The sequence below is a fragment of the Tursiops truncatus genome, chromosome 13 (genome assembly GCF_011762595.2).
Source record: "Tursiops truncatus isolate mTurTru1 chromosome 13, mTurTru1.mat.Y, whole genome shotgun sequence".
In the NCBI taxonomy this organism is placed as follows: Eukaryota; Metazoa; Chordata; class Mammalia; order Artiodactyla; family Delphinidae; genus Tursiops; species Tursiops truncatus.
In genome coordinates, this window is record NC_047046.1 from 46,872,190 (window position 1) to 47,160,547 (window position 288,358).

The window sequence follows — 288,358 nt, forward strand, 5'->3', positions numbered from 1 at the left end:
CTTAGTGTGATAATCTCTAGGTCCATCCATGTTGCTGTAAATGGCATTATTTCATTCTTTTTTTATGGCTGAGTAATATTCCATTGTATGTATGTACCACATCTTCTTTATCCATTCCTCTGTTGATGGACATTTAGGTTGCTTCCGTGCCTTAGCCATTGTAAATAGTGCTGCAGTGAGCTTTGGGGTGCATGTATATTTTCACATTATGGTTTTCTCCAGATATATACCCAGGAGTGGGATTGCTGGATCATATGGTAGCTCTATTTTTAATTTTTTAGGGAACCTCTATACTGTTTTCCGTAATGGCTGCACCAATTTACATTCCTACCAACAGTGTAGGAGGGGTCCCTTTTCTCCACACCCTCTCCATCATTTATTGTTTGTAGACTTCTGACGATGGTCATTTTGACTGGTGTGAAGTGATACCTCGTAGTTTTGATTTGCATTTCTCTAATGATTAGTGATGCTGAATGTCTTTTTCTGTGCCTTTTGGCTATCCCAGTGTCTTCCAAGTTATTTTTTAAAATCAGTACTTTTTAATTGGTTAAAGCCCTTCTTAAGGAAATTATCCCCTGATTTGGATTAAGGCATTGGAACTATATTCATCCTGGAGACCACAATCAACAGGAAAAACTGAGAAAATGAATACCAACTTAACTTGGGGTAAGGCCTTGCCAGTTGCCTTGCTCTGGATCAGTGGCTCCCAGAAGCAGGCTTAAATTAAGCCCCTTTGAAATATTGTATGGTAGGCCATTCCAGGTGTCTGCCCAGGTGAGAGAATCTGTAAATGCTCTAAAAGAACTAGCAGTTGCCAACTTGTTAAAACTTTGGGCTCTATACCAACCTCTGTTCACGCATTTGCCTCCAATAGGTCTGCCCATCCAACTGAAGTAGATGGTAATTTCACTGTAGCTGGAGAAGCGTCAACCAATTTGTGTAATTTTGTCCAAATAAACAACACAGGAATTTAGTACATGTATTGGGAACTGGAACCAAAACCCCAAGTTGAATTACAAATGAACAAAGTGCTAAGGGGGTTCATCATGTTCGAATAGTTGTAGATAAAGGACTGACTAAAGATTCTAAGGAATATTTGTAGCTTCTGGAAGTAGCCAGAGTGGTCTTTGTCCCTTTTCCCACAAGATTATGGAATGGACGTTGACAGTGGGGAATTGTAGTAATAGGGAAGAACCTTTGTATTCTATTACAAGTTAATCCTTAAAGGGATGTTGCCTATAAGCTTAAATTATACATAATGGCCCATCTCTGGGAAGCCTGCCTCCCAGGTAATGAGCATTAAGCTAAAATACCTTTGTCGGCTTCATAAGAAACATCCTGACCAGGCCCACCTGTGAATAACTGCAGGGAGATAGAAATCATCATGTCCCCTCCTGAGGCTAACCAGAACCAGGAAGTGTTTGGCTTTACTCCCTCCCTTTAGTATAAAAGAAGCCTGAATTCTAACTCAGGCAAGATGGTTCTTTGGGACACAAGTCCACCATCTTCTTGGTCTGCTGGCTTTCAGAATAATGTTGCTACTCCTTGCCCCAACAACCTCTCTCTCCATTTATTGGCCTGTCATGCAGCAAGCAGTACAGGCTTGGACTTGGTAACACAAATAACATTCGAATTTCTTATACTTAATCCTATAAAAGACAATCCTGAGAAGAACAAAGCTGGAAGCATCACACTACCTGATTTCCAACTATACTACAAAGCTCTAGTAATCAATACAGTGTATGGTACTTTCATCAAAACAGACACATAGATCAATGGAACAGAATAGAGAGCCCAGAAATAAACCCTCATAGAGGGCCAGGAATACTCAGTGGGGAAAGGTTAGTCCCTTCAGTAAATGGTATTGGGAAAACTGGATATTCATATGCAAAAGAATGAAACTGGATTCCTATCTTTCACCACTCACAAAAATTAACTTGAAATGGGTCTACTGAAGGCTTAAACATAAGACCTGAAAGTGTAAAACTCCTAGTGGAAAATATAGGAAAAATGCTCATTGACATTGGTCTTGGCAATGAATTTTTGGATATGACACCAAAAGCCCAACCAAGAAATGCAAAAATAAATGATTGGACAACATCAAACTAAAAAGATTCTTTACAGCAAAATAAATCATTAACAAAATGAAAGGCAACCTAGAGAATGGGGGAAAATATATGCAAACTATCTATCTGATAACGGGTTAAGGAACTCATACAACCCAATAGCAAAAAACCAGTCATATTTAAAAATGGGCAGAGGACCTGAATAGATATTTTTCCAAATAAGACATAAAAATATCCAGTAAGTACATGAAAAGATGCTCAATATCACTGATTGCGAGTGCCCATAGACTCTGGTGGTGGTGCAGCTGTGTCACGGTGGCTAAGCGGTGATGCCAGGCTGGGACATGGCTGTCCTGAAGGTGTCCTTTCATGGAAGGTTGCTACTGCTGCTGATGTGCTGGAGCTGTCCTGTGTTCTCTGAAACCATGCTAGAGTGTGTGGTGGTGTTATCAGTGTTGCATAAGGATCTTTTTTATATTTTGTTTTTTTATTATTTATTTTTGGCTGTGTTGGGTCTTCATTGCCGTGTGTGGGCTTTCTCTAGTAGTGGCGAGTGGGAGCTACTCTTTGTTGCTGTGCGTGGGCTTCTCATTGTGGTGGCTTCTCTTGTGGAGTACGGGCTCTAGGTGCACAGGCTTCAGTAGTTGTGGCACACAGGCTCAGTAGTTGTGGCTCGGGGCCTCTAGAGTGCAGGCTCGGTAGTTGTGGCACATGCGCTTAGTTGCTCCGCGGCATGTGGGGTCTTCCCGGACCAGGGCTCGAACTTGTGTCCCCTGCATTGGCAGGTGGACACTCAACCCACTATGCCACCAGGGAAGCCCAGGATCTTATATAAGGATAATTGTTTTGGTTTTTCCTTTGCATTTCACCATTCCCCTAGGGCTTTGCTTTTTTTTTTTAACATCTTTATTGGAGTAAAATTGCTTTACAATGGTGTATTAGTTTCTGCTGTATAACAAAGTGAATCAGCTATACATATACCTATATCCCCATATCTCCTCCCTCTTGTGTCTCCCTCCCACCCTCCCTATCCCACCCCTCTAGGTGGACACAAGCTATCTATTTTACATTTGGTAGTGTGTATATGTCCATGCCAGTCTCTCACTTTGTACCAGCTTACCCTTCCCCCTCCCCACGTCCTCAAGTCCATTCTCTACATCTGTGTCTTTATTCCTGTTCCCTAGGACTTTGATGTGAGTTCATGAGAGCTTCCCAGAGGAAAAATATTGGACTTACTAAGGATGTGCAGAACTTAATTCTACCTCACCTATCAGAAACCTGGTACTGCTTTTTTTTAAGCCAGTCGTGGGGTCTGATCACTTACCCTTTAGGGTCCTCTCAGAGTAGGTGCCCAGTGACCATTAATGACAGTCTCTTGGTTGGCCAATCCCACTGCCCTCTAGACTTGATTCATAACGTTCAACCCTCCAGGTGAGGACCGCCTAAGTAAAGCTGTGGTTCCAACTCACATTTCAGTGCCCAAGTGTGTCCTGATGGTATTGCAGTGTAACTTCTGTTTACAAGTTCACCCAGAAATTATTTTCAATGCTACTGAATGCAACTGTACAATCCATTTCATCCACCCATTCATTCATTCATTCAACAAATAGTTTCAAATGAAAAAGTTTTGGTTCTTAAAATAGCAAGATTTATCATCTACAGTTCATTGCCAAATGCAGCAAATGAATAGTTCTTTTGTATTTCAACACACTGGAGGTAGACAGTTAATTGATTAATCTCATTGACCTGTATTTGGGTTTAGAGTCTTATAAAATGCTGATGTATTGTAACTCAGTGTACAAAGTGATAAATGCTCTCTGAAAGTTATGGAAAACATCCAGTACTCTTACCCATGGAATTCTTATCTGTATCTTTTTACTAGCATCCCCTAGCCCTCCTTCTCTGACAGCAAATGGAAAGAGATGAACTTTAAAAATCTTTCAGAAAGTAAAGAAGTCCATCTGTAGAAATATAGGTTATTGCTATCTTTTAAAAAAAACCTCAACCTAAAAATTCCATTTTACTCCTTCTGTTCAAATCCAATTGTCCATCTGCTCTGCATTCCTTGCTTCCCTGTGGCTTACTTTGCACCTTTTCCCGGGTTTATTAACACTTGTCATTCATTCATCTGCTCTCAAATCGGCAGCAGCCACGGTCTAATTTAACAGCTAAACGACAGACAGTTCCTCTGGCTTTCATGGAGCCTAATTTGAACAATCTGCAGCCCTGTTTATTTTATTTTAATTTTCAGCCTTCTGTGGGTGTTATCTCCAAGAGCAGCAGAGGACGTTTGTTTTTGAGTTCAGTGCAACAGATTCTCTGCTCATCTTCCCATAGAGAAGGTGACCAGGAAAACTAGAACCACGACAGTTGGGGGGCTGGGTGAACCTGCATCGGTAGAGGTGCTTCTGGGACAGGGGGAAGCTTTCTCTGACCTCTTTCGCATTTTGAATACTGAAAACACAAATGAAGAGAAGCATGCTCTTTTCAAATATAGAATGTCCATATAAAACTATTCTATAACACATGGTAAGATACTAGGTTATAGGACTCTTGGGGTTCCTATTCATCTTTACAACATTCCTAGACTTCCCCTCATCTCTCTACCCCTCCCCGCCCCCACATGTTTGAAAGTACTCTGTTAATATTCATAGAATTGAATTGAATAGATTAGCATAATCAAAGCCCTGGTAAATAACACATTTCAAAGAATTAGTCTTCAGAAAGAAGCTTTAAAACAGACAATATCTTGTTTGGATCATTATTAATAGCTGGTTAGGCCTAAATAATATTCAGGGTACATTTTTCACTTGCCTATCAAATATAATTGTGTCATGCTCCCTCTTCTCAGAATGGCAGTCGTTCTGTTTGACATATAATGTTAGGCAACGAACAAAACCCATCACCCCAAATTCCAAATCCTTGTGAAATTTGAACTAAAAGACTATAAACTTATAGCAAAAAGATAAAACCCTTATTATCCAGAATTTATTTTCTTACATAGTTTATACTATTTCTTGCTTAAAGATTATATTACAGCACAAACTATTGGGTGTAAGACAGGCTCAAGGATGTATTATACAACAGAGGGAATATAGCCAATATTTTGTAAACTGTAAAGCTGTGTAAAATAAAAAATTTTAAAAATTATATTACAATTGGATATTTGTGTAGACTTAGCACACATAGTTTTGCAATTGTCACAGGCCTCGGTTCTAACTGTGACCCGGTCTAAAGCATCAGGGCCTGTTGAGAGGGTCTCAGTGAGTGTGTGATGAGCATTATGTAAAACCTTTCCCCGTGGAACAATACTGGATATTGAGTCAGGGCTGATATGGATGGAGGGAAAGTGGGTGAAATATGAAGATTCGAGAAAGGGCAAATGGGCTGGCCACAAGGCCAATCTGAGAAAATCCTGTGCGTTCACCATTCATCCCTTCATAAATACTACTGAGCACCTTCCTTGCGGCAGGCTGCATTTTAGGCTCTGGGGATACAGCAGGTGACAGAACAAAGTTCCAGCTCTCTTTGACTTTACATGCAATCAGTAAAACCATAAGAAAAAATGGTCGGCAAAGGATTACAGATCAGCTTAAGTACAAGATTGTGATCGTGTGGCTACGCTATTCTGGGAAGTCTGGTCACGTCTCTTGAAGGTGACAGTTAAGTGGAAATCGGAGTAATTTATAGCACCGAACATGGAAGATACTGAGGTATTCTTCAGGAATATTTTCTAATGAGTTCTTAAAATGACAGTTCAAGGGAAGTGTTGAAAGTTGAAATCCTTCTCTTGGAAACTTTTCCACCATTGCCCTCTTAACATTCTGCTTATACTTCTGTCATAGAGCCTAAAACGCTTTGATGTACTGACAGTTTTTTACATGTCTGTCCTCTTGTTCTCTCCTGCAAGCGCCTTAAGGACAATCTTTGTGTCTTCCTTTTTTTTTTTGTCTGTGGCTGGCAATTCCTGGCGTGGAGTAAGTATTTAATAAATGCAAGTTCAGTAAATTTATTTGTCTCATCTCCACAACTAGACAGAAGGGCAGGTATTGCATCACATGTATTTTTGTATCCCCCTGAGCGCCTGGCATCAAGAGGGACAGAGAACGTGGTGGATAAAGCTTTGCCAGTTGCAGGTTCTTGTATAAAATCACCTTGAAGTCTTTGCTCAAATTCCAAATGGTCTTTGAGACTTTCCTCAAAGGGTAAAATGGAAAGATGGGGGAATAGCCTAGGTTAGAGGGAGATTTAGACAGTAGTCAGGTTTTTTAGGGTGTTTATTGGATTTTTGAGTAGATCAAAGTTGGGATTTAGAGCTGGATAAAAGGAGGGGTAGTATGGAAATATGTGGGGAATTTGGGGTCGGGGGTTGATGTATTGGACACAGGATATTTCTGAAAAGGTCATATGACGTTCTCAAGGATAAAAAATGTTTTCAGTAAAAGGCAAGCACATTTTTTATACAAGAAAATGATGAGACAGTAATTGTGCTAGTTTGGCTTTTTGTTTTCTTGCTAATATTACATCACTAAGTCACACAAGCGTGGTGAGGAGGGGACAATAAAAATAAGTTATCAATGCACTATTAACTCAGCGTGCTCTTACCTATTAATAAGACATTGATGTCTCCTCTTATGCGTGTCCCATTGCGAAGCATTTTCTCATTACCTCCGAGCGGCATACACAAAATAGCTTTTTTAATATACTCTTGCCTGTGGATGTTTGGTGCTAAAGACTTGTTTAAATGGTCAAAGATATCCTATTTAAGAAACAGGAAACACTTACATTGCACATTATCAACATTAGAACAGAATCTCATTATCCATTAGCTGGTATCTGTACGATTTATAACTCACTTTAGATTGAGTTTTGCAGGATTTCATGATCTTTCCCACATCATCAGCTGAAAACGTAGGTGCTGCGTCCTTGTTCATCAGTTGATATTATTAGTGGGGATTATGGCCTTGTGTTTTCTAGGCTGCAGAAATCTTTTAAGAGATGCTGCTAATTAACTATTAAATAAATGCTTGGATGAAGTTATCTTCATAACAAATAAGCTACTTGGAAATTGCTTTCAATTAAATGGGATGAGTTAAATTTCTTTCTATTTTTGTTAACCTGTGCCTGTCTGCTCTAAATCCCAGGCAGAACCCTATACTGTGTGTACTTTTTTTTTTTTTTAAGACTTGTGCTCTCTAAAAACTTTTGAAAGAAGGAACTGGTAAAGAGATCTTCTCTGAAAAAGCCTTTGGGAGATGCTCCAAGTGACTACTGATATTCTATCTGCTTTGAGACGAATGTGGCACAATGAGTCCGGTTGTTCACACAGAGAGAAGAGAAAATCTAATAGAGGCAAATGTTTCAAACCATAGAAAGAAAATCATATTATAATTTAGCAAGAACTACATATTAAGTTGCAGACTTTTTCAATGAGAAAAGAAAAAGAAAAACTAAAAAGCTAGGAAAATTGTGTACCCTGTATTTTTTTAAGCCATGACATTATTTCACTGGACTCTAAACTAACTGTAGGCTTCAATTGTAAGACTCAATGTAGGCTTCAGTTGTAAATTTAAGAAAAAGATTTAAATAGGTAAATATGGCTATCTCAAGACATATCTTTTCTAAAAATTCACTACTTGAAGAGTCTGTTTTCAAAAGCAGAATGGGAATGGTTAATTTGTTTATATTCACCAGTCCAACAACAGAAATATTTATTGAACCTGACTAGGGTGGGACAGGCTGAGGGGCAGGTGGGGCAGTCTTGGGACCAGGACTAAAGCAAGACATGAGGGCTTATAATCTAGAGACAAAACGAGAAGCTTAGACCCCAGATCACCTTCTGGAGGAGAATGGCTCATATGGGGACTTGCATGCTGGTTCAAACAGTGTGGAGGATAGAGCCGGCCTAAGGCATCACAGAACAAAGATCAGGAAAATGAGAAAAAGGCTGCTATAACGTCAGAGAAGAAGAGGATTTGCTGAATTAAAATCCACCAACCAACCGATGCACTCACTCACCCGTCAAATAACCAACAGATAGTATTGAACATCCACTACCAACAAATGGCTCTGGTGGTTGCCACGGAGGAGACCCAGTTCCTGACTCAGAAAAGGAATTGAAATATCAACTCTTTCTTCCAGTGAAAAGGTCGATCCCTGATGGTTCATTATCTTCTCATTTTACATGACAAATAATAACAAAGAATCTCCCTCTTTCTGCTAATATATGAGTTTTGTTGCTTTCTTTGTTTTTCTGTTGGGATTAACTTTCCTCTTTCAAAGAAATGAAAGTGTGGTTCTTGCTTCCTAAACGCAATGTTATTCCTTCTATACTGCTCCCAAGACTGTTTAAGCTTTGCAAAGTCAAAGAAAGTTAGATGTGGATTATCCTAGACAGAGCAGTATACTGACTCATCAACCATCCTTTGTGGAAGATAACACTTCGTTTTTCCTGGGGGTTGTGGTGATGGGGGCTGTTGGTATAAATACATTTTAGGCTGGAAGTGGCAGAACAGGGAAAAATACATTTTAAAAACTATATATATTTGTCTGGAGCTAAGGATAAAGAAATCAGCTTTAAAAAACATTGTTTCTTGGTTGACTTGTGGGTAAGTCTCTTTCTACCATCTTATCTTTCTTGTCAGCATTCAGAGATTTCAAAAGAAATTCCTGACGGATAGGAACTCCAATCCAGCTATAATTATACCAGTTTTGTTCCTCTTTTTAGGTATTTCCTTCAATGTGGAGGACCAGTTTGATTTGTGGTTGTGGCTTTTATGTACTGGGGAAGGGGGGGCCTTCATGGTCACGAGATAGCTGCTACTCTGGAATAAGTTTAAATTCCAGAACCCCAAACAAACTACACAAAAGGATTGACTCCAGGTAGAAAACAGATCCTGGCCTTCACCAGAGTCTGCAGGGGGTGCCTGAGTCCCGGCTCTGGCTGTCTAGAGCGTTTCTCTAATCTCTGGATGGGCCTTGTCAAATCCATTCACTCATCAAGCTCTATTTCAATCAATCAGCCAACCGGGCATCCACTATAGGCCATGTACTGTACTTCATGTTCATATGACTCCCTTCCCCAATGCAAAGACTAGTGCCTTTGTTTTACAGTTTAAAAAAAAGTTTGTTTTAAATTCCCATTCATATCCATTTATGATAAAGTGAGGCTAATTTCTTTTTTCACTACGTTTAATACAAACTTGACATATCCATCCCCCACCCCCCGAAAGAAAAAAAGAAAGGAGTAGGGGAAGGGTGTTAACAGGAATGAGAGAACAGTTCTATGTTTTAATATTTTCATATATGTTGATATATGTCAGCAAGAAGGCCAAATGTATTTCAACCAGCAGGCAACTCCTTCTTCTGAAATAGTAAAAAGCTAAAAATATGAATCATGTCTATCTGTTCTTTATCCTGTTTGCCTGAGACTGGCTACATAGTTTGCCGGGCTCAGTGCAAAATGAAAATTTGGAGCCCCTTGTGGAAATTAATCTCAAGACGGCAACAGCATAGCATTAACCCAAGTTTGGGGCTTTTTTTTTTTTTTTTTTTTAATGCCCTCCGGTACTTAATAAAGTAGGGAAGAGTGGTTACAGCAGGGGTGGAGGTGGAAGGCCCAGACCCTACCCCAGCCATAACCACCATGTGACACTAAATAAAAAAATAGCTGGGCATGGGCAAGGCTGAGGGTGGTGCAGCAAACACTGGCAGCCCAGGAGGGACACGATCCCCCTCCCAAGCGATGCCCACCATCAACCCTGGACCAGTACTGTGATCAGTGAAGGGTGGGGCTCTTGGCTACAGAAGTCCCCGCAGCCACTGAGTGGCCCACTGGACCGTGGAGAAAGGGTGTCTTTGGTATTTGGACCCTTATTTATTGACAGAAACCTGGACCCCTAGCTGGTCCAGTCAGACCCAGATGAAAAAGAGGCCACTGTATCTCAGATTCCTGGATTGTTCTTTTCAAGATCTAAAAGACCAATGGGTCATTGTTACCTGGTTCACCCAGGACAGAGGCCACGAAAGGGTTATTGTCACTTAGTTTTCTGATTGGTTGACTCAGGCTCCTGGACATCAAAGAGTCATTGTTACTTAGGCTCCCAATTGGTCCACCCAGGACCCAACATCAATGAGTCACTATCACTTAGCCTTCTAATTGGTCCATTCAGAGCTTAGGACAAGAATGGTTCCTGCTACCAAGACCTCTGATTGGTCAACAGGAACCCATGGTCAGGACCTGAGGGGCAGGTAGGGCCCTAGAAGCCCCTGGGATGGGAACAGGATTAAGTGCTTAGAGTTGTGTGACTACATAAGTTGCTTGCCCAGGAAACTGGTCTTGTACTTACTATTATATGGCGTGGAGATCCCACATTTCTTATACCCTGCCAACAGCTTAATTTTTAGTGAGCCACATGGCCATGAAGAACTCAACTAGATGATCTCAAGGTAGTAGCCTCCATCAGCTTTCCAAAGCAAGGTCTGGGAAATGTTGGAGAGAGATTAGGATAAATATAGTCAAACAGGCTTTTACTGAGAATTTCTCAGAGCCTTTAATACACTAATATGCATTATGCATTTTCAGGAGGTGCAATATAATATGCAGCATTTCTCAAATTTTTGATGGGTTGGAGACAACTGAAAATACAGGCAAGAATAAGGATGTGATCCCAGAGAGTTAATGAGCTAACTTGTTCTAGAGCTCAGCTCTGTCCTCCACTTCTGACTCATGTATCAGAAACATCTGCAGCAGATGGCCTGCATTCCCGTGGCTGACACTGGGACAACGAATATATATTGCGTAAGGGCCCGTGAAGACACTGCTGGTGGTTTATCCAGTGTCTCTTCTTCTTTGCTCATGGTTCTGATTTGCTCAGGGTTGAAAATACCTAAGTGACATTTGCCCCTGCGGTGGTCATGTGACCTAGTTTTGGCCAAGTGGAAATCTCTAGGGATTTAAAAAGGACAGAGTCAGTGACATGTGTCTTTTGCTCTTTACGCTTCCAAGCTTGCTTTCTGCTTGGAAGTCAGGAAAAATGCTTGTGACTACAGGATCCAAGTTATAATCACGAGGATGAAAGCCACCGGGGTAGTGCAGCAGGAGACCTGAACGATCCTGGCTCCGGGATGGCCTCCTTGAGCAGCTGCACAAGCCCTAAGTGCCTTCTTTGGGCTTCTTGTTACCGAGGAAAACAAACCCCTTTTCGACTAAGCGGCTGTAGTTGGGTTTTCATTCTGTGCAGCCAAACAGAACCCCACCTGGTGGACGGCCTGACGTGCAGCATCCCCTTCCTGCCCTGCTCCTCTGTTTCTTTTCTATCCAGTTGCCCAGGTGGACAACCTGGATGCCATCCTCAATCCCTCCTCGCCTCTACTCCCAGGAGCCGTGACCCCTGTTCCACCTGTGCTGCTGAAGGTGCTCTGGGTACAGCTTTCTGCTCCACAGCCCTGCCCAGCGGAAGCGCAGCCTCTAGCGCCCCTGGGGAGCAAGTTGTGCAGCTTCTGACTTTGACGAGGTCCCAGGCTCACCGTGGTTTCAGAGGCCAGTGTGGCTGGTGACAGATAGGAGGGTACCCCGGTTAGGGATCGCCCCCTGGGTAGACAGATAGGAGGGTACCCCGGTTAGGGATCACCCCCGCCCAGCTCTGCTGAGGGATGCTTTGTGACTGAACTCCTGTTTCATCCTTCCAACCAGGATAGGGTCCAGTGGAGATTCTCGATTAGGCACCATCATTTATCATTAAATTCATATTCTATTGTTTCTTCTCATATCTAGGAGCCCCTGAAACATCATCATAATATCAATCTTTTACTTTCAGGTCCCATATTGTGTTAGGAGGGGGAGTGGCGGAAGTTTGAGAGTCATAGGCACCTGGAGCTTTAGGCGCTTGTTTCCAAGTAGTAGCTGCCACGTTGGATCGATTCCCAAGTCCTTTTGTTTTACCTCCTCCACTCTGTTCCGGTTGGTCCATTTCTCTACATCCCCATTGGTGTTACTCCACCCAGGACACCTCAACACTTGCATGAATTATCTATGTGCTTCCTCGTTGCTTCTAATGGCTCTCCCGGCACCCAGGATTTCTTCCTTTCAACCCATTTCCCCCGCTGCATTCCCAGTGATCCTATCTGCTCCTGTCACTCCCTACTTCCAATGATGGAGTTTCTCCACTGCTTGAAGACCAGGCTCCCTTGCCTTCAATGCAATGGCCTTCATGGAAAGGCCTCTTCCTACCGCTTCAGTTCTCACCGACGTTCTTTACTCGCTACACTGCGGTCCCCCTGAACAATTTATGTCAGTGACGCTATGCTCTCTTGCATCTCCAAGACCTTGCCAATACTGCTTTCTTCTCTCTCACATCTTCACCTTCTCCCTGCTCCCCTTCGTTTCCTAATTCTTACTCATCCTCCAGATTCCTGTTCAGGAGCCACTTCCTGTAGGAGGTCATCTCCGAGCTTCAAGTCACAGTGACCTTCTGCCCTGTGGACTCCCAGAGCACGTGTCCCTGCATCAGAGCATGTGTCCCTGCATCAGAGCACGGCCTGTAGTAGTTATCTCTTACTGCTTCCATGTAAGTTAAGTGAGATAGTGCATGTGATTTCCTGTGTTTCAACGAATGGAACACAGTAATTACTCAATGAATGATTTTATTACTGTGCTAACTGTCTGTAAACCATCAGCTCGTGTCTTCATTCAGAACAGCTTTAGTACCTGGTCTGTGCAGAAAACGTAATACATACTCAAAAAGCACTTGCTAATGGTTAGAAGGAATGTGTGTTATTCCCACACCGCATTGTCCCTCATTTTTAAAGGGGTTTAATTCTATTTCAAAACAGAATTAAGTCTTTTTTTGAACTAAGTGGTCTGTCAAGAGCTTCACATATGTCAACTCATTTAATTTTCGTAACCACTCTAAGAGGTAGTTGTCATTCTTATTTTATAGGTAAGAAAATGATGTCATAGCCACAGCAATAATAAAGAGCAGAACTCTGACTCAAATGCAGGACTGGCTGACTCCAAAGGTGTTAAATATTTGTCACCAGAAAAAGAAACCCTCCCTCAGGTTCTATCCTGAAGGAAAGGATGGACACACATATAGGAGGCCAATCATGCCCGTATGGGTGGCGTTTCTAAGCTTCTGCTGGGCGTCTGTGTAGCCTCGGGGGCAGTTATGAAGAGGTCTGTGGCTCACTTCCTCATGGGTTGAGTTTGTGAGTCTTTGAGAGGATGTTTGTTCAAGGCATAGGTGTTGGGGTATGTGGATGTACATACACGTGGATGCCTGGTACCCTGCTGGATACCTGCATCGTAAGCAAGCACCTCTCTAGCTCAGGTTGATGGAGCACCTGCACACAGAGCCTTTACAGAAGGACTGGAAAAGCCTAAACACACATCACAAGAGGAGCCTGTTTGCAGGACTGGCTGTATAATCAGAGAGTTCAGGAGCTCCATGTTGTGCTGAGAAGCAGGAAGTGAACCTGTGGCCGTGGCCAGCTGGGTGCGGTGCCAGGGCTGGGAATCAGAGAGTAACTGTGTGTTGGTCAACCTTGGAGCACATGAGACACACTTTCCTCCAAACATACTGAGAACATCACTTAGGGACATGCCAGAGGGTGAGGGGCTGGCTGATCAATATTTTATTGACACTAAAAGTAAGTTCGAACCTGTCTTTAGCATTCATACAGCCAGGATTGGAAAAGCAAATTATTACTGTTTGGGAATGACGGGAGGTATGCCGCCCAAATTACTTCAATTAATGAAGCCAGAGAACTGCACACCAGCCGCCCTGGCTTCTTCCATCTGCCTGTGAGATCAGTCCAGTCTCTCCAGCGTTGTTTGCCTGCTGGATCACTTTGGCTGTTCACAAGGACATATTTACGAAACTCAGGTTAGAGAATGTTTTCAGGCATCATAATGAGCTAACTGGAGATAGAGCAAAAAGAGGGTTCAGGGAAATGTGAAATTTAGGCTAAGTCTGGGTTAAGATCTAAGAAGTCCCAGGAAAAGAGGTGCGAGAAGAAACCCAGACTGGGGGGAGACAGGAGGTGGGGTCCCTACTGGGAATACTGAGACCTACAGTGGTTGGTGAGGACAGTAGCTGAGTTAGGGGATAAACGAGTCTGGTAGTGGGACCTGGAACTTGAGTATTGGGGTTGCTGAGGGCACGCTGGTGTCAAATCCTCAACTCTAGCAACAGCTGCTGATTTCCTTATAAACTTCCTGCCCCCAAATGTCACCCTGACGCTGGGTGACAGTCAGGAGGGACAAAGCCTATGGATGGAAGAGGGATACTCTAGAAATGGCCAATACTGGCAACATGCCAAGGCAAAAAAACAACAAAAATAAACGAGACCTCTCTCAAAGAAGTTGTCCAGGTTTAAATAATAGCGCACCTAATAGTTAACTGAAGAAGGAAATGTGTACTTCATTTCCCCAGGCCATATTTCAAAATGTTCTTTTGCAGTTAGTTTCTGTGAAAGATAAGTTATCTCAACCTTCCAAATAAACTATCAATTATTAACTGATCCACGGATCCCAGTACTTTGAGTTACTGTAGTAGTGGCGTCTCTGCAGGTTGCCTTTTCCTTCTGCCGACACAGATAACTCCCACACCTTTCTATCATCCAGGATGATTAACATACAGAAATCTTACTTCTTCAAAATGTGCCCAGATCACTGGTGTACACAGAATGTACCATACTTACCTCTTCTTATCCAATCTCAGTGATTAGTGAGACCCGTGAAAAAATGGGATTGTACCAAGAGTGGACCCCGGGCTGCACGCACAGTGTTCTGCACCTCGTGAGCTGGTTGTCTATCCTGCTTTCAGGTTTTGCTTCAATGATAATTTACATGGCTAGACTTTTCCAGCTTTAGAGGGGGGCCGCTAGGCTGCACATGCAGGACCAGCATATTCTACAGTCTTCACAGAAGCAAGGAACCAAAAGTGAGGGCCTTTGTGTGTAGGACGGGGTAACCTAGACAGAAACACGGAGCCAGGATAGCCAAGCATTTGACAATGTGAAGAAGTCCCATTTCTCCACAGGATTCACTTATCACTGAAATGTGATAGAAACGGGTAAGCGTGGCTATGGGAAAACTTTAACTGGCAATTACACTGTTTCAAGATGGCAACTTAAACTAAAACTGAAATTACTGGTAGTTTACTGGATTTGTAAAATCAGTCACCGCCTTAAAAGTTGAAAAAGAGACTTCCTTTACTTTGTCAATAATTATGCTACACCGACAGTAGTAAAAAGCACAGAGAATGAAGCGTGAACATATTCATGCCCAAACCGAAGTCTGAGATTCTCTTCGTTAGAATTCATCTTTCCTTTGTTCTTCAGGATCAATTAGGTAGGTTCATGGTTTGAGTGTTAAGGTGAAGGAGGCTTAAAGGAGATGTACTTTCTCAAAAGTCAACTTTAGTGTAATGTCAGCTTTACACTAAAGTCAACTTTAGTGTAATGATACTTGATAGATTTTGGTTTTGGTTGAGGGTGTTTTGTTGCTCAAAACCAATCAATGGAAAAAAAAAAAACACGAAGTACAACTTCCTTTATGCAAGAGCTTCAGATTTGCACCATTCACTTTCAAAATTCCAGAGACTCAGGGCCAAGAAGGAGCGAGGTTTCTGACAGGTCAGTTTTGCGCTTTGAATATTCCTTTGCCCTCTTCCCGTGGAAATGTGGCTTGAAAAAATTGTACAGTGCCCCACTTTCAAATCCCTTACCTTTTTTGAGCCACTTCTTTCTGTTTATATAACTTCAGGATTTGAATGCCTTTGGCTAACTAAGGAAAGTGGAAAAGTGACTGATGGGAATAGAGAGACCCCCAGTACAGCTGGATTTAAAATTTTACTCTGCTCTGATCCTCGACTGGAGTAATCCTTGGGTAGTTATTAGCTGGTTGGAAAAGCCTGGCACCCTGTGGCCATGTTTAGTACTACAGCTGCTTCTCTCCCAAGGTGCCCCAGTTTACACTCTTCCTAGGGGCTACCCTGGATACAGTGGGATGAAAGGCGTGTATGCTATGCGTGGATTTTTTTGGGGGGATTTTTACAAATTGAAGTATAGTTGATTTACAATTTTCATGTGTACAGCAAAGTGATTCAGTGATATACATACGTTATATATATGTGTGTGTTCTTTTTCAGATTCTTTTCCATTAAAGATTATTACAAGATATTGAATATAATTCTCTGTGCTACACAGTGGGTCCGTGTTATTTATTTTATATAGATTAGTGTGTATCTGTTAATCCCAAATTCCTCATTTATTACCCCCTGCCTCCTTTCCCCTTTGGTAACCATTGTTTGTTTTCTACATCTGTGAGTCTGTTTGTGTTTTGTAAATAAGTTCATTTATATCATATTTTTTGGTTCCACATATAAGTGATATATGACGTTTGTCTTTCTCTGTCTGACGGACTTCTCTTAGTATATGATCTAGATCCATCATGTTGCTGCAAATGGCATTATTTCATTCTTTGTTAAGGCTGAGTAATATACCATTGTATATTTGTACCGCATCTTCTTTATCCATTCATCTGTTGATGGACATTTAGTTTTGGATTTTTTTTTCTTTTACGTTTTTTCATCTTACACCTGTCTCAGTATCTCCACTGAGTCATAGTTTTTGATCAAAAAGCAGGTGACATGCACAGAGCATCCATTTTACAAGCAGGAGGGGTTTCTTTTCTTTCCAGCTAACACTGACTGGGGAACATCAGCTCCTATTTTAGGCTTAGAAGAAAGAGAAGTTGGAGGACCAGGGTAGGGCATTCCATGTGCTTAAAAAAACCTGATTAAATGTTATTTTTATTTTTTAAACTTTTAATTATTTTATTAAAAAAACACTTTTGCTCTTTATTATTTTTTAAATATTTATTTATTTATGTATTTGCGCCGGGTCTTAGTTGTGGTAGGCGGGCTCCTTAGTTGTGACATGTGAACTCTTACTTGCAGCATGCATGTGGGATCTAGTTCCCTGACCAGGGATTGAACCCCGGCCCCCTGCATTGGGAGCACAGAGTCTTACCCACTGCGCCACTAGAGAAGTCCTTAAATGTTATTTTAAAAGTGAAAAGTTGAGGAAATTGGGAGACAAGGTTGTCGTGGAACGAGTACAAAATGGGGAAACGAGATTTTATTTCTAGCTCTGGTTCTGTCACAGACTTTGTGTGATCCCAGTGAGGTCATTTAACCTCCATGGGTTTCATTCCAATAAAGTTAAGAGATTGGACCAGATCATTTCCAGGGTTCCCTCTGGCTCTAAACTTCTGTGATCTGCCCATGGATGCTATTTCCTATGCCTTGCACAATATCTCCTTGCCAGCTGTGCTTCTGAGCACGCAAACTGTTTCTTATCTTTACCCATCACTGCTTCTGGTCCTGAGATCACTCTTAGCTTAGGTCATTCAACCATATCTACTAGTCTTCAATTGCCTGTGTCTTTTAGAGCCAATATTTGAGTCAACCTCCAGAAACACATTGATCTTTTCTAGTTCACTTTATATTCATTAAAGAACTGAACTCATTGCCTTCATTAAACTGTTAGAAGAAAAATTTATTCATTGGCAAATGTTGCAAACTCGATCTGGAATCTCTAAACAGGTTCATATCTTACTCTCTTTTAGTCTTAGATATTTTATGATGAATCCAGATTTCACTTGTCATTCTTTTGACTTTACTTCATTGTTATCATGCAGCTGCAGGGCCTTGATCTTGATGGCATGAAGACTGGCCGCCATCAGGAACGTGATGGCATCATGCCGTCATTCAGTAGAATCTTAAGTAGCATTCCTTTTGAAGATATGACAGCGAAGACATAAGCCCTGATACCAAAGACTTATAGCTTACAAGGGTAGCCAGAGAGCTGTCAGCACAGACGTGAAACCAAATCAGCTTGGGGGATGACACTTGGTGAATCCTGAAGGATGCCTATGAGTACCTAAGCAAGGAGGGGCTGAGGTGGGAGAGGGGATTGCTTGAGGGAAAATTCATTTCAGTGCAATTTACCCACCACCTACTGACTGTTTTCAATGATTTGGCTTTTTCTAACCTCAGATAGGTAGGATTTGGAGGATATTTGATTCTATGTATTTCTTTTAAAAAATTTTATTTATTTTAAATTAGTTTCATGAAAGTATAGTTGATTAACAATGTTGTGTTTATTTCTGCTGTATAGCAAAATGAGTCAGTTATACATATATATACATTTTTCATATTTTCCATTATGGTTTATCAGGATATTGAATATAGTTCCCTGTGCTATACAACAGGACCTTGTTGTTTATCCATTCTCTATATAATAGTTTGCATCTGCTAATCCCAAACTCCCAATCCACTCCTTCCCCCTACTCTTGGCAACCACAAGTCTGTTCTCTATGTCTGTGAGTCTTCTAACTCAATATATTTCTAAACTCAAATTTACTTGGCAATATCCAATTTGGGGGAGTCATATGTCCTAGTGTATATCTGATGTAAGTACTTCTAGAACCTTGCGGTAGGTCCTTGGACGTTTTAGCCCAGTCACATCAACCCTATAGTTTTGTCCAGTGCACATCCCTGAAATCAGGAAAGTGGCCACCTGTGGGTATAGTCACAGGTTTTATCCCTGTGAAATAGGGCAGAAGGGTTGAAGGTTTCAGTATAACATGGAATGAATGATTTAGGGATGCTTTGTCTAGCAAAAGAAGGCAGGAAGATTTTTCGGTGATTGTGAAGCTGGGGAGATCCTAGCCAGGCAAGGACTTAAGATCTCATTGTCCTCCCTGCCCTTCAACCCTCCCCTGAACCGCTCAGTAAGACAGTCTGAAGCTACTTCATGCTATTTTGAGTACAATAAAAGCTTAACCAGCCTCCACTTGCCAACTTCTCTGTAAAACTGGTGGACGCTGCAGCGTGCTGCACGCTCATGACTTCCTCTAAAACCCTCTACCACATCTACTCACTGTGATGCTAATTGTAATTACAGAAATTAAACTATATATAAGCCAGAGATACGAATTTCTATTGTCCTTTTTTTCTGTACAAACATGTATTTTTATTAAAACTAAAAAATTTTTTTTATTGAAGTATAGTTGATTTACAATGTTGCATTAGTTTCAGGTATACAGTAAAGTGATTCAGTTATCTATCTACCTATCTATATTTTTTCAGATTCTTTTCCGTTATAGGTTATTACAAGATATTGAACGTAGTTCCCTGTGCTGTACTGTAGGTCCTTGTTGTTTATTTTATATACAGTAGTGTGTATATGTTAATCCCAACCTCCTCATTTATCCCCTCCCCCATTATTAGTTTTTTAAAGCTCACTAGTCCATCTATATTTCTTTTGTCCTAACTCCTGACCACACAGGTACTAGATTCTCTTTGGTTGCCACCAGGTTACCTGGTTCCCAGCTTCTTCCACTTTTGATAACCACAGTCTTCAGTCTCTTGTTAACATGGAGTGAGCTTGCAGTCTTCAGAAACCCTTCAGACAAGTTCTCTTCTCCTCCATGAGGATGGGAAAGAGAGGTTCTAGAAAACCACACAGGGGTCCAACTCACTGAGGAACGATTGCAAGAAGAGCAACTTTTAAAATTTCTTTATTTATAGACATTTCAGAACCATTTAAATCAACAACGAATTTTTTTAGACAAAACATACCATGTTTATCTTGAGGTACACATTGGGCCCATAGACAATGCTCTGGAAATAATGCAACTGTTAACTGGTAGTTAACAACCCCACTTTTCCAAGCAAAGAAACTGTAAAGATGGTTACAAAAGTCTTTGAAAAGAATATACCATTTTCATTTAAGTCAAGGAAAACTCCCCAATTTTTGACTAATTGAATTCAACTTTTAGGCTTAGCTTAAGCAATATTTTAAATGGAGCTTAATATGAAAATGGGAGAAGAGGTTTATAGCTAAGAAATGATCTGAGCCCTACTACATGAGATTGTAAACAAAGGAAATTCATCATCTGATAAGCTCATTACAAAACTCATAGCCTAAAAATTAGACAGAGCAGCAAAATTACAGAAGATATTTGTATATACTTTTAACAGAAATCACGTTTACCCTTTGTTTCTAGCTTTCACAATGAGACAAATTTTAAAACACCAAGTTCTGAAGACTAAACGATGTGATTGGACAAGAAGTGGTCATAAGAATTCCACACTATTACAGTCCCACAGTATAAAAATCCTACTTTCCATCATTTGCACTCTGGGCATCTTACTTTTCTTGCCCTAGCAGCCTGGTGCCATTGTATTCCTAGAAAATTGGGATTAATGGTCATAGTTTCTGAAAGTCTTGTGTGTCCAACAGCAGATTTCACTTTTCTGAGGGACTGAAGTTGAAATTTTCTTTGAATCGTTCACAGTGGTCTTTGGAGACCTGTGTTTTTTTCAGTTTGTTATTCCAAATGTTAAGCTCATACTCTTTAGGCATGATGAGTAGTGATTTGTGATACAGTGTGTTTGGAAAATGAAGAGCCCTCTATTCATCCACCCCCACCCCCTGAACTTCTCGAGGAGTCGTGTGCACGGTGTGCAGGTGCTTCTGGAATGTCGGCAGAGGGTATTTACCCACGACTGAAAACAGTTGGAATGGACAGTCATAATATTTCCCTGTAAGATTGTTTTATTTCTACGTGAAACAAGAATAAACACTGCAATTTAGCCGAGTGGGCAGCTCGCTGCAACTCCATAAATGTGAATGTGCTATGTGGGTTGAAAGGGTCTAAATGTAAATTTCACAGCTCATAAAGTTGAGCAGCTCAACTTAAAAGAGAGAGAACGTGCAGGCGTTGATGCGATTCTGAGAAAGAATTGATCTGTGTTTCAGTGCTCCGTCCCAACATGAATCAGGCCCACGTTTTACATTTTAGCTGCTTGGTTTGGTTTATTGCTGTATTTCTTAAGGGGGTCACGATGGTTTTGGCCATGCATTTAAGGAATCCAAGAAAGAGTCCCGTTTGGACACTCTCCCCCAAGCACAGGGGTCAGTGCACAGATTGCAGGGAACCTGCCAGAAGATGTCCTCAGTCTTGACCTGGTTGGTTAGAAAAGGTTCTGCATGTGGGGATCTCTATACACTGCTTTTCACTGCAAAAAATCGCAGCTCAGAAGGGAAGGGCTGTTTCCTTCCTACCCCTGTTCTGCATTCCTTGTCTTGATTCTCTCTGGCTATGCGTGCCTTGTCTAGTAAGGGCGCCATGTGGCTTTACAGATACCAGAAGATACTTACTGCCAATTAAAAAAAAAAAAAATCCAATCAGTAGAAAAGAACACTAGTCAGTGGGAGTCAGAGATACCTGCTGCCTCCAATGCTTTCCAAGTTTCAATGGTCTTGTAGTTTTTCTTTTATACCCCGTTGATAGAGGCTGCCATTTCTTCCTTCTGTGGGTTCTTGAGGGTCAGGGCACACTTAACTCTCCATCCATCCAACTGCCAGGAGAGCTCATGTCTCTCTTGCACGTACCCAGTCTCAACAACTGTGGTTTTAAACATAAACCTTATGAGTTCCAAGAGGGCAGGAACTGTGTCTTTTTATCAGCCTGTCAAGTCATACTAGCATAGTGCCCGGCACACAGATGATGCTGTGAATTTTGAGTATGTGAATGAAAGGCCATAGTCCCTGCCCTCAAGGAGTCTCTATGTTGCCGTCGATATAAACTCAACGTACATATGCCAAGACAAAAAACAAAAAGGACTTTGTGTCGAGGTTTTGCAAAAGAAAAAAAGAAAACAAAAAGAAAAAAAAGATAAAAGGAATCAGTTGTTTATGTGGGGCAACTGTCATAGTAAACTCAAACCCACTCATTCCTCCCTCTTGAACTGAGAAAAGCATACAAGCACTAAGGATTCACGAACGGATTCAGCAGGGTTTTGCCAAAGAAAACTTGCAACGTTTCAACGTCATCCTTTGTTTTTATTTTAAGGGAAAGTTCTGAGAGGTTAACTTTACCTAGGGAGTTGCCCCTCACACAGAAGGATGCTTTCTCAACATGAAAGTCATGGAGGGACCGCATGTCATCTGAGTGCAGTACTAGAAGCTTCTATATAAACTTGTCAGTTACTTATGAAGAGGTGCTACAGTTTGATAGATTCTACAGGGTACTCTTTTATGGGGCACTTTTAACCTAGAGTATTTGCATTTTGGGAGACATGTTGGGGGGAAAATCCTTTTTTTTAAAAAAAAGAGATTTAAGATGGAAAATGAGAAAAGGTATCAATTCACCCCAATTCTAAACAATGAGATGGATTAAAAATATCTTGAATGCCAAGAAATGAAGCCATATATTGAACAGGTCTGCAAAACTAGACTGGTGGGTCTTGTCTTTCCATTTGTGTATTTATTCTGATGAGCAAGAAGAGTGGATAATAACATACAAGCCAGTCCTGCAAGTCACACTGACACCTGGGTGGCTGTCTGCCCATCTCGAATGTGGGGACAGACTCTGGGGGAGACAGGGCTAGGGACGATATGCTGCTCGGAGAACAAAAACTTTTCTAAGATTTATATTCCTTCAAAAAGTCAAGAATTATGTTGATGCCATTATACTTTGGAGTATTTATTCACGTTTGGCAAAAACTGTCAGACTGGGTCCTGGGATTGTTGGAATGAAAGTACGGTAATCATGTATTTTCTTTGGAAGAGAGGAAAGATTTCTGAACTAAACAAGTACTCTTATTGATACTTTAAAAAATGATGCAACAGATGTAGCACATATCAAAGCAGAGGATGGTATGTCTGATTTCTGAGCTCTCCTAAAGCACAAAGCATGTTGAGAACACCTGACACGCTCTGAGAAATGCTCTCCAGACCCCTCATCACCACATACCAGGAGAATAAGACCCTCAAACCCGAGAAGAATTATCACCCGACAGAAATGGTCATTTCCCCAGACACTGATCAGCACGGGAGTATTCTATGTAAAACCCAGCCTGTAATAGGTTTAAAATCAAACTTAATTCTTCAATACAGACTCCCTACTGATTTGTTCCAAGTTTTCTGTGATGGAGCCTGATAAGACTGAGCTTCGAGGGACAGGGTTCTGAGAATCTTTGGAATCATTCTGTCCCATTTCCTAAGAGAGTCGACTTAATTAACGGCCCCAAACTTCAATGGATATTTGAAAGTGAACAGATGTTATCTAGAAGATCAGACTCATACTGATGTTTAAAACATACATTTGTATTGTGTAAATATACATATACGTATATATTCTGGTCTTCTTTATCTCTGCTCAGTAAAATTAGCAGCAGTTACAGATAAATTATTGTGGTCATGATTTATGATTTCTAAGGACATCATAGATCCTCTCTACTAGCACATGACTTTTGTAAAATGCCTTTTGATAAAAAGATCCCCACCAAGCACATAACACTGCAGTGTCATTTCGTATCACTAACATTTTCAGGCACAAGAGTAAAACAATTAGCACTGAGCAATCCGAACGACAGAGCACAGAATAAATTGTCTAAAGTTGATTCTCCCAAAGGAGGGAATTGTTCAAAGGTGTTTTTTTTTTTTTTTTTTTTTAAAGATTCTTATGTCTTTCAGCTTTGGCTATTTTGTAAATAAATATCACAACTTCTCGCATAAACCTACTTGGGTAACAGTTATTTCTCTGAGCATGCCTTTTGTCTTTTAGCAGCTGTTGAGTGTTGAGTGATGTACAAGGCACACCTCTAAGTGTTCTGTACAGCATTTTTATTGATGTACAAAATAGCCTGTTCACCATTCAAAATCATAATCTGCATAGTAAGAGTTTTCTCTTATCCCTATTTACAGAGAAAGTTTTTAGTGCAAAAAAAATGTGAAACTGTGTCCCAGCCCTCCCCTTCTAGAACACACATTTATCTGTTTTGTTCAATGCTACCTGGGGTTATTTGGCTATATTTTGGGCCTCCAGCCGTTAATGAATTGCAGGATTTTCTTCACCTGCAGTTTGCTCAGTTTGAAATCCTCGGAGAGGATTTCTTCCGTGAGCTGAACAAGCAAGTTTCCGTCAATCTTTTCGGTCACAAAGAATGCTATGACGTCCTCGGACAACCCTATGAACCGCAGGGACTTGGACACTTCCTCTATGGAGAGTCCCGACAGGTCGGCAGGTGGCTGCCACGGGGACCCGTCACCACAGGAGCGGGGGGCCAGCTGGAGGTGGAGGGGTGACGAGAAGGGGTAAGACATGGAGAAGATGTCCTGCGTGCCCTTCTGAACAAAGTACGGGTCCTCGGAGAGGTCCGGCGACCCAGACTCGGGGGCTTCCTCAGCACCATCGATTTGCAGAGGCAAAGGTAGGGTGTCGAGGGCGGCTTTCTCTTCCACTGGCCTCGGGGCCCTGGGAGGCAAGGCGGGGCACGAGATGCTCTGCTTGGCGGGGGCTGCAGTCAGGGTCTTCCCGCCCGTGCTCTCCAGAGAGTAGCTGGCCGACTTGGGGCACCCCGGGGCACTACCGCCGGGCTCCGTGGGCCCGGGCCCGGGTGGGCTGGCCGCCAGCTCGTGGCCGTCGAGGTCGAAGGCTGCCGGGCAGTTTCTCTTGGGCGTGCCCGGCGTCTTCTGTCGGGGGTAACTGTAACTCCTGCTCGGATCCAGCAGGAAGTCGCTCCTGGTCTGGGTCTCTGACACTCCCGAATAATGATTAGGCCATGAGAGCCTGGAGGACAGAGCTTCAGCAGTGGGACTGCCAAACGGGGACTTGGGGTCCATGGAATCTGCTTTCAGTCGGTTACACGGGTAGCAGGAAACGGGAGCGCTTTCAGGAGGACTCGTGTCACTTTTAGTAATGCTGCTTAAAAGCCAAACACAGAGAGAGAGAGAGATGAGTGGAAAAAAAAGAAAAGTAAAACATCCAGCCTATCCTTATCCCATTGATGTCACTTCTGAGTAGAAAAATGTAGTTAGGCAACAAATATTATATTTCTTATCGTAAAGTACCTGCTTAATCTCACTGGGCTTTTTTTTTTTTTTTAAAGAATCTTTAAATTACTAAAATACATCAGTAACTATGGATATGAAGATACTGATTTAATATGCTATAGCAGAGATGGCAAATATATAATTTTTTTAACAAGAAAATCATTGTTAGTGGGTGCCTGGATCTTTGTGATGAGAAAAATCTTTAGCCTTGTTTGGGCTTATCACCAACAGGTGCTGTGATTGATTAGTGATGTCTGCAGTGGGCAAGGGTGGAGTGAGAGAGCAGTAAATGAGTGTCTCATGCTTGTCATTCTTGGGCTACAGTGACAGGACTACATCACCACCACTGATGACCTTATATCCATCCAAGAGTCTGAGGCTGGAAGAAATGTTTCGAATAAAATCCTTATTCTTGCCTTGGTTTCCGCACAATTGAGTAACATCACCATAAAGATTTAAATGTCCAGGGAACAAAAAAGTACCTGCCAAGGAGAGCTACTTTAACCTGTCACATGTGATCACACTCAGCTCTGGGGCCCTATCTTAAGAGTGACCGTGAAACCAGAGTGTGCTCAGAGGTGGGTGATGGGGGGACAGCAGGTGGGACCGAGGCTGCCTCTTGGAGGAGACTTACATCTTGGCTGACCTCATGGTTTCACAGCCTGATCAAGAGAGGTCGGGTGGACCTACATTTGTTTCTTTAGACCTAAGAAACAGTTGAAGGTTACATGGAGATAGATTTCAACTGCATATAATGAAAGATCTCTAAAAAAAGTTATTGGCATGTGCCAACCATGGAATGAGCTGCAGTGCAAAAGAATGAGCTCACGGCACTGGGAGGATCCAGATGGAAGTGTAAGACTGCTTTACAGTGATGGTCAGGGACTCTAGCACTGGGTGGAATTCAGAGTAGACGGCCGACAGGACCCCTGCCGTTCCGGGTCCTCCTCGAGGGTGCTGTCTGCGTGTGTTGAAGTCAAAGCGGAGACAAGTAGATGCCAGCCTTAACCACTGAACCCCTCACAGACTCAGCATCTTCCTAGGTCACTGGCTCTTCCATCCTAGCTCAGAACCAACAGGGCCCCATCATGCTCATCCAGTTAAAAGAAATTTTTTTTTTTTCTTTTTTTAAAAGAAAACTTCCTCTCCTACCACCCTGCCCAGGGGATGGCTCCTTGACACGGTTCTCAAGGATCGGGGACCTGGTTGATGAGGGAACCATGTGGAAGTGGGCCCTGGCATAGGACTTACATGTCGTGCAGCCCTGAAGAATAGTAGGATAAGGTGGGGCTGGGAGAGCGAGTCTGCTGGCGCGCCGGCTTGGCTGTGCGAGGAGGGACCGAGGGGCTGGTGGACTGAGGCTTTGCGCTGCGGGGCGGGACAGGCGGGGCGTTCAGGAGCCGGCATTCTTCCCTGACCTGGCGCAGAAGAGAACACGTGGGGTTAGCGACACTCGGACTACGCACAGGGCCAGCTCCCTCCCGGAGGGCCCAGTGGCTGCTCTTCTTACGTGACACCAGCAGGGGTGGAAGAAAGGGAGAGCAGACCTGAGCAAACAAGGACTGTGGGAAACAGGAGGCTGCCAGAGATGGAGCGATTTTGAAAGAAACGGTTTGGCAGGTGCTGCAGAAATGTAGCAAGTAATGGGAAGGACAGCATGGTAAAGAGCCGGTGATACACGAGGACACAGGAAACAGGAGTAGGACGAAAATAAGGGCGTTAAGTGATCACGATATGAATGAAGGATTCCATTCTCCTAGCGAGTTGTATTTCTTCACTGTTCAAACTGAATTCGATTTGCTACAAACCTTAGGGAACAGTGGACCTTGTCTAGTGTAAAGGCTCCTTCTGAGGTTACAGTCGGGGCTTCTCACAGGTAACTGTGCACATGAATCCCCTGGGGATCTTGTTTCATGCACATTCTGACTCAGTAGACCAAGAGTGGGGCCTGAGACTCTGCATCTCAGGCTCTGCACCTCAAGCTCCCAGGTGATGCGGACGCTGCTGGGCCACGGACCACACTCTGAGAAACAAGGCGGCAGATGGCGTAACGAAGCAGCTCTCCAAGTCCGAAAAACACCGCCTCCCTCACCCTCCTTCATCTTCACACCGGAGAGGGAGGCAGGTGACCTGTGCCATCCCTTGCCTGCCTTCGCCCCACCTTGTTGCCGGCCTTCAGAATACGGTTCTTTTTAACGAGGCAGATATTTTTATGTACTTCTCTGTGTCAGACAGCAGGGGGCAGTTTACACCTGGTTCAGCTAGTCTACCCTTAACTACCTAGGTAAAAACAGAGCCAATTCTGACTTTGTAAAAAAAAGCCCACCACCACCCTTGCTTGCTTTTAGGCTGTGTTCCCACCCATTTTTTTTCACCTGTGCCTTCGATTCCTGTCCCAGGGGCTCTGGGTAATGAAGACAATGAAACGGAGCTCCTGTTAGCTTTGGTTTGGAATTTGCTTAAGACCAAATGAAATGGGCTCACGTTACACTGCATGGTCTACCACCTACGCTGCACCCCGGCCCGCTAACTGGCTTCCGAGGCCTGATTCACTTGCTGGAGAAAACCAGATGTTAAAAAAGTCATGTGACCCCGGGGAGACCAGGCAAACCTCAATTCTAAGCGAAACAGAAGCCATGTAAAGTCTCAGCCGTTGCATTTCTCCCTGGGTCTGGGAATCACTGCTCCCACCCGGAGGACCCACCACCCTGGTTGTTGGGACCCACTGGATACAGTTTTTCTTCTGCACCAGCCCTTTAGGCTAAAACAGAATATTGAGAGCAGCAGATTCTCTTCTCCAACAGCTGCGGGCGTTCTCTTTCTGAGCTTTTCAAAAGGTGGTGGTGGAGAAGGAAATGAGGTTTGGATACGGAAGAGGGAGGCTTGCTTGTGAGCTGGCCCAGGGGGACTCTTGCCTCACTTAGGGGTCTTCTTAAGAAGTTGGGAACCAACTAGGACACTGAAAAGTTCTGGCTGGATCACTCCAGTCCCTGGCTTTTGGGAGCATACACTGGTTACAAAATAAGTAAGATATTGTGTCATCTTCCTTCTGTCTTGTCAGCGAATTGTATGGTAGCCAACTGTGTTTTTCTTTCTTAGGGAATGTCTTTAGAATCTGGGATGGACGGGTGCGGCTTTTATAGATGTGCTTGGTTCTGTCTACGCTTAGAATAACAGGAATCATGGAAAACGAAGGAAGATAAGGAGTCCGTCGGTTAACTTTTCCATTTTAAAAATAAACAATCGCTTCTCAACATGGGATTAGAGAGAAGCATCAGGAAAACAGGGTTAAGGCTGAATTTGATTTAGAAATTTCTAAATTTTGGAGTTAGTCATTAAATACATTTCATTAGGGACCACTTACCGAGATGTCAATTATGATGTGCTGAGGGGTCGACTACACCGTGCATTTTAATTGAGTATCATCAGCTGACCTAGGTCTCGGAACACAGAAAAGCAGCCACTTGTCGTTGACTCTGACCTCTGGGAAGTCCTCTCTTCTCTTCTTATAACCCCAGACTCTCAAGGTTCCTGACATCTGGTTCTGCCCCCTCCTTCCATAACTGGACAGTCCTAAAGAGCTTCCCCATAGGTTTCCCGGTGACAGGAGGGGACGGGGGAGGCAGCAGTAAAAAGAAGCATTTGTAGGTCACAGGGCCCGGTGAGGTGAGCTCGGCTGACCGGAACGTTTCCAGCTACACTCCAAACAGCATTTGAAATATGGAAAGCTTCTGAAATGGCCACATGACTCCTGAAAGGAGTCGTGTGTGTGTGTGTGTGTGTGTGTGTGTGTGTGTATGTGTGTCAGTGAGAAGATACTAACATGAGACCAAAGAAAGATTTCTTCCCTTGTCATGAGGGGGCAGTTTGGGTGTAATTGTGTGACTTCAATGGGAAAGAACTAGGCTTATTTGAAAACCATTTTGGAGAAAAGGTAGTTAAAAACAAAACAAAACCCGACTTCAATGGGACCCCGTCGTGTGTGTGTGTGTGTGTGTGTGTATGTGTGTGATGGTGTCAGTGAGAAGATACTAACATGAGACCAAAGAAAGATTTCTTCCCTTGTCATGAGGGGGCAGTTTGGGTGTAATTGTGTGACTTCAATGGGAAAGAACTAGGCTTATTTGAAACCCATTTTGGAGAAAAGGTAGTTAAAAACAAAACAAAACCCGACTTCAATGGGACCCCGTCGGCGACAGGAATTCAGCTGTAACACTGTGGAGGAACAAAACTAGTGAGTGCTACCCTGGGCAGCTGCGGGAGGGCGGCCCTCGTGGGGTGAGCACGGCTGATGGCCCTGTAGACGCGCCTCCCCGTGTTACTTTTAATGTGTGGCTGCAGATGTGGACGCTCAAGTGAAGTCATACTGCAGCATTTTATGGGAAAACTATATATGCTTTGGGGGAATGTATACGTTTTGGGGTTCAGAAGTGATACACCCACACACTGTGAGGGTTTACTGTGCCACCTTACTTTCTATCTCGTACCTCCTTTTAACAGTAATTATTCGACTTCTCTTTGCTTCTTGATTTGGTTCATCGTGGGACATTTATATCCAAGAGAAAGGTAGCTGTGGCTTGAAATGAATTTTATCTGACAATAAAAGGCAATTTATAAGACCAGATGGCCAATCACCCTGTTTCCAGTTTTTCCTCATATTCAATTTCATGTTTAAGTGCTACATTTTCAGCACATTCCTTCTAAAAGTCTCAGCATGTGGCTTTCATCTTGTTACTTCCCATCTCCAGTGGCCCCCCCTTGACTGCTGGATAAAGTCCAGCTTCTCCTGTCTCCCACTGAGGCCTGCTGCAGTCTTTCTAGTGATTTCTTCTCGCTAGAGGAAATTATCCCATTTGATTCCATCTTTCTAGTTATTTCCCTCACTACTCCTCTATATGAATACATGGGTCCATCCAATGGGGCAGATTCCGTGTCACCTAAACATACCCTGTGCTTTCCTGCCTCTCGCTCTGCTTTAGTTCTTACTGCCTACCCCCTCCTGTCACTTCCTAAGGCCCAGCTCTGTTACAGGCGTGGTTTGGGACCATCACAAGTAGCCACCAGTACTTGTCATTGCTTCTGAACTCTGCCAACAGACTGTTTATATTCACTTACTTCCCATGTATATTCAATTAGCCCGAAAGTGGAAATGGTAGGGACCGTCGTCATTGTTCTTACTGCTCTGTGGATGGCAGTTTGGGGATTTGTCACCTCTGGCACAAATATGGTACACAGAATGCCAGGTGGAGGTTACTGGATGTCACAAAACAAATACAACAAGGCACTTTTATTTTCAAACTTATACCAAAAGAATGCCTTTTATATTTTAATGTGGAGACTGTTACTGATAAGTCATCTGGGCTCCACGTTAATTTTTTTGTCTTCAGATTGGTGTCAATCTAGGGGAAGAAAGGTGCCAGCAGACCTGGCCCCTATGGCCGCCATCAACTCTGCCACCACGACACTGGACGTGGTGTCAGAGTGAAAATGACGGTATTTCTAAATGAGGATGTCATAGAACACACCGTGCCCGACACACCATGCCTGACGGACTAGAGCCCTTCTCGGCCCTTCAGTGCAGCATTTAAGACTGAACTTCAAGGAGCAGTGCAGGGCGAGGGTGAGGGACTTGGATTCTCAGGAGTAAACCCGGAACGCTGGTGCTAAGGGAGGGGATGGCGTTCTGTCTGAGGCATGTGTTACTACCCATCGTGGATCATGGGTGACTTTTGCCTACTGGTAGGTAATTTCTGGTGATGAGTAGCTTGAGTGTTTACAGCCAAGCTCCTGGCACCTACTAGCTATGACAGGGTCAATGACCACAACATGGATTCAGGGAGAGCAGACTCCCACCCGTACGTACCCAGAGCCTGGCTTCACAAGCAGTTCTCTGGTCTAAAGCCTTTCTTATAAGTGGTTTTACTTCCAGCACAATCCTCTCATCCTTGCCTCTCCACAACAAGTCTTCCCTTTTCTAAAGAAATGCTCAATGATTCAGTCTTATCAGAGATAAGATACCGGCTACTCAGGAGTAAGACACCTCTCCCCAGTGTTCAAGCAGCAGACTGTGAACCCAGAGCTAAACAGAAAGCTAATTTATTGCGAGGTGGAATTGGGGAGTTCTGCTCTTTCTAGAACCATCACTTCTCTTTAGTCTACGAGGCATATTCTCAGGGAGGCATATTTACGTGACTGCCATCTAACACACAACATTTACTAGTGGGGTTTGAAGTAAGCTGTAGAAGGTGTCCGTCCTGAGGGCGAATGGCCGGGATCACAGGCACCATCTACTGCCCCTAGAAGTCCGAAGAACATTGTGTCGCTTTCCCTTTTCCTACAAATGACATTAATTCCATTTACTATTGACTTGTTCAATTATATGCTGAGCGCCCATCACACGCTCACTGAGCTGGTGCTGAGTAAAGCAGACAAGAATGAGTAGCCCCTGGAATTAGCTGGGAGGGAGGCAGGGAGACCAACACACGACGGAGATAAAAGTCAGTCCTGTAATAATAGAAGGTGGAATGAAGGTCCGTGGGAGCACCATGAAAGCTTCAGGAGGGCGGGGGAAGAACAAACTCACAGGAAATTATACTGAGAAAGTCTGGAGGAGGAAGGAATTGTGAGTGTACAAAAGGTACAAGGGCAGGAATAAACCACCAGAGCGATGCCCTGGACGGGGGGCTTAGAAGGCGAGACGAATCCTGATGCCACTTATCAGACAGACACTTAGAAGGAAGAACAGAGCTTGGGAGAAACCAAGGGGTTCAGTGTGGAAAGGAGTCGAGCTCAGTGTTCTACTGATAGAGTCTGAAGTCCTGGTGGCACTGAGATCCCAGATGAGAAGGGAAGAGGGCTGAACCCCTAAGGGGCCAGTAGAGGAGGAGACCAAGGGGGAGAAACGCAAGGGACCGCATCTCACCGCTCACGGCACAGAACAGTCCCCAGTGGTTTCAAGGAAGCAGATGGTGGGGAGGGCGGCTCAGGAGAGGGATGGTGTGAAGACGGAACGACGGCAGGAAGTCAGGGCAGGTCGGGAAGATGTGTGACGGTTAGCAGGTCACTGGGGATCTTAGTGAATGAAGCTTGAGTTGAGTGAGGGGACCAGAGGCAGATTCCAGGGAGTCAAAGCCAGAACAGGAGGTGAGGGTGGAGTGAGTGAGGACAGACCACTCTTTTCAAGAAGGAAGGAAGGGGCTGGGAAGGAAGGGGGAGACAGCTATTAGAAAGCGATAGTGGATTGAATGAGGCATGGCTTTTTTCTTTTTAACTTGGAAGAAACCTGAAAACGTGCCTGGGTAGGTACATGCACGCGTGTAACCTGGAGGTTAAGTGCACATTGACTTCTGGGACGGAGAGGAGAACACATTTCCCCACTGCTCTCTGCCTTCACCATGCCAGCACTGGCCGCGTAAAACCAGAAAAATAATCAATGGCAGCTTATTATCTAACAGTGAAAGCAAAGATGGACACACCCAATAAAATAAATGGCTTTGGAAAGCTTCGTGTTACTATGTGAAGGTGGTTGACAAAGTCAAAACCCAACTCCAACCTGTGGTCAGAATCTCGTGCGTCATGGAATGGGGCTATTTATTTTCTGAATACTCTCCAGAAAGTGTAACTTGATTTCCCGACTCCTGGAATAGGTATTTAAGCATCCCTTCCCCTCCCCACTCCTCACAGCTATAAGTCTGTTTAGTTGGGAGGAAACTGAGCCCGGGGTGAAGGACCAATAATTTGTGAAAAATGGAAAACAAGGTGTTCTCCCTAAATAGCCACATGTTAAAGATAACGCGTGAGAATTTATTACAAACACAAAGCTCATTATTGCATGGCTGGAAACAGGGTTAAATGTAAATGTTTAGAAGACAAAAATTCACACATCACATACAATTGGAGTATTTCATACACGTATGAACTACTTTCTTCTGTGACATTATCTTTCCCTGACACTTCCTAGGGATTAAAAGAATACAACAAACAAAAGACACACAACGTGCTTATGAAACTGCACAGTGTAGGAATGGGGGCTCTTTGGTATGATGATGTTTCTTGGAAAGTCTTAGTTTCTCAGAACTCCCTACTCGTCTTCTGTGGAAGAAATGACGCTTTCACACCCCTTCACTAACTGGACCAAAGAGACAGCTTAGGAAAACAGAAAATTTACTATGCAATGTTCTTTGCTGAACTCTTTTTGGGGAAAAAAAATACCAATTTCATAGCAGCAATTATTCAACTTTTAAATACAAGGCAATGGACCTGGAGACACTTGCCGACGAGGCCTCACATTTCCTTGTCTACAGTCTAAAATCTGCCACCACATACCTGTGGGTGAAAATCTCGGCTCAAAGACCACACTGCTTGGAACTGTGGGCAGTCACTAACGGGCTTCGGCCATCCTTAGGCGGACTAAGGATCATGTTGTTTCTATGTTGACACCAATTCAGAAAACACACACACTATAGGGGAGCTTGATCTAAAACTGGACTCACCTTTACCATGAGTTTTCTTCTCTAAAAAGCTGACTTCGGGATAATGTCAGTGTTGCAAAGAAAGGAGTTTTGTAACCATGCTTCCCTGAACTTTGTAACTTTGCCTTCACTGCATGCCCTCTGCCCTGTATTTTACATTTCTTCCCACACTCCCTCTCCCAGATAACAAAATCATTACAGCCTTAAGAAATCTTATTTATAAAGAGGCTTTTATACAAAGAGTTCACAACCCTGTCACATACCCATCAGGGGTATTTTCAGCCAAACAGAAATTAAAGTTTTACAATGACAACATGGCAATAAATGAACATCTATCTGATGAATTACGCCAGGGCAGATGTGATTTACAGTTGAAATCCTGATTCTCAGATGTGTGTGTTTCTTTTTCCCGTTGTGTATGCGGATGATAAGGACCTAAGGCAGGCCTGGGTCTGCAATGGCCTCCAACCTCCAGGCCTCAGGCAAGGGAGTCAAGGCAGAGGGCACAGCAGGCCGCTACTGGGAAACAAGAAGGGCACGCAGTTCTGAAAAGAATACTTGTTTAAGTTCCAGGGTGCTTCCCTGGACTCCAAAGAAAGACTATGCCATTGGGGCAGAGAATAAAGACCTTTTCTGAGAAAGGAGTATAATGCATGATAGATATATTTAAATAGTATATAACTTTCCCATTAATGTGATTTTGTGCAAATGGTAAACCCAAGAGTGCAGATTTGAAACAAGGGCTATCCCATAGAATATTACAATGACTTTATTAACATTCTAATCATTGAGACTTTCGGCAGACACAGGAGAAAATTTCTTGGCCTAGAAGGTTTCATTTAAAAATAAATAACCTACACAAAACTAAAGGCAATTAGTTTCAAAATTACCAAAACACAATAATAATTCAGTCCTTATTTCAATTAACAAATGGGAAATGCAGGTATGGCTTGCTTACAGAGTACTCCTCAAAAGCTGTAATTAAAATTAATTAAATGTCAAATGCCTTAGGAGACCGCATTAATTAGTGGAATCCTGAGTGAATCCTTTTGTAGAGCAATTATTTTGAAAAGTAAATAATCACTTGCAGATGAATCTTTTTATTACCTAAATTTGACTATTAATACACAAGGTTTATTTAAGAAAATCTCTCCTTTAGTGCCTTCTCTATTTATTTTAGCTTTAATTTATATCACTTAAAAAATTTTTTGACTGGAATGTAGATATACTATACCTATTTTAGATATAGTAGTGTTTGTATGTTAATCCCAAGCTCCGAATTTATCCCTCCCCCCTTGTCTTCTCTAATATTAATAGTCAGTAGGAGAAAGCCCAAAGACAAAATAAAAATTCAGAGTAGAATCAATTCTTTTTTTAAAAATTTATTTTATTGAAGTATAGTTGATTTATAATGTTGTGTTAATTTCTGCTGGGTAGCAAAGTGATTCAGTTATACATATATGCACACATTCTTTTTCATATTCTTTTCCATTATGGTTATCTCAGGATATTGAATATAGTTCCTTGTGCGTACAGTAGGACCTTGTTGTTTATTCTATACATAATATTTTGCATCTGCTAATCCGAAACTCTCAATCTGTCTCTCCCTCCCCCTCCCTCCCCCTTGGAAACCACAAGTCTGTTCTCTGTCTGTGAGTCTGCTTCTGTTTTGTAGATAAGTTCATCTGTGTCATATTTTAGATTCCACATATAAGTGATATCGTATGGTATTTGTCTTTCTCTTTCTGTCTTACTTCACTTAGTATGATCATCTCTAGGTCCATCCATGTTGCTGCAAATGGCAATATTTCATTTTTTTCTTTTTAATAACTGAGTAGTATTCCATTGTATATACGCACCACATCTTTTTTATCCATTCATCTGACAATGGACGTTTAGGTTGTCTCTGTGTCCTGGCTATTGTGAACAGTGCTGCTATGAACATAGGGGGACATGTATCTTTCTGAATTATAGCTTTGTCTGGATATATGCCCCGGAGTGGGATTACTGGATCATATGGCAACTCTATTTTTAGTTTTTTGAGGAACCTCCATATTGTTTTCCATAGTGGCTGCACCAATTTACATTCCCACCAACAATGCAGGAGGGCTCCCTTTTCTCCACACCCTTCCAGCATTTGTTGTTTGTAGATTTTTTAATGATGGCCGTTCTGATGAGTGTGAGGTGATACCTCATTGTAGTTTTGATTTGCATTTCTCTAATAATTAGCGATCTTGAGCATCTTTTCATGTGCCTGTTGGCCATCTGTATGTCTTCTTTGGAGAAATGTCTACTTAGGTCTTCAGCTCATTTTTCAGTTGGGTTGTTCGCTTTTTTGTTGTTGAGTTGTATGAGCCGTTCGTATATTTTGAAAATTAAGCTCTTGTCAGTCACATCATGTGCAAATAGTTTCTCCCAGTCTGTAGGTTGTCTTTTCGTTTTACAGTTTCTCTTGTTGTAAAAAAGCTTGTAAATGTGATTAGGTCCCACTTGTTTATTTTTGCTTTATTTCTACTGCCTTGGGAGACTGACCTAAGAAAACATTGGTACGATTTATGTCAGATAATGTTTTGCCTATGTTCTCTCCTAGGAGTTTTATGGTGTCATGTCTTATATTTAAGTCTTTAAGCTATTTTGAGTTTATTTTCATGTATGGTGTGAGGGTGTGTTCTAACTTCATTGATTTACATGTGACTGTTCAACTTTCCCAACACCACATGCTGAAGAGACTTTTTTTCCCCATGTTATATTCTTGCCTCCTTTGTCAAAGATTGACTGTAGGGGTGTGGGTTTAATTCTGGGCTCTCTATTCTGGTCCATTGATCCATATGCTGTTTTTGTGCCAATACCACACTGTTTTGATTACTGTAGCTTTGTAGTATTGTCTGAAGTCTGGGAGGGTTATGCCTTCAACTTTTTTTCCCTCAGGATTTCTTTGGCGATTCTGGGTCTTTTGTGATTCCATATAAATTTTAAGATTATTTGTTCTAGTTCTGTGGAAAATGTCATGGGTAATTTGATAGGGATATCCATTACATGGGTAGATTGCTTTGGGAAGTATGGTCATTTTAACAATATTAATTTTTCCAATCCAAGGGCATGGGAATATCTTTCCGTTTCTTTGAATCATCTTCAATTTCCTTTATTAATGTTTTATAGTTCTCAGCATACACGTCTTTCACCTCCTTGGTCGGGTTTTTTTTTTAAGATTGACTTTTAAAAACAATTATTTTTTTTTGGCTGCGTTGGGTCTTAGTTGTGGCATATGGGATCTTTTTGTTGTGGCGCATGGGCTTAGTTGCCCTGCAGCATGTGGGATCTTAGTTCTCTGACCAGGGATCGAACTGGCGTCCCTTGCATTGAAGACAGATTCTTCTACTGGACCACCAGGGAAGTCCTGGTCAGGTTTATTCCTTTTTTTTTTTTTTTGATGTGATTAGAAGGGCTTTTTTTTTTTTTTTTTAGCATTCCCTTTCTGATATTTCATTGCTAGTGTAAAGAAATGCAACAGATTTCTGTATGCTAATCTTATATCCTGCTAACTTGCTGAATTTGTGCATCAGTCTAGTAGTTATTGTATGGAGTCTTTAGGGTTTTCTATATATAGTATCATGTCATCTGCATATAATGACAATTTTACCTCTTCTCTTCCAATTTGGATAACTTCTTTTCTTTTTGTCTGACTGCTGTGGCTAGGACTTCCAATACTATGTTGAATAGAAATGGTGAGAGTAGTCATCCTTGTCCTGTTCCAGAATTTAGTGGGAAGGCTTTCAGCTTTTCACTGTTGAGTATGATACTGCTGGTGGGTTTGTGGTAAATAGCTTTTACTATGTTGAGGTATGTTCCCTCTATACCCACTTTGGTAAGAGTTTTTATGGTGAATGGATGCTTTTTCTGCATCTACTGAGTGATCATTTGGTTTTTGTCTTTTCTTTTGTTGATGTGGTGTATTACATTGATTAATTTGCTACGTTGAACCATCCTTGTGACCCTGGGATGAATCCAACTTGGTTGTGGTGTAAGATCTTTTTTATGTGTTGTTGGATTTGGTTTGCAAATATTTTGTTGAGAATTTTTGCATCTATATTCATCAAAGATATTGGCCTGTAATTTTCTTTTTTGGTACTGTCTTGGTCTGGCTTTGGTATCAGGGTGATGGTGGCTTCATGGAATGTCTTTGGGCATACATTCCTTCCTTCCTCTTCAATCTTCTGGAAGAGTATGAGAAGGATCAGTATACGTTTTTTTTTTTCTATGTTTGGTAGAATTCAGTTGTGAAACCATCTGGTCCTGGACTTTTGTTTGTAGGGAGTTTTTAAAATTACGGACGCTATTTCAGTTCTAGTGATCTGTCTGTTCAAATTATCTATTTCTTCTTGATTCAGTTTTGGTGGGCTGTACATTTCTAGAAACTTGTCTGTTTCTTCTAGGTTGTTGAATTTGTTGGCATATAATTGTTCATAGTATTATTTTATTTTGTATTTCTGTGGTATCAGTTATTTCTCCTTTTTCATTTCTTATTTTGTATATTTGGGTCCTCTTTCTTTTCTCTTTGGTGAGCCTAGCCAGAGGTTTGTCAACGAGCCAGCTCTTTTTTTTTGATTTTTTTTCTATTGCTTTTTAAATCTCTATTTTATTTATGTCCTCTCTGATCTTTATTATTTCCTTCCTTCTGCTCACTTTAGATTTTATTTTTCTTTTTCTAATTCTTTTAGGTGGTAGGTTAGGTTGTTTGAGATCTTTCCTGTTCTTTGCGGAAGGCATGTATCACTATGAACTTCTCTCTAAGAACTGCTTTTGCTGCATCCCATAGATTTTGTATGGTTGTGTTTTTATTTTCATTTGTCTCAAAGTATATTTTGATTTCCTCTTTCATTTTGTTGTTCACCCACTGGTTTTTTAGTACCATGTTGTTCAGTCTCCATGTAATCATTTTTTTCTTATTTCTTTTCCTGTGGTTGATTTCTAGTTTCATGCCATTGTGGTCAGAAAAGAAGCTTGAAATAATTTCTATACTCTTAAATTTGTTTAGGCTTGTTCTGTGCCCTTGTATGCGGTCAATCCTAGAAAATGTTCTGTGTGCACTTGAAAAGAATGTGTATTCTGGTTTTTTTCTGGATGTAATGTCCTAAAAGATATCAATTAAGTCTAACTGTTCTATTGTATCCTTTAGGATCTCTGCTGCCTTACTAATTTCTGTCTAGAAGATGTGTCTATTGATGTGAGTGGGGTGTTAAAGCCTTCTACTATTATTGTATTCCCATCAATTTCTCCCTTTATGTCTACTGGTATTTGTTTTATGTATTTGGATGCTCCTATATTGGGTGCATATATTTTGAGGATGTAATATCCTCTTCCTGTCTTGATTCCTTTATCACTATATAGTGTCCTTCTTTATCTTTATGGCCTTTGTTTTAAAGTCTATTTTGTCTGACATGAGTAGTGAGACCCCCACTTTTCTGTCATTTCCATTTGCATGAGATATCTTTTTCCATCCCCTCACTTTCAGTCTGTATGTCCTTTGCCTTAAAGTGGGTCTCTTTTTTATGTGTTGCCTACAATAAGCAGCATATTATAGGCTCTTGTTTTTAATCCAACCTGCCATTCTCCTGTCTTTTGATTGGAGCATTTAGTCTACTGACACTTAAAGTAATTATTAATAGATATCTATTTATTGCCATTTTAAACCTTGTTTTCCAGTTAATTTTGTATTTCTTCTTTGTCCCTTTCTTTTTCTTTTTGTGGTTTATGATTTCCTGTTATATTATGCTTGTGTTCTCTTCTTTTTGGTTTTTGTAAGTCGATTTTATGTGTTGATTCGTGGTTACCTTGTTTTTCAAGTATTTTAACCCCTTCCTATCTACTTGCTTTTAGACTGGTAGTCATATAGGCTCAAACACATTCTAAAAAAAAACAAACAAAAAAGTCTACATTTTATTACTCTCCTCTCCCACATTTTATGATTTTGATGTCCTCTTTTACATCTTCATATTTATCCTTTTGCTGTTCATTGTGGCTGTCATCACTTGCACAAAAATCTTTTTGATTTTTAAAAAAATCCGCCTACTGGCTTATTAAGTGATTTACTTTCCAATTGTGATTTTCTCTTTCCTATACCTTCTTGCTTCTCTTCCATTTAGAGAAGACCTTTCAATATTTCTTTTAGGATAGGTTTAGTATTGCTGTATTCTTTTAGTTTTTGCTTGTCTGAGAAATGCTTTCTCTCTCCTTCTATTCTAAATGATAATCTTGCTAGGTAGCATATCCTAGGTTGCAGATTTGTCCCTTTCAGAACTTTGACTATATATCTTGCCATTCCCTTCTGTCCTGCAAATGTTTCTATTAAGAAATTAGCTGATAGCCTTATGGGGGGTTCCCTTGTAATTAACTCTTTGTTTTTCTGTTGCTGCCTTTAGAATCCTTCCTCTCTTTAACTTTTGCCATTTCTATTATAATATGGCTTGGTGTAGGTCTGTTTGGGTTCATCTTGTTTGGGACCCTCTGTGCTTCCTGTACCTGGACATCTGTTTCCTTCTTTAGGTTCGGGAAGTTTTCAGCCATAATTTCTTCAAACACATTTTTGAACCCCTTTTCTCTTTCTTCTCCTTCTGGGATCCCTATTATGTGTAGATTGGCATGCTTTATATTATCCCATTGGTTTCTTATTTTGCTTTCATTTTTTTTCCCCCAGTTGGGCTTTCTGTGTTCTGATTGGATGATTTCCATTATTCTATCTTCCAGAACACTTATTTGTTCTTCTGCATTATTCAATCTGCTATTCATTGCCTTTAGCTCAGTCAGTTTTCATCTCAGCAAATGAGTTTTCTAATTTTTCCTGGCTCCTCTTTTATAGTTTCTACAGTAGTTCCTTTTTACAGTAATCTGCATTCCTATTGATAGCCCTTCTTAATTCCTTCAGTATTTTCATTATCTCCTTTTAAACTTGGTGTCTATTAGACTGAAGAGGTATGTTTCATTGTTTGTTCTTTCAAGGGAATTCTCTTCATCTTTTAATTGGGAGTGTTTCCTCTGCTTCTTAATTTTATTTATATTTCTCTTACTCTATGAATTTAGGAGAAACAATTATCTACTGTGGTCTTGGAGGGCTATTTTTATGTGGGAGCATCCTGTGTAGCCTGGGTTCGTTTTTTTGGTGCAAGGCCGTTTTTAGTATGCATGTCCTGCCGCCTCTTACCTCAGTGTTTGCTGGTTGTAGAGTAGAATTAATTCTTATAGCTCAATTCTTAAGAATCAGTTCTCTCGGTTTTTAAACAATATATTTTTATGACTTTTTCTTAATTTTGGTAGTCTCGTGAGGGCCCTCATTCTGTTGGGTGGACACATCCAGGTGTGACACCTGGTAGCACCATGACCTAGCCTCACCATGCCTAATGGAATTAGTCAAGGCAACTTCTCAGCTTTAATATTTCTAGAGAGGTTTTCCTAGGAATTTCAGTTTCTTGACACATATTGCAGCCTTAGAACCACATGTGGCATTTTCATAGGTACTCTATAGTTCTACAAAACCCCCAAATCCCCCATGAAAGGATTACATATTATTGGGGCCCACAGGATGCTGAGCATTTCTGTAGCTCTTTTCTTGGTTTGTCATGATTACAATTTTGGCTCCACAGGTAGGTAACTATAACACATAACATCTAGCTTATCAAGCAGACATTTTAAAAGTCAGATGAAAAGAATGTTTTGCTACTTTTCGAGCCTGTTAGGATGCACTTTTGGAATGCGGGGATGACTGTCCCCTGCCTGTGCGCCAGGCTCTCTGCTGGTCTGTCTGTGGAGGTAGGTGTCCTTGTCCCCATCAGCTTCCACGACTCTCTGGAGAGGCCTTGCACCTTAGGCAAGGAAGGACAGGGGAAATAACCTCCAAAAAATTATTTTCTATCTAACCCTAAAAAAGAATGCATCCCATATTAAGTTACCGCTACTATTTATTGCATGCTTACCGAGTGCCAGGGAAAATTGCCAAGTACTTTGTATAATACAATAATGCAATGAAGACACTGTTATTAGTTGCCGCAGGAACTGACTCAGAAAGTTAAATAGTTTGCCCAAGGTGTGAAGCTATGGAGCTACTAAGTGGCAGAGTGAGGACGCAAATCCACGTGTGGCTCTTAGACATGATGTTTTGTGCCTCTAATGACCCATCACATAGTGTGGCAGATCACTCCTCTCTGCTCCCGGTGAAATTCCACTGAGAAGGGAAATGAAGACTCTCAGGATGCTTGGTGTCCCCTGCTGTTTTCTCATCAGCTGCTCAGTCTGCAGATTCAGACTCCTGGATAGTGCAGTCTTTTCGGGCACCTACTGATCTAGGTGCAGTGTAGATCTGGATTAAATTCGCCCTTTATGTCTTATTTTTCTCAAACATCAATAAGACAGTGTGCTCCATTACAGGAACTTTATGTATGATGGACTTCAGCCTTATAACAATGAATGTATGCTACCACAATCCATCTTACAATTCAGTCCCTACTGCTTCTCGTATTGTCATTGTCAGGGGGCATCCTGTCAATCCCAAAGGTTAACAAATTCTTCATCCACACTGCAGGAAAACTTGCTTTAAACCAGTGGTTTCGACCTAGAGCTCCTTTTATGATTTTTCTTTCATGAATCTCAAGAATCGCTGCCACGTTAACATCCAACCAAGAGTGAATGCACTTTTGTTTTTCTGTTACTAAAGACAGACAGAGGACATGAATTAATCCCTGGGTTCTGGGGTCCTCAGGTTTGATACTACTGCACACACAGCTATAGAAGAGTTGTGATCCAGTAGTTTTGATACTGATTTGTAATTTACTGCATTGACCAGAATAGTCTAAGAGTCAAACATTGTATTTATAGATTTCATGCACTATCAAGCCTTCCCGTCACTGCTCTCCAAAATGGCATCTTCCAAAGAGGAAAAAAAAAAAAAAAAAATCACAAAAAAAAGGCAGCTCTTGAAGACTGTCACTTGTAGAGAGTATCTGGGTAAATATTTTAGACATTATCAGCCAACAGCCAGAAAATTAAAATTATGGAATGAGGCCCACAATGTTACGAAATAGAGGATGTGTTTAGAACATATGAACCAATTAAGGATAACCCACTCAAGAGGAACTGTCAGGTCATTCTGATTTGAGGGCACTCTGCACAATTTAAAAAAATGAAAATGTCACCACTCAGTAAGCTGGGCAGCTCCCCAGCTTGGGCTCATCTGCAACAATTTCTCTTCTGTGCCTGGAACCAGGAGCTGTTTACTCTTCCCTGGGATGTTCCAGTTGGGGGGGGGGAATAGCCTCTTATTGTTGGGAAAGGTAAGTGGCAGTGTTTTGTGTTTAAAGAAAAAAAACCTTTGTATTTAACGATCTTTACAAAGGTACAGACTAGAGCATAATTCTAAGTAGCCACATCAAGTACAAAGTATATTAACAGGGCTAAACTGATCACTCCTCCACTGAGGATTTTCTGTTTGGCCCCATAGCCTAGTTTTCCATTTTAGCATATGGGTAGGACAGTGGGCAAGCATTAACCAGATGATGCCGGAACTGCAGCACACTGCTGGAAACATAGCAAGAATTACTGTTGAAGGAGAAAGATTTTTATCTCATTTACAGAAACAAAGACTGTCAAAATCTGCTGGAGAAAGAGCACAGATATTTGCTGTAACTTAGGACCCTGAAGTAGGGAGTGAAGAATAGAATAAGGAGAAAAGGCACAGGCTGACATACACTGTAGTGGAGCCACTGTCCCTCTAGATATTAACATGACTGGGACACGGACTGTGGCAAAGCAGCGTTCATTTGCCAGTTATCAGCTCTGCTTCCCTTTCTATGGCCCAGCTTTTTCCCAGGACCCACCCCACTGTCACTATCCAAAGAAGTTTAATTCTGTGGGAGCACTTGAATGTATGCCCCATTAAAGTTCCCTTTTGAAAGCTACAAGCTGAAGCCACATCTAACAGTTATGACGTTCTCCGGATCCCACGCACATCCTAAAACTGGAAAATTTGTTTCATGGTCACAGAACCAATAAAAGACATGACTTCATTTGAAATGCCTAATTCTTAAAAAAAGAAAATTAAGTAATTTCACGTGTTTATAAAAAGTCTTTATGATTAGAGCATTCTATAAGCACCGAACATGCTCTGAGAAGGTTCTCTTATGTCATAAGAAATTACGGCTTAGACTGGAGGCCCAAACCTTTTCTTCTGCTGTGAGATTTGCTTTTAGTTTCAAATTTAACTCTAACGTTTTTCTTTTAGTACCAGGGTCAAGATAGGGCCTCTTAATATTTGTGTTCTTACTCATCTTTCACTAGCCTCAGTGAAAACAATCACTGCCAGTTTCCTACCTCAAGACTTGGTTATGTAAATAACTGGGTGGGACCACCTTGGATGAGTCAATCGATCAGTCAACAGACAGGAGTCCCCGTTATGTGCCAGGTGGGACCAGAGTTCTATAGGAAAAGCTCATGTGGTCACATTCCTATTGAAGAGAAGGCTCCAAGCTTCAAGCAACATCACATACACAGGTAAGTTGAGACATCCCTAAAAATGCCTGAAGTACTTACTAGGAGTGTCCCCTCACCTTTTACCTGTTTTTTGGGGGAACACCATCTGACATGAATAAAAGAACCAAGGACTCTGACTCCACCAAGACTTCCCCCAAATATTCCACAACCCCTACTGGATACGGGGATCTCTGGGCTTGTGCCTTAAGATCCCTGGTAGATCTTGTAAGGAGCAGGGGAAAGTAGAGACCTGCAATTTCTGGGGAGTTGTTATGTCCTGGAATAAACAGCTGGAGGTGGGTCTTCTCTCAGGAAAGCTTTGCAGCAATCAGGGCTCTGCATGGACAGCTATGTATGACGCCCAGCACAAAGTGCTGCCTGGTGTCCAGAGCTGTCCATGACCTGGCTCCAGCCTTGAAGACACCACTGCCCTTCATACTCCCTCTTCAACCCTATTCCACTTGCCCGGCAAAACTCTGCATTTTCCCTCATCTGCCCTTGCCTTTGCTCAAGCCATTCTGTCTGGAACGCCCTTCTTTCCCATCTCTCTGCTCTTTCCATTCATGTATATGCTCTCGGCTCATCTGAAATGTCATCTCCATGAAGGCTTCTCTTGTACAACTAGAAGTTCTTTTCTCCTCTGAACTCCCCCCATACATGACCTATGTATACTTCCCACATTTTAACTTGTATAGTAGTCCTCTCTTTTCATCTGTTACCTTCCCTACAAAAGGGGAAGTTGCTAGAGTCCAGGGTCATGATTTCAGTGGTCACTGATGGTGACTTTTCTAGTATCTAGCCCATGGTTTTGATACAAGGCTCTACACAGCCCTGTGTTTCCAGAGAGGTGTCCTGAGACCACCTGGTGGGGGCAGAGTAGACAGGGCCAAGGGGAGACCCCATCCCTCCAATCTGTCCTTCAGTCAGATGGGTTTTGATTGTAATTCTTCTATTTATTGTGATCTGTGTTAGTTTTCTTTTTTTTTTTCTTTTAAAGGATTCTGCTAGAGATAGATAGAAAAAAAGGAAACCACTACCACAGATACTGTCAAATAAATGAACAGAATTACACCCTATGCCTCAAGCGCTTTCGCCCTTCAGATATAATGAAATCCAATGATCAAAAATGAGTCGTGAAGGTTCAGAGTGCCTGTCAATCAAAGAACATGGTCAAAACAGAGGGCTCTTTCTCCTGTCCTGTATGACCTTTTACATTAAAATCTGATAGACTCCTCCTCAGCTGAGTGAGTTACGTTTGAGGTGGTGAGCAAAACCGGGCTGGCACCTGTGTGTGTGTATGTGTGGTGTGTAAGTGAGCACCCCCATGATGCTTTGATCTCAATGTAACTGTGAGGAGAGAGTTACAAATGATGCTGATGTCTCTTGATCTCTCCTTCCCCCCAATAAATCCACTCCTCCTTCAGTCCGCATCAGCGGTAAGTGGCACCAATAATCCACTCTGCTGCTCAGGCTACAAATCTAGGAGTTTCTCCTGATTTCTCTCTTTCCTTCACTACCCACATCCAATTTAATCAGTAAATACTGTTGGTTCCACCTCTGAAACATGATCCGAAGCAGCTCGTTTCTCCCTGCCATCTGCTGCTACCAACTGCTGTGGTTCAGGGTGTCATCATTTCATACCTGTTACCATATTCATCCCTCTTATCTGGTCTCCGCCTTCTGCTCTCCCCTCGCTGTTATCCGTTCTCTAGGCAGCATGTTTAAACCTCTCCTAATAAAAACTCTCCAAGAATTTCTCATCAAATGTAGAGTAAAACTCTAACTAACTCCCAAATGGTAAAAATAATCCAGCAAATATTTCTATTTCACTCCAAATTAAGCAAATTGCTCATTCTGATAATCTTCCATTGGGGAGTTTTCTTTAAGAAAGAAAATAAATTAGCAGATGACTGAGCAGAGAGATAGAAGGACCGGCACATCACCCAAAACCAGAAAGGACTTACGGCTTCAGATTTGGGAGGCACTGGAGGTGGAGGTAGGGCAATCTCTGAAGACTTCATTGCTGCTCCCAGAGTTCCGGGGACAGGAAGGGGAGAAGGTGCACATTTGGACCGGATAGAACCTCGAAACTGATCACATCTGCTCTTCTCACTCAGGGAGCGAGTGAGAGGCGGATGGCTGGGCTTGCCTTCTTCCAGCCACAGCTCTTCATAAGGAAGTTCTGACTTCCCTGTGATGCCCACTGATTCTTCACTAGCTTCTGGGAAAAGGTAGTCGCTCCCACTATCACCCGAGTCCTGATAGGGCAGGATGTCATGAGGAAAGGGGGCCCACTCTCCCCCCAGGTCCCTGCAGCCGTGGAGGTTCACCTCACTGTTGCCATGGAGATTGTTGCCATACACACAGACGGAGAGCCGGTGGAAGGACTGGGTGAGCTCATCGCGAGCATAGCTAAGGGAATTGGGGACATGGTTGTGGCCAGTGCACCGGCCCTTCTTGGGGCTCTTACAGTCCTCATTCCAGTCGGTCTTCACATCGCGGACCGCCCGTGAATACTCATCGATGTCGAACTGTTCTTGGCAGATACCCAGCCAGTGATGGACCAGGGTTTCAGGCCATACTTCCCCCTTCACCAGGTGTTCTGGGAGGCTAAACTTGGGGACAGTCAAGTGCAAAGGGAAGTGCATGGGGAGGATCTTGTTGTTCCGCAGCACACAGCAAACCACCACTGTCTTGGTCTGGATGTTCACAAACTTGTAGCGGTGCCCCTCACGGATGAAGTGGAGGTCATACGGGTTCCTCGGTGGAGGGCTGGGCACGGTCACGTTCACGGGAAGTCTGGTTTTCTCCACAATGTTGCGGATGGTGTGCTCGCCCTCCTGCATCTGAAGCTCCAGAGGGCTTCGGGTGCTGAACCTGCCCTTGCACTGGAATGGGAGGCTGATGCTCTCGTTGGTCCGGTGATTCATGCAAATGAGGCACGGCATTTTGCCTTTTCCCAGCTTGCTGATGGAATTGAGCTTCCCAATCTTTTTGAAGATGGTGTTGAGTCGTGACTTCTCCTTGAAAGTCTTTGCATAAAGGATTTCTGCCTGGCCCATGAGAGTGAGTTCATCCCCCGTACAAAGGGTGATGTTGTAAACTTCGGTGTCTTCATTGCATTCACCTGAAGCAACCTACAATAGGATAAATCAAATTTTAGGGTAGTTGTCTTTAGTTTATTCACACAGAGAAGTAGTGAACATGCTGTTAAGACACACATGCATACACAAAGGAAAATGCTGTTTTATTTTAATACCAAATTTAGACAATCCATTTCTCCTGTAATATTTATGTGGTTAACAATAACAAGATGATATTAGTTTAGACTTTTAAAAGCATTTTTTTTTCTGAAGAAGAAGGTACCCTGTATTCATTTGTAACATTTTGGGAAATACAGAAGAAAAACACCCAAAAAATAACACCCATGAACCTGATGCAGATACAGCCATGGTTAATGGTTTGATAAACATCCTTCTAGTTTCTTTTCCTATGTATTCTACCATATGGATAATTATTTTGGGACATTAGTATTATCATTGTATCATTTTCAGTTATAAAAATGCTTTCATGAATATCACTGTAGAAAATTCTTTTTAAACTATTAAAATTCTAATTTTTTACCTTTAAAAATCTAATTTTATTAACTGTTCTAAAATTGGGACAAAGGATTTAAAAAATGTCTTCTTTCTCCCCATTCTTCTATTTATTATGAAAACTATTCATATTCATTGGAAGAAATATTAGAAAATACAGATATAAAAATGAACAGTTTCTACACAACTTGACCACTAAAGATAACCTGTTAACAATTTTATATAAACAGAAAGAAAAGACAGAGATAAGATGGCGGAGTAGAAGATGTGAGCTCACTTCTCCTTACAGAAACAGCAAAATCACAACTAACTGATGAACAACCATCGACAAAAAAACAAACCACTGGAATCTATCAGAAAAGACATTCTACATCCAAAGACAAAGAAGAAGCCACAATGAGATGGTAGGAGGGGGCACAACTGCAATAAAATCAAATCCCATACCTGCTGGGTGGGCGACCCACAAACTGGAAAATAATTGTACCACAGAAGTTCTCCCACAGGAGTGAAAGTTCTGAGCCCCATGTCAGGCTCCCCAGCCTGTGGGTCTGGCAACAGGAGGAGGAGCCCCTAAAGAATCTGGCTTTGAAGGCCAGCGGGGTTTGATCTCAGGAATTCCACAGGATTGGGGGAAACAGAGACTCCACTCTTGGAGGGTGCACACAAAGTCTCATGTGCATCAGGACCCAGGAAAAAAAGCAGTGACCTCATAAGAGCCTGGGCCAAATCTGTCTGCTGTGGAGGGTCTCCTGCAGCAATGGGGGCAGCTTTGGCTCACTGCGGCAACAAAGACACTGGTGGCAGTAGTTCTGGGGAGTACTAATTGGTGTGAGCCCTAGAGGAGGTGGCCATTTTCTCTCCAAGACCTGGACCCACTCAACAGCCTGTAGGCTCTAGTGCTGGGACACCTCAGGCCAAACAATCAACAGGGAGGGAACACAGCCCCATCCATCAAGAGACAGGCTGCTTGAAGTCTTCCTGAGCGTACAGCTGCCCACTAAACATGCCCCTTGACACAGCCCTGCCCAACAGACAAACAAGACCCAGCTGCACCCACCAGTGGGGAGGAACCAGTCCCTTCCACCAGGAAGCCTGCACAAGACTCTTAGACAGCCTCATCCACCAGGGGGCAGACAGCAGAAGAACTACAACCCTGCAGCCTGCGGTAAGGAAACCACAATCATAGAAAGTTAGACAAAATGAGATGGCAGAGGAGTATGTCCCAGATGAAGGAACAAGATAAAACCCTAGAGAACAACTAAGTGAAGTGGAGATAGGCAATCTACCCAAAAAAGAATTTAGAGCAATGATAGTAAAGATGATCCAAGATCTCAGAAAAAGAATGGAGGCACAGATTGAGAAGACAGAAGAAATGTTTAACAAAGACCTAGAAGAACTAAAGACCGAACAAACAGAGATGAACAACCCAAAAACTGAAATGAAAAATTCACTGGAAGCAATCATTAGCAGAGTAACTGAGGCAGAAGAATGGATAAGTGAGCTGGAAGACAGAATGGTGGAAATCACTGCTGCAGAACAGAATAAAGAAAAAAAAATGAAAAGAAATGAGGACAGCCAAAGAGACCTCTCAGACAACATTAAACGTACCAATATTTGAATTATAGAGGTCCCAGAAGGAGAAGAGAGAGAAAAAATACCTGAGAAAATATTTGAAGAGATAATAGCTGAAAACTTCCCTAACATGGGAAAGGAAACAGTCCACCCAGGTAGAGGAAGTGCTGAGAGTCCCAGGCAGGATAAACCCAAGGAGGAACATGCTGAGACACACAATAATCAAATTGACAAAAATTAAAGACAAAGAAAAAATACTAAAAGCAACAAGAGAAAAGCAACAAATAACATAGAAGAGAACTCCCATAAGGTTATCAGCTGATTTCTCAGCAGAAACTCTGCAGGCCAGAAGGGAGAGGCATGATATATTTAAAGTAATGAAAAGGAAGAACCTACAACCAAGAATACTGTACCCAGCAAGGTTCTCATTCAGATTTGACAGAGAAATCAAAAGCTTTACAGATAAGAAAAAGCTAAGAGAATTCAAATTCAGCACCACCAGACCAGCTTTGCAACAAATGCTAAAAGAACTTCTCTAGGCAGAAAAGGCCACAACTACAAATAAGAAAATTATGAATGGAAAAGCTCAATGGTAAAGGCAAACATAAAGTAAAGGTAGGGAATCATCCACACACAAATATATCAAAACCAGCAATCGTGGGGGACTTCCCTGGTGGCGCAGTGGATAAGACTCCGTGCTCTCAATGCAGGGAGCCGAGTTCGATCTCTGGTCAGGGAACTAGATCCCACATGTGTGCTGCAACTAAGAGTTTGCATGCCACAACTAAGGAGCCCTTGTGCTGCAGCTAAGAAGCCCACAAGCCGCAACTAAGGATCCTGTGAGCTGCAAGTAAGGAGCCCACTGCTCCAACAAAGACCCAGAGCAACCAAGCTAATAAATAAATAAATACTTAAAAAACCCAGCAATCATGAGAAGAGGAGAGCATAATGCAGGATATTAGAAATGCAGTTGAAATTAAAAGACCAGCAACTTAAAACAATCTTGTTTATATATAGTCTGCTGTAACAAAAACTCATGGTAACAGCAAACCAAAAATCTACAACAGATACACACACAAAAAAGAATAAGGAATCCAAACACAACACTAAAGTTAGTCGTCAAATCACAAGAGAACAAAAGAGGAAGGGAAGAAAAAACATCTATAAAAACAAATCAAAAACAATTAACAAAATGGCAATAAGAACATACATATTGATAATTACCTTAAATGTAAATGGATTAAATGCTCCAACCAAAAGACACAGACTGGCTAAATGGATACAAAAACAAGACCCGTATATATGGTGTATACAAGAGACGCACTTCAGATCTAGGGACACACACAGACTGAAAGTGATGGGATGGAAAAAGGTATTCCACACAAATGGAAATCAAAAGAAAGCTGGAGTAGCAATACTCATATCAGACTTTAAAATAAAGACTGTTATAAGAGACAAAGGAGGACACTACATAATGGTCAAGGGAATCAATCCAAGAAGATATAACAACTGTAAATATATATGCACCCAACATAGGAGCACCTCAATATACAAGGCAAATATTAACAGCCATAAAAGGAGTAATCGACAGTAATACATAGTGGAGGACTTTAACACCCTACTTTCATCAATGGACAGATCATCCAGACAGAAGATCAATAAGGAAACACAGGCCTTAAATGACACATTAGACTAGATGGACTTAATTGATATTTATAGAGCAGTCCATCCAAAAGCAGCAGAATACAAATTCTTCTCAAGTGCACGTGGAACATTCTCCAGGACTAATCACATGCTGGGCCACAAAGTGAGTAAATTTAAGAAAATTGAAATCATATTAAGCATCTTTTACGATCACAACACTATGAGATTAGAAATCAACTACAAGAAAAAGACTGTAAAAACACAAACAGATGGAGGCTAAACAATATGCTCCTAAACAACCAATGGATCACTGAAGAAATTAAAGAGGAAATCAAAAAATACCTAAAGACAAATGAAAACAAAAGCGTGACGATCCAAAACCTATGGGACTCAGCAAAAGCAGTTTTGAGAGGGAAGTTTACTGCAATATAATCTAACCTCAGGAAACAAGAAAAATCTCAAATAAATAATCTAACCTTACACCTAAAGCAACTAGAAAAATAAGAACAAACAAAACCCAAAGTTAGTAGATGGAAAGAAATCATAAAGATCAGAGCAGAAATGAGGATGAAGAAAAAGCAGAAAAGATCAATGAAACTAAAAGCTGGTTCTTTGAAAAGATAAACAAAACTGATAAACCTTTAGCCACACTCATCAAGAAAAAAGGGGAGAGGACTCAAATCAATAAAATTAGATATGACAAAGGAGAAGTCACAACTGACACCACAGAAATACAAAGGATCATGAAAGACTACCATATATGCCAATGAAATGGACAACCTACAAGAAATGGACAAATTCTTTGAAAGGTACAATCTCCCAAGACTGAACCAGGGAGAAATAGAAAATATGAACAGACCAATCACAAGTACTCAAATTGAAACTGTGATTAAAGAACTCCCAACAAACAAAAGTCCAGGACCAGATGACTTCACAGGTAAATTCTATCAAACATTCAGAGAACACCTATCTTTCTGAAAGTATTACAAAAAATTGCAGAGGAAGGAACACTCCCAACCCATTCTGTGAGGCCACTATCACCCTGATACCAAAACCAGAAAAAGATACCACAAAAAAAGAAAATTACAGGCCAGTATCACTGATGAACAGTCGCAAAAACACTCAGCAAAATACTAGCTAACTAAATCCAACAATACTTTTTTTTTTTGGAAGTCTTTCAGAACTAAAGTTTTTTTTTTTAATACATCTTTATTGGAGTATAATTGCTTCACAATGTTATTTTAGTTTCTGTTGTACAACAAAGTGAATCAGCCATGTGCATACATATATCCCCATATCCCCTCCCTCTTGAACCTCCCTCCCACCCTCTCTATCCTACCCCTCTACGTCATTGCAAAGCACCAAGCTGATCTCCCTGTGCTATGCTGTTGCTTCCCACTAGCTATCTATTTTACATTTGGTAATGTATATATGTTGATGTTACTCTCACTTCACCGCAGCTTCCCCCTCCCTCATGTCCTCAAGTCCATTTTCTATGTCTACATCTTTATTCCTGCCCTGCCCCTAGGTTCATCAGTACCATTTTTTTTAGATTCCATATATATGTGTTAGCATATGGTATTTGTTTTTCTCTTTCTGATTTCCTTCACTCTGTAAGACAGACTCTAGGTCCATCCACCTCACTACAAATAACTCAATTCCGTTTCTTTTTATGGCTGAGTAATATTGCACTGTATACATGTGCCACATCTTTATCCATTCATCTGTCGATGGCCATTTAGGTTGCTTCCATGTCCTGGCTGTTGTAAATAGAGCTGCAATGAACACTGTGGTACATGTCTCTTTTTGAATTACGGTTTTCTCAGGGTATGTGCTGAGTAGTGGGATTGCTGGGTCATGTGGTAGTTCAATTTTTCAGTTTCTTAAGGAACCACCATACTGTTCTCCATAGTGGTTGTATCAATTTACATTCCCACCAACAGTGCAGGAGGGTTCCCTTTCACTACACCCTTTCCAGCATTTATTGTTTCATTTTTTTGAAAATGGCCATTCTGTCAGGTGTGAGGTGATACCTCATTGTAGTTTTTGATTTGCATTTCTCTAATAATTAGTGATGTTGAGCATCTTTTCATGTGCCTCTTGGTCATGTGTATGCCTTTGGTGAAATGTCTATTTAGATCTTCCACTCATTTTTTAATTGGGTGGTTTTCAACAATACTTTAAAAGGATCACACACCATGATCAAGTGGGATTTATCCCAGGGATGCAAGAATTTTTCAATATCCGAAAATCAATCAGTGTGATACAGAACATCAACAAACTGAAGAATAAAACCCACGTGATCCGAAGACAAAGGAGAAGCCACAATGAGGCGGTAGGAGGGGCACAAACACAATAAAATCAAATCCCATAAATGCTGGGTGGGTGACTCACAGACTGGAGAACACTTATACCACAGAAGTCCACCCACTGGAGTGAAAGTTCTGAGCCCCACGTCAGGCTTCCCAATCTGGGGGTCTGGCAATGGGAGGAAGAATTCCTAGAGAAATCAGACTTTGAAGGCAAGTGGGATTTGATTGCAGGACTTTGACAGGACTGGGGGAAACAGAGACTCCACTCTTGGAAGGCACACACAAAGTAGTGTGCTCATCGCGACCCACGGGAAGGAGCAGTGACCCATAGGAGACTGAAACAGACCTACCTGCTACTGTTGGAGGGTCTCCTGCAGATGTTGGGGGCAGCTGTGTGTTACTGTGAGGACAAGGACACTGGCACAGAAATTCTGGGAAGTACTCCTTGGCATGAGCCCTCCCAGAGTCTGCCATTAGCCCCACCAAAGAGCCAGGGTAGGCTGCAGTGTTGGGTCGCCTCAGGCCAAACAACCAACAGGGAGGGAACCCAGCCCCAGCCATCAGCAGACAAGTGGATTAAAGTTTTACTGAGCTCTGCCCACCAAAGCAAAAGCCAGCTGTACCCACCACCAGTCCCTCCCATCAGGAAACTTGCACAAGCCTCTTAGACAGCCTCATCCACCAGAGGGCAGACAGGAGAAGCAAGAACTACAATCCTGCAGCCTGTGGAACAAAAACCACATTCACAGGAAGACAGACAAGATGAAAAGGCAGAGGGCTATGTACCAGATGAAGGAACAAGATAAAACCCCAGAAAGACAACTTAATGAAGTGGAGATAGGCAACCTTCCAGAAAAAGAAATCAGAATAATGATAGTGAAGATGATTCAGGACCTCGGAAAAAGAATGGAGGCAAAGATTGAGAAGATGCAAGAAATGGTTAACAAAGATCTAGAAGAATTAAAGAACAAAGAAACGGAGATGAACAACACAAGAACTGAAATGAAAAATACACTAGAAGGAATCAACAGCAGAATAACTGAGGCAGAAGAACGGGTAAGTGACCTGGAAGACAGAATGGTGGAATACACTGCTGCAGAACAGAATAAAGATAAAAGAATGAAAAGAAATGAAGACAGCTTAAGAGACCTCTGGGACAACATTAAACACAACAACATTCGCATTATAGGGGTCCCAGAAGGAGAAGAGAGAGAAAGGACCTGAGAAAATATTTGAAGAGATTATAGTTGAAAATTTCCCTAACATGGAAAAGGAAATAGCCACCCAAGTCCAGGAAGTGCAGAGAGTCCCATACAGGATAAAACCAAGGAGAAACACGCCAAGACACATAGTAATCAAATTGGCAAAAATTAAAGGCAAAGAAAAATTATTGAAAGCAGCAAGAGAAAAATGACAAATAACATACAAAGGAACTCCCATAAGGTTAAGAGCTGATTTCTCAGCAAAAGCTCTACAAGCCAGAAGGGAGTGGCATGATATACTTAAAGTGATGAAAGGGAAGAACCTACAACCAAGAGTACTCTACCTGGCAAGAATCTCATTCAGATTTGATGGAGAAGTCAAAAGCTTTACAGACAAGCAAAAGCTAAGAGAATTCAGCACCACCAAACCAGCTCTACAACAAATGCTAAAGGAACTTCTCTAAGTGGGAAACACAAGAGAAGAAAAGGACCTACAAAAACAAACCCAAAACAATTAAGAAAATGGTCATAGGAACATACATATCGATAATTACTTTAAACGTGAATGGATTAAATGCTCCAACCAAAAGACACAGGCTTGCTGAATGGATACAAAAACAAGACCAATATGTATGCTGTCTTCAAGAGACCCACTTCAGACCTAGGGACACATACAGACTGAGAGTGAGGGGATGGAAAAAGATATTCCATGCAAATGGAAATCCAAAGAAAGCTGGAGTAGCAATACTCATATCAGATAAAATAGACTTTAAAAGAAAGAATGTTACAAGAGACAAGGAAGGACACTACATAATGATCAAGGGATCAATCCAAGAAGAAGATATAACAATTCTAAATATATATGCACCCAACATAGGAGCACCTCAATACATAAGGCAACTGCTAAGAGCTATAAAAGAGGAAATCGACAGTAAGACAGTAATAGTGGGGGACTCCTAACACCTCACTTACACAAATGGACAGATCATCCAAACAGAAAATTAACAAGGAAACACAAGCTTTAAATGACACAACAGACCAGATAGATTTAATTGATATTTATAGGACATTCCATCCAAAAACAGCAGATTACACTTTCTTCTCTAGTGCACATGGAACATTCTCCAGGATAGATCACATCTTGGGTCACAAATTAAGCTTCAGTAAATTTAAGAAAATTGAAATCATATCAAGCATCTTTTCTGACCACAATGCTATGAGATTAGAAATCAATTACTGGGAAAAAATGTAAAAAACACAAACACATGGAGGCTGAACAGTATGTTACTAAATAACCAAGAGATCACTGAAGAAATCAGAGGAAATAAAGAAATACCTAGGGATAAATGACAGTGAAAACACAATGATCCAAAACCTATGGGATGCAGCAAAGGCAGTCTAAGAGGGAAGTTTATAGCAATACAAGCCTACATCAAGAAACGAGAAAAATCTCAAATAAACAATCTAACCTTACACCTAAAGAACTAGAGAAAGAAGAAGAAACAAAACCCAAAGTTAGCAGAAGGAAAGAAATCATAAAGATCAGAGCAGAAATAAATGAAATAGAAACGAAGAAAACAGTGGCAAAGATCAATGAAACTAAAAGCTGGTTCTTTGAGAAGATAAACAAAGTTGATAAACTATTAGCCAGACTCATCAAAAAAAAGAGGGAGAGGACTCAATTAATAAAATACAAATGAAAGAGGAGTAGTTACAACAGACACCACAGAAATACAAAGCATCCTAAGAGACTACTACAGCAACTCTATGCCAATAAAATGGACAATTTGGAAGAAATGGACAAATTCTTAGAAAGGTATAACCTTCCAAGACTGACCCAGGAAGAAATAGAAAATATGAACAGACCAATCACAAGTAATGAAATTGAAACTGTGATTAAGAATCTTGCAACAAACAAAACTTCTGGTCCACATGGCTTCACAGGTGAATTCTATCGAACATTTAGAGAAGAGCTAACACCCATCCTTCTCAAACTCTTCCAGAAAATTGCAGAGGAAGGAATACTCCCAAACTCATTCTATGAGGCCACCATCACCCTGATACCAAAACCAGACAAAGACACTACAAAAAAAGAAAATTATAGACCAATATCACTGATGAATACAGATGCAAAAATCCTCAACAAAATACTAGCAAACAGAATCCAACAACACATTAAAAGGATCATATACCATCATCAAGTGGGATTTATCCCAGGGATGCAAGGATTCTTCAATATACACAAATCAATCGATGTGGTACACCATATTACAAAATTGAAGGAGGAAAACCATATGATCATCTCAATACATGCAGAAAAAGCTTTAGACAAAATTTGATACCCATTTATGATAAAAACTCTCCGGAAAGTGGGCACATAGGGAACCTCCCTCAACATAATAAAGGCCATATATGACAAACCCACAGCAAACATCATTCTCAATGGTGAAAAACTGAAAGCATTTCCTCTAAGATCAGAAACAAGAGAAGGATGTCCACTCTCGCCACTATTATTCAACATAGTTTTGGAAGTCCTAGCCATGCAATCAGAGAAGAAAAAGAAATAAAAGGAATACAAATTGGAAAAGAAGAAGCAAAACGGTCACTGTTTGCAGATGACATGATACTATACATAGAGAATACTAAAGATGCCACCAGAAAACTACTAGAGCTAATCAATGAGTTTGGTAAAGTAGCAGGATACAAAATTAATGCACAGAAATCTCTTGCATTCCTATACACTAATGATGAAAAATCTGAAAGAAGTGAAGGAAACAGTCCCATTTACCACTGCAAGAAAAAGAATAAATACCTAGGAATAAACCTACCTAGGGAGACAAAAGACCTGTATGCACAGAACTATAAGACACTGTGAAAGAATTTAAAGATGAAACCAACAGATGGAGAGATATACCATGTTGCTGGATTGGAATAATCAACATTGTGAAAATGACTCTACTACCCAAAGCAATCTACATATTCAAGGCAATCCCCATCAAATTACCAGTGGTATTTTTTTACAGAACTAGAACAAAAAATCTTAAAATTTGTATGGAGACACAAAAGCCCCCGAATAGCCAAAGCAGTCTTGAGGGAAAAAACCAGAGCTGGAGGAATCAGACTCCCTTACTTCAGACTATACTACAAAGGTACACTAATCAGGACAATATGGTACTGGCACAAAAACAGAAATATAGATCAATGGAACAGGATAGAAAGCCCAGAGATAAACCCACGCACCTATGGTAAACTAATCTATGACAAAGGAGGCAAGGATATACAATGGAGAAAAGACAGTCTCTTCAATAAGCACTGCTGGGAAAACTGGACAGCTACATGTAAAAGAATGAAATTAGAACACACCCTAACACCATACACAAAAATAAACTCAAAATGTATTAGAGACCTAAATGTAAGACCAGACATTATAAAACTCTTAGAGGAAAACATAGGAAGAACACTCTTTGACATAAATCACAGCAAGATCCTTTTTGATCCACCTACTAGAGTAACGGAAATAAAAACAAAAATAAACAAATGGGACCTAATGAAACTTCAAAGCTTTTGCAAAGCAAACTACAAACAAGGTGAAAAGAGAAGCCTCAGAATGGGAGCAAACATTTGCAAATGAGTCAACAGACAAAGGATTAATCTCCAAAATATATAAACAGCTCATGCAGCTCAATATTAAAAAAAACCAACAACCCAATCAAAAAATGGGCAGAAGACCGAAATAGACATTTCTCCAAAGAGGACATACAGATGACCAAGAAGCATATGAAAAGCTGCTCAACATCACTAATTATTAGAGAAATGCAAATCAAAACTACAATGAGGTATCACCTCACACCAGTTAGAGTGGGCATCATCAAAAAATCTACAAACAACAAATGCTGGAGAGGGTGTGGAGAAAACGGAACCCTCTTGCACTGTTGGTGGGAATGTAAATTGATACAGCCACTATGGAGAACAGTATGGAGGTTCCTTACAAAACTAAAAATAGAATTACCATATGACCCAGCCATCCCACTATTGGGCATATACCCAGAGAAAACCATAATTGAACAAGACACATGCACCCCAATGTTCTTTTGTGCACTATTTACAACAGCCAGGTCATGGATGCAACCTAAATGCCCATCGACAGACGAATGGATAAAGAAGATGTGGTACATATATACAATGGAATATTACTCAGCCATACAAAGGAATGAAATTAGGTCATTTGTAGAGATGTGGATGAATCTAGAGACTCTCATACAGAGTGAAGTTAGTCAGAAAGAGAAAAACAAATATTGTATATTAATGCATATATGTGGAACCTAGAAAAATGGTACAGATGAACCGGTTTACAGGGCAGAAATAGAGACACAAATGTAGAGAGCAAACGTATGGACACCAAGCGGGGGAAAGCACCAGGGGTGGTGGTGGTGGTGGTGCGATGAATTGGGAGATTGAGATTTACATGTATACATTGATGTGTATAAAATGGATGACTAATAAGAACCTGCTGTATAAAAATAAATAAATAAAATAAAATTAAAAAAAAAAAAACACCAAAAACCCATGTGATCATCTCAATAGATGCAGGAAAAGCTTTTGACAAAATTCAACACCCATTTATGATAAAAACTCTCCAGAAACTGGGTATAGAGGGAACATCCCTCAACGTAATAAAGGCCACATATGATAAACCTAGAGCTAGCATCATACTCAATGGGGAAAGGATGAGGAACAAGACAAGGATGTCCACTCTCGCCACTTTTATTCAACATAGTTTTGGAAGTCCCTAGCTATGGCAATCAGAGAAGGATAAAAAAATGAATCCAAATTGGAAAAGAAGAAGGAAAACTGTCAGTGTCTGCAGATGACATGATACTATACATAAAAAATCCTAAAGATGCTACCAGAAAACTAATAGAACTCATTACTGAATTAGGTAAAGTTACAGGATACAAAATTAATACACATAAATCTGTTGCATTTCTATACACTAACAACAAAAGATCAGAAAAAGAAATTAAAGAAACAATCCCATTTACCATTGTAGCAAAAAGAATAAAATACCTAAGAATATCCCTGTCTAAGTAGGCAAAAGATCTGTACTCTGAAGCTATAAGACACTGATGAAAGAAAGTGAAGATGATACAAACAGTTGGAAAGATACACCATGTTCTTGGATTGGAAGAATCAATATTGTTAAAATGGCCATACCACCCAAGGCAATCTACAGATTCAATGCAATCCCTATCAATTTACCAGTGGCATTTTTCACAGAACTGAAACAAAAAAATCTTAAAATTTGTATGGAGACACAAAATACCCCAGATAGCCAGAGCAATCTTGGGACAGAAAAATGGAGCTGGAAGAATCAGGCTCCCTGACTTCAGTCTATACTACAAAGCTACAGTACCGTACAGGCACAAAAACAGAAATACGGATTAATGGAACAGGGTGGAAAGCCCAGAAATAAACCCATGTACCTATGGGCAATTAATCTATGACAAAGAAAGCAAGGCTATACAATGGAGGAAAGATGGTCTCTTTAATAAATGGTGCTGGGAAAATTGGACAGCTACATGTAAAAAAATGAAATTAGAACATCCTTTAACAACATACACAAAAATGAGCTCAAAATGGATTAATAAAGCCCTAAATGTAAGACCAGATACTACAAAACTCTTAGAGGAAAACATAGGCCGAACACTCTTTGACATAAATCTCAGCAATATCTTTTATGATCCGCCTCCTAGAGTACTGGAAATAAAAACAAAAATAAACAACTGGGGCCTAATTAAACTCAAAAGCTTTTGCACAGCAAAGGAAACCATAAACAAAATGAGAAAACAACCTACAGAATGGGAGAAAATATTTGCAAACAATGCGAGTGACAAGGGATTAGTCTCTAAATTTTACAAACAGGTCATGTGGCTTGACATAAAAAAAACCCCAAAACAACCGAATCAAAAAATGGGCAGAAGACATAAATAGACATTTCCCCAAAGAAGATATATAGATGGCCAAGAGGCACATGAAAAGATGCTCAACATCGCTAATTATTAGAGAAATGCTAATCAAAACTACAATGAGGTATCACCTCACACCACTCAGAATGGCCATCGTCAAAAAGTCTACAAACAATAAATGCTGGCAAGGGTGTGGAGAAAAGGGAACCCTCCTGCACCATTGGTGGGAATGTAAATTGGTGCAGCCACTATGGAGAACAGTATGGAGGTTCCTTAAGAAACTAAAAATGGAGCTACCATATGACCCACCAATCCCACTCCTGGGCATACATCCAGAGGAAATCATGGTTTGAAAGGATACATGCATCCCAATGTTCACCGCAGCGCTGTTTACAATAGCCAAGACACGGAAGCAACTTAAATGTCCATCGACAGATGAACAGATGAAGAAGATGTGGTACATATATACATTGGAATACTACTCAGCAATTAAAAAGAATGAAATAAAAAAAAAGAAATGAGTGTATCAGTCTATCTCAGATATATATAAATACACATACAGTTTTATTGCTCTGCTTCTCACTGTAATTTATCTATTTTCCTGTGCATATACTCCATCAATTGTAATACTAACCTAACATATTCCAATATATATGGATATGCCTTAATTCATTTGACCAATTCCTTATTGTTAGACAGATGGGATTTCCCAATTTTTAGCAAGTATAAATAGTACTGCAGCAAACTTTTTTACACTTCAATTATTTCCTTAGGATAAAGTCTCAGAATTGCATGGACAAAGCTGTATATACATGTGAAAGGTCTAATATGTGTTACCCATTGTACTTCATCAATGTTATACAGACATATTTCTACTCTATGAAGTTATGTTTCCCCATACCCATGCTGAATAAATTTAATGTTTACCAATATTAAAAGTAAAGCATGTGTCCTGCATTTATTTATGTCTTATGTTGAATATGCTTGAATATTAGTATTGTGAATATTTTCTGGTATTTATTTATCAAGCTATTTAGAGTTTTTCCTCTGTGAATTGTCTACTTGTGTCCCTCACCCATTTTTCTGTTGTGATGGCTATCTTATTGATTACTATTTATGCAATGTGAATGTCATTTATGCTATACATTTTCCAATATGTTGCTTGCATTTCAATTTTATGCCTTCTTTAAGTATTAAAGTTTTTTTCTATGCAGCATTTTCAAACATTTCCTTTGTGATTTCATTCTTGGGTGTTATGTGTCTACTTGTTGAGAAGATATAGATCAAGGTTCTGATCTAGGAGTGGTTTTGCCCCCCCCCCCCCCACCAGGGGACATCTGACAGTGTCTTCAGACATTTTTGATGGCCATGACTGGGAGGGTGCTTACACCTAGTGGGAACAAAGAATGGTGGTAAACATGCTACAAGGCACAGGACAGTCCTACAGCAAAGATTTATCCAGTCCAATTTTCACTGGTGCTCAGGTTGAGAAATGTTGATATCATTAACCAATATTTTCTTCCGGCATTTTGATGGTTTCATTTATTAAATATTTAACTTATTTAATTTTTTTGGTGGATTATTTAAGGTAGGGATCTGACTTCAGTTTTTTAAATAGTTAACTGAGTGTCCAGTACATTTCCAAATAACCATCCCTTTCATCACTGATCTGAAGTGCCACTTTTATTATATATTAAATTTATAAAACACATACACTCAAATGTATACATATATTAGCATTTATTTAGGGGCCATTTTACCCTATGACCTTTCTGCCTATTTTCCTATCATAACAATACTGTTTTAATTCCTGTATCTTTGTCATACATTTTGAGATCTGATGACAAAAGCCCTCACTTGTGGTTATTCTGACTCAAAGTTTTTAGATGGAAATAAACAAGAGAAGCAAAGTCAAAAGTCAAATAACAGACTGACAGAAAATATTTCCAGTGTATATGACAGAAAAAGAGCCAACATCCCTAATACATAAGCAGTTTTTAAAAAAGACCCCAAAACCTCCAGAAAAACAGAAAAGCCATGAATAATCAATCTACTAAAAAGATACATCTATGAAAAGATGTTCAACTTTTCTTATACTAAACAGAAAGGTAAACTATAATTCCACTGAGATACCATTTCTCACCTAGAACACTGATAAATATTCAAAAGCTAGACACTGCCCTCAGTTGGTAAAGCTATGGGGAAACAGGCACTCTTGTTCATAGCTGGTGGAAATGCAAATAGTACAAGCCTGGTGGCCAGGAATTTGGCAATACCTAACCAATCTATTCATGCATTTATCCCTCCACCCAGCAATGCTACTTTTAGGAATTTACCCTGAAGACATTTCTCCAACCGTATGAAAATACCCATGTACAAGGTTATTCGTTGTAGCATCATTTGTATTTGTAAAATACTGGAACCTATTTCAATGCCCAAACATTGACAATTGATTGAATAAACTATGGTACACACACGAAATGATATTACGTGAAAATGAATGAGTACTGTTAGTTCAGTGAATTGGTATGAAATAAATTCCAGGATATACTAAGTTAAAAAAAAAGCAAAGCACGTGAAAATTTATATGGTATATTGCCTTTTTGTTTAAGAAAGAAGGAAAAGTGTGTGTGTGTGTGTATTTCTGCTTATTTTTTTTTTAAGGAACACAAGAAAAATAAACCAGAAAACAATGAAATTGGTCACTTACAGGAGGGAGGGGAGGGAGGAAGGGACATGGGGGAGAGTGACACCTCTGTGAGTAAACCTTGCTATAGAGTTTTGTCTTTTAGGAAGTAGGCTAATGGCCTATATATTCAAAAAGTACGATAAAAGTTAACAAGAAATTTAAAAAAAAAGCTGAATGCAAATGGAAACAGATGAACCCAACTGTATTTCAAATGAATAAACTAACAGCCCTGGGGACAGAGAAATAATCCAAGTAACTTTGGAACACTGACTATATACTACAAGTAAGGAAAAGAAAAGACCAACCAAGATTGTGTTCTTTTTAGTAGATTTGTTTTGTATAGGGATATAGGTAGAGTGATTCTCAAACAACTCTATGTGTATTGTAGAACTGAACAAATGAGTAAATGTGTCGATATTTTGGGAGCCAGAGTTTTCACCGTGGCAGGGGAGACGGAAGTATGGAATTGGGAAAAGCAAGCAAGAACTCCACAGGGTTGGATTGGAATTGGACATATTAGTACCAACTCATAATTGAAGAAACCACACACACACATACTACTTAGCTTTGTTCTTTCCAAGGGACTAGAAGCAAAGATTCCAACTATCGCCAAGTATACTTAGTGCCCAACTCATTCCCCATTAAAAGGAACTAGGGCTCCTGGGACAAATGACTGATTCCAGGGCTAGGGCAGGAAAGATACAAGATTAGCTTGGAACATTCTGTTGTGCCCGAAAGTGCTCATAAGATGATGGGATCATGTCAAAAAGACACAGGAGCCAGCCTGAACTAGCCCCCACTGGCTAAATCTGGGACAGTTTGAGTACCACAGTAAATGAAGACTGTAATGAGTTATAATCTATTGAATAAAACAGGAACGTCTAAGTCCATATTGTTAACAAAAAGATGAATGAATGAACAAAATGAATGGGGGAAAAGCTGACAAATGTAAAGAAGTGGTGGAATTGAAAAAAATCGTAATTTTGTATCTATTACAGTAAAGATTATACACTAGAATCATTAATACTGAATTTATAGAAGTTTGATTAAGGTAATAGATAATGTGCAAGGTCTTAAAATGTCATCCCCAGAAGCTAATTAATTACCAGGGGAGGAAAAGTAATTGTAGAGGGTAGAAAGTGGACACATCTTGACCAAGTGATAAAACCTAATATTACCAAAGAGAAGCATGTTCACGTCACGTACCTCTGGATATGATTCCCTGAGAAGTTCAGGACCTCAATCACATAACATTCCACCTTAAAAACGCATTCATTACTAGAATCTAATCATGAGGAAATATCAGAAAAACCCAAAATGAGAAATATTCTATAAAATATCTGGTGTGTATTCTTGAAAAACATCCATGTGATGAAAGACAAAGAAAGGTTGAAGAACTGTTCCAGATTAAAGTGAAATAAAGAGAAATGAAAAGTAAATGCCGTACGTGATTCTGGAATGGATTCTGTACTGGAAGAAACAAAAATACTATAAAGTACGACACTGGGACACTTGGCAAAGTTAGAACACAGACTGTAAATAAAAGTATTGTTATCAACGTACCGTGGTTACATAAGAAAATATCCTTATGCTTAGGAAATATACACTATTAAGGGGCAAAGGGCATAATGTAGGCAATTCACTCTTGAATGGTTCAGAAAAACATACATATGTATGTATATGCACATGCAGGAGTAGAGGATGATAAAACAAATGTGCAAAATGTTAACAGTTGGTGAATCTAAAGTGGTTAGGGAGATCTTATATTATTCTTGCAATAATTCTTTAAGATTGAAATTATTTAAAAATAAAAACTTAAAAGAAAACATGGCAATAGGAAATTTTAGATATTTTTGCCTATTTTTCCAGATGAACTTTAGAATCATCCTGTCCATGGTTTGCACTGGTAATTTTACTGGAAGTACATCTACATGGTGTTTTGACAAGAAGTAACATCATTATATTAGTATTTCCAAATAGGCAGATGAAAACTCTCACCATGTATTCATATCTTTTATTTCCCTTATTAGTATTTAAATTTGCCTTTGTTATCAATCCCTGGACATTACTGTTTACTGTCTTGTTGAATATACTTTGCTGCTATTCTGTGTGTCCAGTAATCTTATTGTAATAGTTTTTCCCAGTTGATTCTCTTGGGATTCCTAGGTAATTATATCTTATGCAGTCGAAAAATTTGTTTTCATTTTTAAAGTTTTCATCCTTTCTCCCCACAACAGAGTGGTGGTGGCAAGAGTGTTGCTTCACATTTTAATGTGAATATCATCTGTGTTTTAATATCAACTATGAGAAATTTGTTGGTTTGAAATGGATATTTAAAAAAATCTTATTAGTGATGTGTCTTTCCAATTCTAGTTTTCGAAAAGTTTCTACAATGAAATTAATTTTTTTTTTACCAAATGCTGTTTCTGTATCCAATAAGATAGTCATATGTTTATTTTTCATTTTGATGTATTTTATATTTTAATAGTAGATTCCCAAATAGTAAAACAACACTACATGCCCGAAAAAATCTCGACGTGATCATGTTGCACTTAAAAAATATACTGCATGATTCTCCTTGATAGCATTTGATCTATGATTGAGGTATCTTAGTCACAGGTGAGATTAGTCTACAGTTTTATTATTATGTTATCTTTATCACATTTTAGTATCAGGCTTACATTAAGCCTGAGATGGATTTTTTCTTTTATGTTAATAAAAAAGCATCTTGGGTCAAGTGACTGACATTGTTCATATTGCTTACTGAGTAGGAATCATTATGTCTTTAGAAAACTAGGTAGTAAGAATCCTTGTAAATAATTTCTTACCCATTCTGGGTCATCTCTATATAATTTTAACCTTTGGGAAAAGGAGTTTGTCGATCAACATTAGTGCTATATAAAACAAACAGTTCTGTTGTCTCTGGAGTGAAGGGAATCCCTCTGAAGGAGGCATTATCAGTACATAAATGGCAGCACGATATTGTTTTAACAGCAGTTCAGGCTCCTAAGGTTTAAAATCCATTTAAGTGGACTCAGATAAGTGTTATTATTATTATTTTTTAACAAGACCTCAACTTAGCTGTGTTTATTTTCAGATTCAGCATTCATCTGGACTTCTATATTGGAGTTAGTTTAGGAATTTAAATCAATTAATTAATAATAAATAAATTAAATTTAACTTTTTATTTGGAATAATTTCAGATTTGTAGAAAAGTTGCAAAGGCAGTACAGAGCGTTCCTGTATACCCTTCACCTAGCTTCTCCTGTTAACATCTTACAAAACCATGGCACGTTATCAAAGCTAAGAAATGAACATTGGTACAATCTATTAACTACATTATAAGCTTTATTTGGATTTCACTAAATTTTTCCATGAATGTCCTTTTTCTGTTCCTGGACCAAACCAGGATACCACATTGCATCTAGGCCTCTGTTCTGTGAGTTTCTTTATCTTGCCTTGTTTTTTATGACCTTGACAGTTTTGAAGAATATAGAAGAGGGTTTTCTTTGAAGCTAATATATCATTTATACATGACAGTACTTGGCACGTATTAAAGCTGACTGTCTTTTCCTACAGAACCTGTAGCTTCAAGGTTTCAGTTATTTTATTCTCCTGACTTTGGTCACCAAGGGTCCTTATGAAGATTCACTGGCTATTAATTTTAATTTTTGGTTTATCCCTTTTACTTCCAGCTGGCAACTAGTTAAGCTTATAATAACACAGATCAGAGGTCAGCAAACTACTGCCCACAGTCCAACTCTGGCCCACCACATGACTTTGTAAATAAAGTTTTATTAGGACACTGCTACACCCATTTGTTTCTGCACGGTCTGTGGCTGCTTTCACTCTCCACTGGCAATGCTGAGTAGCTGCAACAGGGACTGTATGGCCTGCAAACTCTAACCTAGTTACTCTTTGTGCGCCTTTACAGAAAAAGGTTGCTGACCCCTGGTATAGATGAATAAAAGGAACCATGTTCTTTGGAAATTAATTGGTACAATACTATTAAGGGTACAATACTAATAACTAAACTACAAGCTGAGTTTGAATCCTGTTTACTATTAGGTGACCTCAGATGAAGTGTTTTACCTTTTTGAGCCTCAGTTTCCTCATCTGTAAAATGAGAACACCGTCAGCTACTTCTCAAGCTTAAGCAATGTAGGTAAACAACTTCCCACAGTGGTACGCCCCCAATAAGGGGAGACCATTATTATTACTTTTATTAACAGTAGTTCTTAAAATGTTTTAATTCTTATAATTCTGCTTCACATTACCTTTCACATCTCTGTATTTTCATGTTATTTTCTATTTTCATGCACTACTGTTTTCAAGCCCAAACTGCTACCTTTAAGCATTATCCTTCCTTCTGTACTAAAGAATTGCTCAAGTTTTTATTGAATGTGTTATCCCAGAATAAAACTTAATGTCAGAATAGGGACTGAAATATCATTACAGTTGTATCTCAAAGGAAGTGAACATGTTGAAATGATTCAGAATATACTGTTTTAGGATAAACTGGTCTCCAAAATGCTCAGATGCATTGCTATACTTCCTTTTTATTGGAACTTTATAAAAAAAGTTGGCAGTTCATCCATTTGGATCAGAATGGAGACAAGGATGTTGAGAAAGGGTTCTCATGAGATTTGAGGAAACACACACATGTTCCCTCATACAACAAACTGTTTCCAGTGAACATACAGGGAGCCAACAGTGCTTCTCAAACATGAAGGAATAACAAGAAGAAATGTCTCTTTCTAGCTTCTTTCAATTGGTATTTTTTCTATTTTTCCTCATTTACTTTTATAAACATACACCTTCCAGAATGAAGAAATTATAGGTCTAGTGAGTACTGCACACCAAATGATCTGAAAGAGAATGTCCACATAGTTTGTGAGACACGATTCACACAGATTAAACAGATCTAAATTATCTTCAGTAAATGTCACTCTCTGGGCACACTCAACAGTTTTGTCTACGTCTTTGTGTATGTCTGTACTTCTAAAGGAAGTTACTCCTACTCCCATACATAAAAATGCATAACATATGTGCGTACCATCTGTGGTTCCATGCTTCCAACTGTGATGTCACCATTCACGCTGACAATTAGCTCTGCATATATTAGGAGACTAATGTACCGACCAATCTCGCGGTCACTGTCAGTGACAGAGGAAGAAGCTCATAAATAAGTGTTCTTCCTTTGACAGTTGAGCCAAACAGTCTCCTCTGGTTTCTACAGATGTGATTTATTTGCATAATTTCTTTCCTTTAAACATTTTTTAATAGCAAAAGAAAATGCATTCTAAGTGCTTGGGTATGCGTGCCTGGTTAACATTTCCAGTTTCAATATTTCCTGAGAGGAAGTCATTCAAAGTGTGTTATCTAAACAACTCTAATAGGTCTAATCCAGGAAACTATCAGGGTTTTACTGTTCATAATACCATTCAGAATTAATACCCCAAGGTCAAGCAACATTTGAAAACACTGACATAAAATTTTACACACATACACATACTCTCTCTCCCTACCTCTTCTGTTTCTCTCTGTCCCTGGTGACTGGCAACCTGTTCCCTAAGAATAGTTGTTTTAAAGATGAAACGCGTAACAGAGGTTAAAATCTCAACTCCTGAAAAAAAAAATCAGGATTGATCCGATTGATATTTGGTTAAATAGACAATATTTGATTAATATTAGATCATTTCCCCCCAAACTTCGATTTTTGTAACTCTTTCTTTTGGGAAAATGGCAGAAAATGAGAAAGAAAGGGCATGAAGAGTTAAGACAAATGTCAATCCTGAGTGTTTTATTTTTTTAAACAGGAAATAGGGCAAGGATGACAAGTACAACGGCCATGATTTAATTTGTGACGGTGCAGCCGAGGGCTTGCCAACTGGTAGTTTTTCAGAGGTCTTGAAACCTCAGATGACGAAAAGAGCACTGGGGCTGTCTTCAAACACTGAAATAATTAGCCTCACCATTGTATCCAATTTTATCATTCTGAATGACTCTTGAAAATAAATGACATCTGACTCATGGTAAGGAAAAGATGAATTTTTTAAAAACTGGAAAATACAAATAAAAACTGGCTACTTCTAAATTCATTCACTCTTCATTTTTAAAATTCATTCTTATATCTGACAAAATTCAGGTTGCGTACTAATCGGTAATTTCTGATCTCTCTGAAATGTAACCAAGAACAAGGTAGTGAACTAAAGGCCTCTGAGCACCAAAAAGATGTGATATTAGGGCTTATGGAAAAGGCTTTAAGGACCTTAAGGGTACTTACTCCCATCTAACTAAAACTCTATCCAGCTTGGTTACCAGTTTCCAGCCCACAGCGGAATAGAAGTGGAAATCAACACTGGAAATACGGACTGTTAAAGCAGGTATTCTAACAAACATAAGAGGCAACAAACAAACAATTTAAATGAGACCATAGAGCACATAATTCTCAGGGTTGTAGGGTCTCCGCATATAAAGGTAAAAGTCATACACATCAGGAGATGATAAGTTTAAATTTTGTTCCAGTACTTCTCTTTCGGATGATAGAAAGTACAATACATTTTAAGAAACTGAAAAGAAAATTACAGTCATTTTGGACAGGATTTTTGTTAAAATTCACAGCTACCCCAAAAGCTGGCTACCTAGAACTACTCATGCTCTAAAGACTCCACAGAGGTAGAAAATGCCAGAGCAAATGATCCTTATCCATTGTGAAGAATCAGAGGAATAAAACACCTGTCTGACATCATTATAAACTTACAGCATGAGGATTCCTTTTCTGAATGGTCAAGACAGAAACCAGGAATGGTATTTTTCTTTTTTTTTTTTTTCTCGGTACGCGGGCCTCTCACCGTTGTGGCCTCTCCTGTTGAGGAGCACAGGCTCCGGACACGCAGGCCCAGCGGCCACGGCTCACGGGCCCAGCCGCTCCACGGCATGTGGGATCCTCCCGGACCAGGGCACGAACCCACGTCCCCTGCATCCGCAGGCGGACTCTCAACCACTGCGCCACCAGGGAAGCCCCAGGAATGATGTGACCACCGCGACTCAACTATACTCTTAGTATAAGAATAAAACAAAACAACCAAAGAACTCAGTCCCACTATTTTGTATTACTCTACAGGACGAATACAGGATGGCCCATGCACACAGAATAAAGTCTAGTCGTACGCTGTTTTTGCCTTTTAAAAGACAGACGTGATCAGAAAGATGGCAGAGAGTAAAATAATTATGACAAGAGTTAGAATCAAGAGCAGCCCAAATGCTTTCCATTAATGTATCTCCAAGGCCTTGTCTGTAGTGTGTTCTGTTAAAATGAGTCAAGGAAGTAACATGACATATGTTTAATTTGTTAACTATCTTAGGTATGGAAACAAAGTACAGTCTAACTGGCTGGCAGAGGGGGAAGATATTTATTTCTTCAGCACTTTTTCAGATGGCAGCTTTAAAAAGGGGAATGAATATATTAAGATAAAAGGCACACAGATTGCCTCAAATCTACGGCTTGGGGGAAAAGCTGGCTGATTCTCAGTAAGTTAGAAGCCTTGGAAAAAATCCAAAGTTCAGCATCAAGTTGCAGGAAACATATTAAACTTTAGAACTCTTGCTTATTTATTCAATGATGCATTTTGGCTACTTCCTTGTGTCTTTACCACTGCTTCAAGCGACAATGCAAGAACCCATCTTGTTTCTCTGTGAACACTGGTTAATACTTTAAAACAATTCTGGGTTAATATGTTACAGTAGCATTTTTGAAGGGGCTCATTTTGACATGTGCTATCTAATTAGAAACTGTACCACTGCTGATAGAAAACATCAAGTTAACTTGTAGGATTTTATTTCTGAAATATTGGCAACATACTCTGGAATGATGTAAGATCTAAAAATCGGCACATATAACATTCAGAAAGTTGCCAAATCCTGTGTGTCAGACCATAAGCTGTTCAGAAATATGAAAGACGAAAGGATCTGGCTAGGCAATAATTATTGAATATGTTTATTTAGATTTTTAAAAAAAGAAAATGAATTTACCGTGCAAGCTATAGTGTCAATGTGAAAGGATTTTCTGATCATAATCACGGGCCTTATCTCAAATCCACAGACAGAATATGAGGGAGTAGAAGGATGACTGGATTGAATTAGGGGATCTGGCTTTGCAGCTAAGTTGTTTTGTGGTTTTGTATGTATCAATGAAGTTGGCTGACATCTGTTTCTTAGTTTCCCTATTTATTAAAAGAAGGAGTAGGACAAAGCAATGTGTAAGGGCCTTTCTAGGTCTAACATCTGATGATTATCAAAACTCAGAGTCTATAAATTTCCTAGTCCTGCTGGATTATTTATAACAGTTTGTCACTTTATTCTTGGTCACATTTTTCAGTATTGAGAAGCTCAGCTATCACTCAAGTTCTCTGAATCTTACACGATTTTTTTTCCCTATTAAAAGAAGTTGATCCTGAGATCCTTTGCGCTCCACTCCAGCAGCTCTGCCGTGAGGCACTGCCACCCCTGCCAGCGCCAAGCCCAGTTAGCAGGAGCTGATTCGCAGGTGACAGGACTGTCAGCTGAGCTCTGACCCAGCCACAGGGTAACGGTTCTTACGAGGTCTGTGTGGGCTGAAGCGGCGACTACATTCCACATTTGGCCCAAATCTCACAGTTCCTGAGTGGGGCACTTTCCCCAGCTGAGACAATGCAAACTTGTTATTCTGCTTCCGGGGAAATCTATGCTGGAACAGCTGAAAGCTTGGACCTCACTAACTGGAACGAAAATAGCAACGTTATAGCATCCAGATTAGTGCATTTGGGCTCCCTAGGACTGGGGAGCCGTCATTTTAATGTAGAAAGCTTGTGCCTGAGGGCACTGAAAGCAGGAAGCCTCCTCCCCACTTTACGAGAGCTGCAAGCTACCCAGTGCCAAATCCAAGGCTGCCCTTTCTTCCCGCTCTCTCTGCAAATGTCACAGGAAAGACAGACTTACATCAAGGCTTAATTTGTTAGTCATTAGTTTGATGGCAGAAAATACACGTGTGGGAACATTTCTCATTATTACTGGGCTGGGTTTGAGAGGCTGGAAGACATGTAAAATAATTCACTAGGTACTGGCATAATAAGTCTCCAAAAAAGTATCTGAGGTGAAAGGGTATTCTGAAACAACAACACATAAATACTCTGTTCTAATATTCAGTCACAGAGTATAAAGTACTAAATAAAGAGTAAGTGAAATCATCTGTGCTGGGAAATTTTTTTAAAATGTGAAACTTCATTTAGTTGGATTTTATGTTTTGAATCAGGGGTTGGCAAACCTCTTCTTACAGGGCCAGGGAGTAATAATTTCAGGCTTGTGGGCCATATGGTCTCTTTTGCAACTACCAGACTGTGCCGTTGTTGTATCATGAAAGCAGCCACAGACAACACTAAGTGTAGGGGGATGGCTGTGTTCCAATAAAACTTTATTTGCAAGACAGGTGCCTTCCCCCAAGATTGCAGTTAGCCAGCCCCTACATGAGACACTTGCAAAGCACATGAATGCATTGCTTCATTTAACTCTCATGACAAATCTATGATTTGTACATTTTGGAGGTGAAGACACCTGGGGTCATGTGACCTGCCCAAGGTCACAGTCAATGCCTGGAGCTGGTGTCTGACCTCAACTCTGAATCCAGAGCCTGAGCTACGATACACAGTCTGACATGCTCTTTAGATAACGGGCAACTTGTTTAAAGAAAGAAGTCGGGCTGAAAAACTGTTGGTGTAGCTATTTTTCTTATTAAAGGGTAGAGGACTGAGCCTTCGGTTGGAATGACCAATTCAGAACTAAGACATCTTCTGACTTTGAAAGTAAACATGAGAACAGAGACAGCTGATGAAAAAACTAAAAGAGGTAATTGAGAAAATGCCTATTACAGTTAAAAACAAATAGGTAGGAAAGCAGGTAAACAAAATTCTTACCATGGAAACCAAAAACTGGATGTTATTAACAGAGGGAAAAAGTGGTGAATGAGGCAGGTGACTGCTGTAAAAACGTCGAATGCCATCAGCTTAGGAGGGATTGGAGGAAATGGACAAAATGATCAGCAAGAGGTTACCTGCCCACATATTCTTTCATTTTCTTGACCTTCTCGTCTCCCATTTTCTGTTCCTCCCACCTCAGTTGCCTATTTAGATTTGAAAAACAGCTACTCCTATCATTTCCTATATTACTGCCTCAAGTTTAATTTCAAGGACTTGACGCTCTACCACTCTCCTATTTTGCACATCACTTCCTTAAACAAATCCACATCAAAAGTTCCTTAACCCTGTCAGGATCTCCAATTTTCATTGGGGTTACACGTCTTGTATTCATGGCTCATTGCTACCTGCCACTCCAGGGCACTTCATCTGTGCCTTTGCTCATCTCTGTTACGCTGCCTGGTAGAACCCAACTCTGACTATATACCCAACTCTCCAGCTGAAGACGGCTGGAAGAAAAAAGGGTTAGTGCCGAGTAATCTCACTTGAAATTTACTTTGACAAAACCGTGGGACCACCCTACTATACCTCCCTGGTTAACTGTTTTCTGGGTCTCTGAGCTGATTATTATTTCCTTCCTCTCAAAGCTTCTAAAGGCTAAATTTAATGGTTAGTTCCCAGTGCTTATCTAACTCAATCACTAAGCATTTGACACAATTGCCCATTCTTCTTTGAAACGCTATTGTCATTTGGCTGCAGGGATACCACATGCTCTGCCGTCTTTCTATCTGCTACTCCTTTCTGCCTCCTCTAGACCCCAGTGCTGGAATGCTCCAGGGCTCAGTCCTCAGATCTCCTGTCTTAATCTAGACTCTAGGTTAGGGTTTCTCAACCTTGGCACTCTGGATGTTTTTGCTGGATAATGCTTTGTTGGGGGGCTGTCCTGGGCACTGTAGGATGTTTATCAGCATCTCTGTCCTCTGTTCACTAGACACCAGTAGCACCCACCCCTTCCCCAAGCTGTGACAATCAAAATTGTATCCAAACATTGTCAAATGTCCCTGGGGGGTGGGGAGAAGCACCCTTGGTTGAGATGTAGGTGAACTCAGCTAGCCCCATGACTTCAAATGCCACCTAGGAGCTGATAAGCCCCAAATATATATTACACCCCAAGCCAGACCCTGCCCCAAGCTCCGGACTTGTATATCCAAATGTCTTCTCCATTGCTTTATTTGGAGGTAGTGTTTTTATTTGCTTATTTATTCCCTGCCTCCCCAATAGAATGTAATCTCCAAGCAGGCAAGGATTTACTTATTCAATATTTACCCCCAGTGCCTAGGACAGGGTGGGCCATGTAGTAGGGGCTCAAAATATATTTGCTGCTTAAAGAATTAAACGTTTAACATATATTAACTCATTTCACACAGTTAATCAATGATGGGACAATTGGGCAGATCATTTTTAAACACATCAAGTCATCTTTTAAAGACATATTTTCTTTAAGATAAAAGGAATACATTATTTTGAAATAAATATGTAAATAGTACTAATACTATCTGTTAAATTTTAGATAAAAGTTTGCTATAGTCTTGAAAATAACAAAACTAGTTCTTATTCTTTCAATACTTTTGTTTTACTCTGTATTCTTATCATGCTTCATTTCAATTTGCACTTGTAACTATATATGAATATATGTGCATAAATATATATTTCTTTATTTCAAATAATAATTGTGCCTTTTGACGATCATGACGCCAGCTAGCTGTCAATTCTTAACTGTTAGTCATTTCTATAGTTGTTTAGCCTCTTGGTCTAATTTACACTGTATCTGAAGCAGAGAGAAGAGGCTGAATTTTCCAAGGAGGTTTGAATTCTCCTATCTTGTAAAAAATTGCTTGCTGGATAATAGCTATATTTATATAATATTTCATATTACATTATATTTAATAATGTTTGTAATAGCTATAGTTATGAATAGGTTGTACTGTTTTTCATTTTTTCTCTCCCTCTCCAGGAGAAGTAATAACCAAGCATAGCACTTCCTTGCCCCCAATTAGGTCTCACATTAAGCTCTACATATATGTTCGTGTATACATTAGAATCAATTTTTAAAGAAGACCATGGCATCCAACATTTTCTTTTAAAATCCAGGCAGTATCCAGGCATCCTTCCCCCAAATCTCCTCGGTTTATTTATTTACGTGGGTGTTTACTCACTAAGCACACAGACCTTTGTGTATATCTCTGTAAATTTCTTGAGGTTCCTTTATCGCGTCTTCTTGGAATAGCATTGAGAGACGACTTAAGTGATGACCTCTTACAACTTTATGAGTGATAGACTAGAGGTATTAAATATTTATGTATGCATAGCACAGAACTCAACCCAAATCCAACCAGCTCTACGGATGCTATAAGCTTCTACCCCATACACTTATCTGTAATATCCACAATTACACTGACATATTTTAAAAAGTGTTCAGATTGAAAGGATTTTCTGTTCGGCCTCATTTCAGTGGGGAGTCCAACTGACTTTTTTTTTTTTTGCTTTTTAAAAAAATTGTGGTAAAATATACATCACATGAAATTTACCATCTTAACCGTTTTTAAGTACACAGGTCAGTAGTGGTAAGTACATTCACACTGTTGTGCTAAACTTTTAAATGATATCTCTATTATATACATTTGAATCAATATAGCCAATCATGGTATTCTGTGGGGAAAAAAACCCCTATCAAAATGTATTAGTTTCAGTATTATTTTTTCATTCATTGCTGGTTCAATACAAATTCACAAACAGCTCTTAGAGGCATCTTTTAAAAATCTTTCATGTAAACAGTATGCCACCAAAGACTGAATATTAGATTTTAATACTTGAGGACATTTAAAAAAAATCATAAAAAAATTTTATGCTAGATTCCTCATCATTTATCAGCAAACGAAATGTATCAGAAGAGAGTTTTGCAGTATTAACTTTGCTTTCTAAACAAAATTTTTTTCATTTAGTTAATTCTAAATGTAAGTTTTAAGGAGAGATTTAAATCAAATCAAGACACTAATGAAATAGGATTTGATTAACTTCTGGCCAATGAATCTTGGAAAGTTTAAAAATGAACACTTTCTCACAAATCTTCAATGTAAACCAACAGAAGCTGTCTTAAGGACTCACAGCCCGGGCCACTGAAGGAGTTAAAAATTGTAAATATTCTGAACATAAGCATAATTTGGTGAGTAAAGAACTTTACTAAATACAACATCATTTTAATAATAAAACTAAAGGAAGCAGATTATGGCAGCTGTGTTTTAGAACTGGGGGAAAGAATGACTTAGCTAATTCAATGGGCCACTTCTCCACTAAGGAAGCTGTCTTGGGCATCTCCCTGCTTCCTGGGAGTGTGGGTGGAGTGACCCACCTGTAAAGACACTTGCGTTCTTGGGCCAAGATACCATGTAGTCTGTTTTTCACATAGAGTGGATTTCCAAGAATCCGGCATCTGCTCCCTAAATCTTGAAATATTCAGAGAACAGTGACTCAGTTGGACTTCCTGCTGAAATGAGGTTAAACAGAAAATCCTTTCAATGTGAACACTTTCTCAAATGAGTCAGTGTAATCGTGGACGTGGCTGAAGAAAGTGCAGTGGGTTTGCAGGCTGAAACAAGGCTGGACCTGGTTGGTGGCATCGCTTCTCTGGTTAGTCCCTCTTCTAACCAGACTCTCGTCAAGGAGCTCGCTCACTGTGTAGGAGGGGACAGAACTGTCCCTTTAAGAATGCAAAACCAACACAGCACAGTAAACAGTATTCAGCTTTCCTCTGACAAACAAGGATCAATAAGTACCTATTGGGCAACATTCGATACATCAATTTTCCCTCCTTTGTAGACTGATATAGACAGAATGAATACATGCTGATGTCAGGGCATGCTCTGGAAGTCCCTCTTTCTCTCAATAAGTGTTTGGTATTAGATTCACCATATGCCTTTTGCTTGCTCTTCCAAGTGGAGCATCTAGCCTCACAGAAGATATGGCCAAAAAATGGTTACATCTTAGGGAATAAAGTCCAAATGTTAAAAAAGGAAAATAACCTTTGATCTGCCTTAGCAGTTATTCTAGCCAAAGATAATGCTAACTAAGTGTAGTAACCTTTGGGGTGGGGGTCAGCTCAGCTACAGCACAGTTCTTATAAGACCAGTTTTGGCCATTGACACCAACTCATTAGGAAGACGGAACCTCCTAAGAGGCACAGATGAGCACTTACTGTGTACACAACAACCTGAAAGCTAAATTATCTTAGTGAGGATAAATCTTTGGTTCTTTCAGAACTACCTTCACGTTGAATGTTATTTCCTCCATGACGTACACGCGTTCAGGAAATGCTTTAGCCACCTCCTCCACACTGTTGAAATATTGCACTGGCTCCTTTATATCTCGGTCTTGTTCCAGCAGCTTGAATTGCCCTGAAATACGTGATAAACGGAAGAGATATGAGATGTTTACGCTGGACAGCTGTCACCGTGGCGACAGCATCCCCCTTCCTTACTCCCACTCTTCTCTGTCAAAGGCTTTCTGAGCATTATCATTTAAAAAAAGAAAAAGTTACCGTGGCAAAAGGTTTTCTTGAACTAGGATATTTATTTAAAAATCAGCTTAAAAATGAAAGCGAACATATTTTTTCTTTTTTTGCTACTTTCAGAGTTTATTACCAGAGGATCAATAACAAATCTGATAGATGCTTACCTGTAATGTAAACTCGACACTGAAAACTTAATGTGTTATTTAAGTGGTTGCTCATGTTGTTTATAACCGTAAGTCACATTGTCATTTAGTTGTAATAATGTCCCCCCCCCCATACATTATATTCTAAAACCAAGGCTGAGAGGCCTGGGGGAACTGATTTTTTAAAAAATGTGCAATGGAATAAAATAATACGTGGACCCTTAGCTTTCACAGATATCCTTGGTTTCAACAATACGCAGGAGATGCTGAGGGCTCAGGAGCTGCTATAATTTGCAATTCTATAGCTTGGCTGCGGCACACGCGTGGGGCTTGAGACCAAGGGGCCTGGGGCGGGCGCTGGGAGGAGCCCCCTTGCAGTGAGTGAGCCACTCGGCATCTGGAGCAGCACGTAGCTTCCATCTTTCCTTTTCACTACCATGTGAAATTCATGAGAGTAGGATATACTATGAAAGTATCCATAATTTGGGGGATTTCTGAAGAACTCTGAACATATTCCTGAAAATGTCAAGGCTCTATTATGCTGCTTGGACGTTTCTGGTATTTGTGATACTGCTGCCACATTCTAGAGGAGCTGCTTTCGGTTTAGAATAAAAGACCATATACGGTCAAGTCCATGACGCCATGTTTCTTAGTGGTCATTTTCTGAACACTGTTTACAATATAACACTTGAGAAACTTGAAAAGGAATGAAAAGCTATTATGAGGCAGATCTCTCTGCATGCGTCCACGGGGCATCAGGCAGAAACAGGGAAACTTTCATACTTTCAACACATTTTCTTTAACGCATCTACTAGGTGGAGGCATTATTCTAGATGCTGGAGATAAATCAATCAAGAGACCAGATAAAAATCTCTGTCCTTTTGAAGCTTACACTGAAGTGGGAGACAGAGGATAAATACAATCAGTCAGCAGAAGATATGCCAGAAGGTGAGAAGTACCATTAAAAATAGGGTGAGGGGGTTGGAGAGCGCAGGGTGGCCAGAGTAGGCGTGGCTGAGACAGTGACTTTGATGTAGCTGGGCAGTGAGTTCTTAGAGCTCTAAGCACACGCAACAGTCTACACAGAAACCCTCAGGCGGATGGGTTGGTGCGTCTTTGGCATGCTGTGGCTGGAGTGGGGTGAGTAGAAGCTAAGAAGGAAGAGAAAGAAAGTCAGAGAAATAACAGGTGGTTTAGGTTGTCCACAGCTTTGCAGAACTGTGGTTCTTCATCTGAGTGCGATGGGGAGCCACCTGGGGGGGTCTAAGTGCAGAAGAGGCGATTTAACCAACGTTACAGAAGAATCACTCTAGTTGCCGTGTTGCGGACACGCTGTAAAGGTGCCAGGCGTAGAAGCCCAGACACCAGTTAGGAGGGCCCTGCAATCATCCAGGTATGAGACGGCCAGGGTTTGGAAGCAGTGAGGAATGTGGCCTGAGCGGCTAAGGAACAGAGCTGCCACTAACTGAGATGGGCAGGTCTGGAGGGGTAAGATGAGGAGGTAAGATCAGGAATTCAGTCTGGACAGGTTACGTCTATTAGACATAGAAACAGAGATATCCCGAAAGCTCTTAGATGGATACATAAGTGTGGATGTCAGGAGAAAGGTCTGGCTGGAAATAGTAACTCTGGGCGCCACTGGAACATGGATGATATTTAAAGCCATGACTTTTTTTTTTTTTTTTTGAGGTACGCGGGCCTCTCACTGCTGTGGCCTCTCCCATTGTGGAGCACAGGCTCCGGACGCACAGGCTCAGCGGCCATGGCTCACGGGCCCAGCCGCTCCGTGGCATGTGGGATCTTGCGGACTGGGGCACGAACCCGCGTCCCCTGCATCGGCAGGCGGACTCTCAACCACTGCGCCACCAGGGAAGCCCAAAGCCATGACACTTTAATGATGACAACCACGGTCTCAAGTGTAGACTGAGAAGAGGTCCAAGGTTTGAGTTCTGGGAGACTAAGGAATGGCCAGGAAAATAAGAGAAAAATCCAGAAGTGCTACATTCTAGAAGCCAGGTGATTCGAGTGCCTCAAGGAGAAGAAGCGGGAGTGACGTCAAATGCTGTGTACAGGACTGTGAAACGGGACTGAGAACTGTTGGATTTAGCAGCTTGTGTTTAACTGGGGATTTTGATACGAGCAGTGGAATAGCTGGGCCAAAGCTTGATTGAACCTGAGAGCCTGAGAAAGGAGAGCTGGGAATAACAAGAATGGACAGCAGGTGATGTTTTGGGGAGTTCTGTGATGAGGGGACAAGAGACACTGAGTAGTAGCTAAAGGGAGGAAGTGGGATGGGGCCCAGAGAGTGTTTTTGTTTCCTCAATACGATGGGAGAAGTGCCAGCATGTTTGATGCTGATGGGAATGACGCACAGATGATGAGCAAGATTGCTGGAGCACATCCTTGAGGACATGGGGGGACATCAGAGTGGAGGAGCTGGCCTTCAACAGGAGTCCATCTGTGGCAGGTTCAGTGGGACCTGGGGGAAGCTCCCTCTTATTGCTTCAATATTTCCAGCAAAAGTGGGAAGGAAGGCATCAGTTGAGAATAAAGTTGAGAAAGGAGGTGTTGGAGGTTAAGGAAAGAGGAGAAGATTGTAAAAAGTCCAGTGAGGGCTTCCCTGGTGGCGCAGTGGTTGACAGTCCGCCTGCCGATGCAGGGGACGCGGGTTCGTGCCCCGGTCCGGCAAGATCCCACATGCCGCAGAGCGGCTGGGCCCGTGAGCCATGGCTGCTGAGCCTGTGCATCCGGAGCCTGGGCTCCGCAACCGGAGAGGCCACAGCAGTGAGAGGTCCACGTACCGCAAAAAAAAAAAAAATCCAGTGAGAATGAATACCATAATATGTCTGGTGGGCAGCCCTAAGTTCCCACTTGAGGTTAATGGTCAGCATCTGAAAATGAAACCAAACATTCTAGTTGTGTGTGTTCCTCTAGCCAATGTATGACGCCCGGGGGCTGGCGTGAAGCAGGTAGAGATTTGGATTCAGCCAATTGCCAAGTGAGTATGAGACGTGAAAGAGGGACAAAGCAGGCAGGATGTATGCAAGGGAGTTCACAGAGCTTGAGCTGGACCCAACGTCTTGGGAGGGAGGGAAGAGGATGAAAATAATCATGGGATCAACAGATGGCAGGTTCTGACAGACTTGATTTCCGTGCCCTGGAGGAGTGAGCTCGAGAACCAGGCAGAGGAGAGAGGTCAGAGAGTGGTATGTATGCGACTGAGATCACGGAGGGATGGAGTTGTTGGAGATGCTGTGGTCGAGGGGGCGACCATGGGAGGCAAGCATTGTGGTGGTGAGAAGCTAAAGGAACTGAGAAGCCAGGGGTATCAAATGAATCTTACAGGTAAGCACTGAAATCTCCAAGGGTGAGGAGAGAAGCACTGCTGGGGAGAACGGCAGTGAGCCAGGAGTGAGAACCATGGAGAAATGAGGGAGGAATCCTAGGCTTGGTAGAGAATGTACCAACAATGGGGGAGCAGGGGATGCTGTCTGATGACAAGAGATTTACAGCTGAGTTTTTAGGGAGCAGTGAAGGTCAGGGTAGCAATGAAGACCATAGAGACACTTATATCCCCTCAACTCTGGGGCAAAAAAAAAAAAAATAGAGCTACCACCTGAGAGGCCTTCAAGGAAGCAGTGTTTTCAGGGCATATGCAGATTTGGGTTTTAACAAAATGAAAGTAATTTCAGAGGAGGGTTTAAGGATGTAGGGCTTTTGCTAGCGATGAACCTCGATGGAGGCATTTTCAAGAGTTAAAGGATAGGTGATGAGGACAAAATAGAGGATGCACCTAGACATAACAGCTCATGTACCTTTTAGAAAATGTAGAGGGATGAATAACACATTTGAAAATACAAAATACGCTGGACTGTACCTTTTTCATAAAAAAAACAATTTTTAAAAAATCAAAAAGATTATGGTAATCTCAATACTACTTATTTAAACAAATTCTGCCAAATTAAACTTTTCATTTGTCATTATTCTACTTAGTCTATGTACAAATTTTTAACAACTGGCTTATCTACAGTTTTATACTGTTTCTTTCTGTATTTTCCTACATTTTCCCACGTGATGACACTTACAATACTTGCACAGCACTTAATAATGGATTTAACTATTTTTCTATTCTTACATGGTCAGTCTGAGTTTGGCACGTGCCTAATGTAAGTGGGAACTCTGTCATGTACACGTTTTATGATGCTGGCAAATTACTAATCCGTCTGAGCCTTGCTTCCTTGCCTGTAAAGTGGGGACACTTCATAGGGCTGCTGTGGGGATTAAGTGAGATGATGCAAAGTACTCAGCACAAGTAGCCACTCAGCAACTCTGGGCTCCCTTCCCTCTTCTGCAAAGAGATTTTCTTTTGTCTTCTGGCTCACATTTTAGGGATAAATTTTCTAGTGTGAGGTTATTAAATCAAAGAATAATACACAATTCCTTATGTTTACCATGCACAGCTGTATTTTTTTCCAAAATACCAAAACCAATTTATATTTCTATGAATAGGCTACATGCCTCCTAGTTGGGGCACAATCTTGCCAGCACTGAGTATTTTTTGAATTAGACAATTCAATGCATATTGAAAAGCATCTCCTTCCTGTATTAATCTGCATCTCTTTGAAGATCAGTGAAGCTAAACATTTGAATTTTTCTTGTACAAACGACTGTACAAATATATAATAAATATATTTGATACAGTCTACATTTCTTTTCACTTCTAGAGACATCTAAGGGCCTGTTGGATATTTATACTTGGAAGTCCCATTAGCACCAAATTCAACATGTCTAAGGTCAATAGGTACTTAATAACTGTGTAATAAATATAGTCCTGGAATTAGCAAACAATGAAGCAATGCATAAATAACTGCAGGTTTTCAAAGTTATAAATAAAAGGTGAACTACATTACTATACACAAGGTTTGTTTCTGAACTACAGATGAATGTTTTCACTCAACAGAGAAAGAAAGCAATGGTGTACTTAAAAATCATTCAAATCTGAATAAGGTACAGAACCTCAAGACATATTTTTCAGGGACCAATCCAACCAAAGAACAGATTAGATAAGCAACTGGAACTATCTTCCAGGATGAAACAGTCTTTCAGCACCAGGATGTAATACACAAGGGGAAAAAAGTAGTCACCAGTGAGTAAGAGTTCAAATTTATGGGTCCATTTGGTGGGAATACCCAGAATCATCTGACAGAGACATCAGATATTTGCCAACACTTCCAATTATCTGCAACTGTAATTTATATTGTCTAATTTGTTAGCAGAATAACAAAATAAATTGTAGATTTGGAAGCCAAGTCGAGCTACCATCACTAAACCAAGTATAGTTTATGAAAGTCTACAGATTATCTTTCCACGAGCATGAAATAGTTTAACTTATTTTAAAATGTTGATCAATATTTTAGAAAAGCTTTCCGAAGGCAGGAGGATCTGTATGCAGGCCAAGTGGTCTGCAGGTGTACAATCTCTGAGCTAACAGATTACCCGAAAGCTACATGCCTATACTAAATTCCATTCTGTCCCTTCAGAAAGACATTCACAAGTCAAGGATGTGTCACCAAATCCTAACACTTTCACATCAGATGAGACATCACCCTACAGATAGTGCTGCCTCACAGAAATACAACGCAAGCCACACATGCAATTATGTGTTTTATGATGGCCACATTAAAAAAGTAAAAAGAGGTGAAATTTATTTTAATAATATGGTTCTAGCTAAACCAATACATCTAAATTCAATATAAGAATCATTAATTAAATTTTTTCCACATTAAGTCTTTTAAATCCCATGTAGGTTTTACACTTGCGGCACACCTCTGTTCACACTACCCTCATTACAAGCGCTCAAAAGCCCATGTGGCTAGTGGTTGCTGTATCCATGTGGGTGGAGAACGTCTCTGCCTTCTCTTAAAACTGCAGATACTGTTCACGTCCGTAAAAAAGATCATGTGATGGAATACCTCCTGATAAAATAGGATGTTTCATCTCATGAAATAACAGCTTCAGAACGCTTATATTTTCTTTTCCTTGCTCTGTCTGTCGTGATCGCTGATATTCCGGTTCAAAGAACAGAGCCTGGGTTTCTTGATATAAAGCACCTCTATCCCCTTAACACCGTTTTTCTTCTCTTTCAACTTGGGTGCTCGTTCTTCAAGCATTCTTTAGTTATTTTTCTCTTGTGTCTGAGATCTCTTACTGTTAGCAGCCTCAAATACATTCTGGCATATGAACCAAATGAATAATCCTATCTGGTGTGTCTGTGATGTCAATAGTAAAGCTGTATAAATTCTAACCTTCTAGTCTCACCTGTGTGTGTCATCTCAGGAAAGATGGACAGGAAGACCTCAGAAGCACACGCATGGGAGCACTGACAAGAGTCTATTCTGGGAATGATGAACATACACAGATGAAAGAATAAGAATAAAAACAAAGTAGCAGCTAAATATGACCAAATGTTTTCACATCTGAACATACTGTACATCAGAAAAACTGATTCCTCTCATTCATTCTTTTAACTGTTTATTGAATATCCAATATCATCCATTAACTTCTGTCTCCTCTTTTCCATATAGTTTCTTTATATTGTCCTGTACGATTTTAGTTCATGTTTCTTTGTGTACATATATTATTATTTTAAACATTTTCTTGTCATATGTTTAATGGTCTAAAACCAAATAAATATTTTATACTTCTTACACCCCACAAATACCTTTAAAATCTAAATGTATCAAATGTTTTAATGTAATGTTTTAAATACCAGGTCATGGGATATATGCAACTTCCTATTTCAGGGGTTGGCAAACTTGTTCTGTAAATATTTTAGGTTTTGTGGGCTGAATGGCCTCTGTTAACAACTATTCAACTCTGGCGAAGTATCTCAAAGGCAGCCACAGACGATATGTAAATGAATTGCAACACCTGTGTTCCAATCAAACTTCACAAAAACAAGCAGCAGGTCAGATCTGGCCCTGAGGCCACACAGTTTGCTGACCTCTGTCCTGCAGGGAGACATCAAGAAATGAAAGACATCAGACATCAGAAATGAAAATGACCAACACACCTAAGTAGTTATCCTGAGGTCTCTTGTAAGGTAGTTGAAACTACACCCTAAGCCGGCCCATGTTCATCTTAGAATGGCAGTTTTCCCTTTAAATACGAGTCTAAAATCAAGATGTGTTAAGCTGCACATGAGGATTGTATTAGGAGAATAATGCAAATGAAAAGCAAACGTGCCCACCTCCTCTCACTGTATTTTATGGCTTCTATTCTCCTATAAAAGAATAGGACCCTCTCAGATGAGTCAAGTTGAAGTTTTCTGGGAAAGATGCTGAGCCGTTGTGTTGCTCTGTTCCCTGTGACTGCTGTAGCCTGGAAGTCGGAACTTGTCAGAGTCAAATCCTGGAGCCAATTTAAAGAGTTAAGAGCCGGTTTCCTGACAAAATGTGAAATCAATTTATACAACACATCTTCCCACAATCCCCACATGGAGGAACTAATTTTTTTAACAGACCATTTCATGAATAACAGAGTCTTTGTGCCACCAAATGAAAACATTTGGAGATCGCTGAAACATCTGTTCTGAGACGTTACTGTCAAAACCCTGTTCCGGGAGAGGGAGGAAACTGCATTGTCTTTCAACGGTTTTGTTAATTTCATAAACCATCTCCATTGTGAGAGCTGTTCTCTCAGCAGGACCCTGAAATTCCCAGGAACGAATCCAACACCACGATCCTCGATGACAGGTTAAAGAAATTGAAGGTAATATGTAAAAAGCAAAGACTGGTACTATTATTGCACTGTTTTCATGATGTGCTTCTAAAACTATATTACATAATTAGTCTGCTGACAGGGAATAACTCTCATCTAGAAAATATCCATTCTTTGGTGTGTGTCCCTCAAGATAATCACAGTGATTCGCCTCAACAGAGATGATACATTAGGCACAGACAGCTAAGAGGCCCAAAGTCCTACGTGAGGCGTCTAAGTTTCAAGCACCTGTATGATGCTGAACAGACGGTAGGACCACACGCTCTCCTTTACTCAGAGGGAAAGAAGGTCACTTGTCAGAAATGAAAAATGGAAATAAATTTTGCTAATGAAGAAGAGACAGCAACGATGCTGAGATGCGTAGAGATAACAGAGAGAGTCAGAGGTGGCCAAATTCAGTTCTGTCCCGTTTGCTACTGGCTGGGAAGTTATGGTCAACAGGCAGTGAGAAGTCAGTCTCGTGCTACTGGGAAGGTGGGGCTCCCCATGATTCATGCCTCCCTGGTCCCTATCACTCCTGGTGATGAGCACGGCCTGCGGTAAATCTCCTTTCACAGCCCTGGTTTTACCGTTCGCCTTCCCTTCAGCCCAGTGGCTGACTTTCTGTGTGTAAATAAAACGAAACGAGAGCCGAAACCTCTGGTATCCATCTGTGGGCCTCCCACTCTCTCAGCTCTCCTGGGGGACCCCCTCTATCACCTTGGCTTCAAGGACCACCTACAAGCTGACAGCACACCAACATTCCCTCCAGCCAGATCTCTCCTGAATTCCGCATTGGTCTACCCAATACCTGGTGCATATCTCCAACACTTCTTCCACAAAGATCTCTCTCAAAATCAACACATGCGGGGCTTCCCTGGTGGCGCAGTGGCTGAGAATCCGCCTGCCAATGCAGGGGACACAGGTTCGATCCCTGGTCCGGGAAGATCCCACATGGCGTGGAGCAACTAAGCCCATGTGCCACAACTACTGAGCCTGTGCTCTAGAGCCCGTGAGCCACAACTACTGAGCCCACGTGCCCGTGCGCCACAACTACTGAGCCTGTGCTCTAGAGCCCATGAGCCACAACTACTGAGCCCGCGTGCTGCAACTACTGAAGCCCGCGTGCCTAGAGCCCGTGCTCCGCAATGAGAAGCCACCGTAATGAGAAGCCCGCTCACTGCAACGAAGAGTAGCCCCCGCTCACTGCAACTAGAGAAAGCCCATGTGCAGCAGCGAAGACCCAACACAGCCAAAAATAAATAAATTAATTAATTAAAAAAAAATCAACACGTGCAAAACTGAACTCATCTTTCTACTTTCTGAATCAAGCAGCCACCCAAGTCAGAACCCCGGGTGGTCATCCTTAACCCCTCCCTTTCCCTAATCCCTCACGTTCAACTGGTGTCAATTCAACTCCATTCCCTTTCTTGAACAAACTACAACATCTCTCGCTTTGGCCAGTTTTACCAGTTGATTGCTTTACCCATTGACTTCCATTCCAGAAAACTATTCTTTCCACTAGTGCTTAAAATTAAAGTTGAATCATATTTTAAATGAGGATAATTTGCAGAGGATTTATTTACAACAGGGTCACTGATAATGGTGTGGGTGGGCTGCAGGGGAAGCAGAGTGAGAAGCTAGGGACAGTATCAGAGAAGAGGTCACCACCATAGGCCTGTGGTGCCAGGGGGAGGGACTAGTTACAGGAAGGAGAACGTTATGTAAATAAGGTTGCCCTGAGAAGGGGAGAAGCAGCTGTTCCCAAGCTATCCTTCAAGGGAGCCATGAAGCTGGAGAATATAAAGACCATGACCAGCTTCCTCCCTTGACCCGCCCATCTCCTGCTGGGGCTATCTATCCAATGGCTGAACTTAGCTGGAAATCAAAGGGCATGAGAGTCTGCTGATTTCGCCCTGCTGGTCAGCCTCTGGGGAGGGGCAGGGTGGAGGCAGTGGAGGACAGACTCGGGGCGGGGGTGTATGCCCTTCTACCCTCTGATTAAAAGACTTTGGAGGCCTTCCACCTCCTGTAAAATTTAACTTTGTAGAGAATATATAGGCCCTCCAAGATCTGACCCTTACTTTCCTCTCATTATGCTAAAATCCATCTAGATCCATCCACAGTGAATTATACTTCTTCTTATACTGAACTCAAGATCTGGAATACCTTTTCTCTATTCCCAGGTTTGGCCAAGCTATTCATCCAAAACCAATTCACGCTTCACCTACTCTATCAAAAATCTTCTTAGCTCAGGTATATACCTGGCCGCACTCTTGTGTGATCTCACTGTCTATAGATCTTTATCCAAGCATGTAAATTTTATCATTCTCATTTGTTTACATGTCTTTGTAAACTAAACAGTAAACTCTCTAAAGAAGGCAGGGGGTGTGTCAATCACCTATTTATTCCCGGTGCCCAATACTGTGCAAGACACATAGCAGCTACTTAATAAATAACAGCTGAATGAGGGAATGAATTTCAGTATGAGCTCAAGTCCAGTGTCATCCATGAAGCTCTCCCTCACAACCTCAGCCCATGCTCATCTTTGTTCATATTTATCACCGGAGTTTGTTGAACTATTCCCTACTTATTTCACCTGTTTTTGTATTGTTCTCTTAGACCACAAGCACCCTGACAGCAGGAATCATGTCTTCTGCTTCTCTGACAGCTCAATTTGAGTCCATACTAGAAACTTACTAAATGCTTGCTTTGAAGAACAGGCGTTCAGAGTAGGAGAAATACATATATATGTGTGTATGTAAATATATATAATATGTATGTATTTCTTCCAGAGTACCAAAATCAAATATTTACATGACCAGAGAAGCTGTAAATTAGTAAAATTAGTAAAAAGGTGGAGATGGCCACCTCAGAGCTCCAGCACCTGCTGATTTCCAGAGGCAGGAAACCTGGATTTTTTAAAAAATGTAAATGCACCTAGTTATTAATAGTTTTTAATGATTCACTCAAATAAAAAAGTCTCCTCTAACCCAGGGACTACCCTGGGTTTCTACGAGACAGGAGGGAGTGGCTGTGGTTTGAACAGGGCTTAACACAATACTGACTGACGTGATGCCATGTGAGTGGGCAGATATCAGGAAATATTTGAGAAATTTAGGTGGGAAGTCTAGCCTCTTGGGGTGCTTCCTTTTGCCTCAAATTGAAAGGATGACTTTAAGTGGGAGGCCTCCGTTTACAGCTTTTAGCCTAAGCTTATGAGCAAGCTCATTTAAGACCTACACTGCTGACAGCCTTCTGCCTGGACATAGCCGAGCTCCCTCTACTTCTGGCCTCTACCACAGGTATTCCATCGAAACGTGGTAACGGATGATGGTAGGTCTTGCCTGACTCTGAGGCCAGAACATGTTAAATGGCAGCACTGACAAAGAATCAGAAGAGGGAATCGCATACCAAGTGACCAGCTTCTTAAGAAAGAGACTCGACAGGATGTGGAAAGACAAAATAACAAAAGAAAAAGGAGTCTGAGCCTCTGGACTGGAGCCATGTCAGGATGACTCCACCGAGAGCCTGCTTTCAATCGAAAGGTGTTCACACACACATTACCTCACTCAACAATCCACAGTAGTGGGCGGGGATTATTAGAGACTTTACCCACGAGGAAACTGAAGCTGGCAGAGATTAAGGAATATGTCTTTGGTCACAGCAAGTCAATAGCGAGCCCAGGACGGTCACTCGTGCGTTCTCATCCTAAGCCCACTTTTACTGTGCTGCTTCCCCAAGCCACTAATACCTCCCTCCTCAGGATGAGGTTGACAGAGAGAGGAGCCGACTGTGCCTTGTCGGTTACTGAAAAAATTCCCCAAAGTTAGTAGGAAGAAGGGTCATTTACTATTTACATATGCAACGAATTCTTCTTTGATAGTGTGGAGGGTTATTCAGATGGTCCTGTTTAATCCCCACAATGACCCTGGCAACTGGTTACATGATAAAACCTATCTTCACTTCTGGGTAACTTAGGGTGACTGGAGCATAGAAGGTACACAGTGTCACCAATAGTTCACCCATTCGGTGGAAAGAGAACCCAGCTCCTCTTTCTAATCTCTAGCACTGGAACTAGTCGCTGGGTTGAAGCAGCTGCTTCTATTATGGATCAAAAACCCACATTAAAAAAAAAAATCAAGGTTCTAATAAGTAAAAAGCAATTTTATTTGAGGTAGGATCCTTTTGGAGAAATAGAAAATGATCTATTTATCTACATTAAAGAGTTACATAAAAAGTTACAAACAGCAGAAGTAAAACTTCAATTTTTATTTGTAGAGCTTAAAATCACATAGTACAAAAAAATGAAGGGAAAACAAAGGTTAAGAGAAAATGGGAAGCAGGGAAAATGAGGCGAAAAGGAGATATGGAAACAAATTTAAAAAAGAAAATGAGACAGAAATTGATGCAAGAAAAAAAATTACACACAGATAAACACAATTTCAACCCAGACAAAGGAGAGGAAGACCCCACCAACGCAGATGGACAAAATATGGACATACACAACACAGAAAGACTTTAAAGTTATGTTGTCATTTTACAACTACAGGCAAAAATGAAGGTATTCTGTATAGAATCAAAGTTGAGGTCTAAGAGTTTTCAATACTACGGTTCATATGATATATGCTTCTCTTCCATGCCTTATGGAAGTATTTAAAAAGGAAAAAGAGAGCCAAACTGCATGTCCAAAGTGTGGGGAGGGTGAGGAAAACACTCAAGGATTTTAACATTCCACCATTCTTCCTCTATTGAAACATGACCCCTTTCTTGGATTCTCATTTGCTCCCTTTTCCACAGCCCAACAGTAAACTCCCACACACCAGTGGGACCACAGAGGAGAGACAATAATACAAGCAGCTGCTCAAGCTGTGGTTTTCATTAGGAAAAAAAGTGCCTTGATTATAAGGGATTTAGTTTTGAACCTTCAGGCCAAAACTGAACTGATTAAAACTCCATGTAGAGAAACACGAATGGTTTCTTAAAACTCTGATGTAGAGCGTACTCGGCATAATCAAAGGGGGGTGGGGAGAATCCTCAAATTTTAACACCCACCTTGGCTCAGTGCATGGACTTAAAGATGGAAAAGCTAGCAGAGACACTCAATGAAAACATACTGGAGAGGTCCTAAATCGCACTTCTGTAAGGGCTAGGGGTACATTTTCACCAAATTCTTTAGCTACAAAAAGCGAGGCAATCAAGCCATAAAAAAGATGTAGAGGAAACGTGAATGCTTATTACTAAGAAAAAGAAGCCAGTTTGAAGAGGCTCCAGACTGTATCATTCCAACTATATGACACTCTGGAAAAGGCAAAACTATGGAGACAGTAAAAAAGTCAGTGGTTTTCAGGGATTAGTGGAGAGGGGGAGATGAGTAGGCAGAGAACAGAGGATTTTTAGGGCAGTGGAACTATTGTGTATGATTCTATAATGGTGGATACATGTCATTATACAGTTGTCTGGACACACAGAATGTGCAACACCAAAAGTGAACCGTTATGTAAACTACAGCCTTTGGGTGATAATGATGTGTCCATGGAGGTTCATCAGTTTTAACAAAGGTACCACTCTGGCGGGGCATGGTGATATGGGGGAGGCTGTGTCTGTGTAGGGGAAGGGGGTATATGGGAAATCTCTGTACCTTCCCCTTTAATTTTGCTCTGGAACTAAAACTACTCTGAAATAAAGAGTACGTATGTGTATATATAAATACATACACATATACATATATACACACACACCAACAAGGCAACTCTTCAAAGGCTTGCAGTCGATACAAGGGCAGAGCTGAGGTATGGCACTCCTGGAGCCAGGCATGCTCTGTTCTCATGGCTTAGCACGTACTCATTGGTTATCATTTTGCCTCTACATCTTCACACAGCAGTTAAGCATATGAACTTCTGGAGTTGAAATCCTGGCTCTCCCTCCCACTGGGCAACTTTGGTTAAGTCATGACCTTCTACACCTCCGTGTGTCTCCTAGTTCCATAATGCAAGGGCGGTAACACTAACATAACATCAGCTATTGGGATGATTAAACTTACATAAAGGGTTTCACTTGATGAGAGGCACTTGATAAGGGCTCAATGAACATCAGAGCGAAGTCAAATGAGATAAAGATGTACCTGTCACGAATGAAAAGGAATGTAATCACGATACTCTTTGGAATGTGGTACTGGTTAGGAGAACAGCGTTAGCTCCTTCTTATATTAATCTGGGCAAAACTCCAGAAGAGGAGCCATTAAGAAGCATTCTAAATTTAAAGAAGTGGCACAATTGGCAGCTAGGTAGCTGGGAGGAAGAGAGGAGAAAGAAATGCTGAAGATGTGGATTCAGGGTGGAGCACGGCCACCTGGTTCTGGGACAGAAAGACAAAGCATGGGAGATGGCCAATTTTATCTTCTCTATGACAAGCTGCCTACTGTACCCTCTGCTCAATGCAGAGCAATTCCAGTTAGACTGTATCACCCTCAAAACACAATTACTCTAATATGTTTGTGACCACAGTGCTGTGGAGGAGAGTCCTACGCTTATTAGAAATCAGTCAAAATTGCAGTACAAAAACAGAAACTCTAGTAAAAGGAAAAGGCCCTACAGGACAAAGAGCCCTTCGTTCCTGTTAAATCTTTTTCTTTTAATTAAAAAATGGAGAAGCAATAGCCATGCTGTGGCTCTGAGACCTAGGGCTCCATTTCTGTTCAAGGGTTTCATGAATGGCACGCTTTCAAACAGTAAATACATACCTATGTCCGACACTCCAGAACCATCGGAAGGTTTCCCCCTCCACCCCTTCACCAGAGAACTACTCTCTCCTCTGGTTTGCTTTGGTCTTTGCTGACAACACGTCCCTGCACTTGCTCCCTTTTTGCAAAGCTTCACTTTCATCCAAATGCCTCCACTTTTATTCACTGCAGATCGAGCTCACTGAGCATTCTCTAGTGCCTTTCAGGTCTGTCCCTGTTCCATGTTAAACAGGCTGTGGTGTGAGCGCAGGGCTGCGCTCAGTAAAATATTCCATCCAACGGGGGCAGTTATGTAAACAGGGCTGCTTCTGGCAGGAATGTGTGATGGGATAAACAAGGCTGGAGAGAAGAAGGACTCTTACAGAGAGGAGTGACTTTGTCAGGGCACAGAGATACATTTAAATAAAAATACTCTTGTTTCTAATGTAAGATCAGGCTTTTAAAAAACCTAAATCTCTGGGGGAAATTTAAAAAGAACAATAAGGGGTGAGTCAGTGACTGTGATTTCTGAAACTGTGCTAAGGGGATTTGACTTTTTCCTTTTCTGGTTGTAGAATTTTATTTCTTTAAAAATAAAAACCAAAAACATTTAACGTGCCAGGGATGTTAGAAGGCAACTGTAAGAATTTATAACATTTGAGAACCCATATAGATGCTGAATGGAAATGATGGCTAATAATCTGTCAAATTAGGAGTAATCATCAAAAAATTGGTAGATTATATCCATGTTGATACAGAGGCTTAACACTGTCTTCATTAATATTTGGCTCCTAGGAAGAGGGATGAAAGTGCAGCATTTGGCCTTGCAAATATATACAAAATATATATATATGCAAATATATATAGAAAATTCACTATACTAAGGTGATGATAGCTTATAGTGAAGAAAACCAGTATCAAAGAAAACAAACAGGAATTGCAATACTTGAAACTGATACCTACTTCATGGGATTGTTGCAAAGATTAAATTAGGCCATGTATGTACAAGAATATTCAGCAAAGAGCAGTATGCATTTGATTAATAGTAAGATGATAAATATTGTTTTCTTATTGCCTGGATTCAATAAGAGAAATGAAAATAAGGGCTGAGTTCATTTTCCCTCCCTATTTTAACTATTGGTCAAACTAATATAACAGTTCAAAGCATATGATTTATTTACTTAGTACTCTGTTCAAGGCAGCATGCAGAGTGCTAAGGATATTTCAGACACTCAGAGATTACCGGGAAAAAAAATACAAGTCTCTGTGTTTCCTCCTCTCTCATTTACATACATTTGAATTTTTCCAACGCCTATCCAGTTTTTTTTTTTTTAATTTATTTTATTTATTTTTGGCTGCGTTGGGTCTTTGTTGCTGCGCGTGGGCTTTCTCTAGTTGCGGTGAGTGGGGGCTATTCTTCCTTGTGGTGCAAGGGCTTCTCACTGCTGTGGTTTCTCTTGTTGTGGAGCACGGGCTCTAGGCGAGCGGGCTTCAGTAGTTGTGGCTCTCGGGCTCTAGAGCGCAGGCTCAGTAGTTGTGGCGCACAGGCTTAGTTGCTCCGTGGCATGTGAGATCTTCCCGGACCCCTGCATCGGCAGGCAGATTCTCAACCACTGTGCCACTAGGGAAGCCTATCCAGTTTTTAAGATGTGAATAATTTAGGGTAGCATGTTTAGCGTGCCCTGTAAATAATTCATAAATCTGAAATGATTAGATGGTTGATAAACCTAATCACTATAGGATACAGTGAGACAGGACCTGAGTTCATGCGGGCTGATATCATCAACTCCCTGTAAGTAGAACAGCCAATGTCAACAGATAGATTCTTTCGGCAATTACACTCTATTTCCACCTGGAGTCCAGCTGAAACTTTCCAAGGCCAGAATAAGGGTGTGCTGACATTGTTTTCATGAGTGTTATTCTTACTAGTCAATGAGAGGCAGCTTATTCTTCTAGCCTTCTGAGTCATTTCAACATATACAAACACTTTTGTGGAATGAATGAATTTCGAGAGAGTTAGGGAAATGGAAGGCATCATTATATTATGTGACAAAGATAACTGGAAAAGATATTCAGACTTCGCTGTGGTAAAACTGGCTCACTGTGCAGAGAAAAACTAAAAATGAATCCCTACCTGACATCACCTACAGGCAAGGAAGGACTTCAGAAGCAGAAACTATAGGGCCAAATAACGATTACATTACATTAAAATTAGGGATTTCTGTTCAGTAAAGGATTTCATGGGAAAAGTTGGCAGAGCAGTGATGGAACAGATGACGCTTGCGAAGCCCAAAACTGAAAAAGAGATTGATATCTGAACTGGTCCATGTAATGCCGCAAATCACCAAAAAAGACACCACCGCTAACACAATGGTAGGCCAGAAAATGAACAGACAATCTACCAAGAAGGCTATCCTACAGAGCAGGAGGCAGGGAAAAAAAAAAAAGTATCAAGCAGGTGACAAGAAGCTGAATAGTCAAATAAATGCAAATGAAGAGCTATTACTTCACATTCATTAGACAAAAATGGTGCATTCCTGATGTGGGTAAGGAATCCTGTTAAACTGTGATGGGAGTGAGGCTGGGGCAGCCATTCTGGAGAGCGATCTGACACCAGGTAGTAAAATTAATTCTACAAACTTCTGAGGCCGGCAATTCCACTCCTGGGTTCACATCCCCAAGAAATGTTCAAACAAGAGCATAAGGAGAATGCAGGAGGATGCTCAGAGCAGCAGGGTTTTTGCTGCCCATTCTTGGGAGAGCATATGAACACACAGTAAAACAAGAATGGATTTTAAAAACATAGTGGATCTTTGTAAAGCACAGGGAACTATATTCAATATCCTGTGATAAACCATAACGGAAAAGAATATGAAAAAGAATGTGTGTATATGTATAACTGAATCACTTTGCTGTGCAGTAGAAATTAACACATTGTAAATCAACTATACTTCAATAAAATAAATTTAAAATAAGTAAATAAAAAAAGAAAAACATAGCGGATCCTTAAAAACACAGGGCTGAATGGAAAAAAAATATGAGACTTAAAACACAGTATAATTTATGTAAATCTAAAGTACTTGCACATAAACCATTGTGCTTTCATAAAAACACATCCAAAGAAAGAAGGCACCAGAAACACATTTAAATGGCTGCATATGGGAGGGTGGGAAGGTAAAGGACTATCATGATGAAATAGAATAAATAAACTCTTCTCCCAGACTGTTATTTCTAGAGAAAAATCTATCACTAGTATCTTTAACACTTTAATATCTCAGGAAGGAAAGAATAAAGGAAAGAAGGGAAGGAAAAAAGAAAGAAGAAAAGAAGGGAAAAATTTGAATGTCTTACAGGTCAAGCATTGGGTTTGATCAACACATTAAAAATATTCTCCCTTGAAACAACAGGTGCCTTACAGCATTCTCCTCAAAATTCATACAGGCCCCCCCAGAGAAACATGCCAACATAACTAGACCCTAGCCTTTGAAGTGGGAAATACCTTCCAACCTAACCACGTACTTTAACTCACAAAAAATCTGTTCCCCCTTCTTTTATTTCATCATTTCCATCAAACTGATGTCATACTAAGTCCCCACCCCCCCAACCCGTTCCATTCTATTGCCATCCATTGTGTGAGTAGCAAAATCTAATCATCTTAAGAACATTTCTCTCCCACACTTAAACCCATAAAGAATGGTTTGCGGGTTACAGCCCTTCCTGTGTTATGCACTCTATACCAATAAGAGCTTCTCAACTGGTTTCAGAGATTGTGAAGAATTTACTATTGCTCTACGTATACCACGGATTCCTAAGCAGACCAAGATGAAATTACTAGTCATATGGAAATTGGTGAAAATTGATTGGAACAGCTTTCAGGGGTGCAACCAAATGTATATTAAACTGTTAATAACACTGTGTAAAGAGACGAAATGTAGGCAAAATAGCAGACTTACAATCTCGTTGTGGAAACAAAATATTAACCTATGAAACATGAAATAAGAAAATAAGGTAACACACCATTAAATTCTAAAGGAGACACCACTAGTGGGTCTCAAACTGGTGTATATCAACATCACCTGAGGGCTTGTTGCAGCACAGCCTGCTGGGCCCACCGCCAGCTCGGATTCTGACGGTAGGGGCCGGCGGACTGAGACTGCATTACTGACAAGTTTCCAGGGGATCCTGCTACTGCCAGTGCCTGTATGGAGTTTGAGAACCCGTAACAACTCCTCACAGAAGAGCCATCAGCTATAATATTAGAGGAGAGACAGAGCACAAGGGCACTGTTGGGACAGAGGAGAAATTGGGACACGAGGGAGGCCCTGAGGGTGGGCTGGGCTTTGGGTGATTCGAGAACGTGGAGGTGGAAGAGTGAGGAGAAAACGCCGGAGGTGGTAAGAATACCTGAGCGCAGGTGGAGCCCTGGGCGGGGCTGGCCTGATGGACTTGGCGACGGGTGGGTGGGCTCCACCTACTGCCATGCTGTGGGCAGAGGACGCCCCGCTGGCGCACGGGGTGTGCGCCTCGCCCAGCGGCCACCCTGCACCGCGACTCCTCACGTGGAAAGCCAGGAGACAGCGTGGCGAAGAGCCCCGACCAACAAGTGCCTGCCACACACTTGTGGCACTTACCATGGTTCCAGTGAAATCAACTATAAAATGAGCTGTAAAAAGTGCATTTCTTCCGGTCACAGGGGAGAGCTGGGGCTGAGTGTCCAGCGTGCTGCCCAGCGTCCCTCTGCGATACACACAGACAGACTGGTTGAATGAATGAAGGAGCGCCAGGAAGGCAGGACGTCAGAGCGAAGCTGCCACTGGTCAGGGCACACTGAACTCCTCTCGGCTCCTCCTCTTGCCCTCTTTCAGACTCAGTGCCGAAGCCTATGCCAGCCGTGTATTTTTCTCCTCCCCCAGGCAGAGCCAAAGGAGCCCGGCACAGGGAAGGCACCCCAGAACCAAGTCCTGCAACTCCAAAAAGGGAGGGGGGCAAAGAAGGAGGGAAGGCACTTGAGTCTCCAGCTACAGAATCCCCAAGGGCGTTGCCCTCACGGGCAGCCTGGATTGACAATCCACACCCTCTTCCTATTCCAAAGTACACAGTCAGTCCTGGGATGTCCGGAGGGGAGGAGGGGAAAGGGCGATATCTGCTCCTACCTCTGGGTAGAGAGAGCACAGTCCCTTCCCACTGGTCAGCTGACAGGAAGCTGTGAGGACTGAGTGGGACAGGGCCCAGGAAAGAGTTCAGTGCGGTGCTTGGCGCTTAGTGCTTCGTACGTGGAAACGACCTCATACACGTCCCTGCAAGTCTGCTTGAGCCCTCTCCTGGGAACAGTGGCACAAAGGAGAAAGAGTATGGGGACCAACATGGGGGTCTATGACATGGATTGAAATGACAATGACAAAAACAGACACTGCAGGGTTTAGGGGGTGAAAATTTTTTTTTTTCCTCAGATAAGTTGAAGCTGAGATGATAAAGTGGAAGTGTATTCAGCAGTCAGTGGAACTTTGGAATGGGAGAGGTCAAGAGTAAGGAGTCACCTACAGGAGGTGACACTGGAAGCTGGGAGGGTTAGGTTTTCTGTAGAGATGAAGAGAGGGAGACGTGAAGAGAAGGGGGGAGAGGGAGAGAGAGAGAGAGAGAGAGAGAGAAAGAGAGGGAGAGAGAGGGAGGGAGGGAGAGAGAGGGAGGGAGGGAGGGAGGGAGAGGGAGAAAGAGAAAGAGAAACAGGCAGAGTCTTAAGGCCAACACAGCAGGGATGAACCAAAGAAGACAAAGAAGGAATTGAAAAGATGGAGAGAAGCCAGGAGAGTGGACCGCCACGGACAGTGGGAGGTAGAGTTTCAAGGACGGCTCCTGCTGGTGTCTGGTGTTACAGAGTCAAGGAGAAGGAATGGAGGAGACCAGGGCTCTGGCCATTACAAGTCATTATGACTACAAGAGCCAGGTTTTAGGAGGCAGGAGTGCATCCTCAGAAGACGAAGGCCCCTAAAGGCACTGTTGGGATCCAGTTCTCCAAGTCAGAACTTCAAGAGTTCCCAAGTAACTGACATTACTTCTCGAGCTAGCTAGCTAAACTCCAACCAAGTGGGAACCTGGCCTACTGGTTTTCACTCAGGAGAGCCCCGAATACTGCAAGTCTGTGTGACTTCCTGTGAAGAGGCGGCTGGCTCACAGCAGCACATCTCATCCTTTGCCTCATTAGCTGCTCCAAAGACTCTTCCCGTGCTGACAATGACGCTTCACCTGGTGTTGATTTCTTTTTTTTTTAAATTTTGGAATTATCTCTAGGTACTCAACCCTGGTGTAAATAATGGGGGTGAGGGTGGGAGCAGCTGTGACTAGTTTGGGGAAAAGATGCTGATCTCTATGCAGGCTAGAGTGTGATCTGTAGGGAGAACGGAGCAGTCTGTTTCTGTTCCACCCAAGCCTGAGAGCGACCACCAAGCAGGCCAGCCCCTGCAGTGCTCGGAAGGACGATTCAGGACAGGATTCATCAGGGACGCTAAGGACCATACTGAACACCCAGCAGTTAGGAACACTGTGAAACTACAGTCAGAAAGAAGCAAGTGTCTGGAGACAGAGAAAGAGCAAAGCCTCACACAAACCGTAACCGAGCCAAATGCTTCAACTCCCAACCTGATTTAGCCACTTTCCCATCAGAAAAATCCCTAGGAGAAGAGAGAGTGTTATAGAAGGCTTAGTCAATCAGACCGCAAGGGGTGCCAATTTCCAAGGCAGTTCTGATGAGTGATGAGAAAGTCCAGTGGTATATTTCAACTCCCCTGGGAACACCTTTGAGAGAGATGATACCCGGAGATGTCAGAATTGTTATTTTTGTGGAAATAAAATCTGCTGCCAAGTTTTTATTTACCAAAACCTCTCACCTTAGAGGAAAAATACATAGAAAAGTGCAAACACTCTAAAACTGTTACATACCGAGGTGGCGGGAGGGAGGATGGAAAAGGAAAGCAAGGATGGTCTTGATACTTTTCTAGCCCAAGTAACAGAAGAAAAAAGCTCCAACTTTATGTGGCAGCAGACGATTTCCTGAGTGCGATTCTACTTGGGAAGAGAGAGACAGTAAAAGTTGGAGTTGTTTTGAAGGACACAAGCTGTCCTGACATGATATAACCTATTACTCATATTTTTGCTGTGGGTTTTTTTTTTCTTTTTGTCTCTTTTCAATGTAACTTTGACAAGAACTATGGCTATCCCAATCTTATCATCTTCCCTTATAATATCCCTCTTGAGCTAAACAGAGAAATATGACCCCCATTAGATGATCACTTCTCTGCCTTTTCTCGGTGAAAATCCCAGAATTCTTTCTCTTTCCCTCCTCTTGGCAGAGATGGGAGAGTTTGGAGTAGGAGATGTGTGGGAACAATCAGGAGACTTGGCAGAAATAGCGGAGACACCTGCACCAGATGGGGGTGGTTGGTATCACTCTATCTTCTCCAGCTAATGCCCACTCTGAAGGGGGAACTTTCAGGACCGCTCCTTCCACCCACTCCTTCCTTCCTCCTCAAAATAACCACCTCCCCCCACTGCTAATTTTCAAATCGGCACAATGATTAATGACCCAGGCAAGCACTTAATTTCCTGTCCAGTAGTACAAGGCTGATTTCCAATAAAAGAACTCACTCAAGACAACTATTTCCTCTCTGCAGCTTCTAATCTTGTATTGAATTGTGGGCATTCTTCCCTCTCAGTGTGAAAGCAGAATCAATTTTTGAACTTCCATTTGGTGAATATTCCAAAGAATCACAGAATGCTAACGCTGGAAGGGACCTTAAAGGCAATGTAATTCGACCTCCTCTTTTCTTGCAATTCAAGCAGGACTTAAGAGGAAGGCTTTGCCTTACATCTTCTCTGTGCACTTGGTCAAGCAGCAAGTGAGGAGGGAATTACTATCATTAAAGCACACACCTTGGGTCCTCACTGGTCTCATTATGGAGTTACCTTTAATGAAAGTCAATTTTATTTTTTTAAATTTATTAAATTTATTTATTTTTGGCTGTGTTGGGTCTTCGTTGCTGCGCGCAGGCTTTCTCTACTTGCAGCGAGCGGGGGCTACTCTTTGTTGGGGTGCGCGGGCTTCTCATTGCGGTGGCTTCTCTTGTTGTGAAGCATGGGCTCTAGGTGGGCGGGCTTCAGTAGTTGTGGTGCACGGGCTCAGTAGTTGTGGCTCGCAGGCTCAGTAGTTGTGGCTCGTGGGCTCTAGAGCGCAGGCTCAGTAGTTATGGCGCATGGGCCTAGTTGCTCCGCGGCATGTGGGATCTTCCCAGACCACGGCTCGAACCCGCGTCCCCCGCACTGGCAGGTGGATTCTTAACCACTGTGCCACCAGGGAAGCCCGAAACAGTCAATTTTAAATTGGGAACTAATCACCATGGGAGAATATTTCTGCAATTATGGGCTCAGGCAAAACAAAACAAGTGTCAGTCAAACCCTTCAGATACAGCAACACAATTACCATGTTCAATTACCTCAGGTCTCCTTAAACACCCATTGAAGATGTAATGAGTTGTCCTGATTAGAACTACAAGTATCCATCACTTGTTTTATTTCTCAGAAATGATGGATAGATAACTCCATTGCTTTCTGTGAAATGAATTCCGAAAAGCAGAGGTCCCTCAACAAGATGCTAATGGCTGCATAATATAGTACCTTCTTTAGATGCATGATCTCCCATAGACAATTTTAGTTACAATTCAGGAAATGCTCCCTGGGTTGATGACAAAATTTTCTGAAATTCACAAGGGAGGGTATGCAAATGACAAGGAATGGGTTGTGTTGATGGTGGGTTGAGAGATGGCAGAGTGACCACAGTAGCAACAGAGCATGTTGGAAGCTGTGAACATTAACACTGGACTAAAAGTAATGGACGTGAAGCGAAACACCCCAGTGTATCTCTAGCTCTGCTTACTAGTTGTGTATCCTTCCCCAAGTATTTTATTCTTTTTGAGGCTAGGTTTCCTTATCTGCAAACAAGCAATAATTAAGGCCTGCTGGAACATTGTAAAAATCATATTAAATACTAGACATGAAAGTACCAATCACACAGCACCTAGCAAATACTGGTGCTCTATAAATACTTCTTGAATTTAAGTATCTTAATTCCCTGACAATATACTTTTTTTTTAGTTGAAACATCTTGATTGCCATAAGCAACACAAACACAGGGATTTATATAGCATTTTATTACTATAAAAGTTAGCATACAGCAACCATAGGATCCAACAAGTCAAATTTCCATTGGCTCTGACCTATTCCCCACTCAAACGCTCTGATGAACTAAAAATCAGATATGGGTCATAAACGGCCACAGAACTTAATGACATCAATCTAAACACTGTAATGAGGTGAAGCTTGAAGGCTAGAAAAAGCATGGACTTCAGACCAGAAGAGCTCTACCTGACCAGCAACACGACCTTAGATTATTTAACCTTCCTGAAACTTACCCTCCTCGTCTATAAAGTGAGAACCCTACCAGCGACTCCACAGGTTGTTATGAGGATTAAATAATATTAGCAGATGTAGGTAACACAGCCAGCTAGAATCAGTCCCTCGACTCAAAGTAGGCAACCAAAAATGGGAATTGCTAAAAATATGCAGTCCAGGGGTCTTTAGGTGAATACTATTTCTCTGTTTCCACTTATTTTATAAAACAACTGTTCTACCTACTGCACAGATTTGTCATGAAAATTCAGTGAGATAATCTAGGAAGTTCAAAACTAGGAACTATTAAATGTCATCTCTATATTCAAGGCAAAGATACATTGTACTTTTGCACTGCCTCTAGGAAATCAATCTCTGGAAAACATGTTTGTTTTTTTTTAATTTTTTTTTTTCTTTTTGCGGTACGCGGGCCTCTCACTGTTGTGGCCTTTCCCGTTGCGGAGCACAGGCTCTGGACGCGCAGGCTCAGCGGCCATGGCTCAAGGGCCCAGCCGCTCCGCGGCATGTGGGATCTTCCTGGACCGGGGCACGAACCCGCGTCCCCTGCATCAGCAGACGGACTCTCAACCACTGCGCCACCAGGGAAGCCCCATATGTTTTATTTTTAATGGACTGTTTTTAGCTCCAAGAGATGCCAGAATTGGGACTAACAAAGCCATATGCAATTTTGTTGTGCAGGACCAAATGGAGCTTTGGCTATAAACTTAAACTTCATCCACACAAGCCAAGGCAGATGGTGTTCACAATAAAATTTTTTGAAAAGTTACAATATGTCTATAAGTACGGGCAATTAATACACATTTTGCACTACAATTCAGTATCTGGTATACAAGCTTGAAAGTGGTAATGCAGGAAAATTCTGTAGCCCTGCGTGCTCTTGCTCAGCTTATCCACTTATGGGTGCCTGAGGCCCACTGCTTCCCACCTACATTAGTCATAGGAAAGAAGGACAAGCTTCGCTTTCGTGACCTTTCAGATCCAGGTGATCTAAGGCAGAAAGTTACAGTTTCAAAACTGAAGTCTTCACTACACTTAATCCGATAATGAGTAGGGATATGAACCTTCAAAATGGCCAAGAGCTAGAGAGCCAGAAGATACTTCCAAGGTTATAGGACATCTTAGCAGGACGTTATTTTTCTACTGAAAACTCAATTTGTGCCCCATCCTTTCCCAGCCTAAAATTAGCGGGTGGTTTGCTCAATCATCACCCAGAGAACTCAGCCGGCCTACCACTCTCAAGTTGGACAGCACTTCTACTCTAGCTGGCTCTCTTGGAGACAGTATTTTGAATTTCCTTGGTTGAATGCAAAACACATTAGCTAACTAACCAAACAAACTGGAAGGAGGCATAACACAAGACCCAAACCTGGCAGACGTGATGACTGTGAAAACACTCTTAAATGCTACAGGGTAGTAGGGAATGTGACCCAGAGAGTGAAGGAGGTGATTTCTTTAGAGTTTCAATATTTATTTGTCCATAAATATAGTCACCCATAATGTAGAACTAGAAAGGAATGGAGAGCAAACCTAAATTCCTCTGGCTTGAAAGAGCCACAGCCCCAGAGGGGTCAAGGCAAGCATATAATCTGGTAAAATTTTTTACTTCTCCTATACTGAATTCAGGTAGGAGTTCTGTAAATATTCATTTTCATATTCATTCATACTCTCTCTCTTTTCCCCTCCCTCCTCCATTAGAAATGAGATGTTATGGAACAAGGGGTTAGGGAAAGAGGGGAAAGGCTCAATATAAAATGAGAAGACCTAGGTTCAACCCAGCCACTTAATGGCCATCAATCTGGCATAAAAGCTAATATATTTCCTCAACTATAAAATGGGAAAAAAACATGAGATGCTGATTTCTGGGGGTGAGTGCATGCACTTTGTTTTTGAAAGGCAATGCAAACTACAAAACAAAACAAGGAAACCATGATGCTTCAATACCTCTAAAACAACAGCAAAGCTCCTGAACTTTATGTAAGTAACAAAGACCTCTGGTTCTTTAAGGTTCTTTTGGATATTCTGGGCACCTTACATATAAGCTCTAGATGATCGGACTAGAATCTGAACCTCACGCAGAGGCTGTCTTCTATAGACCTGCAGCACTTCAGAGCTTTCCTGGAGCAGGTTAACAGCACAGGCAAGGGCAGCTTACTGGGTATGATGGTTGATCGTGTGTGTGTCAACTTGGCTCAGGCACGGTTCCCAGATGGTTGGTCAAACACTATTCTAGATATTTCTGTGAAGGCATTTTTGGGGATGGGATTAACAGTTAAATCAACAGACTGAGTAAAGCAGATTGCCCTCCGTGATGCGGGTGGGCCTCACGCAATCCCTTGAGAAATTAGACTGAGGTTTTCCAAAGAAGGGGGATTCTGCCAGCCATCTGCCTTTGGAAGCAAATGGCAGCTCCTCCGTGGGCCTCCAGCCTCCAGCTTTTGGACTTGCCAGCCTCCACAACTGCATGAACCAATTTCTTACAATCAATCAACCAACCAATCTCTATTTTACACCCCCCCCCCCCCCTTATTGGTTCTGTTTCTCTGGAGAAGCCTGACTAACATACTGGGCTTCACCCTTCTTAATTTTATTTAACACTAAACCATGAAAATTTATTAAGTCCTTGGCTTCCATACCAGTTGCTGATGTGAATGCTGGTCCTGTAGCCCATGATGATGGTTAAAGAAGCATACCTGCTATGATTCCTGCACACCTACTAGGTGAAAACACTGTCCTAGTGCTGCAGGCAGATCTCGGAGGGCAGGATTCACATTTCTGCACATAAGAGTTTCTCTGCAGGCCTCTAAGAAAAACTTCTGAAATAAAAAAATGCTTGAGGAGCTATCTTTGGGGGCTCCAAGATATCTGGATGCAACTAAAAATTCTTGGCAGAAATGACAATACCCTTAAAAATGCAGCAGCTCCCCTCCCTTCCAGTGTCACTGCTGCCAGGTCCTCATAGAGCCTAGGGGCTCCCCACACCGACCTGGTGGGTTTTCTGAAACACCCCTTTCCTTCTCAGTTTGGCAATTGCTGTGCTAGGCACGGGGGATAGAATGGTGGGTGATATGGACAGTCTTAGCCTCTCAGAGGTTCTCGTCAACTGATGGGGTGTCAATCACTAAACAAACACTCAAAGAAATATGTAATTACAACTTGGATAAATGCTGTTTAAAAAAAAAAAAGTTCTATGAGGTCAAGGGGATCTGGCCTTGTCTAAGGGGCCAATAAAAGGACTTCCTGAGAAATCACTCTGACCTGAGACCTGAAAGATGAGCAGAGGTCAGGCTGCAGGAAATGAGAAGACTGGGGTGACTGGGGTCAAGACGAGCGAAGGAAAGAAAAGTAGCGTAAGATGAAGTTACTAATAGACAGGGGCCTGTCATACAGTGCTTTGCAGGCAATAGTAAGAACTGCCCCCAGATATCCTTGGATCTCTTTTCCCCCTTTTCTTTAAAACTTTCTTCTAAATTTATGTGTTGTAAAAGTAAAGCATTTTTATTATAGCAACTCAACAATAGAGAGAAAAATTAATTAACTGTTAATTAACAGAGGAAAACACAGAGTACTTACTAGGTGCTAGGCACCTGCCAAATGCTTTCATGCTACTATTAACCCTACAATACAAAGAAGTTTAAGTTACCTGCCCAAGGCCACAGAGTTAGCAAGTGCGTGCTGGATGTGGACCCAAGCAGTCTAGTCCTACAGTCCGGCTCTTAGCCACCATGCTAAGGCCACAAGTCGGCCCTGCCTCCGACCCTACTCCGTTAAGGACTGATGTAAAGTGTTTTACATATCCTTGTGTAGGTTTCTCTGTGCTCAAATATGTAAAATCAACTAGATAAAAGAAAATAGACATATATTGGAATTTGTTTCCTGCAAAAGGGAAATTTTGATATTTCTCTTATAAGCAAACAGAAGCCCCTTGAGTTTGTTTAACACGGCAGTAAGGCAATCAGATTTGTACAGTGGACCTTGAACAACACAGGTCTGAAATGCATGGGCCCACTAATACATGGATTGTTTTTCAATAAATACATACTACAGCATCCGCGGTTGGTTGAATCTGCAGAACATCGGATAGGAAGGGCTGACTATAAAGTTACACATGGATTTTCCACTCCGTGGATAGTTGGCACCCCTGACCCCAACTGTATTTTATTTTATTTTATTTTATATTTTTTGGCCATGCCGTGCAGCATGTGGGATCGTAGTTCCCTGACCAGGGATCGAACCCAAGTGCAGTCTTAACCACTGGACCCGCCAGGGAAGTCCACCCCAACTGTATTTTAAAAAGATTCTCACACTCTGGCTCCCAAATGGAGGATAGGGATAGGGTGGGGCAGGGAGGGGTGTGAGGGGAGAAGCTTAGGAGCCTACTGCAATCCTTGGGCATATGAGACCACATTTTCTTTATACATTCATCTGTCAATGGACATTTAGGTTGTCTCCAAATCTTGCCTATTGTGAATATTGCAATGAACACTGGCATGCTAGTATCTCTTCAAAATCCTGATCTCAATTCTTTTGGATAAATACACAGAAGTGAGATTGGCTAGATCATATGGTAGTTCTATTTTTAATTTTTTGAGGAATCTCCATACTGTTTTCCATAGAAGCTGTACCATTTTGCACTCCCATCAATATTGTGCAAGGTTCCAATTTCTCTACATCCTCACCAACACCTGTCTATTATTTTCTTGATAACAGCAATTCTAGCAGGTATGAGGTGATTTCTAACTGTGGTTTTGATTTGTATTTCTCTAAAGATGAGTGACACTATCTGCTCATATACCTGTTGGACATTTATATTTCTTCTTTGGAGAAATGCCTATTCAAGTATTTAGCCCATTTTAAAATCAGGTTTTTTGCTATGGAGTTGTAGGAGTTCCTTATCCTTTGCATATTTTGGAAATTAACCCCATATCTGATATATGATTTGCAAATACTTTCCTCCATTCCGTAGGTTGCCTTTTCACTCTGCTGATGGTTTCCTTTACTGTGTTGAAGCTTTTAAATTTGATGTAGTCCCACTTGTCTATTTTTGCCTTTGTTGTTCTTTTAGTGTCATATCAATGAAACCACTGACAAGACCAATGTCCAGAAGCTCTTCCTCTATGTTTTTTTTCTAGAAGATTTATAGTTTCAGGTCTTATGTTTAAGCCTTTAATCCACTTTGAGTTGAATTTTGTGTATAGTGTAATATAAGGATGCAATTTCATTTATTTGCATGCGGGTATCTAGTTTTCCCAGCACCATTTATTGAAGTAACTATCCTTTTCCTATTGTGTATTCTTAGCACTCTTGTCAAAGGTCAGTTGATTGTATATGCATGGGTTTATTTCTAGGCTCTTTATTCTGTTCCATTGGTTTATATGTCTATCTTTATGCCAGTACCATACTGTTTTAATTACTGTAGCCTTGTAATATATTTTGAAATCAGGAATTGTGATGCCTCCAGCTTTGTTCTTCCTTCTCAAGCTTGATTTAGCTTTGTACAGTCCTTTGTGGTTCCATATGAATTTTAGAATTTTTCACATGAGCACTTTAAAAACAAGCTGGTTAAAAGAAAACAAAGCAAAACCTGTACTTCATATAATCAATCTGGTATGTTCCAGATTATTATATATTTTAGTGTAACAGATTACCATTTACCTAACAAGCATTTACTCATCTTCATAGGAAACAGTGGTTGCCATCTTTAGCACTGTCTAGAGCCATCCGAGCAGTTAGAATGTATGTCCAAGTGTCAGCAAGCCACCCACTCCCTAGCAGTCTGCCAAGGGCGGCAGTCCAGGATATTCACAGGCACCTCCCACTCCCAGCTCTTCCGCCCAATGCTTGAATACACAGGGCTGGTGTCTGATTCCCTTCCAACCCAAGCACTTGGGTGGGGCCAAGCCAGGGTGGGGAGTGTGTGTCACAGTGTGACCCCTCCTGGTCACACTGGCAGTCTTTGTATCAATTCTGTTCTGTTTCTGCTAAGGTTCAGACCTCCAGGGGCCTGCGTGCATCCTACTCTGGTCTTCTCACATCCACCCTGGAGGAAGTCTTGGAAATGCCCAGCTTGGTAAGTGGTGTTAATACCACCTCTGCATTACACTCACACAACTGTGCTGCCTCCCTTGTCCCACCTCCAGACCCCAACCGTCAGCCTGTCTCTTTTGCATATGATCTCTTTTTGGACCCAGACATCCAACTGGACTTAGATTGAAAAGGCTACATTTTTGTTGAAACCTGGTCCCATACTGCTAGCTTCTTCACAGAAATTATCAATGATTATGTCTAATCACACTAAGTGGGGAAAAAAGTAACTACTCACTATGCTGAGTAAACAGCAATTTACTATATCTAGAAATGCCTAATTATTTGAATAAGTTTTGGGAAATTAAATTATGCTGGTAAAAATTAAGCTTAAGGATTACTGATACAAAAACCATTTTCAAAGTAAGACATTACCAGATGATAAAACACATGCATACTTATATTTAAATTTGTAATACTGAAGTAACAGATCAGACAGCTAATGAATAGTCTACAATAAAACAGTCCATAGTCTATAAGCAAACGAGAAAAGTAAAACGTATGAGCAAGTCAAACACAGGCACAGAGTACAGTCAACTGTCTCTTTTTTTTTTTTTTTTTTTGCGGTACGCGGGCCTCTCACTGTTGTGGCCTCTCCCGTTGCGGAGCACAGGTTCCGGACGCACAGCCTCAGCGGCCATGGCTCACGGGCCCAGCTGCTCCGCGGCATGTGGTATCTTCCCGGACCGGGGCGAGCCCGTGTCCCCTGCATCGGCAGGCGGACTCTCAACCACTGCGCCACCAGGGGAGCCCCAGTCAACTCTTGATTATCCAGGGACAGATTAATTACAAAGTCATGGCATTTGGACAAGGTTAAAATGACTACAAATAAGTGAAATGTCTATGTACTAGAAGACCATTGTTAGGAATCCAGTATTACTACCACAGCATGGGAAGTCCTCTCCAGCAATCACATTCATCTCATTTAATTTTTGAAATCTAAACCAACACTAAAATTTAGCAAAATTTTCAACTGCTAATTAGAAATATCATTCAGTGATAAACTAGAAAAAATTATGATATGAAAAAAGATAAAGGACATATTAATTCCATTTTAATCAATACTGAGTTCTTAAAATAGACTACAAAAATAGGAAAGCTTTTAGCACGTCTTCTCACTACAACCTTGATAAGGCAATGCTAATTTGGTGAAACTGGCAACGAGCACAGAATTGGTCTAAATGTCAGATGTCCTTTCCACTACGGTTATACTGTCTACTTTATAGTATACTCTGGGTTGGTTTCATTTTAACTCTGTGTTGGGTTAAAGTCTGGGAGTCCCCACATAAATTGCAACGTTTACCAAAAGCTGAAAATCATATCAATATCAACATACTGCATAATTTAAACATAACTGAAGAAGCTAAGTCAAGCGAGTATAGAATTTTAAATTAACAACAGACAGAGGCCCCCTTATGGAAAATAACATCACTGACCTTAACTGGTTTAGATCCACAAAAACAAACTCCCAATACAATTGGACCATCCTTTTATGAGAATTCCTTTAAGTATTCTGCATACGTTTCATCAATATAAAGCAAATCCTTTTAGAAAGTGATAGATATTGTTAGAGGTAACTTAGTACATGAAAATGTGTCCAAGTCCTGGTTGATGGTTCTTTTGTTTCAGATCACATAAAAAAATAAAATTCCGGGCTTCCCTGGGGGCGCAGTGGATGGGAGTCCGCCTGCCAATGGAGGGGACACGGGTTCGTGCCCCGGTCCGGGAGGATCCCACATGCCGCGGAGAGGCTGGGCCCGCGAGCCATGGCCGCTGAGCCTGCGCGTCCGGAGCCTGTGCTCCGCAACGGGAGAGAGGCCACTACAGCTAGAGGCCCACGTACCGCAAAAAAAAAAAAAAAAAATTCCAATACACCCAAAGAGTTTGGGCTTTCCTTTGGGGTCAGGAGAACAAATGGTTTATTGTTCTGTTTATTTTTTTTAGTGCATTAATGTTATGGGAATCAGAGAAATGACTGACTGATTACTCCCTGGTTGTGTTTCAGACGCTGAAAAGTAAAGAGACGTGGAATCACTGGATTTTGGAGAACTTAACAGAATATGATTCAAGAACTTTCACCGAGGTTCCCCAAACACAAACTTAACATTAGAAGAATGTTGATAAAGCAGAGTTGAACTGCAGGGGACAACAAGCTTTGCAGAAGGCGGCAGGTCTGAAAAGCACTTCCCCCAAAAGGGAAGGAGGTCATCACCAGGTTAAAGAGAAGGGAAGAGACAGGGTGTCAGCACCATCTCAATTCAGTTAGTTCAGCTCAATCTGGTCTTGGCTTCGTTCACGCTACATTTCTGTTTGGAGAGAATCTGGAGAAGTCTGCATATAAACGCCCGCTACGAGAGCCAGGTTTGAGGCCTTTAATTTATGTAACTATGCATACACTGTGTCTCCAGACTGCTAGCAGTGTGCGTCCAAGAATAAAAAAACAGAAGCGACCTTAAGACGATTCAAGATAAAAAGAAATTGTTGAGAGAATAAAAGATTAAAGTTTAGTAGCAAGAACATTAAAAACAACTAACCAACACACATAGTGCGGTTCTGGCCTGTGGAAAGCACTGCTCCGCGACCAAGGAACTAGCCTCCTGTCCTTGTGCATGCAAGACCCTCTCAGGACTCCAGGTGGCTGCTTGTGAACAAAGAAACAAAAGGGAGCTCATGGAGGAAATAAGGAGACAAGAGAAATATGAAATGGAACCAAATTTAGAAAAGCAATCTTTTCAAAGGTGAACGGAGGCAACTGTACTCACTGGATAATAGGGGATGAGTTTGGGTCAATTCGAAGGGACTTCTGGAAGAGAAGAACTATTTTCTTCTTTAGAAAATGCCATAGGATGCACAAAACAAACAACTACTTTAACTGAAATCACAGGAAAAGACCAAATGGATGTCAATTAAAAAAATATTTATGGGGCTTCCCTGGTGGCGCAGTGGTTGAGAGTCCACCTGCCAATGCAGGGGACGCGGGTTCGTGCCCCGGTCCGGGAAGATCCCACATGCCGCGGAGCGGCTGGGCCCGTGAGCCATGGCCACTGAGCCTGCGCGTCCGGAGCCTGTGCTCCGCAACGGGAGAGGCCACAACACTGAGAGGCCCACATGCCGCAAAAAAAAAAAAAATATATATATATATATATATATATTTATTTATTTATTTATGTATTTTGTGCAATGGATAAAATTGGAAATGAGTACAATGGAAAAAGAAGTACAACAGGGTTTATGAGAGAGGTTCTGTCCCTAGAGAGGTAACAGTGATCTTGAAAACAGCACAACCGAAACTGGGGCTAGCAGACACTTATCCTGGTGCTCCTTTCATGCCAGGTAACTACTTCCTTAGTCTGATGACCTCGACAATGTTTCATTACATAAACATGCCTGAAAAAATTCACTAATTGTGATCTATCACTGTCATGAATTAACTTCTGGGAAGGTAGGATCTGGAAGGCTGACCCAGTAGGACATTCTAGCTCTGCAAATTCACTCCTGACATTCCAGAGAACATGACAGGGAGTTCTACCACAGGAAGGAAACACTGGTTGAGGCCTCCTTGCTAATTTGAAAACTACTTTTGGAATCTGCAATTATTTCTTAAAATAGAGGTTTAAAAATCTCTGAATTCAAACTAGATTTTAATTTGCCTAGTTTAAACCTGTTCTGAAACTTTCGTAAAAAGCCATGAGGAAATGCTCTAGAAATTATCAAAAGGCTACATTATGCTGCTTGATGAGAAAGAGAGGCAGAGGGCCAGGGTTTTGCCTGTGATTAACAATACTTGTCTTAGATTTGGCTAGTGGATCTGTCTCAAGAAGTTCCATTCTTTTGAATGAATCAAAACTGGGTGATGACAAGAAAACTATCCATACTTCACGTTACCATAAACGAAATGAAAAGTAGGCAACGTGCGACCTCAGCCTAGAAAGTCAACCAGAGTTCAATTTAAACATGAATATTAAGGAAAATCCTCCTTTCCACTTTGTAAATATGTAATTTACCCACTCAAATAGGATATAAAAAGAATCAAATATATTTACAGTATAAATAACTATTAGCTGGTACTTTATTTTTTCGGCTAATTAGGTCATTAATGAACATTAACTGCAAGAAATCCATGTAAACATCATCTGTTTGGTGTGTACAAAGAATTCTGTCTGAGGACAAATATATTTCACAGAATTTATCATATTTAGTCCATTTTCCAACACATAAACTGCCCAAATGTAGTAGATATAAAATAGAACAGATTTTATTTTAAACCTTCGTTATCATAAAACTGAACTTACACACATTTTAAATGTTGGAAGGACTGAAATTTTCATGGTCCTCATAACTTCTCCATAAAGTTTACCAGGACAGGTATATATAAAGTTAAACTACTCCCTTCAAATGCAGCCATTTCTCTAAATAATCTTTTAAAATTGTCAGGTTTTTCTAATGTTTATGGCTTACAGGCCAAAATCACTTATTAAATAACTAGAAATAACCACCTACAGCACAGTGATTTCCAATCTAGCCAAGAACTAAGAAGTACTGTAAGAGATCTAAGAATTCTGTACACTGAGTAACGCCTACCTATGTCTTTCCAAATACAGGTAGAGGCCATTGTTATTTGTAAAAATTTGAAAATCAAGAACTATATTAAAATAAATATACTGGATTATAAATATAGATATGAAATAAGCAGTTGATGAATGAGGGAATACTAAATTAATACAATTTCAATTTACTAAACTAGCAAATCTTATTGGTTTCACCACCTGATAAACTTTTGGTCATTCTGTATTTTCTTAACCAACAAATACAAAATGGATCATGGGCTTGTAAACCGTCATGGTGCTAAAAATGGATCCTTGATTTGAAAAGGTAGCATGAAGTATTGAAAACAAGGCATGCTTTTTTAATCCAACCCTAAAACTTCAATGAGCTCTAAAAGGACATTTGCTCGAGTCCAGGGAATGTGGAACACAGCATGAGAAATGTGAACATTCTTGGTAAACTGACATCATCATGACAACTTTGGCAGGGCTCCAAGTGTCTGAAGCAGAACTGAGTCTTGTTTATGAAGTGGGAGACAGAAAACTTGGGCTTTCTGATTTACACCTTGGCAACCAGTAGAGATAGTTAAAAGAAAGGGAACACTTTTTATGTACAGTAACTGGTAAGTTTCAGTAAAGAAATGGGAAAAGGAGAAAAGGAAGCTATTTGAAAAGTTTAAAACTGACCCCCCCCTCCTTCAGAATGAGTCATTCAGAGTGTCTCTCCTCTCTAAATATACATACACACAGAGACTTAAAAAAAGCCTATTTATGAAAGTAATATAACCACTTTACAATTCAGAAAGTAAGAATAAAATAACCCATAACAGTTCAAATTCAACAGAACTACCCTGATTAGGATTTTTGGCTAATATTAGTACCTTCTTGCCCCAACTGCTTTAAGTCAGGGTCTTTAAGATATTAAGTATGGACCCAAAGACATTTAAATTTGGTATAAGGAAGAATAAACATTTCTACTCAAACTTGTGGATGTCAATATTCCTGCCAATACATGAGGTCTAGCTGTTACTACTTCAAACTAAAGATAAGACCCCTTCTCTCTAAGAAATGTGCAGAGAGTTTTTAAATGTAGTTTTAAAAATAGCTTTAAATGTCAAATAAACTCATAGTTCGTGAATCACTTCTTAAAGTTCTTATTTGGATGTTTGTCCTTTATTTTAGCAAACTATACATTGAAGAGTTTTCATTTCTACTTTATACAATAAAAAGGTAATGTGAGTTTTAAAAACATCAAAGTTCATACTGGAGAAGCAAACCAAGTGATGGCCTTCTAGTTTCAAAATACGCATAAAACCCCACTGGTCAAGGTTTTACATTTCTGTTCCACATTAAGTTTTATGGTCTATCAGGAATGTAAAGCATGATGTTTCAATAAAATTGTGATTTATTAGATAAGTTCCTACTTTTTTGATAAATGTACTTTGGTTTTGAATGGTACCCCTATTTTTAACTGGAAAGAGAGCAAACATTAGCAAAAGAGTTTGTGAGAAAGCTGACACAGCATTTTTCTAGAAACCTGTATCTTAATTTCTTAGTCTTTTAGTTAAACTTCTGGTACTTCTGTCCCCTCAAGTTTAAATTTTATAGTGCACTGTTGTATTTCCTTACATCATTAAAAAAAAGAGAGTTTAAAGTAATCAATGACACTATTTTAATATAACTAGGAAGTAATTTTCATTCAATTGTGTTAAGCCAGAAAGGAGTACTCAGGCACCACATGAAATGCATTTGAGTGCCTTAGTCATATATCCCTTTTAATCACAATTATATATTCACTTTCTTGGCTCTCCAATGGTTTGAAAAGGTTATCTTTAGATTTATTACTCATTAATCTGACTCAAATTTATCAGTAGAGAAGACTTATGTAAAATTATTGATATAAGCAGGAGAACAACAATTACAGTTCTTGGTCCTAATTCAACTCTGATATAAATAATACATTAATAAAGGTTCAGACATTTTGCAAGAAAAGCTTTACAGTGGGGATTAAAGGGACTGCATGACACAAGTTTCACACAATTCAACCAAGTTCACGAATATACGCTTCATTTAGCCATGAGTTTAACCTTGCTTCATTTAGCCGTGAGTTTAACCTTGAGAAGTGTAGAGATAATTAGGTTCAAGGATGACCTTAAACATTCAATGTCCTGGAAACCTGGTTAATAAACATTCTAGGTAACATCCTGAAAAATGAAAATGGATGTGTTTCTAAAGCAATACCTTCTCTTTTTTTTTTTTTTTCAGGCCTTTTACTTGAACAGAAAACATCACTAATCTAAAAACCCAAATTTTGCTCGGCATGACTCGATGCCACAGTTCAAGTCTGACCAGCTACCCTACATTAAAATTCTCAGTACATTCTTTGAAAAGATGGATTAAAATACCAGTTTCTAGGCCGTAAAGAAATGCCTGTGAAAGGGAATCTTTTCTTCAGTGTAGGTACACAGCTGTTGATATGCAGATTTATGGAATTCTGTGTGTCTGAAATACATGTCTGTGCAAACGCATCACGTCTAAAATGCCCAAATTTAAACGGAAAAATACAAATTAAAATGATTAAAAAGTGCTTTTAGAGCCAAAAATTCTCAATGTTTAAAGCAAAACCGGCAACTCTTTTCCTTCTCAACCCCCATGCCAAACAAAGCCCTTTTGAGCAGCTGCAGGATACCCTCTTATCAGAAACAGGCAGGCACCAAATTACAAATGTATGGTTATTCCAAAAGTTCATTTACTAATCAGTTCTTCAAAACTTTGACATCTTCCCAGAGAAACAAGATGAAAATTGGGGATTAAGCTGCCAGATCAGCACACAAAACCTGATTTAACACATAACAGTACTGAGACAGGGCCAGGAGTTCTACAGAACGCTGATTTAGGGTTGGCCTGGGGTGCGTCTTCTTGCGCTGCCATGCTGGTCTGAGAGCAGGGAATGCTGTCCTTCTCACTGTGGGCCCAGAACTCTGCCAGTGCCAGTCACTGTTAGAGGATTTGGGGGTATATGTTCCATAAGGCAAGGCTGGGCAGTAGCCTCTAAGAAACCGCATTTTCAGGAGATGAGGGGCAGAATCAGGCATTTGGGGATGACAAGCTGAATGGGAGCATGGGAGGAGTTGGCAAGGGGTAGGGAGGTGAGATGGAGAAGAAAGTGAAATACTGGCTGGCCAAAAAGTTCCTTCGGGCTTTTCCAGTACGAAAAACCCGAAGGAACTTTTTGGCCAACCTACTAGAAAGAGGAGGGGGGCAGGGTCTAGGGGTAGGCTAGTGAGGACTGATACGAGCGAGAGTTTACCTCCCTCCTTTCTGTGCATCAACTTTCTCTTTCCCCAGGATTAAAAAGACCAGACCTGTGAGCATCTGTGATTATGAGGGAAGGCAAAAGTCTCCATGGAAAACGGGTTTAGAAGGATGAGAGTGGAGGATGGAGAATTCCACGTTGATTTGGGATCTGTAGAAGAAACTCTCTAGCTGTGACCATGGGATAGAGGAGCTCTCAATTACTTCCCTTTGGGAATTGCTGCTAATATGTACGTGGTATAAATTCAGACCACGAAGGGACTCAGAATGTAAATAACAAAGCAAATGAGTTCAATTATTTCTTTTATTAATAGAAGACCAACTCACACTAAATCTTTCAATTATAAATTTCCATATGCCAACTAGATCATCTGTTGCTTCTGACAGAGCACTGAGTTTTTAGAAGAGTCAGATGTTAATATGGAAATAAAAGCTATACTGATTTTTTATTTAGAATGAGACCCTATATGTACATCTTTTTTCACTGATTTTTATTCCATTTATGTTAAATTAATATTTTTAAATGTCCTGGATATAAAGAAATGCACAAACAAGTTCCAATCAGATGCTAATAGAATCGAAAGCATTTAGTTTTTTCAATAAAAGTTTTCTCAATAAAAGTTTTTTCAGGATCCCACATGCCACGGAGCGGCTGGTCCCGTGAGCCATGGCCGCTGAGCCTGCGTGTCCGGAGCCTGTGCTCCACAATGGGAGAGGCCACAGCAGTGAGAGGCCCGTGTACCGCAAAAAAAAAAACCCCAAAACAACAAAAAACCTATAGTTTCCATCTTTTCTGGATATATGCACAGGAGTGGCATTGCTGGATCATACAGTAATTCTATTTTTAGTTTTTTAAGGAACCTCCATACTGTTCCCCATAGTGACTGCACCAATTTACATTCCCACTAACAGTACAGGAGGGTTCCCTTTTCTCCACACTCTCTCCAGCATTTATTATTTGTAGACTTCTTTAAAAATATATTTATTTTTGGCTGTGTTGCGTCTTTGTTGTTGCGCGTGGGCCTTCTCTAGTTGCGGTGAGCAGGGGCTGCTCTTCGTTGCGGTGTGCGGGCTTCTCATTGTGGTGGCTTCTCTTTGTTGCAGAGCACGAGCTCTAGGCGCGTGGGCTTCAGTAGTTGTGCCATGTGGGCTCAGTTGTTGTGGCTCGTGGGTTCTAGAGCGCAGGCTCAGTAGTTGTGACACACGGGCTTAGTTGCTCCGCGGCATGTGGGATCTTCCTGGACCAAGGCTCGAACCCGTGTCCCCTGCATTGGCAGGCGGATTCTTAACCACTGTGCCACCAGGGAAGTCCTATTTGTAGACTTTTTGATGATGGCCATTCTGACTGGTGTGAGGTGATACCTCATTGTAGTTTTGGTTTGCATTTCTCTAATAATTAGTGATGTTGAGCATCTTTTCATGTGCTTATTGGCCATCTACATGTCTTCTTTCGAGAAATGTCTAGGTCTTCTGCCCATTTTTGATTGGGTTGTTTTTCTGATATGAGTTGTATGAGCTGTTTGTATATTTCAGAATTTAATTCCTTGTCAGTTGCATCATTTGCAAATATCTTCTCCCAGTCTGTAGGTTATCTTTCATTTTGCTTATGGTTTCCTTTCTTGTGCAAAAGCTTTTAAGTTTGATTAGTTCCCATTTGTTTATTTTTGCTTTTATTTCTTTTACCTTGGGAGACTGATCTAAGAAAGTATTGCTATGATTTAAGTCAGATAATGTTTTGGCTATGTTCTCTTCTAGGAGTTCTATGGTGTCATGTCTTATATTTAAATCTTTAAGCCATTTTGAGTTTATTTCTGTTTATGGTGTGAGGGTGTATTCTAACTTCACTGATTTATATGCAGCTGCCTAGCTTTCCCAACACCACTTGCTGAAGACACTGTCTTTTCTCCATTGTATATCCTTGCCTTCTTTGTTGAAGATTAATTGACTGTAGGTGTGTGGGTTTATTTCTGGGCTCTCTATTCTGTTCCATCGATCCATATGTCTGTTTTTTTGCCAATAGGACATTGTTTTGATTACTGTAGCTTTGTAGTATTGCCTAAAGTCTGAGAGGGTTATGCCTCCAGCTCTGTTCTTTTTCTTCAGGATTGCTTTGGCAGTTCTGGGTCTTTTGTGGTTCCATATAAATTTTAAGATTATTTGTTCTAGTTCTGTGAAAAACGTCATGGGTAATTTGACAGGGATCCCATTAAATCTGTAGATTGCTTTGGGTAGTATGGCCATTTTAATATTAATTCTTCCAACCCAAAAGCATGGGAATATCTTTTCATTTCTTTGAATCATCTATTTCCTTTATCAATGTTTTACAGTTCTCAGCATATAAATCTTTTATTTCCTTGGTCAGGTTTATTCCTAGGTATTTTATTTTTTTGGATGAGATTTTAAAAGGTATTTTTAACTTTTTCTTTCTGATATTTTATTGTTAGTGTAAAGAAATGTAGATTTCTGTACATTAATCCTGTATCCTGCTACCTTGCTGATTTTGTTTATCAATTCTAATAGTTTTTGTGTGGAGTCTTTAGGGTTTTCTATATAGAGTATCATGTCATCTGCATATAATGACAAATTTTACCTCTTCCCTTTCAATCTGGATACCTTTTATTTTTTTTCTTGTCCAATTGCTGTGGCTAGGACTTCCAATACTATGTTGAATAGAAGTGGTGAGATTGGGCATCCTTGTCTTGCTCCAGAATTTAGTGGGAAGGTTTTCAGCTTTTCACTGTTGAGTATTATATTGGCTGTGGGTTTGTCAAAAATATCTTTTGTTTTTCTAATTGAAGTACAGTTGTTTTACAATGTTGTGCCAATCTCCGCTGTATAGCAAAGTGACTGAATTATACACATAGAGACATTTTTTAAATATTCTTTTCCATTATGGTTTATCAAAGGAGATTCAATATAGCTCCCTGGGCTATTCATTAGGACCTTGTTGTTTGTCCATCCTAAATGTAATAGTTTGTATCTACCAACCCCAAATTCCCAGTCCATCCCTCTCCCTCCCCCACTTCCCCTTGGCAACCACATGTCTGTTCTCTATGTCTATGAGACTGTTTCTATTTTGTAGATAGGTTCATTTGTACCATATTTCAGATTCCACATATAAATGATATCATATGATATTTGTCTTTCTCTTTCTGACTTACTTCACTTAGTATGATAATCTCTAGTTGCATCCATTTTTCTGCATATGGCATTATTTCATTCTTTTTTATGGCTGAGTAGTATTCCATTGCATATACATACCACATCTTCTTTATCCATTCATCTGTCAATGGACATTTAGGTTGTTTCCATGTTTTGGCTATTGTGAACAGTGCTGCTATGAACCTAGGGGTGCATGTATCTTTTTGAATTATAGTTTTGTCTGGGTATATTCCCAGGAATGGGATTGCTAGATCATATGGTAATTCTATTTTTAGTTTTTTAAGGAACCTCTATACTGTTTTCCATAGTGGCTGTACCAGTTTAAATTCCCACCAACAGTGTAGGAGGGTTCCCTTTCCTCCACATCCTCTCCAGCATTTGCTATTTGTAGACTTTTTAATGATGGCCATTCTGATTGGTGTGAAGTGATACCTCATTGTACTTTTGATTTGCATTTCTCTAATAATTAGTGATGCTGAGCATCTTTCCATGTGTCTCTTGCCCATCTGTATGTCTTCTTTGGAGAGATTTCTATTTAGGTCTTCTGCCCATTTTTCGATTGGGTTGTTTGTTTTTTGTTGTTGTTGAGTCGTATAAGTTGTTTGTATATTTTGGAGATTAAGCCCTTGTCTGTTGCATCATTTGCGAATATTTTTTCCCACTCCATAGGCTGTCTTTTTGGTTTTTTTTTTAATGGTTTCCTTTTCTCAACAAAAGCTTGTAAGTTTGATTAGGTCCCATTTGTTTATTTTTGGTTTTATTTTTATTGCCTTGCGAGACTGATCTAAGAAAACACTGGGACGGTTTATGTCAGAGAATGGTTTGCCTATGCTCTCCTCTACGAGTTTTATGGTATCCTGTCTTATGTTTAAGTCTTTAAGCCATTTTGAGTTTATTTTTGTGCATGGTTACAGGGTGTATTCTAACGTCATTGATTTACATGTAGCTGTCCAACTTTCCCAGCACCACTTGCTGAAGAGACTTTTTCCCATTTTATATTCTTGCCTCCTTTGTTGAAGACTAATTGAGCATAGGTGTGTGGGTTTATTTCTGGACTCTCTATTCTGTTCTATGGATCTGTATGCCTGTTTTTGTACCAATACCACACTGTTTTGATTACTGTAGCTTTGCAGTATTGTCTGAAGTCTCGGAGAGTTATGCCTCCTGCTTTGGTTTTTTTCCTCAGGATTGCTCTAGCAATTCTGTGTCTTTTATGGTTCCATATAAATTTTTGGATTATTTGTTCTAGTTCTGTGAAAAATGTCATAGGCATTTTGATAGGGAGCACATTAAATCTGTAGATTGCTTTGCGTAGTATGGCCACTTTAACAATGTTAATTCTTCCAATCCAAGAGCATGGGATATCTTCCCATTTCTTTGAATCCCCTTTTATTTCCTTTATTAATGTTTTATAGTTCTCAGCGTAAGCCTTTCTCCTCCTTGGTCAGGTTTATTCCTAGGTATTTTATTTTTGGGGTGTGTAATTTTAAAAGGTATTGTCTTTTTACATTCCCTTTCTGATATTTCATTGTTAGTGTAAAGGAATGCAACCAATTTCTGAATGTTAATCTTATATCCTCCTACTCTGCTGAATTCATTTATTAGATCTAGTAGTTTTTGTGTGGAGTCCTTAGAGTTTTCTATATATAGTATCATGTCATCTGCATATAGTGACAATTTTACCTCTTCTCTTCCAATTTGGATACCTTTTACTTCTTTTTCTTGTCTGACTGCTGTGGCTAGGACTTCCAATACTACTTTGAAGAGAAGTGGTGAGATTGGGCATCCTTGTCTTATTCCAGAATTTAGTGGGAAGGTTTGCAGGTTTTCATTGTTGAGTAGTATATTGGCTGTGGGTTTGTCAAAAATGTCTTTTATTATGTTGAGATTTTTATTTGGTGAGAGTTTTTATCATGAATGAATGTTGAATTTTATCAAATGCTTTTTCTGAATCTACTGAGATGATCATGTGGTTTTTGTCTTTTCTTTTATTGATGTCGTGTATCACACTGATTGATTTGCATATGATGAACCATCCTAATGACCCTGGGATGAATCCAACTGGATCATGGTGTGTGATCCTTTTTATGTATTGTTGGATTTGGTTTGCTAATATTTTGTTGAGGATTTTTGTATCTATATTCATCAGTTATTGGCCTGTAATTTCCTTTTTTGGTACTGTCTTGGTCTGGTTTTGTATCAGGGTAACAGTGGCTTCACAGAATGACTTTGGGAGATTCCTTCCTCTTTAATCTTCTGGAAGAGTTTGAGAAGGATCCACAAAAGATCTTCTTTGCATGTTTGGCAGAATTCCCCAGTGAAGCCATTTGGTCCTGGACTTTTGTTTGTAGGGAGTTTTGAAAATTACAGATTCTATTTCAGTTCTAGTGACTGGTCTATTCTGTTTCTTCTTGATTCAGTTTTTGTGGGCTGTATGTTTCTAGAAACTTGTCTAGGACATGACTATTTTTTTAAAATAAATTTATCTACTTTATTTATTTAGTTTTGGCTGCGTTGGGTCTTCATTGCTGTGCACAGGCTTTCTCTAGTTGTGGCAAGTGGGGGCTACTCTTCGTTGAGGTGCACGGGCTTCTCATTGTGGTGGTTTCTCTTGTTGCGGAGCATGGGCTCTAGGTGTGTGGGCTTCAGTAGTTGTGGCTCACAGGCTCTAGAGCACAGGCTCAGTAGTTGTGGCGCACAGGCTTAGCTGCTCTGCGGCAAGTGGGATCTTCCCGGACCAGGGATTGAACTGTGTCCCCTGCACTGGCAGGTAGATTCTTAACCACTGCATCACCAGGGAAGTCCCTAAGACATGACTATTTAATCACTTTGACTACACTGAAATCACACCATCTTTGGCAAGTGGATTATAAGATGCCTTCTGATTGTGATTCCATGCTGTCCTATGACTATGTGGAAATACTTATTAATGGAACCTGGACTTTTCTGATTTAGAACTATTACAGAGCTGGGGGAGTTAATATAGGGAAGGGGAAGTAGTGGAACTTGTGAAGAAAGGAGGAGGGGGAAATGGATAGGGGGAATAAGGGAGAACTAAAACTCTCAGAAGTCAAGAAACAAAGTTTTGTCATTACAAAGATTATAAAGTCTTCTATTAGTAAACTGACTAGTTAGAAATGAATCATTACAAATAATATAATGACTCATACAAGATGTCTTAGATGGGTCTATGTTAAGAAACTGATAAATATTAATTAGGGAAGCCAAAGAACCACAGACAACATACATGAGGCATAAATCATCTTGATAATCTAAACCAACAAATTCATTAGCACTATCAAGATACAGTAAAAATAAAGTAATAATTTAGTACCAGAGGTTGTTTCTGCTTCATGTTTATGTTTTGTGTACCTTACATTGAAATTCCTCTTAGTGGTGAAAATATTATTATTTTTTTTATTTTACTATTTTTTTTTTTGCGTTACGTGGGCCTCTCACTGTTGTGGCCTCTCCCGTTGCGGAGCACAGGCTCCGGACGCGCAGGCTCAGCGGCCATGGCTCACGGGCCCAGCCGCTCCACGGCATGTGGGATCTTCCCGGACCGGGGCACGAACCTGTGTCCCCTGCACCGGCAGGCGGACTCTCAACCACTGCGCCACCAGGGAAGCCCGTGAAAATATTATTTAACAATACAAACAAAACAACATTAGCAAAGGATTATGTGAAAGAGTTTCACAGATTTTGTGTGCACTTCTAAATGTTAATAGCTTCATCTGAAAGCATGAAAGAAAAACATTAAAATACATATATGTGCCAAGTTTGAGACAACTATAGTATACAATACATTCTATTTCAGTGCCTAAAAGAGTGCCTGGTACCCAGCACATTAGGTCAACAAATATTTGTTACATGACTAAGTGAACGTTAAGGCAAAGGAGAGATAGCTATGGCTAGAAGAATTTAGTTTTCATCTGGGAGAATCCAAAATTAACTCTAAAAATCGCCAGCACTACCTGCACATAAGAACTTGTTTCTTTTCTATCTACAATGCAAATTTAAAACTTTAACAACACATTTAGCTAAGAGAGAAACAAGCTATAACTCTCTCTAAACCTCCACAAAAGCAGGATTGACATTTTGATCACCCCAGAACGGGCTAGAAGAGACCACAGAGCAAAGGCCAACTCCCTTGATTCACTGATTAAACTTGGCCCAGAGAGGTTAAATGATTCGCTTGAGGTAACAGAGCAGAGCAGCAGTTAGAATTCTAGTCCTATGACTTCCCTCCAGTGTTTTACTCTTTACCGTGTTTAAATAAATATTTTGTGAGAAAGCAGATGTCATGGGCAAGGTAAGTGAAGAGTGAGTGACAGAAAAAGCTAGTGTGTTTGCCTGATGATAAATTTACCATAGAGATCACTGTGTCACTGGACTCTGTTCCAGAAAACTCCACAAACAAATTGTCTTTATAGGGCATTAAAAGAATGAAAATTTGGAGCAGAGACAGAAGGAAAAAAACTTCAAGAGAAAACAGTCCTAAGATCATTATCTGTATTGAAGAGCTCATGTCTAATGATGGTATTCTACGTTTTTTCCAAAACTACCTAGCAGGTATACAATTTTACAAATCTATATCTAATTCCTTTTTAAAAAGACTCTCAAAACAAGAAGCTTATGATGAAGAACAAAATAACACTACCTAGAATTGTATACTTAGATAAGTAAACAAAATTTTCTTATTTTGTATCTTTGGAATAGATACATTTTAGATATGGCTGTTTTATCTGGATTTCTGTTTATGATAATTATTCATATGTCAATATTTTACTTTAAGAAATCAAGAACAGGAAGGAAAGTGGAAAATTACTAGCTTTCCACTTGCATTTCAGAACTTCACAACTCAATGTTTCAGTCACTAACAAGAGGTGGGGGAAAAAATTCAACAAACATACAAACACATTGGAAATTTCTTATTTTATTTTTATCTTCTTAAATAATGACAACTAAAAATTACTGGTTTCATCCTGATATTTATAAACATAGGGGAATGAAGGGATTTTTTCCTAATACCTTTAACACCCTTAAGTTTGATCTACGTTCACAGACAGAACAAAGAAGAGTGTGTTAGCAGGTAAAGAAATATTCCATAGAAGACATGGAGGCTTTTTAAGCAAACAGAAGTAATAAAAAAATTATAAGCGGACCAAACTGAATATGATTTAGGTCTACACAATTGTTGAAAAAAAGAACATTCAATAGAGTTCAGGAAAATTCCATACACACTTGTTATTAGAGAAGGCTTATTTTAGAAAATGAACATATCTTCAAGTACTCTGTTGCTAGGAGCAACATTCTTAGAACCACATTCTACTGCCTGAATCAGGTCGTGATTACCTCCAAACAGACCTTGCCATTCTAGAGAAGCACTTTCCTTTCATTCAGAATTTCTAAGGAAACGGCTTTCATCTTAGGCAACCAAACATCTGGCTTCTTGGTTTGTTTTAAGGGGCAAAATGGGAAAAGAATGAATCACCATGAAGCAGGTCAGGTTAGCAATTCTTTCCTATTTCAAAAAAAGTTAGTCTCCAAAATCTTTTCCTTGAGAAAATGACTAATTCAAAATGCACTGATAACGACAGACCAGGGATTTTCGAATATGTCTCATGACCATTCATATTAATCTCCCATGTTTGCTTTCTAAACTCTTACAAGCTGTTTAACTTTATAATTCTACAAAGGAAAAACGCCAACTAGGAAAAAGAGTGAAATTATTCAAATTTTACTGCTGGGCTTTTTGAGTTTTCCAATCACAATTACATAAATGTAATTCTGGGGACTCCTTCCTTTGATTCGTAGAACATGCTCTTCTATTTATCTCTTTCCTATTTAATGGCCAGTTTATTTACTACTCTGCTCCTCTGCCCACTTATACTTGTTTAAATTCCTCAAAAACATAACAACAACAACAAAGATGACAACTACTATTCCCACTACCACCACATATTGAGAACTTATTGGATGTCAGCTATTGTACAAGTGCCTTATATATGTCTTTTGATCTCCACTATGGTGTACGGTATTACCATGTCAATTTTACAAGTAAGGAACTGAGGTTCACCGAATTAAGCCATATACCCCAGGCCATATGGCTAGCAAAGAGCAAAACCAGGATTTGAACCCGGGTTTATATGACTAAGCCAGAAGTCTCCAGTAAGGTGTGAAAGCTACCTCTTAAGAGAACCATTACTGTGACGATATTCTGAAGATTCAAGACTTATGGTTTTGCTGTTAAAACCTTTCCCTAATGGCTTCTGTTGTATGTATGATTTTAAAATAAAAACCCTAATGGAGTTTTGGGTCCTGGCCACGTGGTCCCCCCTGCCTTGGGGGTTCAGTGCTGTGCTACCTTACTCCTTCCTTTCTGAGCTCTAGGGACACTGACCCTCTGTGAATTTCTTTCACACAAAGAGCATGTATCTTGCCTCAAGGCCTTGGCACACTCTGTTCCCTGTGCCGGCCATACTCTTTTTTTTCCTAACGTATCATTCAGGTTTCAGCTCACAAGTCATTTCCTCAAAAAGGTTTTTCCTGAACTGAATCTAAAGTAGCTCTTCCTTTTTAGCTCTGAAGACACGCTGACCTTTTCATTTACAGCCTTTATCTCAATGTGGAGTTGATTAGCACCTCTCCTCCCTGGACCGAGAGTTCCCCGATGACAGTGTCTGACTTTATCTTGTTTGACCTTGCACCTCCAGTGTCCAGCACAGTGTCAGGCATGTGAACTGAATGGACATCAAGAAGAGCCAATAAGACCAGGAAAAAGGCCAGCCTCCAATTGTTTCATCAGCTCCACCTGGTACGCTAAGGCATGCCGGAAGTAATGTTACCTGCATGGGCACTTTCACTCTTTACAAAACTGTTTTATCGAAAGGAAGGAAGGAAGGGAGGAAGGAAGAGAGGGAGGGAGGGAGGGAGGGAGGGAGGAAGGAGGAAGAGAGGCAAGGAGGCAAGGAGGGAGGGAGGGAGGAAAAAATTTCATCTAAGTCACAAGTCACACCTATTTCCTTCAACAGTAATCTCTAGAACACTACAATTTTAAGTAATTTTAATGAATCAATGAGATATAACTATAAATAACAACTGTTAATAAATACAGCAGAAGGCATATATCCATATTAGCAGTGCATTTCAGGCACATCATTCTGGGGGCTGCACGAAGACTACTGTGACTGCTATTGCTCTAGGCATTTCTAAGGATCCTCTTTGGTAACTGCCTCTGAAATGAACTTACTAACTAAACAGGAAAACCATCCTCCTCACTTTATGGCGACAAGCCACCACCTTTCCGTTGGCACTGTCTGTCCCCTCCTCTATATACACAGGACATACTCAGCTTAGCCCCCACCACTGAGCTCGAGTGACACACACAGGCCAGGAGAGCTGCAGCAGATCTGACAGGTTCAGTCAGCCCGTGGAGGAAGGGACAGAGGAGAACCTTTCAAAGAGCGCATCAGACGTGTGTGCTTCCCCAACTGGCCCTGGAAGTAACACAGGTGGGATGTGCCAACTGCCATGCGGTGACGGTCCAGGAACTAAGAACTGCCTGCAGATGGCGCTGCTCGTTACAGAAAGTCAAGTGAGACCTCCCAGTTGGCCAAAAGGTGCCCGATTTTAGCCTTCTTTGTGCCCTCCTTGGTTGAGGGGGATCCTTTCATACCTCAGGGGCACCATCAACTTCTTCCTGATGCTGTGAGCTTAGCTTTCCACTTCTCTGTTGGGCAGCCCCGATACTCTTTCCTAAGAAAACCATTTAACTCAGTACATGGTTCAGAATTAAAAATAACCAGGGCCTGGGGGCAGGGAGAGGTGAACAGGCAGAGCGCAGAGGATTCTTAGGGCAGCGAAATGACTCCGTATGATATTAAAATGATGGATACACGTTATTATAAAGTCGTCAACCCCATAGAATATACAACACTGCTACAGACAGACTGACAATATCTGTGCCCCCATCCACCCAAATTCGTATGCTGAAATCTAATCCTGAATGTGATGGTATCAGGAGATGGGGCCTGGGATTAGTGCCCATATAAAAGAGACCCTACAGAGCTCCCTCCCCGCTTTCACACATGTGAGGACACAGGCCTGTGCCTTGATCTTGGACTTCCCAGTCTCCAAAACTGTGAGAAATGAATTTCTGTTGTTTATCAGCCACCCAGTCTATGGTATTCTGTTATAGCAGCCGGAACAGACTACAGCAAACACCAAGTGTGAACGCTGATGTAAACTAGGGCTTCCGGGTGATGAAGATGGATCAGTGTAGGTTCATCAGTTTTAACAAGTATACCACTCTGGTGGGGGGATATATGGGGGAGGCCATTTATGTGTGGGCAGGAAGTATATGGAAAACCTTGGAACCTTTCCCTCAATTTTGCCGTGAACCTAAACTGCTCTAAAAAATAAGGTCTATTAAACAACCACCATCACCACAACTTCTTTCTGTGTCAGATGTCTTCTTTAAAAAGACAAAGAATTAACTGATAGAAGATGCCAGAACAGTTTTCTGGAGGGGGTCATGTAATCCACGACTGCTAGACTCTCTCTAAACTCCCTTCATCTGCAAGGAATGTCAGTTTACTCCAACTCTTGTGGCCATAGCAATGCCTGGGTGGTGAAAACAGGCCACTAGAAGGTCAGAGTCAAAGGAAGTAGTAGCAACCTCAGCCAGGCCGGAATTCAAACAATGTATCTATTAGAAGCAGGTCTGGCTACATAATTCACAGAGCCCAGGGCAAAATGAAAATACGGGGCCCCTTGTCCCTAAATTATTGAGAATTCTGAAACAGTGATGGCAGAGCATTCTGCCAGGCGTGGGGCCTCTGTGACGACAAGGACGCATCCTGCGCAAGCCGGGGATGCCAGACCCAAGGGGGAGGACCTGAGAACCTTCCCCAAACTGCCCAGCCGTCCACTCAGTTCACATCCCGCCTGCTGTGACATCCATACACTGTACGTGGCAGGCTCTGTTCAAAAAATTGTCTCCTGCTTTTATTTTCAAAGTAAAACATTCCCATAGTTTTAACAGTCAAATGGCACTAAGTGTGTTAAAATAAAAAGAGCAACAGCAGCTCCCGCCTTACACCTTTCAACCTGATGCCTGCTCCCCAGAGCTGTTCATTTTTACCTCTTTGAGCATGTCTTCTGATATCTGTCTCTGTGTTTCTAAATAGGTATGACTTGTATATATCCTCTGTTGATTTCCCGTCACATAGGAGGCTTATGATACCACCTACACTCACTCTACACTCTCTTGTCCCAATCCTCCCAACTAGGTTCCATGACAGTTTAATTTGGGGATTAGAATCAATATTCAGTGTTTATATGATACAGGTCACAGTAGAACCAAAAGGATTACATTCTTTCCTGTGCAATATTTAATCCCCATCTGCAGGGTAAATAACTGCTGTACAGTTGCTTTGTGTTTTAAGTAACTAATTCTTGCTGATCCAAAGCATAAAACCCCTCTCAACATGGTCAAACACATCAGGTACGGGTTCTCTCTTTTTAAAAAAAATGATGCTCATGATCACCTCCATTCATTCCTTTTCTGGAACACCTATTATTCAAACATTGAGCCTCACGCTGTCTACTTTGTTTCTCTTCTTTCCTCTCCTATACTCCTCTCCTCTTCAAAATTTTACTTTCTGGGAGAGTTCCTCATCTTTAGTTATACAATCATTCCACTGAACTTCTTTACTTCTGCCATATTTTTAACTTCTAAAAGAAGAGCTTGCTTATTCTGTTTCTTTTTAAAATAAAAACCTTGGTTTTGTTTAATAAAATATCTTCTATCCTTTGATCTCTTTCAGACAATCACGGAACTTTTCTTCTGATTCCTGGAGGGCATTTGTGCCAAGATTTCTTTTTCCCGGTATGTGGTTTGCTTGGACAGTCTTGTTGCAGACACTCCCCACAGGCGGATGCTCCTTGGTTGCCTCACCTCAGAGGGAGGCACTAAAATTTGGATGCATGGGAAGCTCTGTGCAGGTGAATGGACTTGTCGACTTGTTAATTTCACTGTAGTCTGATCAGCTGGGGAGCACACTATTTCATTAGGGAACCCCCCAATGTTAGTATCTACAGACCCTTTACTGGGGGATCACCTTTCCAAAGGAGAATCCTTCCACCTGGATGAGTTACACTGGACAGCAAACACTCCAAAGCCAAGTGAGGGAGCGTTCTGGGGGTTATACCAGCTGTTCCGACTTTCACAGACCTCCGGTTTTTAATACTGGCATCTCATCTTCACTATGGTTCCATTCTACTGAAAATTTGAAGATTATGGGTGAAATTTCCATTATTTATTCTAGAGACTTAATATCTTTCATGCTCTGTCCTATCTTCTTCCGTTTGTTCTTAAGGGTCTACCCCCTATTTGCTTCTTCACTTCATCTTTTTCTTGGTTTTGGGAAAGAGCAAATACTCAACATTTGTGCTGAATTGGCACATTTAATCAGAGTTCTCCCTCTGCTTCAGACCTCAAACAGAAATTCTGCTATTATGGCAGCATTTCCAGTTAGGTAGAAATATATTTCTACTTAATATTCTTTTAAAAATACTGAAATTCTCACAGGTGACAGCCTTCTGATTTTTACCTAATCCTTAGATCCTACCATGCAACTGTAAGGAAACAAAGCACACTCCCATCAGGTCTCAGGTGCATGAGTTTTCTTTCCTCTCTGTCATCACTACCATCACCTTCATCATCCCACACAGGAACACATTCATATGTGGACGACCCACTTCTGGGATCACCTAGAGATAATCCTGATATCTGAGACTGGCTCCTTACCTCCTGCACCTGCCCTGCCCATAACCACACACATCTGACCACCTCCTCATAACACTTTTTGTTGGCAGGAGCCTAAGGACTCTGGCTATTTTTAATGTTAGAACGAGTTAAGCACGATGAGGAAGGCAAATCTTTGATTGGCTGCAAAAATCAATCAAAAATATAATGATATCCCCAAATTAAATCAAAATAGTTTTGGATATTTGTTTCCCTTCAATGAAATAAGAAGGAAGAATCCACCAAAATATTACTTATTAACAACTTCAATAGTACGATTAACTGTAAATTCATTTGGGTGCACAAGTTAACTCTCTAAGTTTTGATTTTAGATAGAAAATTATTTTCAAAGTATTTGGAAATCTGACATCCCACTCTCCCCCTCCCAATCAATAGCAAATGGAATGAAGACATTCTATGAAAGACTTTACATCAGCATTTTATAATTTCCCAATATCCCGTTTAAGACAATTATTTTAGAAAAATATGTAAACCAGTTATATTTCCTAGTAGAGTTTATAGAGTATATTATGATTACCCCATATAAAATCAGCATCAGTTAAGTTAAATAGATAGGTAGAAACTGGAATGGAAACCAGTCATTCAAACATCTTTTGAAGACCTATGTGCCAGGTTAATAATTAAAATGTTGAGTACAGTGAATGTTTTTACATCAATGTGTACCTCCATTTAAAGTGGAATCGTCTACATGTGTTGCTTAACAATGACTACTGTCAAGCAACTGTACAAAAATAAAAGTTTATAAACCATTTCTGCCACCTTCAATAGCTACTAGCTACTATCACAGCTGGTCTGGCAAGGAGGGTGGGAAGGCAGAAGACAGAGGTACCATAATTGAACATGCAAATCCTCAGTATTTGGACTAAGTAGCTATGGTCTTCAGTATTTCCCATACTAGATGTTCTAGCTCCCAGAATTCCTATTCCAGGATACAGTTTCCTCATCTTTGCATCACCTTCACTACTCATACTTCCTTTCCATTCTAGTACATTTACCCTCAGGTACCCAAATGATCTCTCTGGAGTATGTCATTTTCTAGGGTCAGACCTTTTCGTGTCCTTTGTAAAAGACTTTCAAAGAATTTTAGTGGGTTTATAAGGATCTAACTCGTACTGTATTCCTAAATTAAATGTGCTTTAAGTTATAAATAATATTTGAAATTATAATGTTCCTTCAGTTGCTAAATATATGTAGCTAATCAGTAATGGACAAATGGAATGTGTGATTTTCTCAGTTTTTCATACTTCAGTTTAAAGGCAAATTACAGAAAAGAGAAAGAAATTATTGAGAAGCATGAAATGCTCAACTATAAAGCAACTGATATAAGTGTATATGGTTTAACCAAATGATAACTAAGCTGGGATCAAATGCCTAACACTGTGCAAGATGTCAAAGAAAAAACTTCATCTTTTTTTTTTTTTGGTACACGGGCCTCTCACTGTTGTGGCCTCTCCCTTTGCGGAGCACAGGCTCCGGACGCGCAGGCTCAGCGGCCATGGCTCACAGGCCCAGCTGCTCCACGGCATGTGGGATCTTCCCAGACCCGGGCACGAACCCGTGTCCCCTGCATCCGCAGGCAGACTCTCAACCACTGTGCCACCAGGGAAGCCCCAACTTCATCTATTTATACTACAATCTGCCCTTCCAGTTTGTTTCAAAAGAGGAAAATTTGGGATATTTTAAACATCAAAACAAAAGAATGTATACTACTGAGGAAAGATGAGCTGCTTATCAGCAGAGTTTGCATTTTGAAAACAGTAATATACTACTGATTATACAGTTATCCATTTGTGTACCTCTCTGTAAAACTGTACATTTTCATCTACAGTGAATTATTTTATATTGACTAGCTAAGATTGTTCTTCCAAGGCAAAGTCTATGGCAAACACAGAATGTCAAGTATACAATCACTTAACTTATACACCTTTATATCTAAATTCATATATCAAATTTGCTTAAATTAGAATAAGCTGCAGTTGTAGCTTGTTAAGTATTCAGCTCTATCAATAAAGAATATGGGGGATTTGGCTGTGAGTCCAAATTGATGAGTCTGACTTAATCAAAACAGAAATATTCCTGAAAAACTGGATATACCACAATATTCCTTGTGATGATTACAAAAGCATACCTATGTTTCTTAAGGGAAAAAAATATTTTTCTGTTTCAAGGCCAAAAAAATATTACTTAAGAACACAGTAAACCTTTAAAACACCAATTATTTTCAGGAAATCAAAAACAATTGCCTAGCCATTAACTTTATCATGGCTTCATTCCTCTGCAAAGGTAAATTTACTTTTTGGATATTACCTCGTCGTTGTTTCTTTATAAAATGAATATAGTGTCATAATTGTACACTTAATCATCCTAGTTAGAATTACCAATGATCATCTACGTGTTATTTACAGCTGGTAAAACTGAAATAAAATTTCTTAAGACTTTCTCTGATTAAGATTTTCACCTCTTGGTGGGAGATCCCTTCTGATCTGGGTACTGAAAGCCTAGGTCGCAGGCTTCTTTCCTAACAAATCAAGCTTCACTAAAAGATTTTAAATTTTATGCAAATGTTAGAAAAGGCTTAAATGAGCTAACTCAATCCCCCCCGCCCCCCGTACCCCTAACTCTAGGAGCTCTGGAACATTCTGAACTTTCATAAGAGATAAAGCCTTTGAAGATTTTCAGTCATCAACACATAGAAAGGAGGGTTGTTCTAAAGAGGCTTGGTAACTTCCTGGAACTTTCTGAAATACCACAGGAGAAGCCCTTACCAATCTGACTTTAAGGCACACTCTGGTCGAGGTCAGCTTTCTGATACCATAAAAGGAATAATTTCAATATCTCAGGGCCATAAGTGTTCACCCCTGCCCTTCCCTCCCCCCCCACACAGAGCATGCAACACAGAAACAGCAAATGTGGGAGAAAAGCAAAATCCAAAAGCAAGAACTATATTCATTGATTTTATAAAAGTCTGATGTGCTAGTGTTAACAAAGGCACGTTGTATCTTGTGAATGCATTAATGTTAGTAAAACACACTTATAAAATTCTCTAATCTAGCTCATAGGACTGATGTACAGAAAATTACTTTATAAACATAAGGCAAATGTTACAGCAGTAGAAAAATGTGGAAAAGGTGCACCAGTACATGAGATAAAGATAATTAGATCGAAGTTGTAAAATACGTGAGCATACCATGTACCAGGCACATGAAGTAAGTTGAGGAGGAAACTGATCTCCAGAGTGTTAACTTAATGAAATCACAGAGTAGTGAGTGGCAAAACAAAAAGTAAAACCAAAGACTCTTTAAAGCCTGTGCCTTTGGTCACCTACAGGAACTTATAAAAATGGGCAAAGGACACTAAGATGGAATTTTCATTTCTAGCCTTCACAAAGAACGCTGGTTCAGAATAGTAATTTAAAATATTGACCAGAACCTTCATATATATACAGAATTATTTTTATTGGGAAACAATAAACATCACTCCAATTGCCTTTAACTTTGATGTTCTATTCTGGCAATGATAGATAGTTTAGTTTATTCAACAGAAAAAAAATATTAGCCATTCACAGCATCATGAAATACCATTATTCCACACCCACAGCTATACTAAAGCAACAGAAAGCATCCTGATTTCGAATATTCTCTTTATTACACAAACATAACATGGAGATTTCCTGTAAATCCAATAAAAGAGTCTAAATATCTCACAGGCAGTGGTACAAAAATCTTTTATAAGATCATGGTTTCAATTTTTGGTTCAAAAAATATGGACACTATAGGTACATATCCTTTATCTATTACGATGGGGAAATGGAAGAGGGGGTAGGGTTGATCAGAACTCTAAGGACAGTGACTGCATACTTCCTGACTCGTTCCTACCCCCACTGGCCAGTCTCATCCCACCCATGTCTCATTTAGGATCCCCCCCGCTTCAGGCTCCAATCACTTCTTGGTTATCTACCCCCTCTGCCACCAGCACCTCATCACAGGGCCTTCCTCTGAGCGCTAATCTTAGAAAGAAAGCAATGCCATTAAAATAATGCAAAGGAAGTGTGGGGTTTTTTTCCTTCAGTAAGAGTTAAATCTCTGGAGGTAATGCACAGGATAAGTAAAAGTTAAATGAGGAATTCCACTGTTAGGTAGGGGAGGATTTATGGAGGTGGTGGAATGTGTTCAAAACCTCTTCAAATAATATTCCTTAGGTGTTGCTTAAAGTTCTTAGTAAATGATACATGGTCCTCCAGACTGGACTCCTGTTAACACTTCTCTCCTCTCCCCACCCCATGACCTGGCAGGAACACCACTCTGTAGTTCTACCCACTATACCATAGTTCAGTCCGGAGCGCCTTCTAGATGATGAGGCCCCTCGGGTTTCCCTCTTTGGTGCTACTTTTTAGCTACAGTGCAACACAGTAAGCAAGCCTCTTCCAGGCAGGCTTATGGTTCCCGTCTGCTTCCGGGACTGGTACACTGCTTGGCATAGAAGAGTCCTCGCCCAGTACGTGCTGCACAAATGAATTTATAAATAAAGGTATGGCAAAGGCTGCCCCGGGAGAAAGTAAGAAAGAGAAAAGTCTTTAAAGTGTATTACATGTATATATATTTAATAGGAAGGGACCTGTACATAATAGAGAAACATTCTTATTCACTCAGATCTATCCATTCAAACACCTAAAGGGACGTAGACTAGGAAGCTGGGCCAATGCAGCTTTTTAATCATCTTCTTCATCCACTTTTACAAGAAAGTCTAACGACAACATCATAACATGAGATAAAGTTTGATTAAAGCCATTAAGGAAACCTAAGTATCAGAGTCAACCAGCAGTTATGCAACAAAGAGGAGTGATTCAAATTATATTTTGCTTCCGGCTAGCTGGGAGGTCTACATACCAAAGCTGAGTTGGCAGCTCCTAGTGGTTGAGAAAGTCCTACAAATATTCTGGAAAAACCAGTGGGTGGAATTTAGGTCCTCAGTAATAATACAGCTTTTATTGCCAACAGGTGAAATGTAAGGTTGAGAAACCAAATATCACTATATTAGGGTCAAGAGCTTCACAATGAACACCCTGCATTAAAAACAAACTACACTGAAAGCTAATAGTACTTTTTATTAAAAAAAAAATTTTTTTTAAATGGAGAGGAGTTACTGATGCTAAGCTGCAAGGACAAGGGCAAGTTGAGAATCTACAAGAACAACATCTTTATCTCCCTTAAGCCTTCCCTATGCCTTCTGGCAGAGTTTCCGTTCTTCATTTACAACCTTGCCATTCAGAGCTGTAAACTGATTCCTGTCAAACAAAACCAACAGCAATAACAACAAAAAAAGCCCACATCAAATAAAAACAGTAAACACTTCACTTTCTTTTAAAATATATCTATGTAGGGCTTCCCTGGTGGCGCAGTGGTTGAGAGTCTGCCTGCCAACGCAGGGGACACGGGTTCGTGCCCCGGTCCGGGAAGATCCCATATGCCGCGGAGCGGCTAGGCCCGTGAGCCATGGCCGCTGAGCCTACGCGTCCGGAGCCTGTACTCCGCAACGGGAGAGGCCACAACAGTGAGAGGCCCGCGTACCAAAAAAAAAAAAAAAAAAATCTATATCTATGTAAATCCCTTCCTCGCTGCAAAGCCCAAGAAAATCGCCTGTATTTAAATAAAACTGATCAACTACTGCTTTCAAACAGTATTAAAAAAAATTTAACGAATAGCAACAATGCTTAGGGTTTACATTAGATACTTAATTTTTTTTTTTTTTTTGCACTACATGGGCCTCTCACTGTTGTGGCCTCTCCTGTTGCGGAGCACAGGCTCCGGAGGCGCAGGCTCAGCGGCCGTGGCTCACGGGCCCAGCCGCTCCGCGGCATGTGGGATCTTCCCGGACCGGGGCATGAACCCATGTCCCCTGCATCGGCAGGCGGACTCTCAACCACTGCGCCACCAGGGAAGCCCCAGATACTGATTTTTGACTGGTAGAAGAACACTGCTTAGTAGATATGTTTATGCATATAATACCAGCTGATATGGGTAAGAGCAGGCTTTTCCCTACTATAAATTCAGCAGCAATAAACTGGTTGTTTTAGACTAAGACTACATTTTGATCCTAAGACTCAGACTAAGCCTTTTTCTTCTCCTAAGATATTTGATTTTATAACATCTAGGGATAACCCAAATTCCGATGATTTACAGAATGTATGCTTCTCCTTTGAGGCACTCTTACTCTTCACCTAGTTTCCAGATTACCTCTCTGATAAAACAAACACAAGAAGAACAATCTCTCAATAAGTTCCTCATTGCCAAAGTCCAAATTTTATTTTATTTTGCTCTGTTTTATTTTCTTTATTGAGCATTTCCAAGCTGGGCACCCTCCTAGGTTTTAGGGATACAAGGATGATGAACAGGGTCTAGTCCCACTCCTGAGCAAGCCAGGGAGACACAGATGAAACAGAATAACCATTCAAAGTGAAGGGCTACGTGGAAGCGAGAAGAAAAGCTCACTCACAGGAGGGATGACTAACTGCCCAGGGAACCAGGTGAGGTTGTGCATATGGGAGGTGACACTAATGCGGGGCTTGAGCAATGAAGGGAAGGGGGATTTAAAGCAGAGCCACAAAGACTATGACACACATGAGGTATTCACTCTTAAAATAATCTCCTACTCCTGACAAATCCATCTATTTTTTTTTAAGTATTTTTTTTCTAGAGCAGTTTTAGGTTCACAGCAAAACTGAGAAGTAGAGAGATTTCCCAAACACCTCCTGCCCCCACTCAAGGACAGTCTCCCCCGTTATCAACATCCCCACCAGAGTGGGACATTTATTACAACTGAGGAACCTACACGGACACATCATAATCACCCGAAGTCCATATCTTAGGGTTCACTCTTTGTGGCACACATTGTAGACAGAAGTTTGGGCAAATGTGTAGCGACATGTATCCACCATGACAGTATCATTCTGAGTAGTTTCACTGCCTGTATCACCAGTGCTTGCCCCTCTGCAGGGAGAAAAATGCTTAGCGAATGTCCCTTGCCAATAAGGACCAGTGATCAAAACTGAGCTCTTTATTATTTCAAAACCTGACAGAACTTCTATGAATCTGTGGATCTTCACATCCGTTGGCAGTGTGTCACAGTTGGTGACAGTCAAGTAATTTCGTGGAAAATCAGGCAAAAATGCCACATAGTAGAATTGAAAGAGAGGTCTCGATATTTCTTCAGTTGGTAAATACAGCATTCTCCTTTTCTACTCTGCGTCACTGTTCCCACTGCCTCACTGACAACCTCTAGGTTGCGGGAACTCTATCTTTTATATATTAAGGTCATAAAGTCTCCGCAGGCCCTGATGCTAAGTCCTAAGTGGGTGAAGTATTAACTTTAGTGAGTGGAAGTGGATCTATAAAGACCCTTCACAACCTGGACCTAGGTATGTTTCTAGCTCACTCCCAGCCACTGTGACCCATTCATTCCCATGTTCTTCCTCTCCTCGTCCCCTTTCCCTCCCCCTCCACTCATGCCAAACACATACAACAAAAATGTGGCTTTTCAAAATGAGACTTTGCATCATTTCGATCAGGAATCTGAGAAATCTAGTTCCCTACCAATAACAACAGTGAAATTAAACAAAAGGCATTACTGCCCAGCACTTTCATTTAAATATCGCTAACCAAGGAAAAATCCCCTTTGGGAAGTAAACATGAAATGTAATAATTGTCCTTTTTGAAAGTGGACCATAAGGCTGCACTTGATCCGAATGGTACACCTACACCATTGTTCCTCGTGAAGGCAGACTGGAACTGTAACGGCATCCGAACGTTACTTTCATTGTACCGCCTTTCCCACACAAGCTCTAAGGACGACTATATTGCGGCACAACTACATGTTATCAGACATCCTGAGAATGAGTGAGTCAAAGACAAAATGAATTCCAAATGTGGATTCACATTTCAGGGCCCATATGCTTCTTTTTAGATGATGTAGAATAACTTTCACATCAATAACTTTCACATCATTTGAACAATGATCCAAATGACTGGAAGTCTGCTTACGTCAAATACATTTCTTGGCATATTTTAGAGAAGAGATAGTTAGAAATCAGCCTTGTAGAGAGGTATTTAAAGCTTACTAATCTGAAACTCTTTCCTTCTACTTTCAGCACTAACAAACACTTTGTTGATAATATTTGTTACACAGACACAGACACACACACACACATCTCAAGCTCCCATGGAGTTTTTAAAAATGAGAGAATGATTTCTATGGTTGCTAATAAACAATACTTTTACTTGAAAACATCAAGAATTTTTTTTTTTTTTTTGGCAGGGGTTGAGTGAGGTATCATTTAAAGTAAAGACTTTGTATTTAATTTCTTCCTGATTAACTAAACCACTTCATGGGGCATCTTGTAAATAAAAAGTAAATCAACTATAACATCAGTGAATTCTTCCAACATCACTCTGACACAGTTATCATTTTGGTGTCTTTCCCTCTGGATATGGATGTGTGTGTCTTTCATTTCCTTCAACTGTGAAATTTAGGGGATGAATAAGATTAACCCTTCCCTAGGGCTTCCCTGGTGGCGCAGTGGTTGAGCGTCCGCCTGCCGATGCAGGGGACACGGGTTCGTGCCCCAGTCTGGGAAGATCCCACATGCCGCGGAGCGGCTGGGCCTGTGAGCCATGGCCGCTGAGCCTGCGCATCCGGAGCCTGTGCTCTGCAACGGAAGAGGCTACAGCAGTGAGAGGCCCGCCTACCGCAAAAAAAAAAAAAAAAAGTTAAAAAAAAAAAAGATAGCCCTTCCCTTTGAGCTGTAAGTTGCTATAAGCATCATCAGAAAGTACTTAAGACAAGATTTGATATATATCTATTTATATCTATATCTCTGTTCTAGATGAAGAAAATTATGAAAGTTTCCACTGCCTGACAGCTTACACATTACTCTGTGGCAATTTTAAAGTAAATGTAACTAGTTTATATTGACAATGCTTATAAAAGTGTAAGATTAATTTTTACTATCGGCATGACTCCCAACATTTGCAGTCATGTTTTGTGAACTTCTTTAAGCCAATGTTCCTCAATTTATAAGCCACACTCTTTTAAAGCTTCCTAAATTTCTGTTTCCCTTGTATTCAAAATTTCAAAATAAATCAAACATACAGAAGGGAAGTTTAAATATTAAGTGCGCCACTTCAAAACACGCAAGCTCAACTCTCCTCACCTTCACCACATAGGCTGGCGATCAGTGATAGAAGCCAAGGTAACACTAACACTAAGATTATGCACGAACTATCTGCTGTTGACAATCTTTATATATCCTAATTCGTATCAGCAATTCAAACTACATAGGCACATCATTAATCCGAAGATTTACTGTCTTATTACATGCCAGATCTTCTGATAAGCACTAGAGGTACAAAGGAAGATCTGTACTTGCCCTCAAAGAACTCAGGATCTACTGGGGGGTGGGGGAAGGCAATTATAAATGTGGACATGCAATGTCAGAGACAGATGGTTACCAGAAGACCAGAAGATGCTTCCTGGACGACGGATGACTATTCTAGGTGGAGAGGAGAGTCTGACTAAAGGAAGGACATGGCAGGTGTGGGAACTATACAAATGCAGAACTGGGCAGGCAGGACCTAAGTGTCAGAGTGTCTTAATTTGTCATAGTGACTTTCTCTTGTTGGCCTGGGGATCCATGAAAAGATTTAAAGCAAAGGTGTAAGGTGTGTAAATTAAAAATCCTATGTGTCTTAAATATCAAGGACCTTTCTGGCTGCTGTGTGGGTAGCGAATTTTAGGGGAACAAAACTGGAGGCAGTTCAGAGGCCACTGTAAATGAAAAACAAAGAGGGTTTGAATTAGGGCAGTAGACATGTGTTTTCAAGAAAAGGACACATTTGATACGCAGGGGAGATGGAATCAGTGAACTTTTCATCACAGGATGTGGGGGATGAAGTCGTGGGAAGAGTCCAAGATTTCTGGCTTGGGTGGTGATGCCACCAAACAGGATACAGGAAGAAGGGCAGGTTTAAGGGCGGGTGGTAGCTTTAGACTGAGCTCCCCTGAGCTGAGTGGGCCAAGGATGGCAGTCTGGGTGACACCCAGTGCCAAGGGGCGGGTGACACAGAGAGACAGAGCTTGGAACCGGGAGCAAGTGGTGATGTCCTGGCAGTCCACAACGTCAAGGAGAAAAACAAACAATAGCCTCACATGTGGTAGAAAGGTCCAGCAAGGAAAGGGCTGGAAAACCCCTGTTAGATGGAGAAAGCAGGATGCACTAAGGACCTTAGTAAAAGCTATGGCGGCCAAGTTATGAGAATGAAAGTCAGACCACAGTAGGTTATGCGGCAAAGGAGAGGTGAGGGGCAGAGATGTTTGGTTGAGGAGCTGCTAGATGGAGAAACAGGGTTCAAGGTGGGGTTTCGGTTGCTTATTTGTTTTTTTGAGGTATAATTGATTTACCATGCTGTGCCAATCTCTGCTGTACAGCACAGTGACTCAGTTATACACAGAGACATTTTTTTAAAAAATAATCTTTTCCATAAGGTTTATCCCCAGAGATTGGATATAGTTCCCTGTGCTATACAGTAGGACCTTGTTGTTTATCCAGCCTAAATGTAATAGTTTGCACCTAGGGTTTGTTTGTTTTTTATTTATTTAAAAAAATTTATTTATTTTTGGCTGTATTGGGTCTTTGTTGCTGCGCGTGGGCTCTCTTTAGTCGCGGTGAGCAGGGGCTACTCTTTATTGTGGTGCGCAGGCTTCTCATTGTGGTGGCTTCTCTTGCTGCAGAGCACGGGCTCTAGCCACGCGGGCTTCAGTAGTTGTGGCACGTGGGCACAGTAGTTGTGGCACACGGGCTTAGCTGCTCCGCGGCATGTGGGATCTTCCTGGGCCAGGACTCGAACCCATGTCTCCTGCATTGGCAGGCGGATTCTTAACCACTGTGCCACCAGGGAAGCCCTTGGGTTGGTTTGTTTTTTAAATCAGTTAAAATCACCTGGAGATAGCCAACACTGACATTTTGGTAACCATTTTTTCCACACATTCCTGTGTGTGTGTGTGTAAACACACACACACACACACTCAGGGGCCTATAGACACAGACATACCTCAGAGATATCAGACCACTGCCATAAAGCAACTATCACAACGAAGAGAGTCACACACATTTTTTGTTTTCCCAGTGCATATAAAAGTTACTTTTCCACTATACTGTAACCTATTAAGGGTGCATTAGCATTGTCTAAAAAAACAATGTACATACCTTAATTTAAAAAGGATGCTGCTGGAAAAATGGTGTTGACAGACTTGCTCAACACAAGGTTGCCACAGACCTTCAATTTGTAAAAAATGCACTATCTGCAAAGTGCAATAAAATGACGTATGCCTGTACATAAATACACATACCTAATAACACAACAGACACAAGGAACAACATTTATTGTCTATGAAATTATTATGTACTAATAAGACAAGTTGTATCTTTACACCTAAACCACTCTTTAAGTTATCAGAATCACAAGCACACTCATAAAAGAAGCACAGTCCTTCTTCTAAATCAAAACCCAACATCTCCATGTGACACACACTACCCTTTGACAAAACAAATCTCGTTCTTACTTCTGAGAAATTTAACATAGAACAGTCAGCCTAGGAAACAGACACACCCAATCCATTGAGTTTAGAAGGTGGAGAGCAATTACCCACTTGGAATGTTTCCAGCGGGTTAAACATGCAACCTTATGAGCAAAGCCCCAGAAGCTACACCCCTGAGGTCAGACAACCTCCTAGCAAGGGGGTATTGACAATATACACCCAAAGAGTGGCACCCAGTGAGTCATCAGAGGGGCAAGTTCCACCCTGTGAAGCTTCCACACCTGTCTTCTGTCTCACCACCACGGAAGGAACAACACAAAAGCTCTCTAGTGTGGTGCTGCAATGTCAACAGAGCTGGGAATACTGGTTAAACTGGCCCAGTCAGCTGAATGGCCACTGGGTTTGGCTTGGGGTTCGCTCTACTAGGAAATGGGGCAAGAGGTTGGAACTGTAACACAAAAAAGGCAGTCCCTAAAGACTTTGAGAGAAGAGAACAGGACGTAGGGTTTTATTGCAGAAAACTGGGTACTGTATAGGTTTTTTTTAATGGAGGGACCCAGACACCGCAGCTTCCAAGCAGCTGCATTTGGCTACAGCTCTCTCCTCTCACCCTCACCCCTGACTCTCCCTGTTCTGATGGCAACTTCCCTTCTATAGAAGTTATCCTCGAAGTTATCAGAAGGAACATGTTTGATAAAGCTTTTCTGTATGAATCACTCTCCCTAGTCTTGTATATAGTAGAAAGATTTAAAAGCATTAATGCTATCTCTCTATATACAGTAGATAAATATCTGAATTTTAATTTTTAACTGGAGAATGAAAAACTGAATAGTCAAATAGCCTAGCTGGAGGGGACACACACAATTGCCGTATCCACCTGGTAGATAATCCTAACTCTCGTTTATAATGTCAAAACAGAACTCTTTCTGACCACGTTTTAATAAAAGGAAATATTATCCACTTAGGTAAAAACTAGCTTCCATTTGCGGGGTGGGGGTGGGGGAGAGGGGATTTCTTTCTACCACCATGGAACAGACACAGTTATAAACGGAATTCTGGGATGCAGTAAACAAGACTGTGCAGAACTCAAGTCCAAAGCAACATGTCCTTTTTCACGCGACGAATTAGAGGGGACGACAATGGGTGCTTCCTGCTGGATACACTGCTTCCTAGTGTCCCTGACTGAGTTCTCCAGGGAGCAACAGAACACACAGGCACCCGTGGCCCTCACTCACTTTCACTCTCAGAAACAAGTGGAAAATGGTATACAACATAAAGAGGACTTAGGATAACAACTTACTTGGTATGATTTTTTGGTTTGGTCAAATTACAAAAGAAAAAAAAATCTCTATTTTCTCTTCCTGCACATTTTCCCAAGAAGACTGATAAGAAACAGTGAAAACAAGTGCATTTCTCTGCTCTTCAGGGCATATCCTTACAAGCAAAGCCACCTGAAAATAAGGCATCTGGGAGAAGATGCCAAAATAGAACAGCTGTCACACGATGTGCTCTAGCTGCCCACCAGTCTTTCCATGAGAAGATCACTAGGTCAGCCACTGTGTGCTGTCCTGACTGGTTTTTCAACCTTCAGAGATATATGAACCTGGTGATTTTCCATCATTTGCTTTAAAGTGAACCAGATTTACCATCAGTGGTGTCTGGTCATGGGAGGTTCAATTATTTTCACACATTAGACTTCACGGCCTTAGAAAACTACAGATAAGAATTTCTGGCAAAATGAACACATTGATATCCACCCCAAATAAACTATGCAAACCTAGAGTTCTTACTGATGAAGAATGTAGTTAACAGAATTCCTTTTGCCAATACACTGTTTGGGAGCTTTGATGCTTAAAATCTAGTGTGTGATTTCAGCAGCTTTCATCAACAATGGTGATAAGGTTGGGTTGAGTTCCCTGATGTGAAATGCTTCAGTTGCCACTGAGGAATATGAACCCAGGGTTCACGCTACATATTTCTTATCAAATGTTTTGAGCGTGGTCTTCAAAGGCATAAGGAACATTCAAGTAGATGTTAGAAAGGTGATGCTCGGCTGAAGGTAAAGTGAGATCACATGGTCATCAATTCCTTTTCTGGGCATTTGGTCAATGTTGTACATTGTGTTCAGTCATTACTTATCACGCCATTTCCTGCTCTGTACAATTAGAGTGCTTCCTTTAATTTGCAGATTGGTTTTCTAGATGCAAGTTTATGTGTTCTTGGTTCCATGACTTAACTCTCCACCTTCCCTGCAAGTAATATCCTCCTTGATAGCATGTGCCCATACGATACTGTTTTACCTCTAGCTTAAACCAGACTGATAATAACAATCAAGTACTCATCTTATGATAGACCCTTCCTTAGATTCAAGCAAAACACTATAGCTCCAACCGTTCAACCATTTAAGCATCTCTACGTACCTGGCACACTTCAAGGTACTGTGAAGAGTGCAAAGATAAATAATGCATTAAATAATTAAATAACTGCAATGTCATTTTTAAGAGCTAAAATAAAGTAGCAGATACATGTAAAGGCCACGTATACGCAAGTGCCAGACATGGTTTCAATAAAGTGCTATGAAACTTACAAGAAGTGCTTCCAACAGTCAGGTTTAAGGTGAGAGGATTCAGAATGGCTTGAAGATCAGGTACCATTTATTCTAAGCACAAAAGACACTCACTTGTTCTTAAAGAAGGTACTAAGTATATGGAGAACCAGGAATATTTTGATCTACTAAAAGTAATGCTTTGCAAAGGGATAGTTCATTATAATTTACAAAGCTTCTATAGTCAATGTATTTAATATTCACAAACATTCTTATTTTAAAAACTTGGGAACTGAGAAAGAATAAAGGCACTTTTTGAGGTTACAGAGCTGATAATGTAAATTGCAGAGGCAAACACCAGAATCTACAACTTCTGACTCCAAGTCTAAGACCCATTCCACCCCACACAGCTGCCTCAGCGTCTGCACACCTGAAAGAGCAATTCTAAATGCAATTCGAAATCCTAAGCTGTGTGGGTTTTATCACAGGTTCATCTGAGTTTGGGGGACTTTGCATCTTACTCATTCAGATCAATTAAACTGAGTCAAGAATCACTTGAGAAACCGAAACCATTCAAAAGCTGCCAGCTGGAGTGATCTCTTCCTTGAATTAGGTCTCACGTAGCTAAAGCAATATCACGCTAGATATCCCGCCCACCCTACAGGCAGTCAAACTGGAATCATTTGATTAAAGCCAATGGTTGGAAGTTAGATCCAGTGATTTGGAAATGATTCCAATAGTGAAGAGACTTAAAAAGACAATGGCACATACCTGGCTCTTCAAACCAATTTATACCTACTTTGTCTGTACAGTGATCAATAGATTTTTGTCAAGACTTCATATGGCCACTCCAGAGCAAGAACTACCATAATCGCCGCTGTGCAGCCACAAACAGATTGCCAGGAACCTGACTTCCAGGAAACTTACTTGCTAACAGGGGGTTTGCATGTACTTAGTTGAAAAAAAAATCTGGACGATGATCTTAAGAAAACTGTCTCATCACACCTCATCATGTTCAGACAACTGACTGAATTAAAAGTATGGTATGAACTCTTCAGGATATCCCAAAATAGATTTCTGGAGGAAATCTGTAAATAAGATCCTCCATGTAAAGGTAGGAGGACCCTTTTAAGTATTAAAACAAATCTATACAGAACATTTAACATGTTTTCACATGCCAACAAAGAAACACTTGTCTTGTGGAATAATAGATATGCTGACATCTCAAGGCTTATCTATCTTCATTCAGATCAAGTGAAGGTCTTTACAAGGGAAACAAGAATGTGTTCTGGATGCCGCTCTGTACTACTGTGTAAAACTTACATTTTCCACTTGGTTATTTCTAGTGTATTAGAGAACATTATTGATTTTATAACCTAACCTTGTATCTGACCACTAAATTCTGATATTAATCATAATCTTTGGTTCAGTTGGTTTACTGGGATTTTGTAAGACAATCATGGTATTTTTCTCTTCCTTTCCAATGCTTGAAATCTCATTTCCTTTTTTGTCTTACTACATCAACCACACAGTAACAGCAGCACAGAACATTTATACAGCACTTCGGATATGCCAGATGCTCTTCTAAGCATCAGTTCTAAGCTCATTTCAGCCTCGAAACAAGTATATATAGCTATTATTTTCCCCATCTTATGAGTGATGAAATTGAGGCACAGAAAAGTTAGGCAACATACAGAAACGATCACATAGCCCCTAAGAAGCTGAGCCAGATCAATGAACTTCCTCTCTACATTGTCATTTTGGTAGAGTACGAACTCTAGTTGGGGAGAAAAATTCAAGTTGTTAGGCCACTGCTATGGACTGAATGTGTCTCCCCTCCCCAACTTATACGTTGAAATCCTAAGCCTGTGTGATGGCATTAGGAGGTGGGGCGTCTGGGAGGCGCTTAGGTCATGGAAGGGGGACCATCATGAATGAGATTAGTGCTCTCATAAGACAGACCCCACAGAGGTCTTTAGCCCCTTCCACCATGAGTGGACACAGCAAGAAGTCAGCTGCCTGCAACCCAGAAGCGGGCTTCCCCAGAACCCAACCAAGCTAGCATGATGACCTTGGACTTTTCCATTTCCACAACTGTGAGAAGTAAATTTCTGCTGCTTATAAGCCACCCAGTGTGTGATACTTTGTTATAGTGACCCGAATGGACTGAGACAGCCACAGAGGAGAAGAGGTGAAAGTAGGAACCCTCATCGTGTTCCTAACTCTATACTGTTGTTGGTTTTTGCCATAAGGCAGGAGGCAATGACCTTGAGTCTGGCGGGAACCACAGAGCTGACCCAAGGTGGCTCCTCCCACCTCAATGTCATTCAAGGTCTAGAGTGCCCAGCTGGTCAAGCATGAAGACAGCAGACGGAGATGACTGGACACCAGCAGCACTAGTGACATCATCTCTCTACACAGCAAGATGCTCTACAGTCGTCACATAGAAACCCACCAGAACCAAACATCAAAGAGAATATAGTCTCCTAATGGTTCCTGCAACAGGTAAAATGTATCACCTCATCTTCCTTCCACTACCTCACAAAAAAGACACACTCGCTATGAAACACTGTGCATATATGTGTGTGTTCAGGAGAGCGGGGCCAAGGTGAAGTGAAGTGATCTATGCCAGGAATTCTGTAGTTCAGTTTAAGTGCCTTTATTTTTTACGTTTCCCTACTCATCTGCCCTGTTAATCCAGACATGGGGTTGTTGCTCCAAAGGACTGCTCTTTGCCCAGCTCATTCACACCTTGGGAACACAAAGAAGGCCTTTCCGCAGGGAGGAGGAACAAAATGTCCTCGAATTTGTGAGCTTTGCCTGCTAGATGAGCAGAAGAATATTACCAGCCAGCGCATACTGGCTGACAGGAGGGCGCCAGGTAAAGGAAAGGTGGAAAAACAGACCGAATAATTACAGCCCCAATCGAAATGCTTCCTCACCCTTGAGATAATAACCTTCTCTTCATGATTCACCCGGCCTGCCCCTGAGAGACTCGAGAGCAGCCCTGGGAGCAATGGGCTGTATTATTTGCTGCTTCCGCCTTACTTACGCTAGTCACCAAGGGCTGTCCCCACCTGCTACCAAAGGGTTATCTCTAAAACCCAAATATAAAATCATGGGAGTGAGCTCATGCTGACAAGGTGCAACCCAAACCCAGAAGGTCCATCAGAACTTTGGGATCTGGCCCCCGTGGCAGGCAGGGAGGCTGCAGGCGGAGTGGGTAGGCTTCGCGGTTGCATGGCTCTGGGTTTCAATCTTGACTTCTCCTACCTGTTGACGGTAGGACCTTGGCTAAGACCCCAAAGCCTTGGGTTCTTCATCTGGAAGGGGACAGTTGCTACCATGAAATGAAATCATGGCTCTGTGTGATACAGGCCTGGCCCCCACTCAGTAGGTGCTCCCGGCTACTCACTGTTGCGGGTCCTATGTGCTACCACTCCCTCCGCTGCACTCCTCCCTCCACCCTCTGTGCCCACTGCCCAGCGTCTCCAGTGTGTTCCATTATTCAATCAACGTCTGAATAGATCCGCAGACCCACAGCAGCACTGCTTCAAGGCAGCCTCTCCTTGCTGGATTTGGACTCCCTATTCAGTTACCTGAACTTTGTGAAAATGGGAAAGGAGAAGATAGAACAATAAAAGAGAAATGATGCTACACTTCTATTGGGGGGCGGTGGGGGGCAGATCTTGACCCACACAGATACAACACGTAAAATTCTCAATTTCAACAGCATCTGAAGAGCCATATTTTATGTAGATACATACTACAATCTGAAGTAGGGAAACCAGGTTTTATAATGTTGTTTTTTAAAATCTGTTTATTCTAGGCATTTACGGATAGATACACCTTTTTTTTTTTTTCTTTTTGCGGTACGTGGGCCTCTCACTGTTGTGGCCTCTCCCGTTTCGGAGCACAGGGTCCAGACGCGCAGGCTTAGCGGCCATGGCTCACGGGCCCAGCCGCTCCGCGGCATGTGGGATCTTGCCGGACCGGGGCACGAACCCGTGTCCCCTGCATCGGCAGGCGGACTCTCAACCACTGCGCCACTAGGGAAGCCCCACCTTTTTTTTTTTTTTAATATATATATAAAGGGAGAAGATAAAGGGAGAAGGAAGGGGCCAGGGTAGTCCTGGAGGATAAACAAAGCTTTGCAACGAAAGGGGATTGCTCCTTTGCTGCCCCCTGAATTTTTCTGCCATGACACACATGGTTGCTGTCAGTCTCAGGCAGTGTGTGCAGAATGTGATGTCTGTTCACAAACTGTTTAACATGTTTTTTTCAGTCTGGGCAACAGCTTGTTATGTTTTAGAAATCAACTCTGATACTTTTTTCTAGACAATGTCTGCCTGGCAGCCTCTGTGCAAAATGAGATTGTTTGATAACACAGCATAAAATATTTTTTGATAACACAGCATAATAATAACATTATTATTGTTATCTGGGATTCTCCATCTCGGCACCACCGACATCTCTGTAGTGGCGGCTGTCCTGGGCATTATGGGATGGTCAGCAGCATCCTTGGTTTCTACTCACCGGGTCACAATAGCCCCCCATCCCTCGTTGCAACAGCCAAAAACGTCTCTCGATATTGCCAAATGTGCCGGGGAAGGGGAGGTGGGTACAGACGCTCAACTTGGTTGACCAACTTGCTTGCTCAAACTTGGTTGAAAACCACTGGTCTATGTTATAGAAAACAAACACTATTTTTCTTAAAGAAAGTAACAGAGTTATTAAGAATTGTGACAGACTCCATAACAGATGTTTTGATCTTAACGAGTCAACCTACAAAACACACATGTTCTTCTTCACAGAGGAATGTCTTTATCATAAGCACTGAAAACATACGACTGGACTATTTCATTCAGTTCATCAAACTTTCCTAGTTTGACACATAGAACAAAGAATTCCTACTGGATGTAGGAAATAAGTAAATGCCAGATATAGGCAAAACTGTTAAATTTTTATGGTATCAATCTTTTAGTCCTTGAGATTTTTGTATATATTTTTTTCCCCTCCTATCACCTGACACCTTACTCCAAACACACTTTTTCTGTGGAACTCCTATCTCTGATGTACCTGGCAGGCTCAAGAACTAAAAGGATAAGCACATTCTTGCCAATCAAGAAGTCTAAGTACCTGAGAAGATGTGAAACTTCTACTGGAAGGCCCTGAGTGTCCCAACAAGATCACAAAAGCATTTTAAAAGAAATCTGAATCTTCACTTTCCTACTCTACTTCTTTCTAGGAAGAACTTGACATTTATTTTGTTGACAACATTTATTTTAAGGGCAAAGAATGTTTTAGCAAAAAAGAAAATGGCAGAAATAAATGAAAGCCATTAGGAAAAAGAGTCCACGAGCTAAGGCCTATGCCTGGGAGGTTAAAAACAAAAGTCTGTTTCCTTAAAAACTGGACCAAAAAAAAAAAAAAAAATTCTCAGAATTACCTTTCTCTCCTTTTTCCTTGTCCCCTGCATCTAGATATCAACTTTTACCTCATCAGCACTTCCCCCAGCCTAGGTCAGGTCTTCATTATCTTTCATCAGGTTATTTCAACAACTTCCTATCCGGTTTCTCTGATTTCTCATCGTCCATTCTGGATCAGTGTGGGAGGTGGTGGCCTCCTGTAATCTTTTTGAGACACAGATTAGGAGGGATGCCCACAAGACACAGAGATTACTGTTCCCATAATTCATCCTAGAATTTGAATCTCTTTACATTTGTTCCAAGCTGGGTTTCGAAACTCATTTCCTAAATAATCCTTCCCCCTCTAACCCACTAACCATTTAAATTATCTTTCACTACTGCCCATAATCCAAACCTTTCCTTAATCTGGCACTTGGTCTAGACTCCCTTTCCTGCTATGGTCACCTGAGGACCCTCACCTCCCACTCCCAGACAGAACTGCTCTCTCCTTATTCAACAGTTTGCACTCTATCAGAGCATCATGATCATTTCTCTTACTATCCATGGAGGGGCTTAGAGCTACACTTGCCTGCTTCAAGGGAAAAGGAAACCAGACTGTTCTCCAGGCATTCTCAGGCATCTTTGTAAACCGACTGAAAAAAATGTTCATTCTTTAAAGATGACTCAGGTTCAGTTCGCTCAAAAATATTTAGTGAGCTCTTAAACTATCCAAGCCTGTTCTAGATTCTGTGAGAGACAGGACTGTCCTCAAGGAGCCTTTAGTAGGGAGGAGAATAAAAGCAAGACATAAGCACTCTTGAGCACAAAGTATTATAGGGATTCCAAACAGGAAGGACCTTATCTATACACACGTTGTGGAAAATTGAGAAAAGCTTCTTGAGGGGAGGTGGTGTATGAGGTAGGGTCTCACAGCTGGGGGGTGACTGATGTGCGAGCCATCCAAGGACTAGAAGCAGCACAGAGTGAGGCAAGGCGGGTGGGGCCCAGCTGGGGAACAACGAACAGGCCAGTGGGGCTGGCGCCCTGAGAGGTGTGTACCGGAGAGCATGCTCTCATAGTTGAATGGATGTCAGGTCTCAGAAGGGCCCTGATTAGACGACAGTCTGCACCCACCTGGAGGACGCCTCTGACACGTCCCGGCCAGTGGTAAAGTAACAGCTCTAGTTGAGAAAAAATAACCTGACTGATGGGGGCTGGGAAGGAGGCACTCGGGTCTTCAGAGACGCAGTGAAAGCAGGTTGGAAAGGGGGAGCAGCTTTGGCAGGGACAGTGGGGATGGCATCAGCAAGACTTGGCACACAATTACTTACAGGGGCAAAAAGGAAAGGGCATGAGGTGATGGAGGGCTGAAATTCCCTCCCTGGGTGACTGGCTTCATTACTACAAGTAAGGAAGCTGGGGTGATGAAATGGTGTGAAGGGCTGTATGCAAAGACACAGCTGCCACTGAGTACGAAGCTCATGGGATGCAAATGACATGAGGGGAGACATGGACTATTTCAAACACTGATGCGCCCCCTGCATTTCATTTACCTACAACGATTTTTAACGTCTAGAAGATAAAAGCTTTGTGTTTCTTGCTGGTCTCACGCTCACTCACTGGCTTGACTCACTCTTAGGGACAAACCCCATGATGTTCTGTAAACCAGTCCTAACAGGTTGGAGGCCTTGGTAATGTATACCTTCCGGAAAAGCACACATGCGAGTTCTGAATCATCTATGCTCTTGCCCTAAATGTCACAAAAGTTCGCATGGTACACGTGGTCTGTCGTTTTCCTGTGGACAAGTCCTCCTGACAACTACCCAGCTGGGTAAGCGGTTTAACAGAAGACCAGCACACGACTGCCCTGGAGGGTGAGTCATAAAGGTAAGCGATTCCAATTCTAAGAAACGGAGGGAAGTGACTTCAGGAAGATTTACCGGCATTGAGATCAGTTTTGAAACACAGAAGTCTGTTTTCCGCAAAGAAAAAAAAAAAAAAGCAATCCCTAAAAGCTGAAAGGGAACTTTTTAAAAGGTCACATCACCTCTCGGAGGTACAAATCCAACACGGAAATCAAATTACGAAGTGAGACGAACCCATCCCCACCCATGTTTTAAACACCCCATTAACAGTGTGGTTACAGGCAGCTTGTTCAAACTTTCCACCTGATGTTAATCACATTTATCTCATAGGTTAAATCAGACTAAAGTTGGAGGTATCCGTTTCAAGTACCAACTTTCCATTCAGTACTGACAGAGAAGTAGAAAAAAAAATTAGAAAACAGCAGCCTTCGAGTTTTGAACCCCAAACACCATCCCTGTTTTTGTACCAGAGTTTTTTGTTTTATGTTTTGGATCCTAGAGTTTCTGTTGTAGATGCAGTGTGTGATTTTCAAGGATTCTGAGAGTAAACAGGCCAAAATGTGAAAACAGCAATCGACGGATTCTCAAATTTTTATAAACGTTGTTTTACCAGCATTTATAGATCAAGAAAAGCCACAGAGGCACAGTGGTTAAGAATCCGCCTGCCAAGGCAGGGACACGGGTTCGAGCCCTGGTCCAGGAAGATCCCACATGCCGTGAGGCAACTATGCCCGTGTGCCAGAACTACTGAGCCTGTGCTCTAGAGCCCACGTGCCGCAACTACTGAAGCCCGCGCGCCTAGAGCCCATGATCCACAACAAGAGAAGCCACTGCAATAAGCCTGCGCACCGCAACAAAGAGTAGCCCCGGCTCGCCGCAACTAGAGAAAGCCTGAGTGGAGCAACGAAGACCCAACACAGTCATACATACATACATAAAATTTTTTAAATGTTTAAAAAAAAAGAAAAGCCACAGTGTGACACCAAATAACCTTCCCTGTATTTACTCATATTCCCCCTTTCCATTTCTCCCATAAAGCTCTTATTTTAAGAAGAAACTAATAAAAAAGAATTTCCTTTCTTTCCAAATCATACACACACACACCTCCTTCCTCCTTTATACTTAAATCACTACCACCAACTGGGTAAGCCCCTGGGAACCGGCCAGGCTGGGAGCAATCAAGTCTCCACAGGTAGCTGCTAAACTGGGATGGTAGCACCATGTGGTGAAAACAGAATCATTTCTTTCTGAGTTCACCTTTCACTGGGCTATTTCCACACTTGACACTGGAACAGAACAACTTACTAAGACTACAAGTAGGATTCAAGGATTGAGGCAGAAGTCGTTTTGGTAAGAATACCACTGAAGAGTTATACACGACAATTAACTTTGCTGTTGGTTGCTGTCAGAGAGTCCATTTTTTTCCTTATTACAAAATTTTTCAAAACACACAGAAAATGAATACTGTACCATCTACCCGTCACCTAGACTGAACAACTTTAACAGCCCGCCCAATATTTGTCTATGTTGATCTGTTTGTTTTTGAAGTATTTTATAAATGATAATCATATTCCCCTCCCCTAAGTAATTCAGTATGTCTCTAAAAAATAAGGATGTTTTCCTTCAAAACTGTAATACTAGTATCATACCTAACAATACTTAACAAAATCAAGATAATTCCCTAGAATCATCTCCTCATGAATATCATTCATATTCAAATTTCCTTGGGGTATTATTCTTAAGCATTTAGAAGTGAAACTAGAAAACTATACCGAAGGCTGGCGACAGTCCTCCAATCATTCTTCCATCAAAGGCAGATGCTTACGTAAGTTCTTTACCCTTGTTTTGAGTTTAAACGTCTGGGTGAATATCCAAATGTGACAGATACAATTCACCTGACCTCTGACCACAAACACTATGTTACAGTAGCTACACCAAATACATCATGAAACAAAGAAGTAGAGAGGGAGAGGGTAACAACGTCTCTGGTGGAAAACAATGGCAGAGACAATTTCCCATATACCAGGCTATTACATTACTTAATTAGTTCCCCCCTTTTCTCTTCTGAGTCATCCCCCCAGCTGAGAAAGATGCTTCCGACTCCATTATTCTTAAAAAATGAATATTAGAAGCCTTTCACTCCTATGTCGTCACCCTGAGCTTTTCTTTACTACACTGGCACACATAGTTGATCTGTGTTGCTGTCTCACCTTCCACTCTTTTTTTTTTTTTTGCGGTACACGGGCCTCTCACTGTTGTGGCCTCTCCCATTGTGGAGCACAGGCTCCGGACGCGCAGGCTCAGCGGCCATGGCTCACGGGCCCAGCCGCTCCGCGGCATGTGGGATCTTCCCGGACCGGGGCACGAACCCGTGTCCCCTGCATCGGCAGGCGGACTCTCAACCACTGCGCCACCAGGGAAGCCCTCCACTCATTTTTAATCCCCTGGTGAAGTCTAATTTTCCTGCCATTTATTCACCGAGTCTGTCCTTTTGAATATCACCAACTTCTTTACTTACTTTTCTTTACTACACTGGCACACATAGTTGATCTGTGTTGCTGTCTCACCTTCCACTCATTTTTAATCCCCTGGTGAAGTCTAATTTTCCTGCCATTTATTCACCGAGTCTGTCCTTTTGAATATCACCAACTTCTTTACTTACTTTTCTTTACTACACTGGCACACATAGTTGATCTGTGTTGCTGTCTCACCTTCCACTCATTTTTAATCCCCTGGTGAAGTCTAATTTTCCTGTCATTTATTCACCGAGTCTGTCCTTTTGAATATCACCAACTTCCTAAGTCGCACTTAAAAGACCTTCTCCCCCGGCCTCCAGACTTGGATAGGAAGGCCCCCAGGTTCCCACAGCATCCTCTCGATCTCCCACAGGCTCTCCTGGAAGCTCTTCTGTCTTTGCTCCTTCCTGTAATTTACTTAGAAATGGGAATGTCACCTGTACGCAGATGACTTATGAATCTGGAAAAGGTCAAGAGAAATATATGTTTCCTTAGTTTTCCCCTAGAGTCAGATTACAAGTGGGGAGCTGTGCGTGTAAGGAAAGAAAAGCAAAAGCTTTACTCAATTTACTAGCAAATTCTAACAGATCTCTCTTCTCTGTGATGGTCAGAATATCTTCCTTGTGCGAAGTGCGTTCTAGCACTTTCCAGAGAATTGTGGTGAGGAAATCAGGTTCTGGAGCCGCATATCCTGGGTTCAAATCACACCTATTACTGTGTAACATTACAAGATCCTTAACATCTTTGAACCTCGGTTTGCACTTGTGCACAAATGCAGATAATAATAGAACCCGCCTCATGGGTTTGTTGTCAAAGCTACATGAAGAAATACAAGTAAAATGCTGAGTTAACAAGAGAATACTAAACACTACATAAATCTGAGTTATTGCTATCTGTGACCTAAAGATTCAATTATGAAAAATGGTTATTTGTTAGATAGCTAATATTTATTACTGGCAAAACTGGTTGGGATAATGTTCCTTGGCATACTACATTGGTCCTGAGGACTTTTTAAAAGACCATTTGGTTACTTTCCATTTTATCACATAAGCTTTATCCCATGTAACAGAGAAAATACACAAGATGTTCTACAAAAGTAGTCACTTTTGTAAACAGATGATTCACACTAATTAAACTCACAACCCAGGAGAATAAAATTAGCTTGTTTCAACACTTCCCTTTGTTCAGTAATTACAATTCAAGGTTATGTTAGAATACCACATTACTATAATTTTGCCCGAGAGACAGACACTGCACATCCTACATTTTTAAAAACAGGTACTGCTGATATAAATGCAGGTGCTTGCTGAGAAGGGCCTTGCAGATTTCATAAACAATTCTAACCAACCCTGGGCTCCACTGTTACCTATTTCTGTACATACTGTAGCTAGGAGGGCAGTACTGAGATCATTTTAGCTTGTTAAAGATTCACCAGATTTGCAGGAGGATGAGAATTTAAAAATAGAAGCCAAACGTGGCTGGAGTTTATCTCAGATGCTTATATTCAAGTAGCAATCTGTTCGGTGATGATGACACCAAGCACGCCGTCAAATGATTTATATTTTCATAAACCCAGTCGGAATTCCACTACTTCCCCAAGTGGTGGATCACGGGTACAGACACCTCCCATTCTGATTCATTTGATTTTTCAGAGCTGTGTCTCTAGAGAGAGCTTTTTCTGGTTTTCACGACAGAGTTGATAACGAGGAGGTAACATTATTTAGTACTCATCTCGTGACAGGGACAGTGTTGAGTCATTTACACAAGTCAGATCTCAGAAAATCTTCACGACATTTTCTAAGGTAAAACTTCATTTTATAGGTTGGAAACTTGGAGCTTAAAAGGGCAAATAAAATTCCAGAGGCAACGGCGTATCCAGCTTTTTGTGGAGCCTGAAGTTTATACTAGTTTTAAAGGACAAAATGTCAAATTGTGAATACCAAATTAGGTTTAAGGCCCTAGAAGGGCTCAGCGTAAACCCTGAGACACATGCTTTAGTGTAAGCAATATGCGCGAGCTTGACCACTCTGAGCTGCAGAGACACAAGGAATTTGATGAATAGAAATGTGAACTGTAAAATGGAAATCATTCATCTTTACAAACTGTTGGCTATAATTAAGTTGCACTAGGTTCCCTTTTCTAATTTTTAAAAATAGATTTTTTTTTTTTTTTTTTTTTGGTTTAACAAGTCAGGAAGCGTGCAGGGTGAGTTAGCAGTGTCTGATGGAGTGCCAGGCAGGAATTTAGATGGTCTGAGTACACAGAATGCAGAAAAATTCCACATTCTGTGTTGTACATTCCTTAGGAAATCTTTGCCCTTTCGGTAGCAACAAGAAGTTAGAGTTTAGATTAAACTGATCTCTGATACCTTTTGACTAAAAGTTGTCTGAAAGCTGCAATCATTTTTCTAAACACTATGCCAATTTTTCTTGAGCGGTTTCCCTGCTGTTAGCAAAATATGTGATGCTGATGCTGACTGAACACATTCTCTCTCTCGGAATCAACTGTTTGTTAAACCAAGAAAATTCCTTTTATCCCAAATAAAAAACTTACTTTGTCAGAATAAGGGAAGTCTTTATTTTTTTTCTCAAAGCACATCTAATAATTTCAGAATTCAGAGTAAGGCGACTCTTATTACCACCACATCAGAGTATAATTCTGATAAGGGACTTCAAGTCATATTTCTCTTTTCTGAAAATTTTATGAAATTATTTCTTTTCACATGAGGAATTTCATGAAAATCTCTGATAAAAAATATGGGAAAGGCACTCTGTGATTTTCTAAAAATGCTGAGTTTCACAACTTTCCAGAATATATGTGAATAGAGCTGTGTACAACTGCCTTGGCTGTGCACTGCACAACTCCAAGGGACACCATTTACAGAGACCACAAAGTAAGGAGCGTTGCCTGGAATAGGACAGTGCAGTAGCCCTGATGAAAATGGTACACTAACTGAGAAGAATGGTTGCTACCTGTAACAGAAAATAAGGAAAAGGGGGCATGTCATAAAGACAGATGGGCCAGCTTGTACCCAAATGGCAAAATATGAGACAATTTGAGCATCAAAATAAACAAGGACAGGAAGATATTTTGACCCCCTTCCTGAAGTAAGAATCCATAATTTCATGCTGATAATAAAAGGTAACTAACTGAACAATGGGACAGAAGGAACAGCTCTTCCTTACAGTAGAATGACAACACATATAAGAAGGAATGATGGAGTTAAGTTAGAAATGCACTGTTTTGCCACCTTCAAAGTAAAAATTGAATCAGACAGGAAACATCAATAGCTGCTCAACAAAAGGGGAGAGTTAGAGAAGGAATAAGATACCTACAGAATCTCAAAGAACCTTCTTTCAAATTTCCCAGTAACACAAAGCATGGTAATTATACAGCAGAGAAATCAGACAACACCTTAACCGAGTGATCAAAATCAGTGTCACCAATAAGGGACAAAGGGACATCCCGTGTCTCTAGATGTGATTCCCTGAGGAGGACACAACCAGACCGAAGTGCATAATCTCAATCTAATCATGAACAGCCTGGGGAACCCAAATTGAGGGCTAGTCTATAAAACAACTTGCCTATATTCTTCAAAAATATCATAGGGACTTCTCTGGTGGCGCAGTGGTTAAGAATCAGTCTGCCAATGCAGGGGACATGGGTTCGAGCCCTGGTCCGGAAGATCCCACATGCTGCAGAGCAACTAAACCCATGTGCCACAACTACTGAGTATGAGCTCTAGAGCCCGCAAGCCACAACCACTGAGCCCATGTGCCACAACTACTGAAGCCCATGTGCTTAGAGCCTGTGCTCCACAAGAGAAGCCACCGCAATGAGAAGCCCACGCACCACGACGAAGAGTAGCCCCCACTCAGCAACTAGAAAAAGCCCGCGCACAGCAACGAAGACCCAACGCAGCCAAAAAAAAAAAAAAAAAAAAAAAGTCATAAAACACATCAGGAAGGAAGGATAAGGGGAAGGATAAGGAACTATCCCAGATTAAAGGAGACTAAAGAGACATGATAGGGAAATACAATAAGGGGTCCCAGACTAGGTGCTGTCCTAGAGCGAAAAAATATTATTGGGACAACTGACAAAACTGGAACATGGACCGCAGATTAAAGTATTAAATGTCCTGAATTTGCTAACAGTACTGTGGTTACATAAGAGGATATCCCTGTTCTTAGGAAATACATAATGAAGTCTAAGGGGGATGTGTGCTGTCCGCTCTCCAATGATTCGGGATAAATAAATAATATGGGTGTGTGTGTGTGTGTGTGCGCGCGTGTGTGTGTGTGTGCGCGCGCGCGCGCAGAGAAAGAGATGGAGGAAAAGAATACAACAAACATGGCAAATGATGGTAAAAATGGGTAAATAGTATAAAGGAATATATCATACGATTGCAGCCTCAAAGTAAAAAGTTTAAAACAACAACAAAAAAACCCAGCAGCCAAAACAACATTGAGGGGTATCAGTATTCAGCCTGCTTTAAGAAGCAGAAAAGTAATTCAACTTGTAATCTGTACTTCAAAATAAACAGTTAAATCTTTAGAAACATTTTACTGCTATCACTACCATAATCACCACTATTAACACTATGGAGCACTTGGAATTAGTAAGCGCTCAGAAAGGTGCTTCACTTGCATTACCTCTTTTAATCTTCACAACTAGCTGAAGAGAAAGGCACTATAGTTATCCCCACTTAACAGATGAGGAAACTAAGATTCAGAGAGGTTTAGTAACTTGCCCAAATACAGACAGTAAGTGGCAGAACCAGGAATCCAACTAGGCTGATTACAAAGCTGGTAGATTTTATTACTATGTTAAACATATTTAATTATTATTTATTAATTTTCCTCAAAGAATGAGTGATGACTCTTAACCTATATGAAATTACAACAAATTAGTACAACATGCATGAATAAGGGTTTCTTCTACGAATTAAAATTAAAACACTAATAAACCAGAGACATATATGATATTTTTAGTCTCCACAATTTACTTTATACTCTCTTCCAAAGGCTGGACTTGATAATAAATTCTTTGAAATAAAATATCCCCTAGGATGCTCTTTGAAATAATCTTATCAAATGTCTCATAAACCATTGGTTACTTGTTATGGACTGAATGTTTACATCCTCCCAAAATCAGAGTAATTCAATGTAATGGAATTTGGAGGTGCGGCCTTCAGGAAATAATTAGGTCATGAGGGTGGAGTCCTCATGAATGAGATTAGTGCCCTTATAAGAACAGACTTGAGAAGGATGATTGTTCTCTCTCTCTAACTTGTGAGGACACAGCAAGAAAATGACCATCTGCAAACCAGAAAATTGAGCTCTCACCAGACACCGGATCTACTGGCACCTTGATCTTGGACTTCTCAAGAAATAAATTTCTTTTGTTTATGATCTATCCAGTCTATGGTATTTTGTTATAGCAGCTTGAACCAAGATAGTTCTATTTCAAGTTTTTCTTCCTTTAATATATTTTCTTTCTTTTCATGTAAAGTGGTACAGTCTTAGTGTTCATGTTTCCTTTTAGTCTTGGGACCTCAATTTCACTTTAAAAAAAATAGTATCATTTGCAATACACGCCCTGGGGTCTCCCAATTAAGTGTACTATCATTTCCCTGCAGATAAAGGGTAAGCTGTTGAACATACCATATCTTTTATCCCAGTGGAAGGTGAAAGTCTATTTTAAAAAATGTTCAGAACAATAAAACATTTGCAAATATTTGCAGGTATTTAGGGAAATCTGATCATCTGACACTGTGAATGCCCATTCCAGAACAAAGGATTCCCAGCCTTGGCTGCATAATTTAACTACATACAAGAGGAGCTATTAAAATCCTAATGCTCAGCCCACACTCAAAACCAATTACCAGAACCCTGGACATAGGAACTGGGCATCAGCCATTTTGAAAGCTTCCCAGGTGATTCCAATGTACAGCCAAGTTTGAGATCCCTAGGTGAAGCATCTGCAGCCATAAGGAACTGTATCTTTTGTGTATAGATCCTAAGGACTCACAAAGGTTTTTAGAATTGGTCTCACTTGTTAAGGAGTGTACAGTGCAGCTGACAAGTGAAGATGTGTGTGCCTGTAGGAAAAGGTAACTGAACGAAGCCCGAGGATGTGCTAAATGAATGTGATACACGGTAAGTACATCGAAGACCACATGGGGAGAGTCGGGGGTACTTGCCCCCTCCTGATGCAATGACAGGCTCTGATAAAAGCATGGCCAAGGAAGGCAACGCCGCCCGGGGAATGGTGTAAGTGGAAAAGTACTCAGGATATCCAGGACACAGTGAGGTGACTAATCTAGCTAGAGTGGAAGGCTCACTCTTCAGAGTAGAAGAGGTAAGTTTGGAGAAGTGGACTAGAACCAGCCCCTGTGAGGGCTCTGAGCAATAAGTCAAAGAGACTGGTGGCATACGGAGTCTCTAAAGAGATCTGAGTAACTGATCAAATGACAGCATGCATGTGGGACGAACGATGTCATGGAGCAATGGATTTGGGGGAAAGACTAAAACTCAATCTACTAAAAGAAGAACACAGCAGATTAGGTAAAATCATATATGTGAATCACAATCTTACACCTTCCTTCTCGGTTTTCCACAAGGGACAGAATTTTGGTTCTGCTAAAACTAGCATGGATCTCACCTGTTGTGGGACCACTGGCAGGAGAGACTGGGCAGGTGGAGGGTCTGTCTCATTCTCTGCCCCTTTGGCCTGGCTCCCAATCTCACAGTCATGATACTTTCTGTAGCTATATGTTCCTCCTTTTTCTATGAAGTCTACTCCTACATCTGGGCAAGAGAATTCCAGGACAGGGTTTCAGGCAAGAGAAATTCTTTCTTATAATTTTTCTGGAATAAGAAGGATTTTGAGAAATTTAGTGATCTCTAGGTCATATCTAGCAATGAAGACTCCTAGGAATAAAAGGGGGACCAAACCATTCATTCATCCAAAAAATATTTACTGAACACACACCATTTGCTGCTGTTCTAGACAGTGGGGATATAGCAAGGTCTCTTTTCCAAACAGACAACTCTCTGGGCAATGTAGAGGAGTCACTCAAAAACATGACGGCAGTCTAGGGCTATACAATTTATAGCTAATCAATTACAGTGTCCTGCTAGAGACTTTTGAAAAATTAACAATAGTAGAGAAAAAGTCAAGATCCTTCACATAATGAACTATAAGCACCAGAAGAAAGTATAGGAAATATATATACAGAACGTTTTCTAAAAACTGCATTTGTAAGCCGCCACTATTGAAAGTGGATTTAAGCTACTAGATGTATCATAAACTCCTAGAACAGTGCTGGTATTTAGAAAGCCCTTAATAAAAATTAGTTAAATGACATTGTTACACTGAATGGAGTTCCAACTGAGGCAAGAAAGTAGTTATTATCCTGATTCAACTAAGCAGTGAGGTCACCTCTGCTGCCTGTATTCTAAACGCTTCCTTGCAAAGAGGGACATGTTCAGGTATCTGACCTTTCAATCCAATACTTTTAAAACCAGACCACAATGCTTGTTTGTGAAATGGTATCTTGTGAAACCATGACATCAAAGTCATTCACAAATCGTGCTCAGGTTTATTCAGAGATACTGGTGTTCAGAGGCTGGTTACGCATATGGACTGTCATTCCAGAGATGATCTTTGTGTTTGTACCATTTTCATTTTATAAATATCTAATAAGAATCTGTGCTTAAGAATTCACGCTTAACTACATGCATTAATTAGAAATGCCTATGACAAAATGAATCTGAGCTTTCACTGATAAAATAACCAAAGTGTTTCATTCATCTTTTTCTAAGTCATTATACCCTCTAGTTTATAGACAATTCCTATTTTCTCACTGTGGAGGAGAAAATTAGCATATTCAAGTACCCTTCATTAGCCGTTTCTTGTCTCTTGAAAGGAGCTTTACCTGCATAATGTACCGGAATCTCTATCTTTGGCCCAATGACATAGTGCCCCTCCTCCAAGCTATGGGCAGTGATGGTGGTCCACTGACGGCACGAGTGAATCAGAAGGTAGTCATTTTCCCGCAGCCCTTCTATGCATTCTCCTAGAAAATAAATTTTATATGAGAAACTTAGAATTAGCGTCTGTTTACTCCATTCTCTGCAATAAAATTTTGTTAGTTAAAACTTCACCAATGGAGAAGTTGATAGTTCATCCCAAGATGAGAAAAAGTTCACTTTTGAGTTACCAATAAAAAAAGGCATTTCATACCAAGTTGACAACTCTACACAGGGTTCCATAAAAATGTTTCCCACTTATGTGCAAAGAGATTTTCAAATACCTCATTCTATCTTAATGATTGTATTTCAATGATAATAAAACAAACATTTATTAAGTGCCAACAGTAAATCGGACACTAATTAAATGCTTTGCATGTATTATTTCAATGTAATACAGTAACATTATGAGGTAGGTATTGTTCCTTCTTTACAGGTAAGAAAAATTAAGGTTCAGAATGTTAAGTGTAGTCTAAGCTCACAGATTTAATAAGCAGAAAAGTGCAGATTCAGGACTATGTCAAAAAGATTCCAAAGCTATGTTCTTTTTTGGTCATGCCGTGCGGCTTGCGGGATCCTAGTTCCCCAACCAGGGATGGAACCCGGGTCCTCAGCAGTGAAAGTGCAGAGTCCCAACCACTGGACTGCCAGGGAATTCCCCCAAAGCTTATGCTCTTAATCACTACAACATACCTACCAAAAATATATAATAAATTTATCTCTCTGTTGAAACAGTACTTGAGATTAAATGCCTGTATCTCCTTTCAAATTTTATATGTTTTAGTATGGTACTGGTACAAAAACGGACACATAGATCAATGGAACAGAACAGAAAGCCCAGAAATAAACCCATGCACTTATGGTCAATTAATCTACAACAAAGGAGGCAAGAATATACAATACAGAAAAGACAGTCTCTACAACAAGTGTTGCTGGGAAAACTGGACAGCTACATGTAAAAGAATAAAATTAGAACATTCTCTAACACCATATATGAAAACAAACTCAAAATGGATTAGAGACCTAAAGGTAAGACCGTATACTCTAAAACTCCTAGAGAAAAACATAGGCAGAATACCTTTGACATAAATTGCAGCAATATTATTTTGGATCCGTTTCCTAGACTAATGGAAATGAAAGCAAAAATAAACAAATAGGACCTAATCAAACTCAAAAGCTTTTACACAGGGTTTCCCTGGTGGCGCGGTGGTTGAGAGTCTGCCTGCCGATGCAGGGGACAGGGGTTTGCGCCCCGGTCCGGGAAGATCCCACATGCCGCGGAGCGGCTGGGCCCGTAAGCCATGGCCGCTGAGCCTGCGCATCCGGAGCCTGTGCTCCACAACGGGAGAGGCCACAGCAGTGAGAGGCCCACGTACGGCCAAAAAAAAAAAAAAGCTTTTACACAGCAAAGGAAGCCATAAAGAAAAGGAAAAGACAACCTACAGAATAAGAAAAAATATTCATAAAAAATGTGACTGACAAAGGATTAATTTCAAAAATATACAAACAGCTCACATAGCTCAACATCAAAAAAACAAACAACCCAATAAAAAAATGGGCAGAAGATCAAAACAGACATTTCTCCAAAGAAGACGTACAGATGGTCAACAGGCACATGAAAAGATGCTCAACATCACTAATTATTAGAGAAATGCAAATCAAAACTACAATGAAGTATCACCTCACACCAATCAGAATGGCCGTCATGAAATAGTCTACAAATAATAAATGCTGGAGAGGGTGTGGAGAAAAGGGAGCCCTCCTACACCGTTGGTGGGAATGTAAACTGATACAGCCACTATGGAGAACAGTATGGAGCTTACTTTAAAAACTGAAAATAGAGTTACCATATGATCCAGCAATCCCATTCCTGGGCCTGTAACAGGAAATGATGAAAACTCTAATTTGAAAAGATACACGCACCGCAATGTTCATTGCAGCACTGTTTACAATAGCCAAGACATAGAAGCAACCTAAATGTCCATCGACAGAGGAATGGATAAAGAAGATGTGGTCCATATATACAATGGAACATTACTGAGCCATAAAAAAGAATGAAATAATGCCATTTGCAGCAACATGGATGGACCTAGAGGTTATCATACTGAGTGAAGTAAGTCAGAGAAAGACAAATATCGTATGATATCACTCACACATGGAATCTAAAAATATGATACAAATGAACTTATTTCCAAAACAGAAAGAGACTCACAGACATAGAAAACAAACTTATGGTTACCAAAGGGGAAAGGTGAGGGGGAGGGATAAATTAGGAGTCTGGGATCAACAGATACACACTGCTATATATAAAATAGAAAAACAGCACAGGGAATAATATTCAACATCTTGTAATAACCTATAATGGAAAAGAATCTGAAAAAGAATATATATGTAACTGAATACATGTAACTGTAACTACATATACATGTAATATATACTCATATGTAATTGTAACTACACCTGAAACTAACACAACGTTGTAAATCAACTATACTTCAATAAAAAAAATAAAATGTTATGTTTTGCCAGTTCTCTCTGGCCTACCAAATTTCCCAATCAACTGAAAATAATGAAGCTTTATAGCATACACATGAAATTATTTTTTTCATTTTAATATTTTCTAAAGTAACTTTTCAGCTTTTCAGCCAATAACAAACTATTTCAAAAGAGAAATCCATTCCCTGAAACTTAAAAAATGTTCCCTTTTTTTTTTCTTAGATGCTGAAATAATCCATCCCATTAATCCTGGTTTAGTAATTTTAAATGCTAAAAAACCAAACAAACAAAAAAACAACAACTTGAAAAGACTAATTCCTTTATACAGAAAACAATATGCTTTCCTTATTTTTGACATTTATTATATCTCAATAATTAGAAGAATTATTATTGATTTCACTGTGTGTTCTGAAATGGCATTTATAGACTTCTCAAAAATTCTTAAAAGTATCAGTACTTTTTCAATAAATAAAGTAGAGGAGGCTGTAACGATCAACTTGGTTACCACAGCCATAAATTTTGGGAGGACCAGGTTTCATAAAGACACCACCAGGGGATCACTGGTACTCATGAGCCCTTTGCATCCTCTCTTTGTATGTAAAATCTTTAAAAAGAAAAACAAACAGGTTATTATTTCAGGCTAATAGGAAGCTGTATATCAACACGATTGTCTGACTTAACCATAATAACTTGTAGCAGGTTTTTTTTTGGTCATGATTCCCCTTTAACTTGGAAAAGTGGCAAAGATTGCTAGACATCCAGTAATACCTCACTCACTCCTTGTCCTCAGTAACAGTCCTCTTATATTAGCTGGGCACATGGCTGCCCAGAATACAGACTACTGTTCCCAGGCCCCGTAACAAGTAGGTGTAACACAGTAACTAGGTTATAGCCAATGGGATGTAGTGCAAGTAGTATATGTAACTTCCAAGATATATATATATATATAGATTTAAAATCTTTAATATACCAGAAAATCAACTGATTGTAGTTTATAATTCAATGCTTTTAGTATATTCACAGAGCTGTGCAATCATCACTACTGTTGAATTACAGAACATTTCTATCACCCCAAAAGAAACCTCAAACCCATTAACAATTATTCCCTACTCCCCACCCCAGGCTTAGGCAACCACTAATCTACTTTCTGTATCTATAAATTTGCCTATTTTGAAAATTTCATATGAATGGAGGTATAAAATATTTGAGCTTTTCTGTCTGCCTTCTTTCATTTAGCATGTTTTCAAGGTTCATCTCTGTTGTAGCATGCATCAGTACATCATTTTAATGGCCAAATATTTGATTATATGGATATACTATGTTTTATTCGTCCAATCATCAGAGGATGAACAGTTGGACTGTTTACAATCTTGACAGTTATTGAATACTGCTGATATGAACATCAGTATACAAATTTTTGTATGGACATATGTTTTCATTTCTCTCAAATACATACCTGGGGTAGAACTGCTGGGTCATATGGTAACTCTATATTTAACTTTCTGAGAACTCCCTGTTTTTTTCCAAATTGGCTACACCATTTTACATTTCCACTAGCAATGAATGAGAGTTCCAGGGACTCCACATACTCCAACACTTGCTATTATCCATCTTTTAAATTATAGGCATTTTAGTGGGTGTGAAGTGTGTCTCACTGTGGTTTTGACTTGTATTTACCTAATGATTAGTGATGTTGAGCATCTTTTCATGTGCTTGTTGGCCATTCGTGTATCTTTTTTGGAGGAATGTTTATTCAAATCCTTTGCCCAATTTTAAATTTGGTTGCTTGTCTTTAATGCCTAGTTGTAAGAGTCTTTATTTTATTTTATTTTATTTTTAACATTCTGGATACAAGTCCCTTATCAGACATACGATTTGAAAACATTTTCTCACATTACAAGGACTATACTTTCACTCTTGATAGTGTCCTTTGAACCACAAAATTTTTTAATTTTGATGAAGTCAAATTTATTTTTAATTTTGTGCTTTGCATGTCATATTTGATAAATTTCTGCATAACCCATGCATCATGAAGATTTAAAATATTTTATAAAACATTTTATAGTTTTTAGCTCTTATATTTAGGTTTACGATCCATTTTGAATTAACTTTTCTGAATGCTGTAAGTAGGGGTCCAACTTTGTTTTTTCATGTGGCTATTCAGTTATCCAAGCACCAGTTGCTAAGACTACTCTTTCTTCATTGAACTGTCTTGCCTCCCTGTCAAAAACCAATTGACCATAAATGTAAGGGTTTATTTCTGGTTTCCCAATACTGTTCCATTGCCCTATACATCTATCTTTATGCTAGAACCACACTGTCTTAATTACTGTAGCTCTGTAATAAGTTTTGAAATTGGGAAATGTGAGTCTTCCAACCTTGTTCAAGACTATTGTGGTTTTTCCGGGTCCCTTGCATTTCCATATGAATTTTAGGATCGGCTTACCAGTTCTTGTCTCAAAAGCTAGGATTGTGATAGGGATTGTGTTCAATCTATAGATCAATTTGGGGAGAACTGTCTGTCATCTTAACAGTATTAATGTTTCTGATCCATGAACATGGGATGTCTTCCCGTTTATTTAAATCTTTATTTCAATGATGTTTTGTAGTTTTTAGTGTGCAAGTCTTACACTGTTTTTGTTAAATTTATTCCTACGTATTTTATTCTTTTGATGGTATTGCAAATAGAATTATTTTAAAATTTCATTTTTGGAGTGTTCATTGCCAGTGTAGAGAAACAACTGATTTTTGCATACTGATATTATATCTTGAAATCTTGCTGAACTTGTTAGTTCTAATAGTTTCTTTTGTAGATTCCTTAGGATTTTCTATATACAAGTTCATGTCATCTGTAAATAGATACAGTTATACTTTTTCTTTTCCAACTGGATGCCATTTTTCCCCCTCTTTTCTTGCCTAATACCTCTGGCTAGAATCTCCAGTACCACACTGAACTTAAGTGGCAACCAAGACGTATCTTTGGAGGGAATGTGCCTTTCTTTTCCCTCTTTATTCTTCCTGATGGATGAAATATGGAGGCGATTATCAGAACTGGAATGGTAGCGACTATCTCAGACCTTGAAGGAAAACTTAGGGCTGAAATTGAGTGCATGACATAGCAACTGAAAAACAACAACAACAAAAACAGGCCCCTGTCACCTTGGGCAACACCCCAACCTGAACTTTTGGTCTTTGGGTCTCTGTGACTTGCAGCCAAACTCAAGCCTAAAATGATACAGGAGTATTAGAATAAATTAAGAATTGTGGTGCCTACATTATACAGTCAAAATATGTAAACTAGTTTCAAAACAGAAAATAATTTTTGTTGTTCATCTTTAAGAAACCGATTGTATTAAAGATGCCTATCTAAGGATGTACTGTCTAAGCCTACCTCCCGGTTGTAAAATCTGAACAACGGCTGGTATCTAATGATTTTTTACTTCAAAATAATCTCCCAGAGTTTACAGGAAACAGCATTCAACAATATTATGCTTTTGATAATTTCTTTCAACCTTCCTAACTGGTTTGTGGGTACAGAGACTGTATTACTTTTACTAACTCAAGTTTACTTCATAAAGACCAGCACATTACTCAAAAATTGCTAAAAATATTGTCACACATTGATAAGAACTCTTTACTTGTACCTAATTACAGATAAAAGTTAAATGTTAACTTACATTTGGATAGTTAAATTCACGTATTATGAGCTTTGGCTCTAGGTTATCTATGAATCTAAGTCAGGGGTATGGCTCTAAATGGGGTAATAGCGAGTATTCCTAAATGCAGAGAGAAAAATAGTAAGTGTTCTTACATTAATGGCAAAAAGAAATCTTGAGAAAAACAGTGAAACAGCTTTCCTAGAATTTCCTAGAATTTACCATCAACAGAAGAATTTAATGTCAAGTACCTCAGTGATACCACATGCTGAGTGCCAGAGGAAGGAAGTCACTCCACAGCCTGTGGGTGAAGCGTCCATTTGACCATTACTAAGAATCAAGACCCAGTAGCTAAACTTCAACTCCTCCCCTTGTATCTCACTTTGGCCATGAACCTGCAGCACAGAAATTCTAGTGTAACCCATGATTAAGAGGTCCCTGTTTTCTGAAAATGAGTAGGAATGTCAAAGAAAGCAACTGAAGCCCCCAGGATATTTTTATTCTTGTAAAATATTCTGATTAAGTGAAGCCAAATATCTGCTGTCATAGCATGCTGACTAATCTAGAAGTGATGCCTAGTTCTTCTATTGACTAAAAGTATCTAAAGTTTAGAAAGATGAAACAAATGCTAAGAACTATTAAATCTGCACCTATCTTTACTTTGAGTGCACAGACATGAAACAACCAGGAACCCTGTCACCTCAACCAGATCTTCAACTCTTCAGGCCCAACATCATTTCTATTTCTCCTCTGGTTTGCATTCCACAAGACCACCGGGTGTAGAACAGCTATATAATATGTGCTTTCTGAATGAACAATCTTGGGTAGAAATGAGTGAGCATTCACATTAAATAGGTCTAAGTATAAATTAAGCACTAAGGTCTTATTCAATATTTAAGCCCCTCGAGGAAAGCAGAGTATTTATAAAGGCTGTTTTTTCAAGTATCTCCTACTGATCTCTTCCCACCCTAAACAAACATCCACAAATCTACACTAAGATCCCTTCTTTAGATGAATACTCTGTTCAAAGGCCCAAAAACTGTAACCTTGGGTTCTAAGCAAGTGAAAGAGTTTTTACATTTTACGGTTTACTGTGAAATCCCAACAAGAAGAGAAAGAAATAGAGATGAATTTAGACAAAACACTAAATGGTAAGGGAATCAAAGAACTTCATGGTGAAATCTAAGCAAAAAGGAATGTATAAAACAAAAGAGAAAGATGTTTAAAAAAGAGAGAGAGAGATTAAGGATATATTATTACCTCTTTTCAAATGAACCCTGGGACAAAGGACTCCCTTTTCAACAGTAGATTTACCAGGAATAATAGACTTCTGCTGTAGGAAACAGAAGTATGCCTACTTAAGTCAAATCTGAAATTTTATGCTCTGAAATACTGTACTGTACCTAATATTTAAAAGATAAGAATTCTATGTCAAGTGATTTTTAGAAAAACAGGTGAGCAATTGTAGTATCAGTATTTCTACAAACATTGACAATATACTAAATCTCTTAGTACGGTGCCTGGCACATACCATGGAATCACATTTCTGGCAGGCGAGGGAGGGGGCTCAGATTCACATAGGAAAATTACACTTTGCCAATCCATTAAAAGACAGAATATAGACATTCCTCTCTCCATAAGTCTGATAGAGCCCGTGTGTCCTCCAGTGTTGGACAGTGAACATAAGATGATGCATTTGGTTGGTGCAACATGTGTTATTTATCACATGGTGCGAGGCAACGTTATACCATAAAATCACGCAGAGACCAAGCATCGAAACACGCAGGCATCATCCCAGCCTCCTCCAGACACCAAGCTCTGAAAAGGGAGGGCAGGCAAAGGCCAAATCACCAGGCACATTCCTAGGATCCCTCCTCCTTGCCCTGCCCCCAGCTCTTTGCTTCCACTAATTCAAATGAATGTATGATGATTCCACATGTTAGGTGGAAGGCAGTTTGGGATCTCAATAGGCTAAGAGTTGGAGCCAGACTTAGGTTTGAATTGAGATTCTAATATTTATTAACTATATGACTCTGGAAAATTATTTAACATCTTTGAGCCTCAGAATTCTCACATTTAAAATGATGGTGATAATATTGTAAGGAAGTTGGGATGAGTGGATGAGGATAAACGTGAAGGATCAGGATAGTACTGTATAGATAGAAAGCTCATGAAAAATATGACTTTGACTTATTTCCTTCCTCAATTAGTTCCCTTTCTCTTACCAGCTGGACTCAGGTACACAACAGTTTCTTTCTCCAATGAGAAAATGCTCTGATAATTAATGTGCAATGATTTGCACTGTATGCTTCACATCAACTATTAAAATAAAGGGATGATTTTCACCAGGTGTAAATGTCATGTTAAATCCAACAATTTGGGACTTCCCTGGTGGCGCACTGGTTAAGAATCTGCCTGCCAATACAGGGGACATAGGTTCGATCCCCGGTTCAGGAAGATCCCACATGCCGCAGAGCAACTAAGCCCATGTGCCACAACTACTGAGCCTGTGCTCTAGAGCCGCAAGCCACAACTACTGAGCCTGCATGCCACAACTACTGAAGTCCACTCTCCTAGAGCCCGTGCTCCACAACAAGAGAAGCCACCACAATGAGAAGCTCATACACCGCAACGAAGAGTAGCCCCTGCTCGCTGCAACTAGAGAGAGCCTGCAGCAACGAAGACCCAACGCAGCCAAAAACAAAATTTAAAATAAATAAATAAATACACTTTTTTAAAAAGAACATAAATTATAAAAAAAAATCCAACAATTTTATTTCCAGAGGATAAACTGAGCCATGAGTCAAACTTATAGGATTTTCACTGTCATTTTTAGTTTCAAATGTGGTTTAGAGTCCCTAGAGCTTTATTATGTGACAAATAAAATATAAAGTACTGAAGCATCAAACTAAAAAAAATGATTCACTGCTATAGAAGTTACATGAAAAGATACAATCTTAGTAAAATATTTAATTATATATGACAGTTTTTAGAATTTTTCTCCCATTAAGTCGATTTCCAAAAATCCCGCATGGCCTTCAAAAGAAATCCAAACAAGATTTTGAAAAAAAGAAACAAAGACTCGCACGTATGCCATTGTTGAAAATCTAATGGTGTTTCCAGTGTCAACACACAAAACCACTAAATTAAAAAAAAATTTTCTGAACACATAAAACCTCTGAACACATAAAAGAGGGGTAACATGAAAAATACAGATGCCAAGTAACACCTGGATTTCTATTTTTCCAGGTGGGTTGCCCTGAAGGCAGAAGCTAGACAACGCTTTACCTCTACAATTTCAAAATACATGTAATAAAGAAGTTCAGGGACTTTCCCTGGTGGTCCAGTGGTTAAGACTCCGTGCTCCCAATGCCGGGCGTATGGGTTTGATCTCTGGTCGGGGAACTAAGATCCCGCATGCCACACAGCACAGCCAAAAAATTTTTAAAGTTTAAAAAATAAAATAAATAAAACTGAAAAAAAAAAGTTCCACATGAAAGAACACCATATTAAAATACTAGAAATAAACAGTCAGAAACTTAAAAAAAAAAAATCAGATCACCAAATTTTAAAGACAAGCCTATAAAGATATCGTAGGCCTAAAAGAAGTACATAGTGTCTCTGATAAGTGGGGTGCAACTTCCTAAAATAGAACTGGAAGACAAAACAAAGCAAAAAAAAAAATCCTTTCTTTCTAAAAATCTAAAAAAATAACCAACCCTCCTCCCCCCAGCAAAACCAGGAGTTTACAGATATTGATGGAAAGACATCATCAATTAATTTGGTTAGTTATATCACCTAACCAACTATTGATATATTGTTTACAGATAAATTATTAGTACAATTTTCTGAGGCAAAATGTAACGAAAAAAATCACTTTGACATTTATTCCTCTGTACACAGGGCTACTTCCTAAGTGTGTAATCTGAGACATGGAATATTTGGCTGGCTTGAGGAAAGGCAAAATACAGTTCCAAGAGTTCTCAAGTGTATTATGCACGCATATACTTTTTAAAATTAGAAATCTATTTTAATTGATCAAAATTATGTTGGCAATTATACATAAAGGTCACTACTAGTGAAGTTTAAATTATGTTAAATTTAAATAACATCTGAAAGGGTTTCGCAAACATTGACAAATAAGGGAAAGCACAGTTTGGCTCAATTAATGAGGGGGCTCCACCCACCAAGATCCATCAGTGAGTCACTATGTGAACGTGACCAAATCACTCAGCATGTTCTAAGTCTAAGCTTGCCGAGCTAGATAGCAGAGAGTTGGAATATAGTTAATAATATATAAATATATTTAATTTTTTTTCAGACAAGGGCAAAGCTAATTAAAGAAATTTACCTGAATGATGTGGATATAATAAAAATGAATACGGAAAACTTTCTACCCCATTCCATTCTCTCTTCCACCTCTAAGAAATAAAGAAATCATTTTATAAATTATCCAGGGGACCAGTGTCCAGAATATTATTCCATTAACTTAATAAAAAGATTATTTTCTTCCATTTCAAAATTTATTTTTCTTCTAGATGCAAGAGAAATACTAGGTAGAGGGTCTAAATAAAACCAAGGAGACTGAAATAGAACAATCACACACATGTAAAACTGACAGCCTGCGTTCTTTCCCCCCAAGTCAGACAGTCAAAACGAGATACTTTCTGCTTAGCGTGCTTACAGATTGCACTGGTGGGACTCTCTGATATCCATGTCTGATCAACTGCTCCTCGTTGCTGTGTTCTAGAAACACCTACCAGACCGTCCCACACATTTATTTCTATTCTAGGTCCCACTCCCACCTCTGCTATGGGATAGCCACATACTGCTCTTTTGCTTATTTTCTATATGTGAAATGGAGATAACAGACCCACTCCAATGGGTAACATGAGAAACATCTTCGATAGCAGGATATAACATCGCCAAGAACTAAATCAATAAAGGGAAATGGAACAGAAACTACATCCTGAAATCACTTTCAGCATGATGATACGTTAACAACATGAAGAGGGTAAGTCCTTCCCTATCTCCCTTCAAAGCCTGGAACCTAGATGAAGAATCACAATAAGAACCAGTAAGACTGGGCTCAGGGTTTTAAAAGAGAAAAGGGGAAAAGAAATAGGATTCTCCTTAATTTAATGCAGTTGTGGCTATCAGGGCAACAGATGGAAAATACACTAAGTTGAGAGATGGTAACACTGCAGCTCTGAAGACCAGTAACCAGCATTAATAGAGAGAAATGCAGCGAGGGACAGTGTATCAGTTTTCTATTGCTGCATAACAAACTACCACAAACTTAGCAGCTTATACATGGGTCAGAAATCTGGCACGGCATGGCTGAGTTCTCTGCTCAGGCTGAAATCAAGATGCTGGCTTAGCATAGGGAGATCAGCTCCGTGCTTTGTGACTGCCTGGAGGGGTGGGATAAGGAGGGTGGGAGGGAGGGAGACGCAAGACGGAAGAGATATGGGAACATATGTGTATGTATAACTGATTCACTTTGTTATAAAGCAGAAACTAACACACCATTGTAAAGCAATTATACCCTAATAAAGATGTTAAAAAAAAAAAAGATGCTGGCTGGCTGGATTCTCATCTGAAGCTCAGGGTGCTCTTCTAAACTCATTCTTTTTGTTGGAAGAATTCAGTTGCAGTTGTTTTCTTCTTGCTGGAGGAACTCTGGACTCTTAAAGGCTGCTCTCCAGTCCTTGCCCTGTGGCCCCCTTGCTACCTTAGGGACAAGAACCTGCCTTATGTTGAATCCCTCTCATGCTTTGAGTATCTCTGACCTTCATTTTCTGTAACCAGCCAGAGAAAACTATCTATTTTGAAGGGCTTGCCTGATTAGGTTGGGCCCACTAAGGATAATCTCTCTATCTCAAAGTCAACTAATTAGGGACCTTAATTACATCTGCAAAATTCCCTTTGCCATATAACATAATCTGGTATAACACCAGGGGATGGCCACCAAGGGGGTCACCTTAGAATTCTGCCTCCCACAGAGAGTGATACAGGAAGAAAGCTGGTCATTCCAGCACACAGCAGATATAGAATTTAAGTCAAGAGTATTATGGGTAAACTTTATGTTTCTTCCACAGAGGCTTTATAAGTAATCACAATCAATTTATACTTTGAGATATTAGGATACGAAACTGCTGTTACCTTGCCCAAGCTGAGTGGCACAGTCAAATAAGAGTGCAGCTCTGCTTATGTTTAACATCTCAGGTAGGCCAAAAGAACACAGTTCACTTAAGATTCTGGAGGCAAACAGAATCTAACAATCAGATAAATTGAGAAATGAATGCAGCTAAAACTTACTAGTCTGTATTTAAAAATAAAGCTGAAAATAATTTCCAACAATTTCACTTGGCTTTTTAAAATTAATTGGATATAATAATCAGAACTTTTAAGTAGTTTCAAAATTGTTACTTTTTATATGATGCTTAGGTCCCAAGGTTTCTTTGCTACGTTCCTTTGATTGTACTTTTAAACCCTAGAATAGAGAGGGAAAGAACATTTTTTTCTGGAAAGCAAGTACAGTCCACTGACATGGAGAGAAATGTGCCTACCACTTGAACTCCATTCATCTGTACCTCCTTGAATGCATCTGACTATTGCTGGGCATTGGCTCCAAACGACTCCTCTGCTTTTTGGATTTCATGATGCTGACCCTGAACTGCCACCCTGGCTGGGATTAAACAACCACCTCACTCATCTGTTCCAAGGACCACCAAGAAACCACACACCTTTTCGGAGGTTTGTAAAGGGTACTTTCCATTTAGATTGTAAAGAATGGAATCCAAAGCTGGATGCAGGAGAGCTACACAGCATTTAACTGCACTGGTTCAATACACAGGTTCAATACGCGTTTTCTGCCTTGGAGCTGTCTTCACTACAGAGAATCCCCAGATTAGTCCCACTTACGCTGACGCTGGAGTTCCCTCCCCAGTATTTCCACTGCATGGACCTATGTAGAGAAATATTTATAAATATTTCTGGGGAGATACAGCAAGGGCATGAGCCAGAGTCCTTCAGATAAAGGGCGATTATGAATATAGTTTGAGCTATATTTAGCTTTGCCAATTCATTACTTTGCCCTGATAGCAGCTGCACTTAGAATTACACGCAACTGTCAGGCACAGGCCAACCCTGAGCTCCAGGTCTATATATCCAATTGTCATCTGGATATCACCAGCTGAACGCCCCATGAGAACCTGAAAACTTGATATATCTCAGAATGATGATCTTTACTCCAAGAGTCCTGGCTCCTCGCATCTCTGTGTGGGGTAGCTCTACCCTCCCAGTCAACCAAGCAGTCACTGCCAATGGTACCTCCTCCCTCATCACCTACATCCAACTCCTCACCAAATCGCATGGATGCCTATTGATCCAGAGGCAACAGAATGCAGTCATGACGGTGTGGACTCTAGAAACAGCGTGCTTCAGTTCACATCCCCAAACTGCCACTTGCTGGCTGTGTAACTCGGCAAGTTATTTAATGTCTCTGTACTTCAGTCTTCTCATCTGGAGAATGTAGATGATGATGATAAGAATAACAGTGTCTACTTCATAGGGCTGTTGTAAGGCGTACATGATTAGTGAATATAAAGCATTTACACCAGGCACCTGGTACAAGGTGAGCCCTCAATAAATCTCAGCTAATATTATTGCTGTCGTTATTCTAACTCAGTCTCTGGGCTCCATCCCTTTCTACACATCCCTCTGCTCTCACTTAATGCAGGCTCCCAACAGCTCTCAGCAGGAATATTGTAAGGGTCTTTCCGTATAGACTGTGGCACCCCTCTAACCTAGCTTCCATTTTGCTGCAATTAGAGTCTTGCAAATGCAAATCTACTTTCATTATTACTTGGCTTAGAAATCTTCAATGGCTCTTCACTGTTGAGAGAAAAAAGTCCAAAATCCACGGAGTACAGCATGGAACCCTTCCTGACCTGGCTACAGTAATCACACTGGGAAGGTCTGAGGCATGAGAGGGCCAAAGAAGGGCCCATAGATGGAGACTAGCACAGCCCTGTGTGCTATCTATCTCGGGTGTCCATGGGCTTTTCTCACGCTCATCCTGTTGCCCAGAATGCCCTTCCCCCTCAGTTGTTCGAGCTAGAAATTTCAGAGTCTAACACTGCCTTCTCTGTCATCTTTGCAAGACATCAGTTCTTCCTTACTTTCTTCGAATGTCTCCTTAATGCCTAGGATGGTCTCAAGTCCATACAAGACTTTCCCACGCTAGGTGCAGCTTACCTTCCCAGCAAGTCAACCTCCAGCACGTGATACAAACAGAACTAGCTGGGGTTCTCTGAAGTAGTTTCCTTAAGGGATCTGCTTCTCTTACATGCTTCCTTCGGCCTAGGATGGTCTACTATCCTTTCTCCATCTGGTAAAACCCCATTCTTGGTGAAGTCCTCACTGGTGCATCCCTTCCATTTTCCATCCCACGGATGGAACTGTTTCCTTCTCTTACTCTGCTGGCACTCTGTACGCATCCTTCCCAGGGGCCTTCTAGCTGTAACGACATTTCATGATTGCGGGCCTGGCTTTCCGTGCTAGGCTGGGAGCTCAAGGTCTTGGCAGCCCAAGTACTTAATACTAAGTCTCAATTTACATTTGGGGAATAAACTCCTGTATAATTGGCGTTCTGCAGTCATTTTTCACTCTTTAAATTCAGAATGAGAGTCTCACCATGTGGTAACTATTTCTTACAGAATAGAATCTGGGATTTTGCTACCATATTATGTAAAACTCAAACAAAGCCTATCAATCCCTGGCATAGACTGTTAGGAGAAAGTTAATGTAAAAAAGGTGGGCTCATCATATGAGGCAACTTTTTTTTTTTAAATTCTGAATGGAGCAGAATTTTAAATTTAATTATTAAATTAATTTAAAAATTAAATTTTAATATATAATTTGGAATCACAGAATTTCAGAGCTAGAGGGAAGCTTGGAGAACCTAAACACCACCTGCCTTCATTTTATATTTGAAGAAATGGACACAAGGTTCCCAGTCAGTTAGTGGCAACTGAAGACTTCCTGTTTCTTAGTCTTAAACCATGCAATCTCATTAAGCCAGATGAAAAGGAAAACTAAACAGCCTGTTCTATAAATGATTTACCCAGATTTCACACGAGCACATATGCAGTTCACCTAAACTGTGTATCTCAATATAGTTTCAGAGTAAACCCAGCCCAGATGAATATTGTGAAGAACAGAAAAGACAGACAGCTGGTTCTGAAGTCTGAGTGCAAAGTTTGAATCCTGACCCAATACTAGCTGCGTGATCCCAGTTAAGTCACAATAATCTCGGAAGCAGTTTTCTTTTCTTTTTTTTTTTTCGGTACGCGGGCCTCTCACTGTTGTGGCCTCTCCCGTTGCGGAGCACAGGCTCCGGACGCGCAGGCTCAGCGGCCATGGCTCACGGGCCCAGCCGCTCCGAGGCATGTGGGATCCTCCCGGTTCGGGGCGTGTACCCGTGTCCCCTGCATCGGCAGGCGGACTCTCAACCACTGCGCCACCAGGGAAGCCCTCAGAAGCAGTTTTCTAATTGAAATGCAAAGAACAGAGCCTCTTTCATAAATTGTCTGTGAGGATTAAATGAGGACGTTGATGAGTGCATTCTGTGAATCACAAATGCCACACAATTGCCAGGTATTAATAAAATAAAATATAAGGTAAGGTATTAGTTTACACTGTATTTTTTGGGGGGGCGTTAAAAGAGTATCCTTTTATTTTTTTTAAACATCTTTAATGGAGTATAATTGCTTAACAATGTTGTGTTAGTTTCCGCTGTATAACAAAGTGAATCAGCTATATCTATACATACATCCCCATATCCCCTCCCTCTTGCATCTCCCTCCCACCCTCCCTATACACTGTGTTTTTTTTAAGCACTGAAAACTAGTCACTAGTTAATTGTTCTGTTTATCCTTATATCTTTCTCTCTCTTTTTTTTACTCCAGCACTTGTTGTGCTCATTAGAATTGCACTAGATCCTAAGTAAGGAAAAGAAAAGGAAGGGATGTATTACTTGAATACACAAAAATTCAGGTTTTCCTTAGGCCCTATTGCAGTGACAAAATACAAATCTCTCTTTAAAATAAGGTCACGAGTATATCATCAGCCTACAGCTGTATAACACAGACTGCTACTTAACCATGTATTCAGACAGGCTACAGGCCTCACACAAGCTCAGTATCAGGGAAGCACAGAATCTTCAAGTTGCAAGGGGCACTGGGGGTCATCTAAACCCATTTTTAAAGCATATTTAAGTGAAAAACCTAGCTAGAAAAGAAGTCACAAATCACTATACTATTTTATATTTCAACACACAAGTTAATTATTTCATAGGTTATACCTGACTATAGATTATAGATGTGTATTAATAAATGGAACTACATTTGAATGTCCCACAGCAGTACTTTCATATGCTACAATCTATGATAACATTAAACTTGAGACAGTTAGCTTATGACACTGAAATATACATAAAAATATTATTAAAATTTTTGAGTTCTTTCTCCCTTTACTTATGATTATAAACTAAGATACCAGAATGGGATCAAAGTCAAGGTCAAAAGAAACAGGAAATAATCAGGGATGTATCCCGGGCTACAAATCAGTACTGCATGAATTTGGTTAACATAAAGCAGTTTACCAGGGCCTGATACATTTCAAACCAACACGGAAAAAAATTGGCATTAACTATACAGAGATATAAAGTATATCTGGAACCAGATAAAAGCATTTTCTCTCAGCATATATATTCAAACGAATGAATAAAATTTTTAAAATAAAGCTTTAAGCATGGCTTTATCCTGTTGTCAACTTACATGTAAATAGAACTTGTAAACATCAGATGTTTTACCCACTTTCCTTCGTGAAACATCCTTATAACATTCTCTTAATTCAGCATGTTGTCAAATAGTACTTATTAAGCACTATTCTCAGCAAATGAAAGAGAACAGCCCCTTGTTCTGTGTTGTAATTTGGCACAGACAACGTCCTCCCAGGCCAGCCTTCTGAAGGGTATATCAGGGCTGTTCTAAAGAAAGATCACAACAGTAAGTCCCCCAAAAGGCACTTAAAATTCTGTACCAGTCCCAATTAAGTGTCTGTGTGATTGAGTAAATGTCAACCAAATCATCCCCCGGCTCCTCCCTTCCACTATTTTCACCCCAGTGGGCTGGCACACATCTGTTAGTTACCACTCACTTACACAGTCCACTATAAATGTGCTTAGGATTTTGTATACATTTCACTTTTAAACTCTATTAACTCAGCAGCTCTCACTTAAAAAAAAAAAAAGCTTTTCCATATTTAGTGATAGGAAACACAGTTATTTAACCAATCGGCTAAACTGTCATCGTGGTATAAAATCTTATTTGGAGACTTTTCCCATTAACAACTGTGAAGATCTCCCTAGGAAAAGAGTTTCTATTTTTAAATGTAATTTAATACTGTTTGAGGTAAACAGTGATTCCAAGTATATATGACAAACATTGTGGAGGGGACACCTGCCTCACGAGTCTACTAATTATTCAGGTCTAAGAGTCTCTTTCAGTGGCTACAAGAATTCATTCTGTGCTCTGTACCACCTCGTAATTTGGAGCAGATAAAGAAGAGAGACAGGCATGAAAAAGTCAAGAAATTCAAGATGGTACAAGATTTTAAAGTGCCACCTCTGTGGCCAAGATTTAAGTCCATAGGTGTGCAGTGAAGCCAACCTCAAAAGAATACAGCCAAACGGTCAAGGACCAAGGCTGTCTAGTCCAGTCAAAGATATGTGGACCAGCTAATCTGACTACAGATTTCATGCCTTGCTCTCTGTGCAAGGAGTATTTCTTTTTATCTAACCCACGTCTCTCTGGCACCATTCCCCTTTCTTCAGTTCTTAGTGAGAAAGGAAACAACTACTCAGTATCCTTCTCATGACAACCCTTCACATATGCGAAGACTTATTAAGTGGCCTCTTGAACTTCTCTTCAAACGAAAGATTCACAACTCCTTCACCCTTTCCTCATGGGCCTTATTTTTTTAATAGTCCTTTGGTTCCTGCTATCACTCTTCTCTGGATCTTGTCCAGTTTTCTTTCTTTAGTTCTAGAGCCCAAAAGAAAATAAAATGTTCTACTAATGGCCTGGCTGACAGCAGGCAAAAGCAGGATTGTTTTACTGTTCTTAAAAATTATATTTTTTTACTTATTAAAATGTGCATTTCAGGATGTAAGGTAACATACATACATGACAGCAATTCTTGCTTCAATTTATACTTCACTTTATTGTACACAGGTTTGTTCTTTCCATTTCTATTTTCTACTTCGTGTGAGTTTCAGTCTTCAAATATGTTACTACTTTATTCTACAGAAATTCTTCTTTTTAATTCTACTTCGAGCTTTCACAAAGTAATCAACTCAATCAGTTTAACATTCCCTGAATAGCTAATGAGTTTGCCAATTATTTTATCAGTTCACTCCTATGTCTGTATTTTCCTCATTGCCCCAACTTCTAACCATGGCTTCCGCGAGCTCCAAATTTAGGAAAGCCACATACCACTGCAAAGCAACAAAATGGATATCAATTTAACTAGATAGGGGCTTTGCACTAGTGAAGTTGCATTTTACAAGAAACACACGTCATCTACTAAAAATTAATAGTAACTACCATTTAGTTATCAGTGATGAATTTCCAGGAACAGTGTTAAGTATTGTTTTTAGAAGTCAATAGCTCTAAAAACTCTTTTCTCCAAATTTATGGATGAGAAAAACAACAGCTCCAAGAGGTGAAATAATTAGCCCAAGATCACTCTGTTAATAAATGACAGAGCTGGAGAGAGAACCGATAGTGCTTGACCACGGTGATATATAAGGTAGTTGTGGTCTGGTTGTAACACCAATACCCTAAGAGTCATGAAGAGCAAAGCTGGTAGAAGCAACATGCTTACCACCCACTACTGCACATGCAAACTTCTACTCCAAAGGACTGTATCAGTCTATTCTGCCATGTCACAAAAATTAAAGTCAGGCATATGGAGAAAAGTGATACTTTGTGTTGAAATTAAGCATCTAACCTTAGAGAGAAAAACTGGCATTAAACTCACTGAGACAGCTAAAATGACTCACAAATATTTCCCATTTTCCTTCCAACCATAAAAAAATGTGACCTTTCAAAAATGCCACATCATTTACTAATATATTAAAGCCATATTTTCTAAATCTGAAAGTTAAATTTCTTAGGTCTCAAAAAAGTGGTAACATACAACAGTATGGAGAAAAAAAGGGGTCCAGGGCAATTTAAGAAAAATTGCATGAGAGATATGACTATACATGGAGGAAAAGTACATTATAGAGAGTTCTAAAAATGGTAGTGGATTATGTAAGAAGAAAGGCATTATATTTTTAAAATATATATATAATTAGCAATGCAGTGATCTTTGAGATACACAGCAGCCACCTGGAGGAAAACTGTTAGAACAGTATGACAGCATGTGAAGGAAAATGGTTGAAAAGCTTATTATATTTGCAAGTTTGATAAACTGTGTAACCTACCTAAAGGCCACACACCATTATTAGAGTTTTAATTATAATAGGCCGGCAAGTTTAAACATGGCATTGTAATAGATCACTTCGCAGGGTTCCATCTAGTTTAACCCTTCATCAATAAATGTCACTCTTTCCCCACAGAGAAGGAACCCCATAGAACATTTGGACTATATGCCCGACTGCCCGGACACAGCTGATTGGCTCAAGCGAGGACACATGAACCCAAGATGAGCCAATGAGATCATTTTCCATCTTTTCAGTTCCTTGTTTCATCCTTTGCTGCATTCTTGCCCTTGGATTTCATGATACTCCAGTATTCTTTTCTGATTAAGCAGCTTGAGTTTGTTTTTACCATTTGCAAAGCCCTAGCCAAAGTATACATTTTCAAAAGCATTTATGGAATGAATTTTATGTTTCTCTGGGTACTGCCCCTTTCCCTGAAAAGATAACTCTCTAAAAATGAAGACTGTGGTGATCACTTACTTCCCTTTACTACTGGGGGATAAAAAGGACAAGGTCAATTTTGGAGATCTCGAATCTATTGCCCATATTATGGCTTATTATCTCCATCAAAGAATAAAGGGAAATGCACCAGTTCAAATTTGTATGCACTGGTAGGCTTCTTGTATCTCAGTAACAAGTTAATTCAAACTATATATCATTCTACACTAGCTATTAGAAATCCACTCCTCTTAAATCTTCCCCCTGATATTCTTCCTCCCCTCCCCCCCCACCACTAATATTCTAAATCATTTTAGTGACATTAACACCAATGATCTGCCACTTAGGATTATTTCTCTCCTAAGAATCAAATATATGTAGTTCACAAGTCAACCTCAGCACTCTGGACGATGATGTCCACCTCCCAGAATCACTGTCCCCGGCACTCAATAACCAAGCCTGAACCTTCATAACAAGACAAAGCCCTTCTGCAAAGGAAGCCATGGTCACCACAGAAGGAGAGGCTGCATGCTATTCTGAATTCAGGTGCTGCCAGGAGTCTCACAACACAGTACTGTCGAATTCTAAAAGTGATTTCAAGCTGAGAGAAGCCAGAGAGCACTTCAGTTCGCCGGCTGTGTTTCCGGCCTGGGACCTTGACAACATTTTAATCTATGTGGATAAAGAACACTTTACTTCTTTAATGAAAAGCACTGATCCAACTAGAGGTGAACTTTAATTCTAAACAGAGAGCCTTTCTAGCTCACCCCTTCCTGGTGCAGGGGAGGAATGACATTCTTTAATCTTTATTGCTATTGACCTAGAGTATACATGTAAAAAAGCAAAAAAAAAAAAAAAAAAAAAACCCAGCTAAATACTTGGCCACTTTCTGTACTACAAAGATTGGTAAAGACATTCAAAAAAAGACCAGAAATCATGGTTTGTCACAGACAATCCACTAACAAGAAATCCAGCAACATGTTACCATATCCAGGCCTGATACAGTAACAATTTGGTTTCCAACAGCATGTCACAGCATTATATCTTCATTTGAATTCTGAAACACAACGGATGTCACTGGAAGTTTTAAGAAGCCTTGTCTGGGACTTCTCTGGTGGTCCAGTGGTTAAGACTCTGCACTCCCAGTGCCCGGGGGCCCGGGTTTGATCCCTGGTCAGGGAACTAGATCCCGCATGTCGCCACTAAAGATCCTGCATGCTGCAACTAAGACCTGGGACAGCCAAATAAATATTTAAAAAAAAAAAAAAGAAGTCTTATCCTTTTCTGTTAGCAAATGCATTACAGGATAACTGTCATGGCATAATCACCAATCAAGTCCTAGGATACTGTAAATCAGTCTGTACTATAGCACTGCCGTGAGAATGGACAATAGCATTGCTGAGTGAAATCAAAGTGAGAGGAGGCTGGTGACCGGAAGAAACAATTGACACTGAAGCACAACTCTGCATGCGTTCAGACCCAGAAAACAGACCAAAGGCAGTCATGTTAGGGTGTGCTGATGTCTCAGAGTATCTTAAAAATGTGAAACCCAACCTTTAAAACATTCTTACCAAATGAATCTGACTATATTACAAATGAATGGCACACATAAATACACTGAAGGGGATGGATGGAGCTGACCCTACTAGCTTCGAAAACCACGTTTTTAACTTGCTATTGTCATGTTAAAGAATAAAAGACCTGTACACAAATACTGTACACTATTGCTAAATTTGTCTATGGGCAGAGAGGAGCTCGGCAGGTCCCTAAAACTCTCAGGAGAGGAACCCTCTCTGACCAGAGAAGTGGTGGTCCCAAGAGGATGGGCAAATCACTGTTGCTTTTTTATTTCCCTGGCCTCTTGCAGCATTCCCCTGGACACAAATGCAATTGCAGGTAGTGCAGGGTAGAGGAAAAACTAGAGCTTCGACTTCTTGGCTAGAGGACTGGGAAGTGGGCTCCCAAGGAGCCAGAAAATGCCAGCAGGATCACAAAGAGAAGGAAGCTCAAGAGAGAAATTTTGCAAAGTTGTACAGCACTCCTGGGCTCACCTCTGAGCTGTGCATGGTTCCGACTTTCAGTAGCCTACCAAACGCCTTGAGCGCTAACTGCAGCATACAACAATGCCCAGACCCAGCCTGGCTACAGGGTGGGGCACAAGGAAGTCAGATCCAATTAGCACTGCAAAGGTTGTGAAAACTGAACTGTCAGTGGAACCGCAGCCTGAAAAGGCAGGTGGAAACTTGTAACCTGAACCTAACCTGTTGAATGTCTGCTAACGCAAAGCAGAACCCAAATCAATTTTCTGCTTAAAATTTAAACAAGACCTCAAGACCCTGAATTTCATAAAAGGACATTCAACATGTCCCGCTTAAAAACCAAAATTATGTGGCATACAAATGACCAGGAAAACATTAACTTGGAAGGGAAAAGACAGACACCAATCCAAGTACTGAAATTATGAGACAAAGACTTTAAAGCAGCTGTTAAAACTATGGTTTAAGAAGTAACAGTGAACACTCATGAAACAAATAGATAAAACGTCTCTCCCTAAAACCAGAAAATATAAAGGAGAAAATGGAAACATTAGAACTGAAAAATACAGTAACTAAAATATTAACTGATGGATTCTATAATAGAATGCAGATAATAGAGGAAAATGTCAGTAAATCTGTAGATAAATCAATAGAAATTATTCAACAGAATAACAGAAACAGAAACAGAAAGAAAAAAAAACAGAAAGAAACAGAAAGCAAAACAGAAACAGAAAGAAAAAAAACAAAAAGCAAAAAACAAAAAAAACCTGAACAGGTCCTCAGGATCCCATGAGAATATACCAAAAAGTCTAATATTCATGTCATCAGAGTCCCAGAAGGAGAAGAGAAAGAACATGTGCTGAAAAAAATGTCTGAAAAAATAATGACTGAAAGCTTTGAAACCTGGTAGATATAAACTTACAGATTCAGAAGTCTCAGCATACACCACACTGAATAAGCTCAAAGAATTCCAAGCCCTGACACATTACTATCAAACTGCTGAACACTGAAGACAAAGATTAAAATCCTGAAAGCAGAAGATTATAGTGACCCATAGTCTAGGAAAACAATGAAATGACTGCTGACTTTTCGTCAGAAATCATGGAGGCCAGAAAGAAGTAGAACATTTTCCAAGTCCTGAAAGAAAAGAATTGTCATCCAGTGAAAATACCCTTAACAAATGAATGTGAAATAAAGGCCCTCTCAGATGAAGAAAAACTAAGAGAAAATTTGTTTGCCAGATTTCCTCTTAGAAAAAAAAAAAATGCTAAAGACAGTTCTTCAAACAGAGAAATGGTACCAGAAAGAAACATCAGGAATAAAGAAAAGCAACAGAAATGGTAAATACCTGGGAAAAGAGAGTATGCTATTCTTCTCCTCTTAATTTCTATAAAATTTGTATGGTGGTTAAAAGCAAAAATTAAAACAATGTCTTTTGGGATTTTCAATGTACGTGGGATGCTAATAAAGCAGCAATTAGAAGGATACTTATAACATGAAACGCTTGTACTATAAAAGTAGAAAGGTCTGAAATCAACAACCTAAGCTCCAACCTTAAGAAACTAGAAAAAGCAGAGAGAGATAAACCCAAAGCAATCAGAAGGAACAGAGCAGAAATCAAAGAAATGTTAAGAAGAAGAAGGAAATGAAAGCAGAAATCAATGAAATTAAAAACAGAAAAAAATAGAGAAAAAAATCAATCAAAGCTAAAGCTTAACTCTTTGAAAAAAATCAGTAAAATCGATAAATCTCTAGCCAGGCTGACAAAGAACAAAAGAGACAGAAAAACTATCAACATCAGAAAAAATTATCAACATCTGGCTATCAATAAGACCCAGCAGGCATGGAAAGGAAAACAAAGTAAGCACATAAGAACAACTCTACACACATAAATTCAACACTTTAGATGAAATGGAATAATTTCTTGAAAACCCAAACTATCAAAACTCACTGAAGGAAAAAATATATAACCTGATCAGTCTTCTATTAAGGAAATGAAATTTGTACTTAGAAAACCTTCTCAAAAAAGAAATCCCAAAGCCCAGATCATTGGCAAATTCTACCAAACATTTAAAGAAAAAATAACACCAATTCTACTGCTTCTAGAAAATAAAAAAAAAGGGAATACTTCCAAACTCACCCCTGGGGTCAGAATTAGCGTGATAGCAGAACCAGACAAAGACAGCACAAGAAAAGAAAATGACACCAATATCCCTCATGAGCCTCAACAAAATATTAACATTAATAGTAACATACCACTTTCAACTGGAGTTTACCCTGAGAATTCACGGCGAGATTAATGTTTCAAGCCAACTAATTCACCAAATTAACAGGCTAAAAACACAACCCACATGTGATCATTTCAAGTGATATAGAAAAAGCATCTCACAAAATACAACACCCACTTATGATCAAAACTTTGAGCAAGTAGAAAGAGAACAGAAACTTTCTAATCTGATAAGGACATTACCAAAAAAAAAAAAAAAAAATCCAAAGCTAACATCACACATCATGGTAAAAGAATGAAAGTTTTCCCCCTAAGATCGAGAACAAGGTAAGGATATCCACTCGTCTGCTTCCAATATAATACCATTTAAATTTTTGTTAAAAAAAGAAAGAAATACTTATGTATAAATCTAACCAAACATGTACAGGTATGTTTCTATACAGGGAATACTATAAAACCTTTGAAAGAAATCAAAAGAAGATGTAAATAAATGGAGAGACATAGCATGTTCATGGATTTGAAGACTCATTATATCAATTCTCCCCAAAATGATTTATAGATTTAACACAATTACAATCAAAATCCTGGCAGGAGTTTTACTGGTAAATATAGACAAGTTGATTCTAATACTCATAGGGAAAGGCAAAGGAACTAGAACAGTCCATACAATTTGAGTAAGAGAAAGAAAGTTAGAGGACTCACACTGGCTGATTTTAAGACTTACTATAATCAAGACTGTGTGGTATGGGCAAATGGATAGACACAAAGATCAATGGAACAGAATAGAAAATCCAAAAATTTATCCACATGGATACCATCAATTGATTTTTGATACTGAAAGCCAGCTTCTCATTGCTGGAAAAAGAAGTTACAAATAAGCAAAAGAGAAAAGTTAAAATGAACCTTGTGCTAGATATGAAACAGAGATTATACAGTATGAACCCCCTCAGTTCATATACAGATAGATGGATATGAAAATACAGAGATACGTGTGTGTAGACATTTGTTAGTTTACATACATATATTTCCTAACTTTGTCTGCGGAGAGGCCTAGAAGCAGTGACACTCCAGTAGCAATAAACATACCTTTATTAAAAGGAATCAAGGCTCCTTGGAGAAGTGAGGGCTGAGGTAGGGTAAATAGAAAATAAGCCTGGAACATCTTGTTGGGGGGGGGGGTCAGAAAGTAAAAAAGTGCTTTTAAAAAAAAGATGAAGGTACACAGAAGAACACAGAAACCGCCATGAGAACTCCTTACAGCCAAAGCTGGAACAATTTGATCAACAAAGTAAATAGTGATAATATTAAATTATAACCCAAAGGATAAAATAAATATCCATGAGTCCATGCTGATATAAATGAATGATAATAAAAAAATAAATATGAGAAGACAAATCTTCCTTACAGAAGAATTCCAATTCATAAATGTAGATGGGATGAATGAACAAGAAAATCACCATTAGAATACCACTGTAACATTGCTGCAGGCAAGATGCACCGATGAATGCTAAAATGAGTGCGCAAAAGTTAAGCAGAAACATATATATATATATATATGCATGGTCTCAAAGTGTCTCCCCCAAATATTAGTTAATTACCAAGGGATCAACAGGAACTTTACACTGGAGAACGTGGCAGAGACCAACTCATCCAAGTGACTAATGTTAGATCTGTAAAAAGCTATGAGGACATCACGTCTGCAGTATCCTTGGCGGTAACGAATTACCTCAATCTAATCAAGAGAAGACATCAGACAAACTCAGATTGAGTCACAGTAAATGACCAATACTTTTTAAAAGTGTCAAGATCATGAGAGACAAGGAGAGACACCAAGGAACTGTGACAAATCAGAGAAGCCTAAGGAAGTGGAAAACTGAATGTAATGTGGGATCCTGGATTAAATCTTGGATAAAAAAGGAAAACAGCCAAAAAACTGGTGAAATCCAAATACAGTCTGTTGTTTTAATTAATAGTATTGAACCAACATTAACTTTGATAACTGTTATTACGGTTATTAGGGGAAGATGGGTTAAGGGTATACGGGAACTCACTGTACTATTTTTGTAACTCTTGTAAGTCTAAAATTCTTTCAAAATACCAAGTTAAAAAACAAAGCAAAAGTTTTCTAACATTATTAAATTGGCTGTCTGAAAACTAGGTCGTTTTTGTCTGTAGAAATATTATACATGGTGGATAGGTTTGCAGAATATCCCACAAAGTCTATGTAACCAATAATGAGATTATTTTCATAACAGGAGAAATCAATGTAGTTATAATGGCAGTAATTAAACAAAAATAATAACATAAAATAAAAATCTGGTTGTTTAAAAATGTTATATGAGAAAAAGCAGTCTATTTAAAAAGGAGAAAGATGCTGCTGTAGATGTAAAATTTCATGAAATTACTTTAGAGGTATTATGCCTAATTTTGCAATGGAACCTGGAAAAGGGTGAGAGACAGGGTGAGGAGTACTCAGGTTTGAATTCCTAGAGTGTGCCAGGCACGGTTTTAGGTGCTTTCATGTATGACCTTCGTTAATCTTTCTTATTGCCTTGTGAGGGAGGTATTGCTAGCCCTGTTTTACAAGTAAAAACATGTCAGTGAGGTCTCACAGCTAGTTAAGGCAGTAGAACTGAGTTTCAATCTCAGGTCTGATTAATTTCAATGTCTCTTTCTCTGTATTTACTGCCTCTAACAAAAACTGAGTCATTCTCCTTAGATAAAGGGCAAGAAGAACAGTGAGAGGCACCAAAGGGAGTGAGTATGATAAGAGAATAAAGAAGGCAGAACTAATTAAGTCATCAAATGGTAAAGAAAAATACTGGCGGTAGAGGTTTTAGATCAGTGTTCTCCACACGAGAACTTCGGGGCTGGGGGGATGGGAAGGGATGTAAGAGCTGCAGCACAGAACCAGCCCCTATCGGAGCTGTTCTCTGGAGGGCCTCTGAAGGTCAAGGAAGTTACATAGAACAACACAGAACATAGGGCCATTGCAGCTTCACACTCCTGCAATCACTGTAGCTCTGCTCCACTGCTCATTTAGATGAATGTGTGTAAAACTTTCAATGATTTAAATGTAGAGATTCACAAGTAAGAAAAATAACTATTACAATAAGAAGAGGACATGTATTTATCTAGATCTTTCCAACCTAAAAGAAACACTTCAAATTAACAGCTGGAACATAAACTCTTGCGTAAAAACAAGGCCTCTTTTTGTAGCCAATTATCAATGTCCCTTCTTATCCAACCTGATGAAGCCACTTAAATCAGATGTCATTTCTGTAACTTCATGCAGCTTCATTATTAGGACTGTTTACATGCATCACCCTATTCATTCCAAGAGTTTCTCTTGAATTTTACTGCTAAATTAAAGCAAAGCAGGATAATAGTTTAAGAAAAACGCATTATTCTGATTAGATATTTTCTGATTTAAAACTGAAGAAACCTCAAGTGCGAGAGGTTTATTTATTCTGAATATGTAATTGTGAGGTACTGAGAGGGCAGAGATTTTGAAGACAGAGAAACAGATTCAAATCCTAGCTCCCTCACCTACTGTAAAAGTTACCATGGAATTAACCGAGAAATGCCAGGTCTAGCTCCCAACCCGGCCTCTGCACACAGGGAGCCCTTAGTATATGGGTTAAGAGAAAGTAACACATGGCTGTTCATGTCACACACAGATTTTAAACCATTATAATGATATAGAATCATTAAAATGGCAATAGTGACAGCTGGGCAACAAACGAATTCAACCAACCAAAGTAACGTGCTATGATTGAAACACCACCAGACAGAGCTGGGAGACGTGGACTTTAGTTATATTTCGACCATTACTCAGCCAGCGACCTGGAGACAAGTCACCTCCAGCCCCTGCCTCCTCCTGTAGCCTCTTCCATCATAGGAAGGGGTCGGGGTAGGACTGTCTTGGGGCTTCCTTCTAGCTCCCGGGTTCTGCTACATGGTACCGGGGACGTGAGAAAGGGCTGAATGAGAAAATGTGTAAAGTGATAAAAACTGCCTGCCATTAGTTCTATACGGAAAGGACAGAAGTGAAAACAACTCCAGCCTGCAAGCATTCAACTGTGATCCCGAGCTCTCTGGTGTCTAAAATGCCACAACCAGAGATGCTGGTAGAAACTCACTTTCTAGAGTATTCAGAGGTAAAGAAGAAAGTGAGCACCGGGGATGATGAATGTCAAGGATGATGATTACACCTTGAAACAGGGTACCAAGCTGAATGGCCCCGAGTCAAGGCCACTCTACCTCCAGATACAGACAGGTGGAAACTAGGGGGCTTTCAAACACCAGAAAATGGGACAAAGAATGATGCTTTAGTCGCTGTATCTACTTCCTTCTTAAAAATCCGATACAGATAATTCAAATTGATGCTTTAAAGAATGTTTCAGGTCTAACTTACCTGGAAATTTGCTTTTATTCCCTTCCTGTGCTCTTCACATCATTAAACCAGGCAAACCGAGCTTACCTTTATGCAATGTTTATGACCCTCATATTTCATCTAGCAACAACTGGACTGGTCTCTTTACAATGGTAAACTAATAGCCAATAGCTCAGAATAGCCAAAACCCAACACTCTTAAAAAGCCTAGAATAAAAACAATTTATTGAACTACTGTTCCCACCCAAAATATGAGCAACTAAACACGCTCCCCTTCCCCATTTCTATATTCTTTCTTTTTTGGGGGGGAGGGATCCTTTATAAATTTACCGTACTTTTATTGGGTTTTTTTGATTTTTATTTTATTTTTTTTATACAGCAGGTTCTTGTTAGTCATCCATTTTATCCACATCAGTGTACACATGTCAACCCCGATCTCCCAATTCATCACACCGCCACCAGCACCCACCTCCACCGCTTTCCCCGCTTGGTGTCCATACGTTTGTTCTCTACATCTGTGCCTCTGTTTCTGCCCTGCAAATCTATCTTTTTGACTTGGAAAGGAATGAACTTCAGCTGCCATTTCTACTCTCAGCAAAAAATAAGGAAGGGAGAAGGCCTACAACACACAACTAAATAAGAGACAAAAATAAACATGCTTCCGCTTTAACTGGCAGAGAAAGTCTGTTTGCTCTGGTCTAACCCTCAGTTCACATGCAAGCTAGCAGCCGTGGGATGGCCACCAGCCCTGTGAATTTATGGCTTCAATCGGTGAACTTCCTTCCACAAGGTCCTACTAAGCCCTCACACTTTCCTCACCTTGGCCGGGTGCCTGGCTCCCATGATGACAGCTAGCACTCCTCCACATGGCCCCTCAGCTCTAGAGGCAGCTGAACCCCTTATCAAACTGACCCTTCCCCTCAGGGAGCTGTGAATCTCACAAACTGTGCTGAGAAAGGGGGGATCAGAAACAGAAGACAGACCCCCATTCTTTCCTGCCCCTGGAACAAACGAGTGTCAAGAACAAAAGCTTGTCAAAGCCTCATCCTGTTAAATGACACTGAAACACGAAAACCAGGAACTGACTTCGGCTGATTTATAAGTTTACAATGGAACTTAACTTTTACTTTTTATCTTTGGGCAATTACCGAACTGCTGAATCTCAGTTTTCTTATCTGTAAGATGAAAACTGTAACAATACGACCTTCCAAGGTTGCTTGGAAGATATGTATGTCTGCCAAAAAAGATTTTAAAGGAATTATCATTGAAATAAGCATTAAATCTTCTCAAGGTGAATAATTTGGGGGCCCGGTGTCCCCCAAGCAAGAGCTTCCAGGTCGGAGGATGGAAAGAGAAGCAGCACCTCATCTCTGGCTTCTGGCCCCACCCCAAGGAGTAAAAGTGGCTCATTGCAGTAAGGACTCTTGGCGGGGAGTATATATTGTTGGAAAAGGTCCCCATCTGATCCCTAGCCCCATCCGCACCCCTGCTTTGGACAAAGGTGGGATATCTAATTGTGACCAAGTTTTACTGACTTTATTGAGCTGGCACTAGTATTTGAAAGACTAAGAGCTGAAGCTACAACATTGCAGAGGGTTCTTACGATAGCTCTCTGGAGTAAATACCAGCCTCCCTATTTGAGAAAGAACAAAACTGAGGTGTGAAGCCTTGACGGGCACTGAAAGGCAGGCTGCAGAATTCCAAGGCCCATTTTCTTCACCCCGTGCTGATAAGTTCGGTTATTTAACGTGAGGAGTTGTAAAGAAGCGAAGTTCAGTTCTTCCCCCAAAAGAACATGGAGGAAGGAGGCAGAATTACGTAAGAATAAGAGCCTTGGTCCTGCCCCAGGCTGACATCAGATAAGCCCGGAATTGGCCCGCCCATCAAGAACCCAAAACGGAAATTTGTAAAGGAGAAGCTCCGTGATTGCTTAGGTAAATTTACCTCTGATAAGGTGATGCTGCAGATGGCTTCCCCGGGCCTATAAAACCTCTCCAACTGAAGAGGGCTCAACAGATTTACAACCTGTGGGTTGGGCCTTATCCTGGGTCATTTCTGGACCAAAAGATATTGAAGAAGCAGTTAAAATGCTTTGGTTGCAAAGTCACAGAATGACCAAGCCATCTTTAATAATGATAATTTTTAAAAACTTTAAAAGGTGGGGTTATTTTTGGTAAGACGATTCCTGGTCAGAGGTTGAGATAGTTGAGTGAGGGCCATGCTGGGTGGAGCATCTTAGCACCCATTCTCTCTCTCCCTCTCTCCCTCCCTCCCTCCCTCCCTCCCTCTCTCTCTCTCTCTCTCTCTCTCTCTCTCTCTCTCTCTCTCACACACACACACACACACACACACACACACACACACACACACACACACTACCTTTATTTACACTCAGGGAAAGTACTATAAACAACGAAGTAAACAACGAAGGTGCAAGCCCAGCCCCCAGCCCTATCCAGGGGATTCCAGTGCTAGGTTCCTGCAGGAGGGCAGGAGGCCCCTGGCCTCCTGGCTTCTGCACATCTGCTCCCTTCTCCTCTCTCGCTGGCTGGCCTCTGCTTACGGCTTGCTCCATACTTCCTGATGATACCAGTCATTTATTTGTTTATTCACGAATTTATTTAACATAAATAGCACTTACTGGTAGAGAAGACAATGTTTTAAAGGCACTATAGAAATTAATTCATTAAAGCAAAAGGATCTGAGGTGGAAACTATCTTTTTTTGATGAAGAAAATGGGGCACAGAGAAGTAACTTGCTTAAGCTCACACAGCTTCCACATGACTACAGCCGGCTTCTGGCACTTCTCCACATCATGATGTTTTAGCTTCAGATCCCAGGACTGTTGCTATTTGCTATTAAACTGTCCAGAGTGAATTAACCACCCAGCCACGTGTAATACTAGAAATAGCACACTGCCTGTATTCTTGTTATCATTACTCATAATTAGCACGAGCACATTCCAGAGATAAAAAGATGAGCCCCAGTAAAGGTGATGAAGTTAAGAAGTCTGGGGTTTTGATTCTGTTTCTTCCTCTAATATCACAGTACTATATTTTGATTCTATGACGCATCTCCAAACTTGGGTTGCCATCTTACAATCACTGCTGGCTAGGTGGTGGTTCTGCTGTGTCCTCATTTCCTGTGCATACTCATTAGAACTTGTAGTTTGGAAGAAGATCCTGGAGACAACGGTAGAGCATTCCTAAGAAATGCTGTCTCAGCAATGCTCTTGACTGCACAGAGGAAATATTGTGTAGGAAAAGCACGGACATCTACAGCTGAGTGGCAAAATAAAGCAGAGCAGTTCAACTTGGATTGTAAAGAAGACTGAGAAATACCTAAATTTGTTTCACATATATTTTCTTGTTTCTATGGCCCAAGAATGGAAAATCTATGTCTAAGTAAGTCTCAAAGAGCTTATTTCACAAGTATAAAATAAAACCGTAGGTGATAAAAAGCACTGCTACAGTTTATTTGGCATCTGTGTTCTTTCTTAACTATATATAAAATAACAGTGCCTTTTACAATTGATAATTTTGTAAGATTCAATGAAATACAGAGCTAGTAATCGTAACTAGCAGAAGCTGTATCAAAGACTTAAGAGACATTAGGACCCCAGTTCCTACAGTGTCTTTGAAAGAGACAAGGATCCTCTGAGGAAGCCTAGAGGTGCAGAAGCAAGATCTCAGATAGTATGCATTTAAATATACAGAAAGCAGTATTTACTGTAACTAAGACTATTTTAAAATTTTTTTCCCAAAATTCGCAAAAGAGTTTGGGCTCTGGTAGCCCAACTCCATGGACAACCCAGATTCACTATTCTCCTCTGTAAAATGGAGATAACAGTGTTTATCTCCATGCTGCTGCTGTGGGGATTAAATAATCCAGCTAAAGAAAAGCACACCACCTGGTACAGAGTAAACACTCAATAAATGTTAGGCTGCTACTAACAGTCACCAGTCAAGAAAACACAGCTTCGGAAAAAAAAAATGGAAGAAGCAGATGAGGAAAGCTGCTAGCTTGACCCGGACTTCTGTGGTCGTGTTCTCTATTTGGTGACTGCTCACCCAGACACAAGCAACTGTTTCAATAGACAGAGGCCTTCCCTTATATCCAGAGATGAAAGCAGCCCCCACTGCAGCTTTATTTCTCCGTTTCTGTAATCAGACCCAAATCTGAAAGGGTTCCTTCTTCAGACACAAGCCAACCCACATGGCAAATCTCTCCATACATAGCCCACCCTCCCAACCCCGTACAGAAAGAAAAGTGCTCTGAGAGTCATCTGGAGAGACAATGTACCAATATTTTTGCTTGCATTCCAAAATATAGCAAACTTCCTGTCCCTGCTGCCGCCTACCGAGTTCCTTGGAAAGGTCACTGTCACAGCGCTGCGGGCAGTTCACAAACTAGCCCCAGAAGGCAATCCCGTGAGGCTGAACCCCGCTTCTATCCATTTTCACGGCAGGTGCAAACTGTAATTTCTTTTGGCAGAAGAAACCCCTCTGAAGTGGCTAGAAGCAGCCTTGCCAACTACTAAACTAAATTACTGAACTGCTACATGAAAACCATTATTGACCTATCTTTTAAAAATAAAAATCAGTATTGAAAATCTGTTGTTCTATTTAATATTGCTAAGTAAACTATTTTATGGCTTTATATAATGGCCGTTACCCTTTGTATCACAACTACGACAGTATTTAACAGGTAATACTCAATTTTTATATTCATCACCATAAAGTATGAAGCTAAGCTATTTAGAACAAAATGATTTTCTTAACAACCTGAAAAGCTAAGTATACCAAAATAATAACTAAAGAATAGAAACCGATTTATGTGAATTCAGTACAAAAATTCCATTTCAGCTTTTCATTCAATGTGTGATATTTGAAGGTAGCTGAAGCTCTTTGAAATATAAAGGACATTTTAAGAGACACTGACACCCTTAAATTTAAAACATGCTATTTACAAAACGAGCGGCATCACTGCCTGCTGAACTAGGCATATTAAAGCACTAAAAAACATTCTGTTTTAATGAAAAATAAAAATAATCAATGATGTTATAAGAAAACTTTGTAGCATATTATTTGAAGAGTAGAATAGACTGTGAAGTTTCCAAACTCAACTTTGATTTAGGTGTAAATTTTCAGCATTTACAGCATATGGGATGTGGCAGTTTCCAAATCACCTGCATGTCTTAAGCTTTTGCCCTCTACTCAGTAGCTTTGTTCATTGTGCAGATAAGAGGCTGATGGAAAGAGAGATGCTTTCATTGAAAGATCCCAAACAAATGCTCTCAGAAAATGAAGATATTGTTCTAGAACAGAGACCAACTGTTCAGGTTAACAGAGCAAGAGTCTTCAGTACTACGCTGACTTGTACTTGCTACTGTAAAAGAGAACATGTGTATTCTTCAGCTCACAATAGCAGTAGGTTAAAAAAAAGTTGAAATTAATCACTGTATGCCAGTAAGTAGATTCTCTCAAATGACCAAACATAAGACACAGAAGAGTGAAAAAAAAGAATTTTTCTTAAAACTTTTCATGTAATTTCATGTGGATTGAGACACCAGAAATACTTCAAAGATAAAATAGCTGGGAAGCACAGAAAAGCCATCATTTGAAAGTAATCTATACAAAAAACCAACGAAAAATGGATCAACTCAGTAGACCCGAATGTAAGAGCTAAAACTATAAAACTTTTAGAAGAACACAATAGGAATAAATACCTGTGCCCTTGGATTAAGCAATGGTTTCTTATATGTAACACCAAAAGCACATGACAATAAAAAACAGATAAACTGGAAATCATCAAAAGTTAAAACATTTATGCTTCCAAAAACACCATCAAGAAAGTGAAAAGAGGGCTTCCCTGGTGGTGCAGTGGTTGAGAGTCCGCCTGCCGATGCAGGGGACACGGGTTCTGTTCCCCAGTCCGGGAAGATCCCACATGCCGCAGAGCGGCTGGGCCCGTGAGCCATGGCCGCTGAGCTTGTGCGTCCGGAGCCTGTGCTCCACAACGGGAGAGGCCACAACAGTGAGAGGCCTGCTCACAGCAAAAAAAAAAAAAAAAAAAAAAAAAAAAAAGAAAGTGAAAAGATAGCCCACAGAATGGGAGAAAATATTTGCAAAACATGTATCTGATAAAGGGCATGTATCCAGAATACATAAGGAACTCTCGTAATTCAACAACAATTTCCCAATTTAAAAATGGGAAAGAATTGAATAGTCATCTCTCCAAAGAAGATACACAAGTGGCCAACAAGCACATGAAAAGATACTCAACATCACTAGTCACTAGGGAAATGCAAATCAAAACCACAATGCGACACCGCTTCACATTCTAGAATGGCTATAATAAAAAAGACAGACAATAAAGATGTGTGGAAATTAGAACCTTCATACATTGTTAGTGGGAAAGTAAAATGGTGCAGACATTTTGGAAAAGAGTCTGGCAGTTCCTCCACTGATTAAACATATAGTTACCATATGACCCAGCAATTCTACTTGTAGGCATATATCCAAGAGAAATGAAAATATACGTCCACACAAAAGACCGTATTTGAATGTTCATATCAGCCGTATTCATAAGAGCCAAAAGTAGGAACAACCCAAATGGCCACCAACTGATGAATGGATACATAAAATGGGATAAATCCTTGCAGTGGACTATTAGTTAACCATAAAAAGGAACGAAGTGTTGATACGTACAACATGGATGAAGCTTGAAAACACGATGCTACGTGAAAGAAGCCAGTCACAGAGGGCCACATACTATATGATTCCATTTATACAAAATGTCTAGGACAGACAAATCCATACAGACAGAAAGACTGGTAGCTCCTGGCAGCTAGGGAGAGGGCGGGGTGAGAAGTGAGTGCTACTGGGTCCGAGGTTTCCTTCGGTAGCAATAAAATAGTGGTGATAGTTATACAACTCCCTGAATATACCAAAGACCACTGAATTGTACACTTCAAAAGAGTGAATTTTATGAGCTGCGAATTATTCATCAATAAAGCTGTTAGTAAGTTTTTTTTAAAAAGTCACCTACTCTGTGCAAATAGCATGGAGCTCAGACGTAGGGCTGAGCCAGTTTCTTGTGAGCCTTGGTTTCTAACGGTGTTAACTGCTTGGCCTGGGCTAAGACAGAAGGCCCTCTCTGGCTTCAAAGAGGTAAGCCTATAATCAAGCCAGATCTCAAAACACAGCAACAATCCCAGAGCATATTTAGGAGTCACCAGAAATTTCACATTCTATCCTGGTTAAGGTATAGTCATCACATGAGGGATTAACTGTAAAGAGAGTTAATACTTCTAAAAAGGAAACAGTAAAAGCAGCTGAACCAAGCTACCCCTGTAAGTTTTAACCACCCAACAGTGCCAGATCCCATGCCAGTTCCTTCCAACCAGCCCTTATGAATTAACCTCACACTGGCAAGGGAAAACTCTCTTTGTCTCTTTTCCTAGATGGACTGGTTCAGAAAATTCTATATTGAATGTGTATGTGCTTATATCACAAACATTTAAAAGGGTATAACTTTCAAAGATTAATAGAAGGCCACATCGGGTAAGAAGTGTTTGAGAGGTAAAGGAAAACAGAGCAGCCCTCTTCAGCTGGCTAATCCCTATCTGTCCTTCAAGATTTAGCACAGGAAATAATTCCTTCTGGAAGCGTATTCTGCCTCCCTTCCCACTCATCAATCTGGACCCAACGCCTGTATGTGACCCCAGAACACCTGTGCCCATGGATGGGAGCAAGCAACTGCCTGGGTAACATCTCCACCTGGATGTGCTATCAGCAAGTCAAGCTCAGCACGTCCAGCCCGTGACCTCATCACCTAGTCTCTCCACTACCCATCCCAAGCCTGCCGTTTATCCCTCATTTTGGAGAAGGGCATCACCACCTATACAGACTAATGGGATGCAAGTGGAAAAACCTACCCTCAGTAGTAAGAAGGGTGAATTATAGAATTTTTAAAAAAGTTGTATAGCTTTCATTCAGGATCACACACACAAAATGGCCCAAGAACTATTATAGATCTTTCTAAGCATCTTTTAGGAACAGAAAAAACTTTACTACCTATGATCTATGTGTAAGACAGCTCATCAGAAATGCTTAACAGCCATCTGCTCCTCAAATGGAGGCATATAATCCCCCAGAGCACCATCCACAGTGAAGGAAGGAAGGAAAGGAAAGGAATAGTATAAATAGTCTTGTCAAAATTACTGCATATGGTATAACTTAGAATTCATGAATAATTTCTTGCTTTTGAATATAAACCAGAAATCTTCCGATGAAAGATGACTAAGTCAAGCTGAATGGTTGAAGCTAAAGACTCCTAGTTAAAACTGCCAAAGTTCTATGTAGAAATATGTGTAGTTTGCTTTGTAAGATTCCAATGCACAATCATCTTACTATAGCACAACATATTATTTCCACCTTCTAAAAATAGTTTAAAATCCCTACAGTAAACCCCAAATATTAAATTAGCGTATTTAATAATCCCAGAATCAAATCATATGGTCTTAAACTAGATTCATTTTTCTAGCAAAAAATATAAGATCATAGTAGCACGATAGAAATCACTCTCACAAATTATCATTTCAGTTGCAAAACCGTATTATCCTAGGAAATGTAGTGTTGAGGTAAAATGCATATTGCTCATCAAAAGAACTGCTCTAAATTTTAAATCATGCTCTGCCACAAGGGTACCACAGCCTTCAAATTAATTCAAATAGCAGACAGGGACATTGAAACAATGATACACAGAGCTGTGCAGCAGAAATTTCTAATGATACAAATACAGTAGTAATTACTCCTTTCAAAATACAGAGAGTGTTGATTCCTGATGCACCGTTAATGGTCACCAAAATATTCTCTCCATTTCTCAGACAGCAATTTCACTAACATATGTATGTATGTATGTATACGATATCTACCTATTTATCTGTCGCAAATTCCCCATAATATGTATGTATGTATAAGATATATATGAATAAAACTATTCAGCATTATTCTAGAATTCAAGGTTATCTACTGTGACAAAAATTTTACTTTTTTGTAAACCAAAAGAATCATGCTGTTCATTTTCATGTTATTTCATAGAATCACCACATATCACAAGGCTAGGGGGGAGGTATTACCTCCACTTCACCTATAAATAGGATGTCCATGTAATCTACTGTCCAAACCAGGGCGCTTCACAGAGTGAGAGAGGGCACTATTAATAATTACTCTGGGACAAGAGACACAAACTGGGACTATCCTGGGCAAGCCAGGATCTTCCACATAGGAAACAAATTCAGAAAAGTTCCTTAATTTCTCAAATTCACACACAGGGTCAAGAGGGAATTGGGGTTGAAATCCATGTCTGACTGGAGACCAAAAGAATAACAATTTCCCAAAAAAAAAAAACCCAAACACAAAAATCAGCAGGAAGTCAACGAATGTAGTAGCAGTGCTTCTCTATTTGATATACTGCTATACTCGTGAGCTTATCAACATGACTTGTATGAGGCTTCCTTCGTTGACTATTATTGCTTCCACCCACACCGTCTCAAATCCCCTAGCAATTCCTATAATTATGCCAGGTAAGTAATGCGGAAGTTAAATTTTCAAGACTCTGGGAAGATGAAACTCTATGAAGTGTAGAATGAAAACAAAAATCTAGCCCTGGTGAGTGTTACCAAGCACAATCTCACAACAGTAACTGGGCAGCAGTATCTTATTAAGAGATGTTTACTGTATACATCATCCCAGTAGGCTCAACTGCCACAAGCCATCAATGGCCCTGATTGTACTGAATACATAGAGAGCACTAAGTACATGCAACTTTGCTGCTTTTAAAACTATATATGCTGCCCCTATTACAAGCAGGCACAAACAGCAGTCACAACTGTTTCACACAGATGAACAGCATCCGTCACCATCTCATTTACATTCAGTAGGAAGCTATGAGTGGGTTTCTGATAATTCATTTACATTTACTACACAAATTATTCCTCCATGTTTTAGGCCAAAGAATCTCTGAATATGTACTACCAAATTTAAGACAATTTTTTTTCTGGCGGGATGTATAGCTCAAATAAGAAATAAGTTAACTTAGCTGTTTATCACTCAACTAAATTCTCAATTTTCAAATTTTACTTTTGTATATTTAAAAGCTTATTAAACAAAACCCAATAAATTTCTAAGTCATAGTCCTACCAGTATTATGATATACACTCCTTCTCTCAGTATTATAAAAAAAATTCTTTGGCTTTACAGAAAAGCAAACTTTTAAAAAGAGGAAATATACACATTAATGTAACTTTTTCATTTCTTCTCATATCATATCAGTGTGGTGGTGAAGTCTAGAAAACTATATTTGTTTTACAGGAAAGCGATAAATGATTAATAACAACTTCTCTGGATTGGTACAGATTCAGTTCTCTTTCTTAAATCATCCACATCTGCTGGAATAGTTGTAAAAATTGATATAATGCTAGTACTAAAAGACAAAGTACTAAAATTTAAATTTCTTGAGGTCAGGGGCCTTGTGTCAATACTAGTTTGTTCTTTCCATTTGCTTTATCCATCAAAGACATGTTTCTACAACTGCCATTTTTATTTCTGCAGACAGTTTTTAGTGACATTAATGAAAAGAGGTACTATGGATAACCCAAGAGACACACAATTGAATTTAGAAGTTATGTTGTTGAAATTCATTATGTGTGATTACTGAGGTGGTTTTGCTTTCCTGATTCTGTGTTATGTAGTGTGACACTAAATAATATAGTTTGTGTTGACCAAGTATGCTCTGAGAGGGCACCGGAGAACCCAGCCTAGCGTGAAAATTAAGCCATTTCACAAAGAGATAAGGCTACAAATAATCAAGGACTGCTCTACTGTATTTCTAAAGGGGGTTATCTGGAGAGCTCTCTTGCCTTGTTTTCAAAGAGACAGCTACCATTGATTAAACCACTGTTAAATGTGAGTGTACATAAGCCTGGTCCGTCCACAGTCCACATCTGTTCGTTTTCCAGAATCTACAGACATCTCTACTTTCATCTATGTAAATAAACAACACCAACCTCAAAGAAAACTGGGTAAGAACAAATAGCTTAGGACAAGGGTTGTCGAGCACCAGAGAGTAAAAATTTTAGGCATGGTAGGCTTACACAATCTCTGACGCAACTACTCAACTCTGCTGTTCAAGTGCAGAAGCAGCCAGAGACAGTATGTGAATGAACGGTATGGCTGGTAAAACTCAGTTTACTAAACAGGCAGCGGGCCAGACCTGGCCACAGTTGGTGCTCTCTGGTGGGGGGAACCCAAGTAAAGCGAAATCAGATTTGTGCGAATGGCACAGAGTTCCACTTCTGAGAGACGTTCTTCACCACTTCCCACCCCAGGGCACTGCCACCCCCTCCGTCACGGAGGAAATCCCAACGTGCAGAATGCTACCTAGTCAACTGATGATTGTAAGATAAAGTAATGAACTTCCAGGATGGGGTGTTGCCTTTCCCCTTCTAATGCCATCAGTGACTGTGCCCCGCTACGGTGGCCATGTACTGTGCAGTGACAGGACACGCTAATTCACGGTTCTGAGTCCTTGGCTTCAGGCAACAGGTGGGCAGATAACAAACACTGTGAAATTATGTAAAAAACTTTGTGTTTGTGCACATGTCGATTTGCAGCTTTCATCAGATCCCCAAGAAGTTAGGCAAGAACCGCCGCTAATGTTGTTCTAATCAATACACAATGTGAAAATACTGCCCAGTAGAGAGATGTATTAGTGGGGAGGGTATCTGTTGGTGTCGCAGCCTAAGTGTGACCACAGGCCCTGACTGCACCTCTTATGTTCTTTCTTGTCACCTTTGATGGTACCAACCTGTTTCTGCTCGGTTTCCAAAGTGCTTGCTGTGTCACACTGTAACCATAAAATACACTACTCCTCAGTCAAAGGAAGGGATCTGACTACAAGTGTGGACTTTCTGACAGATGGACATCAGAAGCAGAGCCTCTCTGGAAAGGCTGGAGTTTCATCAAGTCTCGCCCCAAGGTAAGTGAAGGCTTTGACTATACATATAGGTTTACATATAGAAATACACACACACACACACACACACACACACACACACACACAAACACACACACATATGCATAGACCATGGAAGGCAATTAAGGAACAAGCATTTTTGATGCCAAGAAGGAAAAATGAAGACAGTTCTTACTCGGCTTTTACAGGTCAACTTCTACCCTGAGTCTTTCTTGTTGGGGAGGACGGGGCAGGAAGACAACAAACATTTAAAACAGAAAACCTCCCTCAGCTGGTAATTCCCAGTGTCCAGTTTAGTTCCCATCTTCTACTAACAGTTCTCTGGGGCCCTGGTGGTTCTCTTTACTTCAGTTAGTGCACCCAGGCCTACTCTTGGTACCCTGCCTACGAGTGGTTCAATTTTTAATAAAGATCATCAACAGAAGATTCTCTTATTCTGTAATGTGCAATATGAGTGGGGAAAAAAAACTCCTCGTTGGTCGGAAAACTGAGAGAGGCAGGCGACAGGAGGGAAGGCAGGGCTCCAGAACCGGCTGGCAGCTCGCTGCCCGTCTTCCCAGCTGTGTGACCTTGAGCATACTATTCCCTTTCTCTCAGCCTCTTGTTCCTGGTAGGTAGCCTTACGTCAAAGAGCTATTATGAGAATTAAATGAGATAATGTATATAAAGTATTGTACCATAACCAGCACTGTAATTACCCTCAATAAATGTTAATTATAATCATCGTCCAGGAGTAAACACCAATGGCTTTGCTTGAGGAATAAGGAAGAGTTGCTTTTAATAGTTTTATGTGTCTGGGACAAGAAGGTAAAAGGTATAGCTTCCTTCTTTATTTTGCAACCATTCATGATACAGTGCTAACAAGAAGTGGAAGCCTGACACATACTCGTTCACCTCGGCTGTGAAGACCAGAATTTTTACCATCACTACTATTGTAATTCTGCAGTTTCCTTCAAAGAAATAATGGTGACATGCATTAAACCAGATTTGTTTTTTCATTTTCCTGTTAAGTGCACAGTCTTGAAGGGAGGAGGGTTTATTTGTGGTAATCACATATGTCTACACGAAAAGATTAAAAAGTGAGTAACTTAGGTGTAGACTTCGATGGAGGTCAGGAGGCAGGAGCACAAGAACCTTTTAAGAGAATGGAGAAGAGAATCATCATGTCTCCTTATGTATGCGCACCAGCCAACGGGGAAAAGTGCTATTAACTACTCCCTTTGCCAGTAATCGGAGCTATAAAAAGAGTATCATTAGAGAAAGGTTAAGCCCATATCTTTCTGTCTGAGGCACAACCAGTTAGAAAATCTTATAAGGTATTCTAATTTTCTGAGTACTCAGCAATCTTAGTATCAATCAACTTATAACTGATCTTTAGTTCGAACTACAGTAGCTATCCTTGGCAATACTTTTTCCTCCATGCTGGGTTAGAAAATTGGCCGAAATCCTACTGGAAAATCTAACGGCACCTTTTAAATTACTAAATGCAAGTCAGTGATTTTGGAGTATGAAAAAGCTAAACTCCGTTTAAGTGACTAATTCAACACCTATGTCAACAGTTACTTAAAATTATTTAAAAGTTAAAATAAACTGCTAAAAAAATACACTTTGGGGTTGCAATATTTGGAACCACAAGCTTATTAACCTTGATCTTTTACCATCATGAGCACAGGTTCTATTCCCTCCTGATCAATGTTACTCACTCCTGTGGCCTGTTTTATGACCAACAACTTTGAAATCTTCCAACACTATTTCTCTAGCCCTGAACTCTCTCAAGATGCAAGCCATGATTTGTAATTTTCTTCTGAAGGGAATTTCCCTTAAATAAATACCTCAAGCTCAACATATCCACCCATTAGCACAACAGTCACTGGAGTCATATTCCCAGCCCATGGCAGGACTGCACATCTCCACGCTCCTGAATGTTAGGTGTGGCCGTGGGATTTGCCACCAACAATGAAATGTAAGAGGGACGCGAGGGGCATCGCTTCTGGGTAGAATCTTTAAGGGGCCAGTGCGTGATAAGCCGTATTCTGTCTCCTTCCTCAACAGGTGTGGAAGCATAAACACGGGCTTCTGGGCCCGGGTCCTGCAGGGAGGATGAGCACATAGAGGAGAGTCCTTGGCCACCTTGTGATAAACACATAGCACAAGGGAGAAATAAACCTCCGCTATTTTCAAAGACTGACATTTTGTAGTGGTTACTGCAGCCTCACCGGGTCTACCCTGACTAATGCACTCACCCGCAATCTGCTCCTTCGTTTGTGTTCATACCTCTGACAAGGACATCAGCCCCCCAGGAGCCTCAGGACTCCTGAGTGCTTCTCTCCTCCTCATATCCCATCTATCCAGTCATCAGTCCTGGAAATCTCACCTTGAAAATATTTCCAGGATATCACCCCCTCCTCTCCACTCCCACTTTAGGTTTGGCTGCAGACCATCTTTCTCCCTGATTATAACTCCATAGCTTCCAAATATTGTCATTCTATAATTCCAAATCTTTCCTGCTCTAAATGACACCAGAACGATCCTTCTAAAATCTAAATAATTGGGCCCTTCCCATATGGAAAGCCGTCCAACATTTCCCCTCGGTTCATAGTAACAAACATTAGAGGGGCACTTCTGTGACCAGGGACCGTGCTAGGAGCACAGGAACAAAGATGAGCCCTTTGTCTACACACTCATCTGCAGCTGTGACGCGGTGACACAGCTGGTTGTAGAAAGTGTTGCTCAATACTAGGATTGGGTGAAATATGAAGTCTGTGAGATAATTTATTCCTAAAATAAAAACTGGAGTGGACTCAAGTTTCTCTATGAAAACTTGACTCACAAACTCTAGTAGGTTTTCTTGAGACAGAATGGGATGGAGTTTATCATTAGCTGGGCAAGGAAGTACACATGGCCCAAGATTCTACACTGAGCCTCTCCAGAGACTGCTCTTGATATCAGGAGCTCACACGTTATGAGAAAAAACTCCTTGTTGGTCTGAGAATTGGGAGAGGTAGGCTAAACATCTCACTCTACTTCATTATTTACTGTTTCATTCTGAAGTGCATCAAATTTGGGCACCTGAGTGGATTCTGCTGCAGTGGAGTCTGTTATAACACCATGTGTTATTTGTGTCCTAGAAGGCGGGGGAAAGGCTAAGAGCCAGCAGCTAAGCCACAGGATAAAGGTCCAACCTCAACATGTGACAGCTCTTCAAGATCTGCTCCCCACTGCCTTTTGAGCCTCATCTCCTACCACCCCCTTCCATGCCTCTGTTCAGGATGTTCCTAACCTCTGTCAGGAAGAGCATCCTCTCTTCTAAACCCACTGGAACCCTACTCACTCGTCAGTGTCTAGCTCAGCAGTCAGTTAATGTTTTCTGTGAAACCTGCCTCCAGAGCTCCTGGCAACATTAACTGACCTCTGGGATGAAGCGTTTCCACGCTTATTACACGATAATAGTTACTTCTAAGAATCTACCTGCCCAGTGGGCCTCTGAACTCCTTGAGCATCAGGACTGCACTCACTCACCTTCATGTTCCTGGAACTTGGTACTGTGCTTGTAAGACAGCGGGCGTGTGATCCACAGCTGCTCAGCAAACATGCTGTGAAAACCACATTCCATAATCCCACTTATCCATCAGCCTACTGATGGATGTTAGGGTAAACTCTATCACTGGGAAAATCCAGAAAACGAGATGACACATTTATAACTTCCGATGTTAAAAAAATTATCTGACACTTTATTTAACTATAGGCCAGCAAAATGTGTGTGTGTGTGTTTACATATGTATGTGTGCTTATGTGCATACACGTGTATATATGTAGTTTCCTCTGGCTGCCAAAATAAATTTCCACAAATTGAGTGCCTTGAAACAACTGAAATTTATTCTCACAGCTCTGGAGGCCAAAAGTCCAAAATCAAGCTGTCGGCAAGCCTGTGCTTCCTTGGGAGGCTCTAGGGGAGATTCTGTTCGCTGCCTCTTGCAGCCTCTGGCGGCTGCAGGAATACCCTGGCCTGTGGCTCTAGCACTCTAATCTCTCCCTCCTCTTCTGTCTGTCTCAAACCCCCCTCTGCCTTTCTCTTCGAATGACAGGTGTCAGTGAACTTAGAGCACACTTATGTAATCCAGGATGATTTCATCTCAAAACTGTTAATTACATCTGCAAAACTCCGTTTTCCAAATAAGGTAACAAACCGGTTACCACTTCTTTCCATGCCCAGAACTTGCTAAAAGGTCAGAAGGTGAAGAATAGAGTATGTACACCTGTGTGTGTCCGGGGGTGGAGCTTGCAAATACTTTAGCGATAAGCTCGAGTGTCCAGAGAGCTCTGTGGCAGAGTCACTCAGACAGGATTTCTGATCCATCTGGTGGACATCCGGTGGTCCTACTAGACCCTGTGAAATGTACAATGGAAAGAGAAGACAGGATCCTGGCTCTCAGATGGCTCAGAAAGACACCTAAAAAGAGAAGTGATGAAACTTTTAAACACACCCAACTCCAACTTCATAAAGCTTGGAGGACTTTATGGAATGCACAATTGAGATTTTGTTGTAGTTCTGCACAAAGGTCTTACAGTAGAAAAAGTCTCAAAGAATAATCTCTGTATGAGTTCTCTTCTCACATTTATTTCTCCTTTTTTTAAGCAGAAAGTCTGGGACATTGAGATATCAGGTCCACATTTCCCTACGTTTTTCCTAAAAAGATTTAATTTTGCTCCTTGCATGTGAAATTAAGAGGAATCAGGAAGACAATGCCATCCATGATTTGCGGGGAGGTAAGGAAAACATTAAGAGAAATTTACTTCAAGCCTTTAAAAATGAACAGATGTGGGTCATAATGGGATTTTTAAGCAATAAACACAGATATACGTTAAGAATAGTGTGTGAAGTGTGCTCCTTGTCCAAAAAATAATGGGGTAAATACACTTTCAATTAATCAAACAGTTAAAAAGATGAGCACAGACTTGCAAATGCTTCTGAAATTTTGCAAGGCACATACTCTCTCTTTTACACACACACACACACACACACACACACACACCAGCCTAGTACAGTATCATTTTAAAACAAATTCTTCCCTGGAGACAACTTATTGCCAAAGCATCTGGACTATGCTTCCAGAAGGCATTTAACAAGTTACTATCATTTCCCAGACTCAACAGGGTAGCACTGGCTTTAAAATGAATTAAAATTTTATTTAGAAAAAAAATCTCAGACCTCCCACAGCTATTGGAAAAGAAGAGTAAATCAACGTTAGGGACAGCTCTAGCCACAACTTCTTTTTAATAAAAAGAATGAAAAAAAAAGAATTTTTAAAAAAATCTGTTTTCAGATTTCATTAACCTACATGTTTTTACATCACAGCCCAAGGCAATCCCTAAAAGACAGGTGTGGATGAAGTGTGTCTTTTCTACTGTTAAAGAACAAAACTTTGACAATGATATTCAATTTAATAAGCATACTTTTGAATAACTGGGCTGGCACAACAGTCCGAAAGAAAATAAAAATCTTACGTCATATGCAAAAATTAATTCCAGATGGACTAAAGACTTAAATTTTAAAAATTGTGGGTTTTTTGTTTGTTTTTTTTTTTTTTTTTTTTTTTTTTTTTTGCGGTACACAGGCCTCTCACTGTTGTGGCCTCTCCCGTTGCGGAGCACAGGCTCCGGACGCGCAGGCTCAGCGGCCATGGCTCACAGGCCCAGCCGCTCCGTGGCATGTGGGATCCTCCTGGACCGGGACACGAACCCGTTTCCCGTGCATTGGCAGGCGGACTCTCAACAACTGCACCACCAGGGAAGCCCTAAAAAAATTTTTTTTCAATCTTCCTAGAATATCTAAGAAAATGTATATACAATCTAGGAGTCACTTTCTCAGCCAAGAGTGAAAACACAGGAAAAAGACACTTGTCTAGGAGGAAACAAGATGGTGGAGTAGAAGGACGTGCTCTCACTCCCTCTTGCGAGAACACCAGAATCACAACTAGCTGCTGGACAATCATCAACAGGAAGACACTGGAACTTACCAAAAAAGATACTCCACATCCAAAGACAAAGGAGAAGCCACAATGAGACAGTAGGAGGGGCGCAATCACAGTAAAATCAAATCCCATAAGTGCTGGGTGGGTGACTCACAGAGTGGCGAACACTTATACCACAGAAGTCCATCCACTGGAGTGAAGGTTCTGAGCCCCATGTCAGGCTTCCCAACCTGGGGGTCTGATAATGTGAGGAGGAATTCCTAGATAATCAGACTTTGAAGCCTAGTGGGAACTGATTGCAGGACTTTGACAGGACAGGGGGTAAACAGAGACTCCACTCTTGGAGGGCACACACAAAGTAGTGTGCGCATCGGGACCCAGGGGAAGGAGCAGTGACCCCAGGGAAAACTGAACCACACCTACCTGCTAGTGTTGGAGGATCTCCTGCAGAGGCAGGGGGTGGCTCTGTTTCACCATGGGGACAAGGACACTGGCAGCAGAAGTTCTGGGAAGTACTCCTTGGCATGAGCCCTCCCAGAGTCTGTCATTAGCTCCACCAAAGAGCCCAGGTAGGCTCCAGTGTTGGGTTGCCTCAGGCCAAACAACCAACAGAGAAGGAATCCAGCCCCACCCATCAACAGTCAAGTGGATTAAAGTTTAACTGATCTCTGCCCACCAGAGCAACAGTCAGCTGTACCCACCACCAGTCCCTCCCATCAAGTCTCTTAGATAGCCTCATCCACCAGAGGGCAGACAGCAGAATCAAGAAGAACTACAATCCTGCAGCCTGTAGAACAAAAACCACATTCACAGAAAGACAGACAAGATGAAAAGGCAGAGGGCTATATACCAGATGAAGGAACAAGATAAAACCCCAGAAAAACAACTAAATGAAGTGGAGATAGGCAACCTTCCAGAAAAAGAATTCAGAATACTGATAGTGAAGATGATCCAGGACCTTGGAAAAAGAATGGAGGCAAAGATCGAGAAGATGAAAGAAATGTTTAACAAAGACCTAGAAGAATTAAAGAACAAACAAACAGAGATGAACAATGCAGTGACTGAAATGAAAACTACACTAGAAGGAATCAATAGCATAATAACCGAGGCAGAAGAACGGATAAGTGACCTGGAAGACTGAATGGTGGAAGTCACTGCTGCTGAACAGACTAAAGAAAAAAGAATGAGAAGAAATGAAGACAGCCTAAGAGACCTCTGGAACAACATTAAACACAACATTCACATTATAGGGATCCCAGAAGGAGAAGAGAGAGAGAAAGGACCAGAGAAAATATTTGAAGAGATTACAGTCAAAAACTTCCCTAACATGGGAAAGGAAATAGCCACCCAAGTCCAGGAAGCACAGAGACTCCCAGACAGGATAAACCCAAGGAGAAACACGCCGAGACACACAGTAATCAAACTGGCAAAACTTAAAGACAAAGAAAAATTATTGAAAGCAGCAAGGGAAAAATGACAAATAACATACAAGGGAACTCCCATAAGGTTAACAGCTGATTTCTCAGAAGAAACTCTACAAGCCAGAAGGGAGTGGCATGATATACTTAAAGTGATGAAAGGGAAGAACCTACAACCAAGATTACTCTACCTGGAAAGGATCTCATTCAGATTCAGATTCGAGGGAGAAATCAAAAGCTTAACAGACAAGCAAAAGCCAAGAGAATTCAGCACCACTAAACCAGCTCTACAACAAATGCTAAAGGAACTTCTCTAACTGAGAAACACAAAAGAAAAAAGGACCTGCAAAAACAAACCCAAAACAATTAAGAAAATAGTCATAGGAACATACATATCGATAATTACCTTAAACATGAATGGATTAAATGCTCCAACCAAAAGACACAGGCTTGCTGAATGGATACAAAAACAAGACCCATATATATGCTGTCTACAAGAGATCCACTTCAGACCTAGGGACACGTACGGACTGAAAGTGAGGGGATGGAAAAAGATATTCCATGCAAATGGAAATCAAAAGAAAGCTGGAGTAGCTATACTCATATCAGATAAAAGAAACTTTAAAATAAAGAATGTTACAAGAGACAAGGAAGGACACTACATAATGATCAAGGGATCAATCCAAGAAGAAGATATAACAATTATCTATATATGCGCCCAACATATGAGCACCTCAATACATAAGGCAAGTATAACAGCTCTAAAAGAAGAAATTGACAGTAACACAATAATAGGGGGGACTTTAATACCTCACTTACACCAATGGACGTATCATCCAAAATGAAAATAAATAAGGAAACAGAAGCTTTAAATGACACAGTAGACCAGAGAGATTTAATTGATATTTATAGGACATTCCATCCAAAAACAGCAAATTACACTTTCTTCTCAAGTGCACACAGAACATTCTCCAGGATAGATCACATCTTGGGTCACAAATCGAGCCTCTGTAAATTTAAGAAAACTGAAATCATATCAAGCATCTTTTCTGACCACGACACTATGAGATTAGAAATGAATTACAGGGAAACAATGTAAAAAACACAAACACATTGAGGCTAAAGAATACATTACTAAATAACCAAGAGATCATTGAAGAAATCAAAGAGCAAATCAAAAAATACCTAGAAACAAATGACAATGAAAACACGACAATCCAAAACCTACGGGATGCAGCAAAAGCAGTTCTAAGAGGGAAGTTTATAGCTATACAAGCCTACCTCAGGAAACAAGAAAAATCTCAAGTAAACAATCTAACCTTACACCTAAAGGAACTAGAGAAAGAAGAACAAACAAAACCCAAAGTTAGCAGAAGGAAAGAAATCATAAAGATCAGAGCAGAAATAAATGAAATAGAAACAAAGAAAACAATAGCAAAGATCAATGAAACTAAAAGCTGGTTCTTTGAGAAGATAAAATTGATAAACCATTAGCCAGACTCATCAAGAAAAAGAGGGAGAGGACTCAAATCGATAAAATTAGAAATGAAAAAGGAGAAGTTACAAAGGACACCACAGAAATACAAAGCATCATAAGAGAGTACTAAAAGCAAATCTATGCCAATAAAATGGACAACCTGGAAGAAACGGACAAATTCTTAGAAAGGTAGAACCTTCCAAGACTGAACCAGGAAAAAAAGAAAATATGAACAGACCAATCACAAGTAATGAAATTGAAGCTGTGATTAAAAATCTTCCAACAAACAAAAGTCCAGGACCAGATGGCTTCACAGGTGAATTCTATCAAACATTTAGAGAAGAGCTAACACCCATTCTTCTCAAAATCTTCCAAAAAATTGCAGAGGAAGGAACACTCCCAAACTTATTCTATGAGGCCACCATCACCCTGATACCAAAACCAGACAAAGATACTACAAAAAAAGAAAATTACAGACCAATATCACTGATGAATATAGATGCATAAATCCTCAACAAAATATAGCAAACTGGGGTGGGCTAGGGAGGGTGGGAGGGAGGGAGACGTAAGAGCGAAGAGATATGGGAACATATGTATATGTATAACTGATGCACTTTGTTATAAAGCAGAAACTAACACACCATTGTAAAGCAATTATACCCCAATGAAGATGTTAAAAAAAAAATACTAGCAAACAGAATCCAACAACACATTAAAAGGATCATACACCACGATCAAGTGGCATTTATCCCAGGGATGCAAGGATTCTTCAATATACGCAAATTAATTAATGTGATACACCATATTAACAAATTGAAAATAAAAACCACATGATCATCTCAACAGATGCAGAAAAAGCTTTTGACAAAATTCAACATGCATTTATGATAAAAACTCTCCAGAAAGTGGGTATAGAGGTAACCTCCCTCAACATAATAAAGGCCATATACGACAAACCCACAGCAAACATCATTCTCAACGGTGAAAAACTGAAAGCATTTCCTCTAAGATCAGGCACGAGACAAGGATGTCCATTCTCACCACTATCATTCAACATAGTTTTGTAAGTCCTAGCCACGGCAGTCAGAGAAGAAAAAGAAATAAAAGGAATACAAATTGGAAAAGAAGAAGTAATATGGTCACTGTTTGCAGATGACATGATACTATACATAGAGAATCCTAAAAATGCCACCAGAAAACTACTAGAGCTAATCAATGAATTTGGTAAAGTTGCAGGATACAAAATTAATGCACAGAATTCACTTGCATTTCTATACACTAATGATGAAAAATCTGAAAGAGAATATATGGAAACACTCCCATTTACCACTGCAACAAAAAGAATAAAATACCTAGGAATAAACCTACCTAGGGAGACAAAAGACCTGTATGCAGAAAACTATAAGACACTGATGAAGGAAATTAAAGATGATACAAACAGATGGAGAGATATACCATGTTCTGGGATTGGAAGAATCAATATTGTGAAAATGACTATACTACCCAAAGCAACCTACAGATTCAATGCAATCCCTATCAAATTACCAATGGCATTTTTTACGGAACTAGAACAAATCATCTTAAAATTTCTACGGAGACACAGAAGACCCCGAATAGCCAAAGCAGTCTTGAGGGAAAAAAACGGAGTTGGAGGACTCAGACTCCCTGACTTCAGACTATACTACAAAGCTACAGTAATCAAGACAATATGGTACTGGCACAAAAACAGAAACATAGATCAATGGAACAAGATAGGAAGCCCAGAGATAAACCCACGCACCTATGGTCAACTAATCTATGACAAAGGGGGCAAAGATATACAATGCAGAAAAGACAGTCTCTTCAGTAAGTGGTGCTGGGATAACTGGACAGCTATATGTAAAAGAATGAAATTAGAACACTCCCTAACACCATAAACAAAAATAAACTCAAAATGGATTCGAGACGTAAATGTAAGACCGGACACTATAAAACTCTTAGAGGAAAATATAGGAAGAACACTCTTTGACATAAATCACAGCAAGATCTTTTTTGATCCACCTCCTAGAGTAATGGAAATAAAAACAAAAATAAAAAATGGGACATAATGAAACTTAAAAGCTTTTGCACAGCAAAGGAAACCATAAACCAGATGAAAAGACAACCCTCAGAATGGGAGAAAATATTTGCAAACAAATCAACGGACAAAGGATTAATCTCCAAAATATATAAACACCTCATGCAGCTCAATATTAAAGAAACAAACAACCCAATCCAAAAATGGGCAGAAGACCTAAATGGACATTTCTCCAAAGAAGACATACAGATGGCCAAGAAGCATATGAGAAGCTGCTCAACATCACTGATTATTAAAGAAATGCAAATCAAAACTACAATGAGGTATCACCTCACACCAGTTAGAATGGGCACCATCAGAAAATCTACAAACAACAAATGCTGGAGAGGGTGTGGAGAAAAGAGAACCCTCCTGCACTGTTGGTGGGAATGTAAATTGATACAGCCACTATGGAGAACAGTATGGTGGTTCCTTAAAAAACTAAAAATAGATTTACCATATGATCCAGCAATCCCATCACTGGGCATATACCCAGAGAAAACCATAATTCAAAAAGACACATGCACCCCAAAGTTCATTGCAGCACTATTTACATAGCCAGGTCATGGATGCAACCTAAATGCCCATCGACAGACGAATGGATAAAGAAGTTGTGGTACATATATACAATGGAATATTACTCAGCCATAAAAAGGAACGAAATTGAGTCATTTGTTGAGATGTGGACGGATCTAGTCATATAGAGTGAAGTAAGTCAGAAAGAGAAAAACAGATATCATATATTAATGCATGTACGTGGAACCTAGAAAAATGGTACAGATGAGCCGGTTTGCAGGGCAGAAGTTGAGACACAGATGTAGAGAACAGAGGTATGGACACCAGGTGGGAAAACCGTGGCGGGTGGGGATGGTGGTGTGCTGAATTTGGCGATTGGGATTGACATGTATACACTGATGTGTATAAAATTGATGACTAATAAGAAGCTGCAGTACAAACAAACAAGCAAAGAAAACAACTAATACTAAACTTTCATTGGGTTATTTGTGTGGAATTATGTTAATATAAATGTTTCAGACATTTATTTCAGACATTTATGAAATTTCTAAAAAAAGAAAAAAGACACTTGTCTAAGTAAAAATTTTAAACTCTTGAGTGGATACATATAACAAGCAAAGTCAACAGATAAGGTAAATGTAAATAAGAAAAAAATCTCTAGAATAATATAAACAGCACCTAGAAATTGGCAAGAATAAAATGACAACAGAAAAAGCAGCAAAAAATATGTCAATTTGCAGAAGAGCGAGTCTACATGATAAACAGACATTAAAAGGGCACAAAAATCACTAATGGTCAGGCAAATGCAAATTAACATAGCAGATTTCATTTTATGTCCATTAGTCTGACAAATATTTCTTTTAAACTTTATAACATCTAATGGTTGTCACAGGTTTGGAGAAATGGTATTCTCATACATCAGGGATGGAAATGAGAATTGTTACCGACTTTTTGGACAGCATTTGGGCAACCGCTGTTAAATCGGGTCCACTTCTGTGAATTGGGTTCTGATACTGGGATAGAAGACCCACTTTCCCTAAATAATTTTTTCTAAAAAGATTTCATTCTGGTCCTTGCATGTGAGATTAAGAGAATCAGGAAGACAGTGCCATCAAAGATGTTTGGGGGAGAAGTAAAAGATATGTGAGAGAAACCAGACTTCTATAGAAATAATGAACAAATTAACAACATCATGTACATGGAGGTTTAGTGAGACCAATAACTAGGAACAAGTTGAACACAAATGAACAGAAGAATGAGTATACCCGTACCATGGACTATTATGCAGCTGTTAACAAAGAATGAATTTGTTTTACACCAGATGATTTAGAAAGATTCCCATGAGTGACATAAACAAGAAGCCAAGAAGTATGTATAATACACAAGTATGTATAATATAATCCTGTTTTTAAAAAGCAATGACAGAATTTTGTTTCAGTATTGTCTTCGAATCAAGGTTGGTTGGATCCACGGACGCAGAACCCATGGATACAGAGGGCCACTGTACTACGGACATTTTTACTATGCGGACTTGAGCATCCACAGATTCTGGTATCTGCGGGGGTTTTGGAACCAATCCCCTGCAGATACTGAGGGAGGACTGTAAATCTAACGTCAGTGCAGAATTATATGAGTATAGAGGAAATATGAAAGATACTCCTGGATTATTAAAGTGGATTGTGTGGGCAGGCAGGGTTGGATTGGAGGAATGGGGGTTGATGTGAAGGGAGAAAGCAAAAAAACAAAACACAAAAGTGGTAGATAAAATGCCTTGTTTCTGTAAAATTATAAGAGTGTAAGAGAGAAAGAGAATCGAGGATGCAAGAGAGGACGGTCACCAAGTTATCTTAGGATGGTGGGACCTCAGATTATCTTTAGTTTTAAAATATTTCCATGCATTCAAATTTTTAATTGTGAATACATGATGTTTATAATTGGGAGAAATGAAGTTTTGTTTCATTGTGACAATTTAAAAAACTAAATAGACTATACATGATATTTATAACTTAATTCATATATTTCTCCTCTTCCCTCCCCCTCTAGTGTCCATTAACACGAAACTCCTCAGATAGCTACTGTATTCAACTGTATACAACCTGCTCAGATTGACAGCTTCCCAACAGGGTCAAGAAAAAAGACAGAAGACTGGGGGGAGGGGCAAGTACAATTCACAAGCTACCTGATCCCCTGTGAAGTTAATTTGAGGCTTCTTCTTTGGCACTAAAAGATTCTCTTAAAGTCATCTTGTACTGTGCTTTCAGCAACTGTCACCTCAAGCCTCTGATAAAGACAACTATTTATAGAGTCCTCAGGTGCCAAGTTGGCAGTGGGATAAGTATTTCATTCCTCCATCAATCACTGTCTATACGTAGAAAGAATTAAACCGGGCTTTCCTTCTCTTACCTCCAGTTCCCTTCTTCTTAAACATTACTACATCAAAGTCGACATTTGCACAGATATTCAACAGAGGAAATGAAACGACATTCAAACTATCATGTTTGCTTCTCTCCTGGTCTTGAAGTTATCTGTGAATCTCTAGTATTTATTCTCTCACATCAGCACTCAGATTCTAAGCTTCAACAGGTTCTCAATTTGCCAAAACCTAATGCTTACAAGAGAGAGAATAGGAAATGGAATAGAAAACGCTACCTGCCCTAAATGCAGCACTTCAGGGTTCATTATAGATTACATGTAAAAATAATGAAATATTTTTATAAACTTGTCTATTCATTCTTAGTCTTTAAAATTGAATAGTAATGAACCTAGTTTGTCAGCCTAGTTTTATGCAATGCAAAGGAATTTGTCAACAATGACGTACCAGTGGGAGCTCTCCATGACATGAATTCAAATTCTGTATGTATAATTATAGCTACGAACACACAACATGGTTTTATCAAGATTTTCATGAGATTATTGACTGGCCACAATGCAACACTGAACATAACATTTAAATCCAATATCCAACTCGATGAAGAAAAGTAAATTAACCACACTTATTCAATTTCAGAAACAGGTAATACCTATTTATGAACATTAACTGGAAAAAATAGAACAGAAGTTTATAAAGTGATTAAGCCCACCTGAAACCTGGAGATTACTTATAAACATCCTGCAGAAAAACCAGGAATAAAGGACACTAGGATTTTATTTTTATTACAGAAGCTTTAAAAAAACACTCTACCGAAAAACTAAACAAATAACTCATAAAATTCACAAATATGATAAAATCATTGAATTTATTCTACTAGTCATCAAAGCGATACAAATTAGAAAAAGTGACAACTTTTAAATTATCTAAATTAGCAAAGACTGAAAAACACCTATGATATTCAATGATGCACAATGATATTACTCATTCATTGTTAATGGTACAAACTTTCCCGGATACAATCTAGCAATACACATCAACAATCTAAAAAATAAATTTTTTTTAATCCCACTTCCAGGAATCCCAAATAATGAAATGATGTATAAAACTGACAAATTTAAGTATAAAGATAGCCTCAAAAACATAACACTCAAAACAACTAAATGTCTAACAAGTGGAAAATAGTCAAATCATGGTTAACTGGTAATAGAAGAATCACATTCAGTCATGACAATTTTATTTTCAAAGAATATTAATAATGAAAGAAAATGCTCATGATATAATGCAAAATTTTAAAAGTTTTACATATAGCTTGGTCTCACTTTTATATATATTCTCCATTTACATGGCATGCCTGCATAATAGGAAAATGTTAACAATGGTTACAGGACTTTCCTGGTGGCGCAGCAGTTAAGAATCCACCTGCCAATGCAGGGGACACGGGTTCGAGCCCTGGTCCGGAAAGATCCCATATGCCGCGGAGCCACTAAGCCCGTGGGCCACAACTACTGAGCCTGCGCTCTAGAGCCTGCGAGCCGGCACTGCAACGAAAAGTAGCCCCCGCTTGCCGCAACTAGAGAAAGCCTGCACACAGCAACGGAGACCCAACGCGGCCCAAAATAAATAAATAAAATTTAAAAAGAAAAAAAGGTTACATAACAAATTATATAACCTCTGGAATTAACACTGATATTCATTTCTGTCATTTTCTGTCTACAGAAAATGTTTCCAAATTTCTGTTTCTGTTTCCAAATTCTCTATAACAATGATATCTGGGGGGGAAATAGTATGTTTTAAAAAAAAAAACCGCCAAGCCTCTCTGGCAAAAGAAATAGAGCAGGAAAAAAAGCACCTTTAAAAAACTGGACACGGCTTCCCTGGTAGTGTAGTGGTTAAGAATCTGCCTGCCAATGCAGGGGACATGGACTCGAGCCCTGGTCCAGGAACATCCCACAAGCCGCGGAGCAACTAAGCCCGTGCACCATAACTACTGAGCCTGTGCTCTAGAGCCCGCAAGCCACAGCTACTGAAGCCTGCGAGCCACAACTCTGAAGCCCGCATGCCTAGAGCCCATGCTCCGCAACAAGAGAAGCCACGGCAGTGAGAAGCCCGCGCACTGCAACGAAGAGTAGCCCCCGCTCGCCGCAACTTGAGAAAGCCCACACGCAGCAACAAACACCCAATGCAGCCAAAAAAAAAAAAAAATTGGACAACTATCCCCATTGTGTATATCAGGTCTGGGACAAAACCTGACAAGCAGACAAACCAAAAAAGAATGTGAGAGTGCCTTCTAACAACAATTTCTTAGAGTATACAACTTTTCATGGCTTACTGATAAAGTACTTCCACCTCTAATAAGGGGCCTCTTAAATAGAACCGCTTTAAGGTTTTAGCTCAAGGATGAAGAGAGAAAAGTAAGTTGGGGCAAGAAGTTCCTACTCTCTTAGCTAAGGAAGAACCTGAACAAGGAGATGTCAAGGAATTAGGGCCCAAAGCATGACTTTTGTTTTTTTCTTAAGATGCACAGTAACTTTATTTATTTATTTTAAAATTAATTTTTATTGGAGTACAGTTGATTTACAATGTTGTGTTAGTTTCGGCTGTACAGCAAAGTCAATCAGTTATACATATAAATATCTACTCTTTTTTAGATTCTTTTCCCATATAGGTTATTACAGAGTATTGAGTAGAGTTCCCTGTGCTATACAGGAGGTTCTTACTAGTTATTTACAAGGCATGACTATTTTAGTAAGTTTTGAATAGGAGAAAAAAAGTAAAGAAAAGGCATCAAAGCAAAAATCTGAATGGCAAAAGCTGCTAGGCGGCTCCCAATATTCATTGCTTCCCTCTCCTGCAGTAAAAATCCCTGGGCACTGTGCCCAGTTAAGACTCCAGTTCTTTGCCTTCCTGCCCATATAGGAGTGTGTAAGTCCTGACCAATGAGATGTAAGTATGGTGCAGTCAAACATACCCTTTTTCCCTTCCTCCTGTCTGGGATGCAGACACGATCGCTGGAGCTCTAGCAGCCACTGAGAACCATAAAGTCAAAACTACCTCTGAGGGGCTTCCCTGGTGGCGCAGTGGTTGGGAGTCCACCTGCCGATGCAGGGGGCACGGGTTCGCGCCCCGGTCCGGGAGGATCCCACGTGCCGTGGAGCGGCTGGGCCCATGAGCCATGGCCGCTGGGCCTGTGCGTCTGGAGCCTGTGCTCTGCAGCGGGAGACGCCGCAGCAGTGAGAGGCCCGCGTACCGCAAAAAACAAACAAACAAACAAAAAACTACCTCTGAGGATGACAGAGCAGAAAGACATGAGGAGCCTGGGTCCTTGACTCTGTGGATCTGCCCTATCATCCTGGACCGTGTTCCTTTAGACTTTAGTTATATGAAAAAGAAATCTCCACCTTTTTTTTTTGGTCCCTGTTACATACAGTTGAAATTAACCTAAACTGATGTACCTGGCCATGCTGAGCTTGTGAAAATTTTTCTCTTGATCCTGTCTACTCTCAGTGGCTCCCTTCCTCTTAACAGACCAAAGACTGGACCAAAATAAACAGGAAAAAATAACAGCAGAATATCTTAATGAAGCTTTATGTTCTTTATTATTTTTAAATAAGTAATCTGAACCTTCTAGAGCTCTCGCCCTCTTTAGGCATAACTAATTGAATTGTTTTTAACTTGGGTCTGGTGCTTGACTGATTTTGTGGGTCGGTGGTCCAAGGTAAAAATGGATTCTGCATTACATTAAATGTTAACCTGAAACAAATTGAAGATTTCATAGCACAAGCTACTGGGGACGAGGAATGACAATGGAATAGATGTTAGGTCCTTGATTCCAGCCATTCCCTACTTGCCCATTGCTGCTAAAGGAAGAGAGTGGCAATTCAAAGTGAATATCAATCACGGAGTATAGCATCTGCATAGATGGATGGCCTGGAGTTATTCAAGTGAGCTTCCTCTGGCATTTCATTAACGTTTTTTTGAATGGATGACAAAAATCTCTTATAACCAGTGCTTCCTAATTACCTACAAGGTAACAAGATATGTTTAAAAATAGAAAAGTAAATATTTACCCTTTTCCAGTTACTCTTGGATATCTGAATCTGGTTCCCTGCTAGGAGGAAAATACTGTCAATGTGAACTAATTATCAAAAGCAAATTTTCATTTCTAACATCTTAAAGTCTGGTATTGAGAAAACTGTCACCTTGAAAAAAAAAGTCTGACCAAGGAAATTTTTCTCTACTGAGTGGAAAAAAACAACAGAATATAACCTATTTTAAATCTTCACAAGGATACAAACATAAGCGCGGCTCACAATTACATTCCTCTCTAAACTATAACCAGGGCTAATCGTAGTAACTTACTGTACACGTTAAATATTAGCCTGAATAACAACTAGCTTCATAACTATAAGACTTCACATTGCATTTTGAATTCAATAACTTGATATTTATTAAACAACCATTCAAGTCATCAAAGCCCAAGTGGTATTTAAATACTTCAAAGTAGGTTTAAGAAGTAGCAGAATCAATTAAAACGACTTGCGTGTAAGTATATATAAAGTAATTCATCCCCAAAACTAGAAAACAGCTCAGGAATATTGGTTTTTCCTTTTTATTTTACCACTATGTAATACTCCCGCAATGGCAGAAAAGGAAACTCATTGTCTGGGATTAAGACACTATGGTTTCAAGTCAATCTTGGGGCTATTCTAGGAAGATGACAACTGTATCAAATTAGCAGTTGTAGTTTTTTAACACTACTTAAATCAAGTGGCTTGTTTTGCTTAGAAGTAAAATCCCTGGTGCCCTGAGAAGATGAGACAATGGATAGTTAAATGGCTAGCTGACTCTCCAATCAGGTTTTTCTTTATTGTTTTAAGAGTTGACTAGTCCCAAAGATTTATGGTATTCTAGGTGATATAAGATTAAAAATTCAATGACATAGCTACATGTAATATGTAAAGAAGGCATCTTAATTTCAGAATGAAAGAACTAGTAAGAAAGCAAAAAAATCTGAAAAACTGAGTTGTAATTTCTAGAAATAACTTATTTACAACATTGATAATTAATGACCCTAAGAATCATGATTTCATCATGATGCTCTAACAGTCTCTCTTTTCCCTACTGCTAATTTTAGGACCTACCACCTTATCTCAAGTGGAACAAGCGTGAAGTTCTATGTCAGACTAGCAGAGGTCATAGACAGCTTTAGTAATACCGATATTTTGGACCTTAAAAATTTTAATACTGAAATTTGCTTATTAATTTATTACATTCTTACTGAATGCCTCCTATGTACCAGGCATTGTGCTTAGAAGCTAAGAAACAGTAAAAATTACCCTAAATACCTTTAACCTGAAATTCGAGTGAACAATCTTGTGAAACTGGGAAAAGGGGTGGAGGCTGAGATGTGGGGGGAGCATCTTCATGTGGAAATGTCATCTAAAAGAGGAGTTAATCCCATGAGATTTAAAAAATATTTTAGCAGGTATATTTTGTCAAGTATGACAAAATGATACATAAACCAGGAATAAAAGCTATTTTTCAAGTTGCATATAATAGCTGGTCTTCTTAAGATTGATAGCCCTGCTGAAGACGAGAGGGAGTTTATGATTCTTCCTAGAACTGCAGCTTACTAAGTGAAAAGACAGATACCTCAAGAATCTCAAACAAAAATAAACGAGTTTACAAGCTGGTCTACTAGAACTTGCTATTTCAACAAGGCAGCCAAATGAGGTAAAGAGACTAAAATACTCTCTTTAAACTATGATGCAGTTGATCACAATGGTCAAACCAGTTTTCCTTTTACAGATGAACTGAGCATCTTAAGATTTGTTTTACTGGTCATGTGGATACTCATTTAAGACTTTCAAAACAGCCATCTTACTTGAAAAGCAAGAGCATTCAAGGAGCCATGTCCAAATCTCGTCTTGTGGGTCTAAATGTTTACCTCCATCCACTGTCCTCCACAAGGTCCTCTCCTACTCTTTTTTCATAATTTTTAGGCATGGCCAACTAGAATACATGACGAGAGGAAAGTAAAAGTATATGGTATATAAAAGAATATTCAAGAGACTTTCTTCATAACCCACCTTGTGTATAACATCATACTAGGCACTTCTTTCCTGCTAATAGTTCTCCAACTGTAGGTGCTCCGAAAATCATCATCAATTCGATAAAAGAATCGATGAGTATGCACTAAAAAAAGATTCCAGTGTCTCAGTATCACTAGGTCAGGCTCACATGTGGTTCTGGATTAAGTTAAAACCTAAAGTTAAAACTAACTTCTTGGGCTTCCCTGGTGGCACAGTGATTGAGAGTCCGCCTGCCGATGCAGGCGACATGGGTTCGTGCCCCGGTCCGGGAAGATCCTACATGCCGCGAAGCCGCTGGGCCCGTGACCCATGGCCGCTGAGCCTGCGCGTCCGGAGCCTGTGCTCTGCAACGGGAGAGGCCACAACGGAGAGAAGCCCGCGTACCGCAAAAAAAACAAAACAAAACAAAACTAACTTCCTGTCTCTCCCAAACCCAATCTTGGTTGATTTAGTTTACAAGACTTTCTCTCTGATAAAGACCTTACACCACCTTTTTATAACCTGTGTATTACTAAGTCAATAACCTGGAATACTCAGAAGGAAATGGACTAAAGTCACACAGAACGTTTCCCTCAGCTTCTTTATCTGTAAGGATAGCAAAATCTGTTTATCATTCACTGGACTTCTGTTGCCTAAATGATAGGCAACAGAAGGGGAGGCTTCTGAAGCCTCCCCATCAACTGCTCTGAGCATGCACTATGTCAATCTTACATATACATTGTTTTAAAACACATATGTATTGGGAATTCCCCGGCAGTCCAGTGGTTAAGACTCCAAGCTTCCACCACAGGGGGCACAGGCTGGATCCCCGGTGGGGGAACTAAGATCCTGCAAGCCACGTGGTACGGCCAAAAAACAATAAATTAACTAAAAAACATAATAAAATACACATGTATTCACATATATTATTGCCTTTAACTATCATAGTAAGTAGATACATAAGATTGTAGGCTGCATGAGGACAGAGGTTTTTTTCTGTTTTGTTCCGTGCTACTGTCCCAATACCTATAACAGGGTTTGACACATAGTAGAGCCTTAATAAATATTAGCTTATTGAATAAACAGATTAATGAATAACTATGAGATTCATGGGCAAGTATAACGTACATTTTTTTTTCTGCATGAGAAAACTTTAATATCAATCAAAGGGATTAAGAGACTGCCCAAGATCACATGGCTAAGAAATGGCAATGCATGTAACTGAACGGAGGTTTCTAGGCTCCAAATCCAGTATCCTTTAAGCAACTGTCTCACCTGGGGCACACGTAACCTCTTACAACTTAGAATGCCAGGGGAAATGAAACCAAAGATAAGCACAGCACATCTTCCCAGAAAAAGACTTAGATTAAGTTACTTTAGAAAAAATTTTTTAATATATATTAAAGTAACACCAGTCATGGAGCAGATTTTGGGAATTTACATTAATTTCAAAGATAAAACTTGAATCTATAAACACCTTTGACATTTGCAAACAGCCACGTGGACCCTCACTGCCATCTGAGTGTCCACCTTGTTTCTGCACCATCAGCCCTCCAGGCACTTACATGGTAAAGTTAGAGAAGCAGCTCAGCAGAAAGCAAATACCAAAGCTCCCACAGTCCCAACACACCTGGGGCTTAGAGTCAACTCTGATTCCTCCACAAAGCTAGGAGGGCCAGACTGCTGCTAATTTATACGCAGCTGCCTCCAATGCCCACCATCTTTATTTCTCTCTCCCTGGCAATTCACGCAGCCTTGGTCTTCCTCCTTCTTTCAGCAGACAGGACCATAAGCTCACCTTTCACTGCTCTAGACCAGCATTCTTTGAACTGGGATATGTGTCTGAAGCAAAGCCAACACTTCCCAAGGGATTCACCATCATAGCTATACGTGAGTCAATTTCTAAATCCCCAACTTCCAAATATTCTCTTGTCTGAAAACTGATCTGCCTGAAACCAAGACTGGGATGGAGGGACATCCATCTCCTGATGAAGGGAAGCTGTCCTTCGTCATCTCCCCTTCGCAAAGCTCCTTCTCCCACTTTACAAAAGCAATGCGTCTACAGCGCCTTCACCAGATCTTTCTAATCTTCATTACCCCAGGGTGTAAAGAACACAGGGCTCAGGGCAACTAACAAAGGAACAAATTAAAAAGGTGATGCCTGTTGAGGATCAGGTCTCCAGCATTTAGGGAACTCCTTCTCTAAGACAGGTAATTTCCACTTGTTTGTTTTAAACAACCTGAAATATTTAAATAAAAAGAGGCTTATGGCCAAAAGAAATACAAAATACTACATTTCAATTTATATTCTTTTTTGTTACGTAAGACAGAGTGATCAATAAGACACTTTCATGCATAAAACTATATTACATTGGGAGACACTGCTTTGGGAAAGATCTCCAGTGTTCTCCTTATTTACTGCAAGTAATAAATCCTTCCTTCTACCAAAACAAACGAATAAACAAAAACACTATATTACATTGGGATAGAAGTCTGTAGGGGAAGGGAAATGGAAATATGAATTTAAGGAGAAAAAGGAAAGATGTAAGACTTTTACTGTTAAGAACTTACTCCTGCGTTTTTAAAAATGAATGATACTGGGAATTAAATATAGATCCCACTACAGAGTTTTTTAAATGATGTAACAATTTAAAAAGTCAACATTTACAATATGCTGAAAAATGACATCCTTTGCAACTATTTAAACTTAGGATGAAAAGTTTTAGCAATGAACTTAAAAACATGCTTAGGGTACAGGGTTTTACAGAATTTTTAGGCACTACAAGAGCAAAAAAGCTGTAAGAACACTGCTGTAGAACAACCCTTCAGAAAACCCTTCCAAGACAAAATATTGAAAAGACAGAGACAGAACAATTTCCCCACCTACCTAGCTTTGAGCGGGGATGGGCTGATGATGGGGTGAGGATTAGCATTCTCTCCACCCTCTTCTTAGTCATAAACACATTTGTTGAACCTGGTTCTGCAGCCAAGTTTCTAAAATTGATGATGAAGTTAGATATCTGATCTTAACTGCATTGCTGACGGGGATTAGACACTGGCTGAAGAGATGTATCTCACTCCTAAGGAGAACCGCTGGAGTACTTTTCTTTTAGTCTCCAGAAAGACTCATGAGACCATACCATAAAGGCGCACTAATTTTGTATTTATCTTATACGATGACAAATTTCGCCACTGGGGATGGAATACCGAATGCGTCTGACTGGCATTTCATTACTGACATGCATGAGGCAAAGAACTGGAAAGCTCTTACTTATTGTATAGTTAGTATGTTAAACATGGCAAATGTCCTAAGGAGTAATGTCGACAGACACATCTACATACCCTAAGCCCTCAGACTCTGCTTTTTCCCTTCTTTCTCAGATTCTGTACTCTCTTCTCCTCTGCCCCTTACCTCTTTTCAGCCACTCCTTTAGGAAGCAGAAAATCGTCTAGATACGATGGATGAGGCCAGCGCTTAATTCGCTGTCTATACTGTTTTAAAAATATTGACTTTCCTGTCCTCAAGCTCTCAGAGAGACAGTGGGGCTATTTAGAGCAGACGTTAGACCTACTCTAAATCTACTCCCATTTAGTAGAAGGAGGTAGTACAGTTTGAGATAAAAGGTGTCTTTAGAATCGGAAAGTCAGCTGAAAACCACAGTCCACCATTTACTAGGTATGTCGCTCAATTTCTCTAAATCTCAAGGCTCGCAAAGTCCTTAAAATGGGGTGCTAAGGATGAGAAATACATCAAGCACTTAGAAATGTACCAGCACATAGTAGGCCTTCAATAATCAACAGTTATGAAATCAGATGTTTAATGGTTTTAATGATTGTTTAAAACAGCCAACAGTTTTCTCTTGACATAATGTCAACTACTGTCATGTTTTTCCATTTCTTTGAAAACAAGTGATTTGGAAAATGACTACCTTTCATGTCTAAGTATAGGGTGTGCGTGTGTAAAATGTACCTGCAGTACTAAAACCGGCAAAAGGACACACACAGGACGACGACTGCACAAATTTCACATAGAGCATGGTGGCATATCCTTAACATGTTCTAAGCATTGCTATGAAACATTTTAAAACATAAGCATGGACTCTATCATCAGTTCTTTTAAAGTCTATCCAAATTTAATTGGTAATCTAACACTTCCCCCTTCAAATTAGCAGAGTTTTTTTTTTTTTTTTGGTTGTTTGTAAAATACTTATTGTTTTAAGGCTGTAGGGACACTGGTACTCCCAAAATTCTCATTTGTGTATACATGAGTACAACCTCTAAAGCAATTTGACAATGTGTATCAAGGACTTAAAACGGATCTACATGCTTACTCAGCAGGGAAGGAATACATACTAACCCAAACAAACAGATTTATGTACAAGAGTATTCATTACATCACAACTTAATAATAGTAAAAAATGAAGCCGCTTGATGTCCGCTGCAGGGGACTAGATATACAGCCATCATCCCATGGAACATCATGCAGCTTAAAAAAAATTAACAATGGGATTAAGTGAAAGAAACAAGGTATAAAGCAGTATTTGGCTATGATTCCAAATTTGTGTATGTCACTGTGATTCTCAAGCGGGAATAAGAGAAAATTTACAATAAAGAATTGGAATTACACGTAGTGATCAAAATCCACAGCTTGAAAGGACACGCTGTTAAGACTTGCTACCCACGTCCTAATTTTAAAAAGAAGTGTGGGATGAGTACACTGTTGATTCAGACCCTTTTTATGAATGGCGTAGAGAGGAAAGTGGATAATAAAGCTAACATGTCTGCAACTGGTATTCAGCCTCTTTAAACTTTCAGTTTAATGAAACTTTTGGGTGACTTTTACACCACACACACCAATGTTCACTACCTAGCTAGTAAGTTTTGGGGGAGTGTGCAGAGATGAGAGACGGTAGGAAAAGGTGAGGACTCACATAACCTTCCAATATGCACAATTTTGCATGGTGTAAGAGTAAATGAAACACTGTCAGCACACACACACACACTCTCTCTCTCTCTCTCTCTCTTTGATACTGATCTACAGACGCATATTTAAAGCACGCCCACTCTAAGCAGAAATGCCTCAACACACCACCTGACCCTCCCTGAACTCACGTGCACTTCATTACTACTTTTAAAACTCTTAGTTTATTCCCAAAGCCCACCACTACCACCACCAATCAAACAAGGCTAACACGCATGCCAAGACTGTTTTTCAGCGTTCATGAACTTTCCTGCCTTTATTTTTCACATCAGTACTTCAAATGTCTGATCTAACCCCACAGAAAAGAACGGGAACAAAAATGCCTTTGGACGTTTATACGTCTCATGTTACTCACTCCTGTACTCCAGAAAAGGAGTAACCCAAGTCCTTGTGACTTGAAATGACATCTTTCTGCTCAGTGCTGTTCTGACTTGGCCTGTGTGACCACAGCTCTATCTGCTTGCCCGCCAGCCTGCACCCAGGTGCTTCTGGCAGCCCCACAGCAGAAGCAAGCCTGTTTCTGCAAACAGTCTGAAATCGCACGAAGCCAACATCAACTGAAGTTATTACCAAAACACAAAGGACAAAACACACCTAAACTGCCACCTTACACGTCAGAACTCTCAAACTGAAAGGTATCTATTGCTTGACAGTATGCACATCCATCTACTCGATTGCAGATGTCAACCTGCAGAACAAACAGCTGGGAGACGTTTGGTTGGTTTCTGGTTGTCAATTTCAGGAAACACAAGCATTTCTTAGTTCCGAGCTCACGTTCCAAGTCAATACAGGTGTTGGTGTATTTTCAATTATTTTCCAGGCTAGAAAGGCGCTAAGCTAATAATTAACCTTAAGCATACCATCACCTCTGCTAAAAACATTTTCTACACACAGCCCTAAATTACTTTCTCTTCAGTTAAACAAAACAGACAAGCTGTAATAAAACGTCTCCGAGAAATGTGATCCCTGCCATTGGTCACCCAGGAGCCTTTCCCCTAAAATCTGTTCCTTCTTGTGGCGGAGGGGGAGGAGAGTATCCAAAATAAAGGTGCCACCCAAAGCACAATTATTTTGTAAGAAAGTTGCCTAAGATAACTCATACAGGGTTTCCCAGGTTGAGTAATTCTTGCAGGCGGGTGAAGAGAGACAGCTCGCCTCCAAGATTACTATCTGCAGAGGCTTCCCTTATGTTGAATTTTTTTTTTTTTTTTTTTGCGTCCTTTTAAATTATACTACTAGGGCTCTGATTTTCACACCTCTAAGCTGCTGCTGGGGGGAGTTGAGAGCGACGCGCCAGGGCTGCGGCAGCCGCTCGAGCCAAGTCCAACGCTGGGGGGCGGGCAGCCCACTCCCCACAGGGTCCCACCCTCCCGGGCACACGCGTGCAGAGACGCGCCGAGGCTGCGGTCCGCGGGCGGGGACTCACCGCTGTCCAGCCGCGCGATCTGGGGCAGTCGGTAAGTGCTGACCAGCAGGTCCAGCGGAACGGCCACGGAGCTCCACTTCACATCCTTGAGGCTGCAACCCAGCGAGGGCGCCGGGTCCATCTTCCCCGCCTCCTTCGGCCCCGCGCTCCCGCCGCCGCCGCCGCCTGCACCACCCGCGCCTCGGCGGCCGCCGCTGCTCGCACTTGCGGTCTGGGGCGCGCGGAAGGCGCCGGGCACTCTGGCCGCGGGCAGCCCGGGGGCGCGGCGGCGGGGAGGGAGGGGGCCCGCGGCCGGCTCAGCTGCCGCTGCGGGACATGGCCGGGCGCCCCGCGTGCCCTCAAGCCTGGAGAGGACTCGCAGCAAGCCGGCGGCGGCGGCGGGCGGCGGCGGCCGGGGTGTATGCGGCGGCTCCCGCTCCGCCTCCTCCTCTGGCCCCGGGTCTGCAGCTGCGGCGGCCGCCCGCTCTCCTCCTCCTTCTTTTACCCCTCCTTCCCTCCGCCTGGAGCGTGTGAGGAGGAGCCGCGGGTCTGAGAAACGCCATAGCAGCGTTCCCAGCACTGACTAATCAACAAGGTGCGAGCGACGCCTGCGCAGCTCGGGGAGACACCGCCCCCGCCTCCGCCCCCGCCTCCCCTGCACCACCCGCCCCGCCCCGCCCCGCTCCGCCCCGCCTCCCTCTCGGCCTCCTCCCGCTGTAGCCCGGCTGGCTCCGTTCGCCGTTGGCTCCCGGGTCTGGCCGCGGCTCAGGCGGCTCGGCGCGCTCTGCAAGCTTTAGCTCTCGCTCCCCCATCCGACCGTTCGGGGGCCCTGCAACCTCGCCCGGGCGCCACCGCGCGCCCGCACTCCTTCGCTACCCAGGGCCTGCCCGAAGGGCGCCCTGGAGGAACGCAGCGAGCTCAGGAATCTTTCTCAGTCTTCATGTCGGGCACTCTCCCGTCTACCCCGACCCTGTTAGCACTGGAGTTGCTACTACAGGACACAAAAAAGACCTGTTTGGTGCCCACCTCCTGAGAGTTCCACAGACAAACGAAGCTGGGAAAGGCAGGCGGGGACCATCCCCTGCCGTGTCCCCCGCCAGCCCTACAATTCTCCAGAAACGCAGCTGGTAGTTACCGCCAGCAGTCTAGACTTTGGCTGCTAGGCAGAATGGAAAAGGCCGAAGCACCGAGAAGCAGAAAGGTAATGAATGATGAGTACCCACGCAGGGGAAGGTGACTGTCGGTTTAGTACCTTCATTGTATGGACAAACTGCTGGAGACCGCAGAGGATGAGGCTAACAACAGCTGTGGACACGCCAAGGGTTACTGGGAGACGACTGGGACCAGATGTTTTCACATGCTTTTATCACTCATTTCTCTCCCAAGCTTAAAGGTTGGAATAGTTCCCGTTTTCTAGATACGCGTACCAGGACATTAGATAGTTTGGCAAGATTACACACTTGTAGATAGCCTTGCCGAGATACAACCCCACAGTCTGCCTTCCGTGACAAACACTCTGTTTTCCCTGATATTGCGTATGGCCTGCTTACTGCAGACAGAGCTCAGAATGTAAAGGTGGCTGTAAGATTCCTGCTTCTTCAGGCACATCCTGACATTTATGTGCTAATCTTTTTTTTTTTTAGCGTTATTTTACACCGGCAGAGGTGAATGATGGCCAGGTGAAAGGGTTACATATCAGTTCTTTATATTTTTCAATATGTATTCAGTGTTCAGCGCATGTAAGACAAAACAGCACCTGCTTCGCCCGCCCAAGGGGACTTGAAAACATCCGCTGCCTTTCAGTGGGCTGGCTTAGTTCTGTGCCAATGAATAAACCTCTCCATAGCAATTAAAGAAAAACACGGAGATTCTTCTACTCCCACTTTCCCTGTCCTCTCACTTTGAAATACTGGCGATGATTTTCACAAAAGTCTTCTGCTGAAAGTTTTGACCTTTCTGTCACTGATGTTAAGTTTTTGGAAAAGTCTTGAAAAAAAAGTGGGAAAGATTTTAGTGTCGGTTTTACTCAGAATCGCAGGTCCATAAAGTTCTAAGTTTTGCCCACAGAAAGAAGAATTTTTGAAAACTTAAAGGAGCTAAGTGCCAGCTAATTTTTTTTCTATCTAAATATTTAATCATTTCTGGAAATAAAGCTGAGTTCAAAAATGATACAAGAAACATTTAAGAATGGATAGGGTCAGGGGTCCTTCGACCAGTTTGTAGATCCTAAAACCATATATGGTAGATTGAGTTTAAAAAATAACTTTCTGCGACTATTATATCCTCTTTAAAAGCTTCAGGAAATAGAAGTAGTTCCTTCCCATGAAAGGATTGGTGACTTGTGACCGAAAGACAAGATAAAAAGTAAAAAGATTAATGCAATCAGCTTTTTTTTTTTAATCAATAAAGAACTTAGATTTGCTCTTAATGCTGGCCTTGCAGAAAAGTTTTCATTTCAACCTTGAGTATTAGAGGGAAGAAAATTTAATGAGCTACAAATTCTTATGTAAGTCTCCTGTTGTGGCAGAACTCTTTCAGAAAGATCTTATTTGTGAGACAGAGAGAGTTTTGGTTAAACTCTACGGAAAATAAGTCAGCTGAGCAGGGTAATCTTTCAGTCTGGCTGACCTACACTTCCAAACATGATATGAGGAGGCGTGTTTCTTAAGATTGTTGGGCCGATATAAACCACGTACATAAAAGCATAACAGCTGTGTACAGGGGCAAAACTTATGAGATTTTGCAGTTTATGAAAAAGAAACATCCAAGAAAAATTTTCTGTAGAGCAGAATTCAATGTGCTGTTCCCTGGTTCCTGCCAAATACCTTTTTAAATTGACGTTTGTGGGAGGCGGCATTTTATGGTGATTAAAAATATTGACTCCAGCGCCAGATGGCGTGGGTTTCATTAGTGACTCTGCTCCTATTCAGGATCTTGGGCAACTTGCTATTTCCTCCTCTGAAAAATGGGGATAATCGCTATAGACTGAATGTTTGTGCTCCCCCCAAATTCGTATGTTGAAACCTAATCCCCAGGTGGTGCCTTTGGGAGGTGATTAGGTCTTGAACAAGAAAATAGGCCCTCACCAGACTCAGAATCTACCAGCGCCTTGATCTTGGACTTCCCAGCCTCCAGCCCTGTGAAAAATAAATTTCTGTTGTTTATAAGCCCCCTAGTCTATGATATTCTGTTATAGCAGCCTAGATAGACTAAGATAACAATAATAGTTCTCATCTCATAGGATTGATATGAAAATGTAATCCTTTAATATATGTTAAGCATTTAGAATAGGGCCTGACACATAGGAAGGGCTATGGAAGCATTTGCTGTTGTTATTAAAAGAAGTATTGATTTTGAAGGGCAAAATTTAAAAAAGAAATGAAGAGGCAAATGGAGCGGTGAGGAAATGGTTTGATTTTGGAAGAACAGTTACATCTGGCAAAGAGTAGAGAGCATCATTCCTCAAACAGGAAACCCAGGTGCCTGCTCCCAGCTGTGGGACCTGAGTCCCTAAATCTAGAGTCTATGGAGTTATTCTACACTAATTTCACAGTAAGCCAGCCCTGCTACCCAGCAGATCCAGGCAGTGGCCATGATGACCCTTCATATGCTGATCTAATGATGCTGATAAGCCCGGGAGTGAATCAGGCATATGATACTATAGGACTCCTAGGAGGGACATTTCACGACTTCCTAACTGTGAAACTTCTGTTTATACCTACATATCTCGTTAATTCTCTGCATCATCAGCTTTGCAAGAAAAAAACATTACATGTTGGTTTTCCCCGTATCGGAATGTCCTGGGTCACATAATATGCTAGTGGTCAAGTGTGATATCGAAGTTCACAGCCCCGGTGGTTTTCTAGGTCTCTAAGCACTTTTCCCTTTCAAGAGGTGATCCTCTTGGCTTGGAATGCCTTTCTTCCTTTCTCTTCCGTGAAATCCTGTCTCCCGCAAAGAGCTGACCACTCCTTTCCCTGTGTCACCATCGTACCTGGCAATACCCCCAACCCTTTTAATTGTGAGAGTTGCTCTATAATTTATTATGTTTTTATGTTGGCTTTCCCTACTAGACCACAATTAGCCATGGCCACTAAAAGTGTATTTTATTCACCTTTGTTTCTCCAGCTCTCGTTACCATGCCTGGCACATGGAAAGTTGAACTGAATAATCAATAGGCCGAGTCATCCTCACACTCTGTATTATTTAGCAGGACACTGCATCTCTGGATTTTAAATGATTAATGTTCATCAGGTCTAGAAATTTTCAAGGTTCTAGTTCCATACAACAATGGTTACTATTAGATTGGCCCCCAATTCTTTTCGTTCATCTGAAAATTTAAATTTTATTTATTAAAATCAAGTTCTGCAATTTTGTCACTGAACTAGAAATGTACCTCTAGACCATCAGTTACAACACATTAAAACTGTTAGCATATTGTTAGTTTATTGTTTGTTAGCTTATTTGTGGTCTCCTTTGCCAGGACTTTACTGTCAGAAAGCCTTGCTTTATTACATTTGCATCCCCAGCACTTGTCACATAGTAAGTTCTCTATATAGGTAAATTGATCAACCTATCTATCCATCTATCTCTCTTTCATCTATCTATCTATCTATTTATCTATCTATCAAGAGAATGTATAAATGAGTAAACAAAATACCATAAAGAAGCATATCCCATATGGGTACTTTCAGGAAGGATTTTAAAACATATTCAGAATTTTACTTTGTCATCTCTTCCTTTCCTGCTTTTGATACAGGATGTGCCTTTCTTAAGTAGATCATTGAATAATACGTATATTACAGTGTCAAAGTAGGAATATGAAGGGAAAATATCCATATTAAGGAAAAACATTCCAAGTTGCAAGTTGGATTTTGTGGGCATGTTTGCTTTCTGAAACCATATACAACATAGCCCCATTTAAAAATATGTATCGCGTTGCAACCCAGAATACACATATTATCAAAACAGAAGTTTTCCAAAATAATACTTTTTTGTGTACTTCTAATGTGTACCGAATCCTGATCTTTTAATCTATTCTTTACTGTTTAATTTTTTCAACATCAGTCATGATCCACTAATTTTATTTCACAGTCCATAACACAAGCTACAGTGTTAAAACCACCATTTTAAATAATAGTTCTTTTTGTGCATTGTTTATAATTTAGCAAAGCAGGGAACATTATGGCTGAAGTTGTAGGAGCTTCTAAAATTCAAAAATAATCAGAAATATAAAGAACAAATGATAATTTAATTACTGTATTTACCAAAATCATCATTGTACACGTGTGTGCATGTGTGTAACTTTATAGGTTATAGGTTTGGGCTTATGAAGAAGCAAGCTCTTTGTAGATGGTGTTTTTCCTCCCAAACAAGCACAAGACGTCAGTCTGAGAAGCTGCTGGTGATGAATAGTGGTCCTGACTCCCGTGTGCTTTTATAAATCATGTGAAAGGCTTTCCAAAGGAGTAGTTAAGTGATTCATAGTTTAGCTATCCAATTCTAAAGTTTCAAGAAGTACTTTACTAAAATAAAGCACAATTACTAACTAATCACTAATTATTTATTTTTCATATATTAATAAATTGTTTTGAATCCTACATTTAACATATTAGTTAAAGAAATAGATAGCTTAATTGGCTATATCACTTAAGAAGTAGATAAGCTAAGATTCTTTCCACCTAGAAAATTGTATGGTTCATGATATAATTTATATTTTCTTAATAAATGTATTTAATGTGACAAAGCACAGGTAGAAAACCTTTCATTTTATTTTTATTAGTGCCCAAACAATAATTATTAGTAAATATTTCTTAGTGCCAGAAATCTTCACAGGATGTGTACAGCTTTGTTGTTGGTGTTCTGATGATTTGAAGCTTCAAAGGAGTTTTAGTGTCAGAGGCAGTTCCATTTTTAAGCCTCTCCCTTGAAAGATAATGAGATTTTAGCTCCCTGCTGACAAATCCTCTAAAGAAAGTCCATCATATGTTTCCACCCCTCTTTTGAAGTAACCAGTGAAAAGAGAAAGACAGGGAAAGTGGGGTTATGCTGGACACCTCTCCTGGATACCCGACCACCCTGGTCCAAACTGGATGCATCTTTCTTCCCTGACTGCTCTCATACTCAGGTTCCTGGTTTATGAAGGCTGGAGTGTCACCTTCACTTACGTAGAATTGCTTGAGATCATGCTTAACTTCTCTAGTAGATTTTCTACTCATTCCCAAACCCACTTCTTGAAGAGTTTATGCCTTTCCCTCACCTCAGAAACAAATTTAAAATTCTCCAAAATGGTGTTTAAATGTCTATTTTATAAAATTTTTAAAATATAGAAAATCCCCCAAAAGAAAAAATACAACCTATAATCCCATCACCCTGCTAACAATTTATCACTCTTCGTATTTGGTACATATTCTTCTACTTATAGTATATATGTATGTGTGTGTATCTGTTTAATTTGGATCAACCTATAATTTTGTAGTCTGCCTTTCTCACTCATTTTACCATGTTGATATGTATTCCAAAATGTGATTTTTTAAATTAACGACTGTATAGTATTCCACATAAGAAACATGCTTAGAGAGTTGGATAGTTTATCCAACTCTTTATGATTTGGCATTTTTATTGTTTGTAATTTTTATATTATTAATAACATCCTCATGACTATCCTTATAGGTAAATCTTTGGGCGTATTCATGATTTTCCTCCTTAATATAAATTCCTATAGGGGAGAATTGTTGTATTAGAAAGTGTAAACTTATTTTTTAAGGCTTTTGATACATATTGCCAATTTACTTTCCCAAAATGTAAGAATTTTCACTTCCACAACTTGGATACTGAAGATTCCACATTATCTTTTCCTTTTAAAACTCTTTTTGCTTTAGAATTTTTAAAGGCAAAAGCTTTTAAAAGTATTTGAACAAGTACTAAGAAGTAACAAAAATAGAGTGTAGTTAGCAATTACTACATGTGATTCTATGAGTGGGCCAGAATATTTAATAGTAGATGCAAGACCCTGGATAAAACATTCTTCCTAAATTTAGTAAGAACACCTATAACTAGAAGAATAAGAAAAAATTTTGAAGATATTTGGGGAGGTCAAATTTAACAAGAAAATTGCCAGACAAAATACTGAAGTACAGTAAAAGTCCATCAAATGTCAAAATAAGAACTAGTAGGCAAATATTTATGTATATAACTATGAAGATAATGCTTTTCATGCTTCTGTTCAAGACCTTCATTTGTATTTTCTGAGCTTATAAATTTTTCCATTTCTTGACTTTATTATTATAGATAAATAAATGCATTTAATTTTTTTAAATCCTCACCATTAAATCTATAGAGGGATAAACATATCTAGCTTAAGTTGATCTACCCTTGAAATCACACTACATTTGAATAAGCACTAGGGATTCATGAGGGGGAAGACCACTGAGTTCCACTTGGCTCTATACTATTCAAGCTAATGTAGTGGAAGATGGTCTCATTAGAATGATTGTGCAGACTCTCTGTAGGTCTCCTCAGAGGTTCTGACCCTGTAGTTGTAAAAAACATCTCTGCTTTTCTTCTCAAACTCTCATTGAAATTATATTTTGAAATGTATTCATCTTGCATTATTTTTGTAACTCAGATGATTAAAACACCTTTTTTTCCCACTACTTCGTTTGTAACAACAAGTTAAAGTCTTACCTGCTATTTTCAAATATTTTATCATTCTATATCATCTATTCTCTGGAGTTTCTTTTTTCTACCTTACCACGTGCTTCAGAGTCACACCTGAACACCTGAAAGTCACAGTCTTTTCCAAGGATTCAAGTCATTTGTCACACTTTGGAATTGATATAAATGGAAATGAATTCACTAAAAAGAAGAAGAAGAGGAAGAGAAGAAGGACAAACATAGGCAATGTTAATATTAACTTTGCTCTTTATATATGCTAGTATTATAAATGCTTTGTATTTACCATTTAAAAAAGGTTAAATATGTCAATTTGAAAATATTGACTATGTTCCAGTTTATCTATTACATGTCTAACTTATCAGGAGTTTAGCAGGAGAAAAAGAAAATATTCATAATAATTAGGAACAGCAGCCAAATCTATTCTATTGCTGATATGTTTATTATGGTAACTAATACCCTTTCAAAAGAGCACCATACTATAGTCTGTCCATTTTTCCATTCATTAACATTTTAAATGTACTTTGATTGAATTGCTACATAAATGTTCACAGCTCATCTCCCACTCTTCACCTATCTATCTATCCATCCACTCATTCAATAAATATTTATTGAATACTTATATGCCAGGCACAAGCCAATAGGGATGCAAAGATAGTTCTTGTTCTCAAGTGTCTTAATCTAGTAAGAGAGCCAGAAACACAGGAAATAAAGGTAATTACAATCCAGTGTGGTAGGGATTAGAGATGTGTAGTGATATTTTGAGGCTATGAAGGGAGTTTCTTACGTGGCAAGGAACTGGATGAGAAAATCATAGACTTCTTCGAGGAGATGACCGACTAGTGAAGCACGCAACAGAACAAATTAGCCAAGTCAAGACAAGACAGAGGGAGAGACTAGGAAGTGAACCCTAGACAAAAGGAGCCGAGTCAGTAATAGCATGGAAGCGAGAAGCAGCATATTGCATGGGAAGAACTATAATTAGTGTGATTTTGCTGTATCTTGAGATTTGAAGGAAGGAGTGGCTGAGATGAAGCTGGAGAGTTAGATAGGATTCAGATCATGGAGACATTTGTCTGTCCTGTGAAGGAACTTGAACTTTATCATAAAGGACCTGTAGTAGGTGACCTATGGTGTTCGTTATGGGAGCTACTGCGAGGTCTTAAGCACCAAATTTGTTAACCAGCTTTGAATTTTTGAAAAGAGTGTTTTGGAAAGTGTATACAAGATGGATTCAAAGAAAGAAATAGAAGACACATAGGAGACAGTAGAAGACGCTGGTGATGGTTGATCAAGGGTTGAAACAGGACAGTCTATTCTAGACATGAAAATAAGGGAACAGATATAGGATATTTATTAAGGAGGTAATATCCTCAGAACCTGTTTATTAATTCACTTCATGGGATAAAACAGCTCTCCCAAAATGATCATGAATCCCAAGCAGGTCTGTGTAGAACCCAGTATGGGTAGGACATTGTGCACAAGGACAAGGATGAGAACTTTGAAATAAGAATAACATGGAACTATCAAGTCAATCCATTATGGATCAGACTGGAGATAAAGTCACTTTGAAAAGATAGGACAACCCCCAGGTCAAAATGAGTCTTTGTTGACAGTATCAATACTTAACAGACTCTAGTGGCATAGTTTACCTCAGGCTGATTCTATTAAACTGACTGTGTTCTGACGACATGCCTGCCTAGCAATGAGAATTCCTTGTGGATTTCTTGCATGGGGCCCTGGAAATGATGATTCCTTTAACAGTTTCAGGAGGAGACTAGTGAATATGTCGGAAGATGAGAGAATAGGTTCAATTCTGGACACGTTCAATTTGGGTCACCTGTAAAATATCCAGATGTGACGTAGACAATTGGAAACAGGGAGCTGGAGCTGGGAAAGAAATTAAGGACGAAGATGCATATTTGGCAGCCGCAGTCATGTGAATGGATAAAATTTCCCAAAGGACATAGATGCAAAGAGAAGTGGGACAATGACAGAATCTTGAGGGCTTCCTACAACAGAGGCAGACCCAGCAAAAGATACTGAGAAAGGTCAGAGAAATAGGAAGAGAATGATAATTTTTTGAGTCTTTTCCTTTTCCTTCCCTTAACTTCCTACATGAAACTATCTCTTGGTCAGAACCAATTTTGTCCTTCTCTATAGTATTTTGGGTAACTATGACCACAGTTGTAACATACCATGGTTATATGTGTGCTTTTCTTAAACTCCTTATTAAATACTAAACTTCTTGATTGGCACTATCAAGATTTTACTGACTCTGGAACTAACAATTTAGCCTGCCACAGTTTCACGGATCCTGGCAGAAGACAGGCGACTCCCAGATCAGAGATAAAGGATTTATTACTCTTAGCTCATCAGGCAGCATGAACTTCATGTTCACATCAGTTTTCCTTGTCCCCCAAGTCCCATGGCGTGACTCAGAATGCCCAGGTGGATGCTGCATGCCCAGTGAGTTTGTGTTACAGCTAAGACACCCTGAGAACCAAATCTTTAACAGGCAAACCTGACCTACCTTTTCTTCAGAAGGAGATGTCACTTTTATTACTGGACATTACAGAAACTGCCCTCTGCTCCAAAGGGAGACATTGCCTCTACCTTCTAGGACTGTTCGCTATACATACATCCTTGAAAGGATTCTCCAGAACAAAAGCTATCAATGCCTCTGCTCAAAAGATGTGCAGAAACACTGGAGACCCGTGAAGATTTGTCTGCCTTTAGGCACACTTAATTTCTCCCATATTTTCAGGTTCATATTGCATCTCCCAGGTTAGTGCCTTGCATATGACAGGTACTAATAAATATTTGTTGAAATATGATTTAGAAGTAACACCAACAACAGAGATAATTTAGCAGACTTCTCCCTAGAATTGTTTATAATAGGCTGGTATACAAACTCCTTTTAACTGCTGCTGTATGCTATTTAGAGAAACGGCTCAGTTATAACTGTAACCTCCTTGAGAACAACAATGTGTATTCATCATTTTTGCTTCCAGAGTCTTAAACAGAGTCTAGAACATAATAATAGATAAAGATTCGTTAAGTAAATAGAAATACATGGAGGATCACATAATGCAAATGATGCAGAATTACTAAGTACATTGCCCTTCTTCGGCCCTCCACTGCTCCTTGGTAACAATATAATCGGTTTTGTACTCTCCAAACCATCTGAAGAAAGGAAGATGAGAACACCCATTCCTGCTAAACTCTAGTAACTTGGTGGATTACTCCTACACAAAGCATTTTTTTTAAACATCAAGAGCAGTTTGGATGTCAAGGATATGATGAAATGGGCTTTTTCATCTCTTGGTGGTGGAAATGTAAATTGGTGTATATTTATGCATTTGGCTATTTTCAATGAGGCTTTAAATGCCTACTTGCCAATTAAATTTGGAGAAACTGCCCTAAGTAAATTAACCTAACTACAGAAAGGAAGTTTTGTGTTTTTTGGGGTTTTTTTTTGCGGTACGCGGGCCTCTCACTGTTGTGGCCTCTCCCGTTGCGGAGCACAGGCTCCGGACGCGCAGGCTCAGTGGCCATGGCTCACGGGCCCAGCCGCTCCGCGGCATGTGGGATCTTCCCGGACCGGGGCACGAACCCGTGTCCCCTGCATCGGCAGGCGGACTCTCAACCACTGCGCCACCAGGGAAGCCCGAGAAAGGAAGTTTTATGCACAGATATATTAAACCCAGAAAGGTATTTGCAATAGCACGAATTTCAAAAATTTCTGTTAAACTTAAGAAGGAATTCTACCATGAAGTGGTGAATCTCTGTATAGACCATGGAAAGACATTGTCAAGTTTTCTGCCTTGGAGATCTTTAAGAAGAATAAATGATCACCACTCCTAGACAATTTAAACATTGGTGCCATGTCTCTCCCAAGGTCTTTTCCGTTTCATTTAGTCTATGTTGTATGATCTATCCTTCTCTATAAGGAAAGGTAATAAAGTTTTCAATTGCTCGTTGTATTTATCTGGGGCTTGATCTGTTAGTAGAATCATATTCACTAGAAATCAAACTCTCTGGGGGATGCATAGTCAATATGAAAACGTTTTACATTTCTAATAGTGGGGGAAGGTATTGACTTCCAAATTGTTTCAGGGACTAGAAAGTTGCTTTAAAATTTTTATTTTGATATAGAATCATCCAACATTATTTGTATTGCTCAAAGACATTAGGTCAAATGAGATCTTATCATTTTATGTTCTATTATTCCGCCAAAAAAAGTGTCACAAGGTCAGATGAAATCAGGAAGTGAGAAGCAAAGCACAAGAATACTTGCTTAAGGATTATTTCATGAAAAAAACATAAAACCCTGACGAAATACACTTAGTGCTTTCAGAATTTCGTTAAACTAAGTGTTGCCACTGGGCTTGTACCACGTCAAAAAGCAAATCCCACATCTGGAGGGAAGATGCAATAAGTTAATAAAGCATTTGACCTTTTTGTATTAGTTATAATTCCATCCAGAAAAAGAGTTAATAGGGTTCTTCTTATTAGTAAATCTCATTAATGCCAAAATTTACATTAACATATTTAATTTGCTTTTATTTGAACTACATGCTCTTGGGTCTCATTAATACACATGTGAGCTTTGGTGCCCTTGATTTTCAGGGACACTTTGGTGGGCAGTTTACACCACCTTGCTCAGGATTAAAGAAACACAGAGGAGTGCATTTGGCCAGTTTGGGTTTTTCTGCTTTCTTTACATTTATATGGTTAACATAGACAATGGAAATTGACAAAGGAAATAGGGTTACCATCTTCTGGGGTGAATCCATCTCGAGCTCCCTGGGAAGTAAAGATGACAATATCCTCTTTATTACCTTTCAGACTAAAAAGACAGAGAGGGTGAAACAGGGTAGGAGCTGAGAGGAAACCTGAAAATGGGAAAGCAAGGTAAAGGTGGAACAAAGAAGATGGAGAGCTGTGTGTACCTGAGGAAAAGCCTATTGGAAATGACGGAGCTATGGAAATGGGCAAGAACTGTATTGCTAGGGGTTATGAGATAAGCAGAAAACCTCAAGGGAAAACAATGAGGGAGGGGGATTTGTGAGTGGAGGCAAGGGAGGGAAAGAAGAGGGGAAGGGAAATCATAAGATAAAATCAAATTTGTGTTAATAAGTTTTATTTTCCTTTCCTGGCATGAAAGTGGGTACAGGAATGCAAATATTTTCCTAAGTCCTGAGAAATCCATTATTGGTTTCTGAGACTTCCTGCCAAATTTATTTCAATCATTTGTAATACATACCAGTGGGGATATTGCTTCAAACATATATAGAAGTAAAGTTAAGCCAACAAATATTCCATTTTATTACTCAGGTACAAACATTTCAAGTTTTCCCACTGGTATCAAATGGAAGCTTTTACTGATCCAACAATATGGGCTGCATTGTACAACACCTGACAATGCAGTGAGCGATTGGGTTAGCATTTTGTTATAAAACATTAAGAGTTTCCTATGTTACTATAAAAGTCATCTTAAAATCAATCATTCTTCTAGCATGTTTTTTTTACAATGGTGAAATTACAGAAATATAGCTTGTTTAGGGTTTGATAAAGGAACACACCATACAGCCACCATTTCAATACTATTTCGCCTGAGTAGTCCCTTTGAATCCAAGTAATAGTCCTAATTGGCAATCTACATGTGCCTTTGTATCTCCTTTGGTGCCCTAGAGACACCACACTATTGCCTTAAAATAGTGATTTAAAGCAAGATTTTTATAGTAGCTTAAGAATGGAGCCCTCATTCTTGTTTATTTTTGTTTTTGCTTTGCTTTATGTTTTAGCATAGATTCAAGAAAGCAATGAAAGGTACCTGCAATTAATACAGTAAAGTTGTCATTAAAAGCACTGGTATAGCTGTTAAGTACCTTACTCTACAAACACAGTGTAAGGTAACTTTAATTCTCAACATGAACAATTTATGACCATTTTAAGAATTATGAGAGTTTTATTTGAATCCCTTGCAAATAACTGTTTAGTAGTAGCTTTTGTCATATTTTAAATGACTTGCATCCAGATGGATTGAAACTCCACATTTGTCTCAGAAGAAATACCTGTTTCACGTGAACTGTGGGGAAAGAGCATCTCCTGCCTTTCTTACTTATCTGCAAGACTGAATTGGGTGTGGGTTGGGGTGAGGGACGGTAGGCTGTGGGTCAGGTGTGGGTCAAAGTGCAGACTGGGTGGAAGCAGAATCAATGGCAGTGATCCCAGGGCGATTTGTTTGCACTGTTCCTTGAGTAGGGTGGGTTAAGAGAATGAAAAATAAGAGGAGTGTATGTATGAGATGGTGCTTTGGTATTTGAAGTGAAAGATACCTCTGGTTGTCATTTACTCATCAAAATCTGAAATTCCTTTCTTCCTAAGGTGGCTTTGGACCTTCTGGCCTACCTCTTTTTTTACGTACAGAGCTGGGTTTTCTGGGTAAACCCCCCTAAAAGGCTTGTGGCAGTGACTTGAATAAGGAGGCAAAATATCTCTAGGGAGTTCCTGAGAAACCTGAAGAGGATTTGAGGTTTTTCAGATATCCAGGTGGAGGTGAAATATATTAATATCTGTGTAACTTCATGGGTACATAAACTGGTAAACCTGGGACCTTTGTGTTACAGTTGTGGGGTGGGAGAGAAGGATAGGAGAGAGAATTAAGAAAGAACAAAAGATTACGTAAGATAACTACGTTTTTACTTCTAAAATTTTATTATGTTTCAAATACATAGAAAATGACGGAGAATGGTATAATGACTACCTGTCTACCCACAACCCAGCTTAAGCAAATACTAACTTTTTGCTTTATTTACTTCAGATGCGTATAAAGAAAAAACCTTATGGATACAGACAAGACTTCCCTCTCTTTCCCCGTTTCCAATCCCGTTTCCCTCGTTCCCTCTTTCCCTTGTGGTGTAAACTTTACCTCGATTTTGGTTTTTGTTAACCCCATGAATGTTTCCATATTTTTACTACGTGTGTGTGTGCCCATAAATAGAATATAGTCCTGATTTGCACACTTTTGACATTTACAAAAATGATATGTTTATACATATTCTGCAAGTTGCTTTTTTGGCCAAACATGTTTTTAAGATTTATCCATGCTGACCATGAATCTCTAATCTTCTTTCTAACTATTATACCTTTTATACATTTCATTTCATGAAGAGTCCATAATTCTCTGTTGATAGACATTTTAGGTTGTTTTGAATTCTTGATAAGTCTTGCTAGAGAGTTATGAATTTGTTAGTTGCTGTTGTTGTTTTGAGAAAACCAGTTTTTTTTGGTTTGATTTACTTTTTCTTAATTTTCTATTTTATTAATTGCTGTTATTTGCTTTACCTTTTACTCTCTTCAGGTTTACTCTGTTCTTTTTCTAATCTCTTGAGCTGATTTGTCAACTCATTTACTTTCAGTCCTTCTTTCTTTCTTTCTTTTTATAAAATAAATGTATCTACAGGCTCTGAATCCCCTTCTAAGATCCACTCTGACTTGCCACACATGTTTTGATACATAACACTTAGTTATCATTTGGTTCTAAATATTTTGTAAATTCTATTGTGTGTCCCTTTTTAACTGATGACTTATTAGGAATGTATTTAAAACTTTTTAAATATCTGGAGGCTTTTTTTCAATTATTGCTTTCTAACTTTGTTGCTTGGTAGTGAGGAAATGTGTTTCGTAGATAATTCTTCAAAATATATTGGACTTCTTCTATGACTCATTTGTGAGCAATTTATGTAAATGTTTCATGTGTACTTGAAAATACGTTTGAAAAAATATATATGTATTTCTGTTTGTTCAGTGCAGAGTGTTAGACCCATCCAATTGTACAAGCTTGTTAATTTTACTGTTGAAATATTCTCTATTCTACTTGATATGTCTGTTTCAGATGGAGAATTGTTAAAACTGCCTACTATCATAGTGGATTTGTCAATTTCTACTTGTCACTGCATTGGTTTGGTTCTGTTTTGTTGTTAGGCTCATAAAAGTTTATGATTGTCATATCTTTTTGGTGGTTTGTTCCTTTTTCTATTGTGTTGCCATCTTTATCTCTATTTGCCTTACTCTCTATTTTCTCTGATATTTTTATCCTACACCAGCTTTCTTTGAGGTGGTATTTGCCTAATATATTTTTTCCATTACTTTTATTTACATATTTCTGTGTGATTATGTTTTAGGGGTGTCTCTTAAAAGAATGTATAGCTGGATTTTCAAAAAATACAATCCGGTCTGAGAAACAGGAGAGCTGTCATATCATGGAAGAGTGCCAGGTCTCCTTAAGCCATTCCAATTTGTTTATTGCCTTAATCTCCTTTGTCTCTTTGGTGTAAAATTTCTCAGTGAGAAATACAAGATGCCTATGTCCAACGGTTCCAAGGAAACAGAGACTTAAGTTTAGTCTGTAGTCTGTCAAGTAGTCTGGTAGTCTGTCAAGATCCCCAGAGCAGGCAATAAATCCAACACAATTTGGTTTTCTTGTGCAGAAACTAAGATAGAAATGATTCTACAGGTACTCTAAAAGAACAATTTAATAAATTCTACTTTGCTTTCTATTATCTTCCTTCTAAATTTTCATGGAAGATAAATCTTCAGAAGGAATTTTACTGTAATCTCTACAGAGAGATAATTTCATACCCTCACTAAATTATAAACTCTTCAAAGGCAGATGTATCTTGTGCAAATTATATATTCAGTGCATACAGTTGAAGCTCAGAAGTTGACCTGGACTGAAATCTTGATTTTGTGGAGGGAAGAAGGAAAAAACAAACAAACCAGTAATGGAAATGTACAAATGTTCCTCTTGTGACAGAAATTATTTTGAAAAAAATGGCAACAGTGCTAGAATTTCTATTGTACTTTACTACTGATCTGAGTTATGGCCTCAATGACCATTTTTACAAATATGCCTAAGTACTATTAATAGTTTTTATAAAAATGACAGGAAAGTTCAGAGTAAAAATGCAAACTATCCCTCTGTATCAATCACTACTGTGAGCTCCTTGAAGGAAAACCATGTCTTCTCATTTTTGTACCCTAGCATGTTGTAACAGTGCCTGGCACATAGTAGGCTTTCAGTAAATGTTTGCGTGAATAGATGGATGAATCTCATGCAGATTAATATTACATAACCTTGCCTGCACTCAAAACTTTCCAAATTCTTATCATTTCTTTCCTTACATTCAAATATAGATTGAAATTCTCCCATTTCTGCAAACGATTTCTGACATCCTAAAGAAAGAATTAACCATTCCTATCTGTGTGTTCCCACTTTGTCCTTTCTGTTAAGATAGCACTTTTTATATCACATTGCAGGTAGCTATTTACACATCTGTCCCCATTCTAGCTTATGGAGTGTTGTTTCCTAATCGCTTTTTAAATCTGCTTTGCAGTTGCTGCATAATATATAATACAAGCTCAGCAAACCTTTCTTGAATTGGATTTTAAAAGAGTAAAAATTAAGTGCCAATACTTGTTGAAAATCTACTATGTTTCAGACCATTGCAAGGAAATTTAAAGTTTTCCCTTTGGTTTTCATAATAATCCTATAAAGTATGTATTATTAATCCCTTTTAATGTTTGAGAAAACTAAGGGCAGAGAGGTTAACCCAGTCATCCTAGGCCAGGCAATCGGTACGTGAAGAATTTGGAACTAACTCACGTGCTCCTTTCACCCAGCCATGATACCCCCATTCACCCCCAGAACCAAAGTGAACTCATAAAGAAGTCTATATATGTTCTACGTCACTTACCAACAACCTCTGAAAGCACAACGTGTTGAAATTAGGATATTACTTATTGGTTACTGGAGTCTTTTTAGGATCATACTGTTTACCTCAGAATGTACACCATTGTTTTTACTTGAGACATGTTCACCACTGGGAATGAGTATTCATCCTAGTACCCAAACACCTAGAAAGTGGGGATTATGCCGCATTATACTAAATGATCCTCCCATCAGTTGTCCAGAGCATTCCGTGATGTTGATACTTGGGCTACAAATCTCTCTCTAGATGCTTATAGTCTAAGAGAGAATTGAAGGCAAATTCAAGGTTAGTAGCGAACATGGATGTACATGACGATGATGATGAAGAATTTTCTTCACGTGTATTGTATTTGTGGCCTGATATGCCTGAACTTGGGTCTTTGCTCGAATTCCTTGCTAGCTGAATGACCTTGGGCAGGTTAGTTAACTTCCCCAGGCCACAGTTTCCTCAACTGTGAACAAAGAGTGAAGATACCTGCGTTAGAGGTTAAATAAGATAGTGCCCATCTTATAAATGATAGCCATTATTGTTATTATTACCCCGGAAAAACATGCTATACAACCACAATAAGTAAGTTAGGTTCGTGTATATGGGTTAAATGACCTAGCTGATAACATATTTATTTAGTACCACCTATTGGTCTCGGTACTACTCCCAAACCAATACAGAGACAAATGGGTAGAGACGTTCCGCGGGCAGAGGTTAATGCCCCAGACAGAGATTAAACAGAACACAAATATCATTTCCTTCTATTCCTGTGCAGCAGTTTATAGGAGCATTAGAGTAGGATGTGACATAAATTTCATAAAGATATTGTACATTAAATATACATAAAATTGCACCCCATCTAGAATTACAGCAACATCAATTATGAGCACTACCTGTCAGTCACTATTACTGGTGTTCTCTCTATAAACAAAATCAAAAGTTCTGTGGTGATCTATTAGAGGTTTTCTATATCCTTCCCCCCACCCCTTCTGATCCTTTTAGGCTCTTATGAGCAAACCGTTGATCGTGACTAAAAGCAGCTAAGTGCTTTCTTTCTTGGTGCTTAGCAGTTTCTCTGGAAGTTAGCAGACAACAACGCAGCCCTTAATACAGACTCAGACCAAATTTAGTGAGTGGGGGAAAGAGCATGATATAAAGTTAAGAAAACATGGCCTTTCAAGGAAACTAATGAAGACAAATATTGCTGGGGTAACCTTTAAGTCACATGGCTGGGAATGTTTTCCTTTGCAAATTACTTCTGAACCTTCAGTCCTGTAGGGAAAAGTACTGAAAAAAAAAAAAAAGGCATGAGCTAATTGCTTAAAGACAGCAATAAAAATTTGTAAGTTACACATACTAGATACCAGCTTGCAAGATGATAGAAAAATTCATCTAAATCTTGGGATTAAAATGAGTGAATTCTGAATTAGCCCCTTCACTGTTCATTGCAGAAGAAAAGTCCCTTCAGTAGAGAGGAGCCCTGCCTTTTGTGGGTACCCCGTCAGACAGGGACTGCTTGGGCAGTGTTCTTGCCTTTTCTCTTGATGATCATCCCTTTTGCATCATAGTCACCATTGAAGTTTGGGGCAAGCTCTGAAGAAACACATTAGTTCTCCTCCTGGGTCAGCCAGCCATTTTTTCCCCTGCCGCCTAGTAAAATGGCATTGCTCTTTCTACCAATAATTTAACTTTGAAGTATAGAATTATATATTAAGAACACAAAAGAAATAGCTCACCGATGCTAATGTTTTTAAAATAAACATTATGCAGCTGATTTGTTTTATTAATTGTATTTATTGGGGGAATTCCCTGGCAGTCTAGTGGTTAGGACTCCGTGCTTCCAGTGCAGGGGGCATGGGTGTAATCCCTGGTTGGGGAACTAAGATCCCACATGCTGTTTGGTGTGGCCAAAAATATATATATATATATATATATATATATATATATATATATATATATGTGTGTGTATATATATATACACACACACACACACACACACACACATATATATATATTAGGCAAAGGAATATTATAGTAACTCCTCAATTGATGAATTTCTTTTATTCTTTAAAAATATTTGAAAATTGCTTGTTTATTACCGTTTGCATTTTCAAATAGAAACTTGATGTGGTAAAGGCCCTTGGCCTATAATATATTGAATGGATATATAACCTGCTTATCCTGGGCCTCACCACATTTTGGGTACAAATTATGGTACATCTAATCTGACAACTCCTATATCATGTTCTTGCCTTCACCAGCTCAGACAGGATATTCAGCTTACTAAAGACACTTCCCCAAGTTATTTCTGGAAGCACTCAAGGTATACTTTAAATGTGTCCATGAAAAGCTGAGGTTGCTATTCCCATTCTTTTGATGCATATCATGGGAAAAATCAGATACATGTCCTGGCTTATTTTAATTACTTGTATTTTTGGCATGGGAAAAAGGAAATACAGAAGATCAAAGAGGTTAAATAAAAACCCTATAGTCCTGATTTTGCTAGGAAGTATCAATATGAACTTAAAAAAATACATTTTTTCTAACCCTGTCCTCTGAAAAGGCTGAGAAACAATAATAATCACGGTAGCGATCAGTACCCGTAGCACTCAGATTATGGTCTTAAAGCACAACTTTCCACAGGAAGGAGTCATTTTAAAGAAATGAGTGATGACACGTCTGGGGCAGGAATTTTACAATATGAGCCTGGAACATCTTGTCATATCAGAAAGCAAGGAAGCAATCCAAGGCTAATAGGGATGTTTCAGAAGGACTCAGGAGCCAACCTGGTAGGCTCTCACTGGCCAGTTTGAGCATCAGTATCTGAACTGGATTGAAATACATCAAGTAAGTTCATGAACAAACTCATTGGTGACCATTAGAAGGTACCGGAGAGCCAATTTTAAGTTTTTAAAATTGGTAAATAAAGAGAAAAAAGTCAGGCATTATACTGCCTATTCTTTTATACAAAGTGCATCTTAGAGTAATCAAATAGTTGATGAAGTAAAGTATCGTTAATAGAAATATTCCAATTAGCCAATGGATAGAGACTTACAATATTACTACTTTTCTCCGCTCAAGGCAGCCCTCTACATGACTCTTTCTGGGTTCCAGGAACTATACTCTCTCCCTGCTTCCTTTTGGGCCCAGAGCTTGTATTAGTTTTCTGGCAAAGTTCTATTTTTATTATTATTATTATTATTTTTTTTTGCGGTAGGGGAGCCTCTCACAGAGAAGCCCTGTGGCAAAGTTCTATTATCCCTTGTAGTTTTCTTCCATCTAGCCCACACCTTCATGTATTGTTTCTTTATTAAATTCTCCTGGGAACTTTGATCCCTAAAATTACCCTGAAACTTACAAATTAATGTCAATTCTTCTCATTTCTTCTAAGCCCATAATGAGAGTAAGATTCCAGTATAACATGGAGGGAGAGGCAAAATGCCATTCAAAGAAGATACACTGAAAGAGTTGCAAAAACTTTCTAATCAGCAGAAGCTTGAGGAAAATATACAGAAGTGCTAGACCAAGAGAGATGGATTTATCTACCCAGGAATTTTGACTTAATGTGTCTTGAGCACCTGGAAGTGGCATAATCATTGTCTAGGTTGGTTAATTAAAGTTTGTACTGAACCATACCCGATAGCTCATGAAGTCAAAATGTCAGAACTTCTCTGGAATCCTATTGAGGAAGGAGTGAGTCTAAAGCCTCATGGAACTGGGAATGTTGGCATAGAACTCATCAACCACTCCCTAACTATATCCCCTGGGTGATCATTCCCTTCATTGGGTCATTATGAAATGCAATGTTGAAGAGGATCACTATCTTTTTTTTTTTTTTACATCTTTATTGGAGTATAATTGCTTTACAATGGTGTGTTAGTTTCTGCTTTATAACAAAGTGAATCAGTTATACATATACATATGTTCCCATATCTCTTCCCTCTTGCGTCTCCCTCCCTCCCACCCTCCCTATCCCACCCCTCCAGGCGGTCACAAAGCACGGAGCTGATCTCCCTGTGCTATCTTTGAACTGCTCCGTGGAGGCTGTTCTGTCAGGCCAGAGAAGATAGTGAAGGGTTACACAGATTGAGTTCTCTGATATCACTAGGAACAATGGAATTCTGGGTTAGTAGAGGCCAGATGGTCAAGCTTAAATCTCAGAGATAAGGTAGGCACAATTATCACAATAAAATAAAGGGACAGAATAATATTTAGAGTGTTTTGAGCTGCAGGGATTTGTTACAATGACTAATTGTTCAGGGAGTGTCCTTAGAAATGAAATAAATAGGCAGATGCTACTTGACATATTTAGGTGGAAAATTCTAAGACCACTAGTCAGAAATCTACTTTGAGTCACTCTTGTAGGTCTTTGCAGACAGCTACCAATTTCCTATACATAAGATAGTTCATACACCCAGAACTCATGGTCTGAGAGGAGTCCAGTTTCCTTTAAAAGAAGAATGCTGCCACGTGGCCACACATGTATACCATGAATCTTCTCCTGAGACTTACCCAGAGAGACCTGCAGTCATGATGACAGAATTTGCTCTCAAATTTTATAGTAGGGAAGAAATGAGATCTTCAGACAAGAAATGGGAATATTTGGTCAGACATAGGTGATCCTGAGAAATTTTTACTTAATCACTAATCCCTGGAGACCCAAAATACAACGGTGACCCACAAGTGAGATGGAAACTAATGGATTTTAAATGATAGATGGAGTTTTGGCTCAAATTTGTTTAATAGTGGGACTGTAGACCCATCATATGGTTTACCCCCAATCTTAGAGGATATAGCAGCAATAGATATACTTAATAAATGACAGAAGCCCCACATTGATTCCCTGACCCATGGAGTGAGGGCTTTGATGTTAGGAATAGAGGAAGACCCTGGAACTGACCTTTCAAGATGGTAAACTTAAAGCAATATTGCATCTTGAGAAAATATTGCATCCAGATGTTAGTGCCATCAAAAAGACCTGAAAGATGCAGAGGTTGTGATTCCTACTATATATCATATATCTCACCTGTTAGCTGGGGCAGAGACAAGGTAGGTATGGAGAGTGACAGCAAATTGTTGTCAACTCAATTACATGGTGGTACCTAGCATAGCTATGGTTTCAGGTAAGGTATCTTTCTTGGAGCAAATCAACAGATCTCCTAGTACCTGGTATGAAAATACCTTCTTTTCTATTTTCTTCAGTATGTGAAATCAGAAACAGCTTGCGTTTACATAGCAGGGACAACAGTACGCCATTTCAATCTTGCTCTAGAACATCACAAGTTGAGCTCTCCAGGAAGCACACTCTGAGAAGGAGTTTGGTGTTCAGGATGTTTATTAGAGATCAACACCTATGGAAGGGATAAGATATATGCTTGCCAAAGAGTGAGAGAAAAACTTTCTGAACATTCAAGACCCTACAATATCAGTGATGTTTATAGGAAACCAATGGTCTGAGCATATTGGGACATCCCTTCTGAAGTGAGAGAGAAGCTGTTGTACATTTTATCACTCATGTTTTGTGGTCCTATTTGGGTTTTTTGAGACAATATGTACCACAATTAGGCATGCTGTACCAACCCATTTACCGGGTAACTCCATAAGCTGATAGCTTTTAGTAGGACCTGAAATAGCAAAGAGCTCTGAAACACTTCAGGCTGCAGTTCAATCCTGCCACAGGGCCCCTGTGACCAAGCAAAATCAATGGTCTGCTCTTCCTGTCAGTGGCAGATAGAGATGCTATACAGCATCTGCCAAGCCCCAGTAGAATGACAACAGACACCCTAGACCTTTGGAATAAGGCTATGTCTTATTCTGCCAACAACTATTCATTAGAAAGGAAGATCCTAACTGACTGCTGGTCTTGGGACAGATTGAATTCTTGACCATAGGATATCCAAATCACAAACCTTGTGCTTCCTGATTCATTGAACCATAAAATTGGATGTGCACAGTGCATTCCACTATAAAATGGAAGTCAGCAGATTTTACCTATAAAGGGCCAGATAGTATTTCAGACTTTACAAGCTGTATGGTTTCATTCAACTCTACTGCTATAGCTCAAAAGTGGTCAGAAGCAATATGTAAGTGCATAAGTGTAGTTATGTTCGAATAAAACTTTATCAACACTGAAATTTGAGTTTCATATCACTTTATATGTATATATTATTTTGATTTTGATTTTTTCCAATCTTTAAAAAATGTAGGGAGGGATAACTTGGAAGATTGGGATTGACACATACACACTACTATATATAAAATAGATAACTAATATGGACTCACTGTATAGCACAGGGAACTCTATTCAATACTCTATAATGGCCTATATGGGAAAAGAATCTAAAAAAGAGTGGATATATGTATATGTGTAACTGATTCACTTTGCTGTACACCTGAAACTAACACAACATTGTACATCAACTATACCCCAATAAAAATTTAAAATAAAGAAAAAAGAAAAAAAATGTGAAAACCATTCTCAGCTTACAAAGAATGCAAGCTACAAAACAGGTGGTGGGTTGGATTTGGCCCATGGGCTGTGGTTTGCCAACCCCTGGTGTATACGTAACCAGACCCAAGTAGGTCCAAAAGGCACAGCAAACTGTCCAAACAGAGCCAGTGGTTCAGGTTCCCATGGGGCCAGCTTCTGCTGCTTTCCCTTCTCTCCTTCAAATCTTTCTATTATGAGTTAACAAAAGAGAAAAAGATGTGGGCTCAGACTCTGCATGGTGTGCTGGCATTGTGTCCACATATATCCTTAGTTTGGCCGCTTCTCTCTACACCCAAAGCTCTACCCACCAGGAGGACTTTTTTTCACTGTCTTGAAGGATCCCCCCCTGGTGTGGCTGTATATAACAGCAGTCTATTTTTAGCTCATACCAAAACACTGAGCCATCCGATCAGTAAGCCAGCTGTGGGTTTTTCCTCCTTCATCAGCTGTTCTAGGGAACTCCCTTGAAGCCATAGGAATAAGCTGAGAGCAAGGTGTAGGTGGAATGGTCATGGGCCATATTTGTGCAGCTTACTTTTGTCCTCTGGATCTGCCTCGGCTTGATACGTGATGTATTATTTCCATTGTGAGATGGATTGCTGGTGGGCCTACTCAATCTTATGACTTGGTGGATCTGACAGCACCTAGTTCAAAATGGGTACTTCTAGTCATACAGCCCCTTGGTGACCTGTGGTCACAGCTTGGTTTGTGTCAGGACCCAGTATCATGTCAGGAGTTATTATATGAATGGTATATAGTTTTATGCTACAAGTGCATGGTCTTGATTCAGGACCCTAGAGGGCTGTGCGGCAACTTCCCATTTTGTCTTGAGAAATACTCCTCATGGTTTCTTTAACTATCTCATATACCTCTAGTACCACGAGATCTGCTGTGTCATGTGGTGTATGCAACAGAATTATTGGTATGGCAACCTGGATTGTACTAGTACTGCAATGCTACCAGACAATCTCAAAACTGGCAACCTTCTGCATCACGTGACAAATGGATAGGAACTGTATGCCTAAGTGTAGTATGTTGCCTCCCAAACATGAAAAGGCCTATCGTGCAATGCTTCATAGTGTTGGAAGGTGCTAAGTGCCACAACTTGCCCTTTACCTTGGAGGCAACGGCACGGCATGCCCCAGACTATTGGACCCCTGAAAACTCACTTATGCGGCAGCCCATATATTTTTGGAGAATCAGTGTCTTACCATGGGTATTAGTCAGGGTTCTCCAGAGTAATAGAACCTATATACTTATTTTATCTATCTGTCCAAGTATCCGTCTATCTATCTATTAATTATAGAGATTAGCTCACGTGGGTATGGAGGCTGAAAAGTCCTCAATCTGCCACCCGCAAACTAGAGAACGAGAAAAACCAGTGTTGTAATTCAGTCTGAGTCTGTAGGCCCGAGAACCAGGAGCTCCGATGCCCTCTTCCAGGACTGGAGAAGATGGAGGTCTCAGCTCGAGCACTGAGAGCGAATTTGCCCTTCCTCTGCCTTTTTATTCTATTCAAGCTCTCAGTGGATTGGATGATGCCCACCAACACTGGGGATGGCCATCAACTTTACTTTGTTCATCAATTTAAATACTGATATCTTACAGAAACAACCTCACAGACACACCCAGAAATAATGTATAACAGCTTTCTGGACATCCCTTATCCCAGTTAACTTGACACATAAAATTAACCACCACACCAAGCCATCCGAGCTTCTTTCTCATCAGGTTTGATAACATGATATCATGATATTAACATGATATCAACATGATATCATGATATTAACATGATATCAACAGTATAGTGTACCTCACACCAGTCAGAATGGCCATCATCAAAAAGTCTACAAACAATAAATGCTGGAGAGGGTGTGGAGAAAAGGGAACCCTCCTACACTGTTGGTGGGAATGTAAATTGGTATAGCCACTGTGGAGAACAGAATGGAGGTTCCTTAAAAAACTAAAAATGGAGTTACCATATGATCCAGCAATCCCACTCCTGGGAATATATCTGGAGAAAACTCTAATTTGAAAAAATACATGCATCCCAATGTTCATAGCAGCAATATTTACAATAACCAAGGCATGGAAGCAAACTAAATGTCCATTGACAGATGAATGGATAAAGAAGATGCGGTATGTGAGTAATATTCCATTATATATATATATAATGGAATATTAGTTATAAAAAAGAATGAAATAATGCCATTTGCAGCAACATGGATGAACTTAGAGATTATCATACTAACTGAAGTCAGACAAAGACAAATATCATATAATATCACTTATATGTGGAATCTAAAAAAAATGATACAAATGAACTTATTTACAAAACAGAAATAGACTCACAGACATAGAAAACAAACTTACGGTTACCAAAGGGGAAGCTGGGGAGGATTAAATTAGGAGTTTAGAATTAACAGATACACACTACTATCATATAAAATAGATAAACAACAAGGACATACTACTGTATAGCAGAGGAAACTATATTCAATATCTTGTAGTAACCTATAATGGAAAAGAATCTGTACACCTGAAACTAATACAACATTGTAAATCAACTATACTTCAATCTAAAATAAAACAGTATAGTGGGCCAACGTGACATTCTCTGAAATGTTCAGATGGTCCAGGTCCACTTGAATCATATCATGATAAAGGACAGGAGAGCTGTAGGACAAGACCATGAACATAATCTACTGTCCATCCCAGTTCAGTTTGAACTGCTTTGGTTTCTCCTTTCTTATGGATATTAAAAGGCATGCATCCTCTAATATACTCAATATCAGAAGCTGAGGCTGGAGTTTCCCCTTGGTTAAGTGTGTGTTAGTCCACTATTATTTGCCATGATCTATACATTTTTTCCAACGGCCAAACTGGTAAAATAAGTGGGAGTATAACAATTGGACTAATCTCTCCCATTCTACCCAGGATGTGTCATGATTTTTAGTTTATTCTCTTGGCAGAGGTTAGGAGATTAATTGGAAGCAGAGACCGTCTCCTGATCTTTTTAGCCTCCTGATGTCATAGAAATGACGTTCTTTCCCTTCATCCTTCAGCCTAGGGGTGGTAACAGCTACACCGTTACTAGCCCTTGGGTACTGAGCTACCCATTTTATTTTCCTAGGCGCTGCCCATGACTTTGTAAATAGTCCTTTTGCTGAACCTGCCTTGAATTATCCTAATTAGCATGCTCCTTCTGTTTCATGTTATAGCTCTAATTTATAAAATCCAGTGCCCCCTTCCCTCACCCCCTCTCTCTTTTAAAAAAGTATTCTGAGTCTGGTTTTCTCAAGTTTGAAAACTTTGGAGTTATTCCTTAATAGTGATCAGTTAATAGCGAATATTCCAAGTGGATATCGTTTATAACTATTGTGTATCATTTACTAAGATGCTTCCTGGCTCACCCCCTTTAATCAAGCTGCCATGGTACTCCAGGTGATATTTCTGAAAGATGAATTGTAGCAAATCTCTTCTCTCCCTGAAATCCTTAATGGCCCTCTGTCACCTACAGAATGACATTCACATTCCTTGGTATGCTGCCTAAGGACCGCAATCCAGCCCATTCTTTTTTTAAAAATTATTTTCCCTTATGGTTTATTACAGGATATTGAATATATTTCCCTGTGCTACACAGTAAGACCTTGTTGTTTATCCATTCTGTATATAACAGCTTGCATCCGTCCAGCCTATTCTGACACCACTTTCCCCTACACACTCCACCTTCCAGCCACACTGAAGGTACAGTTCCCCCCTAGGAGATTCTTAACCACAAATAGCTGATTCTTTCTCTGCTTTGTGAACTAATTCTCCTTGTTCAAGACCAAGCTCAAGTGTCACCTCCTCTGCAAACTTCCTCTTCCAGCACACAGCTCTTTGTTCTCACAGCATTTTATACAAATTCTATTTTAAAATTAACACATCGTTTTAAGACTATTTATTTGACGTCTCTCAATAGAATTACCAGTCTTTAAGAGATAGGACTTTGTAACTGTTGGTTTAAATCCTTTAATATTAAAAAAATGTACTATGAGTTCTTCAGTGTCTATGATTGGCTTCTTTCTTGGGTTTTCATAGCAGCTGGTCTTTTTCTAAATCATCCTCATTTTGAAGTAAAGTGTTCCCTTCTCCCCTCTGCTGCAGTCATTTTCTCTGAGTGTTAATTCATACTTCTTTTCCCTGTAGAAAATCTCCCTCATGAGAGGGAGCAAATCTTCCTCTGAATTTTCAAATCGTCATTATACCCTAGAGAACTGTAGTAACTTAATTATTCCGCAGATTCCAGCCAAACCAAGAAATCTCTGAGTAGATAAATTACCAGACTGGCGTTTCCAGCCATACACTTATTGTAATATGTAACAAATTAATTAAAAATTAATTTTTATCCAATTCCAGAATCTATACACGCTAAACAAATAGAGTTTTGCATACCATCACATATTTCCTATGAATTAAGCTAGTCTTCTGCTTTTTGTTTTGCGGTACACAGGCCTCTCACTGTTGTGGCCTCTCCCGTTGCGGAGCACAGGCTCCGGACGCGCAGGCTCAGTGGCCATGGCTCACGGGCCCAGCCGCTCCGCGGCATGTGGGATCTTCCCGGACTGAGGCACGAACCTGTGTCGCCTGCATCGGCAGGCGGACTCTCAACCACTGTGCCACCAGGGAAGCCCTAGTCTGCTGCTTTTAAAACCTTAAAACTGGGTAGAAAATTATAACAGACTTAGGCCAAAAAAAAAATTAGGTAGTCAGTTTAGTTTGGTAATCTCTTAAGTTATAACACATAATATACTTATAGAAACAGCCATAAATCGGTTTAATTTTTAGTTCACATTTTAGTAGCCAATGGAGCTGGAATTAAAGGTTAAATGCGGCTCTGTGGCCTTAGACTCTGAACAGAAATTTAAAAAATTATAAGATGTATGTCTGGACGCAAAGAGAATTAGTGTATTTTCTATATCTTTGTTTTACGCATAAGAAGTAAACAGGACCAAAAAAAAAAAAAAAGGCACTGTGCATAAGAGCTCTTTTTAATAATTATTTTTCAATTTTCTCTTTGAACAAGCTTCTGAGTATCTCCCTTGTATTTCCATGGACAAGATGAGAAAAGAAGCAAAACATATGATTCATTATATGTGACTTAGAGTTTGTGGGCTTCACCATAAGATTAATTTGGCTTTTAGTCTCAATACCTAATGCAAGGGCAAATCTAAATTGGGAAATATACTTACATTAGCATCTTTTTCTCTCATTTCCATGTGATTTAGAAAAAATAAAGGAGACTGAATTACTTGCTGGAATTCAGGGGGAAAAAAATGTCAATTTAACTCAGTGCAATCATTCAACACAAATTTTGTACTGAGAGAACAACATTTCCTACTCTGCCACTCTATTCCAAGTAATATTTAATAGCTTTCTGAACCTCTTCCAACTTCAATTAGTGTTAATTTACTGTGTAACTAAATACATTACCCTAAAATAATTAGGAATACAGTGTCTTCCATAACATATGTGATTGGTATTAGCAGCCTTGGTTTGGAAGAGTCTTAGAAAATAGACACAGAACCTAGTTTCTTAATATGATCTGTTCTAAACCACTCACCAGATTCCTTTTGTCATTGCGGGGCACGGGCTGTTGTTGGTTATGAAGAATATGGCCTAAATGACTTGGCATGATATACTAGGCCCTCCATGATCGGACTTCTACTTCATCTCCCGCCTTGCGTCTCAACACTTCAATTCCCATAATGTGACATGTTTCTTTCAGTTGTCACACCTCTGTGTTTTTGTTTTTGTTGTGCCTGAGAGAGCACTTAAGCAGAGTCATACCTGCTCACATTTCTTGGCTCATATCAAGTGACAGTGTGCTGGACAGTCTCCAATTTTTTTTTTTTTTTTTTTTTTTTTGCGGTACGCAGGCCTCTCACTGTTGTGGCCTCTCCCGTTGCGGAGCACAGGCTCCGGACGCATAGGCTCAGCGGCCACGGCTCACGGGCCCAGCCGCTCCGCGGCATGTGGAATCTTCCCGGACCGGGGCACGAACCCGTGTCCCCTGCATCGGCGGGCGGACTCTCAACCACTGCGCCACCAGGGAAGCCCTGGACAGTCTCCATTTGCCCTTCCAGCTCTACTCATCACCCTTTTCCTCCCACCTCTGTGCCTCACGGGCTGATGCTGGAGGTCTCCTCATCATTCTCCCTTGAGTGCTGGCTTGCAGTTGAGGTTGGCCAATGGGAGGCACTAGCAAAGACTGGAGGGCAGGAGGAGAGAGGAGTCTAGGTATTCATCCCCTCCACTTCCCCATGCTTTCACCCCTGCTGGACTATGGTTTGGCAGTGGCTTTGTTCCTCCAAACAACATAGCACTCATGGCTACAGCTCTCACTTGATACAGGAAACAAACATTCCCATCCTTTCCAGTCTATCAGTGTTAACTTCTTCCCACTCTTGTTCATTCTCAAGGGCTTCATTATTCCTTTTGGTTCCCTTAACCCTACTCACAGCTCTGTAAATAGTCCTTCCAGTAAACTCTTGTCATTTATGCCTTTGAGCGTGCCATCTCTCTTGCTGGGACACTGACTAATTGTCTCTTTATGACATTTCCTCCTGGGGTAGAATCAAAGTTTGGTGCCCTCAATGAACCCATTACAGACTTACACAACCTGGCATACTTGACCGCACCATTTACTTAAAAGTTTATTTCCTTCTAGGGACTTCCCTGGCAGTCCAGTGGTTAGGACTCTGCACCTCCATGGCAGGGGGCACGGGTTCCATCCTTGGTTGAGGAACTAAGATCCTGCAAGCTGCATGGTGCGCCCAAAAAAAAAAAGTTTATTTTCTTCCAGAGTCAGAGGATAGCCTCTCAGTATCACTAGGGTGGAGCGCAGTACCTGGCACATATTTGGTCCTACTTAAATATGTTTTGAATATATTGATGAGTGTCATGAAGGGTTGGTATTATTATTAATAATATGTTTTACAAACATACATTTTTTCATTTAACCATCACAATAATTCTATAAGGTGGGATTAACATCTTCCTTTTACAAATGAATAGACTAAAACTTAGAGAGCATAAATAATTGGTCCAAGTCACAGTAAATGAAAGAGTAAACCCAGGTCTTTTTTGATTCCAAAATTCTGCTATAAGCCCGAGTAGTGATGAGTTTCTACAGAAAAACACAGGATTTAGCCAAAGCATTAGAAATATTTTTGAATGGTTTCCTGATGTTTTTAAACTGCCCCAGTCCCCGTCTCGACCCTTGCACAGGGACAAACATCTGAGTGTCAACTACATTAACATGATTGTTCAGAGAATTGTGAAATGTTAATTTTGTTGTATTATATGTGAATTTTGAAAGATTCAACAGAAGCTCCGTACAGTTTACATGTTTGATCTCTGATTTGTCAAACTAGTTACTTTACTTTTACTTGGAAATGAATACTTCCTCTGGCACAGTGGGTGGGTGAATCAGGATCCATTAAAGACAAGGAGGGATCAGGGGAATAGTCATAATACAGTTGGAACATATTTTAATCATGGAGTAACAGTAGAAAACCACACATCTTAGATCCAAGCCAGGATCTAGCAAGACATCAATGCACTTAAAAATGTCACTCCTTGACCATTTGATACTTGACACATGGTTTTTAGGTTTCAGATTATATTACTAATCTCTTTTGATACTATTTAAATAAAAACTCTCGAGTCTTCTTAGTATGGGCCAGTTCTGTACCTGGTTTGTGTCCTATAATGTTTGCATTCCCTACCAGATAAATCATCCCAGTGTTTAAAATGGCAGGAATAGAAAAGTGTCACGGATACCCTATTAGGAGATCATTTCTGGTGCAGAATTTTAAGAAGTAAGAAAAACAAAAATTAGACATGTTTCCCAACTTTGGTGACTTTTTTTGAATGTCCTGTTTATGACAAAGAAGGCCTTCATTTAGGATTGAAAGGAATTATCATGATATAATCACTCTAAATACATCTATTTGTTCTTCAAACTGTGAGGCACTTAGACACTTCCATTCATTTATTTAATACATATTTATTGAGCATCTACTATAGGCTAGCTGTTCCTAATGCTTGGGAAGCATCAGTGAACAAACAAAAGATCCCTGCTGTTGTGGATCTTGTGCATTTTCATGAAAATGTGTTTTGGACGTATGGACAACTGAAGGAAGGAGTTTTCAGAATAATAGCCCATGCTCAATTTTTTCTCTATTTCCTCAGTTTTATTTGCTATTTCCAAAGAATTTAAAAGGACACAGAAGAAATCCCTACAAAATTACTAAATATTTATAGCTAATACATAAAGCATGTAAGTTGTCAGGCATACTTTACATATATTAACTAATCTAATCTCAAAACGACTATGACTCTATTTTCATTCCCATTTTATAGATGAGGAAACTGAGGCAGTGAGAGCTTCAAAAATCTCACCCAACATAATATAAAATTGTCTCTGGCAGAGCTGGGACTTGAACCTAGTTTGCTCATTCTCTCTGTCTTTGTTCTAACCTGCCACAAGGTTCTGTTTTGCTATAATCAGCCTTCAGCCAAAGGCTCACAGAAGTCTTGATATGGGTACAGATTGATAAACTCATTTGATAAAATATCATATTCATTTCAGGAATCCTCCAAGTAAAGTATTTCTAGAAGGGAATAATTCACTGCCTCTTAGAAATATGTTTCTGTATAACATTCTATCAGGTCCTGGTTCTATCTGGAAAGCTCTATAGAAAAATATCATTCTTCCTTCACATGACAAAATCCTTCAACTATTGTGAAACAGCTAACATTGCCCTCTCATTACCCCAACACTTTGGAAGATTTCTTCTTTTTTTTAGGTTAAACAACTTCTTATTCCACAATAAACCAGAAGTAAAAGATAAAATAAATCGAATGATGAAAACTTTAGGTCATTCCTTTCAAAGTCATTTCCAGCACTGCAGTAAAAAAAGCAAAAAAGCAATCCACAACCACAACAATAAATGAGTTATGCGATTTAATTCTGGATATTACAGGGGGGCTTAATGAAACAGAGAAGTGGCTTTCCGGAGAAGAAGAGATTAAAATCTGGAAAAGAAGTATACCTGTCTGGGGATTAAAAAACAAACAACTTTAAAAGGTCAGGGAACCCAGAAAGGAATCTCATAAAGGTAAGATTTGGACTTCTAACGTCACTTAAGGAGAGAAAATTTGGCCAAGAATGGAATTATTCAAATGAAATCATTTGCATCGAAAAAATAATTTTTATCCTGAGGAACCAAGGGCCAACTATCAGGAAAGTTGTAGCAGAACTGGGTCTGGTTTGCATTTTACATTCTCTAGACAGTAGTTACTTTTTTTTTTTTTTTTCTTGCGTTATGTGGGTCTCTCACTGTTGTGGCCTGTCCCGTTGCAGAGCACAGGCTCCGGACGCGCAGGCTTAGCAGCCATGGCTCGCGGGCCCAGCCGCTCCGCGGCACGTGGGATCTTCCCGGACCCGGGCACAAACCCGTGTCCCCTGCATCGGCAGGCGGACTCTCAACCACTGCGCCACCAGGGAAGCCCAGTAGTTACTTTTAATAAAATAATAGATATGAAAACATTAAAAAGTTAAAAGTATCTATATAGCACTTTGTTTCAAGCCCAATTTAATAAGGGTTTGAAAGTTACTTAGATAAACCTGAAATTATGGGTTAAAATGGGGTCTATCTGTGTGTCTAAATATTTTTTGAATATTAAAAAAACTCAATAACACAAGAAACCCCAAGGAGAAGATGAAAATACTCTAACGCCCATCTTGTTCCTCCAAACCTCATTTTGAAAAGTATGTTGTGGCTGAAATAAACTATGGCTCCATATGATAAGGTTTTAATCTTTGATTAAATATCTAAAAACGATTAAAATTTATTAAATAATCACTATACTGGATCATATTTGTTCACTAGTCTAGAGGTGAAAAGCAGTGGAAGAAAGATAATCCTTTAGGTCCAGTTTGTTTTGCTACCACGTGTGTTTCTGAAATGGGAATTAGCAAAATTAGCTCATATGGGATGGGTAAATAGGGAAATGGTGTCAGTAAAATACTGAAGTCTCCTCAGTTTAAGGATATTCTGAGCATATTAATGCTCTGTATTCCCAATTAACAGCAGCTAAACATAAAATAACAGGCTTGAAAGCAGCAAGTCATAGGGGAGCCCAGTTCTGCAATTTCACACCAGTTTTCCTCTTGCTCAGTTGGTTCTGTGCTTTCTTGGCAGTGCTTATTGGGAGTGATCCTCTCTTCCTCTTGTGCAGCTTACCCTGGTCTCTACAACTTATAGCAGCCTCGACCCTTCCTTATACCCAAGTCCATCAAACTACTAAAACTTTTTCTTAAGTTAATGTCCTGTAGCATTATTTTGCTTCTTAAAAATTTAGTACGTCTTTTCAACTGTGTAATGTTTTTAAAAGATTGCTATTGATCCCATTAGTTTTCTGACTACCAAGTTCTGAGTTTTTTGCCCTAATCCCACTTTTTTCACATATACCTTGTTATATCTAGTGCACAGTTTTAGAGGATGTGAGGTTTTTCAGGAAATGCCTGTTTCTTCTATTCTGACATGTCCATGAATCTACAACCCTATTCGATTATGCATTTCCTATCTATACAGCATATCTTCCTGAGAACTTTCAAGTACACGGTACAAATTTCCAGAAGGACAAATTTGGCCATAAAAATAGAGTTTCACACAAATATAAACCGGATCACCAGAATGCAAATATAGCTTCTCATTGATACGGGGAGAATCATTGTTTTGAGATCCATACCCATGGTATGAACACTATTTGGTTGATAAATTTATTGAAGATACAATTAAATAACTACTTCAGGTTTGTATAACTCCATAACCCAAATCAGAAACAGCATGTTCATTTGTTTCAAACTAATCATGTCTTTGTACCAACAGAAACTTTTAAGATACACACAGATACCCACAAATTAAAGCATTAAATGATGGCATTGTATTTAATACGAGAACTGAACTAATACTTCTTTTATATATATATATATATATATATATTTAAACATCTTTATTGGAGTATAATTGCTTTACAAGCATGTGTTAGTTTCTGCTTTATAACAAAGTGAATCAGCCATACATATACATATGTCCCCATATCTCCTCCCTCTTGCGTCTCCCTCCCACCCTCCCTAACCCACCCCTCTAGGTGGTTACAAAGCATCGAGCTGATCTCCCTGTGCTATGTGGCTGCTTCCCACTAGCTATCTATTTTACATTTGGTAGTATATATAAGTCCATGCCACTCTCTTACTTTGTCCCGGCTTACCCTTCCCCCTCCCCGTGTCCTCAAGTCCATTCTCTACATCTGCGTCTTTATTCCTGTCCTGCCCCTAGGTTCTTCATAACCATTTTTTTTTTTAGATTCCATATATATGTGTTAGCATACAGTATTTGTTTTTCTCCTTCTGACTTACTTCACTCTGTATGACAGACTCTAGGTCCATCCACCTCACTACAAATAACTCAGTTTTGTTTCTTTTTATGGCTGAGTAATATTCCATTGTATATATGTGCCATGTGCCACTGAATTAATAGTTCTTGACTAACTTTTACTTTTTAATGGAAAAATTCTAACTGGACTTTTCAAGGAAGAGTAGTAGTAATTTAATAAAAATGTGTAAAATATATCAAAGTAGCAAACAGATAATTTAAGACATTTTAATTTCTTAGAGGAAAAAATAACATAGTTAAGCTTTTAGGCTTTATGATACCATGAAAGAATGCATTAATAAACTGTAATTAACTAATTATTTCACAGTTAACTTCTGTAAGCCTGTTTCCTCATCTGTAAAATGCGGATAATGATAATAGCTACCTAAAGCACTGTTGGGAGAATTAAATGGGATAATACTGTGCATGTAAATTACTTAACACTGTGACTGGTCCATAGTAACTAGTCTTCATTAAGTACTGGTAATTCTTCTAATTGGCAATAAAAAATTCCACTGTTTAGAACAAAGGTGCATTAACTGGCCCCAACATTTTAATGTTTGAGTCATATACCATCCCGTTTTTTGCTACTATAAGTCACTCTTTTAAATTTTCTCCCTGAAAATGATGACTATTGTATAAGGCAAAATCAACAACAGTACACCGAGTGCCCTTTTCAGGTGAGACTGTGGGCCGAGTGTGAAGGTGGATACAAAGCAATGTAAGACATTAGCCCTTCAATCAAAAGTTTACAATCTAATCTGATAAAGAAGACAGAAAGTGATGGTTCAGTTTTCCCATAATGTAATAGTTACTTATGAAACTTTAACTCACAGAACAGTTTTTATCCTTTACCCACATACAAATTAACCCTCTTAAAAGAAAGTGCTCTTTATCAAGTTTAATTTAATTGGGTATCATTGTATATGTTTTACCTATTGCAGAGGCCCCTAAGTCTTAATGATTTGGCAAGTATTAGATGAGAAGATAGGAGAAAGTTTAGAACATGTGGTCTGTCATTACAACATAGTGAATGTCAAAGACAAAAAGATATAAAAGCAAGCAAGAGTTTTTAGGTGCTCTGATTATTTTTCATCTGCATTATTGCAAAATTCTATGAGTTAGTTTGACTAATTTTAATGTCTTCTGACTCCAATTCATCTTACTTATAGTTTCTTAGAATATAGGTAGTTTTCCCCTTTGCAAGAACGTGAAGCAACTTTCTGGTTAGAATTGTATCAGATTTAAGGCCTTTAAGTTTATAATCATGGTGATTTATTAAATGGTAAACTACTACATCTCACCTATCTTTCCCTATATTTGAATAAATCTAAGCTTTGTGAATTTCCTACTGATTAAAAAAAGCTATTAAAGAAAAGGCAGAAGGAAGGAAGGAAGGAAGGAAGGGAGGAAGGAAAGAGGGAGGGAGGAAGGGAGGGGGGAAGAATCTCAGCAGTCCCACAGTGAAGCTCTATGTATGAAGAACTGCATGTATGAAGGGCAAGACGACTTTCATCCATAATTTTCAGAGATAGATTTCATGATTCTATTTGAAACAGGGCCTAGACCCACTTCTGAGAAAGGTCAGAAGTTGTTTGGGTAGGGGTGGCGGAAGAGCACTGAGATGATTTATCATTTGCCCAAATAGCATCCTCTGTGGAAGAACAAAATAAATAGTGTAACTTTGAATGGTTTCCTACTCAGCTATCCCTGCCACATACCTAGACACCAGAAAGAAGCCTTTTCTTCTGTAGAAATAGGCGATTAAAGATTTTTGCTGTGGTTTTCAGGGATTGAATAATAACAAATATATGGAAGAGGGACCTTCTCTTCCCTTCTCAAGATTCCCTTAGATTGTCCTTTTAATATAGAAAGACAAAATTAAACATTTAGTAATTTCACTCTTATTTTGCACTGGGTACTGTCAATTTTTTAAAATATAAAGATGAAGGCTATGATTCTCATTATAAATACTAATTTAATTTTTGAATCCCCGGATGAAACTTTAAGCCCCTTCATGTCCTCTGATTCTACCCTCAAAGGAAGGTGTTTGTCCTGGGACACTCATTTTTTTTTCTAATCTGACTAAGAAGTAGGCTTCAGTCTTATTTTCCAGAACAACCAACTTTATAAATAACAAAATGACAGATGATTCTGAATAAGAGCATTCGGACAAGCCCATTTTAGGTACTGAGGTCATATTTATACTTACCAAAGATATATGCAGTGGTAAGACTTCTGTGGTCTTGGCCTATTTGAAGGCTACAGTTTAACAAAGGACTCTCTTTTCCATTATTTAAAAAGATAATTTTTCCTTTATAAGAAAATATTTATATGTGGTTTTAAAATGCTGCACTTCCAATCTTGTAACTAAGGCCCAAGTAGAAAAACTAGTTTGCCAATCTTCACTTGACCTCTACAATGTAGAATGTCTCCACTTTATTGTACGGGTTGGTTCTTTTTATTTCTTTGCAATCCATGTATGGTCCATCTCCTCTCTCCTGTTACAGTTCTTGCTTTTTCATTAGGCTAGGGCATGCTAATGCACAGCTGATTGTAGGGGAATATTTTAAGTTTTATTTTAACTGCAATAAAAAAGTCTTGTGCTATTTGCAAAGGTCAAATTTTTACATGAAAAAGGAACGTCTATGGAGAATGAAGGGATCTATAGGGTAACTTTTCACATACCTAGTACTTGGTAGGTAATTGATAAATGTGTATCGAGCAGTTGAAACAGTGAACATTATATTCAGATTCTCTTACAATAATGTTGCCAGTTAATTCAGTTGAACATTCATTGTGTGCATTCTTTGTGGCAGGAGCAGTGTAAGGGATACAAATTAATAGGATGTTTGCCCGTAAATACCTCAGAGTCCAGAAGAGGAGACCTATTTCTTCTGAACAGATATTTTCAATTTAATATGATGGTAAGAATAAGAGTGGCATACATAAAGACTCCAAGAAAAAAAATTGGGGGCTACCCAGCTCAGATTTAGGGTATCAGGAGTGGCTTAAAAAATGAATTTTCTCGGGCTTCCCTGGTGGCGCAGTGGTTGAGAGTCCGCCTGCCGATGCAGGGGACACGGGTTCGTCCCCTGGTCTGGGAAGATCCCACATGCCACAGAGCGGCTGGGCCCGTGAGCCATGGCCGCTGAGCCTGCGCGTCCGGAGCCTGTGCTCCGCAATGGGAGAGGCCACAACAGTGAGAGGCCCGCGTACCGCAAAAAAAAAAAAAAAAAAAAGAATTTTCTCTACGTGAGTAACAAAGGAGTTCACGTCGATTGATGAAGAGAATGGTATTCGTTTGCTCGGGATACTTTAACAAAGTACCACAAACTGAATGGCTTAAACAAAGAAGCTTACTGTGTCGCAGTTTTGGAGGCTTGAAGTCCAAGGTCAAGGTGTCAGTAGGGTTGGTTCCTTCTGAGGGCTGTGAGAAAGAATTTGTACTGTGGTTCTCCTTTAGCTTCTAGGGAATCACTGGCAATCTTTGGTGTTGCTTGGCTTGTATCATTCTGATCTCTGCCTTACATGGTGTTCTCCCTGTGTGCGTATATGTGTGTGTGCGTCCCTATCCAAATTTCCCCTTTTTATAAGGATACCAGTCAAATTGGATTAGTGCTCACCCTAATGACCTCATCTTAACTAATTATATCTGTAATGACTATATTTCTGAATAAGGTCACATTCTGAGGTACTGGGGGTTAGGGCTGCAACATATATTTTTTGGGTGACACAGTTCAATCACAAAACTATCTTGATTTTGAAAATCTTGATTTTATTTTATGTATTAAAAAACTTAACCATGACAACAAAAATACTGTCATTAGCAATTGTTAGAACTAATGACATGACCAATAAACTCAGATTACTTAAAAACCTCCTTGAAGGCTGAACTAGAATCATTTATCCATACTCCAACCCCCTACCCATCCACCTTTGCCTTTAGCCATGTATTTTCCCCACCTACTATGTAATCTTGGGATAAATAAGATATGGCTCACATTCCTAAGAAATTCACAATTGCAAGGGGGAAACAGATATGTAAATAGTTACAGAATCACGTGTGATAAGTACTGTAACAGGCTTTATTTCTCATCTTTTAAGAAACTGGTTAAATCTTCAGTGTGAAACTGATAGATGGAAGTTGCAGCTCAATTACAGCAGAAGCCATGGAGGCATTTCTATAAGGCTGGTCAAATTCTGTATAACTAAATTTTCCTCTGTGTTATTTTAAAATTGGAGAGTCTGCTGAAAGAGAACATTCATAGTGCCTGAGTGAGTGGCTATTTTTTTTAGCTAAGATAATTCAGATTCAGATATGATGATTATAGGCTGTCATGAACACATGTACACCCAGGGTTTCTTAACCTTGGCACCATTGACACTTTGGGCTGGATACTTTTTAAAAAATTGTGGGTGGTTATTCTCTGCATTTGTAGGATATTTTAGCAGCATCCCTGGCCTCTATGCACTAGATGCCAGTAGTATCTCTCCCACCCCCCATTTGTTACAATAGACAACACTGCTGTAGTTGAGAACCACTAATATATTTTTTTCTTTAAAAAATTTTTTTATTGAAGTAGAGTTGATTTACAAAGTTGTGGCAATCTCTGCTGTACAGCATAGTGACTCAGTGATACACATATAGACATTCTTCTTTATATTCTTTTCCATTAGGGTTTATCACAGAATATTGAATATAGTTCCCTGTGCTATACAGTAGGACCTTGCTGTTTATCCATCCTATATATAATAGTTTACATTTGCTAATCTCAAACTCCCAGTCCTTCCCTCCCTTACCCCCCTCCCCCTTGGCAACCAAAAATATGTTTGCCATGTCTGTGAGTCTGTTTTGTAGATAGGTTCACTTGTGCCATATTTTAGATTCCACATATAAGTGATATCATATGGTATTTGTCTTTCTCTTCCTGACTTACTTCACTTAGTATGATAACCTCTAGCTGCATACCTGTTGCTGCAAATGGCATTATTTTGTTCTTTTTTATGGCTGAGTAGTATTCCATTGTATATATGTACAACATCTTTATCCATTCATCTGTTGATGGACATTTAGGTTGTTTCCATGTTTTGGCTATCATGAATAGTTCTGCTATGAACATAAGGGTGCATGTATCTTTTTGAATTATAGTTTTGTCCGGGTATAAGCCAAGGAGTGGGATTGCTTGATCATATGGTAATTCTATTTTTTTTTTTTTTTTTAGTTTTTAGGAACCTCCACACTGTTTTCCATAGTGGCTGTACCAACTTACATTCCCACCAACATTGTAGCAGGGGAGAACCAGTAATAGGCCTTGAATGTCACAGGCCTATTACATCTTATCCAATGTAATGTGCGCAACATTGATCTGGTTTCCTAGTCAATCCCTCCTTTCATTTTAATTGAAGCAAGTAAATCTACTTTAGCTGTGTGTTAGTTCTTTGGAGAGGGACATGTGGGTGGTTAACATCTGTTTGTAAGAGCTTAAGAAATTGTACCAATACTTAGCAACCTAGACTAGTAATTCCAAGCTCTCTAAATATCTGTATCATGGACTAGTATTTTAGTACAAGGAATGGAAGCAATGAAGGAAATCGAGAAAGGAAAGAGACGAGTTAGACCAGAATGGTTTTAGTGCTCATCATCTTAATTTTATGGATGAATGTTGGAATTTGTAGAGGACGAATTGGGGAAGAAGAGCTCAGTCCTTTGGCCAGTGCCTCTTCAGGGGCCATTTTCCTTCTCCCTGCACCACTTCTAATATTCTCTCAGCTTCATCTCTAGTTCTTAAAGACGTGTTCTGGTTCTCCCGAGGCCCCAGGTCATCCCTGCTTCTCACCATGTATTATTATGGTCAGGGATATGAATATTAGGCTATAGGTCCTGCCCCAGATGACTTGTGAAGTCCTATATAGATGCTAGGCATTTCTAGCTTTCAGAATTGAGAAGATCTAGCTTGACTATCAGAACTCGACTGATTTGCTGACAACAGCCCTGGCACAAATAGTTTTCGACAGCAGTTATTTTACTGAGCTGAACTTTCTGAACATATCAGATCATTACTCTTAAGTACAAACATGTAGTCTTAGTGAAGTAACGGGGCACAGCCTGTATTGGATTTTGATAGTTCTGGCACTCGGTTCAGCAGTCGCTTGACCCTGAGTTAATTAGTCTGACAATTCCTGCTGGCTGTTTAATCAAACTACTGCAACTTTCAACTTCATCAGTAATTTAGTTCATTTGTCTTTATTATGATTCCATGATTATTTCCGACTGAAAACTAGTATTTTTGATAATTGTAATATTCGTGATGAATGGCAATAATAATGTCTGTGTAAAGAATATGCATTAGTATATCTACAATAACATCATGGGCTTTAAAAATAAATTTTTTAAAGGAAAGAAGATTGTAACTGTTTAACACACAAACTATCTTTCTTATATCTTGGTAATTTAAATCATCATCAATGACAAGAAAACATACCATCCAAGAGGAGAAAAAACAATTTCTTCCCTAAGATAATTTTAACAATTTTGAAAATTGTACAAATAATGTTATGAGAAGTATACAATTTTTTAAAAGACACTCTTCCAATATACTTTTCCTTAACAAATCAGTCACTTATATTTTCTATGTTTTTTCCCCAGCCTTGTTTACATGCATAACCAATTTAATATAGTTGCAATTACAGTGTAGATTCAATTTTGTATTCTGCTTTTTTCATTTAGCATTATTCTTCCATGATAATTTAAAGAGAGTTTTATTTAGGGTTATTTCAAATGTAGAGAATATAATTTTCTAAACTGTACTTAAGCACTCAATTTAAATATTTTAATGGCCAGCCCAAATCATCAAATGTATTCTATAAAGGGGTGGATTATAGTTAATGCTTAACATTGCAGGAAGCAACTTGCATATACATAGATTATAGTCAAATGTCACATACAAGTGGAAATGAGGACATTACAGGCTGGTTGTTTTTACGTATTTGGAAATTTTTCTACAGTGAGATGTACTTCTAGAATTGGTCGGTCTGGCTGCTAAATTTTCATGCCCTGAATTAATTCAGTCAGTTGTTAAACTGTACCTTTCTGCAGATGACTTAACATGTGCACCTCATTTACACTTGAACTTGCTGTGATTCAGATAGCATTATCCTAAATGGTGTTAAGAAACTGTTCATTTTCTGTGTCAGCGAAAAATGAGGAAAGGCCAACTACATTTCGCCTAAAGAGAGTCATGTCAGAACTGACATCTTGGCAGATACAAAAATGCAAGTAAGATATTTTAAGAGGGCACACTAAAACTAATGAACTGAGGACCAATATACACTTCTCCATTGTATAAAGCTGTATCTACTGAATTTACAAATGTTAAAAGATATGCTTTATTAGTTGCTGTAGGAGTCCTGTTTCATTTTAGTTGATCAGTTAAAATAGAAATTTGCTTTCCTTTTGTGTAATTTTAACCCTTATTTTAAAGTTATTTATTTATTTTATATTTCATTTTTGGCTGCGTTGGGTCTTTGTTGCTGTGCGCAGGCTTTCTCTAGTTGAGGTGGGCAGGGGCTACTGTTCATTGTGGTGCGTGGGCTTCTCATTGCAGTGGCTTCTCTTGCTGCGGAGCATGGGCTCTAGGTGTGCGGGCTTCAGTAGTTGTGGCACATGGGCTCAGTAGTTGTGGCTTGGGCTCTAGAGCACAAGCTCAGTAGTTGTGGTGCATGGGCTAAGTTGCTCCACGGCATGTGGGATCTTCTCGGACCAGGGTTCGAACCTGTGTCCCCTGCATTGGCAGGTGGATTCTTAACCACTGTACCACCAGGGAAGTCCTAATCCTTATTTTAAAATGTGGTTTGAGAAGATGGATTTTAAAAATTAATTGTTCTGATATAAAATATTAAAGGAAAATTTACTATTTACTTATCTCTATGTATTTATTAAAGAAACAGAATCTGAACAATGAATGTTTTTTGCTTGACAAAGCAAGTAGTCTACTGAGGTCTTTCATAAGCAATAATGTGCTTAATCTAAAAAGCTAATATGCTACTTGGATATTTAATAATTATTGGGTTATATGCAAGAGCTGGGGAAGATTATTTCCACTTAATTCACTGTCTATTAGGCCCTTAACATATGGTGTCCATTTTAATTTCTATATTTTCAGGGTAATTTTTTTTTTTTTAACCCAGAGAATTTAGAAAAGGGCAGTGGAATTGATGAAAGGGATGTCAATTGAAAGATTAAATTTGATTGGGTTATTTTTCCTGGAGGAGAACTAAGATGTTTATTTATTATTCTCTTCAGGTGTACTGGTTATTATTATGGTCAACAGGAGTCATTTCAATTAGTCACCTCTATTTTATTTAGAACAGACATTCTCAAAATATGGTCCCATGACCAGCGGCATCAGCATCAGTATCACCTGGGTATCTGTGAGAAATGCAGATTCCTAGGGTCCACCCCTGAACTATTGCATCAGAAACAATACAGATGGAGCACAGAAACTGGTTTAACTAAACTTCCAGGTGATTCTGATGCACACTAAAGTCTGAGAACTAATGTTTTGTGTTTTAGGGAAAAGAACAGATACTAAAAATAGGGATACATTTTAAAAAAAGAAAATGATGAACGAGTTTATTTTGATCTCAAGAAGAATCTTTCTAAGTAATGTGGTTATATTGTAGCAGTATATTAAAGGAAGTTTTGTATTTCTAATCATGTAGATACTTAGAAGAGAAGCAAAGAATTGCTTTATTGAGCCAGACTCGTGCAAAAAAGACCACTCTGTGCTCTGTATCTAGTCATGTGTGCAGACAGACACGTTAGTTCTTGAGGCTGCCTCAGTGAAAGGGGCATGTCTCCCAAACGGCTTAATTAGTTCCATCATTACTTTATTGACACATTTAAAAATCTGCATATCACTTTGTATATTCTTCTCAACTCCCTCTCCTCAACATGCCCCCAGGATAATTTCCATCCACTTGTTTTGAAATAATAAGTAGTATTGAATCTGGAGCTGTAAAAATGATTCAGTCTTTAAATTCCTCTCCGTCTTTTTGATCCTGTAGAATAACATTTGTATAGAAAAGCTTTGAAAATGAAAAAGACACTCTTAGTCAAACGTAAAGTGAAAATGTAAGAAACATCTTTCTCGCTCAAATTTTTTTCAAGCTTGGGAGGTATTAGCCCAAAGATGAGAAAAGAGACGACTTTTCCTCCACTGGCTTTCCCAGGGCCCCTGGGTTTATTCTTGAAAAATGGTTTAAGTGCTGTGGGCAGCTACTTTAGGTTCTTTTCTTTCTTTTTTTAAATTTATTTTTGTTTGCGTTGGGTCTTCGTTGCTGTGCGTGGGCTTTCTCTAGCTGCGATGAGCAGGGGCTACTCTTCGTCGTGGTGCACGGGCTTCTCATTGCAGTAGCTTCTCTTGTTGCGGAGCATGGGCTCTAGGCATGAGGGCTTCAGTACTTGTGGCGCGGGGGTTCTAGAGCGCAGGCTCAGTAGTCGTGGCGCATGGGCTTAGTTGTCCTGTGGCATGTGGGATCTTCCCGGACCAGGGCTCGAACCCATGTCCCCTGCATTGGAAGGCGGATTCTTAGCCACTGCACCACCAGGGAAGTCCCAACTTTAGGTTCTTGATGATTGGAAGATAGGCACAACAGGGTGAGCATTCGGGATCTCCGTCCTTTATCTTGGTCCTACTGGATACAAACTCTTGGAGGACAAGACTACATGTTCCGTCTCGTTATTTGCTGTATCTTGGTACCCAGCTTGAAGTGCTACAGCCAGGAACTCAGCGAATGTATCGTTTGTAAGTGAGTTTAATAGGGCTTGATGGGCATCAGGCAAGGTTTGGTCTGTCCACACTATTTAAATTTACAGGCTGCTCACCAGCCCTGATTCTCCTCCCTGCTTTATTTTCCCCACAGCAATGATCACTTTCAACGTTTTTTTTTTTTGTTTTTTTTTTTTTTTTTTTGCGGTACGTGGGCCTCTCACTGTTGTGGCCTCTCCCGTTGCGGAGCACAGGCTTACGGATGCGCAGGCTCAGCGGCCATGACTTACGGGCCCAGCCGCTCCGCGGCATGTGGCATCTTCCCGGACCGGGGCACGAACCCATGTCCCCTGCATCGGCAGGCGGACTCTCAACCACTGCGCCACCAGGGAAGCCCACTTTCAACACTTTTTTATCATTTACTTAGTTTACTTTTATTTCCCTCAGTCCACCATGAGGAGAGAGATTTTTGTTTGGTTGGTTCACTGCTGTATCTTCCCAAAAGACCACATAAAACAGTGTGGACAAAGGAATGAGCGAGGCAGTCAATAAATAGTCATTGAATGAATGAATGAAGAATGGTCTCGACATTCATTCAAAAGCTTATTCATTATGTTGTACACCTAAAATAAATATAATATGTCAATTATCTCTCAATAATAAAAAAAGAACTATTTATTGAGCACTCTTTACTGCGCCTAGTGCTAAGGTAGATATTGAATAACATGCTTTGACCCCGTTCTCAGAGTTAACAGTTTAGTGTCATCCCTACCCATTCTAGATCCTATTGCATTTTATTCATCTATAGGGTCAATGTGTCTATTACAGTTGCAGTTCTCTCCTGTAACAAAGCATTCCCCAGCAAAGACTAAAAGAGTGCTTCTCCAAGTGTGGTCCCCTGACCAGCAGCATGAGTGTTACCTGGGCAGTTGTTAGAAATGCATATCTCAGATCCCATCCTAGAAGAGTGTAATCAGAAATTCTGAGGTGGGACACAACAATCTGTGTTTTAACAAGCCCTCCAGGTGATTCTAGTGCCTGCTCAAGTTTGAGAACCTGAATTCTAGGGTGCAAATAAGGGAAAAAGTTGGAGGATGAAATATGACTATATATTTCTGACTTGCAAATGTTTCGACCTGAAAATATTGGTTAATGTGGGTGGGAATAAAAGAAGCTTAGAAATAAGAAAAAAAATAAAGCTATAGAGGACTTTATAGAGGACTGAATTCTAAAACTATCAGGCGAGTGCTTTGGACAAAGAAACTGGGGACAGATGATATACTGGTAATACAACGGTTCAGTCATTTTATGTGGCACATAGCATTTCCAATAAGAAGGTATCAAGAACAGGAAAAGAATAAAAGAATAAGTTTCCTATTGCTGTTGTATCAAATTACCACAAACATAACACATATTTGTTATCTTCCAGTTCTCAAGGTCAAAGTTCTGAAATATGCTTCCCTGGGTTAAAAATCAAGATGTCGGCAGGGTAGTGTTCCTTCAGGAGGCTTGAGGGAACCTTGACTGGTCTCTTTTGCTATGCATGGTACCATATTCACAGGTTCTAGGAATTAGGGCATGAACATCTTTGGAGGACCATTATTCTGTCTACCACAGTGTTCATTAGGTAGAATAAAATGCTAAGCAGATCATGTCTTAAGAATGGATGACTTTAGAATGTCAAAGCAATTGTTTAAAGAGTAACAAAAAGCAGCAATTATTGAGAACTAGACACAAGGAAGGTCTTTTCAATCCATTAAAAGTCCATTAGAAATGAGACATTTTATGTGGTCGGTAATGAAAAAGTTAGACACTTGTATCTATTATATTTATGGCCACTGAAACTAAGGGTCAGTTCTATGGGCAGGTGGGATGGGTGACTTCTGGGTGAGCTGGGATTATTTGAGGGGTGCTGGAAAGATCCCCTAATGTAAAGTGCCTCTACTGACAGCGTCAGTGAACTCCTTATCTGAATATGTTTATCTTTAAAGTGGATAAACCTCTAGAGAGGGCCATTTCTAATTAAGGTCGAACCAATTCTTTGCTTCAAACATAATTTATATGTGAAATTCAGTAAAAGTGAATTTGACTGATTGCCTGGAAGAAGCATAGCCACAAACAGGAAAGTCTGAGGCACTATTTACTAACAGTATGAGGCTTCATTTTCTTTTCTGTAAAATCCAGTTAATTATTCTTATATCATCGAATTATTGTGCTAATTAAAAGATATAATGCATCTAAGACACTTATCACAAACCTTGGGACACAGTTAATTGTTCAATAAGTGCTAGGTGCACTTATTAGTGTATTATATTCATTATTATTACTTTTTAGTCTAATCCTTTTTGAGGAAGATAAATGTCTCTTGAATGAATACTTTTCCAAACTCACTGGCTAATATTTTCCTTTACATACCTAAATCTCAACACACTGTCTTAACATCACCCCATATTTCCCGTTTCCTATGACAATTCCATGTTACTCTCACTTGGAGAGCTAGCTCACTTTTATCTCAAGTTGAAAACAATTTTGCAAATTCATCTCAAACACCTTATTCTCTAAGGGCTTTATCAATTATCCCCATAGAGAAGTAATTTTCTCCTGCTCTCCCTGATTTCATTTCCTTATAAAAAAGATAGAAAACAGGCATATCTGTTTTTCCATCTTTCTTACATGCTGTCTGGCTTCTGTTATTCTTGCTCTGTTCACATCTTGATTCAATTGTTATCTCCAAACCCAGAAACTCCAGACTGCACTTGCCTTAGGGGGAAAGGAGTCTAAATCTTTTATTCTCTAATTATCATTTACATAATGGTAGCCAATAAATGTTCCTAAAACAAATGAATCAGTGAACGTGAGTGAATGAGTCGAGGCAAAAACTTTGGGGGAAGAGATAGGACCTCAGCTTCCCTTCTTACTTTTTGGGCTCTCACTGCAGTGGTCTCTCCCTTTGCGGAGCACAGGCTCCGGACGCGCAGGCTCAGCGGCCATGGCTCACGGGCCCAACCGCTCCGCGGCATGTGGGCTCTTCCCGGACCGGGGCACGAACCCGTGTCCCCTGCATCGGCAAGCGGACTCTCAACCACCGCGCCACCAGGGAAGCCCGTCAGCTTCCCTTCTTGAATTCTCATATGTGGGATAGCTCAGGGGCACATGTAACCATCATAGTATCTTCCAGACTCTCAGTAAGTCGGTGAATGACTGGGCAATTTAGATAGGAAGAGGGAGTGACGAGTTTCGTCGGTGATGTGGAGGATTTTGCTGTTTGGTATTTAAGGTGTGAAGATGGAGCAAGGGTGTCGTAGTGTCACACCTCTGTCCTATTGGTTGTTCCTCTTCCGACTCAGGAGATAAAATCACCCTGAATCATCTTGACACCAGTTTTCATGAAAATACTCCATGGGAATGTAAAAATGAGTGTTCCAGAGGACGATTAAGTCTTTTAATCTGCGATCATCTAACTGAAGGTCAGGGAACTTGGGAGTTTCCTGAATAAACTGATTTTGTTCCTTGGGATTTAGTGTCCCAGATTCCAGAATGAGATATCCACAAGCTAAATATAAATTTAATCTCAGAGCACAGCAGCATACATATTGTATATAAATCAAGAGTATGCTTTTAAATTAATAAACAATTCTATCAAACCTGACTTTTGTTTTGCTTTATAAATAAAAGATGGATGGTCCAAACTTTAATAAAAGAAAAATGGTCTACCACTGGTTTATTCCATGACTGCGTTTGTGAAAAATAGGCTACCATTTGCCCATTTGAGACTTAAATATGCACAGTTGTTGATATCTGGGTAACATGAGGTATTGTTTGCTTCAGCAGATAAAGAAGAGTTTTCTTCCACTCTTTTTTACGTTATTAATTTGCCTGCCATTTTCAAAAAATAAATGAAAGGGAAATTTTCTCAAGTTGAGATTTATCACAACTTCTGAATTAGTGGGATCTAACTTAAAAGGTTTTCCACATTCATCCTTCATCTACCTTTTCCAGTTTGGTTTTCCATGCTTACATCACTAACCAGATGAACTAGATGAGATTGGATCTGTTATGCATATAATGTAACTTAGAAACATCTAACAGGACTCCTTTGCCTTTGTCTCCAGAGATAGCATTCAAGGAAAAATGGAGAGTGGGTCAATAATCAGATCATTTTATTTTTCTTTGAGATGGAAAAGTGTCTTCACTCTCTCCATTAGGACCGAAAAGAAAAAAAAAAGTTGAGTCATAGCCATAAAGACTGGCCAATGTTTTGAAAAATACATCTATCAAAACATTAGGGCTTCCCTGGTGGCGCAGTGGTTGAGAGTCCGCCTGCCGATGCAGGGGACACGGGTTCGTGCCTCAGTCCGGGAAGATCCCACATGCCGCGGAGCGGCTGGGCCCGTGAACCATGGCCACTGAGCCTGCGCGTCCGGAGCCTGTGCTCCGCAACGGGAGAGGCCACAACAGTGAGAGGCCCGCGCATCGCAAAAAAAAAAAAAAAAAAAAAAAAAACCCATTAAAATGAGCAGGGTTCAAAGCGTTGAGAAATGCTGAAAAGGCAGGCAGGCAGGAGGCTGGTTGGCTGGCAAGAGGATGGGGAGTTCTGCTGCGTTAAACCAAACAGGGTACTTTGGGCAGAGCCTGCTCCGAGAGGGTTATTTTAGGATTCCAGGTAAGTCGATCTTTGCTACTCCTCTCCCCCGAGTTCTCCACATCCTCTTCTCCAATTGCCCTCAATTTTTACGAGGTGCTATGTAATAAACTGTCGCGATAAGGATCTGCGCGGTCTCTTGGCACACGCGTGCTTGCGGGTGTGTTTACTCACTGCATTCTTTCCTGCATCCCAGTCTCCTTTCCGCCCTCACTTCTCTTCGCAGACAATCTCAGTCCTTCCAGCTCTTTCCCACCCACTTGTCATTCCCGCTCAGCCTGGCTCTGCTCCTCACTGGGGCCTCATGAATGGGTGAAACGTAGCAATTCATAGAAGCGACAGGTGCTGCTGTGGGCGTGACATCTGACCTCATGTGTTCCTTCTCAATATGGTACCCTCCTCCCCACGCCCCAGTCCACCACATCACCTCAAAGAACTGTTCTTTCAAAGGGTTTGGACGTTTAAAAACATATCAGTAAAATGCTGCTGTCACCAGCAAGGGAAGATTGCCATCTTAATTCTGATACAATTGTAGGAGTATGTTTATCAGAAAGAAAAACACGTCTGTTTTTTCCATCTATCAATTCATTGATCTCTTCCTTACTCTTCCCCCCCACCCCGCCCCCGACATCTCCACTCGCCCTTTCTGGATGTTTGTGGACGTCTTTGACCCACTTCCTCCAAACTTTGTGATTTGACTTTCAAAGTCTAGTTTTCCATGACGGAAATAAATAAATAAATAAAGAGCTTGTTTATTATTCTGTCATTATTGCTCTATCATCATGGCATGAAATACTGAATAATGAGGATGCAAACACCCATTTTATGGGCCTACTGCAATCTTCCCTGTATAATTAATATCTATCATTAGATGAAAGTCATATCATTTGCAATTTGATGCTGCTTTCCTTAGAATTTCCTGATGACTCCAAGGTAGTTTATATGCTGGTGCACCTGTTGCTAGTAATCAGGTTTTATTAGATAAATAGGCATTGAGTCCTTTGCCCGCTCCCCTTCACTGTTCATCTTCTCGAAGGGCCACTTGCAGTGGGGAAAAGCAGCCTTTATTATAGCTCCTTTGCATAGCAAGGCTGCTCTCCCTTCTTCTTCCTCCTTGCCTCCCGCCAGGAGGAAATATTGCCTCTGTCTCTCTGTGAGGGCATTCAGGCTGGATGGCCTTGTAATAAATTACAGAAGTTGGAGGCATATAAATCCAACACCTGTCATAAAAAAAATTTGTCTCAGACTAGGCTCAGGACACTCTGCTTGGGCTCTCTGTTTTATCCCGTTCCTGGAAACAAGAGCTGCTGCTGACATTGAAAACACAGCTTCTTATAATAGTTTCTTATCTCGTCCCTTAATTGGCCAGACAACCCGAGAGAGAAGTGAGGTCACACATTCACCGGGTTTAAGTTTACATGGGAACCTGCTCATTTTTTTTGTCTTAGGCTCCGAGATAGCTAAGGATGTTGCTAATGTCATATGTCATGACGACGGCGCCCCTTGATTCCCGGTGCCCTCAGAGGTCCTTGTCATGGCTCACAGAGAGCCAGGGGAGCCTGTGGATGCACACAGAGATGTGTGCAAATCCATGACCATGACGGAAATTGTAATTCCAATGTCATGCCCTCCTGATGGAGGGTCAATGGCCCTGGCCTCGAACATGAAGGATGGCTCATTCCTTCATTAGACAGAGCTCTCCCCTGACCCAGAACACTGAGGATGAGTAAGCTCATCTCAAGACTCAGAAGGCCTGGCTGCTAAAAGCCTTACCACCACCCACACGGTTCATTGCACAGTTTCCTGATTTATACAGCTCCAGAACCCTCCTCCTTTTCCTCTGAAGCTGCAAGGTTTCACTAGTGCCACAGTGAAGAGGAATCAGACATTCCCATCATGTGCTAATGGACACTTCTGCGAATATCAATGAATAATTTGTACCATGCATTTGTGGAGGAGAGAAATTCCTAGTGACCAATCCTAGTTTAGCAGAGAGTTTATTTTTCTTTTCTCTCTCTTTTTAAAATCACATTTGGTGCCTTGCGTGCCTAAGGAAACTTCTCCCTTGTCTTCATTAGAATAGAAAGTCTCTGAAAGTGTTTCTGGGGAGATAGCCCAATAAGTGACTAACAGTGCCAAAGTCAGACTGTCTGGGTCTTAATCTCTTCTTTTGCACACTTAATGGACTTGTGGACAAGTTCCTTAACTTCTCTAAGCTGGATTTTTTGCTATAAAATGGGAATGATCATGGTACCTAGCTCACAGAGCTCTTCCGGTGAGTGATTCCACATAAAACACTACCTATGATGAGATAGAAAGCGAGCTTTGGAGATAGACTTGGCGTTAAATCCTGGATCTGTTCTCAGCAAACCATGTGACGTTAGGCAAATATTTAACCTCTCTGAGCCTTTTTTTTTTTTTTCCCATAAAAATGAGGATAGCTATTCCCATTGGAATATGTTTTGGAAAGGTTATGTGAGTTAATCTCTATAGCACATCTGGCATATCATAGATGCTCAATGAATGTTAGTTTCCTCTTGTATTAAATTGTCAGAAACAACATGGTAGAACAAAAAAGCATGAACTTTGGATAGAAATTGACTTGAAAAACACACTATATTTATATAAAGCTCAGGGCTCACAGTCAATATAATTTCTCCCCTCATCCTCCCTTGGGCTACTAGAAGTCAAATATATATTTTTAAAAAAGCAAAGCCAAACCAACAACAATGACGACACTTTGAACTCTGATAATAAGAGGAGAAAGTTAGATGAAAGAGACTAGCACTTCTTATATGAGATAAAGGAACATCAAACCATATACACATAGATCTTCAGGTCGACTATGCAGAGGGGATTATTTATAAAATGAGTTGGTGAGTATCAAAGGATGTGATATTAGGGGTTCAAAGTCCCATTCTGATAAGCTTTCAAGAAGAAATGAGGGAGAGCTGCTGCTTCAACTCATGCAGATTTCAAAGTTAGAAAACAACTAGCATCTCTCCTCTTGGGTGTGTAACAGTTTCAGAGAAACCTGACTTGCAGGGATGAGAGGACCTCTTTCGGGGTTACAAAGGGTCAAAGGCAGTCAAGCGGCCCCACCCCTCCTTGGCATGCCTTGGTACTGAAAATTTTCCATTTTATGTGGAACTTGAGACCTTATCATGAAACCCTGCATTTGAGGCCCTATTGTTTTTTAAAAAAAAGTTACAAGAAATTATAGAGGGAGCTTGCACAGCTGGTGAGTGTTAGCAAACAAACCAAACCAAGAAAAGCAAAGCCAACATAAATTCTCACCAGAAAACAGAGGGTGTGAGTGCCTTCTGGCCAAAAGAGATTCAGGAAATCCAAAGCAAGGGATTTGAGAGGCTGAGATAAATTTTGTTAAACTCTTACGGTTTCTCACTTCAACTTTGTGAAGAAAATTTAAGCAACAAAGTCCCTCTACAATGTGTCCCGGGTTCTCACATCAAGGTTCTAAATACTTTCAATGAATATTATATAATATCTCCCAGATTCACAGACCAAACAATTAGTTGATGTTTACTTCCCCATACTGTATCCCTTAGGAAGATAATGGAATCTTCAAGTTGTCTTATTGCAGAGAGAAGGAAAGGCTCCAAACTTGATGGGCTTCTCAGAATTAAGACACAAAGGCTTTGAAAATGAGTTTAGAACTAGACATATCTATACACTGTACTACTATCTGTGATGGTGGTATTTTGGGAGGATAAACTGTGGGGTAGTGATAGATGTAGCTGAAATAAAAGTGTGATTATTTACGTGATAAAAGTCATTCTAGGGACGTCCCTGGTAGTCCAGTGGTTAAGAATCAGCCATCCAATGCAGGGGACGTGGGTTTGATCCTTGGTCGGGGAACTAAATCCCACACGCTGTGGGGCAACTAAGCCCACATGCCGCAACTACCGAGCCCGCATGCCACATCTAGAGAGAAACCCGTGTGCCGCAATGAAAGATCCTTCATGCTGCAACGAAGATCCTGCGTGCCACAGCTAAGACCGACACAGCTAAATAAATAAATAAATATTTTTTAAAAAGTAATTCTACATTTTTGAAAATGTAGAGTGTAAAAAAATGAAAACTCTAACATATCATCTAGTCTATCGTTAATATTTTGGTTTACTTTTCCCTAGTATCCTTGTTGGAGGCTTTTTGGAGGCCATTTATTTCTTTTTTCTAGTTATGGTCATGCTAACTATATGTCTTTGACTTCTGTATTTTTTATTATGTATATATTTCACCATATTGTGAATTCTCCATGAACATAATTTTGATGACTGCTTTTTATTTAGGTTAAGTTCTTAATCTTCCATCCCCTATCTCCTCCTGTGCATTTGTTTCCACCTTTCCATCTCTGTGATCTCCAGACAGTTGTTTTATGTGGAATGCCAAGTATAGGGGAAAACAGGGGGCTCTGAAAAGAAAGGCCTGTTTCAAATCAAACACCGTGAACTTTCATGAAACAAGAGTCAATGTTAGGGATGAGTCTACCATTACCATCCTGTTTTGGAGCAGATAAAATTAAAAAATTTTTTTCTTTCTTAAAGTTTTTCTCCTTAATCATACATACTCATTATAAGTAGTAGTCAAACTAAATGAAAATATATCCTATAGAGAGAATAAAAGTTCCTTTCTCCTAAATTTCCCTCCCTAGGGGTAACTAACCACTTTTAGTGATTTGCACAGCCTTCCGGACTTTAAAAAATGAATATACAAACACATATGTGAACACTTTGTTTTTAAATAATATGAGATCATTCTAGACATAGTTCTGCAACTTATTGTTTTTACTTTCTATATCATTGACTTCTCTCCGTTAGTTTATATGATTTAGGCTCTTTTGACAAGTACTTTTATACTACTCTGTCACATTGCTGAGCCACAATTTATTTAACCATTCTCTGATTAATGGACGTTTGGGTTTTCTATTTCTTTTTGTTGTATTAAATAGTGCTGCAATTGACATGCTTAAGGATATATCTTTGCCCACTTGTATTTCTAAAAGAATGTTCCAGAAGTATAATAGCTTGGTCAAAAGTTTCGAACAATTTGTTGGAAGGTGGCAGATCACTCTCTGAAAACGTCCCATGAGTGGACCTCCCACTAGCAACGGATGAGCGTCTCCATTTTCCCACACCCTCGACTTCTCAAAAGGTGGGGAGTGCTGAGTCCGATGCAACCCATCTCCAGATACAATTTCCTATTATCTGACATATCTGTACATGTATACCCTTTCTCTGTTACACTCCAAGTCAAAAATTATTTTGGGAAAGGCAGGAGAAAAGGAGAGGCAGAGAATGAATAGAGGAGAAAAACAATCTGGTCACCGTCCGCCTGGTTTCACAGTTTTCCATCACTGGCTTGTGGGTAAGTAGTTAGAACCTTGAAGGCAGCTAAGGAAGGTTGTAATGTCTTGCCATCGGGATGCGCTTTTTTTCCCAGTTTTTTTTTATTGTGGTAAAATACAGTAATATAAAATTTACTATCTTAACCATTTAAAAATGTACAATTCAGAAGTACTAACTACATTCATATTTTTCTACAACCATTACCATCATCCATCTCCAGAACTCTTAATCTTTCAAAATTATGTTTTATATACATTAAACAATAACTCCCTATTCTTCCTCCTCACAGCCCCTGACAATCACCATTTTTTAAAAAAAAATTATTTAATTTAATTTATTTATTTTTGGCTGCACTGGGTCTTCGTTGCTGCATATGGGCTTTCTCTAGTTGTGGCGAGCGGGGGCTACCCTTCGTTGCGGTGTGCGGGCTTCTCATTGCGGTGGTTTCTCTTGTTGCAGAACATGAGCTCTAGGCGCGTGGGCTTCGGTAGTTGTGGTATGAGGGCTCAGTATTTGTGGCTCATGGGCTCTAGAGCACAGGCTCAGTATTTGTGGCTCACGGGCTTAGTTGCTCCGCGGCATGTAGGATCCTCCAGGACCAGGGATAGAGCCTGTGTCCCCTGCATTGGCAGGGGGATTCTTAACCACTGTGCCACCAGGGAAGTCCCACCATTCTTTTTGACTCTATGAATTTGACTATTCTAGGTACCTTATATAAATAGAATCATACAGTATTTGCCTTTTTGTCATTGGCTTATTTCAGTTAGCGTAATGTCTTCCTCAGAATTTCCTTCCTTTTTAAGGTTGAATAATATTCCATTGTATATATATACCATATTTTGCTTATCTATTCACCCATTGATGGATACCTGGATTGCTTTCATGTTTTACTTATTCTGAATAATGCTGCTATGAACATGGGTGTACACATATTTCTTTGAGACCTGTTTTCAGTCCTTTCAGGAGTATACCCAAAAGTGGAATAGTTGGATCATATGATAACTATGTTCTTATTTGTTTGAGAAACTGCCATGCTATTTTCCATAGCGCTGAATCATTTTGCGTTCCCACCAATGGTACACAGGGGTTCTAATTGCTCCACATTCTTGCCGACACTTGTACTTTTCTATTTTTTTGATACTAGCCAACCTAACAGGTATGAGGTGATTCTGGTTGCTTTTGGAGCTGCAGCGCTCCTTTTTGGGAGAGGCCCAGCTGAGGGCAGCACATGTGTCACAGCAGTAGCTCTTCTGCTATCTGGATCTTAAAGGCCACGATTGAGAATAGCTGGAGGAAGGGGTGAGGGACTGACACTGCTGTACTAACTCAACTACTCAACTGCCAACTACTCAGCGTGTCGGTGTTGAAGGAGGCACATGAATGTTTGCCAAGGGACGAGAAGCAGCCCTTTCCAGCTGCCCCCCAGGGAAACACCCTCCTAGCACCTTCTCTGCATTTACTGTGAAATTAAGTGCTCAGTCAGGTGGCTTAGTTTAATTTACTTTCCTTTTCTTTCAACTGCAGGATTCCTGGGGGCAGGAGCTGGGTCTGTAGAGTCACCAATGTTCCCAGAACACAGTCACCAGCACAAGGTAAGTGCCAAATAATGGTCTGATAATCACAAGAGCACACCCCCCGTTCTCTTTTATGTGGAGGCGGTAAGGACCTACTTTACAGGGTAGAAATGGTCATAACAATGACACTTAAAAAAAAAAAAAGACTGATTTTTAGAGCAGTTTTAGGTTAACAGCAACATTGAGTGGAAAATATAGAAATTTCCCATATACCCCTCCCCCCCAACCTCTCTCTCCATCACCATCCCTCACCAAAGTGGTACATCTGTTACAACTAATGAACCTACGTTGACACGTCATGATCACCCAAAGGCCATAGTTTACTTTAGGGTTCACTCTTGCTGTTTTACATTTTATGGGTTGGACAAATGTAAAATAACGTGTATGTACCACTGTAGTATCCCACAGAGTAGTTTCACTGCCCTTAGAACAATGATGGTGCTAAAAATGTTTTTAAACATTCTTTGTTTTTAGCCTTCAAAATTGCGTAGAAGTTGAGAAGACAAACAGCACATGTTTGACATCTATAAGCAGAGGGCTTCAGCGGGCACAGGGTCCCAGGAGCTGCAGCGCACAGAGCATCCCAAACCGGACCCTGTGCGAGCAGCCAGGAGAAAGCAGAGTGACCTTGCCAAGTGGCACTGGTGGCAAGCACAGAGTCAGGGAGCCTGCGCAAGGGTCGGGGTAACCCTGGTAACCGGGTTTTGATTAGAAATCAAGGGCCATGGGGCTTGGAGAACCCAGTGAGCGTTTTCTATTTCAATGTGGATAAAGACAGGCAGCAGGAAGAGGGCCAAGCTCTGAAATGGCATCTAGAGGCCAGATTTTCTTCTAAGTACTGGCTGAAGTGGCTTGCCTAAGCCTCTTAATGAGGGGATTTAATCCCCCAGCAGGTGAAAAGGACCGAGGGCTTTTTCCACGGAGTCTTTGCCAAATTCTATGGTTAAGCACAGTCCAGAGGCGATTAGCCTTCTGCCCACATAAGAATGAATCGAAATTAATGTGAGGGAATTAAAACCAAGGTTAGCTTAAGTTTAAGAAATCATTAAAAAACAGTTTAAGGGAGTCAGGAAGTTATGTGATGTGTACTGAAGTAGCTGTTTTTCATTAAGCCTTTTCTCAAATAATATATATAACTTTTTTTTACTGCTAAATGCTCACGTTCGCGTTTACTCTGTAGAGACTGCGATTTTAGTAAGGTTATAATGCTATGGAAACAGAACTTGGTGCTTACTTAGCACTGGGAAGTTTATTGACCCTGATGGTAAGAACCCCCCAACCTAGGGTCCCCTAAGAGGCACCAACACCACCTGATGGCTCTTGATAATGTTGCAGGTCCACTGGGCTCAGAGGAAGCCTTGAACTTCCGGGGAGCACTTCTTGCAAACGTATGTTCTTACAATGAACATGATTGTCGAGGTTGCAAATACTGCCAAAGATTTAATAGTTCCCGAGCATCTCTTTTGTGAGAGCAACAACTGCAGGGGTTCTGGGTATGTCATCCTTGCCGCAGTCCTATACCGTACAGAGTATCATAATCACCATTTTACAGATGAGGAAACTGAGGCACAACAAGATTAAATGACTTGCCCAAGGTCAGAGAGCTAGGCCTGCTGGACCTGTGGGTTGAAATCAGATTTGCCTGACCCAAGGGAAAACATTCTTTCCAAAACTTACTGTCTGAATTTTGCATAACAAAGGGCAATGAGATGCTTTGTGATTTTTTTAGGGGGTGATGTAGGATGTAGGCCCACAGTTAATGTGTTCATTTGGGGAGCATTTAAGAATAAGTATTTCAACATAACTGGATCAATTTATTGTTGGCCTTCCAGTTTTGAAAAACTGGACAAGATCTTTCCCCAAGGTGGGCTGTGTACCCAAGAGAGATAAGAGAAAGTTAAATGTATCTATTTACAATAGCCCGGAGATGGAAACAACCTAAGTGTCCATCATCAGATGAACGGATAAGGAAGATGTGGCACATATATACAATGGAATATTACTCAGCCATAAAAAGAAACGAAATTGAGCTATTTGTAATGAGGTGGATAGACCTAGAGTCTGTCATACAGAGTGAAGTAAGTCAGAAAGAGAAAGACAAATACCGTATGCTAACACATATATATGGAATTTAAGAAAAAAAATGTCATGAAGAACCTAGGGGTAAGACAGGAATAAAGACACAGACCTACTAGAGAATGGACTTGAAGATACGGGGAGGGGGAAGGGTAAGCTGTGACGAAGCGCGAGAGAGGCATGGACATATATACACTACCAAACGTAAGGTAGATAGCTAGTGGGAAGCAGCCGCATAGCACAGGGAGATCAGTTTGGTGCTTTGTGACCACCTGGAGGGGTAGGATAGGGAGGGTGGGAGGGAGGGAGACGCAAGAGGGAGGAGGTATGGGAACATATATATATATATAACTGATTCACTTTGTTATAAAGCAGAAACTAACACACAATTGTAAAGCAATTATACTCCAATAAAGATTTTAAAAAAAGAAAGAAAGTTAAAAGTATTAGAACATCAAAGTCTACAAATTAATATTTATTTACCAAGTGTTTGCTGAGGAAGGGGCTGTTCTATTCCAGGCACAGTGATATACAAAGGAATTGGATATGATTTCTGCCTGCAGAGAACATGGCTAGTTACAGACATGTAATGCCACACTTTTTTACCTCTATTTTAGCACAAGACTCTGATCTCAACACAAAGGAAAACATTAAATAATTTAAAAAGTGAAAACACTCTTATTTGGCCTTCCTCCAGCCTTAGAGACCCCTCATCCCCAATTTTTCTTCCTCTTGTTCAACATTCAGGTTCTGATTTTAGTTCCTTTCTCCTTCTACCCATTCTTTCCAGAGGACTCTACTTATTCCAATTCAACCATCTATGTTCAGACTTTCTTCCCGAGTTCCAGACCTTATATTTCCAATGGTCCATTATATTTCTTACTCAGCATGCTCAAAATTGTTCTTTTCCCAATTTCACTTA

The 288,358-nt window shown here is 40.1% G+C and overlaps 1 protein-coding gene and 1 long non-coding RNA gene across 6 annotated transcripts; one reads left to right on the forward strand and one right to left on the reverse strand.

Moving 5' to 3' along the window:
* Positions 1-19,640: 19,640 nt before the first annotated feature.
* Positions 19,641-229,153, reverse strand: GAREM1 (GRB2 associated regulator of MAPK1 subtype 1). 5 transcript variants are annotated; one of them, XM_033837654.2, is made up of 6 exons: positions 228,604-229,152; positions 161,341-161,481; positions 77,218-77,348; positions 45,931-47,103; positions 26,232-26,398; positions 19,641-24,852 (listed from the first exon to the last, which is right to left on the reverse strand). In XM_033837654.2, exons 1-6 carry the CDS (start codon positions 228,722-228,724, stop codon positions 23,955-23,957), a joined length of 2,631 nt encoding a protein of 876 aa, XP_033693545.1. In that variant the 5' UTR covers positions 228,725-229,152; the 3' UTR covers positions 19,641-23,954. The 5 variants fall into 5 exon arrangements, with proteins under 5 accessions (XP_033693545.1, XP_033693546.1, XP_033693547.1 ...); XM_033837655.2 differs by having other exon boundaries at positions 19,641-24,849; positions 228,604-229,151; XM_033837656.2 differs by lacking the exon at positions 161,341-161,481 and having other exon boundaries at positions 228,604-229,153.
* On the forward strand, positions 24,241-45,156 carry LOC141276197 (uncharacterized). The gene is made up of 3 exons (XR_012325368.1): positions 24,241-24,358; positions 43,775-43,987; positions 44,964-45,156. It is a non-coding gene; the product is annotated as an uncharacterized lncRNA (long non-coding RNA).
* Positions 229,154-288,358: the final 59,205 nt, after the last annotated feature.

Bases quoted from the DNA above. Each gene is read 5' to 3' on its own strand.
- GAREM1 (XM_033837654.2), bottom strand. From the start codon at position 228,724: ATGGACCCGGCGCCCTCGCTGGGTTGCAGCCTCAAGGATGTGAAGTGG. The intron at 161,482-228,603 runs GTGAGTCCCCGC...TTTATTTTCTAG, and splicing joins GATCGCGCGGCTGGACAGCG to GAGAATGCATAGAAGGGCTG. The intron at 24,853-26,231 runs GTAAGTCCTATG...TTGGCTTTTAAG, and splicing joins TCTTCAGGGCTGCACGACAT to CAGCATTACTAAAAGTGACA.